The sequence below is a fragment of the Odocoileus virginianus genome, chromosome 9 (genome assembly GCF_023699985.2).
Source record: "Odocoileus virginianus isolate 20LAN1187 ecotype Illinois chromosome 9, Ovbor_1.2, whole genome shotgun sequence".
Lineage (NCBI taxonomy): Eukaryota > Metazoa > Chordata > Mammalia > Artiodactyla > Cervidae > Odocoileus > Odocoileus virginianus.
Genome location: NC_069682.1, coordinates 26,807,513 through 27,095,870, shown reverse-complemented (window position 1 = coordinate 27,095,870; position 288,358 = coordinate 26,807,513). Strand labels below are relative to the sequence as shown.

The window sequence follows — 288,358 nt, the reverse complement described above, 5'->3', positions numbered from 1 at the left end:
TCTACCTAAGATCCAAAAATGCTTATTTTTATGCAAAATTCATCTCTAAGCCCACATCCTCCAGGAAACTCATACCAGCAATGATATGAAGTCATATCTTTCCAACTAAAGAAGACCATTTGAACATTTGCTCTTTAATAAGGCAGAAAAACCAATGGACAGTGATAAATCATTAATTTTCTCCACTGGAACTGTAAGGGCTGCCATGCTCTGTGGGAGGCCTAGCCTCGCAGCAATTCTATACATAGACGTAGTGCCTGAACATCTCTGAAGTACTTTCTCTGGCACCACTTCCTACTGATTCATTTAGTGTAATGCCCTCCAAATCCATTTGTTTGGCGGCAAACGGCAAATTTTAGTTCTTTCTATGGCTGAGTAAGACTCCGTTGTGTATATATGTCACACCTTCTTCATCCATTCATCTGCTGATGGACACTTCATTTGCTTCCATATCTTGGCACCTGTAACTAATGCTACTATGAACACTGGGGTGCATATATCTTTTCAAATTAGTGTTTTCTGTTTTTACTGACGTCTGGTTGACTTGCAATATTAGTTTCAGATGTACAATATAGGAATCCAATGTTTTTTTAAATTATACTCCATTTAAAGTTATTACAAAATAATGGCCAATTTCCCTGTGCTGTATAGTATGTCCTTTTAGCTTGCTTATTTTAAACACAGTAGTTTGAGTGTCTTAATCCTCTACCCCATCTCACGCTTTCCCCCTTCCTCCTACCCACTGGTAACCACTAGTTTGCCCTTGGTATCTGCGAGTCTGTTTCTGCTCTTCTTGTATACGTTAGGCTATGAGGACCAAATAGCTCTAACATCAAGCATTGACTTCTCTCAAGGATCAAATCGGTTTTCTCTGTTGACAGTCACACTATGTACCACCAATAGGCAAGACTCCGGCATTAAAGGGGCAAGTTGAGGTCAATGAGGATGAAGGAACATATTAATAGTTGGGGACTCCCCTGGTGGTCCAGCAGCTAAGACTCTGAGCTCCCAGTGCAAAGGGGCTGGGTTCCAGCCCTGGTTGGGGAACTAGATCCCACATACTGCAGCTAAGAGTTCACCTGCTGCTAGGTTCCATGTGTCACATCTAAGACTTGGTGCTGCCAAATAAATTAAGAAAAACGATTGGTACCAGCTCATTTCAATGCTGAGTAAACAGCTGAAGTGCCCCTCCTGAGTGGATGACGATAACCTAAGAAATCTCTGTGGGTGAATGGTTGTATTTAATGAAAAAGGATGACTTTAATCACTTTGTACAAATTTCTATAAAAGCATTCCCCAATTCAGAATTTTTACAAATTCAACCAGGCTATAACCCTCAACAAATTTTAACACTGAGGTTTTACTCTATCCAAATCTTTCAAATGAGCATCTTCCCTGGCTATAAACACAAAGAGGAAGGTACAGGGATTTGAATCTAACTATAGTTTCTTCTTCAAAGGATGGTACCTTTTTTGCTAGAAGACACTATTTACAAGTAAATAAAATGATACATAGGTGGAGGATTTGGCTCTTTATTTTTATAAAATCAAATAGGTATGCTTTTTCTTTAATCACTGCTTTCAAATCTCCCTTTCCCACCCTTAGTGATATCTTGGGCAGACTCCAGGGCTTTCAGTGACTTCAGGTATTAAAAACTCACTCCAGTCACATTCAGTTTGAATCTTTAATCTTCAGTCCAGTGCCAAGTCCGCCCCCACCTTTTGATTCTGGTGTTTCCCAGTGGCTCAAAGGATCTCCCCACATGCCCGTCTTCTGGCTCCTCTAGAGCCCATGTAGTAGGGAAGAGGGATTAGAGAAAGACAGTGTAACGTATTTGACTTAACTGGCGCAGATATAATCTCCTCTTGGTGATCAACGCCCACTGACATGCCGTGACATCTCTGGCAGGTTCCTCGGCACCCCCTCAGGTCCTACCTTGTCCCACAGGGAGCAAGCCAGACTCACCCACAGTGCAGTTCCGTATGAGCTGGTCTGCAGTTCTCACGGTGACACCACCCTGCTGGTTTGAACAAGTGGGAAAGCCTTTCAGCAGAATCATAAGCAGCAGGAGGTGAAAACCACGCTCACACTGATCCCAAGAAGTGCTTCTCAAATGCACAATTGCAAAAGGTAAGGTGCAGTCATAGCTTCCTTCACAATTAGAAATGGAGTCACTTTTTTAAATATATGCAATTTTATTTATTTACTTACTTAGGGCTGTGCTGGGTCTTTGTTGCTGTGCAGGTTTTCTCTAGTTGCAGAGTAGGGGCTACTCTTTATGTGGTGCGTGGGATTCTCCTTGTGATAGCTTCTCTTATCGCAGAGCACAGGCTCTAGGGCACTCAGGCTTCAGTTGTTGTGGTGCACGGACTTAGTTGCTCCTCAGCATGTGGGATCTTCCCAGACCAGGGGTCAAACCCATGTCTTCTGCATTGGCAGGTGGATTCTTTAGCACTGAGCCACAGGGAAGTCCAGAAATGGAGTCACTTTTTAAAAAAATAAGATCAAGTCAACCTGAGTGTAAAGCAGACCAGCTATTAGGAAGAGTTAACACAATGCCAAAGTAACAGGCACTGTTTTTGTGAGCACAGAGTGGAACGTGCAGATTATCAACTTTGCAGGAGTCTTTTTCAGACAGACCTGATATATAGACAGTTATCACAGTTGATGATAAAGAATGTGTCCATCTTTAAGATTTTCTTTGGGTCTTTGCTTTCCTGTAACTTATCAATTAGTTATCGATGCAGGAAAAAAAAGAAACACTCCACAACTTAGTGGCTTTAAACAATAACCATGGATTGTTTCTCACACATCTATGGGTCAGCTAGGCAGTTATGTTGATCTCAGTGGGGCTTGCATACGTGTCCGTGGTCAGCTAGTGGACTGACCGAGAACGCGACAGCCCAGGCGGGAAAGCGTTCCACTGGGCGGAGCAGGTTATGCAAACCCTCTCAAAGCTAAATCCCTTTAACATTCCCTTTGGCCAAAATTTATTAGTTCTCTTATTAATAAGGATGATGTATGCTAGATACATGGGGCTTCCCAGGTGGTACTAGTGGTAAAGAACACACCTGCCAATGCAGGAGACGTAAGAGACGCTGGTTCAGTCCCTGGGTCAGGAAGATCCCTTGGAGGAGGGCATGGCAACCCACTCCAGTGTTCTTGCTGGGAAATCCCAGAGACAGAGGAGCCTGGCAGACTACAGTCCATGGGGTCGCAAAGTGGGACACAATTGAAGTGACTTAGCATGCGTGCATTCTAGATACACACCCTGTATCATCAGAATTTTTTTTTTTTTTGCTGGAATTAAAGAGATAGAGGAAGCAGAAGGGTATATTCTATGTGCCAAAATTGCCACACCATCACTTCTGCTGAATTTTGTTAGTCATCCTAAAATCAAACGGTGGGGACATTCATTCCATCTCTTGATGGGAGGAGATGCAATGACAAGGATGGAGATTTGAATTCATACCTTTGCAGTGAATTTATCAATCTGCCTTCTGGCCAGTTAGTCACATCTTTCTTCTTTTAAAAAAATATTTGTTTATTTATTTTACTTGGCTTCTTCGGGTCTTAGTCGTGGCACTCAGGATATTTCACTGTGGTGCAAGGACTCTCTAGTTTGTGGCACATGGGCTCAGTAGTTGTGGCAAAAAGAGCTTAGTTACTCCACAGCATGTGAGGTCTTAGTTCCCTGACCAGGGATCAATCCCCCCACATAACTCCCCAACATCTCATCCAAATCATAGCATCAACCTCAAAGTTCAGGATCCTATGATTTTCAATATAGTGCAATATTATTCATACAGTAGAATATTATTCAGCCTTAGAAAGGAAGAAAATTCTGATACATGGTACAACCCAGATGAACCTTGAGGGCATTTTCCTAAGGGAAATAAGCTAGTCACAAGAAGACTGCATAATTCCATTTATACAAGGAACCTAGACTGGTCAGATTCACAGGGCTAGAAAGCAGTCACATTCATAGGTGGTTGCCAGGGGCTGAGGTGAGGGGTGAAGAGGGAGTTGTTTAACAGTTATAGTTGCAGTTTTGCAAGATGTAAAAATTCTGGAGATGGGCTTGCACAACAAGGTCAATGTACTTAATGCTACTGAATTGTATACTTAGAAACAGTTAAGATGGTAAATTTTATGTTGCATATATTATAGCACAGTTTTTTAAAGCAAAAAGTTACAGCAGTTTAAATAAAACAAGACTAATTATACAACTATGATCTTACATCTATAATAAGAGATGAGTCAAGCAGGATAGGAAATTTCCAAGAGTCTCTTTTAACACACTAGTAACCACTGTGCAGTAGTCTCTTCCCCCAAAGAAATCTTGGATCTGAGGTTCTAAGGATGCCATCTGGTTCCAGTCCCCCAAACTCTGGGATTAAAATAGGGAAAAGAAGCCATCATTTTTAGAAATATAGTGAGTTTCTATGCATTGTTTTTGTTCAGTCACTCCGTCGTGTCCAACTTCTTTGAGACCCCATGGACAGCAGTATGCCAGGCATACTGTTAAATCCTATTGTTTCTATGCATAACAATAACATTTAAGAACGCCAGGGTCATCTGCAAACTCTATCCTGCTTCAAATGATTAATGATGACACACATTCGTATTATGTAATACCTCCATCCACTGCTGAAAAGTCATCTTTGCCAACTTCTTTGCATTCTGGGGAACACATATTCCCTATTTATCATTGCTTCCCAGTGTTCAACTGGTTTTTGATACTCTCATGTTATTTCTCCAGAATTATTTGTTTTCTTACTCTTTTTTGAGAGGTTCTTAGGCAACTTGTCTTAAGAACTCAGATAAATATGTGTCTGCTGAGTTTCCTTTGGTCTTTTTTTAATTGGAGCATAATTGTTTCACAACGTTGCGTTAGTTTCCATTGTACAACAAAGTGAATCAGCTATACATATACATATATCCCTCCTTCTTGGACCTCCTCCCACCTCTCCTATCCTTCTAGGTCATCACAGAGCACCTAGCCGATTTCCCTATGCTACAGAGCAGGTTCCCACTATTTTACACATGGTGTATATACATCAATCCTAAACTCCCACTTCAACCCACCCTCCCCATCCCCATTCACATGTCCATTCTCTACACCTGTGTCTCTTTTCATGCCCTGCAAGTAGGTTCATCTGTGCCATTTTTCTAGATTCCACATATATTCATCAATATTCAATATTTTTGCCTTTCTAGCTTACTTCACTTAGGTCCATCCACATCTCCACAAATGACCCAATTTTGTTCCTTTTTATGGCTGAGTAATATTCCATTATGTATATGCATGACATCTTTATCCATTCATCTGTTGATGGACATTTAGGTTGCTTCCATGTCCTGTCTATTGTAAATAGGGCTGCAATGAATATTGGGGTAAATGTGTTTCTTTCCATATGGTTTTCTCAGGATAAATGTCCAGTTGTGGGATTGCTGGGTCATGTGGTAGTTCTATTTTTAGCTATTTAAAGAACCTCCATACTTTTGTCTATATGGCGGCATCAATTTACATTCCCATCAACAGTGCAAGAGAGTTCTCTTTTCTCCATACCCTGTCCAGCATTTATTGTTTGTAGACATTGTCTTTCTGACTGGTGCGAGGTAGTTTTGATTTGCATTTCTCTTTTTTAGATAACCCTTCCAAAAAAAAAAAAGAGAGAGAGAGAGAACCCTTCCAGTAGTTTATAGCAACTGATCTGATTTGCTCTTGGTCAGGATTCTGCTGGTTACCCAACCAGGTTACCATTATCCAACCTTCATATCCACAGGGAGGAACCGAAGGAAATTCACTGATCTGTATTTGCCTAAACTTTGAAGCCAGAGCTCACATGTGACTTTTGGTCTCAGAAATTGTTGCAATTGTGAAAGAAAGCCTGTATTTCCTTCGTGATCTGGCCCCATTTTCCACTCCTTTCAGAACCTTTGCAGGCTCAACCTCAGGCAGTCATAAAAGTCTGGTGAAGTTTGAAATCGCTCTATTTTTGTTTTTAGGTACTTCTATCATTTTAAGGGCATGGTCTTGCTTGTGGGGAAAACAAAGAAGCCACAAAATGCTCTCAATACCTTTTGTAAAAAAAAAAAGGGACCCACACCAAAAATTACAGGTAGCTTTTTAAAGTCTCTTTTCCCTCACTGGGCATTTCTGTTAACTATCTTTCCATTGCCTTTGTAAAACCATGCAGGCTTCCCAGAACCTAGTGGGACCCTGAACTCTGTCCATGAAAGGAGAACAAAGGGAAGGACCGGGGGTGTACAGAGTGCAAGAGCAAACAAGAGTTTGGACTTCATGTACCTTTTATTTGGCAATCCATGGAGTGCCTCCTTACCCTCCTGCCTTCACCGGGAGAGACACAGAACCATTTCAGTCTAGAAGGCCACCCACTTGTGCTTGGAGGTTTAGGTCATAACCTTCACTTGAGGATGCCAGAATGGCGCCCCTGACACTCTTCAAGCCCCATTTCCCCCAAAATGGCTGTTGTGGGCTAAGCGGTCCAGCAAAAAAAGGGGCAGCTCTACACTGTCCTCTGTCAAGAGTTTTAGGGCCGCGAGTCCAGCTGGAATGGACAGGTGGGAATACTGGAAGCACTCTGTTTAGACTTTGACTTTATAGTACACTGGACAGAGAGACGTATGAAAAATCTTTACAAAGTGTACCTGGTTGGGGTTGGGGGATGGATTTGGGTTCTGGAAATCAGTGGCCTCAGCACGGCCTACCCCTGAGTATGAATTTCCTGCAGAGTTGAAAGCTCTTCTTAATATGAACAGATGTAAAATCGCATTGTCTATCCTCCAAAAACCAAGACTCAAAATTTGGGGTCAGCGGGTTGAGGCGTGTTCCAGGGCTACGCCCCTGCACACAGCACGTGTCGCTGTCCCGAGCGCCCCCCACCCCGGACGGCGGGGGCGCGCGCACCGCCCCTAAAGCGGGCAAAGAGGGGCTGGGCGGAGCGAGGCTGGGTGGGGCGGAGCGAGGCTGGGTGGGGCGGGGCGAGGCTGGGCTGAGCGGGGCGAGGCTGGGCTGAGCGGGGCGAAGCTGGGCTGGGCTGCGGCGGGGCGGGGCGCGGTGCGGCGGGGCGGGGCGCGGTGCGGCGGGGCGGGGCGCGGTGCGGCGGGGCGGGGCGAGGCGGGACGGAACGAGGTGAGGCGGGGCGCAAAGAAGGTGAGGCGGGGCAGAGTGGGCGGGCGCGCCGGGAGGAGACGGCGAGCTGCGCTAGAGGGAGCTTCTCCAGCTGCCGCCTTCGCCGCGCCCGCCCCCCGCGCTCACGGCCTTGAGCGCCGCCTCCCAGCCCGCGCCGGAGAGATGGCGGAGGACAGCGAGTCCGCGGCCAGCCAGCAGAGCCTAGAGCTGGACGACCAGGACACGTGCGGGATCGACGGGGACAATGAGGAAGAGACGGAGCACGCCAAAGGGTAGGCGCGCCCGGGCTCCGCTCGGACGCCGGCTCCGGGGCGGGCGGGCCCCCGCGTGGCTTTCGCGCGCCTCCTGGGCGGCTGGAGGTCCGGGGGTGCGGCTCGCGAGGGGAGCTGGGCGGCGGGGGCGAGGCCGCGGGTGGGCGAAGGGGCGCCAGGACCAGCCACGCCGCTGTCACCCTCTGGCCTCGCGTGTCCGCATCCCAGCCGGCGTGTGACTCGGTGGCATCGAGGGGAACGCGACGCCCTTCCCTTTGTGGCGGCCCGGCCGGTGGGAAGCGGTTCTCCTCTCTCCTCTCCTTGTCACCCTCCTCCCAAGTCCTCCCAGACCCTCCCACCCCTCCCCCAGCCGCCACCACCCCCGGGAGAACGAGCCTCCGATGGCGGGGAGCAGTTTGAGATTTGCCCCTACTGGTTTCCGCGGCGCTGGCGGGGGAGCTGCGGAAAGTTGCGCTGCCCTGGCTGCCCTGCCCCTCGCGGACTGGGGCAGAGGGCGCCGGGGGCCCCGGCCGGGTTCCTGGGGTAGCGCAGGTCCGCCGCCGCCGAGCGAGTCCGCATCTCTGGAGCGGTCCCAACCCAAATTTCAGCTCAGTCTTGGGGCGTCGCTCCCGCCGACACGACCAGATCGTTTGCTGTTTGATGTCCAAAGACACGCGTTTTAACACCTGATCAGGTTTCTTCTTCCTTTCACTGGCTCCCATTCTCCCTCGCTGCACACTTAATTCGCTCTCCCTTGGGTGGGAAGATTCCTCCCGGTGAAGGGGGATATTGAAGTTCTGTTTTTATAGGTAGGGGGGATCATTTTAAATCCCAACTTGTGTTTACATTAATTACCCTATTACCCTGTTGGATTCGAACTGTGCTCTGGCGCCCAGCACTCATCCCTTTAGAAGTGAGATTTTGCAAACCGTGGTGACTGGCGAAGAAGTGGGTCAGCTTAAAAACATGATAGGGAGGCCTTAGTCACAGATGGCTTATTTATTCAGTTCATGGAGAGGATTCTTTAAATGATTGATGATTTAAAGTGTGGAGTATTTACATTCTATTTAACGTCTGCTTGGAGATTTATTTAAGACAGGAACTTTTAAGTTTTAAAGTGTTATGAAATATTAAAAGAGATCAAGAAAGAGAAAAGCTGACTAAATGTATCTTTCATTGGCATGAATATTTTTCAGTGGCAGCTGCAAGTACAGAATGTTAGAATTCTAGTCTGAATATATTTTTTTTAAAGAGAGGAAAGGAAATTCTGCAGACATCTGAGCTCCAGTTCTGTTTATGCAGCGATAGAAATTGGTCTATGATAGATAGCTAAATATAGATATGTTATTGAAACAATGGCACTAGTGCCAGAAATGGGCCCAGATGCAAATGTGCTGAGTTACCCCCCAAACTTTAGCACCTGCCTTTCTAGCAAGATCCTTAACAGTCTGTCTTCTCCCCTGTAATGTCTGTTTGTTGTTCTTCATCATTTTGAAGGTTTGATTATGTACTTCTTTGCTTATATAGTCAAGAATGTCCCATGGTACAGAAAATTACTCACCTGTGTAGCCGGTGATGGGGAAGCTGCCTGCAGGAACCTTGTAGGAGGCTGTGCACAGTTCTCATGTTCACACCCAGAAGCATCTCCATGCCTTCTTCTGAGGTTTTCAGTTTAGTGCATCAGCACATTAATTATATGTTAGCACAGTTACTCAAAATTAGAGCTGCTCAATGGACTGAAATATTTTACCCAAGAACAGATAACATGATTTAAGCTTCTAGAAGGAAGAAATTGTTGTAATGGGTTTATTGTAGTCTATTAAAATACAAGGAAATTAGTAAAAATCCAAGTGGCTGTGCTAGTTGGACCACTTTTTTGGATTTGAATTCAGATGGCGTGTGCCAAATTTGAGGGAGTAATTGTGTTTTATTTGGCTTGGGTACTGATGATATGGCTCAGTGGAAACCTAGATTTTTTTTTTCTTAAGTAGCTCAAGTTTACAAATGTTAAAATTTGAAAGACACCTCTTTTCTACACCTGGCCTCTTCGTTCTCCACCAGTTGAAATCAGGTGACAAATAATGAGGCTTTGAAGGAATGGATATTTTAAAGGTGAATGATCACTTTGAGCCACTAGGTATGGGTCAGTACACAGAGCAGTCATTCACTAAATAGTACACTTGTGGCCTGAAAGAATTAATTTACATCTACCATTGAGTATAATGTGTTTACTTATTGTCTTACACATATTAAAACTAGAGCCCCAGGAGAAAAGTGTGCAGGTGTGTTCAGTCTTGTTCAACTTTGTGCAACTTAATGGACTGTAGCCCACCAGGCTTCTCTGTCCATGGGATTTTCCAGGCAAGAATACTGGAGTGGGTTGCCGTTTCTTCCTCCAGGGGATGTTCCCAAACCAGGGATCGAACCCATGACTCCTGCGTTGCAGGTGGATTCTTTTAAATTAGCATTTAAGTTGGCAGGAGAACCAAATCTCTCCTTACTTTACCAACACTAACTTTCAAAGTGCATATTTCCTGAACAAATTGATGTGTCTCATCCCCTTTTCACTCAGAGAGAACTTTCCCCTCATTATTCACTGTGGTGAATAGTTATCAAGAATATTTACATAGGGAATAAAGTAAGCATATATGAAGATGTCTTTGTTGGCAGATAAATGACTTTACTATCCCCTAGGGTAGATCTGAAATAGTTTTGGTATTTGAGGGTTATTCCCAGACATTTAAAATATATTGTTTTTCTTAAAAAAAAGTTAAAGATCTGGCATTTGGGAAAGTTTAAAACTTGGAAATTCTTTTAACAGAGACCCTAAGCTCTCTTCTCTTACCTCCAATTTAAGGGGGGGTGGGGGTGGATATTGGAAGCTACTCTGTGCACTGTGTCATTAGTTCTGACTTTGTTGATCTTCTCTTCAGTCAACTGTAGGGTCTGTGGGAAGATGCAGAAAATTACCAGAATGCTCAAGATATTTTTCTTGTCATGGAAAACTTAAGGGATAATTCAAAACTGTTCTTTCTGAAATGTGATCTGTTATCCATGGTGCTAGTGGTAAAGAACCCGCCTGCCAATGCAGGAGACACCAGAGACAGCTTTGATCCCTGGGTCGGGAAGATCCCCTGGCAGAGGGCATGGCAAGCCACTCTAGTATTCTTGCCTGGAAAATTCCATGGACAGAGGAACCTGGTGGGCTGCAGTCCGTGGAGTAGCAAAGAGTTGGACACAATCGAAGAGAATCAACACACACATACATCTAATCTAAATCTAAATGGAAAGGTGAGCTGACAAGTTTTACTCAAGCAACCTCCTGGTTTGGGAAGTAACATTTAAAATGATCAAAGGTTTCCATCTGAAAGGGTGCTATCACTCTAGGGCTCAGAACAAACTTCTTGCAGGGCTTGGTCAAACTCTAGCAAGTCTCTAAGTATATTGGACACATGCTGTGCCATCTTGAAATTATTTATTAACCCAAGTGTACATGGTAGATATATACGAGTTAAAGTCAGTTACTGGGTTAACCCAGGGTTTGGAACCAAGTTCAAGAAAGAGATTGGTTGGTTGGTCTATGGTTACTCCCACTGAAAATATGTTAATGACTTTTACTTATTGTAATAGTAATACGATTAATGAAAATACAAATAGTAAGATATATGGAGAAAGAAAGCCCCTTAGTCATCTTACTTAAGAGATACCACTATTAACAGTGTAATTTATACTTATCTATATGTATATACATATATATGCGCACATATATTTACATAAGATCATACATTACAGAGATGTTTTTGTTATTTTTTTTCACTGACTCAGTCAGTGTTTGTATGTTTACGTGCGTGTGTGCTCAGTCATGTCTGACTCTTTGTGACCCTATGTATTGTAACCCACCAGGCGCCTCTGTCTATGGGATTCTCCAGGCAAGAATACTGGAGTGGGTTACCACGCCCTCCTCCAGGGGATCTCCCTGACCCAGGGGTTGAATCCGAGTACCCTGTGTCTCCTGCATTGGCAGGTGGATTCTTTACCACTGAGCCACCTGGGTACCCCTTTCATATATTTATATGTGTATGTAAATGTATATTTCACATAAATAGGATCATACTTTATATAGACTCATATTACCTTGTATTTTGCGCTGGCTGTGAGTGTTGTCTGCTAGACTGTTCTGCTATGATGAAAATGTCTGATACAGAGATCACTGGCCACTTGAAATGTGACTAGTGTGACTGAGGCACTGAATTTTAAATTTTATTCAATTTTAATTCAAAACTATTAGAATTTAATAGCTGCATGTTGTTCGTGGCTGATATGTTAGACAGCTCAGATCATATCCTGCCTTTGAATTTTGTAAGCCTTCTTGGTATTCAGAATACTTCCTCATTCTTTTCTTGTGTTTTACAGAATATGTCACGTTTCCATACATCCTTTATTTTTTCCTCCTCTAATGGTTTAGGAGCTCTATATCCTATTTTTCTTCTTCTGGGAATTACCGTTAAATTTCTAACAAGGATGCTTTTTTCCTGTATTTCTCTGTCAATGTAAAAAATTAACCAATGTCCAAAATATTCTACTACCAAACAAGACAAACTGTATAGAATATTTGGATTTCTCCTTCCTTTTCATATCCTAGGTTTTGTTGAAATAATCTGGGATTTTAATTCCATCTGGCTTCTTTTCTTTTTGCCCTTGTATTATATTAAAGCTTTTTTCTTAACTATTGTGTTATATTCACATCCATAGTGTAAAAAATGTCTTAAACCGTCTTGACAGCTTTACTGTTTTCATTGCTAACCACTATTTCTTATGAATTGCACCCTCCCCTTTCTTCTTTGAGTATTTTCTCATTTAATTTTTTTATTAGAGTGTGTGGATGATATATTTTCTAACCTCCTATATGTCTGAAGATGCTTTTTTTGCATGAACCAGAGCCTGGATGCAAGCATAATTCTGTGATAATCGTTTTCCTTCAAGCTCCGTAAACATTATTTTATTATCTTTTTATTACCTTTTAGCATTTAGTGGAACAGATGTTTCTCTGCCTGTCTGCTTCTCTTTTATAGGCAACCATATTCTTTTTCTTTGTTTTGCCATGTTTTCAGTCTAGAAGCTGCTGGGGTTTTTCTCCTCATTTTTCTAAAACCCAAGGGTTTCTGTATCATTTTACCTTCCAGAATCACTCTTTTCTTTAATATCCAACAAAATGGCTCAAGCTCATACATATTCCTGGGGGTCTTGTGGCTACTGAGATTTTCATGGTCCTCCAGCACATCCTTGTTGCCCCTGTCTCCCCCATCACTAGCTCTGATTTCTTTGGGTCCTGTAGCATTTCTCCCTAGACTTTTTTTTTTCTTTCACATAGTGAGAACCAAAGATGGTATTTAATTGGAATGAGAAGAGAAAACAGATTATAAATTTAAAAATCTGAGAAATACTACAAGTATAATTATATCCAGAGAAACATCATATTTTAAATTATAACTGTCTGACACATCTTTATAATACAATTTTATTTACATTTTGGCTGATTAGTTTCTGATTGCTTTTTCATGTGAGATGATTTTGTAATATTTTCTTTGGAGGGGTTATGCAGATAATCCAATGTTTCTTTTAACATGGTTGATTAAAATTTGTTTGACAGTTTGATAGTTGGAATTCTTAAGTATTGTTGTTATTTAGTCACTAAGTCGTGTCTGACTCTTGGCGACCCCATGGGCTGTAGCCCTCCAGTCTCCTCTGTCCATGGGATTCTCAGGCAAGGATACTAGAGTGGGTTGCCATTTCCTTCTCCACTCCCTAGACCTTTGACCCTGAGTGGAATACAGTAGTTCTCTTTCCTCCCACCTCCCCCACCAAGAACCGCTAAATACAGTTTTGTGACTCTAGAGGGCAGGGTCTTACTATTTGTTGTTCTGTCGCTTAGTTGTGTCAGACTCTTTGTGACTCCATGGACTGCATCATACCAAGTTTCCCTGTCCTTCACCATCTCCTGGAGCTTGCTCAAACTTATATCCATTGAATCGGTGACGCCATCTAACCATCTCGTCCTCTGTCGTCCCCTTCTTCTGCCTTCAATCTTTCCCAGCATCAGGGTCTTTCCAGTGAATCAGGTTTGACTATAGCCTAAGGCAGAAAACAAGTTCAAATTCAATGTCAGACATCTTTGTTCCTCTTAGGGATTTAGTGGCATCCATTCCACCCCACTTCCAATAGGCCTCGGCCTCCTGCAGTGCCCCTCTGAGCGTGGTCTCTTAGTCCCACCTCCGCCTCTTCTCCGAGTTCAAAGTCCAGCTCCATCACCCTTTCTGTCATGATGCCTTCCCCGTCATTGTGACTGAGGGTGACAGCCCCTGGCAGAGGCCCTGTGGCCCTCACCCTGTGCGTCCTTCACCCAGCGCCTCTGCACCCGTCACACGCCCCAGCCACCTTCTCAGGCAGACCCTTGTTTCATGGGAAGGAAGCTCTGGCTCACAGGTGAGTGTGGCAGGGCCACATGGTGCAGAGAGCGGAGCTTCCCCATCGAGGGAAGCTACAGCTTCCCCGGGAGAGACGTGGGCGTCTGTGTCCTGTGCTGCTGCTGTTTTGGGACTTGACCCGCACAGCTCGACCTGTACTGTAACGAATAGGACTTCTGTGTGTCACCCTTGATTTCGCAGGCACCTCCGTCTTTTATAATTAGTAGTACGAGCATATGGTAGGCTTCGCTGGTGCCTCAGAGGTTAAAGGATCTGCCTGCAATGCGGGAGACCCAGGTTCAGTCCCTGGGTCGGGAAGATCCCCTGGAGAAGGAAATGGCAACCCACTCCAGTACTCTTGCCTGGAGAATCCCATGGACGGAGGAGCCTGGTAGGCTACAGTCCATGGGGTCACAAAGAGTTGGACAGGACTGAGTGACTTCACTTTCACGAGCATATGGTACAAAGTTCAAAAGGCACAAGAAGGGTATCCTGTGAGGAGGACTTCTCCTCACAGCCTCGAGTTTCCCTCGCCGTGAGCATCTCCTGATGCCAGTTCTTGACATGCCCCCCTGGTGGCATCCTGCACACGTACAAGGCTGTGGGGTGTGTGCATGTGTGCACGAGCATTCACCGCCAATGGCAGCATGCCCCTTCATTCCTGCAACTTGAATTGTCACTTACCAGTGTATCTTGGAGATCCATATACATATTTTTATGAAAGTGAAAGTGAAAGCTGCTCAGTTGTGTCCGACCCTTTGCGACCTCATGGACTATACAGTCCTTGGAATTCTCCAGGTCAGAATACTGCAGTGGGTAGCCTTTCCCTTCTCCTGGGGATCTTCCCAATCCAGGGGTCAAACCCAGGTCTCCCGCATTGCAGGCAGATTCTTTACCAGCTGAGCCACCAGGAAAGTCCAAGAATACTGGAGTGGGTAACCTGTCCCTTCTCCAGTGGATCTTCCCGACCCAGGAATCAAGCTGGGGTCTCCTGTGTTGCAGGCAGATGGATTCTTTACTATCAGGGAAGGCTATTATATATCAAAACCCATAGACCAATCTCATTTTTTGTTTATTTGACTGCACTGATCTTAGCTTCCCAACAGAGGATTAAACCTGGGCCTTTGACAGTGAAATCATCGAATCCTAACCAACCACTGAACTGCGAGGGAATTCCCTCAATCTCATTTTTCAAAAAAATTTTTATTTTTTATTTAGTTATTTTTATTTTTGGCTGTACTAGGTCTTTATTGCTGCGCTGGGTTTTCTCTAGTTGTGGGCGAGCGGGGGCTACTCTCTAGTTGGGATGCATTGGCTTCTCATTGCAGTGGCTTCTCTTTTTGTAGGGCACAGGCTCTAGGGTGAATGGGTTCAGTAGCTGCACCTTTTGGGCTCTAGAGCACAGGCTCAGTAGTTGTGGCACACGGACTTTATTGCTGCAAGGCATGAGGGATCTTCCAGGATCAGGGATCGAACCTGTGTCTCCTTCTTTGGCAGGCGGATTCTTCACCACTGAGCCACCAGAGAAACCCTGAACCTAATTTTTTGAAAGACTGTGTACCATCATTGCATGGATGTCCCATTACTCATTCAATCTGTCTCCTGTTCTTAGATCATGAGGCTGTTTTCAATTATTTGTGCTAATGAAACAACGCTGAAACAAGTATCCTTGGATGTGTAGCACTTCTTCAAGATATTTCTTCATGAATAATTTAAAAGCCATTAACAAGTTTTAGGCAGGCGGTGTGGTATGTGGAAGTAAGTATTAAGCCAGGAATCAAAAAAACTCCCCTTCAGTCAGATGTCGAAATAGAGGTCAATGAATCTCTCTGGGTATGAGTGTCTTCATTGGGAAATTGAAGGATTTGGCTCTCAAATTTGTAGGATTTAACAAGTACGCACTTTGTCCTGAGCCCTGTCCCATCCATCCCTCAGGTTTAAGGACCGGAGACCTTGTGCCTCAGGTACTGTGAGGCTCCCAGAGCTCCTTGGATTAACCTGTTTTTCACAGCCCAAAGGTTGGGACAATATAAACAGTGCAAAAAACAGATGCCTGTCCTGCCTGACTCCTGACTTGTCCCCACCTTTAGGCTGTCATCCTAGGCATTGCTAGCTGTTTCTTCTCTTTCAGACACTTTTTCTGAGCTCTGGGGTGTTTCTGTGCTTTTTTACATTTTTATTTTTTAATTTTGTTTTTAAAACATTTATTGAAGTATAGTTGATTTACAATGTTGTGTTCATTCCTGCTCTATGACAAAATTATACATATGTATATTTTTCACATTCTTTTCCATTCTGGTTTTTCATAGGGCATTGAATATAGTTCCCTGTGCTATACGGTAGGATGTTGTTTTTTTATCCATCCTCTGTGTACTAGTTTGCATCTGCTTTTGCTTTTTTAAAAAATGTCCTTCCCTCTTTGCTCTACCATCCCAAAGTGGACCATGACCTCTGGCTCCCTTTTGGATATGGGAGGTCCTGTCCTTTATGTTTGAGAACTCCAAGTTCACTTTCGTGATTCCCGGAGAAGAAGGTCACCTGCACAGCCTCCACTTGGCCTTTGAACCTTGACTGCCCGCTGAAATCGTGTTTTCTCTGCATCTCGTTTCTGGCCTTTGTACTTGGTCTCATATCACAGACTCATCACTCAGCTCTTCTACTTGAGGTCAAGCAAGTGATTTCTCTGTTCCAGTGTTTCTACCTACCCCTTCGGAGGCATCAGTCCCTGGAATCCCTGCAGCCTAGATGAGATCTGGCTATTACCTTCCTGCTGTTGGAGCCTTCTTGCCCCTCCCCACATATTTAACTGCCTGAGATGATGATTTTCCTTCCCCGCTGGGCACATTTTGTCCCTCGCTTCTGCATCAGATTTTTCTGGGAGTGCGGCGGGGCAGGGGGAGCCTAATGTTTTGTCACACGCTGTAACCATAAGGATTTCATCAAAACATAGAACATTCCTTTAATGAGAGAATTGGTTAGGTCCATGAGTATCATTGGAATTATTCAAAAGAGGAAGTATTATTAAAAATGAAAATTGGATCTAGCAAGAGAATTCAGAAATAGGAATATCATTTGAAAAGCACATGAAATTGTGAACTTTGCTGGCACATTAATCTTATTAAATATAACAGTGGTAATGCAATATTGAAATGAAGCACAGCCAGAAAAAAAAATTTTTTTGACTTGTTAATCATCTTCATTCACTCTGAAAGATCCGGAAATGAGAAAAGTCACAGAAGTGGGGGCTACTGTGTAACTGTGTATGGGCTGATCTTCTGTCATAAAAACATTTGTGAGCATGAGTGAGAAAGGCTGTAGGGAATAGGGTCGTTTTTCACTGATCTGGACTATCTTGAAGGCTGTGCTCTACCAACACCCTCGACCCTTTTTGAAAAACTTGATTTTTCTACTTGTCTTCTTCACCATTTCATCTTGGAACAGTGTTAAGTGCAATGCAAGCAAATATGCTTTTAAGAAATTTGTTTGTGGAATAACTGAGCAGTTTATATTTAGTTTTCAGTTATGTGTAATGACCTTAAAGATATACAAACAGTTTTTAGGAGCATTTAAAATATTTCTTCCTTCATTCCGATCTTGGATAATCTGCAAAGACAAGTCTTACTTCACAAACTAAACTTCACGCTGGACTACTTCTGGCCAGTGCGTATTGATAAAATTTTATGATGAGTTAGCAGGAGACTCAAGTTCAATCCCTGGGTAGGGAAGTTCCCCTGGAGGAGGAAGTGGCAACCCATGCCAGTGTTCTTGCCTGTGAAATCCCATGGACAGAAGAGTCTGCAAGCTACATTCCATGGAGTCGCAAAGAGTCGGACACGACTGAGCATGTTTCCACAGCCTTATTAGAATTGGATTTCTGTTGGTTTGTTTGTTTAATAATTTATTTTTTTATTGAATAATTGCTTTATAGAATTTTTTTGTTTTCTGTCAAACCTCAACATGAAAGAATGGATTTTTATGGGAAGCAAGCCTCAAACATGTTGGATAATAATGAAATAATCGTGAAAAAAGAAGGCTAATGAGATAGGACCAGTTTTCCCACATTTAGGTTATGGTAAAAGCTGAAAGAAATAGAAACTTGGGAACAACCCAATATCTAAAAGGGGGAATTGGTTAACAAACTGTAGACCAGAAACTAGCAAGGGAATCGTCCAGGGTCCTATTCTGTCTGGGCCAGGGTTGCCCAGGGTTTATTGGTGAGCCACTGCCGGAGACAGCTACCCTCTACTGCTGACATGGAAACATTGGGATTGTTGGCTGGTCCCACTGTGGCCGCTGCCCCATGCTCCAGCCTCAGTAGCTACCGCTGCCTGTCTCCTTGGCAGACCTTTATAATGGTCATTGTCAGTTTCTGCTCCTCACTGGTCACGAACTTCTAGGGTAGCTTTGAGCTTGGAGCTCTCCAGGGTCTTCTCTGTGACTTTCTACTTTGACCAGAGATGATACGGTTCTAAAGTACCTCGGGGAAAGAAGTTGCTGAGCTAGGGGTGAAGCTCCCTAATTGATGAGGTGGCTGAAATCCTGTTGAAGGTCATGCTGTGATGAAGCCAGGTGGCTGAGAGCGGCAAGGTTGGCTTCTTGCTCTGGACTGTGCATCACACTTGGGGAGGAAGCAGATGAAGAAGTCGTGACTGGAATCGCACATTGGCTGCTGAGAAAACAGACTCACTCAGGACTTCCTTGTTAGTCCAGTGATTAAGACTCTGTGCTCTCAATACAGGGTTATGGGTTTGATTTCTGATTCGGGAATATCCCACAGAATGAATGGTGTGGGCAAAAACAAACAAAAAACCAGACTCACTCATGGCACCTCTATTAAGAGAACCTGAACTGTAGATAAAATCAGTTCTTGAAGGGGGCAGCCACATGGTCGGCCTATATCAGATGGGTGCCCTGATGGAGTATGGGAACAGCCTGTGGCCAGTACTCTGGAGAGTTTGAGTTGACCTCAGCCCAACTCCCCTGCGATGGGGCTATGAGTTTTCTTCCGTCAACTGGGCACTGTGATGCTCCTTGGGTTACCCCTACAATTTTCTTAAACTGTGCCAAAATCACCTCATATATATATTCTCCTGCGTAGTGCTTTTCCCTCTCAGTAAAGTGACTTGAGATCCCAAACAGAATACACATACACACCTATACACAAACACATACAGATCTGTTACTATTCAATAAAAGACCACCCGGTTAATTTTTTTAAAATGTTCATGAAAGAAGAGGTCATTCCCCAAAGACCTCGAGATTGCCAATAAATATCTAAACAGATACTCAGCCAGCGGCAGTGCATAAATAGCAGATGATATAGCATGGTAATTAACTGGATCCTGGAGCCTGAGTGACATTGGAGTCCTTGGCTCTGCTGTTATTTACCTGTGATGTTCAGCAAGGTACTTAATTTCTACATATTGTGGTTTCCTCTTCTGTAAATTGGGAGTAACTATCGTCAGAGGACTTAACCTCACTCAGTTGTTGTGATAGTTTACACGGTAGATATATGTAAGGTGCTTGCCCCATGACTGCACTGAAGTGTTAACTGTTATGCCAACAACCATGACAGTGATGAGAATGGTGGTATGTTGGTGGTGATTATGATGTTGATTGTAGTGATGGTAGTTATGGTGATGTTGCTGGTGGTGATGATGATGGTGGTTATGATGATGGTGGTGATGTTAATTGTGGTTATGGTGATGGCAGTGGTGGTGATGATGGTGGTTATGGTGATATTGGTAGTGATGATAGTAGTGGATATGGTGATGGTGGTAATGATAATGTTGATTGTGGTGGTGGTGGTGATGGTGAGGGTGATGGTGATGATAGTGGTTATGGTGATGATGTTGATAATGGTGGTGGTGATGTTGATTGTGGTGATGGTGTTGATGGTAGCGGTGGTGGTGATCATGATGGAGGTGTGGTGAGGATGATCATGATGCTGATGCTGATGATAGTTAAGGTGGGGGTGCCAGTTTATTACCAAAGTGCTTGTACCAGCATTATATAAGTGTTCCCTTTCCTCACATTTTTCCGGTATTATTAGACTTGAAAATGTTTGGCAAATCAAGGAGAAAAAGTAGAATCTGAGGTGGTTTCATTTTCAGTTTCCTTACTGCTGATGAGGTTGAGCATCTTTTCAGAAATTTATTGACTATTAGGATTTCCTCTTTTGCAAATCATTTATTCATATCCTTAGCCCATTCTTCTCTTGGTCTTTTATCTTCCTAATGATTTTTACATTGATTTCTCATTCATCCAGCAAATATTTATTTTACACCTCAGACACTGTTAAGGTGCTAAGAATAAAATGGAAGAGGCTGTCTTATGGATTTTTTGTTCTAGTCAGAGGAAGACAAATAAATACTATATTCTTAGCTCTCAAAAAGTTATATGAAGAAAAATAAAGTGGGATAATCATAATAATAGCTATCATGGACTGAGTGATTTCTGTGTGTCAGCTACTAACATATTAACTTGTTTTATCCTCACAATTTTGGGAACACCATCTTTTGAAAACTTCATCTTTTGCAGGCAAGGAAGCCGAAGGACAGAGAGGTTAAGTAATATATTCCAAGTCACACAGCTGGGAAGTAGTGGAGGCAGGTTTCAAAATCAGGTGGTCCGACTCTAGCTAAGGCCTGCAGTCCTAACCAGGATAGTATGTTGCCTGTCTATACTATGCTAGAGATAGAATGTAAACAGGAAAAGAGCTTTCTATTACTACTTTATCATGTGTTTTATAAATACCTCACCTCCTTCCTCACCTCCTTCTGTAGGTTTAAAATTTTGTTCATAATCAAAATATTTAACTTAGATGTAGTCCAGTTTTATAGTGTGTACTTTTGGGTCTTTATTTAAGAAATTATTTATTTCACTGACATGAAGTTATTGTCATTCTTTTTAATTGGATTTAAAAAAAATTGTTTATTTGGAAGTGTTCTGGTCATGTCAAGTGACTTGTGGGATCTTAGTTCTCCCACCAGGGATTTAACCTGCACCCCCTGCATTGGAAGTGCGGAGCCTTAACCACTGGACCACCAGGAAAGTCCCTATTGTCATTCTTTTGCTTAATTCATTCAACAGATACTTACTTGAGCATCTGTCATATGCCAGATGCATATCTATGTATGGATAGATGTTAACAAAGCCAACACAACTCATTTCACTACTGATTTATGATATAATCGTCATATATCAAATTCTTGTATGTAATGAGTGTTACTGGCCTGCGTACTCCGCTTCTTTGATCTATTTATTCTTGAGCTTTATTGTATCTTAATAATGTTTTAGTTGTCAAGGCATTGTGGTTATTATAGACAGTTTAGAAAATGCATAAAAATACAGAAATGATTAAAATCACTTATAATCTTACCATTTTCTATGCAGGAAATTGGAAATCAAAGGGGAAATTTTTGTAAAATAATTATAATATCAAACTATTAATGGTCATTGTGGGGAGGGGGTAAGTGATCTCTCTGGTGGAATCCTCTGAAATCTAAAATTGTTTCTTGGGACTTTCCTGGTGGTCCAGCGTTAAGACTCCACCTTCTAATGCAGGGGGCTCAAGTTCCAGGCGGCACGGCCAAGAAAATTTTTAAAATTTAAGAATTGTTTATCTTTGGCATTCCATACCATGCATCAAACTCTTACAGTTGACCTGTTAGTTATGACAGGCTAAGCTGCTATAACGACTAGACCCTACAGTGTAACTGTTCAACATGATAAGGTTTTTTCCTTATTGATGGGACAGCTCTGGACAGGTATACAGATGGATGGTGAGGGGACTTCCCTTCATCTTGTCCATCAGGGGTTGGCCCCCTTCCATCACATGACCCTGCCATCCTCTACTGTCTCATCCGACACCTGCCTCCAACCAGCCTAGGGGAAGGAGAGCATCCCAGAGCACCACCAGGCTCTTCTCTGGGCCAGCAGAAAGTGGGGGTTCACGTCCACTCTCATGCCAGCGACTGGAACTCAGTTGCGTGACTGTACCTGACCTGCCAGCAATAGGGAAGCATAGTCCAGCTGTGAGCTCCTGGACCAAGGGGGGATGGGTCTTTGTGGGCAGCTGGCAGTCTCTCTCTCTCTCACTAGTTTCTCCTGGAGCAACTGTAAAACATTTACAGTTTCCTATTAAATGTGTTCCTTTGCTTATTCCATTAAGTCCTAGTCTGCAGAACCTCTGAATACATCAAAGAGATCTGCAGGATGTGCTTATTAAATGTTTGACATTTCCATGGCTGAGAAATAGTTTGTTGGTTTACCTTGGGGTTTAAAATGTGCCACAGATTCTCTTTAGGCAGAGATGCAAGTATCTGGCATTCCTGCAGTAGCAAAATGGGGAGGCTTTGCCTTATGGATTTTTCGTATGAATTGTGGGGGAGGTGGAAAATGGAACTTCTCTTCTTAAAAATCCAAGAGATCTTTGTAAAAGGGCGGCATGATTTCTGTGGCTAAAGGTATGGGATTCAGTAATCAACTTCAGGTAGTGAGAGTCTGAACCCTTTTCTCTATCAGATATCCCAGAAGAATCTTCTCAGGCAGGGATTTTCCTCTTATCCTGAGGGCTTCTCAGTATCTTTCCATCCCTATGGAAGAAATTTCATCTGCCACTTTTTCAGCAACTTTGTTGAGATACAGTCCATGTACCTGTGATTCACTCATTTCAAGTGTACAGTCCCATGGCTTTCATTATATTCACAGAGTTGTACAAAATCAAATTTTAGAACCAAGTCAATTTGTGACCAAAATCAATTTTAGAACATTTTCATCACACCAAACTGAAACCATGCATCCCTTAGCTGTCACCCCCTGACACCCCCCTGTCCTCTGAGTCACTCACAACTGCTGATCCATTTTCTTTCTCTTTAGACTTGCCTTTTCTGGCCATTTCGTATAAATGGAATTATACAGTGTGTGGCCCTTTGTGACTCTTTCATTTGGCGTAGTGTTTTCACAGTTTATCCACGTTGTTGCATGAATTAATACTTCATTTTTTAAATTGCTGAATAATATTCCATTGTATGGATATACCACATTTTCTTTATTCACCAGGTGATGGGTATTTGGGTGGTTTCTTGTACTCTTTGGCTATTTTGAAGAATGCTGCTATGGATATTTGTATACAAGTGTCTGTGGGCACAGATATTTTCATTTAGTCATCTACCTAGGAGTCGAGTTGCTGAGTGATGTGGTAAATCTTTCTTTAGCATTTTGAGGAACTGCCAGACTGTTTCCCAGAGCACCTGTACCATTTTACAATCCCACCAGCAGTGTATGAAGGTTCCAGTTTTTCCACTTCCTCGCCAACACTTGTCATTGTCCTTTTTGGTTCCAGTTATCCTAGGGAAGGTAAACTTTTCAGCTCTGATTCCCAAATTCTAGTGTCCTTCAGGCCAGACCCCTGCCACCCTTCCCCTGCATGCAATGCAGTGGTGAGCACGTAGTAGACAGCTCAGTAAATACAGGATAATAGGCTGCACTCGACATCACCATGCAGGTAGGGAGAAATATAGCTTTCAGAGATCTTCTTCCTGGCAATGTGTGCTTGGAACTACCCCAAGAACCAGAATTATTCACCCATCCATTCAAGAAGTACTTGTTATAAAAATCTACTAGTATTGGGCAGTAAAGCATTGGCGACCTCGGGGGTACCAATAGGATCCGCTGTCTTCTACGCCCTTCACATACTGACACAAATGCACATAAATCACATAACCAGAGTGCCGGAAGTTTCCTACTTAACAAGGCACCAACCACGGGAAGCCTGAGGAAGCAAAGCCCGAGATAGAAGGACTCCCGAGTCAGAGAATGTGCAAAACCATACTACCCGTGGCATATTTCTAGCTCTGGTATCTGGCTGTGATGTTTGTTTAAACCCAATCGCTAGTCAGATATTTCTGGAAGTCCTTAACTACTAGATGATTTTTTTTTTCCCCTACTAGATGATTTTAAACATAAACATCACAACGGTGCAGATTTGATTCTACCGATGAAAACAAACTGCTCGTTTTGGGGATGGGAATGCTTTACTATTTTTAGACCAACAGGGTGTCATTTGGCGGGGTCTTCATGTATCACAGAAAACAAGCACTACTTTCTATTCCAGGATTAGGGAGAACAGGGAAACACACATCTATAGCTCATCCACTCACCCTTTTCTAAAATAATAATAATTGCTAGTGTCTTTTATTTTATATATTTTATTTTTTGACAGAACCATGTGGCATGTGGGATCTTAGTTCCCTGACCAGGGATCGAACCTAAGCCCCTTACAGTGGAAGCACAGAGTCTTAACCACTGGACCACTGGGGAAGTCCCTCATGTGCTTGTCTTTTAAACACTTTTTCTCACTGTTGAACATGCCTTTCATGCTTTGACTCTGCAGAGAAGTGAACTAGTCACTATATCTCAAGAAGTTTGTGATTTTAATACATAAATAACCACCAGAAAGAAGAGTTCCTCTGTGACCTAGATATGGGGTGACGAGACTGCCACCTGGAGTCCTCTTAGTGGTGAAGACCAAGCCCACAACTCTGTTGGGTTAAATCAGCACAATTCTTTCTCCCTAGCACTACAGGCGGCGGGTGGGGGCCTCTGTCCTCAGGGGACCTCTAGCCTCTGCTGTCGGAGGCCCACCGCCTTCCAGTGCAGCATCTTGACAAGGCTGCCAGGCTGGCTGGGAGGGGAAGCCAGCAAAGAGCAGGCGCAGCACCCTCACAGGCTCCCGGGAGCTCCACCTGCTCCATCTCCTCGTCTTCCACTGGCTCAGCAGACAGCCTGCTGGGGCCCCCCTTTCTCGCTCCAGGTGAGGGAGTGCATGGGCCCCCTGGAGCGTCCACAGGAGGGGGTCAGAAGTACTGGTGAGGACGGGTAGTGTTTATCTGAGTAGGAAAAACCCAGTTCTCCTCCTGTGTTCTCCTGACTGACCACTGTCCCCCTCAGCTCTTCTGACACCAGGCACGTCTGCAGTGCCAGCAGGGATCCTCCAATTTATGTCGACTGGGACAGCGTCCACCTGGAGACGGCGTTAGATCCCACAGGTGGAGGGATCCCACAGACTGCACCCTCCCTGCTGGGGACACCAGTCCTAAGTCCAGGCTGTCCCCTGTGCCTCTGACCAACCAGCTACAAACTTGAGGTTCTTCCCAAGAACCCCTCCTTGTTGTGGTTAATTTGAAGTCACAGTCGTCAAGAAAACACTTTTTAGGGAATTTCTTGGTGGTCCAGTGGTTAGGACTCCATGCTTTCAATGCTGAGGGCCTGGGTTCAATCCCTGGTTGGGGAAGTAAGATTCCACATATCACACAGCATGGCCCCAAAAAAGGAAAAGAAAACACTTTTTCCTGCTTACCAGTTGATTGTAAAAGGATGTGATAAAGGGTGCATATGAAAACCCAGATGGAAGAGGTGTGTGGGGCAAGGGGTGAGGGCTGAGACATGGAACTCCCACACCCTCCAGAGTCCATGCTCCCAGCCCCTCCCCAGGCTCACCAGCCGGGAAGATCTCTGCTCCTGAAGGCTTATGGCTGATAACTAATTCATTCCTGCCCCCTCACATCCCTGGAGAACTGCGGATGGGGGTCTCAAGCTTCTGATCATGGCTTGGTCTTTATGACCATCCAGGAGCCCACCCACAGGCACCTCATGAGAACAAAAGACACTGCTATCACCACCCCGGAAATTCCAACAGACTAGGAGCTCTGTGCCAGGGACTGGGGCCTTATATTGTCTCTGTTATTTCACATGCATTTTTTTAAAGAGACATGAGAGACTTTCTTCTTAGAGAGCCTACACTCTAGTGGGAAAAGCAGGTAAGAGCACCAGGTTTTGTGTGTGCTAGATGGGAGGGTATTTTGTGAGTGGCTCAAAAGGTAAAGAATTCGCCCGCTATACAAGAGACCCAGGTTCAGTCCCTGGGTCAGGAAGATGCCCTGGAGAAGGGACTAGCAACCCACTCCAGTACTCTGGCCTGGAGAGTCCCATGGACAGAGGAGCCTGGCAGGCTCCAGTCCTTGGGGTCGCAAAGTTGGACCCGGCTGAGCAACTCACACTTCCACTTCAGAGGGCAGGAGGAGCATTGAGTTAGGAGCACCTACTTCAGATTAGAAAGGAACAAGGATTCTCAAAAGAGGTAATTCTTGGCTTAACTCTTTCTTTTTTTAAATTTATTGAAGTATAGTTGATTGTTGTGTTAAGTAGTTCAGTTACACATATATACATTTTTATGTATTCTTTTCCATTATGGTTTGTTATAGGATATTGAATATAGTTTGTTTACCTATTCTATATATAAAAGCTTACATCTGTTAATCCCAACTTCCTATTCCTCCCCTCCTTCAACCCCCGCACCTTTAGCAACCATCAGTCTGATCTCTATGTTCATGAGTCCATTTCTGTTTTGTAGATAGGTTCATTTGTGTCATATTTTACATTCTCAATATAAGTGGTATCATACGGTATTTATCTTTCTGACTTCAGTTAGTGTGATTATCTTTAAATCCATCCACGTTGCTGGAAATGGCATTATTTTATTTTTTTTCATGGCTGAATAGTATTCCATTGTATATATTCTTTATTCATCTGTTAGGGGCTTGCCAGGTGGCTCAGTGGTTAAAAGAATCCACCTACCAATCCAGGAGTTGCAGGAGAAATGGGTTCAATCCCTGGGTCAGGAGGATCCCCTGGAGGAGGAAATGGAAACCCACTTTAGTATTCTTGCCTGGAGAATCCCATAGAGAGAGGAGTCTGGTGACTAATTCCTCAACCAGGGATTGAACCCACGATCCCTGCATTTGAAGTGTGAGTCTTAACCACTGGACCACCGGGTAAGTCCCCTGAGGCCATGTCTTAATATGTGAAGCTTTCATCTTCTGGACTAAAGAGATTTTTGATGCAAGTAAAAGTGGAGAATGCAACTTGAATCTGCCAGGGGTATACATGTATTCGCCATCCTGAACCCCCCCTCCTACCTCCCTCCCCATCCCATCCCTCTGGGTCATCCCAGTGCACCAGCCCCGAGCACCCTGTATCATGCATCCAACCTGGACTGGTGATTTGTTTTACATATGATAATTTACATGTTTCAGTGGCACTCTCCTATATCATCCTGCCCTCGCCCTCTCCCACAGAGCCCAAAAGACTGTTCTATACACCTGTGTCTCTTGCTGTCTCGCATACAGGGTTATCATTACTATCTTTCTAAATTCCATATATATGCATTAGTATACTGTATTGGTGTTTTTCTTTCTGGCTTACTTCACTCTGTATAATAGGCTTCAGTTTCATCCACCTCATTAGAACTGATTCAAATATATTCTTTTTAATGGCTGAGTAATATTCCATTGTGTATATGTACCACAGCTTCCTTATCCATTCATCTACTGATGGACATATAGCTTGCTACCATCTCCTGGCTATTATAAATAGTGCTGCGATGTATGGCAAAACCAATACAATATTGTAAAGTAAAATTTAAATAAATAAATAAATAAATAAAAGTTGGCTTAAAACTCAACATTCAAAAAACTAAGATCATGGCATCTGGTCCCATCACTTCATGGCAAATAGATAAACAGTGGAAACAGTGGCAGACTTTATTTTTGGGGGCTCCAAAATCACTGCAGATGGTAACTGCAGCTATGAAATTAAAAGACGCTTGCTCCTTGGAAGAAATGCTATGACCAACCTAGACAACATATTAAAAGGCAGAGACATTACTTTGCCAACAAAGGTCCGTCTAGTCAAAGCTGTGGTTTTTCCAGTAGTCATGTATGGATGTGAGAGTTGAACCATAAAGAACGCTGAGTGCTGAAGAATGCTTTAGAATTGTGGTGTTGGAGAAGACTCTTGAGAGTCCCTTGGACTGCAAGGAGATCCACCAAGTCAGTTCTAAAGGAAATCAGTCCTGAATGAGATGGTTGGATGGCATCACTGACTCAATGTACATGAGTTTGAGTAAGCTTCGGGAGTTGGTGATGAAGAGTTGGACACGACTGAGCAACTGAACTGAACTTCACCTTCTGGAGATGCTGGGGATGGGGAACAGTTTAATTCAGAGTCTAGCAAGTACTGCTGCAATGCTCAGTCGTGTCCAACTCTTTGTGACCCCACGAACTGTAGCCTGCCAAACTACATACATGGCAGGCTATGTAGCCATGGGATTCTCCAGATAAGAATACGGGGTGGGTTGCCATTTCTTCCTCCAGGGAATCTTCCCAATCCCGGGACAGAACCCGCGTTTCCTGTGCCTCCTGCACTAGCAGGCAGATTCTTTACCTCTGAGCCACCCTGGGAAGCCCGAATTCTGCCTGGGTTTTTGTATTCTCTAAGGTGTAAGTCGCTCAGTCGTGTCCGACTCTTTGCGACCCCATGGACTATACAGTCCATGGAATTCTCTAACTCCATTCAAGTGCTGAGAATCTCATTCTTGAGTTAATCTCTCTCTGTTCTCATTTTCTTGTAGACAGCTGGGAAAAGCCAGCATGCTTTCAGCCTTCTGCCCAGAAATCTTTTTGCTTAGTTTCATGCTCATTAGGTCCATTTTCTATTTTCCAACTTCACTCCTGGTTAAATAAAAGAACATTTAAGTCTACAATGAGACCTTTTTTCTACCTATCAGGTTGTCAGAGATGAAAAATCATGGTTATATTTCAGCACTAGCAGAGATGTAGGCAAACTGATGTTCTTATTTGCTGTTCTGTCCTTTGTTCCTCTATGTGTGCATGTGTGCTAAGTCGCTTCAGTTGTGTCCAGCTCTTTGCAACCCTATGGACTGTAACCTGTCAGGCTCCTCTGTCCATGGGATTCTCCAGGCAAGAATACTGGAGTGGGTTGCCATGCCCTTCTCTAGGGGATCTTCCCAATCCAGGGATCGAACCCAGGTCTACCACATTGCAGGCAGATTCTTTACCTTCTGAGCCACCCAGGGAAGCCCAAGAATACTGGAGTGGGTAGCCTATCCTTCTCCAGCAGATCTTCCCAACCCAGGAATTGAACCGGGGTCTCCTACATTGCAGGTGGGTTCTTTACCAGCAGAGCTACCAGGGAAGCCTCCTGTAGGTAAGGTAATTTTTCCTCTCCGGCTCTGTTCATCTTTGATTTTCTGTAGTTTGAAAATGATTTGCCAAGATGCTGTTTGGGTGGCATTTATCCTGCTTGGTGTTCTCCGAGCTTCTTGGATCTGCGGGTTAGCTCCTGCTGTTGATTTGGGGAAATGCTCAGTCACTATTGTTTCAAGTATTTCTTCTGTTTCTCTCTCCTCCTCCTGGTTCTCCCATTACAGGTATGTTACACTCTGGTTTCCTCCTAGTCCTCGGATACTCTATTCTTTTTTCCATCTTCTCTGTGCTTTTCAGGTTTGGGGAGGGGGGTGGTTCTGAGGTTTCCACTGCTATGTCCTCAGGCTCTGAGATTCTTTCCTCAGCCACATCCGGTCTGCCAATAAGTACATCAAAAGACATTTTTCATTTCTGTCACAGGCTTTTGATTCTTCTCGGTTCTGTCAGGATTTCCACCTCTCTGCTCACATTGCCCTCTGTTCTTGTGTGCTTTCTGTTTTGTCCACTTGCGCCTTTAGCATATGATCATAGTTGTTTCCAATCCCAGGTCTGATCATCCCACCATCCCTACCATGTCTAGTTCTGATGCTTGCTGTATCTTTTCCAACTGTGTATTTGGCTTTTTGGAATGCCTCATCATTTTTTTTTTTACTTAATAGCCAGCCATGAAGTACTGGGTAAAAGGACCTGCTGTAAATAGGCCTATGGTCATGCCATAGTAAGGTGTGGGGGGACAGGAAGCGTTCTAAGATCCTATGACTAGGCCTCTGTTTTCTGGTGAGCCTGTGCCTCTGGACTGTGACCTCACAGATGTGGGATAGGTGGCTTAAGGGGGCTGGAGTTGGGTATTTCCCTTCCTCAGATCAGTTAGGCTCTGATCATAGCCCAGTTGGTTAGGTTCTGGTTGACTAGTTTCTGCTGAGGACAGACCCTGTTAAGCACAGAATGTCTGGCGTATTTCTAAAATGATTCCCCTTCCAGAAGTATGAGGGGATTCTTCTCCAGTATCTTACTATGGAAACCTGATTGGGCTCCAGGGGTAAAACTCACGGAAGTATGGGAGACCCCTGTGACTGAGCTGATAACTCTCAGGCTTGTCCACACACAGCCTCCAGGACTTTGTGAATTACGGTCCCGGGGTTACTCCCTGAGCACTGGCTCCCATGGAGGTTGCCACTTGTGAGTCTCTGCTCCCAGAAACTGTTGCTCCAATCTTGGGGGCAGCAGGTTGTCCTGTGTCCCTGCCTCCCTTAGGGATCTCAGAGGAATTGTTGGTTTTTCAGTCTACTAGGGTGGAGTGGTGACTTCTAAGCTCCTTATGTGCAGAACCAGAAACTGACTTAATGTTGGTGGGGTGGAAACTGGTAACTGCTTTACTAAATACCATATTTTGTAAAAATAAAAATGTGTGCCCTTTGACCTAGCATCTCCACCTATGGACAAACTAGCATCAATGCACAAAGACGTAAGTACCAGAAGATTTTTTTGCAGCAGCATGTTTAATATAGGAATGTTGCATAAAATATGCTATACTTACACAAGGGAATGCTACCCAGTTGCTAAAAAGAAATGAAGTAGCTCAATATATCCTGACATGGAAAGAAATAAATCCAAGACACATTTGTTCAGTGGAAGGAGAGAAAAAGCCAGATTTCAAAATAGTGTGTTTAAGATTCAATTTTTGTTTAAAATTTACTCATAGTAAAAACAGAGGCATGCTTAGAGAAGAAAGACTATTTTTAAAGAATTTATGCCAGAAAAACTACTGGTTTCCTTTGAGGGACCCTTTTATAAGGCTGTTGATGTATATATAAGGCTGTTACTTAATGACATTTGTCTTATAATGAACGTGTACTTGGTAATTAGGTAAAAATTCAAGTAGGAAAATAGGAACAGATAGAGCTAGTTAAGAACGATAGAAGAGGAAACCTCCCTGGTGGTGCAGTAGTTCAGACTCCGCACTCCCGATGCAGAGGGCCTGGGTTCAATTCTTGGTAAGGTAACTAGAGCCCACATGCCACAGCTAAGACCCAGCGCAGCCAAATTTAAATGAATACATAAATTTAAAAGAAAGAGTGATAGAACAGAACTGGTATTTCAGTCACTTTCCCCTGCATCAGGTGATAATGCAATAACAGTCTCTGACTCTAAATTTGAATTTATCTCTGCAGATACTGTGGGAGAGTAGGCTCAAAGAAGTGGGAGTTTGAAATCTCCTTGTGTCTCTTTCGCTCTTTCAGAAGGTGACGGCTCTAAGATGACAAGGGTTCCAAACAGAAATGTCTTACCAGTGATTGTTTTTTGTTTTTTCATGTAGAGTTTTTAATTGTTAATTCTTCTAATAAAAATCTTTATCAGGAGACATTTCCCCCTCTGCAGGGAAGCACTTTCTCTGGTTCTGTTATGTCAAGATTCGTGGTTTGTGTACCCAAGAGACGTTTATAATGACCTATTTTACAACATGTGTCTCTCCCTGACTAAAGAGTACATTAGCAGAGTGGATACCCGTGAAAGCTATTTGCCTTCCATGATAAAATAATGTTTATGTCTATGATTTTCCTGCTTAAATGACATCTAAGCACCCTGCAGGGTCACTGATGTAGACTAATAATCTTCTGAGTTCCTGCACCCAGTTCCAATGGGGAGGTGGGGTGGAGGAACTTCCCACATAACACGAGGTGCTTCTCAGACCCCAGTTGGGTGTCCCGCAGTTCAACTCAGTTCTGACACTGTCTTCTCAAAGACAGCAACAGACTCCACAGGTTACAGGCTCAGAACCCCCTCCTTTTGGGTTTTTATGGAGCCTCCCTTATATTCAGTTCAGTTCAGTCGCTCTGTCATGTCTGACTCTTTGTGACCCCATAGACTGCAGCACGCCAGGCTTCCCTGTCCATCACCAACTCCCGAAGCTTACTCAAACTCATGTCCATCGAGTCAGTGATGCCATCCAACCATCTCATCCTCTGTCATCCTTCTCCTGCTTTCAATCTTTCCCAGAATCAGAGTCTTTTCCAATGAGTCAGTGCTTTACATCAGGTGGCCAAAGTATTGAAATTTCAGCTTCAGTATCAGCCTTTCCAATGAATATTCAGGACTGATTTCCTTTAGGATGGACTGGTTTGATCTCCTTGCAGTTCAAGGGACTCTCAAGAGTCTTCAACACCACAGTTCAAAAGCATCAATTCTTCAGGCTCAGCTTTCTTAATAGTCCAACCCTCACATCCATCCATGACTACTGGAAAAACCATAGCTTTGACTAGATGGACCTTTGTTGGCAAAGTAATGTCTCTGCTTTTTATTATGCTGTCTAGGTTGGTCATAGCTTTTCTTCCAAGGAACAAGTGTCTTTTAATTTGATGGCTGCAGTCACCATCTGCAGTGATTGTGGCGCCCAAAAAAATAAAGTCTGTCACTGTTTCCACTGTTTCTCCATCTATTTGCCATGAAGTGATGGGACCAGATGCCATGATCTTAGTTTTTTGAATGTTGAGTTTTAAGCCAGCTTTTTCACTCTCCTCTTTCCCTTTCATCAAGAGGCTCTTTAATTCTTCTTTGCTTTCTGCCATAAGGGTGGTGTCATCTGTGTATCTGAGGTTATTGACATTTCTCCCAGCAATCTTGATTCCAGCTTGTGCTTCGTCTAGCCCAGCATTTCACATGATGTACCCTGCATGTAAGTTAAATAAGCAGAGTGACAATATATAGCCTTGACGTACTCCTTTCCCTATTTGGAACCAGTCTGTTGTTCCGTGTCTAGTTCTAACTGTAGCTTCTTTACCTGCATACAGATTTTTCAAGAGGCAGGTCAGGTGGTCTGGTATTCCTCTCTCTTGAAGAATTTTCCAGAGTTTGTTGTGATCCACACAAAGACTGGCATATTCAATAAAGCAGAAGTAGATATTTTTCTGGAACTCTCACTTTTTTGATAATCCAACTGATGTTGGCAAATTGATCTCTGGTTCCTCTGCCTTTTCTAAATCCAGCTTGAACATCTGGAAGTTCACAGTTGATGTACTGTTGAAGTCTGACTTGGAGAATTTTGAGCATCACTTTGCTAGCATGTGAGATGAGTGCAATTGTGCAGTAGTTTGAACATTCTTTGGCATTGTCTTTCTTTGGGATTGAAATGAAAACTGACCTTTTCCAGTCCTGTGGCCACTGCTGAGTTTTCCAAATTTGCTGGCATATTGAATGCAGTACTTTAACATAGATGCGGTTGACTACATCATCAGCCGTTGGTGTTTGATTAGACTCCAGCCCTGCTTGCCTCCCTGAGGTCAGGGAGTGGGATTGAAAGTTCCAACCTTCTAATCACAGAGTTGCTCCCCTGGTAACCAGCCCCATCCTTAAAGTCTCCTCCTTACCGTGACCTAAGGGTCACCTTTAAGTTCTCATCTGTTAGGAAGTTCTAAGCATTTAGGGAACTGTGATCCAGGAACCATGGATCAAAAGCAAATACATATTTGATTATCTGAATATATATGTATTTCACATCAATCATAATACTGCACATCCTAATGTAGTATAACATATGTTTTTCCTAAGTGATTAATTTCATGCAATTCAGATTTTACATAGTGACCTACCTGTTATTGTTTTTGCAAACCCTGTGAATTTTCTAACAGAAGTCCTGGAGGGGATTTGGGTGCCAAAAAGAAAAAGAAGAAACAGAAGAGAAAAAAGGAGAAACCAAATTCTGGAGGCACCAAGTCAGACTCGGCATCCGATTCCCAGGAGATTAAGATTCAGCCGCCTTCAAAAGTGAGAACTGTGTTTTATTTTAATCTCCGTGGTGTTGTATGCCTGTGAAAGCGGGTCCGGGCAGCTTAGGTGAGCACCTTGTTGGGGCAGAGGTGTAGTTAGGGTGTTGCCGTCACCGTGTACTGCATGGCAGGGGTCTCTGTGGGGTATTTACAGAACTCACATTGGCACCCAGATAACTAAGCGGTCCGTGCTGGGCTTCTGTGTGTTGTGTGTGTGTGTGTGTGTGGTCTGCCTACATCTTGCCCCTTTGTAAGCAAATTAGTATATAACTTGTAATCATAGAATGAAGTCTCAGTGTGACCTTGTTAGGTTTTTAAGTTACACTTAATGTTTGATTCCTTTTTGTTCAGAAGATATTCACATTTTTTATTTTCCTGGGTCTCGGTCTAATTACTCGAATACAGCACCATCAGGCCAGATTTCAGCAGGAGCCTCCACGGGTAAGTCTCATGTTGACTTTGCCTTGGACCAATCTGTAGCGGCCAATCCTAATTCCATTGCCAGAGGGTGGAAATAACCCAGTTTAGACCAAACCAGAAGAGGTCTGGCTGGGCCCCGTGTCCTGTATGCCTCTGGAGGTGCTGATGCCAGACGCCCCTTCCCTGGGGTCACCCCGGTCACCCTGGCTGCGAACAGAGACCTCGTGTGCTAGGCCCAGGAAAGACAGAACCCTTGATGCCAGACACAGCAAAAAGTGGGTAGAGTTAGGCATGTAACAAAACAGATTATATGATTGTTGTAGCTCCAGGTGAGCTGGGGAGCGCATGGTATCCTGGCAGAAGGTAGGTCCTGGCCCTGTGGCTATGGAGCCAGGTGCCTCTGCCAGGCTCTGCCCCTCCCACAGCCACCCAACTCACAGGCTCTCGTGAAGTCATAATCAGACCATCTTTAGCACGTGTTTTTTATGCTATAAAGCACTGTAGACATGGTGGCAGTTGTTATGGTTACGCAAGTTTTGTGGGGTCTAAATGTCTTTCTTGCACCGTTTACATCATATGACAGTGGGTGAGTCTGGCAGGTGGTTTTGTTGTTGTTATTATCAGTTTTACACACAAGGACCAGGAATCACCGAGAAGGAAAATTACTTGCCCCAATTTTTCCCTGACTGCTTTTGTGGGGTGAGAAGAGAGTACAGTCTCCATCGATAGATTTTCAATCTGGTTCTTAGATAATAAATAGTCTATCCACAGTTATAAGTTCCAAGATAACTCGTATAAGCTGGCAAGATATCTTTTTTATTTCTCAAGGTTGCTTCATCAGATAAATGTAATGTTACATGCATTCATGACTATCTCCTTATTCCTTCTGTCTTCACCACCAGCTGCTGCCAGTCCCCGTACCCCTGGTGATTTTGGGTCCTTTCCTTACCTCCGGTCACTTAGAAGAAGCTACATAATGGGAATTTGGGATTAGCAGATGCAAATTCTTACATATAGGATGGATAAACAACAAGGGGTTTTCCTGAGCGCTCAGTTGGTGAAGAATCCGCCTGCAACGCAGGAAACCCTGGTTCGATTCCTGGGTCGGGAAGATCTGCTGGAGAAGGGATAGGCTACCCACTCCAGTATTCTGGCCTGGAGAATAGGCTACCCAATCCAGTATTCCTGGGCTTCCTTTGTGGCTCAGCTGGTAAAGAATCTGCCTGCAATGTCGGAGACCTGGGTTTGATACCTGGGCTAGAAAGATCCCCTGGAGAAGGGAAAGGCTACCCACTCCATTGTTCTGGCCTGGAGAATTCCATGGACGGTATAATAGTCCATGGGGTCACAAAGAGCCGGACATGACTGATCGACTTTCACTTTCTTTCACAAACAACAAAGCCCTACTGTATAGCACAGGAAAGTATATTCAACATTCTGTGACAAACCATAATGGAAAAGAATATGAAAAAGAATACATCTGTGTATAACTGAGTCACTTTAGGGCACAGCAGATTTTAACACAGCATTGTAAATCAACTCTACTTCAAAAAAAATTTTTTAATTAAAAATAAAATGAGTGGATGAGTAGAATTTTAAGGAAAAGGAACCAGGCAAGGTAGGAGGAACTGCTAGCATGATGTCGTAGAGAGATTATTTCTTTTTTAGTAAAGTCAAAATTGTTTTAATGTGGGCTTTTCACTGCATCTTAAAAACTGGGGCTCCTTTCCCCTAAACTGATGCCAGCTCAACATAAAACCATCAATTACAGTGACTTTTAGAGATTCTTTAGTTTCAAGAATATTGTGGTTTACACTCAAGAACCAAAATAAAATGGTATTTGGGTTCTTATACACTTCATAGTGATTAAAGACTTGGACATTTTTTCCACGGTATTAAATTGGAAACTAGTGGGCAAGGAGTACAGTTGGTGTTTAGTTATTTCCCAAGGAGCAGGTAAGGAGAAAGAGAGGCATGTCTGACTCTTACATCAGAAATACAATAGTGGGAGATTAATGTAGGATCCTTACCCAGTCTCACCTTTCTAAGCACTCCATTTGGTGCCATTCCAGAAGGTGATTGGATAGGTTTAAGAATTTACCATAGCCGAGTTTACTGCTCTGTCCCCGTGGATTTGAAAGTTGCACTTACTTGAATCTACTTTAAGAGCATCATCTATAAAAACATTGAATCACTGTGTTGTACACCTGAAGCTAATATAATATTGTAAATCAACTAGACTCATTTAAAAGAGAGCATTGAATAGTGAGCATTGGGATATAGCTACTTCATGAATGGTGATTTTATATAAAGATTGCTGGTCAGCCTGCTTAGGCAGAAACCACTCTGAGGGTTTCTTCGTGGAGACGGAGTACCATCACTGGCTTCTTTGAAACGAATATGCTGATGCATGTTTGTTATGAAAGAGTTGGAGTTTGGTATATTCGTGTTAGAGGATTTAACTCAAATAGCAGAAAAGAATTACTATGGCAAATTCAGTGCAGACACTGTAGATATATTTTTGTAAGACTAGGTTCTACTTGGCCTATTGTAACATAAATGGATGCATGTTCAAGCATTATTAGCTTAAATATACTGTCCTCTTACTTTCTTTGTAAGTTATAAGTCTCTTCATTGTGTTGTTGGGGGCTCAGATGGATATAAAATCATTTGGCTAGAAATCTGTTACTTTTGTGTTGGAGGCTCAAAGGAGACCCAAAAAGAGACATCTAAAACTACAATAAGTCAGAACAACAATATAATTTTGTTAAATTAGTATGTGTAATTGATGTATGAACCTGATGATTTAGACCTCAATCAAAATATAAGATAAAACAGCTTACAAAATTTGTGGTAGTCCTGGATGATGATCTTCCAAGTGGAGATATCAAGGCTTTAACCTACTTCTAGTTAGACTCCAGCACTTTGTTTCTTGGAATCATTTTAGGAGCAAGAATCTTAAGGGAACCTAGTGAGTCAAACTACCACAGGATGGTCTGTATTAAATATTTTTTACCGGGGCTTCCCTGGTGGCTCAGATGGTAAAGAATATGGCTGGAATGCAGGAGACTCGGGTTTGATCCCTGGGTCGGGAAGATCCACTGAAGAAGAGAATGGCTACCCACTCCAGTATTCTTGCTTGGAGAATTCTATGGATAGAGGAGGCTGGTGGGCTACAATCCATGGGATCACAAAGAGTTGGACACAGCTGAGTGACTAAGACTCACACTGAGTCAAACAAGTCAGCTTCCCAGATAAAAAGATTTGCTCCAGGTCACAGACTTCAGATTCAGAATTGAACTAAGTCCAGACCTGCTGTTAATAAACCACTGAGGGTTGATGGTACCTTTCCTTGGTGCCTGTGATGTTGACAAAAACTGAAAGCTCTGAGACTCCTTATAACCACTTCTGAATGCACAGCGAAGAGCGTTCTTTGTATGGCATCAAAATTCTAAAACCCATCAGTCATTTTGCATGTTGAGAAAACCTCATCAATTTCCATATTCAGTCTTACGTCCCACTCTCATTTCAAGTATAGTCTTTTTTTTTTTTTTCAAGTATAGTCTTATTTTCTAAGTATTACATCATTTGAGGGATTTTCCAGGAAAAAAAAAGAACTAAGGAATCTTCAGAAATGACAGAAATATTGGTTTTAAGGAAGGAACTTGAGTTTTTAAAGGCATTGTCAATTTTATAGACTGAGGATATGCTTTACTAAAAAGGAAGGTTATTTACCACACTTCGGTTGGGGTGAACAGGCTATGGTTGCAAAAGGTTCTGAATTCGTGGAGGAAATTGCACATCTTTGTTGAAGGATTTGTCTCTGGAGGAGCGTCAGAATTAGGAGAGGGTGGGGTGTGGTCCAGGATAAGGTATCCTTTGAGAGTCCTCTCTTGATGAATTTCCTCCTCCACCCAGCACTAAGTTCAGGATTCTTTCTTTTTATGAACTAAAATTTGCCTTGTCCACCTCGTTTCCATTCTAGACGTTATTTCTTTTGTCCCCGCATTGCTCCTGTCAAGCATTAACTCCAGCAGTGAAGCCAAAACCAGGGGCTGACTGGCTGCTGTGTGATGCTCACGTTTGCATTGCATGGCAGCCCTTTCTGCTGCTCCACGCATATGAGTAATTAACCTTGAGGACCATTTGCAGATGGTTGGGAAACTGAAGTAAACATTGGTTTGATTCACTAGAGATTTTCCAGACTGTCAGAGCCCCACTAAAACTATAAGACTGTTGTTGCCTTTATCCTGTGCCTTTGCTTATATTTTAATACGTTAGCATACTTGAGCCCAGGGTCCACGCTTAGAGGAGGATCGTGCGTTTTTCCAGCGAATGCTGTAGTCTCCGAGGCAGGCGTGCATGTGCCTGCCCCAGGTTTGGGAGCGGCAGCAGCTTCCTCATGCTCTGTGCCTGTGTCTTTGCTGTTGTAGAATTCCATCCCCATGCAGAAGTTGCAGGACATCCAGAGAGCCATGGAGCTGTTGTCTGCGTGCCAGGGCCCCGCCAGGAGTGCTGATGAGGCTGCCAAACGCAGGTTCCAGTTTTGGGACACACAGCCGGTGCCCAAACTCAGTAAGCGTTTCTGCCTTTTCCCCCGAAAACAAAGCTGGGTTAACAACAAGCAAAAAAACACGAAAGAGAGACTTGATTTCACTTACGCGATTTGTTTCAGACCACAGGTTCTGAGTCATATTTTTCCTATTAAAATAAATATTGAGTGATGACATTGGCTTTTAGTAACAACAATTTTAATATAACTCCTGTGCCAACAAAAAATCTAGTGTCCCCACACTTCAAATATTAGTGTATTAAGTATATATATATATATATATATATATATACACACACACACATAAAAGAGGAGTCTCTCTCCACCACCAGTGTTTTGATTCCAATCTTCATGGAGTGGTTTTTCCTTCTACATAAATTTTTAGCAATCTCACACCTCAGTTATCCCAGAAGACACAGGAAATTTGCCTATTAAATCTTACTGAAATAGAACATTTTGCTCTGTTTAACAGTAGGATTCTGAACAATCACCCATGGTGTTAATGATTACCAATGTGATAACACTCCAGTATAAGTGAATCGGGACACCTTGTGAAGGCCTTCATAAGTGCTCTGGGTCATGTCAGAACTTCATTACTAGTCCTCTTCCCACAGTGCCAGGCCTGCTCCATCATATTTCACTTAAACTTCTACCACTTAAGTTTCTGTAAGCATAATTCCATTGTTACCCTTTCACATTATGCAAAAAAAAAAAAAAATTGGCCAAAAAGTTCATTCAGCATTTTCCATACCATCTTGTGGAAAGACCGGAATGAACTTTTTGGCCAACCCAATAGATGTTCTAAATGCCATAAAAATGTTTATCAGTGTATTACAGGCTTGTATAATTTCTATATATTTCTTCAATGATAGTTCCAGATTCAAAATTCAATATATAATATTTAATGTATAATATATAATATTTAAGGGGTTCATTGCCATCCCAAAGTCTTATAAGCCAAGTTATGTACAGATGGCCAGTTTCATGAGTTATAAAGCAGGGAACAATTGTCCTCCATGCCATCAAATCATGGATTTCAAACTTTTTAAAAGGGACTGTTCCTTTCCCACCCACGCCTGCCCCACGCAGCTTCAAAAGCAAGAGCTTCAGAGCATGAACAGAAGAAGAAAGCAGTGATGTTCGCTTGATTTTAAGTCTCTAGAAATTATTTGGTGAGGAAGGAAGACCCTCTAGAATGAATTTACTGGATTTTAAATAACACTGAATTGAGTGACCATTGGCTAAAGGGAATGAAGGTTTATTGATCTGAATGTATTGGGTTTGGCTAAATGCTACTGGTGGCTTTTGGGTCATGGCTCAGGGGAGAAGAACGTCTCTTTAGCTGGCACACACCCCACTGCACCACCGCTCTGCTCACCTCATTTTAGCCCCTCCCCTAAATCCTTGCCTGGTTCTCGGGTTCCTAGAACATTCTCTATGCGCCTCAATTAAGGCAGAGCGAGGTTAATGGCTGAAGAGGTAACCTGAGGTTCGGGAGGACGTTTGAAAGTCAGGGAGACTGTCTCATCATCTCTCTCCAGAGCCCTATTCCAGTTCAGTCAAACACACCCCGCTGTTTGGAGCTGCTTGAATGGGGTGAGCCCCTGGTGTTGTGTACATCAGTCAAGCCCTAAGAGCAGCTCCCCAGGGACCCCAGGGAGCAGCTGGGCACCTGGCCACCGGGGCTGACCTGAGGGAGCCTGAGGTACTCATGTGGGGGTGAGCTACTGACTGGAGATGAGATGAATCTGCAAAGTCAGGGATTAGGAGGAGAGAAAAGAAACCCTTTAGGGTGGGTGCAAACTCTGTGACTTCCCCCTGTAAAAAGGTCTCTGATGGTAAGAACTGTACCTGAAGGTCATTTATTCAGCAGCTGTTTGTTGAGTGTCTGTAGTGAATGCCAGGCACTGGGACACAGACACGGGAGACAGTAGAGAGAAAGCGGGGCAAACGGGGAGCAGGTAGGGGAGGACAGACTCCATGTAGGAAGAGCTTTCGTTGAGGATGCTATTGAGGAAGTGATGTGTAACATATCTGAAGAAGCAGCAGTGGCCGGCCATGTGAAAGGCAGGGGACAGCCTTCTGAGCAGAGGCCCAGCCCGAGGGAGGTCGGTGGGGCAGATGTGCTGAGGCTGGCCAGACAGGCAGCAGGCCACGGCCAAGGGTCTGGATTTTATCCCAGCCACACTGGGAGGTTCCAGAGGAAGGACTGGAAAAGGGCACCTTTGTGGAAATCGCTGGAGACACTGATGGCTTGAGCTGTGCTGCCAGCAGCCCAGACGGAAGTAAACAGTCCTGAACTGAATTTTGGATTGTGCTGGGAGGGGTCAGAGGTCACTGCAGCCCTTGCCCCCTGTTTGTTGAAAAACAGAGTTAAAAAGAAAACATCTCTAAGACTGTCATAGCAAACCTACCGTTGTCGGCAGTTTTGCTGTATGATTGGTCTCTAGTCTCAGGCTTCAGATTGAGGAATCACTATTGTTTTCTTGTGTCCAGTTTGCCATCGGATGATGAGTAATTTCTCCTGTAATTGTTCAGATAGCAGTTACTCTCCACCTCCATGTAACTACCCTACTTCCCTCTAGAGATAGCTGAAACAGTATGGTATTTTTAAGGATTATGTGAAACTCAGTAGCCCTAAAGCATGCTTTTGTTTCCCGTAACTAACCATCTGGGGTCGTCAGAATACTTTGCTATTGAATCGTCCCTCTTTTTGTTTTTTTTTCTCCTTCTCTCTGTGTCTAGATGAAGTAATAACATCTCATGGCGCAATTGAAGCTGATAAAGAAAACGTGCGTCAGGAACCATACTCCCTGCCGCAGGGTTTTATGTGGGACACTTTAGACTTGGGTAACGCCGAAGTGGTGAGTAAAACCTTAGACCTCGGTCCCCGCGTCGGCGTGGGTTGCTGCTGCGTCGGTCCCTAGCGTCACAGGGGGGACGCATGTTTGGTCTCATAGCTCCGGGAGCTGTACACTTTGCTGAATGAGAATTACGTCGAGGATGATGACAACATGTTCCGGTTTGACTATTCACCCGAGTTCCTGCTATGGTGAGTCTCGGGGCTGCCGGTGCCTGGTGGGGATGCGACTGCCGTGGGGTTGGGCCGTCTCTCTCTGTCCCTGTTTTCTTGGACACTCAGCGCGCTCGTTTTCCTCGCTTGTGTTGACTTCAGGGCTCTGCGTCCCCCAGGCTGGCTCCTTCAGTGGCACTGCGGCGTCAGGGTGTCTTCGAACAAAAAACTGGTGGGATTCATCAGTGCCATCCCCGCAAACATTCGGATCTATGACAGGTACGTGGTGAAGCTTGTCCCTTGTTGGTTTTGACGTATTGCTTCTCCAAGAATTGTGGTTAGAATAGGCTTTTGTTTTTCCCAGTGTCTAGCCTGTTTATTTATTTTATTGGAATATAATTGCTTTACAGTGTTCTGTTAGTTTCTGCTGTACAACAGCAGGAATGAGCCATGTGTATACATAACCCCCATCCCACCTCTGTAGGTCGTCACAGAGCTCCGAGCTGAACTCCTTGCGCTATACATTCAGCAGGATCCCACTAGCTATCTGTTTTACACATGGTGGTATATATATGTCAGTCCTAAACTCCCAATTCATCCCACCCCCTCCTTCTCCCAGTGTCCACACATCCATTCTCTGCATCTGTGCCTCTGTTCCTGCAAATACGTTCATCTGTACCATTTTTCTAGATTCCACATAGAGCGTTAATATACAGTATTTGTTTTTCTCTTTCTGACTTACTTCACTCTGTATGACAGGCTCTAGTTTCATCCACATCTCTACAAATGGCTTTTTAAAATGACTGAGTACATGTTGTTGATCGTAGGGGAGGTTGTGCATGTGGGGAGGGCAGAGGTACATGGGAACTCTGTACTTGCTGCTCAGTTTTGCTGTGAACCTAAAACTGCTCTAAAAAATAAAGGTTGTGAATTCATTTTAAAAGGTTGTGAATAATAACCAAAAAAAGACAGCTGTATTTTTCTCCATCTTTCTCTGCTTCTCAGTCTCATACATGCACACACAGGTTATGTATATATGTACATAGTAGAAAAAACAAAGATATAAATAGGTACTTCAGATTTGTTTCTGGGGAGGAAATTACTTGGAGGATTTTTTTTAAGTCTTTTTATCCATAGGATATGTATGTTCCATTTTTGCCCTGGGTCTCTAGCCTAAAGAGTCAAAGATAGAGCTATGAAATGCGAAGCTTTAGTGCATAGGTCTCTTCACATTTCAGTATACTGGGTGAGTTTATTTACTGCTGAAACGCATCTGATCTCAAGGAATATTTTGTTCCAAATGAAATGCCTGTGTATCTGGAACCAGAGCAGCGAATGGACTTTGAAGCTCTAGAAAATTTATTGTTGCTCAGGAAAGTACCAGCTCTGGCCTTATCGAGGTGCTTCCCAGGGATCCCAGAGATTGCATTATACTCCAAAGCAGTGTCTTATTAGACTCTGCATCTGGGTGACCCAGTTTCTGCTATAGTTGTATACATTACAGGAAAAACGGATATAGAAGCTTTGAGGCACAGCTGATCCAGTTTCTAAACTGAAAACTTTAGAACAGACCCAAGTTCTCAGATTTATTTAGAACAAGAGGGCCTGCATCTCCACAACCTAGAGTTTATGATCATTTTGGTGGGGGCAGGTGGGGAATAGTGTGTCAGTCTGAATTTGTGAAATATCTAAATGGTAGAATATTTTACTTAAATCTAGTGTTAAGGGAGACCTTTCAGTTTCTCATTCTTTGAAATGTTATAGGTGTTACCTTGTTTTTTAAAAATGTTCTCCTCTTACATTGGCTGTACTTTTCAACACCTTTCTTTCTTAGTGTGAAGAAGATGGTCGAAATCAACTTTCTTTGTGTTCATAAGAAATTGAGATCGAAACGAGTAGCCCCCGTGCTGATTCGAGAAATAACCAGAAGAGTGAACCTGGAAGGGGTTTTCCAGGCCGTTTACACTGCCGGAGTGGTTCTTCCAAAGCCAGTGGCCACGTGCAGGTATTAGCATCACACCTGTATCTTGCACATCGCCTTTGCCTAATGCTTCAAGCCTCCTTGCCATGTAGCTACAAGTATTATTCTCCACCTTTGTAACCTGGAAGGATTTTGGCTGACCCATGATGATGATGTTGGTTGGTAGCAGAGATGGAGATACAACCAAGAACCACTAGCCCAGTATTCTTGCAGTAAACCCCACAGCCACATGTATATGAATGATGCTGCGTGTCCGTTTCTGTGTCTCGTCATTTGAAAGGCTGGTTGCTGCCTTGGGAAACCCAGGGCATCAGTTATCAGGAGATGTCCCTGTAGTACCATTTGCTTTCCTTCTCGAACACTCAGTGTTGTACCAGTGCTGCCAGGAACCACTCCAAAAGCTGATAAGCATCTAGCCAGAAAGCCTGAACATACTTGTCTGCTATGAGTGAAAAGAAGGCTAAAGCTCTGTTCTTACTACTTTATTATTTCATCTGCTCTTTTCAAGCTTTCAAAAGTTAATCCAGTAAGAAAAGCATATATCAGATTTTCACTTGACTAACCTGTTTTTAGAGTATCAGAAAGAGTCTGTGTCCCTCTACTACTTTTTTTAAGTTTTTTGTATCTTTTGGCTGCACTGCACAGCGTCTGGGATCTTAGTTCCCCAACCAGGGATTGAAACCTGACCCCCTACATGTTCAGTGCAGAGTCTTAACCATTGGATTGACAGGAAAGTCCTTCCCTCTGTTTTTGCATGTGGGTATGCATGCCTGCTCAGTCATGTCCAACCCATTGCTACTTTATGGATCGCAGCCCGCCAGGCTCCTCAGTCCACAGGATTATCCAGACTGGAGTGAGTTGCCATTTCCTCCTCCAGGGGATCTTCCCAACTCAGGGACTGAACCTAAGTCTCCTGCATCTCCTGCATTAGCCAGCAGATTCTTTACCACTGAGCCACCTGGGAAGCCACTCCTATTTTTATTGGCTCAAATAAGATGAACTTCAGGAAAAAAAACTTCAAGAGTGTAAAAGATAAACCTGTAAAATGCCTCTCTCCTATTAAATTATTCATAAATAAACAGAATAAATAAGACTTCACAGGTCTGCAATCATTCATTCCAGTACCTAAGCCAGAATCATTTGAGAAATTCAAACTCATTTCTCAAAAAGTTGTTTTCTTCCATGTGCATTATATAAATGTGAAGGCTACTAACTTAAGGGAGTATTTTCATGTTTTTAAAGTTTTTGGTTTGCCTTCTTAGAATCTGTGATGGTCATTCAATACTTACAAACTGAACATTGTCAGTATTTTTCCTGCAGTTTTAAGATTTCTCTATATTAAAAGAGATGGAACGTTACCAATGTCAAAGGAGCATAACTGGAACATCATTTCGAGGTAAAAAAATGACAGATAAAATAATGACATAGGCAGAGGGCCAGGACCTAGCGCTGCACCAGGCCCTACATGATGTTTGTTCAATACTCCTGTAACAGCTGAGCTGAGACAAAGTGAAAACTTGGAGAGTTAGGAATCAATCAGACCTTAAAGCCTGTATTGTATTTCAGATACTGGCATCGATCACTAAACCCCAGAAAACTGGTAGAAGTGAAATTTTCTCACCTGAGTAGAAATATGACTTTGCAGAGAACCATGAAGCTGTACAGACTTCCAGATGTAAGTAAGAATGACTTGCTGTTTTTTGAAGCTGTTAACAACGGAAATTTTTAACGTAGAAAAGAATTATTTGCAGGAAGCTAAAAACTGGTTCATGTGTCTGAGGATGTGAATATGTAGCTAAAAAGACTTCAGAGAACTTCAGGGCCAGGAAAAAGGAGGAGAGTTCATTTGGAAATACCAGGTGGTTTCTTTTTTTTTTTTTTTAAGGCTTTTAAAAGGTCTTCAGTTTGGGGTTGGATGGGGTTGAACTCCAGACTTGTAGGTTTCTAAATTTTGAGCACTTATATTCTATTTAGGAAGAGGGAAGAAAAGTTCCAGCTTCTGATGGTTTCTTAGCACGTGGAATTAAGGAATAAGGTTTAAAAGAGACACCCGGGGAGAGGAAACAATGTCTTATTAAATTAGCATTGTTTTAAACTAGAAACTTCCCAGTGTGAAAAGTTGTCCCTTAATAAGGGAAAATTTAAATGTGCTTACCAGTTTGGGCTTTTATTTGGGACTTAGATGGTAAATGAGTTCTCTGTCACTCCATAACAAACTACCACAAAAGTAGAAGCTAAAATCAACAAATGTGCTATCTCTTGGGTTCTGTGGGTCAGGAATCAAGGCACAGCTTAGCTGAGGTCTTTGCTTCAGGGTTTCTTGTGAAGCTGTCATCAAGGCATCAGCCAGGGTCAGGGTCTCGTCTGAAAACTTGACTAGGGATGGATCCGCTTTCAAGCTCATGTGGCTGTTGGAAGCCTTGAGTTCCTGGTGGGCAGCTGGACTGGGGTCCTCTGTTCCTTGCTGGCTGTCGGCCTGAGGCTGCTTCAGTTCCTTGTCGGTGGGGGTTCTCTGAAGGGCAGATCACAATACACGGCAGCTTATTTCATCAAAGCCGATGAGGAGAGTCTACAGAGAGCATCTGCTAGCAAGATGGAAGTTAGAACCCTGTGTAGTCAATTCACAAATGAAATCACTGCTGCCATATGTCAGTGGTCCCACCCACACTCAAGATAAGTGGATGGTGTGGGCGTGAACTCCAGTGAAGGTGGGCGGGCATCACTGGGGCCATCTTGGAATCTGTCCGCCACAGATGGGATCTGTAGTGTGAAGTTTTGATTTCATCTGAGCTGTTCTTTGTTTTAGGTTGTAGCAGGTACTTCAGCTCAACTGAGGGATTCACATAGAGTGTAGCCATGTTCCTCTAAACAAGGCGAGGAGGGACTTCCTCTGTGGAGGGTGTGGCCAACTCCAGCTCTTTTTGCCTTGGACCAGTTGTATGTTTACCAGATGCACGTGATCAGTGGCTGCACAGATTGAAGTCTTTCTTTCATTGACAGAATCAATGAATTTCTGACTTAGGCAAAATTTCATAAGGAGACATGGAGATGAAGGAAACCAGGTGTTCCGGGGCTTCACATGTGGCAGAGGGACCAGAAGGCACGGTCTTCCTTCTGTCTAAGCTGCAGTTGCAGACAGTGGGGCTTAAACTCGTGAACTCACTGCCTGTCTGTGAGGCCAAGGACAGAGGGAGGAACATAGAGGGAAATAAAAAGTGCAGGTGACATAAAGAGGGAGGGTTCACGTGTCCTGGGAAAGGAGGACCAGGGCCCCTCAAGCTGGGGTGACAGACATGAAGCTAAGTATATGGAGACTCTGGAAAATAGCCTGAGGGGTCACACCATCGTTATGACCATCAGGATTTACTGATCAACTAGAAGTAATTTCTGCTAATGGCCAAATCCCAGAGACACTGAGAAGGGTGGGGTCCCATAGGGGCACAAATGGCTGTGAGAAAAAAGGGCACTGGAGGGGCATAGCGCACAGCTGAGACAAGACACAGCTGATGCTCAGCGTCCTCCTGGCCCAGTGTCAGATGCTTTGCTATCTACGAGTTAAAATAAGAACTTGAAGCAAGCCTCCTTTTCCCACTGGGGCAAATGCTATTCTACCTTGGTCTCCCCTGATTTCAGTTTCTCGAACCTAACTCTGTTTAGCTTGTGTGTAAGAAAAGCACCTCCTTGTCTGTATAGTCACCTGAAGTGGAGTGACGCATAAGGAAATTTAGTAGCTGTCATTGGTTTATCTGGGATGATTAGAGTTCGAGGTGCTGAAAGTTATTTTTGACTTGACCTTGTCCATTGGCCTCTGTATTCTTGCACAAGCATCCATCAACTCACAGGTAACCAAGTTTTGAAAGGTTGGTGATAAATTGCTGGTCGGACAATGGTGGTGAAAGCAGACTCTGGCAGTTTGGTTGCAGTTAACTTGGTTACAGAAGAGCATGCCTCTTCCAGCCATGGTGCTGTGGTGACTGCCTTTTTTCTTCCACGATAAGTCCAAGCTGAGAAAGTGCTGTCACATATATTAGCATATTCTCCCAACCACCTTCTGAATTTGGTATTCTTACCCTATTGTACAGATGCAAAGACCGAGGCTTGTGAACGTTCTCCAAACAGCTCTTATTGGCTTGTTCTAGCCTCCTTTACTCTTTTTAAGTCATGAGGAAGGAAAGAAAACTAAAGAGTAAATTAATTTAAAAAAGAGAGAGAGAGAAGGTAGAAGAGATGCAAGTAGAGACATTGAAAAATTGGAAGGTGCCACCAGCAGCAACCTTGGTGTTGGGCTCCTGGCTTAGAAGCTGGATGAGGCAGCAACAGCCAGACCACCTCCTTCTCTCCCTGGGCCAGACAGTCACATCGTTGAGAACATTTTTGTATTATGAAGTGTAGAGATGAGCCTTACTGAACACAACTTTTTTGTTCAGCCTCATTTTCTCATTTGTTGTAACCATTTCAGCTCACCGTGCCAGCTTTATGTGTTGATCATAGACTTATACACGTTAACATTGATTATGGCTGACGTTATGCCAAACAGTTAATATCTGTAACCTCATCACACGATCAGAGGGGGCAGGTTATTGTCCCCAGTCACAGAAGAGAATGTTGAGACACAGATTGATTTGCTCAGAGTCTTTCAGTCAGGACAGAACCATCCCTGCCAGCTCATGTCATTAGCTACCATTACCAACGAGACTGAGATTTTCCCAAGAGGAACAGTTTCCTCCCCTTGCAATGTTGGTTGTTTTTTTTTTTTTTAATTGGAGTATAGTTGCTTTACAGTGAATGTCAGTTTGTTTTTAATTTGGTGTTGAGAATTTACAAACAATGTTGGACTTTTTTTTTTTTTTTTTTTGGTCAGTGCTTTTCAAGGTGAAGGAATTTTTTTTTTAATGTGGGCCATTTTTTTGGTTTTTATTAAGTTTGTTACAATATTGGGGTTTTTTTTTTTTTTACTGTTTTATTTTTTGACCACAAGGCATGTGGGATTTTAGCTCCCAGATCAGTGATGAAACCTGCACCCCCTAGGGGCATTGGAAGCTCAGAGTATTAACCACCAGGGAAGTCCCAAGGTAAAGAAATTTGAAGTAGATAAAAAGCAGGAGTCAGGTTACTCTCCCAGCATCTTTACATTGTGTTGCAAGACGTATACGCGTATGAAGCCATGCTAAAACACAGATATTCTTGGTTTAGTAATTGTAGGTTTTTTGTTTTTTTAGTGTGTAATGTCCTACTGCTCCTTAAATAAAAAAAAAAATCCATAATCAAGGCTTGCATCTCTACTCTGGAATCTTGGCTCCAAATCAGTTACACCACATAGCTTGATGGAGAACAGCACTGCTTCTGTTTTTTAATAGGACTCTGAGCTTGATTTCCTTATATACTTAAAAGCAAATTTTATACAGATTTCAGTGTATGGAGAGTCTGATGGGTAATGCATATTAGTTCGATCATGGTAAAGTAGCTCTGATTCAGAAATAGAGTTTGCTTATGAAATTTAAGGTTTTCTCAGTTAAGTTACTGGAAATTTTTTTTTTTTTTGCTTTTTATTGAAATCTCAGAAAACATTGCCATCTGACTCTTTCAGATTATGCCAAAGCTTAAACTTTTACCTAGGCATGACATTTCCTTCCTCCTCTTCCTGAAAACAACAGTTATTATATAAAATAGAATTATTTTTTTGGCCACACTCTGCAGATTGCAGTATCTCAGTTCTCCGATCAGGGATTAAACACAGGCCACAGTAGTGAAAGCCCAGAATCCTAACCACTAGGCCACCAGGGAACCCCGTAGAATATAATTTTATGTATTAAAATTTGTGTCATGCTTCAGTAGATTTCCTGGAGAGGATGTGACTTTATGATGTTAGAAAGAAACAAGCTTAGGTTTTGAGATACATAAGCCATTGTTGATCAGCAAAAGCATATATTCTTCCCCTGTTTCTAGGACCTTTTATGTTTCATAATTGGATGTAGTCTGATGTTGCCTTCTGTTTTAACTTAGCTCCTGTAAAAACTTGTTTGAAGTGCTTGAAAACTGCCAAGTTTATATACTTTATCACTGCGCATTTGCCAAAATAACTGTTTTACTGAGTCCTCCTTATCTAAATTCTATTACCCATTTTCCTGACCTTCAGAGACTGAGGTAGCAGTTCTCAAAGTGTGGTCCAGAGACCCCAGGAACTTTGCAGAACACTTTGGGGGTGCCTGTGAAGTCAGTTTTTTAGAATAATACAAAAATAATTTGTATCTTTCATCATCTTACAAGTGTACTGTGCAGTCTTCCAGAGGTTAAATGGAATGTGAGCTTATAATATTTTTTGGCTTTAAAATTTTGAATTTAATTTCTAATACAATAAATACAGATAAATATAACCCATGCATCAGATATGCAGATGACACCACCCTTATGGCAGAAAGTGAAGAAGAACTAAAGAACCTCTTGATTAAAGTGAAAGAGGAGAGTGAAAAAGTTGGCTTAAAGCTCAACATTCAGAAAACTAAGATCATGGCATCTGGTCCCATCAGTTAATGGCAAATAGATGGGGAAACAGTGGACACAGGGGCTGACTTTATTTTTTGGGGGCTCCAAAATCACTGCAGATGGTGACTGCAGCCATGAAATTAAAAGATGCTTGCTCCTTGGAAGGAAAGTTATGACCAACCTAGATAGCGTATTAAAAAGCAGAGACATTACTTTGCCAACAAAGGTCCATCTAGTCAAGGCTATGGTTTTTCCAGTGGTCATGTATGGATGTGAGAGTTGGACTGTGAAGAAAGCTGAGTGCCAAAGAATTGATGGTTTTGAACTGTGGTGTTGGAGAAGTCCCTTGACTTCTTGAGAGTCCCTTGGACTGCAAGGAGATCCAACCAGTCCATCCTAAAGGAGATCAGTCCTGGGTTGGAAGGACTGATGCTGAAGCTGAAACTCCAATACTTTGGCCACCTGATGTGAAGAGCTGACTCATTTGAAAAAACCCTGATGCTGGGAAAGATTGGGGGCAGGAGGAGAAGGGGACGACAGAGGATGAGGTGGTTGGATGGCATCACTGACTCGATGGACATGGGTTTGGGTGGCCTCTGGGAGTTGGTGATGGACAGGGAGGCCTGGCGTGCTGCGGTTCATGGGGTCGCAGAGAGTCAGACACGACTGAGTGACTGAACTGTACTGAACTGATAACCCATGTAAACAAAGCTCTTTGGGAGTATTAAATAATTTTTAAGACCATAACAAAATTCCAGACCAAAATCTTTGAGAACTGCAGCTTTAAGGATATCTACCAGACAAAAAAAAAGATTTTGATTTAGTGATTTCATGATATGAATGTTCAATGAATAAGAATTGTGCTACAAAAGCATATTTTGCTCCAAAAAGGAGTTGGCAAGCTTTATTCCTCATTTCTGAATGCTCTTTATGAACAGAGAGGGTGTATCCTGTTACTATCATGAGATAATCTTATTCTTTGAAGCTCATTTTATTTCATTTCATTTATTTTGAGCTGTGGCATGCAGGATCTTAGTTCCCCAACCGAGGGTCAAACCTGTGCCCCATGCAGTGGAAGCACAGAGTCTTAACCACTGGACCACAAGGGAAGTCTTGATATCACTGATTGTTATTGAATCAGTAACAAATGCAAAAACAGTCTAATGTTGAGAAAGGCTATTTAAAATTTATCAAGGTCATCCTCATAGCAGAAAATAACCTTTTCAAATGACTGCGGTATACATGCAGTATGGTTTGGTCTTCCTACCAGCATTTCAAAATGTATATTTATCTCATTTAACACCATTTAGCAATCACATAGGTTTCCCTCTTCCCACAAATTGCAGTGTAGAAATGCTCTAAATAACTAAAATTGGCTTACAGAAACAAAAAGGAAAATACTGGTTTCATGCTTGGCTTGCACCTGAATGCCAGGCCATAGAAATGCCATCTCTTCAGAGCTGACAGTGACTTTTTTCCATGTCTGCAGCCTTCACCTCACCCTATTGGGTAAATGATTGTGCTAAAAACCTAAGAATTCATTCATTCATTCAACACCTATTCAAGCCATTATAAACTGTGGAAAATTCTGAAAGAGATGGGAATACCAGACCACCTGGCCTGCCTCTTGAGAAACCTATATGCAGGTCAGGAAGCAACAGTTAGAACTGGACATGGAACAACAGACTGGTTCCAAATAGGAAAGGGAGTATGTCAAGGCTATATATTGTCACCCTGGTTATTTAACTTATATGCAGAGTACATCGTGAGAAACGCTGGGCTGGAAGAAGCACAAGCTGGAATCAAGATTGCCAGGAGAAATATCAATAACCTCAGATATGCAGATGACACCACCCTTATGGCAGAAAGCAAAGAAGAACTAAAGAGCCTCTTGATGAAAGTGAAACAGGAGAGTGAAAAAGTTGGCTTAAAGCTCAACATTCAGAAAACTAAGATCATGGCATCTGGTCCTATCACTTCATGGCAAATAGATGGGGAAACAGTGGAAACAGTGTCAGACTTTATTTTAGGGGGCTCCAAAATCACTGCAGATGGTGACTGCAGCCATGAAATTAAAAGACGCTTGCTCCTTGGAAGGAAAGTTATGACCAACCTAGATAGCGTATTAAAAAACTTGAGACATTACTTTGCCAACAAAGGTTCATCTAGTCAAGGCTATGGTTTTTCCAGTGGTCATGTATGGATGTGAGAGTTGGACTGTGAAGAAAGCTGAGTGCCAGAGAATTGATGGTTTTGAACTGTGGTGTTGGAGAAGACTCTTGAGAGTCCCTTGGACTGCAAGGAGATCCAACCAGTCCATCCTAAAGGAGATCAGTCCTGGGTGTTCATTGGAAGGACTGATGTTGAAGCTGAAACTCCAATACTTTGGCCACCTGATGCGAAGAGTTGACTCATTGGAAAAGACCCTGATGCTGGGAAAGATTGGGGGCAGGAGGAAAATGGGACAACAGAGGATGAGATGGCTGGATGGCATCACCGACTTGATGGACATGAGTTTGGGTAAACTCCAGGAGTTGGTGATGGACAGGGAGGCCTGGCATGGTGCAATTCATGGGGTCACAAAGAGTCAGACACGACTGAGTGACTGAACTGAACTGAAGCCTTAGATGGAAGCTGGGACCTGGAGATTTCAGGTCCTTTGGCTTTGTTGTTGTTTAGTTGTTAAGTCGTGTCCAAATCTTTTGTGACTCCATGGACTATACCCCACCAGGCTCCTCTGTCCATGGATTTCCCAGTCAAGAATACTGGAATGGGTTGCCATTTCCTTCTCCAGGGGATCTTCCCAACCCAGGGATCAAATCCATGTCTCCTGCATTGACAGGTGGATTCTTTACCACTAGCTACCTGGGAAGCCCCTCTTTGTCTTTGAGATCCACAGAAATGCTGGAAGTCTGAGTGTTCCATTAAATGTTAAGGACTTAAATTCTCTTAGAGTATTAAACTATTTTAGGTTCATTATGGTGTCTTTACAGATTCTGTAAATCATAACTGAGTAACACATAGTAAATACTCAGCTAAGGACTGTTGGGTCTGTAAATACAGAGAACACCTCTCCCATCTCTTCCCAACATGAATCAGTAATTGACCAGCATTCCTTGTCACAGAACTGTAGTAACCTCAACAGGACTACTGACATCCATCAGAGCCGGCATTCAAGATGAAAACCCATTTTCCACCTTGGTCTTCTGTAACCACCACTCTGGGGGCATGCAGGAATTGTGATGATCTAACCTTAGAGGCAGTTTCTAATTTAAAAGTGCTCAGAAATAATTTAGGACAGATTAGGTAGAATAGGAGTATTTATATACAAGTTATTTGCTACTTAAAAATTTACCCAGTATTTCTTCAAGGAAAAAAAAGTATCAAGTTAACTAGAAGAACTGAAGTTGTTTTTGTAGTCAGTCACTCAGTTGTGTCCAACTCTTTGCAACCCCATGGACTGCAGCATGCCAGGCTTACCTGTCCATTACCAACTCCCGGAGCTTGCTCAAACTCATTTGTAAGTATTAGAGTTTTGTCTTTGTACAGACAAGGAATGTAGTGAGTTTTCTCACTTCTGGTACAAGTGTCCTGGTATCTGGACACTTCTTATAGTTGACGTCTTAAGCTCTTTTAAGGATAAGTACTTGAACAAATAAATCCAGATGGGGGCGTGTCCCGACCTTTGAGGGGACACGGTCATTCCTGTTTGTTGTTTTTGTTCAGTCACTCAGCTGTGTCTGACTCTTTGCAACCCCGTGGACTGCAGCACGTCGCCAGGCTTCCCTGTTCCTTCACGATCTCCCGGAGTTTGTTCAGACTCATGTCCATTGAGTCGATGATGCCATCCAACCCTATGGCCTTATGTAAAAACTGTAACTTATGAGATGAAGGATTCAGATGCATATTATGATCACCTTTTAATCAAAAGATGGCATGAGAGACTAGGGCCAGTACTTGGCAACTAGCCATTCGTTCTTGGTAACTAAAATGCCTGCCTTCCCATATTGACTGGTATGATTGACTTTTCTTTCATTTTTGTTGCTCATGAGAACAAAATAGCTACATCTTATTCATGGGCTATTGGACAAAATGATTTTCTCAGCCATTCTCAACTGTGTTTTCCAAATGTCAAACATGGCAGTCTTACAGCATGCTACCCCAGAACACATGCTGGGATTGTTTTGCCCTGTGACGTACGCCAGCAGGCCCCGGCTTTTTGTTCCTAGGGACTAGTTTCATGGAAGGTAATTTTTCCACAGATAGGGGTAGGGGGCGGGTGGTTTCAGGATGATTCGAGTACATATTTTATTGTGCAGTTTATTTCTATTATTATTACATCAGCTCCACCTCAGATCATCAGGCATTAGATCTCAGAGCTGTTTAATTTCTTGGCATGGGTATATAGGTGAATTTGTAGTGTTCCTGTTGGTTTTGTTTGGGTCATAGGCAATACTAACCAAAGACCTGGTACACAAAGATAGGACAGAACACATTGTGTAGCTTATGTGCTAAACTAGTACATCTCAAGCTTTGTGTGTATACAAATCACCAGAGGATTTTGTGAAATTGTTCATTCTGACCTGATAGATCTGGGGCAGGCCCAAGATTCTGCATTTCTAATAAGCTGCCCTGGGATGCTGATAATGTTGGTCTGGGGACCACACTGGCTCCAAGTTTGTTTAGTCCTCCTATTTAAACCTCCCCATTGGTTTTGTGTTCACTCCAACAGGTTACAAAAACTTCAGGCTTGAGGCCAATGGAACCAAGAGATATCAAAGCTGTTCAAGAACTAACCAACACATACCTGAAGCAGTTTCATTTAGCCCCGGTGATGGATGAAGAGGAAGTAGCCCACTGGTTCCTCCCTCAAGAGCACATCATTGACACTTTTGTAGTGGAGGTAAAGATAAGGTGATAAGATAGTACAGAAAAGTATACAAATACTATGCGATTGAGTCCATTTTCCAGAAAGATCCTAGAGTACCCATCTCCTTCCTCTCTGTCCATGACTCACTGCTTCTATACCAGGTTTCTGTTCACTCTCTTAGAACAAGCTGTTCTTACAGTTTGCATTCCTGGCACAAGGGCACACTTTTAGTACTTAATAATGGGAAATCAGGATACTGCTCTGGTGTTGCTTGTGTGATTAATTGTTTCTCTCAGTTTTGAAAAGGCCAGTTTGGATGACCTCGTTAGAGATGAATGTGTCTCAAAGTTTAATACTGTTTTGCTTTGCAAAACTGGTTGGAATTGAACTGCCTTTGTTCAAGATGGCATAATTCAATCACTTCATTCAACCTTGTCTTCTTGATTTGTTAAAGTTTTTCTATAGGCTGAATACTAATACGTTGTACTGTGGTCCGTTTCTGCATTCTCTGTTCTATTCCCTTGATCTCTGTCTGTTCCCCTACCAGTATCACACTGTCTTAATTAATCTGTAGCTCTATAGTAAGCCTTGGTATCAGGTAGAGTGATTCCTCCCATTTCATTTTTGTCAAGATTGTTTTAGCTAATGTAGTTCCTTTGCTTTTGCATATAAATTTTAGAATAAGTTTGTCTTAATTTATGAAAAACCTTGCCAGGATTGTTAAAATAATTACATGATATTTAGCAGGATTACATTAATTTAGGGAGAATTAACATGTCTTCCAATCCATAAACATGGTATGTCTCCGTTTATTTAGGTCTTTTAAATTTTATTTTATCAGCAGTCTTTAATTTTCAGCATCCAGATCCTATACTTTAAAGTTCCGTTTTCCACATATTCCTTGTTAGTATGTAGAAATGTAATTAGTTTTTCTGTGATGCTCCTGTATCCTGCAACCTTGCTGAAATCATATATTAGTTCCAGGAGTTTATTTGGAGATTTCTTGGGATTTTTACATGGATAATTGTGTCATCTACAAATAGAATCAGTTTTACTTCTTCCCTTCCCATCTGTATGCCTTTTCTTTCTTTCTCTTGCCTTATTGCAGGGGCTAGATCTTTTGGGACTTCATTGCATAAGAGTGGTGAAGGTTGACATCTTTGGCTTGTTCCTGATATTAGGGGAGGAGCATGCATCTTACCCCATGATACTAGCAGTCAGTTTTTCATGGATGCTCCTTATCAATGTGAGAAAATTTCCAGCTTGCTGAGAGTTCTCATCATAAATGGATGTTGGATTTTGCCCAGTGCCTTTTCTGCTTCAGTTGATATAATCATATGGTTTTTCTTCTTTAGTCTGTTGATATGGTATATTCATTTACTTACTTTCAAATGTTTGACCACCTGACATACCTAGGAAAATTACCCTCTTGGTTATTGTGTTTAATTCTTTTTGTACATTATTGGATTTGGAGTGCTAATATTTCATTGAGTATTTCCTGAGTTCATGAAAGATACTGATCTGCAGTTTCTTTTTTTTACTGTGTTTGGTTTCTATATCAGGAAACCACTGACTTCATAAGAGGAGTTGGGAAGTGTGACCTCCTCTTATATTTTCTAGAAGAAATTGTATAGAATTGGAGTTAATTCCTTAAATGTTTGCTAGAATTCTCCAGTTGAACCCATCTAACCTTAGAAAATTCTTGCGCATTGTCTGTTAATACAGGCAGACCTCATCTTATCACCCTTTGTTTTATTATACTAGTCAGATAGTGCATTTTTAACAAATTAACAGTTTATGGTAACCCTGTTGGTGCCATTTTTTCCAACAGCATTTGCTTACTTTGTCTCTCAGTAATTTTGGTAATTCTTGCAATATTTCAAACTTTTTCATTATGATCATATGTGTTATGGTGATCTTTGATGTTACTGCTTCGAAGTTCAAATGATGATTAGCATTTTATAGCAATAAAGTCTTATTTTAGCATTTTATAGCAATAAAGTATTTTTTTAAAGTATTTTAAAATTAAGGTATGTATATTGTTTTCTAGACTTAATGCTGTTGCACACTAATAGACTACAGTATAGTGCAAACAGAACTTGCATATAAACTGGGAAAAGAAAAAAATTCACGGGACTTACTTTATTGCATATTTGCTTTATTGAGGGGGTCTGGAGCCAAACATGCAATATTTCCAAGGTGTGCCTGTATAGCCACTCCTACTTTTTTCAAATTCATGTTTGCATGATCTATCTGTTTCAGTCCTTTTACTTTCAACCATCTATGTCATTGAATTTGAAGTGATATTTGGGCCACGTTTCCTTATGTATTCTGCAGAATTTCTTCTGATTGGTGTATTTTGACTACATGTGATGATAATTGATATATTAGAGCTTAAGTCTTCCGTATTATAAAATATTTTGTTTGTTTCTTCTGGCTCTTGTCCCTCTCCTTTTCCTTGCCTGCCTATCCACCATTTTTGGATCTGTCTTGATTTATTTATAGTGCATTTGAGTATATTTGTATAGGTCTTATCTGAGTATGGAGCTTCCCAGGTGATGCAGTGGTAAAAAAAAAAATTCACCTGCCAATGCAGGAGATATAAGAGATGCGGGTTAGATCCCTGTATTGGGGAGAAATCGCCTGGAGAAGGAAATGGCAACCCACTCCAGTACTCTTGCCTGGAAAATTCCATGGACAGAGGAGCCTGGTAGGCTACGGTCCATGGGGTCCCAAAGAGTTGGACACGACTGACTTCACTCTAGTATTCCTGCCTGGAAAACTCCACAGAGGAGCCTGGTGGGCCACATTCATGGGGTCACAAAGAGTGGTTGTGCTTGAACACAAGCAAGCAAGCAAGCATTTGAGTATTATAATATATAGATGTAAATTATCAGTCCTCGGGTATCCACGTTGTACCACTTCAAGTGATTTTACTTCCATTTAGGTCTCTTTACTATCTCAAAGTTTAAATATCACCATCTTGAGTATCTTGAGATTTCCTTTTTATTTGAAGGATGTTCTTCGGCCACTGTTAAAGTCTGCTGGCAACGAATTCTTCTAGTTTTCATTTGTCTGAGAATGTCTTTATTTGCCCTTCTTTCCTGAAGGAAGCTTTACCAGATACAGAATTCACAATTGATCGTTCTTTTCATTCAGCTCTTGAGCCACTTGCTTCTGGCCTCTGTGGTTTCAGGTGAGCAGCCTGTTGTCATTTGAATTAGTATTTCCTTGTAGGTAATGAGTTGTTTTTCTGTGGCTACTTTTAAGATCTCTGTCTTTAACTTTGGGAAATTTTATTATGATGTGGATTTCTTTTGGCTCATCCTCTTAGAGTTCACTTGGCTTCTTGAATCTTCTTAAATCTCTGCCAACTCTGGGAAGTTTTCAGTCATTGTCTCTTTCAGCCCCGCATTTTCTTCTTTCCGTCTGGGTCTCCAGTGATATGAATGGTGACTCTTTTATTGCTGCCTCACAGATCCCTGAGGCTTAGTTTTTTTTCAGTCTGTTTTCTCTCTCTTGTTTCAGATTGGGTAAATTCTGCTGGATTCTTCAAGTTCAGTGATTCTATCATGTCATCTCCACTCGGCTACTTAGCCCATTCAGTGATTTTTTTTTCCTCTAATTTCTGCTATGGTATTTTAAAATCCTTAACAAAGCAGAAAATCTAAGCCTTTAAGTCATCTCTAATACTTGAGCTGCTAATACAGCACAGTAAAGAATCAGTTTAGCTTAACATCTTTAATTTTTAATGTCTGAAAAAAAGTATTAATGAATCAGAAGCACTCAAAAAGTGAATAAATCCACCCCTCTGGAAATTTCTGCTAAAACAAAAGCTAGCAATGACATATGTGGTCTAGCCTCTGCAGCTCTGTCATTCAAATATAGCTTGAATTCTGTGCAGACTTTCCTAGTTACCACAGCTAACTGAAACAACCCAAACAATATTGACTAATTTCTTGTACTGGAGGGTATACCAGTGATGGTGAACAAACACCATCTTTTTTGCATCCCTTTTGATATCTGATAGCTTCAGATTTTCTCAGTCATTCATATACGTATACTTTGGTGCAGAACCAATGCCTTTTACAAGCTTCTAAAAAAAAAAAATAACTCCCAAACTCTATCCCACTTCACTTTAAGCTGATAAAATCCCTACTTTGTGCAAAGAAAATGTTAGATGTTACACAGTATCCTTGAGTTGGAAAAGGTAGCATCCTGATCCTTAATGCTCTTATTCCTGCAAAAACAATGAATTGACTTTTATCACTGTCCCTGCAAGTCTGTAGTCGATCAGAGAGAAGCATTCCTTCTTAAGAACTTGCTGCCAGGCACCAGTGAGCACTTAGGCTGAAGCACAGCTCCACGCCCTTCCCTGGCCGCTGCCTGGCACGCAGTGAGGGCCCCATGTCAGACCCGGAGGATGGAGCAGGAGCAGCTGCTCTCCACTCTGATGGAAAGCCATGGTGCAAGCCAGAGATGATGAAGTGAGCTTAAGTGCCTGGGTGACACTTGTTCGAGGAGATGTTTATCTGACGTTACCTTTGTTCTTTAGAACTCCAGTGGTAAACTAACTGACTTCCTGAGCTTCTACACACTCCCCTCCACAGTCATGCACCACCCGGCTCACAAGAGCCTCAAAGCTGCCTACTCCTTCTACAACATCCACACGGAGACACCCCTGCTGGACCTCATGAGCGACGCGCTCGTCATCGCCAAGCTGGTAGGTGCCTCACTCCTGGCTGTCCTGTGTGCGTCTCCAGATGTGTATGTAAATATCTTGTATTTTCTTCCACACAGGGGAATTCATTTGAGATATTTTACTGTTGCCCATCAGTCCAAAGAATTATTTTGATAAGAGGTTTTTTTAAAAAACTTTAGTGACTGTTTTCATCATCAGCTTATTGTAACTTAACCAAAAAGACATTTTGTACAAATCAGAAACTTTTAACCCTTATATAAAAGTACATGGGACTCTCCTGGTGGTCCTATGATTAAGACTTCGTTTTCTAGAGCAGAGGATGCAGGTTTGATCCCTGGTCAGGGAGCTAAGATCCCCCATGCCTTGCGGCCAAAAAAACCAAAACATAAAACTGAAGCAATATTTTAACAAATTCAATAAAGATTTTTAAAAGTCTTTATTAAAAAATCTTAAAAAAAATAAAAAACATAAAATTTATAATATAAGGAATATAAGAAAGTTACATGATCCCTTTATACAGGCATATACCTTGGAGATATTGTGGGTTCAGTTCCAGATGATTCTGGATCACTTCAATTAAGCAAGAATTGTGATAAAGTGAGCCACATGAATTTTTGGTGTCCTAGTGCATATAAAAAAAAAAATTCAAAAGTTATCTTCACACAATAGTGTGGTCTGTTAAGTGTGTGGTAGTAACTAAATAACTTAGAGATCTTAATTTTAAGTATTTTGTTCCTGAAAAAAAATGCTATCCATCATCTTAGCCTTCAGTGAGTTATATTCTTAACATCAGAGATCACAGATCACTGTAACAACTATAATAATCATGAAAGAGTTTGAAGTATTACAATAATTACCAGAATGGAACAGAGACATGAAGTGAGCAGATTCAATTGGAAAAATGGCCCTGACAGACTTGCTCAGTGCAGGGTGGCCACAGACCATCAATTTGTAAAAAACACAGAATCTGTGAAACACAATAAAATGAGATCTGTCTGTATGGGGAAAATGTGTTGTGTTACAGTGAATAACTGGCAGTAGCAAGTTTTTTTATTCAACTAAATAGTCTGTGAATTTTAAAATTAAGAAATTTAATAAAATTATTAAGAGTATTTAAAATGAAAAGAATTAAATTCAAAATGTGCCTTAATGGATTTGCATTATTTTTTACTTCCTCAGTATAGTAGTTAGGATGATTGTTAAATTCTTGCTACAAATAAAACATTTTCTTTTCAGAGGTAACAGAAATCAGCAGATGTAAATATTTGGATATAAGTACTGAATGAGAAAATATTGCCTGTGAGAAATCGGGAGCTACACATCAAAAGTGTTTTCCTTGTATTCTTCTAGTATTTGATCATTGGAAACATTTTTTTTTTAATCTATTAGCAGTGGACCCCAAAATCAGCATTTGCCTTTGATTCTTTGATCTTTTAGCTCATTTTCAACTACCTCCCCCCAAAAAGGCCAGTAATAAGTTATTTAAAGTAAAACCCCTGAGAAATAGAAATGTAGGTACTTCATCTGTGTCACATTTTGCATAGTATCAACTAGTATTTTTTTATTCTGTTTTTACTATTAAAATGTAACTAAATTTATTTCCCAGTATTAGCCCAAGACAAATACACAATTTCAAGTCTTTACAGGTTTGGTTTCTTGGCTGTAGGTTCAGATAAGTCAGAACTTAGAAAGGCCAGTAACTAACAGTTCTGGTGATGGGGCCATCTAGACAACTGTTTCCTTCAAAAACTGGGGCAAAACATTTCTTGAAACCTTAATATTTTTGTCACTATGAGCCATCAGACTATATTTTTTGATTCAGCATTTCTGGAAAATCTTGTTGATTCCATCATATTCACTGCTTGCTAGTTTAATAAGATAGTTGTGACCTGAATTATTAACGCATTGTATATATTGCAGACATTAAACTTCATTATAAATGCATATTCAATTCAAGCTACTAGTGGGAGAATGAAATGTTACACTGAAATACATCATATACAAAATACTCTAAACTTTTAATGCTTTAACATTTTAAAAAATTTTTTACATTGACAGAAAGGATTTGATGTATTCAATGCACTAGATTTGATGGAAAATAAGACATTCTTGGAAAAACTCAAGTTTGGCATAGGCGATGGCAATTTACAGTATTACTTGTACAACTGGAGGTGTCCAGGGACAGAGTCTGAAAAGGTGAGTGAAGTTGATGAGTCTTTGTAAACTTGATAAACTTAACCTGCAAAACCTCATACTTGCTTCTCATCAGAGTGTTGAGAGGTTTTTAGTTTTTTTGTTTTTAGTAGCTTTTTAAAAATATACATCTATGGGACTTCCCTCGCAGTCCAGTGGTTAAGGCTCCACACTTCCACGGCAGAAGGCAGAGGTTCAATCCTTGGTCGGGGAACTAAGATCCCACGTGCCAAAAAAAAAATTTAATAATAAAAAATAAAAGAATAAAATAAAAATATACATCTATTATACTAATTATCATTTTTCTTTCTCACTTGTGTTTACTATTCCATCTTTTCCCTCCCTTTAGGTTGGACTCGTATTACAGTAGATGGATATTTCTATTGATATTTCTAGAACTCTGACATCATCATTTGTTAATACCCTAGTTAAAGATTCCTGGAACTGCCATTCCAAAGAAGAATAAAAGCACAACTTAAGTGATGTCGAAGTGTCAGTAACAGAAGAGATGGAAAAGCATCCATTTGTGACCACACATGTAGAACACATTTCTAGCTGACATTAACATCCATCCTTTTTTCCCACTGTTGACCCATTTGTAGGGGGGATGCAAAGAGGGTAAAGAGCACATTCCTCTGGTTTTCAGCCTTCTGGCTGTCTCTTGATGAAGACGAAGGTGTTTCTTCCTCTCTCTAGAAAAGGGACCCCTTTTCTATGAACTGAACAGAAGTCACAGAATTGTGTCAGAAAATCTTTGCCACTGTGTGGAAATAAACTGCTGCTTTTCTGTTTATGAAGTGATGGTCTGTGGATCCACGTAGCAGAATGAGGGAGCCACTCGGAAACTGTTTACTTACATCACCGTACACGATCTCATTGGAAGCAGCACTTCTGTAACTCGGTGACACGCAGTGGGTGTTAAAGCGAAGAGCAAGATAACAATGTCCTGGGACTCTCTTATTCCTCAAGAAGTCAAGTTGCCAAATCAGTAAACACACAAATTGTACTTTGATCTCCAGCAGGACGATGGATTGGTTCCAAAGCAAGGTTTGGGGCAGACATGAAGTGTGCTCTCTGAAGAGTGTACACCCCTGCCAAACCAGACTTCTGCTCCTGCGCAGATTCTAGTTCCTCTAGTGAGGAAAAGGAAATCAAAGCCCGCAAGTCAGAATACATGCCCAGAGGAGTTCATTAGTGCCATCAGGACACTGAGAGTTTGAATGTTTTTTATTACTTATGCAGAATTGCACATATTCCTATACACTGACTCTAACTTACCATGAAAGCTGTCCTGCCCTAGGAAGATGTCTTATTTGTAAATAAGTCTCATAGTTTTATTACTGATGGTGTTTTTACCTAGGATTTGAAAAACTTCTCAGTGTGCATAAATACTTATATATATCGCCAACAGTCCAAGGGGAAAAGATGCTGGATGAGGCCACCTCGACTGGCCTTGACTCAAATACCACAAAGTAGATACTTCCTGCCTTTATGTACCAGTGCCTCGGCCATTTGGTCCATAAACATCTAGTTCCCTTAGACAACAGGATGGCCTTCCTTCATGTTATACGTGGTCAAAGGAAACAATCATACCTTATACCAGGCAGGAGCTGGCAACCTGTGGCCCGTGAACTAAACTCAGCCCATCGCCTTCTTCTGTACAGCCCAGGAGCTAAGAGTGGTGTTTATATTTTTTTGAATGGTTGGGGAGAAAAAAAAAAAGACAAAAGAATAACATTTTGTGACACAAAATTTACAGGAAATTCAGATGTCAGCATCCATAAATAAAAGTGTTGTGGGAACATGGCCATGGTCATTCATTTGTACTGCCTGTGTGTGGCTGCCTTACTCTACAAAATACAGAGTTAAGAACTGTTCTGACAGAGACTATGAACCCAAAGCCTAACGCATTTACAAATTCTGTTGCCCCTGATTTCCCTTAAGGAGCTGAAAGCTAATTTCTAAAGCTTCTGGTCATCGGTAGGCCAGCTCACAGCTGTGATGCCCTGGGACCTCCACTAGGGAGTGCACGTGGGCCCCCTAGAAAGTGAAAAAAGTGAAGTCACTCAGTCCTATCTGAGTCTTTGCAACCCTTGGACTGTAGCCCACCAGGCTCCTCCCTCCATGGGATTCTCCAGGCAAGAATATGCCCTGGGACCTCCACTAGGGGGTGCACGTGGGCCCCCTAAGTCCTCTCTCATTGAGGACAAGTGCTGTTTTCCTCCTTGAAGGCCCAAGGTTAGATCTCATATATGATTCAAAGCCAGTTGCACTACCATTTTTTTCCTAACAGGAGCAGGATGGCTTCAAAAGCAAAAGTGAACCAATTCACTGAAACACCAGAATTAAGTAAATGAGATTTTTAACTTAATCTGCAGAAGAGGTTCCAGTTGAGAATCATGTCCCACTCATTTTTATGGCAGCCTTATATGAAGTAGGTTTTCAAAAAATCACTTGATTGCCACTCAGAAATTTTGTACAGGCTCACCTCATGATGGAACTGTGGCAGTTACTCTATTCACTTAGATAGTTGTTGTTATAGGGTTCATATCTTTTTACTCATTTTAAATTCAGTAGTTAATAAATGACTAGCACATCCATCTCTTTATAATGTAAACTTGTTACCAATGAGCATTTTAAAATAGAAAATCAGTAAAACAGCTCATGTTTATAAAATAGCTGTTATTATAGAACCAAGTTTCAATGTAATATATAGAGTCATAGATTCAAAAAACCACACTATCCCGTGTCCTTTGTCAGCAGTGGAAATGCTCCAGTCCATGACATATCCTTGCCTCCCCCCACCACCTTTTTGGTCAGGATGACATTCAGTCAATTTAAGAAACAGGTGGCATAATCCACAGATCAACCAAAATTTAGGCTGAAAATAAACCTTAACCCAATTCTTTCCCTGTAAATTACAGAAAATACCTTTCACAAACAACAACACTATAAATAGCAATGCTTTCACTCAGAGCATCAATTATGCTCCACATACTAACACAAATGACCCTGTCACGACAGACCCACATCGGAGCATACAGGCTCCTCCGTTTACTTTTTTATTCTCTCCCTGCCTCATTTCACCTATTTCCATCATACTTTCTATACATGTTAAAGTTCCAAGGGGAGAAAATAATAAAATTCCAAGGAAGTAAGTTAACCATATAAAGTGGTGAATTCTAGTCAAAATAGCTTACTTGGCATTTTCTATGTTTAACCTTTCCCCCAAGCCCATACCTACAAGAAAGGCAAACTGACAGTAAAAATAACGTATTCCTTCTGAGAAGTATGTTGCTCAGCATTTAGTATCTCCCCTACATGGATGGTACTGCAGTCTAGCCTCATCACCGCCCCCCCCGCCCCTCAACTGGAACTGTGTTTGTGTGGCACGTTTTCTAAGTTTGGATGGAAAGATGTTCAGTGTTGCAGGATACAGATGTTCTTGCTCATAAGCACTGTACCAGCCCTTTAAAAGGTGAATTTATACCAGCCTGGACCTTCGTTTCAATAAAGCTTTGTTTTGATATTCATGCTTCTGAACAGTCTCTGCACTTGGTATTTCTAAGCTTCAGCATATCTGTATTCCACAGTCACAAAAAATTTTACACATGTGAAAGGAATGACACTAAACAGTCCCAAAAATATATGTAAAAGTCATTTTATTCATGTCAAGGCTTCTTAATGAGGTGTCATTTACAACTTATCAATGAATCTATGACTCTATATATCAAGTGACAGGTTTATACAAGATTACTTTGAAGCTGTTCTTTTACTTTTGGGTGGTTTTCTTATCTTATTGGGGTTTGGAATCAGTTTCTTTATTTTCAGGGGTTGTAACACTACAGCCTGCTGACCCTCAGCATGCTTTCTCTTGGGTTTAGAGAGGTCTTCAAAGGAAGTGTCCAGAATCTCTTCATCTTGGCTTTCCAAAGATTCTGTCTGCAGGTTCTCCCTGGGGTCTTCGAGTGCATCCTGGAGCCATGCCACATTCAGACGGGGGACTCTGGGGAGGATGGCCCTCAGTTCCTCCCCAAAGGCAGTAGTGTTCCTCTTGAACCCCAAGGCCAGGACGCATTTTAAGCCCAGGACAGGTGCGAGCCTCTCGCTGAGCCGGGGCACCTGGCAGGCAGGGACACCTCTGCTGACACTCAGCTGCACCAGGTGTGAGGTCATGATGGCTGGCTTGGCAGACTTACACACCAAGGCCAAGAGCAGCTCGTTCCTCTCTAGCGCTCTGGTGACCTCGTTGATGCCGATAGCAAGCTGCTTCCTGACATCAGCCGGGGTCCACCCTGACACCGGGGCATCACCTCTGGGCTTTTCTTCCTTCAGATCCTCACCAGTGTCCACGTCTATGCTGCTCATGTCTCCGCTTTGTTTTTTCAAAGGGGGCTGCTTTTTCTTTCTCTTCCTATCCTCAATCTTCTGAAGCCCAAGAGACTGAATTCTGTCCTCCAGGGTCTGCAGTATGAAGTGCATGTCCTCCCTGTCCAGGGCGCCCCAGCAGATGCTGTACGGGTTGTTCAGTGACGTTTTCACAGGCAGAGGTCTCGTCTTCCGCACGGAGCCCCGCCCTGGTGCTTGTGGGGCTGCAGCCATACTGAAAAATCCTTCACAGGGGAGCAAACAGCAAAGGGAAATTCGTGTTAACTAGACATGCGCGTCTTAAGGATATCTTGGTTGTGCTCTTTCTGATTTTTGAAAGGCTAGAGCAAGCCTACTTACATAAGACATGTATATACTTATATGTATATATGTACATAAATAATTATATATATTTATGTAAATAATTTTATATATATATATATATATATATATATATGTGACCATACACCTAATCTCTCTTTTAAGTCATTTATTTTCCCCATTTTTTTCTGACTTAGTCTTCATTCATATACAGGCAATTTATGAATGTTTTGCCTTAACTGTAATCACAGTGAAATTCTATGTTTCCTTTATTGAAAATGTTCCAATGTTGCTGCTTATTGTAATTATTTATCTTCTTCAGGACCTCTGGTATTAGTCTGATACATCTCTGACCATTTTCTAAATTGCTTTCCACTTAGGCTTCTATTTATCCGTTCAGCAGATACTCACTGAGCACCTCTACTCGGAGTCATGGCACTGGGGTTCAGCCTTGAACAAGTTCCCATGACCACCTCTGTGAGTCCCCAAACCCCTCTGCCCTCAGCACAGAATCTCTGAGGGCCCTGGGAGCCTCTGCCATTAAACAGGTGTGATTTTTGAAGACCTGGGGCCATAATATGTGCACATGGCTGAAAATCTGAATGATTCATTCTGTGCCCTTTTGTAAGTCCTCCTCCCCTCCCTGGACCCTAAGTTCCTTGTCTGTCCTTCCTAAAACACAGATACACAGATTCCCCCTTCCTCTGGTAAGTGCAAGCAGGCTGTTCCTCTGGCTGACAGTGTGATGAAAATAATGGGAATTTTGTAATGAAATTTAAAGATACTAATCTGTTAAGGCAAAACAGAGGGATGATTGCTGGCAAAATGTTACAGATCACTGTTCTCGGGAGCATGTCCTGATAATCCCATCCAGAGGCAACTGCATGTTCCTCTCTTCTGTATTCTTCCTCACTTCCTGGGCTCACCTGGGAACCATAGGGACCCATGTTGCAAAACTGAAAGAAGGTAAATGAGCTAGCTCTGGAGAAGTCTGGAGTTTGGGACTGTCCCTATTTTCAGGTAACCAAATTTTCTAATTCCAGATTTCTCCTCATGCCAGGTCATTCATCCCACAGATGCCCCTCCACCCCCAAGTGGCCCAGGCAAGATTAAGGATGAATATCCCCTCCAATAAACACCTTAAGAGCCTGGCTGCCAATGCTGAGAAGGATGTCAGAACAAGTAAGGCACTTTCTCCAAGAAATATTTGATTCTCACAAAATTCCATGAGTGGGAGAGGAAACAGACTCAGGTTAAATACCCTGCCAGAGTCACAGCTGGTTTCCTAAATCCAAATTCTGTGCTCTTTCAATCCTGGCTGCATCTCAAAAATAAGCTGTGACTTTTTAAAGTATATAGATTGTTGGTCCTTACCCTAGGTCTGCTGCTGCTAAGTCGCTTCAGTCGTGTCCGACTCTGTGCGACCCCATAGATGGCAGCCCACCAGGCTCCCCTGTCCATTGGATTTTCCAGGCAAGAGTACTGTGGTGGGTTGCCACTGCCTTCTCCCTAGGCCTGCTGAATCGAAGTCCCTGAGAATACGGCAGGGCTCCTTTACTTGTCAGAAGGCTGCCCAGGTGACTGATACAGAGCTGGGATCGGGAACCACTGCTGCAGGAGGGCACCTTTCCACACCTACATCCCTCAGACACGGTCTCCTGACCTCTGCCGGCCTCTGAAGCTCCTCCCATGTCACCTCACAGAAAACCAAAACTCAGCTCCCTGGAGTGAAAGCTCCTACCTTGTTCCTGTCAGCACGTGAACCATGAACTTCCAAGATGTTCAAGCTAGGTTTAGAAAAGGCAGAGGAACCAGAGATCAAATTGCCAACATCCACTGGATCATCGAAAAAGCAAGAGAGTTCCAGAATAATATCTACTTCTGCTTTATTGACTATGCCAAAGCCTTTGCCTGTGTGGATCACAACAAACTCTGGAAAATTCTTCAAGAGATGGGAATACCAGACCACCTGACCTGCCTCTTGAGAAACCTATATGCAGGTCAGGAAGCAACAGTTAGAACTGGACATGGAACAACAGATTGGTTCCAAATAGGCAAAGGGGTATGTCAAGGCTGTATATTGTTACCCTGCCTATTTAACTTATATGCAGAGTATATCATGAGAAATGCCAGGCTGGATGAAGCACAAGCTAGACTCAAGATTGTTGGGAAAAATATCAATAACCTCAGATACACAGATGACACCACCCTTATGGCAGAAAGCAAAGAAGAACTAAAGAGCCTCTTGATGAAAGAGGAGAGTGATAAAGTTGGCTTAAAACTCAACATTCAGAAAACTAAGCGAATGGCATCCGGTTCCATCACTTCATGGCAAATAGATAGGGAAACAGTGGAAACAGTGACAGACTATTTTTTTGGTCTCCAAAATCACTGCAGATGGTGACTGCAGCCATGAAATTAAAAGACACTTGCTCCTTGGAAGAAATACTATGACCAACCTAGACAGCATATTAAAAAGCAAAGACATTACTTTGCCAACAAAGGTCTGTATAGTCAAAGCTATGGTTTTTCCAATAGTCATGGATGATGTGAGAGTTGGACTATAAAGAAAGCTGAGCACTGAAGAATTGATGTTTTTGAACTGTGGTGTTGGAGAAGACTTGAGAGTCCCTTGAACTGCAAGGAGATCCAACCAGTCCATCCTAAAGGAAATCAGTCCTCAATATTCATTGGAAGAACTGATGTTGAAGCTGAAACTCCATACTTTGGCCACCTGATGCAAAGCACTGACTCACTGGAAAAGACCCTGATGCTGGGAAAGATTGAAGGCAGGAGGAGAAGGGGATGACAGAGGATGAGATGGTTGGATGGCATCACTGACTCAATGGACACAAGTTTGAGTAAACTGGTAGTTGGCAATGGACAGGGAGGCCTGGTGTGCTGCAGTCCATGGGATCACAAAGAGTCAGACATGACTGAGCGACTGAACTGAACTGTTCCTGTCAGTGGTGCTCACTGCTGAGACTCAGTGTCTGTCTCCTAAACTTCCTTCCAGGGCAGCCCTGCGCATGCCAGTCATTGGAGTCGGCTCTTCCCCTCCAGCTCTGCAAGCTGGAGGCTGCTCATCCAAATCCAGTGACGTGACTGGAAGAGGCTGGCACCAGGTTGAAGGTGGTCAGGAAGAGGGAATTCAGTGACCATGTAGCAAATACGGTGATCTAACGGAGCTTTCGCTGCACACAAGCTACAGTTCACGTGCCTCCGAATTCAAACAACAGGAAGGGACATCCCCAGCAGTCCAGTGATTAAGACTTTGTGCTTTCACTGCAGGGGGCAAAGGTGTGATACCTGGCTGGGGAACTAAGATCCCACAAGCTGCATGACCAAAATCCCCCCCAAACAACAGGAAGTTGGTACTTACAGTTAGAAGCTCTGGGCATTAGCTCCTCCTGTCTTCAGAATCTAGAGGGGGAGACCAGAGCCAGATAAGTAGAATCTCATGGGATATAATCCAGAACCAAAATGGGAACAAGTAACAGCATTGGAGAAGGAAAAAATTAGGAAGGGCCTGCTGAGGTGCCTCTGGAGGCTTCTACTGCCCCAAAGATCAAGTGGAAACTTATTAAGGTGACATACAAGGGTTCCCATCTCCCCATCAGCCTTTATCCTTATGTCCCACCACTGAACCACTTACTATTTACCGAGGCCACCAGTCCAGCCGTCCATGGCCTTATACCCGATTCCCTCTGCCTGGAAAATGAGCCTCCCCCCAGCACCCCCACCACCTGTCTTACTTGAACAAGTATTTGTGGATTATACACACTGCACCAAGACAGAGAGATTATGAATTAAAAACAGCTACTGAACTCACTGGGCCTAATGTCTATGAGAGAGACTCATCAGCAAAGCATGTGATGCACTTCAAGGTTAGGGCCCCGAGGCCTGACAAAGTTAAGGGGGTCAGGAAGGGCCTCGAGCAGGTGACAAATTTATTCATCTGACTGCACTGGGTCTTAGTTGCAGCATATAGGATCTAGTTCTTTGAGCAGGATTCCAACAGGGGTCTCATGCGTTGGGAGAACAGGAGTGTCAGCCACTGAACCACCTTGGAAGTGACCTTTTAACCCACATCTAAAGAATCCCCACCAAAAGGAGTACCTATTCGGGAAGAGCATCCCAGGGAACTGCATGAATGGAGATAATGTCAATGTCGCTAGGGCATGGTGTGAGAGTAGAGAAATACTGAGAAAGGGAAGGACCAGATGGTGAAGACGCCTGCAACCCTTACAGTGGGAGCGGCTGTCACGTTCAAAGCAGAGGAACGGCACAGCTACAAAGACGTCATACAAAGACCTTGGTGGACTCGAGCCAGGAGGAATCTTTACCAAGACTGAAAGCAGCAAAGAGGAGAGTCGGAATAGTCCTGGGCAGACATGACAGTGACCTTCACCAGAGTTGCCGATGGACGGAAACACATGCTAGTTGAAACAGGAGGTACAATCCGCCCGACTTAGTGATCAGCTGGGAGTAAAGCAGGGAGGACTCAGTTTCCGGATCTGGTAATCGATCCCCGAGGACATCTCTCTCTGGTCTGCCGTCTATCTAGTGCCGACCTACTATTCGGCACACACGACTCGAGTTACTTTCTTGTCGGCCTCCACTTCTAGGCTGCGGAGAACAGAAGGGCCGGGTGGGGCTTTGTCTGATTGCTTCTCGAATCCAAAAGACGCTCAACTCCAAACAGGGCAGAGCCTGAGCCCGGGTCGGGACGCAAGAAAACACGCCGGGGCGGGGAAGCCCTAGGGACGGGGGGCCTAGACAACTTTGCGCGCGCCTGCCCTAGTCGCCCGTTCGATCCCAACCAGAGCTACCCCTCCGGATCCCACATCCCAGCGCAGAGCCCTCCACTCACGTCTGCCCCGGCGCCGGCTCCACGTGGCGGCGCTGCGCGTGCGCAGAGCTCACTCCTTGCCCGGCCTTTGCCTTCCAATGCGGTGGGGCGGGGGATGGAACCGCTCAGAAAACATTTTTCATTCTTCTGCATCCGACCACTCCCAAACCGGAGAGTCGGCCCAGGGCGTCGCAACAGAGTTCAGAGAGTTTAGGAGCTGGGCGGAGGCGCTGGGAAAGGCCCTCCAGCGGCAGTGCGCAGGCGCAAGGTGTGTCTCGCGAGATCGCCAGTTGCCTGGTAACGGGCGGCCAGCTCTCCGCTGTCTGTCCTGGGGACCAGTGTACCCGTTAGACTCCAAAGGCTAGTTCTCTCTCCAGTCGCCGTTCGTTTCTAACCCAATTTCTGCCTTTCAGCGCCTGGTAGTCTGAGCCCCTCTCGCTTTTCTGTTTTCGGCTTGCCAAAGAGACGCTAAACCAGTGCCCCCTTCACTGAGTCTCTGCCGAATCCCTGGAAATGTGGAAATAAATAAATAAAGGGGAGACGGGGGGGTGGTGAGGAAACCATGCACTTCCAAGCAACGATGTAGACGATCTTAAGCCTCCGTAAAGAGGCGAATAAAGGCTATCTTGAATTCTGTGACAGCAGTTCAGAGAATTCCAAACACTGTGACTACTCCAGCCAATGGAGGCTTGAATGGTTACGAATGGAGTCGCTGGGAAGTCAGACAATTTTAAGACAGCTGAAGAACATTTTCAAGATCAGGGATCTCAATCTGTTGACTTACTCTTGTCAAGACCGAGACCATAGTTTGCTTCTGACCTAATAAGCCTCCTCCCTCCTCACACCCTTTCTTTTCCTTTTCCAGTCTAACTTAGCACTTTTATTCCTCTTCTAAATATCTTCCTCTTTTGCTCAATCGCTTCACCGCTCATTTTGTTTCGCATCTTTGGTCTGTATAGCTTCATTTTCATCACCTACATAGTACCCGACTGGCCGTAAAGTAAACAAAACAAGGAGCTGTGCGTGTGGTCAGAGTTTTGCAGGTTACGCGGGGTAAAGTATAGTGTGATTTGTTGTTGTTGTTAATTAGAAAAATTTAAAAAAACCAAGTTAGGAATTTGAGTGTAACAGGCTTTTGTTTCGTAAAATGAATAGTAACAGATCATCACGATGAATTATAAACATGCCGTTGTAAAGCAATCTCAGATCACAATTTTTAGCAGCAACCTCTCATTGCCCAACAGAATCCCTCTGTTCTTGAAATGTCACTGAATGTCCTGATTCAGCTCTAACCTGTTTCTATCATGTCTGTCGCCTTATTCACTAGAAACAACATGGGTGTTTTGGGTACTGGAAGGCAAGAAGTTCATGTCTCATGATTTTTTAATATAATACTTAAAATCTTCGGTGGCAGCTAGACTTTCTACTACCAATGGTAAAAGCTGTGACACTAGACCCTAAGGCAGGTCATGTGAAACAAGACCTGTTTGTAGACTCAATACTGTGTTAGGTTATAAGCTTCATAAACCATTCAACCCTTGAAAAACATTAATAAACTTCTTTATTCCTCTTTGGCTGAGCCACACAGCACAGCGTGAGAGATCTTGGTTCCCTTGCCAGGGACTGAACCTGCATGCCTTGCGTTAGAAGCTGGAGTCTTAACCACTGGACCACTAGGGAAGTCCCCCAAATTGCTAGCTTTGAATGTAACTTAACCCTGGCTTTTGATTTGGTAAATTGCTGATTATGACTGTCTTTGTTAAATTTAAATTGAATTAGCTTAACTTGTGACGCAGTGATTTTTTCCTGGCTTCTTATGTGGTCAATGAAATCAGTTATATTTAATGGTGGCAAGCTGAGATTAAAATGTTAAATGTAAGAGCCAATCACAAGGTTATTATTTTTTTTTCAAAGTAATGAAAACAGTACTTTATCTACTGTAAAATTGCAGGTTAATGACTTAGTCCTACAGAGTGGCTCTCAAACCTTCAATGAACTCACTGATTTAAAAATTATAAAGTATCATTTCAAAGATTAAATAATGATGAGGATAAATCACATGTTAAGTAGTGCCGCCAAATAGAAGTTTTAAAATTCTCAGTAGAAATTTTTGGATAAAAAGATGAGAAATTATTCAATCAAAGTGGAAGGTAAATATAATTTTAAAAGAATGAAGTATTATGAGTCTTTTAAAAAAGTATTCCAATAAATATTTTAAGCCTAAACAATAATAAAGTCTCAGATCTAGTTTTTAAACTGTATGACAGAAACACATCAGATTGAAATGCTAAAGTAATGGGAAGGAAATATGTGTAAGTTTTTGTCCCCCTAAATTTTCAGATTTATAGCTTGAGTATCATTTCAGTTTATATTTACTCTATGAAGAGTTCCAGCCACTATATACATGTCTCTGGATCAAAACCAGCTAAGGTCAAGATCTTAACCTCATCATCACATGACTCTAAAGCAAACTAATTAACCCTGTCTATGAAGTGATAAAAATAGTACCTGTTGTGAGGATTAAAAGAAATAATCTACTTAAAATGCTTAGCATAGTGCCTGATACATGCAGAGTGCTTCATAAATAGAACTGATGGATCCAGTAGCAACCTGAATTCAGAGATAATAGGTTAAGAAAAATTAAGCCTCTATGATTTTAGTGCCTTGTTCTGTCCGAAGACTAAGCAATAAAATTTCCACAAGAATGTTGCTAAAATGAATGACTACATTTTGAAGGTAATTTCTCTCCCATTTGTGTCATACAAACACTGTAACAAAAGAGTTTTTAAAAAAATTTTCCCATGACCCAATAACCTCAAAACTCATTTCCTTTCAGTGTTTCCTTCTAATTTGTTTCACATTTAAGTGTGCACTTACATTATTAAAATAATATAAATTTTATGTTCTGATTTTCTTTTCATATAACATTTCCCCTATATTTCCCAAACATAGTTTTCAAGTTATCACTTTAACATATATTTAGTATCTTATACCAATCAGTTTACTTTTTAATAATAGCTGTTCCTCTGTTGTTTTACCCTGTGAACTCAATTTGGTCTTTGAATAACAAAGTGTTCTTTTTATATTCATTCTAGAATTGGGCTACAGTTAGGTTTATATGCTTGCCATGATATAAGAGTCATTTAAGAGACCTGACAATAAGTTTTGTCATTAACCACAATTTTTTGTTGAAAGAAAGTTACAGCTGAAAAGTTTGTCAATAGAAGAATGTAGGAGAGTTGAGCAGCAGACTCTTCTTTCCCTCTGTGGCATCCTCATCTTTGCCCTGTGTGTGTGTGCTTGTAGTTCTCCAGAGAAGTAGAACCAGTGGAGATACAGATGTGAGTTATGGAGCCTGAGAAGTCCCACAGTCTGCTGTCTGCAAGCTGGAAACCTGGAAAGCTAGTGATGTCGATTCAGTCTAAACCCAACGGCCTGATAATCATGGGAGCTGACAGTTTAAAAATCTCATTCCAAGGACAGGAGAAGGTAAGATGGGATGTCCCAACTCAATCAGGGTAGCAAGAAACCAGAGGGGCAATTCCTGCTTCCTCTGACTTTTGTTTCATTCAGGCCCTTCATGAATAGTGAAGATTGGCAGGCTGCAGTCCATGGGCTCACAAAGAGCCAGACATGACTGAGCATGCAAACCCTGTTCGTGGATTGGATGGTGCTCACCTCCACTGGGGAGGGGGGATCTTTTGGGTGGGCCAAAAAGTTCATTCAAGTTTTTTCCCATAAGTTGTTATGGAAAAACCCAAAGAAACTTTTTGGCCAACCCAATATTTTACTGAGTCCACTGATTCAACTGCTAATCTTTTCCAGAAGCACCTCCACAGTTCTTGTTGTTCAGTTGCTAAGTTGTGTCCAACTCTTTGTGACTCTATGGACTGCAGGTTTCCCTGTCCTTCACTATCTCCTGGAGTTTGCTCAAATTCATGTCCATTAAATCAGTGATGCTATCTAACCACCTTATCCTCTGCCCTCTTCTTCTCCTCTTGTCTTCAATCTTTCCCAGGATCTTTTCCAATGAGTCAACTTTAATATTTTGGATACCTGATTCAAAGAACCCCCACAGATACACCCAGAAATAATGAAATAATGTTTAATTAGGCCAGTCAAGTTGACACATAAAATTAACCATCACAGTATGATGGTTACTGTATCATACATAACAATTGTTATATAAACGGTAATGTTATCTTAAAATCAGTGACTAGAATAACTTTCGTGATGAGCTACAAAATCAATGACCTTTTCAGTATGCAGTTAACAAAGCCTCCTACTGAAAGTGGTTAGTCAGTGGTTGTAAGTCTGGATCTTTTCCAAGACTGGCTCATTGGCTTACACAACATCTCCTCAAAATCCCAAGGACTTTCTGTGTCCTTCCCCTTTGCCATCCTTTGACTCTTGGCATTGGCCCTCAAGCTTGTCCTCTCAAGCTCACAGTTTAGTGGTGACAGCTCTGATCATCACAATCCACACAACCATGTGGCAGGAAGCAGAAGTTTCCCTCGTGCATTTCTTTCTATCAGAAAGAAAAATCTTCTTAAGAAGCCCTAACAGACTTCATTCTGTGGCTCATTGGACAGTATCAGTCACACGCCCCCACCGAAACCAGTCCCTGGCGGGGGTGAGTGAGTCAAACGAGACTCGCTGAGACCAGTTATGAGTCTTCTCTTGGAGATGGTGCATAATATGGCTCCATAACCAAATGAAAGTAGGATCATTGACAAAAATGAAGGGGGAAATGGCTGCTAGGTGGGGAAGCAACACATTAATATCTCCAGTAGGGAGACATTTTGTTTAGTGGAGTTCAGTTGCAGAATACGTTAATTGGACACTAATACATAAAACACATGCAATTCAACAACCAAATGATCAGGGTGGAAACAAAATGATGAGCCATTATAATTTAATTCAGCCCTGTCTATGTATTATCATTGAAACCAAGCCTAAAAATGACACAAGTTTAAAGAGGAATATTAAACTCATGAGAGGTTGTTGGCAGTGGTACCTTGAGAAGATAAAGCCCTGAGCTAGCCATTACATCTTGTTAAACTGGGTAAAAGCTGGAAGGTATTTATGAACCTTTACTTTGAAAACTCTTTTAAAGTAACAGTCATGTCCAACCCTTTGGGACCCCATGGACTGTATAGCCTGCCAGGCTCTTCTGTCCACGGAATTTTCCAGGCAAGAATACTGGAGTGGGTAGCCATTCCCTTCTCCAGGAGATCTTCCCAACCAAGGGATCGAACCCATGTCTCCTGCATTGCAGGCAGATTCTTTACCATCTGAGCTACCAGGGAAGCCCAAAATAATAATAAATGTTAAACCAAAAAAAGTAAAAATGCCTCCTGTCAGACACAGTCTTTTTCTGAAGCTAGTTACAGTGAAATCATTCTGGTTAATTTTTTGCAAGGAGTTTTCAAACATATTAATTTTAAAATAATGTGAAATGTGATCTTCCTGGCTATGCTTACTTAGTTGTTTGCTTTGGGAAATGGTATTAGTTGTCTGTGGTTTCAGGGAAGTTATATTTATTAAGATGTTTGTTGTAGAAAATTATTTATCTAAAGTTGTGACATAGTCACCTGTACCTAACCTGTGACATAGTCACCTGACATAATCACCAGTTCAGTGTTAGGACATCACTGACTTTATAACTTTACTAGTTTAGAAGTAACTTGACCTCATTGATTAGTCAGAAGGTACTAAAAGTCCTGTTTTTATTTTCTTCCCATGGACCAGTTTATAATGAATTTGGTAGCACTAATAGACTTATTTCAAATAAATAACACAAGTATGAGTCTTTTCACTTCCTTCCTTGTGAATATTCATAATCAACAGCTGTTTAGGCCAATCAGACCTTGAGCAAATTCAGCCAATCACACAAAACCAGATATCAGAAATGGAGAACCATATCGTAATTGTTAATGTAATATTTAAAACCACTTAGATTTATGGAAAAAGCTTATATTTCTGATTAGTGACTAGTAAAATAATAAGGTGAATCTCACCATAGAAAATGTAACAAAGTAGGAAAAAAATGAAATGGGTAGCAAATTTTAGTCTATGTGTAAAAGAAAATCTTTGGAAAATGCAGTTTGCTTCATATATAACTTTTTTTGTGTGTGTAGCCAATATGAGCTCTTCTAAGCCAAACATTATCACAACTTTTTAAGCTAGAGATGAAAAAGCCACTGAAAATGAAAAGCCTACAGGATTTAGTTTCTACTAAGGTAAATGTTTATAACTATAACCCATTAATCAAAAAACCCTCAGGGGATCCTAAATAATTTATTCAAAAGAATAAAGTGATCTAGAGTCCCCAAAATGAGAAAATGGGCCCATTTCTTGGTACAGTCTCACAAGAGACCATCATTATAAAATTTCAATTCTCTAACTCCCTGGCTGGGCCACTTTTCGGTTCTTCTAGCTCAAGAAACTGGTTTTCAGTGACCAGAACTCTCACCAATGTTTCTTGTAGACACAGGGTTTTTGGCTGTTACTAATTGTTACTTTCACGTCCCCATTTTTCTTCGTTCTTTTTTCCTTCAGTTTTTAAAAACTCTTTTCTTCATTTTCATCTTTACTTTTTTCTTTTTCTCATTTTTTTTCCTTTTTAAAACTTTGTTTTCTCTTATTTAGATTTTTCAGTATTTGGTTTTATTTATTGGCACATCTGGCATTATGTTTTGGTTCCATTATAAAGATCAGTTCATCAGAGGACGTCAGGAAGTGATTTTCTTTTGAGGTGATTTGGGTCAAGTTCCTGACCAACTTTCCTCAATTTTAAGTTGACCTTGAGACACCATGACTCCCAGGTCAGCAGTAAGTCCAACACGCTCCTGGCCTCTCAGACGTCTCTGTTGAGGATGACCTCCATATTGACAATCACTGACAGTCAAGACCATTGCCACGGGCAACAAGACAAGGCTAAAGCTGGCTCAGTACATCCTGACTTAGGAAAGAGGCAGTCATGAAGATCATTGACAAGACTTAGCCAAACTCCTCCAGACTCCAGAGACGGTCCCTTGAGTAAGAACTATGAAAGACTTGAGTCCTCCCCAAACAGTTATTTGTAGCAATCCATTCTGACTTCCTTGAGGAATTACTCAATGGAAGAGACATATTTGAGGACCTGGTGGCTCATGGAAATCCATAAGAAAAAGAGGTTCTGGCAAATTCCATCGGTGATACACTGTCACCAGAAGTGCATTGCTCATAGAGTTAAAGGCAGAGCGCCTGCTTTTGGATGCTGATATGAAAAAAACTTTGAAGACTATGGCTTTGGCGTTACATTCACCTTTGGCAACAAACTAGATATCTTCATTGGCTGTCCCCCTTTAGGCTACCCTGGAAGTCTTCCAAGTCCAAATAAGATAGACCCACAGTAGACGTGTGTAATCTGAGGATCATCCTATATACACTGGTCTGCAAACCCCTTACCTTTTGATGGACTCCTGCCTTCAAGGAGCTGCAGGAATCAGTACTTAATGGAATAGACCATATGCCCTTTCACATGTCCAGGAAATGTGAAAAACTGCTCAAGAAATTTCTCATTCTCAATCCCAGCAAGAAAGGCACTTTAGAGCTCATCAGGAAAGATCCATGGATAAACAGAGGTCGTGAAGATGAACCAAACCTTACGTAGAGCTACTCTCTTGACTCCCAGGAACCCTGATGGTGGCGTCCAGTGTGACAAAAGGCAAGAAGTCCAAGGCTCACTGACGGCTGGAAGTACAACCAAGTGATGGCCATCTATCTGCTTCTGAGGTACAAGAGAGCTGAGCAGGAGGGCCACATCATCTCCCCGAAACCCCAGACTTTGGTGAATCTAATCAACAGCAGCCCACCAAGGATCCACCCAAAGTTTCTGCTAACACACAGCAGTGAGGTGTCAGCAAGCTGGCAGCCCCTTCCACTAATTCCCATTCTAACAATACTCAGAGGGACAACACAGAACATAAGCCACCTGAGGAGGACCAAGTGTAGGGCGGAAGGGCAGTGGCAAAGCCAAGGAGGGGAAGAGACCACCTAGCCTCCAGCACAAATCAACGCAGGAATTGTCTGCTCCGGGAGGGAGCAAGCCCCGGCCAGGCCTCTATGCAAAAGGGCAAAGACAGCCTGACCCTGCCAAGGTCAAGGGCTCTAAGGGTTCTGCACCCTTCCAACACCCCAGTCTCCCTGACAAAGCCATGCCTGCATAGAGATCCACGCATTATGGCTCACCAGGGCCTCAGGGCCATGCCCCATTGGGAAGCTGGGGTGTGTCCCCAGCCCAGACTCCCAAGGGTGTCCTTTTCTTCCACCCACACATCAGAAGTAGTGGCAGAGCCACAGAAGGAACCAGCGTCCTCCAGGATGTGTCCAAAGGAAGCTCCATCCATTGAGGCATCCTCTGAAGGATAAGCCACCCCAGCCTTCCTTCCGAAGGACAAGCAAGGGCTTCTTCATCAGGTTCAAGTTCAAGTTCATACTGAAATTTCTGTGTTTCTGCTTTGTCAGAAGACATCTTGAAAGTGTGAGGCGGATGGGAGACAGTTCCCCCTCATGGAGTAGGAGCACAGGCGGTGAGAAAGAAAAACCGCAGGAAGGCCAGGTCGTGCTCACGACGCTTGAAGACCGCGAACCTCATGGAGCCCAGCGAGAAGGTGCAGGGCTTCAGCCAGCTGCTGGAAGCAAAGGGCGTCAGTGCGAACCGACCAGGAGGCCTGCGCTGCTGTGAATGCCCGGCGCCGAGGCCAAGGGGACGGTGGTCCAAACGGTCACGGCCGCCTCTCAACGTAGCTCCTTTTCCGTGGCGAGCTGCGCTTCTGCGGATGTGGAAAGCATTGTCTCCACTCCCCCCCGCTAAAAAAAAAAACCATTGCATCTTCTACCTTCAAAAAGTGGCCAGGAGCCTCCAGGGAGACAAGAGGTGGGGCAATCCTTGTCCCCGCACCTGACTGTTTGCATCCCGGCCTCCTGGCCGCGCATCTCTGCGGCGTCGGCTCTGCTTTCGTGCTTGTGGGGGAGGGGAGCCAGGGTTGGTAAAGTATCAAGAACCCCTAACGGGTGCTTCCGGGGAAAATCTCTTGGGCGAGTTTTATTGAGCAGGCCTGACTAGTATTAAGCGACCACTGTGAAAAGAATTTGGGGTTGATCATAAGAGAGCTGGGATGAAATGTGCTTGCAGCAGGCGCTCAGATGCTGTTTGGGCTATAGGACGTTCATTCTGGCTACAGGTTAGAGACTCGATGGATAAGCGGCCAAGTTCTCTTTGTGTTTTGAAAGTGGCCTCTTACTGCAAGGACAGTGAGGGAGACAGCAAGAACAAGGTCAGCTCAACTCACTGATGGCTGGGCAACCTCTCGTTTGTAATTTTCCCCCCCATTCTACTTGATTTCTTCTGGGATACAAAAACGAGAGGATGCTTCCCCAGCTTGTTATATGTGCTAGAATTCCCATGCAATGACAAGAGAAATTCAAGAATCTTCTGTGGAACTCGACTCATGGATGTTAAAATTTATATAGAAGAGCAAGGTGCCAAGGACAGACCTTCCTGAAGAAGAACAAAATTGGGAGGCTTTAATAATTAAGACAATGTGATGTAGGTGGGGGGGGGGGGGATAAACAAATGCAGAGCCCAAGAAACTATCAATATGTTAGTCTCATGATTTCTCTTAAACCCACCCTAATCAGGCTTGCCCCCCAACCGCACCCCCACGACTGCATTAAAACTTCCCATCAGGTCATCAGTGATCTGGACAATGACCTAAATCCAATTGCTAATTCTCAGTCTTCATCTAACCCAACATACTTTGGACATGAACTTGGGCAAACTCCAGGAGATGGTGAGGGACTGGGAAGCCTGGCATGCTGCAGTCCATGCTGTTGCAAAGAGTTGGACTTGACTTGGTGACTGAACAACAACAACAAAACATACTTTCTCACTCATGATGCTTCCTCCACTCTGCATTCTCTTGGTTTTTCTCTCACCTCAGTGATCACTTCTCTGTCTCCTTTGTGCTCTTCCCCCCAAACATTTAGTGTTGAAATTTCCCATGGCTCACTCTTCAGCTATGTTTCCATCTCTCCTCATACACACTGAGTTTCTAGGGCCATCCAAGTTTCAGAAATTGAACCCCTGAGTCTCAGATCTATACACCCAGCCCAGTCGAGACTTGAATATCTAACTGCCCATTTCACATTTCCACTTGGATGTCTGATATCTCAAATGCAGCATGTCCACAGTGGAACTTCTGATGTTTGTTGCTTATTTTCAGCTTCTAAGTCATGTCTGACTGTTTGCAACCCCATGGACTGCAGCATGCCAAGCCTCCCTGTCCCTCACCATCTCCCAGAGTTTGCCCAAGTTCATGTCTGCTGAACCCAGTGATGCTATCCAACCATCTCATCCTCTGCCACCCTCTTTTCCTATTGCCTTCAATCTTTCCCAGCATCAGGGTCTTTTCCAATGAGTCAGCTCTTTGCATCAGGTGGGGAAAGTATTGGAGCTTCAGCTTTAGTAACAGTCCTTTCAATGAATATTCAGGGTTGATTTCCTTTAGGATTTCACTGGTTTGATCTTGCTGTACAAGGGACTCTCTGATCTTTGCCACCCCATCAGGCCAACTCCACCTATAGTCCTTCCAGTTACTCAAGGCAAATATCTCACAACTGTCCTGACTCCTCTCTTTCTTTCAAACCGATACAGAATCTATCAGGGACTCCTGTTGACTTTACCTTCAAAATAAATGAAGAATCTGAACATCTCACTGCCTCCACTGCTGCCACCTGAGTTGGAGACACCCATAAGTTCTCCCCTGGATTATTATTACAGTAAGACTCTTGCTTCCAATGTTGTTCTTTGTAGTCATAGTAACAGAAGAGATTCTTTTTTTTTTTATTTATTTTTATTAGTTGGCAGCTAATTACTTCACAACATTGCAGTGGGTTTTGTCATACATTGACATGAATCAGCCATGGATTTACATGTATTCCCCATCCCGATCCCCCCTCCCACCTCCCTCTCCACCTGATTCCTCTGGGTCTTCCCAGTGCACCAGGCCCGAGCACTTGTCTCATGCATCCCACCTGGGCTAGTGATCTGTTTCACTGTAGATAATATACATGCTGTTCTCTTGAAACATCCCACCCTCGCCTTCTCCCACAGAGTCCAAAAGTCTGTTCTGTACATCTGTGTCTCTTTTTCAGTTTTGCATATAGGGTTATCATTACCATCTTTCTAAATTCCATATATATGTGTTAGTATGATGTAATGTTCTTTATCTTTCTGGCTTACTTCACTCTGTATAATGGGCTCCAGTTTCATCCATCTCATTAGAACTGATTCAAATGAATTCTTTTTAATGGCTGAGTAATATTCCATGGTGTATATGTACCACAGCTTCCTTATCCATTTGTCTGCTGGTGGGCATCTAGGTTGCTTCCATGTCCTGGCTATTATAAACAGTACTGCGATGAACATTGGGGTGCACATGTCTCTTTCAGATCTGGTTTCCTCAGTGTGTATGCCCAGAAGTGGGATTGCTGGGTCATATGGCAGTTCTAATTCCGGTTTTTTAAGAAATCTCCACACTGTTCTCCATAGCGGCTGTACTAGTTTGCATTCCCACCAACATTGTAAGAGGGTTCCCTTTTCTCCACACCCTCTCCAGCATTTATTGCTTGTAAACTTTTGGATAGCAGCCATCCTGACTGGTGTGTAATGGTACTTCATTGTGGTTTTGATTTTGCATTTCTCTGATAATGAGTGATGTTGAGCATCTTTTTTTTTGTTTTCCTGTTGAAAAATTTTTTTTTTCTGTTGAGTAACAGAAGAGATTCTTAAAAAAAGGAAAAAAAAAGTAAGTCAGATCATGTCAGCCCTCACTCAGAACTCCTTTGGTGGTTCTGTTTGACTCCCACTTGAAGCCAAATGCTTTCAGGCAAGGTGTTATGTGATTGGGTCTCCATCTCCTATCCTCTGACCTCTTCTTTTGCTCCTCTGTGCCAGCCCCATTGGAACATCACACCTGCCAGGAAGCTCATTTCTGAGTGCCTTTGTACTGGATGCTGTTTTTGCAAGGGAATTTCTTCCCCAGGGATCTTCCAGGCCAGCTCCCTCACCTCCTTCAACTTTTACTCAAATGTTATCTTCCCAAGAGGCCCATCCTGATGACATGTTTATAACTGCAAGTCACCTCCTCACTCCGTATGCACAAGATTCTCCATCTCTTTGCTCTGCTCTTTTTGAAAACTGCACCTATCAGGGCCTTCCCTGGCAGTCCAGTGTTTGGGACTTCACATCCCAATGCAGGTGGCGCAATTTCGACCCTTGGTCAGGGAACTAAGATACCACATGCCTCATGGCCAAGAACCCAGAAAAACATAAGACAGAAGCAATATTGTAACAAATTGAATAAAGATTTTATTTTGTAATATTTATTCTTATTTGGGGCTGCGCTGGGTCTTCACTGCTGCATGAGAGCTTTAGTTGTGGTGAGCAGGGGCTAGTCTTGGTTGCAGTGCACAGGCTGCTCATTGCGGTGGCTTCTCTTGTTTCAGCGCACCGGCCCGAGGCACAGGTTTCAGGAGTCGCAGCTCGTGGGTTCTAAAGTGCAGGCTCGGTAGTGGTGGTGCATGGGCTTAATTACTCTGCAGCACGTGGGATCTAGTTCCTGGACTAGGGCATACCTGTGTCCCGTGCATTGGCAGGCGGGTTCTTAACCACTGGACCACTAAGGAAGCCCAATAAAGACTTTAAAAATGGTCCAAATCAAAAAAATCTTTGCAAAAGAAAATAGCACCTATCACCTAACGTCTTTCAATAGATTGTATAATTTGCTTTTTGTGTATGTTTATTATCTGTCATCCCCTGCCAAAATGTAACACAAGGATAGGGCTTCTTGTTTGTTTTGCTGACTGATGTTTCTCAAAAGCCTAGAAGGGTGCCTGGCTCATGTTGGCACTCAATAACTGTTTGATTAGATGAATGAAAGTGTGAGTGAATAAGGAGGATAGGATGGAATGGAACCAGGAGAGTCACAGAGGCAAAGGGGAATGTTCTATTTCTTAAATTAGTGGTATGCTCATAAATGCACCCTTTATTTTTAAAAATACATATGTATGTATGCATACTGGTTTATAATCAATATTTAATAATAGTAAAAGTAAAAATCTTTATTATCCAGCTTGACTGACTCCCTAAAGGTTCCACAAAACTGAGTTTTCATTGTACCTAGTATATGATGATCACTGAACAGAGGACATTGATGTTTCTGTTGTTTCTTTTTGCTCCTTGAGACAGGCCAGTCATGGCTCTGGCAACCAGTAGGAGGATGGCAACTCAAGAGAAGAACATGCTTTGGAAAGAGTGCTTAAAATAACATTCTAAACTTAGAGAATAAAATGGAGCACAGTGTATCTTCCCTCTCTTTTCCTCCTAATTTTTTATAATGACTATAATATCAAAATGTCTCAACTGCAGATACACACCCATATTGGAGCTCACTGCTCCCAGCTGACACACACTGATGAACAGGGCTTTCCCCAGCAGACAGAGCACTTGCTCTTCTCCAGCTGCTATTTCCATTGTGCCTTTTAGTGTCTTCTCATCGCTGAGAAATTTTGAAAAAAATTCTGCCCAGTACAGAAAAAGGAATTTCTTTTTTTTTTTTTTTTACATTACTACATGGCTTGTGGAATCTTAGTTCCCCCACCAAGGGTCCAACCTGGCCTTCAGCAGTGAAAGCACAGAGCCCTAACCACCAGACCACCAGGGAATTCCCCTTTCAGTATATTGTTCTAAAATTTGCTTTTTGTCCTTTATTTGGAAACTCATTGACTTCACCATGAAAATAGTTTTGAGGAGAAAATAAAAAAACAAGGGATTTACATGAAGATGTAGCAAATAATTTTTAAGTGTAATCTTATGCAAAAACAAGGTAAAATGTTTCTTATGCAAAAACAGGATCAACCATTTTAGGGCCTTGAACTCCTGTATGTTGTTACATTGTTAGACATTTCAAATCAATAGCTTTCTTAAAACAGAGTTTGCCCTTTCTTCCAATCACTTTGCTCCATGAAGACTTCTATGTAATGAACTCCTCAGATGGCCAGAAAATGCAGTTCCAGTTCTTTGAAAATGTAATCAGATGTGAATTACAACCCAGTTCTGTGTCTGCAGACTTGGAGTGACACTGGGTTTGTTCCCCTGGAGAATGGGGTCATGTTGAAGAGTCCTGTGCTTATTTTTTTTTTTTTTTTTTTTTACCCTAATTGAAATCCAGTTGGGATGATTGCAGAGCGTGTTCAGAATGTAAGTGGCTCTCCTTTTATAACGAGGAGAAGAGACAAACTACCTCTTCATTTCTGATGGGCTGTGCCTCAAGACGAGTCGGGAGACAGAGATATCAGATAAACGCTGTCTGCCATCCAGGCTCTTAGAATCATGCAGAGGACAGAGGTATATATGAAAAGGAATCCCAAGTGAGGTCAGTGCCCTGGAGAGACCTCTCAGGATTTCCTGCAAACAACCTCTAGACAATGAATAGAGCGAGTCAGGGGCAGAGAGGAGCTCATTTAAATTCTCTTCCCTGCGCCTTGCCAGTTGCAACCTCTGGCAGCGCACAACTCTCTGTGGGGCTTGGGCTGGGAGAAGAGCGCGGCCCAGCGGGCCCGGACGGTGTCACTCACAGCCCAGCCTCGCTCTCGCGGGTCAGCGACCAATGGGCATAGGCCGGGCCCGGGAGCGCGACCAGTGGGAGCCGGCGGGCGGAGGCGCGCTGCTCTTTAAGGAGTCCCTGGACGCGGGGTCCCGGGAACCCGGCGCTTAGAGACGGGCATCGTCCAGGTTTAGCCGCCATGTCCCTGCAGGTGAGCTGGGTGTGCGCGCGCTGCTGCGGGCGGGGAGGAGCGTACGTCCAGGAGAAAAGCGCTCGAGTGGGGCGTGGGGCCGGCGTGACGCCCCCCGGGGTCGCGGCGCATCTCTGACCCGGCGCTTCGGGCAGCTGCTGCCAGTCGCCTTTGTCCCCGGTAGCTGTCCGCGGGGATCCCCCCGAGACACGCCCACCCCATCGCCAGCGCCCCCTTATTGCGCGTAGTCCGCACCGGTGCATTCTGTTGACGGCGTGCCGGGCTCCCTATGGCAACTCTTGTGAAGCCCGGGGACTGGTTAGACGCAAACCAGGCACCGGCCGGGGGAGGACGGGCCCTGGGCTGCTCCCAGCGGGCCCGGCGGGCCCTGCCCAGCCATCTCTTCCCATCCTGGAGAGGGAGGTGTGGGCGGCTGCGGCCTCTCCTTGCTCCTTGGCACACGTAGGGGCTCTCCCAAGCTAGTGCAGAGATCTGGAAAACCACGGTCTTAAAATACTGTTCTTATGGTCTTTGGAGGAAAAAAAAAGTTTATGTTCAGGGTGGAAAGTTGGGGGAAAGAGAACAAATGTAAAGTAAAAAAGAAAAAAGGGAAAGTGTTAGTTTCTCAGACCTGTCCGACTCTTTGTGACCCCGTGGACTGTAACCCGCCGGGCTCTTCTGTCCATGGAATTCTCCAGGCAAGAATATTGAAGTGGGTAGCCATTCTTTTCTCAAGGGGACCTTCCCAACCCAGGTATGAAACCAGGTGGATTCTTCACCAGGGAAGCCCATAATATAAAGTAGAACATCAGACATTCCTTCACCCAAGTGATAACCACATTAGCATTAGGTTACTTTCTCAAGTGTTCGAGAAACATCTATGTGATATGTGAATGTATATGTTTATACACACACTTTGCTTTTATATAATTTTGCTCTCTCGCTCTCTTTTTATTTGTACTATGAGCTTTCTGTCACCACTAAATATTCTTTAAAATTTTAAATGTCTGCATTGGGTACATGGCAGGATGCACCCCATGTGACCGTGGTGTGCCAGGGTCGGGGGGCCTTGTGAAAACGTGAACGGGAGAGGGTGTGAGGAGAGGTTTTAAGGCAGTTGTTTTGAAGACCCTTTAGGCACAGGCGCGGGGGAAATCCAGCGGGTCAGCTTTCAGCGAGGGTACTGAGGACCGGCTCCAGCACAGTGAGCTCAGCGGAGGTTGAAATTCCTCACCCAAAGCTGCGAGCCCAGCTCTGCAGCAGCACGGGAACATTATCCAACTTTCCCTTTGGCCCAGAGTGCTTGGAATTAAGTGTAAATGACTGTACCTTTAAATCCCTGTTTCTGGGATTTCCCTGGTAGTCCAGTGGTTAAGACTCTGTGCTTCCACTGCAAGGGGGTATAGATTCCATCCTTGGTCAGGGAACTAAGATCCTGCATGTGGTGAGGTGTGGCCAAATATTAAAAGAAAAAAAAAAATCTGTTTCTCACCTATGATAATTTCAGACCCTCCTAATATCTACTCACTTTTCTTTCATGTATTTAACAAGGAGGTACAGGGCTCAGATGGGCTTCTCCCACCTGCCATTACTCTGTAAGGCAAGGCTCTTGCTACTGAGATGAACGTTTGTGCCTATCCTCTGTTCTGGATACTTGGGGGAAACAAATACCTTCCCACCAGCCTTGTGCTGAGCCCTAATAAATACTGTTGGGTCTGCCTGGAACCCACTTCCCTGTCCCTGTCCATCCCCTAGGCACTGACCCCACCCCAGGCTCAGCTAAGCATCATCTTCTCTGAGAAGGTGCCTTGCACCCTCACAACTGTTCCCTTCTCTGTGGTCCCAGGACACCCACTGCTCCTCTCCTTGAGCAAGTATCACATAATCACTGTGACCCACTCATCTCCCACAGGATGCTGAGCTTTGTGAAAGCTGGCTGCCCTGTTCATCCCTGTCTGCTCTCCCAAGGCCTGGCCCCTCAGAGGTGTTCAATACATATTGAATCAATAGTGTGATACAAGTGGTGAGCTCTGGGCTGGCAGAGTCAACAGGATGAAGTCAAGAATATTTACGGTCTTTTTCTTGTTTCATCCTCACACTTCCCGGCTAAGGTTGATGCCTTTTTTTTTTTTTTTTTTTTCAGCTGAAGCCAAATCTCATGGGAGCTCCATTGCTTACACAGAGTCCCAGGGCAGTGTGTCTCCAAGCTAGAATTAAAACCCAGGATCCTGACATGAGCCCAATGTTTTTCCCACCACGGCTCATCGTGGCTGGGCTGGGAGAAGGCACATTGAAACTGCCACGTAAAACACGAGTGCATGACGTTGGAATGCCAGGGAAGGGCATGCTGGAGAGAAAGACTGACCCTGGGCCCTGCTCTGGAATGGGTTTTTCTCCTCTGCCTGGGGAGAGAGGAGAGAGGGGACCTTTGAAATTGCCTGGGAAATGGTCAAGGGCTCCACTTTTGGATAGAGAGGGTCCAAGACTTTCATGAGCTTGTTAGATGGTTCCATACCCCTTAAAACATGAAGCACAGTCTTCCAAAAACTCCTTCCTGGAAGGCAGAGACTTAGCAGGTTTCTGAGAAGCCTTAGAATTCGTATCAAGGCTTAGCTTGCCAAAAGGACTTGAGTTGCTGTCATTGGAAGATGGCACGAGACTTCGCAGCAAATAGAACACCTGAGATGCCTGCCAACCCTGAAGGGAAGGATCCCTATACCTCCTGGACAGTCTTGCCCTGTCCTGCCCTTAGGAAGCTGAGGGAAGTAATGTAGCATTTTAACTTTGTCCTTATTATAGACACAATATGTGCATGCACATTATGGGAAATTTGGAGATTATGGGAAATTTGGAGAGTATAGATGGTATTTAAAAAAAAAAAAAAACAGGAAACTTACCAATAGAGGCCTTTAGTATTGACACATTTGTATATTTGGATGTCTCTTCAAGATACTGATTTCATTTCCTTTGGATAAATACTCCAAAGTGGGGTTGCGAGATCATATGGTAGTTCTTTTTTGAATTTTTGAGGAAGCTTCATACTGTTTTCCACAGTGGCTGCACCAATTTACATTCCCACCAACACTGTATGGGGTGCCCTTTTCGCCAAATCCCCATCAACACTGGTTATTTCTCGCCTTTTTGATCAGAGCCAGTCTTACAGATATGAGGCAATATGTCATTGTTGTTTTGATTTGCATTTTCCTGATGCTTAATGATGTGTTCTGTGGAAAAATCTCCTGACTCTTTTAAAATCAGATTGTTTTGTTTTGCTTTTTTTTTTTTTTTTTGCTGTTCAGTCATATGAGTTCTGTATATATTTTGGAAATTAGCCCCTTATCAGATAAACAGCTTGCAAATGTTTTGTCCCATTCAGTAGGTTGCCTTTTCATTTTGTTGATGGTTTCCTTTGCTATGCAGAAGTTTTCTGTTTGCTATAGTGTCCTGTGTTTATTTTTGTTTTACCTAGTTTTACTTTTGGTGTCACATCCAAAAATCATTGCTAAGAATGATGTCAAGGGACTTACTTTCGATCTCTTTTTCTAGTTGTTTACAGTTTTAAATCTTATGTTCAAATCTTTCATTCATTTTGAGCTGATTTTTGTATGTGGTATAAGATGGGGTCCAGTCTCATTTTTTTGCTTGTGTATTCAGTTTTCCCAGAATTGTTGGCTGAAGACACTGTCCTTTCTGCAGTGTATATTCTTGGCTCCTTTGTCATAAATTGTGAGGCTGTCACGGCTAACACCATGACAGGCAGCCTAGATTAGGAGTAGGCCTGGTTTCCCGGGGTAACATAATTATCAGGCCTCCTGGAGCTAGCCAATCAACATATGCCTAGCAAGAAAAAGGGAACCTATCAGGGGAAAGCTGAAGGCCCCACGTTGGGCCAACAAAAATTGCCTTGCAACTGTGTAACCAATCCGCTTGCGCCAACTACCCGCTGTGTAACCAATCCACTTGCGCCAACTACCTGCTGCTTTTTTTGACCTAATAAATACCCGAGAGAACTGGGGCCCGGGGCCTTTTCGTCCTCACACCCTTGGTGAGGGCGGGAGGCCCTGGCTCGAGTCAGTAATAAATTCCCCTATTGCAAGTTGCATTGTTTCAAGGAGTCTTCTTTCCCAACCGGGGACTCGGACTACGGGCAGAACAAAATGAATTGACCATATATGCATGGGTTTATTTCTCGGCTCTTCACTCTGTTCCATGGATCTTTGTGTCCGTTTTTATGTCAGTACCATACTGTTTTGCTTACCACAGCTTGTAATATCATTTGAAATAAGGAATTGTGATGCCTCCAGCTTCGTTCTTCTTTCTCAAGATTGCTTTAGCTTTTATGGTTCTATACACATTTTGGGATTGCTTTTTCTCTCTCTGTGAAAATGCCATTGGAATTTTGATAATGAAGTGCATTGAATTTGTTGATGACTTTGGGTAAGATGAACATTTTACTATTAATTGTTTCTATTCAAGAACAGGGAGTATCTTTCCATTTATTTATGTAGTCTTCAGTTTTTAAACATTTAGATAAACATTTTAAATATTAAGAATTTTATTTTGTTCTCTGTATCAAATATGTAGGTGCATTGTCCGTGTAACAGGTAAGGACCAAAGGAAGTATCCACAAATTAAAATAAGGATAATCCTGGTAGAACCAGAGCAGTAATAGTTCATTTCTGATTGAAAGCTTCCTGTCCTCCTCAAGTTCTCCTGAAGCAGATAAACCTGCCTAAAGTTAGCAAATGCACTGTGTCTTTTTGTTTTAGGCTGATTTTGACAAGGCGGCCAAAGACGTGAGGAAGCTGAAAACCAGGCCAGATGATGAGGAACTAAAAGAGATCTATGGACTCTACAAACAGTCTGTAACTGGAGACATAGATATTGGTATTGTGCTGTCATATTAAAAAATAACAGTACACTTCCTTGAACAGTATAGAAGCATAGAATAACAAGTAACTCTGTGAATGTATCTGTCCTTCTTTTGGCAGAGTGTCCAGCACTGTTAGATCTAAAAGGAAAGGCTAAGTGGGAAGCCTGGAACCTTCAAAAAGGTAGTTTTTAAGTGTTACATGAACCTTCTTAATTTCCACATACATCAGTCGGTGAGTCAACCTGTTTTGTATCTTTCTAGGATTATCAAAGGAAGATGCCATGAGTGCCTATATTTCTAAAGCAAAAGAACTAATAGAAAAATACGGAATCTAGAATTCAGCCCGTGAGAGAATTTTCCTTTTGAAGCCTTCATAATGGTATCATGACCTAATACTTAGGAGAGATGCACTGTAGCTCTTGATGGATCATCAATATTTTTGCTAGTAACATGACTTGTCATTCTGAATTAGAGGTATGCTGAAACTACATGTTTAATAAAATTTTACTTGCTAAAACCAGGCAATTTTAAAGAATTATTTTTTAAAGTGTTGCTCTTGTAGTGTGTACACAAAAACATTAGTTTTTAGTGTAGTGTATGTGTGTACACAAAAAGCTTGTTCTTTTGGCTTCTCTGAAAAACAAATCTAGCTTGCTTTCTAATCTGGAAAACTTGGGAAAGTTAAAGGTGATTCTCCTCTCTACTAAGTGTTGCCTAAAGACAGAAGTCTTCCACGATGAAGGTGACACCCTCTTCCAATGGAGGGCTCAGAAACTCTTTGAGCTGTTCCTGCGTGGACCTCACCTCCACCCCAAAAGCCTGGCATCGGCCGCATCATGAGATTCCTATTTGTGGACTGTAGTAACTACAGGTTGTTCAAATGAATAATCACAAATCTAGATTCTTTTAGCACCAATCCTTCTAGAATGGAGCCCTGTATCCTACCAAAGAGTAAAGCACAGTTCAGTGCACACTAAATGGTGAACATAGTTTCTTGAGGTTACCTTTAACTCAAATGTATTGCATGAATTTTAACTCAAAACCCTCCCCCCTGACAATGAATTTTATATTATTTTCACTTTGTTAAAAAGAAACAATGGGGACTTCCCTGGTGGTCCAGTAGCTAAAGCTCGGAGGTCCCAGTGCAGGGGCCCAGGTTTGTTCCCTGTTCAGGGAACTAGATCCCACATGCTGCAACTTAGAGTTCACATGCTGCAACTAAGACCCACTGCAGCCAAGTAAATAAATATTGAAAAGAATGATATATTCTAAAAAGTCCCTCTTGGGTGTATTTCCCTTAATCTTACTCACTAAGACTCTCTATATACTATTTTTAAACCAACAAAAACACGACCTATTATTATGTGATCCCAAACACATCCGTGCTTTAGAAGGTGACATTTTAGCATGTCAAGCTGTGTCAAGCTTTGGAAGCCATAAGGAAGAGACACTGGTTGTGTGCAGTAGGGGCTTTATTGTGAAGAACCAAGGGAGATAACAAATCAAGGCGCCAATTAAACAGCCAGGATTCCAAGAGACAAACACTGTTTGGGCCTCGGCAGAGATGGCAGGACTCACGTAGCCCTGGGGATATGGTGCCTCTCCATCCCGGGCAGTAGGCGTCTGTGAATCCTACCAGTGGTGGTCTGCTGTTGCTCTGACTCAGATCATTCTCCTACTTAATTTTTTCCCTTTTCTTTCCTGTATGTTTCCAACTGGTGTGCTTTCTTTCTCTGTCTGGTTCAGATGATAACACATGAAGCTGAGGCAGCCTGCTGGGTCTGGCATTTGTGCCTGACCCTCTGTACGCCGAGGACTAGACTCCAAACAGTCACCCGAGTCCCAGTTGGTCATTGCCTGAACAGCAGCAGGAACACACAGAGACAGCAGGCAGTCCAGGTTGGAGGAACCCCTTAGAGGAGAACCTACGAAGGCTACGGGCATTCCGGGGACTTGCCAGGACAGGCAGCAATGATTATTTAGGGCTGTCTTATTTTAACATTTCCTCATTGAATGGGGTGACCCTATATTTCAAAAGATGAGATCAGGCTTTGGGCCACAGTGTGTTAATGAAACAGTCATTTCATTTCAAGCACTTCCCCTGTCTGTGATTTTCACTGTCAGAATAACCGAAAGGAAGAGACGAATCATTGACCAAGCAGGAACTTCATTGACAAACCTTCCACAGATGAGACCCAAATGTGATTCTAATACAAAGAAGAAAGACCCTCCCGAAAGTATTCTTGACCCATTCATCTTGCATCCCCCAGATATGTAAATGCTCTGTGGGGAAATACATTTGTAGATAACACATCACCCTGACAGCAATAAATTGATCATTTTCCAATCTCTGAAACAAACTCCTAAGCTACTCTGAAAAACTGAAGAAGAGTATCACATGATCAGTGGGACTGTTTTAAGACCAAGAAGGGGCGATATCTGTTAAGAGGTAAGCACTGATATTTCTAGAGACTTGGTTATGTATTTCTTGATGAAGCTTGTGTTGGAAGTTTCCAGAAGATAGAAGTGGTGTCCTGGAAGCACAAAACTGTCAAAATTTCCACTGGTTACATCTTTCCAGGCTGAAAAAAACAGAATTGTATTTAATAACAAGTGACTCCACCACCCGCAGATTTACTTCCAGGTGTTACTTTTCTAAGAGCTGACATTGGTGGTAGGGTTACTTCCATGGTTTCATGTTCTGTGCATCCTGAATTTTTAATTTCTCAGAGACCTCTCAGTATACAGTGGTATTACCTGCCTTCTCTCATTTTACACAGAACTGACATCTCTCCATTTACACTAGATAAAACTGGGACCAGTTTTCTACTCCATGCAACTGCCAGTTGAGAGGTTTTTTGTTGTTTTTAACACTAATACTTTTGTTTGGCGTTTGTGCCCTGTACTGACCAGGCCATTTTTATACAAGTGAATTTTCTTAAAAAGACACTTACTTGAAGTATGGCAATAGTTTAAGGATAAAAAAAGAAGCATGGATATTACACATCCCCTTGTAGTGTATGAAAAAAGGTGCACGGCTGGATTTATGTACTAGTACAGGACATTTAAAAAAAATCAGATCTGTGCTGCAAGGCCTGTCAGCACCTCTGGCATGGAAATCATCAGATATCTCAATAAAACACTTCAAGCCATCAAAATCATTTCACCTTCCATATCCACTGGTATATCTTCAGATCCAGAAAAGCATGTTATGTCACAAGAAAGACGAGTCTTAGAGTGTGTGTCATAGCTGCAAATATAAAGGTGCCGGTTGGTAATATTTCATAATAGACACCCCATAGAATCTTTTCCTATTAATAATTTCATTTAAATCAAAGTCCTCATTTCCTTCCCTTTTGCTGTTTACAGCAATACCAACATTTTATTTTTTTTTTTATCCATGGCACTTTTATGTGTCAGCACCTGACAGTCACTGTGGTCCAGGTTATTTTCCAAGATCTTCTGGCTTCTAGAACAGCCAGGTGCAGGCAGGTGGCACCTGGACACCCAGTCCAACTCAAAATGGGGCTGGTTATATAGTATCTTCAACTGTCATTCCCCTGAAATGGCCACTTCTCTATCCCCCAGCCCTCCATTGTTTGGCATAGGGTTGCTGTGTGCAAAACAGATGCAGATTTATGGACAGAGGGCCCCTGAGTTGATTCTGCCGATTCTCAGTTTCATCAAAACAGCAGGAAACCATTTGCTGAGCTGGTGCTGGGGGCTGTGTTAGTCCCTAGGGACACTTGGGTAAGCACAGCCCCTTTCCTCCTGCCGCTTAGAGACTGGCTGGGGAGACAAACGTTAATGAAGTCGCCGGACGACTGAACAGATGGGTCACCAAGTTCAGGGTGATCTGTGAACACTTGACAAGTGGGGGTGGAGTGACATCCAGCAGGGACTCCCTGGAACATGGGGTTAGACTTGAGATCTGAATAGATAGGAAAAACTCAGCAATGGGCAGAGATGCCAGAGAAAGGGGGGCCAGAGCACAAACCAGGTGGCTTTTGTTCCATGAGTGAATGGAGGATTGGGACAAATTGAGGTAGAAGAAGGAAGCAAGAGGACTTTCCTGTGGTCCAGTGGTTAGGACTCTAAGCTTCCAATGCAAGGGGTGCAGGTTCAACCCTGGGTCAGGGAACTAGGATCCCACATGCAACGTGGTGTGACCAAAAAACAGAATAATAAGCAAGCGAGGGCCACGTGTAGGTCTCCTGAAGGGATCTGGTCATCCTAAGAGAGTCAGAAAGCCACCAAGAGGATTTAGGGCAAGGCACATCATGACCGGACTTGACAGTCATCCCTCTTGGTACAATGTGTAGAACAGACTGAAGGGGACAAAGGGTTGTCTCTTTCAATAGTCCGGGCAAGAATTCCCACTTCTGCCTGGAATGTAGAAAACCAGGAGTACCCCTTGCAGCCTAACAAGGAAAAATGCCTGACAAACTGCAAAACCATAAATTCTTGAACTCATCAGGAAGCTGAGTTTGCAAGGCAAACCAGATAGCGAACTCCAGGGAAGGCTGGGCCCCGCTAAGGAGAGGTGGGTCACACGGACTGGCTCATGTGGGCAGAGCACAGGATGAAGGGGTGTCTGCTGTCCATATGAGTGAGAAAGAACAAGCTACAAATGCTCAAGTGCTGGGGACCAAGCGTGGGGTGATGTGTCAGAGGCAGCTCACACTGACTCACAGGCTCCTGTCCATGGCCCCCCACGAGGGGTTCACAAGAAAGACTAGGAACAGGCAGGAGGTCAGAAATAGCCCTCTCTGCTGGGCAGGTGGACAGCAGGAAATTGGATGCGACCATGAGATGGACACTAACCCTGCCCCCAGTCAAGTCCTCCCCTCCTACTAAGCAGAAATCTCAGTTGCTGGAGGAGGGGCATCAAACACCCCCTGCATGCCCCCCGCCCAGGGCACATGGGAAGACCCATGGATGTAGGGGGTGGAAGCATTAACCCTCTACCCTGGGGGAAGGAATGGGAAGGGTCTTGGGCACCCTGTGCTGTGCTTAGTCACTCAGTCCTGTCCAACTCTTTGCAACCCCATGGACTGTAGCCCGCCAGGCTCCTCTGTCCATGGGGATTCTCCAGGCAAGAATACTGGAGTATGTTGCCGTGTCCTCCTCCAGGGGATCTTCCCAACCCAGGGGTCAAACCCAGTTCTCCCACAGGAAGGCAGATTCTTTACCATCTGAACCACCAGGGAAGCTCAAGAATACTGGAGAGGGTGGTCTATCCCTTCTTCAAGGGACCTTCGTGACCCAAGAATCAAACCAGGGTCTCCTGCACTGCAGGTGGATCCTTTACCAGCTGAGCTACCAGGACCCCAATTCTATACAAAAGCCAAGGGAAAGTCTTCTACTTCTGGGGAGGAACTGGAAACTTCCACCTAATACCCACCAGACCCACCCACAAGCCCTAGACACAGAGGACCTGACTAAGACTGAAGCTGAAGATTGGCTCGGATATCCAAGAGCTCCCCGTGTTACCCCAGAGGCTAGCATCACACATAGGGGACCAAACAACAGCTGTCAGTTGGGGAGAGCCTGGAGAGACAGAAAAATTGAGAAAAATCCTCCAGTCTAGTCTCCACGGTAAGCACACAGTAACTTGGGAGAACCATTGCCCTGAAATGTAACCATAGTAGCAACAAAACCGAAACTCAGCTCCTCGCCAGTCTGGACTGACCCAACTCCCCACACTCAGGGCCTGCCGGAGGAGACGTGCTCAAATCATAAAGTATATTTATGTCAGTTTCATGCATGATATCCTTCAATAGAATATCTGTTTTATGCATGATACCTAGCTTTCAATTAAAAAAAAATTATCAGACACAAAAAGCAATATATAACCTCCATTGTTAAGAGGCAAAGTAATTAAAAGAATAAGACTTCCCAGGTGGCTCAGTGGTAAGTTACCCGCCTGCCAAAGCAGGAGACATAAAAGACTCCAGTTCAATCCGTGGATGGTGAAGATCCCTTGGAGGAGGGCATGGCAACCCACTCCAGTATTCTTGCCATGGGCAGAGGAGCCTGGCGGACTACAGTCCATAGGTTTGCAAAGAGTCGGACACGACTGAAGTGACTTAGCACACACGCACAAGACTCAAATAAGACCCAGATGTTGGAATTGTCAGAGAAGGGCTTGACAGTCGCTATGATGGAGATGCCAAAGGATTTCATGGAAAAAATGGACATATGTGAACAAATGGGGAAGTTCATTAAAGAGGTGAAGACTGCAAGAAAGAGTCCAAAAGAAATTCTAGAAATAAGCAGCAGCAGCGACAGGGCATTCCTTTGACAAGCTATTCAGTAGATTTGATAACGGCTGAGCAAAGAATCAGTCAACATGAAGATGGTTAATGGAAATTATCGAAACTGAAACGAAAAGAAAAAAAAGGAGAACATCTGAGAGCCCTGGGACGATGACAGCCAGCCTGACCTGTGTGTCGTCAGGGTCCCAGAGAGAGAAGAGGACTGTGCATTTGTCCGAGTAGGACAGGAGGACAGCTTGAGTGAAGTGGAGCTGCAAAGCCTTCCCTCCTGCCTCGGATTTTCCTTTTGACATCCAGGCTTTGAGCCTTGGGGGTGGGTGATGGGCAAGGAGTGGGTGGAGAGACATTTCAGGTCTGATTTCATGTATATTGGGAAAAGCTGAGTGCTGCGGAGAGCTGGAGAGAGGAGAGCAGACCGAGGAAGGGGAAGGAGCGGAAGCAGAAAGGGGAGAATCCAGAACAAGCTTAGGACATTTGAGATTTGGAGAGAGGAAGTGAATCCTTATAAGTAGCTCTTGAGGTTTGATTTGCTGGGGAGAGGGTGAGACTGTTAAAAAACTTTTTTTTTTTTTTTAATTCTGCAAGTGGAATATCCTCGTGAGTGACTTTTATTTTCAGTCTAGGGGAGGTTTCTTTTGAGAGCTCTTGAGAGTTTAGCTAAACTGCTTTATAATATCGGTGCCTCAGCATCCATGCTGTGTGGCCAGGCAGCTTGTGAGAGTCTGGACCTGACCCTCGGCCTTCCTGGGGCACGTGCAGAGTCACAAACACAGGTGAGTTCCTGTTGTGACCCTCCCCCAGCGGCCTAGGTGACAGTTGCTCCGGGCTCCCTAGAGCCTTCCCTTGTATACCTTTTAGATAAACCTCCCATGAAGTTGACCAAAACCCACTCTTTGGGGTTCAAGTTGACCAATCCGGACTTAGCCCGGGAGCCCCAAAGCCCTCCACGCACGCCTAAGGGCATGTCCATCAGGTCCAGCCACCTCTCTGCCTGCAGTCCGCCTTGACCTCCCCGTGTGGCCCCACGAGGTGCGCCGTGGACCTCCTCCACAACCCGTGAGTCATGAACTTCTCTATTTCAATTTCTCTCAGAGTCTGTGGTTGAACCTCGGCTCCCTTTCCAACACTCAGGGTTCTTCTTAACAAATGTTAATTCCCCAAAGTCACCAGAGCCTCTGGTAGTGAATTGTTGGGTTGGATTTTTAAAAATTGAGGGTGGTTTGTCATGTGCCATATCCACGCCATCTCCTAAACACGCCCTCCTTGCATCCTCATCTACCACGCCTTGAGGGATTTACTCTCAGCATCCCTTCCTCTGAAGGCGGGACCCTGGATCCAGATCTCACAGCCACTAGGCCAGGGGTCTGGATCCTGGTGAACAGCCTCTACAGAAGGATGTTTGTGCGAGGCTAATTAAAAAGCAGCTTTTGCCTATGCTATTTCACTGAATGTCCATAGTGCTTTGGATCACGTTTCCTTTGGTGGGAGTAGGGGATGTCGGACTTGGACTGGTGTTTCTTGGATTCTGACTTCATGCTAAGCCAGGAACACAGACAGCACAGCCCTGCGGGGACCACATTTGCTCAGACAGTTGGGGTAGAAATGGAGAGAGATGACAGACCAGGGCAGCTAGTGCCCCTAGTGGTGGAGTAGAGGTGGGCATCAGCGTGAACGCAGAGACGTGATAAAAAAGGAACAGGATTGTCTCTGTTTCCAAGGTGCTTCAAGTCTGCTCCACTTTTTCTTTTTTTTTAAAGCTATTTGTATAAACTTCTACTCACAGGCACTGCCTGTGGAGGCTCTAGGTTCAGCTCCAGGCTTTGTGGCAGAAAGAAAAGGAACACAGACCCGTGTGTCCGGCTCCTCCCCAAAGGAGACAAGAGCCAGATGAAATTGCAGAAATGCATGATGGTATATAATAGTGACTGAGGGCCAAATGCTGGCCCCACAGGACCTGCTGTGGGGAGGTTAGAAAAGGAAGAACCTTGTGGTTTCAGTTTATTAGGGCCAGTATCTGGAACATTAGGACTTCAGTCCTATTAGAAGAATCAAATGTCAATGAGACCTCTCAGGAGACAGGAATAGTCAGGTGTCATGGAACCAAATGAGTTCTGGAACAAAATTCCCCCAAGAAGCAAACCACTCCCTTGTCTTGGATCACCTCCACATATTTAATAAGTAGGGATCCCCTTCTGCTGTTCCCCTAAGAAGATGAGCATCCTTTGACATTAGTAATTTATTCAACAAATGTTTTTTATGTGATAAAGCATACTGGATTGGCCAAAAAGTTCATTTGGGGATTTTGTAAGATCTTATGGAAAAACTCGAACAAACTTTTGGCCAACCCAACACACATTGAACCACATTTTTTTTAAAAAAAGCTAAAGATGCCCTGTTCATCCTTGATTAATGTAATTTCCATGCCCAGGCTCCATTTTAAGGCAGCAAAGATATCACAGGTGGGCCTCAAAAGAAAACAAGTCAAACTCTGCCTTCCTGGATAAGCATCCTCAGAGAACAGCCAACCTGCATCTTCCATAGATAAATTTTAAAAAAAGAAAGAAAGAAAACATGCCTCAATGACTTACATGACATCTTTCAAAATGTGAAGATCTGCTAACACTTTGGTAACAGATTCTTGAATCAGTTCCTCATCATCAACAAAATCCTCAGGAGTGCCTCCCATTTTCTTTAGTAAAAATTCAATTTGTCCAGCACACATATCATCTTTGAGGAAGCAAAGTTGGGCCTTTGACATGAAACAGTAAAAACATTACTCTGACATTTCATTTAAAGCACCTGTTCAGACCCTGAATGCTCTCTACTCTCCCTTTTGGTGATTTTGAGAGTTCTCTGATGAGGGCTTTCCTGGTGGTCCAGGGGTTAAGAATCTGCCTTGTGGGGAGTACAAGATGGCAGAGACATAGATGGACATGGAGTACATCTCTCTCCACGGATACATCAGGAATGCACCTTCAGACAACAAGTGCTCACAGAACATCACCTGAAGGCAGACAGGAGTACCTGACCACCGGAAAAGAATCTGCCTTGGCAGTGCAGGGCACACTGGTTCAATCCCTGGTCCAGGAAGATCCCACATGCCGCGGATCAACTCAGCCTGTGTGACACAACTCCCGAGCCCGTGTGTGACACCTACTGAAGCCTGCGTGCCCTGGAGCTCCGTTCCACAACAAAAAAAGCCACCGCAGTGAGAAGCCTGCACCATAACTAGAGAAGAGCCCTGGCTCTCTGCAACTTAGAGGAAGTCGTGCACAGCAATGAGGACCCCGCACAGCCAAAAATAAACATTTTTTATTAAAAAAAAAAAAAAAAGAATGATCCAGTTAGCTTGCTGAAAGTTAAGTTCTCTGCTGACTCAGAATAGAGGAAAATACACTTAGAATCAATAGTTTGCATCGGAGATGCCTGGGCCAGTGCAGGCACTGACCAGGAAACAGTTAAAGTGCATTTCAGAGCAAAGATGAGAAGATGACAGTGAAAGAGATTTGTGAGTGTTTCGTTAACCAATAGTATCTTTTATTCATCACCATGTCTACCGTTGATCAAAACTCATCAGAAAGAAAAACAATGAGTTGATTTCCCCACTGCACTTCCCTCCTTCCCACCACCCTCCCTAAGGAAAATGAAATTACTTACGCAAGGAGGGCTTATACTTGACACAAATAAATGTACTGGTTCTAGATTATATTTTTCTTTCAGATGTAGTGCAGTAAAAAAGGCAATATAAGATCCCATACTACATTTGGGGAAGAAAAACATGACAATAACTATTCAATGAAATTCATGGTAATATATCAGAAGTCTACAAGAACTCATAAACACAGCAATGATCATGAAACAGACCGAAGGAGAGCTTACATTAGTTGAATAATAGCTAACTTATTTGTAAATGGTAGGTTTTCAATGATTTGCAGCAACATCAGCAGTGTTTCAAGACATCCTAGATAATTCAAACTAAGATGGAATACTGATTTCCACCATGTATTGAAATTAATTTAAATCTCCTTTCCTCCCTGAAAGATAGATGTCACTATGTGTTTAATATTTATCAGCAGTTTTCAAGGTATAGTCTGGGGACTTCCAGGAGTTCCTGTCACCTTTTCAGGTGGTCTGTGAGGTTAAAGCCATTTTTAGAATATTGCTAAAATGTTTCCCTTTTAAACTCTTTTTTTTTTTTTTTTTTACGAGAGCATAGTTGAGTTGTTCCATACACCACGTATGTCATGGGTTATCAGCACAGTTGGAATGCAAAGAGAGAATCTTAGCTGCCTTCTAATAAGCCAGACATGTGTGCCAGAGTGTACCAAATGTGTGCCAAAGTGTAAAATAGTGCCACTCTTCTCACAGTGCTTTTTTGGGAAAATATAGTCTTGCATAAAATATGTATTCTTTATATCAGCATATAAGGGGATTATTAATGTTAAGTATCTTGAAAGTTTCATAGTTTTATTTTCTAATATGGTAAATATTGATGGTTAAACCACACATAAAATCTCGTTGATCCCCTCAATGCTTCCAGAAGTATTGGGTTGGCCAAAAGGCTTGTCTGGGTTTTTCCATACCATGTTACAGAAACACCTGAATGAACCTTTTGGTCAACCCAATATTAAAGCAATGCCAGGAATAAAAAGTTTGTGAACTGCTGTAGACATTATGTAGTTATATTCTGTAGACAGTATTGATTAAGCAATGAACAAAGGAAACTAAGTTCCATGGTCATTGCCGCTGGAGTGTAAACTGAAAGTGATCTGGAAATTTCTATCAAGTGCTCTATCAATGTGTGTATCATTAACCTAAATTCTGGACATGTGGTCCTTAAGAAATTTATAAGAAATGTATACTAAATTTTCTACAAAAATGTCATCAAAGTGCTTTTATAATAGAAATAATTCTTCTCTTAAAAGGAATTGACAAAATCATCTTGCAGCAATTACAGATCTCCATAGCAATAGTTTAAGTGGGGGGAAAAAATAGGGAGAAATATAAAATAGCATCCCAACATGCAAAAATACTGTGGAGCCGTATCAAAATTCTGAAAGATTATCTGGGATAATGGATGCTTCAATTTTTCTTTTTTTCTTTTTTGCTCAATTGTATCTGTAAATATATGTAATACAGGAGCCAAAATGTACCAAGTCCTTACCATAATTAATACCAAGCAATTCATGGTTATTATTCATTTAATCCTCAGAAATGGAGCCATCATCATTCCGGCTTCCCAGAGGAAGAAACTTAATTCAGAAACCCAACGAAGTTGCCGAAGATCAAACTGAGTAACAGGCAGACAGAATTCTGATATTTATGACTTAACCTTAAAATTCTACAGACTAGCTTAAGAAATACATACTATTTATATCCTTTTATATTTTAAAAATAAATGGGATATATGTTGCTGCTGGAGTCTTGATTTTACAAACCTTAATGCTTTCTACCTAAAAGGGGAAAAAAGTCAGATGATTGTACAGACTGGCCAATTGTAAGAGCCGTGGCTGGTCAGAGTTACCCAACATGCTGGGACTATTTTCAAAAGAGAAGATACCAAGAGAAGCCTAGGATTTACACAAACCTGAAGGAGAGGTTTCAGTTCATTTCAGCACTAGGCCTTTCCATCTTTTCGGTCCCTACTAGGACTTCTTTCAGTCTGACTTTCTCATTTGAGAAGATCTCTAACTATACTGAATGAATCATTCTTTCAAGCAGTGGTAAAACATCAAAACCAAACTAAAACAAAGGCACACATCCCATAAGACACAGAGGACAACATTAACCATTGATCTGTGGTGGAGAAAAGTCCCCCAAATGTTTTTCAAAACAGAGGTTTAAAAACAACAACAACAACAGTAAAAAAAATTAAAAACAGAGGTTAAATACCTGTGGCCAAAAAATGCAAAATGTTCACCCTGGATGATCGGCAGTAGGGCACAGGCAATTTCATCAACCACCTGATTCATGTCACTTGCAAAAGGTTCGTCAAGCCGGCTTTCTCTCCCAGCAAGCCGTATGGCATGCACTGAAAGTAAAGGAAGACAGTTAATGTGTGCAGATGGTGGGAGGGTTTCTGTGATACTGTGAAAGGGCTTAAGTTAATATGGTGGGAAGAGTTTCAAAGATGTGAATAATAGTAGTCAAATGTAAGGAGAGAAAAATTTTAGAATTTGCTGATTAAATGAACACAAGCTACAGCAGACTACATATCTGAAAAATACTCTCCAACATTTAGAATTTAAAAAAAAAACGTTTAGAAACACTGGATGAATCACATGCATGCAGAGTTTGGCTCACACTAAGGTAAATGGTATAACTAGAAGAGAGAAAAAATAAGAGGGAGTAAAAATTCCAGGCATGAGCCTATGCTAACAGAATGACTGTCTATGGCTTCTTGTTGTTCAGTCGCTTGGTTGTGTCTGACTCTTTGCGACCCTATGGACTGCAGCACACCAGGCTTCCCTGTCCTTCATCTCCCAGAGCTTGCTCAAACTCATGTCCATAGAGTTGGTGATGCCATCCAACCATCTCATCCTCTGTCATCCCCTTCTCCTGCCCTCAATCTTTCCCAGCATCAGGGTCTTTTCCAATGAATCAGTTCTTTGCATCAGGTGGCCAAAGTACTGGAGTTTCAGCTTCAACATCAGTCTTTCCAATGAATATTCAGGACTGATTTCCTTTAGGATTGATTGGTTGGATCTCCTTGCAGAACAAGGGAATCTTGTCTCAAGAATCTTCTCCAACACCACAGTTCAAAAGCATCAATTCTTCAGCGCTCAGCTTTCTTTATGGTCCAACTCTCATATCCATACATGACTACTGGAAAAACCATAGCTTTGAAGAGACCGACCTTTGTCAGCAAAGTAATGTCTCTGCTTTTTAACATGCTGTCTAGGTTGGTCATAGCTTTTCTTCCAAGGAGCAAGTGTCTTTTAATTTCATGGCTGCAGTCACCATCTGCAGTGATTTTGGAGACCAGGAAAATAAAGTCTGTCACTGTTTCCATTGTTTTCCCATCTATTTGCTATGATGTGATGGGACTGGATGCCATGATCTTTGTTTTTTGAATGTTGAGTTTTAAGCCAGCTCTTTCACTCTCCTCTTTCACCTTCATCAAGAGGGTCTTGATGAGGTTCCTCTTCACTTTCTGCCATAACGGTGGTGTCATCTGCATATGTAAGGTTACTGATATTTCTCGCAGCAATCTTGATTCCAGATTGTACTTTGTCCAGCCCGGCATTTCACATGATGTACTCTGCATATAAGTTAAATAAGCAGGGTGGCAATATACAGCTTTGATGTACTCCTTTCCCAATTTGGAACCAGTCCATTGTTCCATGTCTGTTTCTAACTGTTGTGTCTTGACCTGCATAAAGGTTTCTCAGGAGGCAGGTAAGGTGGTCTGGTATTCCCATGTCTTTAAGAGTTTTCCACAGTTTGTTGTTATCCACACAGTCAAAGGCTTTAGCATATTCAATGAAGCAAATGTTTTCATGGAATTCTCTTGCTTTTTCTTTGATCCAATGGATGTTGGCAATTTGGTCTCTGCCTTTTCTAAATCCAGCTTGAAAAAAAAATAAATAAATAAATCCAGCTTGAACATCTGGAAGTTCTCAGTTCATGTGCTGTTGAAGCCTAGTTTGGAGAATTTCAAGCATTACTTTGCTAGCGTGTGAAATGAGTACAATTGTGCATAGTTTGAACATTCTTTGGCATTCCCTTTCTTTGGGTTTGGAATGAAAACTGACCTTTTCCAGTCCTGAAGCCACTGCTGAGTATTTTCCAAATTTGCTGGCATGCTGAGTGCAGCACTTTAACATCATCATCTTTTAGGATTTGAAACAGCTCAGTAGGAACTCCGTCACCTACACTAGCTTTGTTCATAGAGATGCTTCCTAAGGCCCACTTGACTTTGCACTCCAGGATGTCCAGGACTCTAGGTGAGTGATCACACCATCGTGGCTTGTATCAGGAATATAAGACACCAAGTTTCAAGGGTGGCTGAGAAGGACAAGGCATTGAAGTGCCTTAAATTTATGAGAAAGGCAAATAGACCAATGGCACAGAATAGAGAGCTTAGAGATAGACGACATACGTGTGGGAACTTACTTTTTGACTGTGTTGACATTTAAAAATCAGTGGGAAGGAAAGTGTAGGTCTCTGAATAACCAAGTCAGCTGATTATTCATGTGAAATCAATAAATACCTAGCTCTTACATGATATAGAAAAGTCAATTCTAGCTTGAATATGACAAAATGCTTAAAAATTGATAGAAGAAAATATTGGCAAATAACTTTGTGACTGACAGGGTATACTCTTTAAAGTAAGCTGTAAGAAGTGCAAACTTTGAGAGATAAACTTGACTATATTAAAATTTAAGACTTCCATGGATCAAAAGACAACATGTGAAGAAAGAGATGGCATAGACTGGGAAAGACATTTTAACCTACACTACCTAAAAAATTAGGGTCATAAATATGTAAAGAATTTCTAGACATCAATAAAAAGAAGAGAATCAATTGGAAAAGTAAGCATAAGAATCTGATGAGAAACTCACAGGAAAGGAAGCATAAATAGAAATATGAGTTTGAGCAAACTTCAGGAGATTGTGAAGAACAGGGAGGTGTGGTATGCTGCAGGAGTCCATGGGGTCGCAAGGAGTCAGACACAACTGAGACCAAACAACAGCAACAATATATATATAAGAAAAACGCCCAGTTGCACCTATAGCAAGGATTGCTCTGTTTAAAATCAGAGGAATTAATCTTGTAATTGGAAGTTGTACCTTTTGACCACCTTCACCCATTTCTTCCAAGCACTTCTGTTCTCTGAATTTGTTCTTTTATATTCCACATATAAGTGATACCATATAGCTTTTGTCTTTCTCTGTCTGACTTTTTTCACTTAGTATAATGCCCTTAAGATCCATCCATGATGTTGCAAATGGCAGGATTTCCTTTTTTTTTTTTTTGGCTCAGTATTATTATTTCATTATGTCTATCTAGATATCACCTCTTCTATATCATTCATCCATCAATGGACACTTAGGTTGCTTCCATGTCTTGGCTATTTTAAGTAATGCTCTAATGAACATGGGACGTGTAGCTCTCTCTTTGAGATAACCAGTTTTGTTTCTTTCAATATATACCCAGAAGTGGAATTGCTGGCTCATATGGTAGTTCTCAGATATGAAGATGACACCACCCTTATGGCAGAAAGTAAAGAGCAACTAAAAAGCCTCTTGATGAAAGTAAAAGAGGAGAGTGAAAAAGTTGGCTTAAAGCTCAACATTCACAAAACTAAGATCATGGCATCTGGTCCCATCACTTCATGGCAAATAGATAGGGAAACAGTGAAAGCAGTGTCAGACTTTATTTTTTTGGGCTCCAAAATCACTGCAAATGGTGATTTCAGCCATGAAATTAAAAGATGCTTACTCCTTGGAAGGAAAGTTATGACCAACCTAGATAGCATATTAAAAAGCAGAGATGTTACTTTGCCAACAAAGATCCGTTTAGTCAAGGCTATGGTTTTTCCAGTGGTCATGTATGGATGTGAGAGTTGGACTGTGAAGAAAGCTGAGTGCCAAAGAATTGATGCTTTTGAACTGTGGTGTTGGAGAAGACTCCTGAGAGTCCCTTGTACTGCAAGGAGATCCAACCAGTCCATCCTAAAGGAGATCAGTCCTGGGTGTTCATTGGAAGGACTGATGCTGGAGCTGAAACTCCAATACTTTGGCTACCTCCTGCCAAGAGTTGACTCATTGGAAAAAACCCTGATGCTCGGAGGGATTGGGGGCAGGAGGAGAAGGGGAACGACAGAGGATGAGATGGCTGGATGGCATCACCGACTGGATGGACATGAGTTTGAGTAAACTCTGGGAGTTGGTGATGGACAGGGTGATTCAGGTGATTCAGGTGATTCATGGGGTTGCAAAGAGTCGGGCACGTCTGAGCGACTGAACTGAACTGATGGTAGTTCTATTTTTAATTTTTTGAGGAACTTCCATACTGTTTGCCAGAGTAACTTCACTAATTCATATTCCTACCAACAGTGCACAAGGGTTCCCTTTTCCCCACATCCTCATCAACACTTGTTATTTTTTGTCATTTTGGGAACTGTCATTTTAACAGGTGTGAGGTGATACCTTGTGGTTTTGATTTGCATTTCCCTGATGATGAGTGATGTTGAGCATCTTTTTGTGTACCTGTTGGCCATTTGTAAGTTGTCTTTCAGAAAATATACCTTCAGTTCCTCTGTTTATTCAATTTTAAAATCATTGTTTTTTGGTATTGAGTTGTATGAGTTCCTTATATTTTTTAGCTATTAACTCCTTAGAGGTTTTATTTGCAAATATTTTCTCCCATTTGGTTGTTTGCTTTTTTATTTTGCTGATTCTTTTGTGGTGCAGAAGCTTTTTAGTTTGGAGTCATCTCATTTATTTATCTTACTTTTGTGTTTGGGCTGTAGGTGTCATCTCTGAAAAATCATAACCAAGATTAATGTCAAGGAGCTTTTTCTTTGTTTCCTTCTAGGAGTTTTATGATTTCAGGTCTTATGTTGAGTCTTTAATTCTTTTTGAGTTAATTTTTTGAATGAGTGGTGAGAGTGGTCTAGTTTCATTCTTCTGTGAATATCCAGCTTTCCCTGCACCATTTATTGAAGAGACTGTCTTTTCTGTGGGCTCCCCTGGTGGCTCAGCTGGTAAAGAATCCACCTGCAATGCAGGAGACCTGGGTTCAATCCCTGTGTTGGGAAGATCCCCTGGAGGAGGGTATGGCAGCCCACTCCAGTATTCTGGCTGGGAGAATTCCATGGACTGTATAGTCCATGGGGTTGCAAAGCATCCAACAAAACTGAACAACTTTCATATCGCTCTTATCAAATGTTTGTTGACTATGTATTTGGAAGGTTATCTCTGGACTTTCAATTCTATTGCATTTGCCTGTGTGTCTGTTTTTATGCCAGAGGATACTACTTTGATTATTATGAATACATTCTAGGGATATAATGTACAACATGGTGACTAGTTAACAATATTATATTGCATATTTGAAAATTGCTAAGAGAATAGATCCAAAAAATTATCACAGGAAAGATAACTGAAACTATTTAAGAGGACAGATTTTAACTAAACTTACATGACGATCATTTCACAATACATACATGTGAAGTTATGTGGCTCAGCTTAAATTTATTTACCGTGTGCATGCGTGTGTGTGTGTGTGTGTGTGTGTGTGTGTGTGCATGCACTCAGTCACTCAGTCGTGATGACTCTTTGCAACCCCATGGACTGTAGCCCGCCAGGCTCCACTGTCCATGGAATTTTTTAGGCAAGAGTATTGGAGTGAGTTGCCATTTCCTCCTCTAAGGGATCTTCCCAATCCAGGGATTGAACCTGCGTCTCTTGCGTTTCCTGCCTTAGCAGATGGATTCTTTACCACTGCGCCACCTGGGAAGCCCCAAGCTTATTCAGTCATTTACATCTAAATAACACGGGAAATAATAGAACAAAATCAGAATAATTTCATGCACAGATTGGCAAAAAAATTAAAGCCTTGGCAATAACAGTGTTGTCAAGGATATAAAGGGATATGAATTTTCATGTGCTGCTTTGGCAGTATAAATCTTTGCAGTTCTTTTGGAGGACGGTTTGAAGTAGAGACGTTCCTATTCCAATACCCAGAAATTCCACCTTTAAGTATAGACTTTTACCCATGCATGCATGAACACATACAGTTGCCCCTTGAACAAGAGTTTGAACTAGGAAAGTCCATTTATATGCAGATTTTTTTTCAATAGTAAGTACTACAGTACTACAAGAAATGCAGCTGGTTAATTCTACAGATGCTGAACCCTGAAAACAGAAGGCCAACTACTCATCATACGTGGATTTTCAACTGTGCAGAGGTTCAGCATCCCTAACCCCTGCACTATTTAAAGGTCAATTGTATATGAGACTGCTCACAGAAGTTATTACACATAGCAGAAAAAGACCTTAATACCTATAAAGAGAAGACTAGACACATATAGTCACACAGTGGAATAATACATACTAGTTAAAAGTCAGTGAAGTAGAGAGTCACATATCCAAGGGATGAATCTCAAAAAAACAGAAGAAAAAAGCAAGCTTCAGAGGAACATTTACAGTATGTTACATTTATATAAAGTCAGAAAAATATGTGAAATATCTATCTTAGACTGTCAACTGTTGATTGAAAACCTCATATGAAATTACCTTCAATAATTTGTAAAATGTATTTATATATTAGTAACAGGGCTGTCTTCTTCTAGTGCGTGGGTTTTGGGGAGACCTCCATGGCAGAGTGTTGGTGCCTGGAAATGGAGAGAAAGGGGCTTGGAAAGCATGAGGGGAGCAGAGTTGTAGTGGCTGAGAAAGGCACCTTGGAAAGGGAGGGACGTCCCTTGGAGGCCTGATGGCAAAAATTAAGAAGGAAGTGACTGAAGAATCAGAAGAATGAACCCCCCAACTCCACAGTGTCATTTATTTATAAACTGCACTTCACTTATAGTGACAGAAGAGGGCACCCTTGAACTAATAAACAGAGTAAGCAACTAATTGCCTCGGGCTACCCTCTGCTGACGGAGAAGGCAATGACACTCCACTCCAGTGTTCTTGCCTGGAGAATCCCAGGGACGGCGGAGCCTGGTGGGCTGCCGTCTATGGGGCTGCACAGACGGAAACGACTTAGCAGCACCCCCTGCTGGATGACCTGGGTGGGTTTTCGTTTTTTCATACAGGATTTTTTTTTTTTTTTTTTTAATTTCCGGGGCAGTTAAACTCATACATGGTTCAGTATTCAAGAGGTGCAAAAAGGCTTGCAATGCAAGAATCTCTCCAAATCTTGCTCTTAGCCGCCTAGTTATCCAGCTGCTGCTGCTAAGGGCAATCAAAGGTATCAATTATTAATATAAGCCTTGAAAGGTATTTTATGCATATGTTAAATGTAAGTTCATTTCCTTCCTCATCCCCTCCTTACAAAAATGTAGTGTATGAGTCCCACTGTTTAAGAACTTGATTTTATTCCTCAAAACATCTCAAAGTTCCAGAATGACCTGGTTTTGTGGCTCAGGAAAATCCAACATACTTCATCATGAGTAGAAGCATAACACACAAAACAAAGAAAGTAAGAGTCAAACTTTTTCAGCTAATGATTGAACGTGCTTTTTAAAAAGCTCACAAAGCAAAGCAAACAATACAAAACTCTAATATAAATTCAAATGAGAAATTGCAGATGTGAAAAAACACTGTAGCTCAAAAATTGAAAATTCTGAACAGAAATAGTCAGACAGTTGCACAAAGGGCTGACAGAATACTGGAAAGAAATTGATTAAAGGGTCAAAAATTATTTTTAAAATGACTGAATGTTATCTGTGAGGTAATAGATGCAATGTATTTAAATGGATATGGAGGACAGGAATAAAAGAGCTGGGAATAAGAAGACAAAGAAAAAAGGAAAAGAGCCCAAAAGAAGATGATAATCATAAAAGGCAGAAAGTGTTCCAACACAGGAATAAATGGTGACTCTCAAGAAAGGTAAACAAAGAACTAATATTTGAAATTATAATCCATGTAAATGTCCCTGAAATATAATAACACGAAACTGTGTGTCAAGATAATTGAGGAAACTGGGTGAGGATAGTTGAGAACATCTTTGCAACTTTTCCATAAATCTAAACCATTTTAAAAAATAGTTGTATTTTTAAAAGATTAATAGAGATCTTAATCAAAAGTAAAAATAAAATCTGAAGCAAATATTTCAAAATAGTAGTATTGAAAGGGCAGTAGTAATTGATACTTGATGGTTTCTTAGATTACGCTATTGAACCAACTTTCCAGGACCTAGGACCTTCAGATTGTCATCTCTAGTGAAGATAACCCTTACTTACTTGAGACACTTACTTCACTCAGAGATTGTTGTCTTCCCTAGCAGGGGAGACGACAATCTCTGAGTGAAGCCAGACACAGAAAGACAAATATATGGTATTGCTTATGTGTAAAATCTATAAAACTATAAATGAACTTATTTACAGAACAGATGTGGAGTCACAGATGGAAAAAATAAACTTATGGTTACCAAGGGATAAGAGGGCTATAAATTGGGAGACTGGGGTTGACATGTACACACTACTAAATATAAAATAAATAACTAATAAGAACCTGCTGTATAGCACAGGGACATCTACTCAATACTCAATACTCTGTAATAGCCTATGTGGGAAAAGAGTATATAAAAAAAGAAGAAAAGAAAAGAGTCCATCTAGGTATAACTGAGCCCCCTTGCTACACACCTGAAACTAACACAGCTTTGTAAATCAACTATAATCCAATAAAAAAAAAATTTTTAATGTCTTAACAGCAGAAAAATCCTCTCATTGAACAGGTAGGGAAGCTGAATAACACACACGAACAGTACCTGTTTGAAGGCATCATTGAACTGCTGGGGCAAGCTGGACCTCTCTGAAGAGAGAAAAACTCTGGAGAAGTGAAGTGCGATTTCTCCAGCCTCTTTCCTGCTGTAGAGATGTGTCAATTACCTGGTACAGGTTGCAAGTTCTAGACTGCAGGTGGAGGCCTACTTTTTCTTTTTAAGTTTCTGTTAGAGTATAATTGCTTTACTTTTAAGAGGCCAAGAAGTCAGCAGCACTGTATGTATTCCCACAGGGCTAGAGAGGGAAAAGTTGGAAAAGTGCAAGTCGCTCAGTCATGTCTGACTCTTTGCAACTCCATGGACTATATGATCCATGGAATTCTCCAGGCCAGAATACTGGAGTGGGTAGCCTTTCCCTTCTCAGGGGATCTTACCAACCCAGCGATTGAACTCAGGTCTCCTGCATTGCAGGTGGATTCTTTACCAGCTGAGCCAAAAGCTGGAAAAGAGTGCTGCAATGTCAGCCAAGAATTAGATGCTATGACCTCAGATATAAGGGACTTCTGTGGTGGGTCAGACTATAAACAATCTACCTGCAAGGTAGGAGATCTGGGTCCGATCCCTGGGTGAGGAAGATCCCCTGGAGAAGAAAATGGCAACCCACTCCAGTATTCTTGCCTAAAGAATCCCATAAACAGAGGAACCTGGCAGACTACAGTCCATGGGGGTCCCAAAGAGTTGGACACAACTGAGCGACTTACAGTTTCAGAGAGGTAAAAGGTAGAGTGTTTTGTCCCTCAAGTCTTTTGACTTATCTTAAGCTACCCATGTCCAGGAATAAGAAAATATAATCAGAAAATGACTTAAAAGAAGAGGGGTGTTTAATTCATTTTCATGCTGCTGTGAGAAAAAAATTCAAGTTCACAGTCCACCAATTAGAAAGTACCTAGGACAGGGGCTTTCCAGGTGGCTCTGTGGTAAAGAATCCACATGCCAATGCATGAGACGTGGGTTCGATCTCTGGGTCAGGAAGATCTTTTGGAGAAGGAAATAGCAATCTACTCCAGTGTTCTTGCCTGGGTAATCCCATGGACAGAGGCTGATGGGCTGCAGTCCATGGAATCGCAAAAGAGTCAGACATGACTTAGAGACTAAACAACAACAACAATAAAAAAAAGAAAGAAAGAAAATTCCTAAGACAGACAGGGTAATGGACAGAGAGACAAGGGGCATAAAAAAGTTGAACAGAGTCTGAACAGAATCTCAGTGACCTATTGGCCTTAACAAATGGTATAACATGCTTAATTCGGTAACAGAAGATAGCAGGATTTCTTACTCTGGAAGTAGAAAAATCACAAAATTGCTCTTATTGAAGAGCAATCTTGAGTGTCTATTAATATTAACTATCCCCCAGTAAGGAAATCTGTATTGTTTGTATGTGCATGTTATCTGACCGTGCAAATTACTTACTGTAAAAGTTCACCTACCTTCCACAGAATTAGGAATATCTTGGCCCCATTTGGCAAAGAAAGTGGAGCCACCTCCTCCCCAAGGAAAGCAAACCAGCCTAAAAAGTGCATTACGATTCTGGTATAAGCAGTTCACAACTTTTTCATTCCTAGGGAGAAAATTCAAATATTTAACATGATGTAAAGTAAGTTCACCTGTCCTAACTGATTTATGTGTGTTTTAACAGAAATTTTTATTCATTATAAGGAGACTGTATTCATATATAAAGGGATTGCCTTTTTTTTTTTCCAACAAGAACAGCCAAAAAAATTTTCCGTGTACTCATTTTTAATAGTTAGTATATATAAACTTTGATAGATGTAACTGAAATAGTCAAGTATCGATATGTAATATTTAGGAAGTACATTTCATATGCACATTTAAAAGGGATAGACATGCTAATTTAGAAATCACCTTTTTCCCAATTCAGGGAATAGTTGTATCTATACAGTTTTATCTCAAAGTCTTCATGATTTCAGGTCATCTGTAAGTTTTCCAAAACATGTAATTTTCACTCCCTTCTGAGTGTTAATTAAATACACCTTTTTGTATCTGCATATAATCGTTGGAAACTTCACCACAGTGTCCAACTATCCTTCCACCTAGTATTCCAGATAATTGCTTTTTAAAAAATTCAATATATATATATATTCAACATAAATATATATACAAAACATTCAATATATATACGTTTGCATCATCCATAATTTAAACACTTCCTGTAAAGTCTTCACATTGATCGTTAAATTATTTACAAAGTTATATAGTCTTGCCAAATGTGAGATAATCAACCCTACTATTATGATTAAACCTGTCTTGCCTCTCTTTCTTAAGTTCCCATTTAGTCAGTTGATCTCTGGGCTTTGTTGTGCTTAGTCACTCAGTCATGTCCGACTCTTTGTGACCCCATGGACTGTAACCCTTCAAGCTGCTCTGTCCATGGGGATTCTCCAGGCAAAAATACTGGAGTGGGTTACCATGCCCTCCTCCAGGAGATCTTCCCAACCCAGGGATCGAACCCAGGTCTCCTGCATTGCTGGTGGATTCTTTACCATCTGAGCCACCAGGGAAGTCCAAGAATATTGGAGTGGGCAGCCTATCCCTTCTCCAGGGGATCTTCCCAACCGAGGAATTGAACCGGGGTCTCCTGCATTGCAGGTGGATTCTTTACCAGCTGAACTACTGGGGACACACCCCCAGTTGATCTCTACAAGCATCCAAAACTAACAATGATTGAGATTTTGTCAGGTTTACATGTATTCTTTAAAGAGGATTTTGGTTTTCACGATAAAATAATAGAACACTACTAATTATGAGAAATTTTACACGAACTTAAGCATAAGTTAAAACCTTTCTTGGGGGGAAGAATAACATTTGGAGAAGAACTCCTTGGCTTGTATTAGGGCATTTATGTTAATAATTGCTAATTTAAAGAGAAACAACAAAACGGCAATTTTTTGAAAGATTTTTTAATGTGGGCCATTTTTAAAGTCTTGATTGAAGTTGTTACATTATGTTTTTTATGTTTTGGTTTTTTGGTGGCCATGGGGCATGTGGGATCTTAGCTCTCCGACCAGGGATCAGGCCCACTGTACTGGAATGCAACGTCTTAACTACTGGATGGTCAGGAAAGTCCCCTCAAAGGGGTAATTTTAATGTTTTCTTTTGAAGAGGTACATTTTGTACTTGAGGCTACATTCCTTCTAACTAAAGGAGATCAATCCTGGGTGTTCATTGGAAGGACTGATGTTGAAGCTGAAACTCCAATACTTTGGCCACCTGATGCAAAGAGCTGACTCATTTGAAAAGACCCTGATGCTGGGAAAGTTTGAGGGCAGGAGGAGAAGGGGATGACAGAGGATGAGATGGTTGGATGGCATCATTGACTTGATGGACATGGTTTTGGGTGGACTCCGGGAGTTGGTGATGGACAGGGAGGCCTGGCGTGCTGCAGTTCATGGGATCGCAAAGGGTCGGACTTAACTGAGCGACTGAACTGAACTGAAATGATTATCAGCAAACTCACTGACCATGGATCAGCCCTAAATAAGAGCTTCATAGCTATCACCCATTTACTGGATAAACACTAGAGTCATTTTTTAAAGGAGTACAAAAACCTTCCATAGTGCCTTCCACAGTTTGGTAAAAACTGCATAGCTAATGGGTGAGTTTTCTGAATCTTATTTCTGGAAGCTATTGAAGAGTCTAGAAAAATGACTTGAATTCAACATTACTTTAAAACAAGTCCATATTTTTTAAAGCTAAGGAGTCCTACTTCAGTCTATTTCAATGACTTGCATTCTCATGAACAAAAATATCGGAATAAGAATAGCCTTGCCATAGTTCTACAAGGAAAACAATACAAAGCCATAAACACAAAATTAGGTTTAGACACTTTGATCATTGCTGTTGTTTTTTAGTTGCTAAGTCATTTCCAATTCTGTGCAATCCCGTGGACTATAGCCCTCCAGGCTCCTCTGTCCATGGGATTTCTCAGGCAAGAACACTGGGTTACCATTTCCTTCTCCTGGAGATCTTCCCCACCCAGGGATCAAACCTGTGTCAGCAGTCAGATTCTTTACCACTGAGCTACCAGCGAGACCATTTGATCATTAGTTTCAAGATAAAACCACCTTTCTTTGCCTTGGGAGTGGGGGTAGGAGCTGTTCTTCACTTATTTAGAGCCGGGCCAGTGTCACAGTGGGTCCTCAGAACCCACATTGATGGGGTGCCTGCCCTCCACAGCAAACCCATGGCGAAGATCTCACAAGAAGCTAGAGCCTGGGAGGGTATTGCTCATTGCTGTGAAGCCTGGACAGTTAGCAGAACATTCTCATTTTTGGGCTCTTGCCTGTCCTCTGCCTCCATCCAATCTCCTGTGTCTCCTGAGAAAAAACAGACGCAGACCAAGAAAAGCTAACCTTCCCAAGCCAATCCTCTGGGTGGAAGCCTTCTGCCTGCACTTGCGTTCTCTTTGTCTTCCCCTTCTTCATTTTTGGTTTTGGTTAAATCATAAAATTCTAAGACTTTAGAGTTGAGAGGTATTAGAGCAATCATTTAACCCACTATCAACAGCCTGATAGCTCAGTTGGTAAAGAGTCCACCTGCAATGCAGGAGACCCAGGTTCGATTCCTGAGTGGGGAAGATCCCCTGGAGAAGGGATAGGCTACCCACTCCAGTATTCTTGGGCTTCCCTTGTGGCTCAGCTGGTAAAGAATCCTCCCACAATGTGAGAGACCTGTGTTCGATCTCTGGGTTGGGAAGATCCCCTAGAGATGGGGAAGGCTACCCACTCCAGTATTCTGGCCTAGAGAATTCCATGGACTGTATGGTCCATGGGGTCATAAAGAGTCAGACACGACTGAGTGACTTTCACTTTCAACAGCCTAGTGACTAAGGCTGTGGAAACAAAGAGATCTGAATTCAAATTCATTGATATGACATTAGGAAAATGACCTGAGTGACTGAAAGTCTCAATGTCCTCATCTGTAAAATGAGGACAATCATAGTGTCTTCCTTACATTTTGATTAAATGTCTCAAAAATACTCAGCATGGTTTTAGGAACCCACAAAACAAAAATGAATGTTTTCTATTAATCCTGGTTTTGACAGTTGGAGAAACTGAGGTCAAGAGATGTTAGGTTACTCGCCCAGGGTCACCCGGCCAGTGACAAGTCAGGAATTAGAACACAAGTCCTGTTTATCCTAAGAGCTACTTCCCCACTTTATCCCTCTTCTTGTTTTCTCAGCATCAACAAGCAACAAGTGGACCCATGAGTGGCAGGGAGTGGATAGCATACCTGGGAGGCTTCAGATGACAGAGCCAGGGACACAGACCTCTACTCTACTTCTGGGTGTAAATGGAATCTTGCTTTCACATTTGTAGCCAAGTCATGGGTTTACAGTTTCACATTAAGCTTACCACCAAGTCAGTACCATTTTATACAGTGAGTAGTTGGTACCATTTACAATACCTTACAGGACTTCCCTAGCGGTCCAGTGGTTAAGACTCTGCACTTCCAATGCAGGGTTCGGTCCCTTGTTGGGGAAACTAGGATCCCACATGGTGTGGCAAAAACACAAATACCTTGCACTAGGGAGAATGGCCATCAAATGAGGTTTCTCGGAGAAGCGACTTTCCATGTAAAAGGGCAGAGTATCAGAGCACCTGGGATGGAAAGACCCAGACTGCACACTGACATACCTGATTGTCTCAGCTTTGTCTCTGCTCTCCATTTTTTGAGGAAATGGTACAAAATTGCTGCTCTCAGGAACTTTCTGGCCAGTGCCAAATTCAATACCTCTTTGGATATAAAACCTCTGATCAGCCTCGAGCACACTTTTAAATCTGTTGGTTATCGCTCCAAGCCCTATTTAAAAAAAAAAAAAAAAGGAGGAGAAAAAATGGATTAGAAGCAACATGACAGATGTTATGTTGGAGTCGCCTGCCTCAGCTCACATTCAGTAATCAGTAAGCGGTTCCATTATGTCAGGGAGTGTTTGACGGAGGATTCCTAAGTGCTGTCTCTGATGAGTCCTTTGTCCCTCTTCAAGCGGAACAGCACGCTGCTCCCAGGGACTGAGGTCATTGTGTGAGGCAGGCTTGGGTCTCCTTTAGTGAACATTCTCTTTAAGACAAAACTGCTTAGTCCCCTTCCCCTTTCTTGAGGTATGGATTGTCTCCTGACCTTGTGACTAACATTACTCCTTGTTCCCTTGGTAACGGTTGCTGTACATGTGGTTTTCTGATCTCTATCATTCCCGAAAGAAGGTTCTTGTACTGCAGCCTGTATATACTCATAGAAAAATCATTAAAGCACCTTTGTTCCATTAGAGCTTAGGTCCCCAGGTCTTTTTTTGTCTCTCTCTCTCTTTTTCTCTCTTACTTTCTTATCGTCGACTCCATACCACCAGCTTCTGGTCCATTAAAGGATCCCAACAAATGGTGCCCAAACAGGGACACTGGTATACGTGGCATGTCGGGCGGAGTGACTCATGGACCTATTGAGGTCTGTAAATACTAAGGCATGGGTTAAAAGGCTGGCCAGCCCCATTATTTTTCTACTTTGCTCACCACTTCTTTACATTTCAGGGACTTCTGGTTTCACGCCAGTGAATAGAGGCTTGCCTTCAAACAGTAGTAGAACATAATCCTTAGTTTCCTGATAAATGCAGTTTTGACTTATAAATTTGGCTCCGGGTCAAAGAAAATGTTAAATGAGCAGCCAAACAAGGAAAAACTATTCCAATTGATCTCTAGCCCCTATGCGCTCTTATTAAGGCTGTAATTCTGCCATTTAAAGGTATATTCTAGCCCTTCCAATATTCAGCAACAGACAAAACACTTATTATAAACATATAAATTAAATGATTAAACTTTACAAAAGGCTCAATTAAAACAATACAAAATATCTCAAAATTTTCTTGCTAGCCCTGCCCTGGCTGCTCCAAATGCTTCTCCTCTGCCAACAGTCACAACTCCAAAAGTCTCTTTGTTGGAACCTAATGAAAAGTTACACTAATTTTTAAGCTAGACTAGAAGCTGCTATTTCCCATACTGTAATCAGAGAAGAAACCAAAAAAAAACAGCTAGAGAAATTACTTGCTTATGAGAATGCATATCAGAAATGTCAAAGAGCTATAGCTGCAATTTGTCAGACTAGGATTATTATTGATTATATAAAGGCTTGTCACAATCTAGGATCAAAAACTTTAAAGGTGCAAATACTAGCTGAAACAATGCTACAACCTTTTAAAAAGAGAAATGAAGGATGCTTTACATGTGGAGATAAAAACCGTTTAAAAAGGGACTGCCCTAAGAAGGCTAATAAAAAGCCTCCAAAAATTTGCCCTTGCTGCCACAGAGGAATGCACTGGGCCAAAGACAGTAAATTTAAATTTGATATTGAAGGAAAACCTATTCCAAGAAACTCCAAAGTGGGGACCTCCCAGGTCCCCTACCACAAAAAAGAGGGGCAAATTCTATCCTTTCCCTCAAACCCTCAATGTCCAACAGTGCTGCCATTAATATACCAGCCCTAAATGATTTTTTCCTTTGCCCTTAAGCAGTCCCTTCTAGAATACCTACTGGAGTTTTTGGACCCCTGCCCCCACAAACCTTCAGGCTTTTACAGGGCTGATCTAATTTGGCTTCTAAAGGAATTACTGTTCAGCGTGGAATAATTGATTCAAATTATAAAGGAGAAATTCAAATTATGATGTCAGCTCAGATTCTATGGCAATTCAAAAGGGGGGGAAAAATTGCTCAATTACTTCTTTTGCCTTACACTTCTATTAACTCCTCTACTAATGTACGGAGAGGCAGATTTGGTAATACAGATCAAAAACAATCCTTATGGACATCATTGTTATTTAAATATGTCTGACCAAATATAAATATCAAAATTAATGGTAAAAGATTTTCTGGACCCTCAGCACTGGGTCTAATATTATCATTTCCAAACTATATTTTGGCCCAAATCCTGACCTATACCCAAATCCTGACCTATACAAAAGGTCTCTTGCAAATTGCAGGAATTTCTCAAGCCAAAGTACAATAAATTTATCAAAATATTCAAATCTACACATATGATAGACCAAAAGGCCAACCTACAACATTAAGACCTTATGTGATAGATGCACCCCTTAATCTAATAGGAAGGGACTTACTTATGCAATGGCAAGCTCAGGTATGCATTCCACATTTTTCCTAGGGGCCACTGCTCTTTTTACAAACAAAACAGTTATTAAAATAACTGAGAAAATTTATGAGCCTATTTAGACAAAGCAACGGCCCCTTACAAAGAAAAATTACAAGCTACTAAAGAACTTATAAACACACAATTAAAATGGAAACATATTGAAGAATCTTGCTCTTTTTGGAACTCTCCTATTTTTGTTATACAAAGGAAATATAACAAATGGTGTCTCTTAACAGAGTTTAAAAAAGTTAATTCTTTTTTGAAACCTATGGGTGCATTGTAACCAGAGATCCCATCACCTTTACTATTCCTCAAAATTGGCACATTATTATTACTGATTCACCAGATTGCTTTTTTAATATACCTTTACACCCTTTAGACGGGAGAGACTAACTTTCTCTCTCCCTTTTCCTAATCATATCGGGCCTCATAAAAGATTTCAGTAGACTATGTTACCTCAAGGTATGCTTAAAAGTCCTGCTACTGCTGCTGCTAAGTCACTTCAGTCGTGTCCTACTCTATGTGACCCCATAGATGTCAGCCCACCAGGCTCCCCTATCCCTGAGATTCTCCAGACAAGAGTACTGAAATAGGGTTCCATTGCCGTCTCCATAATAGTCCTAGCATTTGTCAAAATTTTGTAGCCAAGGCTTTACGTCCTATGTGACAAAAATTCCCTCATGCATATATCATTAATAATATACTATAGCTACAAAAAGGAGAAAGGATATTTTTGACACTGAATGGCTATGATATTCTTTAGACTCCAGTGAAAACTGATGAAAATTAAAATCTTTATTGAAATTGCAAAACTGGTTCTTGATGCATGTGTAGTAAAGGAAAGGTTAACTTGTTAAAATATTTTTTTGGAACTCCAGTTCTGCCTGGGAAACAAAAGTAGGCCTAAGAAAAAACCTTAAGTTAACTCTTATCATGTCCTTGGCATATGCAGCCCACTCTATCTAGGACTCCAGCAATGAGCAAATTGGTGGAGCTCAAAATAAATAAATAAAACAAAAAGATATTTTAAATTTCATAAGGGGAACTATGTATGTATCTAAAATTATCTATGTCTCAATGTATGTCTTTGTTTTTGGATAATATAAAGTTAATAAGCTCTATTTAAATTCAACTTCACATGAACTGAAAAGTATTCAATATTAAATATAATGTTTATTTAAATATAAATATAATTTAAATATAATTATTTCTTAATCTAATTAAGACATGTCTTAAGTCATCAACATTATATAATACATTTGTTATGCCTTGGTTTAAGGTAAACAGTTTGTCAGCAAAAAGGTAACTTTTTATATATATATATACAAATATATAAATGAGATGAAAACTTTTAGATAAGCTCTATTAGAAATAATTATATTTTTAATAGAATAATCTATTATCTATAATCTAAAACAATCTCTTAGGATTGGAGTGACTTAGGTTGCTGGAGTTGTGCTGAACTAAGTAGTAGAAATTTGTTGGATGGCTGGGTCATTTCCAAATGAATTAGGATTTTAAAGCATTAATTGCTGAACATTGGCTTACTCTTACAAGGGGATTTTCTTGCAGAAGAGCTAAAGAGATTTTGAGCTCTTAATGAATATAAGTATATATTTGGACTGGAATGGACGTATGTACAATATAATATGATTTGATAAATATGTTCAATGATCTATAAAATGCTAACATACAAGATATTTCATTGTTGCTATAGAAAAGTAAAATATATGCTTTTAGTAGAAAGACATAAGAAATGACAAGTAAAATGATGAATACAAAAATATTTTTTTAATTGTTGAAACATTTATTATAAAAGTAGTATTTACATAAGCTTTACTAAACTAGTTTTTCATTGTTGTTCTAGCTACAGCAGATGTTCTTTCTCCAAATTAAACCAAATTAGAAACAAAAGAAAAATTCTGGGAAAACAACATTTAACAGAATTAACTTTAGTCAGCAGATACATTCAGACTGCAAAAATATTGGAAAATGCAGTTAAAATACTTAGGTAGATCACAATGAAAACCACAAAGTATGATGTGTTTATTTGAAATAAACATTGCATTTGTTTATTGTGCTATCATATTTTGTTTTGGCCTTTTAACTTTTAAAGATATTTAGTGCTGGAATTTTAAAAAGGCTTATGACAAATGAAAGAAAATTTTATGGCAAATAAATGTAACTCATTGTCCTGAACTATCTTCTTCTTCCTTCTTATATGTCTCAATCAATACAAATTCTTCTTTTCTAGGGTAACACCTCTCTAAGGTAAAACTACACAACATGTTATAACCCACCTATCAACTTACTTCACGATAATGAGAACACCTAATTCTATAAAAACAGACAATGACTCTGCCTATATTTCTAAGCAGTTCAAACAATTTTTACATTCATTCTCTATTAAACAGATTACAGACATTCCTTATAATCCACAAACACAATACATAATTAAAAGACACATTACACACTATAACGGCTAATAAAAATTTAAATAAGAGGAAATACACAGGAACACTTTTATCTTCCTTATCCAGAACAAACTTGACTAGATTCTAATGTAATATAGTCTTTAAGCCTATCACTATTATTAATATGACTTTATTTCTGTTTCCAATCTGTAAGATTCTTAAAACAAAATGAAAACATAAAAAAGACACCATTTCCCGAATAAATTATTTGTTCCTAAGAATATCAAAAATGTAAAATATTCACCTTCTTTTCAGGTCTGTCTTGAAAGTATAATCATCTTCTTTAACACACTGAACAGTGAGATTCAACAGTTGCTAAGCTGCATTTCTTTTTCAAGGACAAGGTCAAATATATTTGGATGTGAGCAACATTTCATTTGTCAAGTTGTTCTGCATCACCTTTTCAATAATTTCACTTAGGAAAAAATATTTGAACGGTTACTCCTAATCCTTTGCCCCAAATAACACAAACCACAGCCAAATACCAGTCCCAAACGTATTTCTGAATGATTTTTTTCTTTTGGACTGAAATATTTCCTAAGAATGTTTTCATCAATATCGCCTTCCTTTCTTTTTATAACTATTGTTAATATAGCCTTATTTGTTTTAAACTTTTTAAACTTACCACAAAGAGATGTTTTGACAAAAGCAAAAAACAAAAAACAAACAAACAAAAAAAGAAGTTTTGAAACATTAAAGGACACCTCCTTTCCTTTGCCCATTTGATATCAAGACGGGTTAACTAATCAATGGAAATCTAAGAAACTAATCTTAAGGGAAAGAGTATGCTTCTATTTCTCCAGATGGATCCAACGAGCTCACATGACTTCCTCTTCGGAAGATTCAACCTAAGGGGGCCCCCAGCATTCAGACTAGAGATGAAACAGCAAAAAACCCAGGAAGAAAGAATTCCAATACAAGCCATGGCGACATTAAAAATTTCCAAAAAACACCGCACTCGACATCATCGACCTTATGATCTCCCTACTTGGGGACAGATAAAAACCCTTACTAATCAAACTGAAAATCTGATTTCTCAACAGGGAATGCCTCGGAATCCTGAAAATATTTTTCTTCACTATGCTTGCTTTGCTTGCTTTTGCTTCCCCCGCTCAGGCTGACTTGATTGATCACATTTACTGGGCTTATATACCTAACCCCCCTTTTTTATTGTAGGTTATAAAATGGACAGATATAGGACCAATCATATCCACTGATGAGTCAACACATATGCCCCCTCCTTGGAACTTGGAGGGGCTGTCTCATCCTGAAGAAAAAGAAAAACTAATTAATATCTTTCTAGGTTATGAAATCCTTCCTTTGTGTATGGGCACAACAGAATTATGCATAAATGTTAGCCGACAAACTTAGGCCTTCCCCTGCCTCCAAAAGAGGACTTCCTGATGCTTCTTGGATTACTTACTGCCCTTTCTTTGTCCGTGAATCATGTTTATACTAAAACTTTAGGAAAAGAACTAAAGAAAAAACAAAGGACACTATGCAAAGGGTTTACTAATAAGAACTTTAAATATATTCCTATTCATTAAGATAAATGTCAGGCCAAATCAGGAAAATTAATGTTTATAGCTAATCATACAATTGTCAATTGGGGACCCCATAGTATGTGGTTATTGAACTGCTCAGATGATATTAACAATACTATGTATGATTATATTACTCAAGTAACATGGAAGGGTACTAATACTACAATGGAACATTACCATGACAAGAGGACTTCTTGGCTAGCTTGACGATGGAACGGCCCCCACCTCGTCCTCGAATCATCCTTGATTAAACAGATCGGGCCCATCTAAGCCCATGCCCCACAACTACTGAGCCCGTGTGCCTAGGTCCTGTGCTCCCCAACAAGAGAGGCCACTGCAACAAGAAGCCCATGCCCCGCAACAAAGAGTAGCCCCCACTCACTGCAACTAAAAAATCACGCACACAGCAATGAAGACCAGTGCAACCAAAACTAAGCAAATAAATAAAAAATGAAATATCAAACTTCCAACTCTGCAAGCTGAAAATATTCAGAAAAGAAAGGAAGAATAATTACCCCTCCAAGTGGACTTTGTCCTTTTACTTCCTAGAACCTCCTTGAATCATGTCAAGGCCCTGGATCACTCAGCTGTGAGCCCCAGGAGTGTTCCCCGGAGACCAGGCTGATCTCTCAGTGTGCTGACTTCTTATAGTGCAGTGCAGAGCACCTGGAGGAACTGAAACCTGCTTAACTAGAGGAAGAAAGTTCGCGGAGGCGGGGATCACCTTGTCATTCAGGCTGTTTTCTTAGTGAGAATGGCCTGGAGAAATTACAAATTCTCAAAAAAAAAAAACCACCTGTATGATTCATTAGGATTTCACTGACTCCTTAAGTAAAGACATAAAATGCCAGAAGAGACAGCTTTGTCTAACAAGAAAAATTGGCAATCAGAGGTTGGATGCATATTTTTTGTGTTTATGACTGAAGGCTGTTACTGAGGACTACAGAACTTCAGTAAAATGAGGCTAAATTCCACCAGCTGTTTCTAATAGAAATAAGTAAAACCTATTCTTCTTTCATCTTATTAATATCATCTTATTTTTGACTTGGCACATCTTGTGATCAATTATAGGAAGGAGGAGTGTTTACTTTTACTTCATAGGTCTTCCCTGGTGGTCCAGTGATTGAGAATCTACCTACAAATACAGGGGACATGGGTTCAATCTCTGGTCCAGGAAGATCCCACATGCCACAGAGCAGCTAAGCCTGTGTGCCCCCGGTGTTGAAGCCTGCACACACTAGAGTCTGCTCCACAACAACCGAAACCACCACAATAAGAAGCCCATGCACCACAACTAGAGAGTAGCCTGCGCACAGCAACAAAGACCCACCGTAATCAAAAATAAATAAAAATTAAAAATTTACTCAATAGACATGTTTTTGACATGTCAATTGAGTAAATGTCAATTTACTCAGTTGACATTTTACTTCAATAGATATCACTGAAGTCCTGGGTCATTTCTCAACATTTGGAGTTATCCTCAGATAAAAGTGATAGTGACTCTGTCCTCAAGAAAAAACAATATAAGTGTCTATTTGATTGAAATCAAATAGAGAGGAGAGAAGAGAGGGATGAGGTAGGGACAATATTCAGGAGACAGTGGCTTAGATTTTCCCAGAACTGATACATAATACCCGTCCAAAGAGTAAAGATGCCCAGCACATTCTGAGCAGAATAGACTAAAAAGAAAGAAATCTATGTAATGATGAAACTGGAAAACAAAGACAAAGGGCAAATATTAAAAGCCCAGAGGATGAGGGGGTGGACTATAATCTGGAAGGAACAGCAGAGTGGAAAGCTAGCACTAATCTCTTCAAGTGCTAAAAGAAAAATTGCTAAATTGGGATTTTCAGAACAACTCTCAAGGCAGGGAAAATCAGAAGAATCATACTTGAAAAAGATCAAAACGTGGAGCAGAAGGATGTAAAACTCACCTCCCCCCAAGTCTACACAATGTTGGAAAGACGGTCTCTGCAATAAGTGGTGCTGGGAAAACTGGACAGCTACATGTAAAAAAAATGAAACTAGATCATTCTTTAACTCCATACACAAAAATATGCTCAAAATGGATTCAAGGCCTAAATGTGAGACTGAACACTATAATTATATATGGACTCTGAAAAATAATACAAATGAGAGTATATTCAAAACAGAAACAGACACATACGTATAGAAAAAACTTGGGGTTACCAAAGGGGAGAGGAAAGGGGGAGGAACAAATTAATGATCTAGTGGTAAGTGATACAGACAACTAAGTATAAAGTAGAAAGCAACAAGGATATATTGTAAAGCACAGGGGATTATAGCCAGGGTCTTGTACTAAAAATGGAGTATACTCTGCAAAAATGCTGAATCACTCAACTGTACACCTGAAAATAATATAATATTGTAAATCAACTATACTTCAGGAAGCAGAAGCAGGGCAAAATAAAGACATTTTCAAGTGTCTTTTCTAAGTTTGCCACCCAGAAGACATCCCTAAATTAAATTTTAAAGGAAATACATACTTTGGGCAGAAAGTAAGTGACTGCAGATGGGAGATTTTGAGATGCAAAAAGAAATTTAAAAAGACAATGGTAAATAAGTGAGCCAATGTAAAGAAACATTAATTGCATAAAGCAGTAACTGTAATTTCTAGTTGGCCTTAAAATATACATGGAATTAAAATATTGAACAAAATAATGTATATGTCAAGAGCAAGTAAAGGAATTTCTTTTTTTTCTTTGAGGTTTTATTAAATTTAGACTGACAAGTATGCATGTTTTAATTTCTAAGGCAAGTTTCTTGAAAGAACAGAAACATATCATATGCCACCCAAACTGGAAGAGAGGACTGTTTAGTGAATCAAAAAGAGAAAAGTAAGGAAAAACATAGAAAACACAATAAACACAGGTAAACATAGAAAACACAGGTAAAACAAACAGAAAACACAATACAAGATAGCAGATTTAAACCCCAAATATCACTGACTGTGCTTTTAAAAATATTTTAATTTGTTTGACTATGCCAGCTTTTAGTTGTGGCACACAGGATCTTTAGTTGTGGCATGTGAACTCTTAGTTGAGGTACGTGGGATCTGGTTCCATGATCAAACCCGGGTACCCTGCACTGGGGGAGAGAAGTCTTAGCCATTAAACCACCAGGGAAATCCCAGTTTTATATTACATATTAATGGGCTAAATTCTCCAAGTATGATGCAAAATTGCCAGGTTGAATTAAAAAGTAATCCAGCTATAAGGCTGGGTATATAAGATGTATCTAGGAAGATATCATTCTTAAGATTTTAAAATAATTTCAAATGTAAAATAGTCAATGCCAGGCTCTGGCACAGAGGAAGCACGTTTTGAAATGTTTTAGCTACCAGTTAGGCAATGGAAAGAAGGCCTGCGGAATGGTGTGCGAGAGAACAAGGCGGAAAGAGCAACAGGCGCCTGAGCCCCGGAGTTGAGCTGGTGCATGGTAACTGAGAAATCAAAAGGATTTGTGCGGGGACGGGAGGCAGAGCATGGATGTAAGTAGGAGGCAGATTGTGGACAACCTTGTGAGCAAGCGATCTGAAGAATTTGGGACTTGGTCTTAAGACAAAGAGAATGCATGAGAAGCTACAGTGACCTGTGTCATCTTTCAGGATGATGACTTTGAAAACAAGGTCATGGTGAAGAGAATGTTAGGAGGCTGTTGTAATAATCCAGGAGAGGAAGGATGATGCCTTGGGCTAACATTCTGACATTAAGAAACACTTACAGAACAGTTGTGAAGGGACAGGCATCACTCATACTTTAAATGCATTGTCTCTTATTGTAGCTGTTAATTTATTAATGTGACTGTGCTGGTCTTATTTACAGCACATGGGATTTTTTTTTTTTTTTTGTAATTTTATTGATTTAGCTTAGGCTGTGTTGGATCTTCTTTGCTGCAAGGGCTTTCTCTAGTTGTGGTGAGCAGGGGTACTCTCTAGTTGTGGTGCACAGGCTTCTCATTGTGCTGGCCTCCCTAGTTGCAGAGCACAGGCACGGACTCTAGGTGTGTGCGCTCAGCAGTCACAGCTCCCTGGCTCTAGAGCACAGGCTCAGTAGCTGTGGCACATGGGATTAGTTGCTCTGTGGCAAGTGGGACCTTCCTGGATCAGGTATCGAACCTGTGTCTCCTGCATTGGCATGCCTGCCATGTCTTTACCACTGAGCCACCAGGTAAGCCCAGCACACAGGATCTTAACTGCAGTCTGCAGGATCTAGATCCCTGACTGGGGATTGAACCTGGGCCCCCTGCATCGGAAGCTCAAAGTCTTAGCTACCAGACCACCAGGGACATCCTGTGTTGTCTTTTAATTTTTACAGTTATGTGAACATTCTTCCCCCCACATGATGAAGGTATTATTATTATATTATTTTTTATTATAAAATCATATTTGTGTATGTTTTTATATATGTCTCTACACACACACACACACACATGCATATTGTGGCTGCACTGAGTGGCTTGTGGAATCTTAGTTCCCCAACCAAGGATTTTACCCACACCCTCGCAGTAGAAGCACAGAGTCCAAACCCACTGGACCACCAGGGATTTCTGAAAGTATTATTATTACCTACATTTTAATTTAAAGAAACTAAGGCACAGAGAGGTGCAGTGACTAAAAGACATATTGGCAAGGAGTAGACCCAGCTAGTCTGGCTTAAGAAGCTCTTAAACCCCAGTGCCCACCTCTACTGTGCATTATGTGCCACGACAGCCTCCTTCCCTGGCATCTGTGGGATCTGGTGCTTTATTAGACATGGTGAGTGTGGAAGAGCTACAAACAGTGTGACTCCCAGCTTTCTGACTTAGCCAATGGATGGGGTATGTGGCAGTGCCGTCAGGTCTTGAGATGGAAAACAGGAGAAATGGTCTGTGGGGAAAGGCAAGGTGTTTAGTATCAGATTATTAAGGTTAAGTGTTAGTTGCTCAGTCGTGTCTGACTCTTTGTGACCCTATGGAGTGTGGCTCACCAGGCTCCTCTGTCCATGGGATTCTCCAGGCAAGAATAATGGAGTGGATTGCCCTGCCCTCCTCCAGGGGATCTTCCTTACCTAGAGATCAAACCCAGGTCCTACATTACCATTCCCAAGGTGGACTCCAGTATTCTTGCCTGGGCAATCCCAGGGCCAGAGGAGCCTGGCAGGCTACAGTCCATGGGGTATCAAAGACTCCAAATGGACTCAGCAGCAACATCTGTGAGGCACCCATGGAGGGATTTCCAGAGAGTGTTCGGCCACAGGGACTTGAATCTCAGGAGTATGTCTGGGTGTACCTTAAATTCATACTATACTACTAAGTATTTTAAATGACCCAAGTTTGTTCCTTCTTTATGCCTGAGTAATATTCCAATAAGCAGCTTCTTGACAGGCATCACCGAGTACAATTTAATGGCAGAAACCAAACAGTCTCTGGTTCCCAAGAGAGAAAGTTTGCCCCACAGTGCTCATTCCTACTGGGGATGCTGAATCACAGCTGCACGGTCTGGCCCTCTTGCAGCTTCAGCCTGAAACTGGCAGCTGTGTGTTAGAACAGCTATTCCCCATGGTCCATCATGGAACAGGATTGGGCTTCTCTTGGCAGGGAGGCAGTTTCCACCATGGACCAAGGCCTGTGAGCTGAGTCCCACTACAGAACAGATACCATACTATGAGTGATTGCGAACACTGCTCTCTAGTACCATGGTGACCAGCACTTATGAAGAGTGGCCAAGAAGAAAGTGGCTTTTGCATTTGTTAAGGAAGATTGGCACCATCTGAGCTTACCATAAAGCTTATGGGGAAAGTGTTGATCATGTGGACTCTGTGAACCAAAACTGCATGTCATAGTCCCAAGGGCCATGATTGTGAAAGTGAGTCTTGCTGCAGAGGTACTGTGGCAGTTAGAACATTCAAGCTAATTACTAAGAGCATTCCAGACAAAAACTGCTTGAGCAACTTCTTTGGATTGAATTTTTTTTTAAAGTTTGGCCTCACTCCAAACTTTTTGAAGTCATGTGGGATCTTAGTTCTCCAACCAGGGATCGAACCCACGACCCCTGCATTGAAAGGCAGAGCCTTAAAACCCGGACCACCAGGGAAGTCCCCCCTTGGATTGAACCTTAACCTGAAACAAAATGTCAGAAATGGCATGCCATGGATGGCTCAAGACTGTGTTCATTACTGGCTTTATCTATGCTGTGTCAATGTCTGTTTCCTGACGCTGCTGTAATAAATCACCATAAACTGGTGTTCAGAACAACATGAGCTTATTCTCTTACCGTACTAGAAACCAGAAGTCTAAAAGGGGTCTTATTTGGCAAAACCAATTGGTTTGCAGAGCTGTGTTTCTTTTGGAGACTCTAGGAAGGGAGAATCAATTTTTGGCCTTTTCTAGCTTCTAGGGACTTTATGTGGTTTTTGGGGGGCTTTTGGCTTCTGCCTTACCTCTCTCAGACCTCTGCTTCCTTCATCACATCTCCTCTGACTCTGACTTGCCTGCTGCCCTCTTTAAGGACCTGGGTGATTTCATGGGATCTGCTGAGGTTTTCCAGGTTAATGTCTATATATCAAGTTCTTTATTTAATCACATCTGAAGTGTTTCTTTAGCCAGGTAAGGTGCCATACCCACAGGTTCCAGGGTTAAGGATGTGGCTGTCTTTGGGTTCAATTATTCTACCATGGTAAATTTTTCAAAAAGCATGATCGGGTTCAGAAGGCCTCCTATGCTCAGCACCTAGTGGTCTGTCAAATCTGGAAAATGATAGACCAGATTTGTGATCCTGACCACAGAGGTACAGAAAAATGACTTGAAACACGTGGTAAATAAGATGACACCAGGCAGCATGTGAAAGGCTTACAAGAGGCTTGCTAGTCTATTTATCCTTTCCATCATGTGTTTGTTCTGAAAAGGCACAACTTTGAGGAAAACTAATGGAACTTCATAAAGACACATAGTTCTGGAAGAGGATCCCTGGAGTTGAATGAATTGATAAATATGAGCTTGAGAGAGTCAGTTCCTGGGCAGGTTGATAAGAAGTCTGGGGTCCCCAAGGAGCAGATAGGAGCCTGGAGTTCTGAAGGAGGAGAAAAGGACACTTTTTTTTTTTTTTTCTACATTGCTTTCTCATAGTTAATACAACATTGTATCCTGCTTGAGGACATGTTTCCCCTTCTTGAGAACCTTCTGACTAATCCTGTCATCTTAAAATGTATATTATGGGAGTGGGTCTGTTAAGACCTTTACAGCCTGAGACATTCTTTTGATTTATTGTTAATAACCAGTTGAAAAGTATATAGCTCCGTTGTGAAGACTAGCAAGGGGGGCACTCTCCGTCTCCCTTCTGATGTCTATGTCAGAAGCTTTCTTTGTCCCTTTTTATACTTTAAGAAAACTCTGAAAAAAATGAAATAGCTGATAAAAAAAAAAAAAGAAAACTCTGCTACATATAAGCTCTTGAGTGATCAAGCCTGGTCCCTGGTCCCAAGCTAAATCTTCTTCAGAGATCCAACGTATCCAACATTGTTCATCTGTAAGCTATCAAGCTCATGACGTGAAATCTATTCAATGGTCAGAACTTATCATTGGAGACAGATAAAACGTCTTGTGCATGCATGCATGCTAAGTTGCTTTATTTGTGTCTGACTCTTTCCCAACCCCATGAACTGTAGCCCACCAGGCTCCTCTGTCCAGGGGATCCCAGGCAAGAATACCGGAGTGGATTGCCATGCCCCGCTTCAGGGTATCCTCCCGACCCAGGAATTGAACCCAGGTGTCCTGCATTTCAGGTGGATTCTTTACCATCTGAGCCACTAGGGAAGCCCAGTGACAAAAATTTACAATAAAGGCTATCTTTCATCTATTTAATTTCAAAGTCCTCAGGACTCACTGATCCGGGGGCACTTAAGTCTCCCAGGCTAATAGCCTTCCTTGTATGTGGGCTATTTCTTCAGTGATTAAAGGAAGCACTGGAACATATTTTCTGTGGCAGTGATTCAAGGGCGACCCAGAAGCTGACCCAGGACAAGGTTTCAAGTCCAAGGAGGTGACTCAGAGGGAGAGGACCAGCAGGGCAGTGGGAGAAGGGGTGAGGAAGAGAGATAACCAGTTGCCTATATCATCCAGTGAGATACTGTGGCATGTGACTGGAGATTAACCTCAGGAGATTAACTTCAGGAGATTAACGTTCCTCTAGAGGAAGCAGGTGGCTGACACCTCTCTGCCCCAGGCACCATCATTTCTTGGCAATTCAGTGAAAAGCAAAGGAATCTAGAGGCAAGAGAAAGCTCCCCAGCCACAAAATGCAGATCTGGCAGTTCAAAGTGATGGTCTAGTGAAGTGGTAACGGCTGGGGGGCTGGGGGTGGACCTAACCTCTACACAGCCACTTGAATGGTTTCCTGGGGAGGCTTTCTCTTCCCCTAACGTTACCACAGTTAAAACTGGAAGAACCAGACTGAGGCGGGCATCAGCGGCATGCTACTGCAGTTATATTTTAGAACAAAAGGAGATGATTACCAGAGACCAACTTTTGGTGTCTCAAAACATTCCATCAGAGTCTGCACTTGGGAGTATTTTGTAAAATGACACTTACATGATGTCAAATGAAACAACGGATTTTTTAAAAAGATCTTGACAAGTAATACTGAGAAGAAAGGCTAGTAAGCATAAATTTTCACATTGTGGACTTCCTTGTCGTCGCACTCCCTCTGTTTGTTGTAGTAATAGAAAGTATTGTCCCTTCTCTGAAGCTTCTTCACATATCCTGTCTCTGGCCAACGATCTACCTGTACATCCAAAACCAAAACACAAATATTGTAATGGTCCTTTTATATAATTGTTCACTATCAAACATTTAAAAATGCAAGTCACATCAAACAATGAAAGCACAAAATTAAAAAATACTTGAGCTCTTAGTGATGTCTTACACTTGTAGACACATAGACACACACACATAAAAAACACACATACAACACACTTGTCTCACATTGTAACCTTATAGTGAAGGACAATTAGTTCAATGCTTCTCCCTAGATCCCAATTTCTAGGTTTAAATTTCTACTCTGCAACCAAGATAAAACATTCATAATAATCTAAGCTTTATTCATCTTATATTTACAAACTATTTTAAGCATTATTACTTACTAACTTCTGAAAATAATACCTAAGGAGGGAATTAGGGCTAGGCCGAGGCAACAGGAAGAAGCTAGCCTGGATGTCTATAAAGGTGAATGTGTATTTCATGTCCATATTTCAAGTGCACACCTTGAAACTCAATTTTTCATAGAAATTTGAGGTAATGAACAAAGTCTTCAGCGATCTCTTCTTAGCTTCTCCTCCTTAGTTTTTCTCATTTGCCATATTGGTTTGCTTACTTGATTGTTTGGCTTAATCCAGTTTGGACCTTTTTTTTCCCCTTCCTCTGTGAATTCACATTATACCTTCTTGCTCAGGTCAGTGCATTTCTGCTCTGGTTAGATATGTTGCTTCTGGATGATGTGACATCTACTCCATCACTGTCAAAACCCAATTATTTGGATTTTGTGTTCATGGCAGTCAAAACCAAGTCCTGTTCTTCAACATCATCTCTACTGGCAGCTACTCATTCTCCAGACTTATAAATCACAACTTCCAAGCTGGAGTACAAAGGCTCCACAAATATAAATGAATGTACATCTTTTATTTTCTAACAACGTATTTTTGCTTTCTCCTGTTGTCTCATTTATTTAGGAGTTAGCAAGAATGGGTAGCAGCCTATCTGATGAACCCTGGCAGGCTCTCTGACAGGTACCTCACACAGAAAAGCGATGTTTTCCATCACTTAGGTCTAGCCTGTTTGACTTCGTGGTTTCCGTTACCCTCAGCAGAGAAAGGAAGAAGTTCTTGAGACACCATTACTGCTGTCTTCCTCTTGGGGCCAACAGCAGGCTCTCTCATTTACTAGGGTGCCCCAGCCACCTCATTCAGTGAAGAAGCAGTAGACCGCTGCTGCTTTAGAATTACCCACAGCTCATCATGTGGAGTGACAGGAGGAGACAGGTGGGCCCAGGCTGGGCAGCTGCGGCCACCTCTCCTGCTGACACTTTGAGGTAAGAGACCAGCAGGACGAGAGCCCGGACTGGAGTGGAAGACAAAGCGACCACATTTTTCTCATTCTTGTGGTCAAGGGGATTTCCCAGCTGGACACATGCACAGAGGAGGTCATCAGTCTCAGGAGACAAAAGAGAGGGAGCCACCAGCTCACAGTATGTCCTGCCAATCTCCCAGACGCCTTTGCGCTGGAATCCATCTTGGGTGAGAGATACACACGCATCCACCACGAAGGACCTTAAGTAAGACCAAATGTGGGCACAAACAAGATGGGTAGTCAGGGATAACCCAGGCGACTGCTCCCTACGTCAGCGACCTAAGCCACCGCTATTGGGTACAGCTCACTCTGAGCCTGCCCAGGTGTTCCTGTATAGGTTCTTTGCTTCCAATAAACACTTTATGTGTTTCACAGTCTCTCTGCTGAATTTTTCTTCAAGGAAGACAAGGACCAAGGTCCTGCTTCCAGCTGCCTTGTCCCTGGAAATCAGGAGGGGCCTCCAAGTAGCTACATTGGTTTTGTCTCATCAACCTCTAGGCTTTTTTCCTTCTATAACCCTTTGCTGTTTCATAATTTTTCCTTCTTGGCTTTCTACCCATCACTCCCATTCAACCTAGGAAAACTTCATTCCTTAGAGAATGGTGGTGGAGATGGGGTTGGGGGGTTGATATAGTCCTCAAGTCAGTTCTCCTTGGGCAGGAAATCAGTCAGTACTGATGGTGTCTATAAGGACATGTACTTCAGATAAGAGCAAAGACCATCGCTCAAGCCCTTCAGACTACTGCCAATCAAAGCAAGTCTTTGGTTATCATCCTGTCCATCCTCTATAGCCCACTGCAAATGCCTCTTGGGGCACAAAGCCCTTTTGGAAGATTGTCCCTAAAGGAAGAAATTTTTATCTTCCTTTAATTTGGGGGGGGGTGGGCATATATTTTCACTCATGTAAGTTTTCATTGTTCGTCACTCTTAATCCTCCACTCCAAGATATAAGAATAATAAGAGCTATCATTCACCAAACACCATTCACTCAATGAATTGCTGCTGAGCACCACAAAATCAGGTATTTCCAATGCTTGATTTCATTTAATTTCTGAGACATTTTTCCAAAGCAGTCTCTAGCATTGCCCTTTTACTCTTGAGCTTGGCAAGGTAAGCATGAACCTGGTTCAGGGTTACCCAGCCAAGGAAGAGAGCCAGGATGCAAAACCTGGGCAGGCTGGTTTCACATCTGTACTCTTTCCACTGACTCACTAAATTTCCTGAGGTCAGGCACTTGATTTTATATTTATCTTTTTAAAGCTCCTGGCACAGAAACTGGTACAGAGCAGGTACCCAAAAATTATACACAGAAGTGAAATACAAAACGTCTCTGTAATTGTTCAGTCATTCAACGGATAGTGGTGTTCTTCCCTTCATTATACACACATACACACACAAATCCCTCAGGTGCTTTTCAGGGACTTCCTCTTTAAAGATGTTCTTTGTGCTCCCTTAAATCTAATCTCATGTCTGAACTCAGTCCCAACAGTTTCTGGAATGGTGGTATAGGTGCGGGAGTGCCTGTATGTCCCTGGGTCTTATATACTTTTCAGGGGCATCCTAGTGTGAAGGCAAGGTATATGGAGCTTATTTCTGACCTGCAGTAAAATGTTAATGCTTGTGTTTTGCCTATTTAAAAGCCACAGATAATAAAGTAATGAAAACTCCCTTTTGGTAATGTGGACCAAAGTGTAAAATGCTACTAGAATTGGAAAAATGGATATAGGAAGGTCACAGTCATCAGTCAAATCCTCATTTGATCAGTATTTTTAATTTTATACCTCATCACTGCTTCTCTATTAAGCTAACGTCCATTAAACAAAAGAGTCTATTATACTTAAGCTCTGTGTTGCCTTCATCCTTTTTTTCTGTCTAGTTTTTAGGAAATGTTGAGTAGAGATCAACAAGTAGAATGAAGAAAGAAAAAGAATAAGGGGATCTGGAAAACTTGCCCATGAATGAGTCTCTGAAAAATAGTGAGTTAATAATAGTAAAATAATTTAAAAATAAACAAATAATAAACACTTTGTGGTAATATCAAGTCTAAAACCTAATATACATTTATGAATACTATATCATATTCTATAATATTCCTCAAAACTCAGTCTCCCCATATTCAGTAGAATAAATGAATTTTTAAAAACACATTATAAACTGGGGCCATATCTAGATCTTGTCTAGTCTTTGAAAAGCAGAACCATGTCTCCATTCTCCCAAGAAAGCCTGGAGTAAGCAGCCAAAGTCAGGAGATTTTGTTGTGTAAGGCAGAATTTGGTAAGTCAACTGATAAGGGCTTTGTGCCCCAAGAGGCATTTGCAGTGGGCTATAGAGGATGGACAGGATGATAACCAAAGTCTTCTGCAATGCAGGAGAACCACTTTGATTCCTGGGTTGGGAAGATCCACTGGAGGAGGGCACGGCAACCTACTCCGGTATTCTTGCCTGGAGAATCACCATGGACAGAGAAGCCTGGCAGGCTACAGTCCACAGGGTTGCAGAGTCAGACACGACTGAGCAACTAAGCACAAAATTTGCAGTTGAAATAAAGAAAAATACAGGAAGGAAACAAACTGAACATCTGATAAGAGAACTTATCAGAACTCTCACCCTTGTGAGAGAAAGAGATGGGGGCTTTTATGGCCTGCCATAAAGGATTTGACTGGCACAGCACAGTTGCTCAGTAAAAGCTGGAAAATTTTTAATGTTTCTGTGCTGAGACCTCTTGCTGCAGTCTACCTGAAAATCATTCTTCTGAACCTTAGTCTCTTTATCAATAAAATCAGGGGGTTGGGGTAGAATTCCCTTTCAGTATTCTCTAGTGCTTTGTTGGTGGTGGGTTTTCTGTTTGTTTTTATTTTTTAGTGCTTTTCACCCTCTAACAAATTCATTTTGAGTTCAGATTTGTAAAGACATAAATCTTACCATAGAAACTTGCTTCACTTGTTTATATTCAATTTCATCTCGATATCCTGCTTGTTGAAATCTGTACAGATTTTCTATCTCTTCTGACCATTTTTTGGCACGACTTATTGATTTTGGTTTCACGTCAGAACCAGCCATGGCTACACAGGTCTTCTTACCAATTATTTCTGAAGGATGTTTAAAAAAAGTTCATTAGATAACACAGTAGTGACAGTTTTGGAAACCCCTTTAAGAATGAACCAAACTATATCTTTTAAAAATTAGAGTTAAGAATCCCATTTAATAGTTAGCTTTTTAAACATTCAATTCCCAAAGTAAGAAGGATTCATGTTCTATTTTGGAAATAAAGTCAGTCCTGGAGTGATGTCTTAAATGGTGCAGACTGATTCTGGCATTTCAAATAATAGTTTACACATTTCTGAAATCCCTTTCTTATTTTGTTTTTAATTTTATTTATTTATGTTTTTGGCTGTGCTAGGCCTTCTTTGCTGCGCAGGCTTTTCTCTAGTTGCAGTGCAGGCTTCTCATTGCGGTGGTGTCTTTTATTGTAGAGCATGGTCTCTAGGCTGCACAGGCTTCAGTAGTTGAAGCATGTAGGTTTAGTAATTGTGGCCCCCCGGCGACTCAACAGATGTGGTGCACCAGCTTAGCTGCTCCGAGGCACATGGAATCTTCCCACATTAGGGATTGAATCTGTGTCTCCTGCACTGACAAGTGGATTCTTACCACTGAGCCACCAGGGAACCCATCCCTCACTCTCTTATTCTTAACAGCTCAGGAGATTGTCAAAGTATCCTACCATCACTTCATTTAATCATATTCAAAATTTTATCTCCCTCTTTTTCCCTTAAAAGGGAATGTAAGATCAGTCTTCCTTTTCTTCTTATGGGGAAGCAATGGTTTCCTCCTTTTTCTTTTCTTAACTGTTCAGAAACATGCCACTCACTGCAGTTCAGTAACTCAGGTCACTGTGCTCCGATGTGAGAAAATGGACTATCTATGCTGTCGGTGAAAGCTGTCTCTCTGTCATGGTACTGAGATCACTGATTTTAAAACAACTTAGGAGCAAGACAGCTAAGATGGCGGAGGAATAGGACGGGGAGACCACTTTCTCTCCCCACAAATTCATTGAAAGAACATTTGAACGCTGAGCAAATTCTACAAAACAACTTCTGAGTGCTGGCAGAGGACATCAGGCACCCAGAAAGGCAGTCCGGGGAAGGGAGTCTTAAAAGAGAGGTTTCCAAACACCAGGATATACTCTCACTGGGGAGTCTGTGGCGAGCCTTGGAACCCCAGAGGGCAACAGACCGGGGAGGAAAAACAAATAAATAAGTAAAACCCACAGATTATGTGCCTAGCAGCAACTCCCAGAGGAAAAGCAGCGCAGACGCTCGCATCTGCCACTAGGCAAGCAGGGACTGGACTGGGAGGCGGGGGCTGCATTGCTTAGGGTAAGGACTGGGGCCGAATGCCCCAAGGGCAATCAGAGAGAACTAACTAGAGATAGCAACCCAGACTGTGGGATAGCTATACCGCAAAAAATCCTAAGCTAAGACACCGCCAGGCCCGCTCACAGAACAAAGGACTGAGCAGAGCTAACTGGCTGCAGACTGGCCCATCCCCCACCGGAGACAGGCAGGCGTGGGCAGCCAGAGCCGGAAGGGGGCATTCGGCCCCAGAGAGGCATCCTCTACCAAACTGCAAGCGGGCTTCGTTGCTAGCCAAGACTTCTTGGGATTCTGGACGGTCGACATCCGCCAGGAGGGTCGCAGCCAGAGATCAGCTCCCCAGAAGAGACACACGGGGCACCTGAGAAGGTGCGCCCATTGTACACCCGAAAACCGAGCAGCTGGGACCGGGGAGGCGATAAGTCGCAGCCTTCAACTGGGGGCGCTTGCGCTCGCAAAGTACCTGGTCACCTGAACTGCTCGGACCTGGGAAGGGCACAAAACGCAGGCCCAACCAAGTCTGCGCCTCTGTGGAGTATCCGAGAACCTGAACCTGAGCGGCTTAGGCCTGGGAAGTGCATGCAACCCAGGGCCCACCTCAGACAGTTCCCGGCAGAGCAACCTAGAGCCTGAGCAGTGTAGACTGGGAAAGTACACACACCATGAGCGGGGGCAAACCCAGTGTGGCCGAGAGACTGTGAGCACATGCCAGCGATATATATTTGCAATGTTCCTCCCTCCCCACAGCACGACTGAACAAGTGAGCCTAAAAAAGTGACCACCACCGCCCCCTTGTGTCAGGGCAGAAATTAGACACTGAAGAGACCAGCAAACAGAAGAAGCTAAAATAGAGAGAACCGCTTTGGAAGTGACAGGTGCAATAGATTAAAACCCTGCAGTTAGTACCAATTACATAGGAAGGGGCCTATAGATCTTGAGAAGTATAAGCCAGATCAAGAAACTATCTGAAAATGAACTGACCCCACACTGTCCACAACAACACCAGAGAAAGTCCTAGATATATTTTTGTTATTATCATTTTTTAATTAAAAAATTAAAAAAATTTAAGTCCTCTATTACTCCTTTAATTTTCATTTTTATAACCTACTATTACTTTGCAAAAAAAAAAGAGACCCTATTTTTAAAGCAAACCTCATATATATATATATTTTATAATTTTTGTGACTTTGTTTTTTTTCTTTAATGTTGTATTTTTGAGAATCTAACCTCTACTCTAGATTTTTTTTTTTTTTTCTACTCTAGATTTTTAATCTTTGCTTTTTGGTATTTGTTATCAGTTTTGTACCTTTAAGAACCCAATCTTCAGTACCCATTTTTACTTGGGAGCGAAATTACTGGCTGGAGTGTTCTCTCCCCCTTTGGACTCTCCTTTTTCTCCACCAGTTGCCTTTATCTCCTCCCTCCCCGTTCTCTTCTCTACCTAACTCTGTGAATCTCTTTGTGTGTTCCAGGCTGTGGAGAACACTTAGGGAACTGATTACTGGCAGGATCTGTCCCTCTCTTTTTGATTCCCCCTTTTATCCTCCTGGCCACCTCTGTCTCCTTCCTCCCTCTTCTCTTCTCTGTGAAACTCTGTGAACATCTCTGAGAGATCCAGACTGTGGAGAGCACATAGGGAAGTGATTACTGGCTAGCTTGCTCTCTCCCCTTTTGATTCCCCCTCTTCTCCTCCTAGTCACCTCTATCTCCCTTCTCCCTCTTCTCTTCCCCATGTAACTCTGTGTACCTCTCCGGGTGTCCCTCACTGTGGAAAAACTTTTCATCATTAACCTAGATGTTTTATCATCAGTGCTGTATAGATGGAGAAGTCTTGAGGCTACTGTAAGAATAAGACTGAAAACCAGAGGCAGGAGGCTTAAGTCCAAATCCTGAGAACACCAGAGAACTCCTGACTCCAGGAAACATTAATTGATAGGAGCTCATCAAACGCCTCTATACCTACACTGAAACCAAGCACCACCCAAGGGCCAACAAGTTCCAGAGAAAGACATAACATGCAAATTCTCCAACAACACAGGAACATAGCCCTGAACTTCAATATACAGGCTGCCCAAAGGAACACCAAACCCACTGACATCTCAAAACTCATTACTGGACACTTCATTGCACTCCAGAGGGAAGAAATCCAGCTCCACCCACCAGAACACCGACAAGCTTCCCTAACCAGGAAACCTTGATAAGCCACCCATCCAACCCCACCCACAGCGAGGAACCTCCACAATAAAGAGGAACCACAGACTACCAGAATACAGAAAGGCCACCCCAAACACAGCAATATAAATAAGGTGAAAAGGCAGAGAAATACCCAGCAGGTAAAGGAACAGGATAAATACCCACCAAACCAAACAAAAGAGGAAGAGGTAGGGAATCTACCTGATAAAGAATTCCAAATAATGATAGTGAAAATGATCCAAAATCTTGAAAATAAAATGGAGTTACAGATAAATAGCCTGGAGACAAGGATTGAGAAGATGCAAGAAATGTTTAATAAGGACCTAGAAGAAATAAAAAAAGAGTCAATATATAATGGATAATGCAATAAATGAGATCAAAATCACTCTGGAGGGAACCAACAGTAGAATAACGGAGGCAGAAGATGGGATAAGTGAGGTAGAAGATAGAATGGTAGAAATAAATGAAAGCAGAGAGGAAAAAAGAAAAAAGACTTAAAAGAAATGAGAACAACCTCAGAGACCACTGGGACAATGTTAAACTCCCCAACATTCGAGTCATAAGAGTCCCAGAAGAAGAAGACAAAAAGAAAGACCGTGAGAAAATACTCGAGGAGATAATAGTTGAAAACTTCCCTAAAATGGGGAAGGAAATAATCGCCCAAGTCCAAGAAACCCAGAGAGTCCCAAACAGGGTAAACCCAAGGCGAAACACCCCAAGACTCATATTAATCAAATTAACAAAGATCAAACACAAAGAACAAATATTAAAAGCAACAAGGGAAAAACAACACACAAGGGGATTCCCATAAAGATAACAGCTGATCTTTCAATATAAACTCTCCAGGCCAGAAGGGCATGGCAGGACATACTTCAAGTGAGGAAAGAAAAAAACCTATAGCCCAGATTACTGTACCCATCAAGGATCTCATTCAAATATGAAGGAGAAATCAAAAGCTTTACAGACAAGCTAAAGCTGAGAGAATTCAGCACCACCAAACCAGCTCTCCAACAAATGCTAAAGGATCTTCTCTAGACAGGAAACACAGAAAGGGTGTATAAACTCTAATCCAAAACAATAAGTAAATGGCAACGGGATCATACTTATCAATAGTTACCTTAAATGTAAATGGGTTGAATGCCCCAACCAAAAGACAAAGGCTGGCTGAATGGATACAAAAACAAGACCCCTATATATGTTGTCTACAAGAGACCCACCTCAAAACAAGGGACACATATAGACTGAAAGTGAAGGACTGGAAAAAGATATTCCATGCAAATAGAGACCAAAAGAAAGCAGGAGTAGCAATACTCATATCAGATAAAATAAAATTTAAAACAAAGGCTGTGAAGAGACAAAGAAGGACACTACATAATGATCAAAGGATCAATCCAAGAAGACATAACAATTATAAATATATATGCACCCAACATAGGAGCACTGCAATATGTAAGACAAATGCTAACAAGTATGAAAAGGGAAATTAACAATAACACAATAATAGTGCGAGACTTTAATACCCCACTCACAACTATGGATAGATCAACTAAACAGAAAATTAACAAGGAAATACAAACTTTAAATGATACAGCAGACCAGTTAGACCTAATTGATATCTATAGGACATTTCACCCCAAAGTAATGAATTTCACCTTTTTCTCAAGTGCACACAGAACCTTCTCCAGGATGGATCACATCCTGGGCCATAAATCTAGCCTTGGTAAATTTTTAAAAATTGAAATTATTCCAAGCATCTTTTCTGACCACGATGCAGTAACATTATATGTCAATTACAGGAGAAAAACTATTAAAAATTCCAACATATGGACGCTGAACAACACATTGCTGAATAACCAATAAATCACAGAAGAAATTTAAAAAGAAATCAAATATGCATAGAAACGAATGAAAATGAAAACACAACAACCCAAAACCTATGGGACACTGTAAAAGCAGTGCTAAGGGGAAGGTTCATAGCAATGCAGGCTTACCTCAAGAAACAAGAAAAAAGTCAAATAAATAACCTAACTCTACACCTAAAGCAACTAGAAAACAAAGAAATGAAGAACCCCAGGGTTAGTAGAAGGAAAGAAATCTTAAAAATTAGGGCAGAAATAAATGCAAAAGAAACAAAAGAGACTATAGCAAATATCAACAAAGCCAAAAGCTGGTTCTTTGAGAAGATAAATAAAATTGACAAACCATTAGCCAGACTCATCAAGAAACAAAGGGAGAAAAATCAAATCAACAAAATTAGAAATGAAAATGGAGAGATCACAACAGACAACACAGATATACAAAGGATCATAAGAGACCGCTATCAGCAACTATATGCCAATAAAATGGAAAAGTTGGAAGAAATGGATAAATTATTAGAAAAGTACAACTTTCCAAAACTGAACCAGGAAGAAATAGAAAATTTTAACACACCCATCACAAGCACGAAAATTGAAACTGTAATCAGAAATCTTCCAGCAAACAAAAGCCCAGGACCAGATGGCTTCACAGCTGAATTCTACCAAATATTTAGAGAAGAGCTAACATGTATTCTACTCAAACTCTTCCAGAAAATTGCAGAGGAAGGTAAACTTCTAAACTCATTCTATGAGGCCACCATCACCCTAATACCAAAACCTGACAAAGATGCCACAAAAAAAAAAAAAGAAAACCACAGGCCAATATCACTGATGAACCTAGATGCAAAAATCCTTAACAAAATTCTAGCAAACAGAATCCAACAACATATTAAAAGATCATACATCATGACCAAGTGGGTTTTATCCCAGGAATGCAAGAATTCTTCAATATCCGCAAATCAATCAATATAATATACCACATTAACAAACTGAAAAACAAAAATCATATGATTATCTCAATAGATGCAGAGAAAGCCTTTGACAAAATTCAACATCCATGTATGATAAAAACCCTCCAGAAAGCAGGAATAGAAGGACCATACCTCAACATAATAAAAGCTATATATAACAAACCCACAGCAAACATTATCCTCAATGGTGAAAAATTGAAAGCATTTCCCCTAAAGTCAGGAACAAGACAAGGGTGCCCACTCTCACCACTACTAGTTCAACATAGTTTTGGAAGTTTCGACTACAGCAGTCAGAGCAGAAAAATAAATAAAAGGAATCCAGATTGGAAAAGAAGAAGTAAAGCTCTCACTGCAGATGATATGATCCTCTACATAGAAAACCCTAAAGACTCCATCAGAAAATTACTAGAGCTAATCAATGAATATAGTAAAGTTGCAGGATATAAAATCAACACAGAGAAATCTCTTGCATTCCTATACACTAACAATGAGAAAACAGAAAGAGAAGTTAAGGAAACAATTCCATTCACCGTTGCAATGAAAAGATTAAAATACTTAGGAATATATCTACCTAAAAAAACAAAAGACCTATATAGAGAAAACTATAAAACACTGGTGAAAAAAATCAAAGAGGACACAAATAGATGGGAAAATATACCGTGTTCATGGATCAGAAGAATCAATACAGTGAAAATGAGTATACTATCCAAAGCAATCTATAGATTCAATGCAATCCTTCTCAAGCTACCAATGGTATTTTTCACAGAACTAGAACAAATAATTTCACAATTTGTATGCAAATACAAAAAACCTATAATAGCCAAAGCAATCTTGAGAAAGAAGAATGGAACTGGAGGAATCAACCTGCCTGACTTCAGGTTCTACTACAAAGCCACAGTCATCAAGACAGTATGGTACTGGCACAAAGACAGGAATATAGATCAATGGAACAGAATAGAAAGCCCAGAGATAAATCCACATACCTATGGACACCTTATCATTGACAAAGGAGGCAAGAATACACAGTGGAAAAAAGACAAACAGATGGCTAACAAACACATGAAAAGATGCTCAACATCACTCACTATCAGAGAAATGCAAATCAAAACCACAATGAGGTACCATTACATGCCAGTCAGGATGGCTGCTATCCAAAAGTCTACAAGCAATAAATGCTGGAGAGGGTGTGGAGAAAAGGGAACCCTCTTACACTGTTGGTGGGACTGCAAACTAGTACAGCCACTATGGAGAACAGTGTGGAGATTCCTTGAAAAACTGGAAATAGAACTGCCATATGACCCAGCAATCCCACTGCTGAGCACACACACTGAGGAAACAAGCATTGAAAGAGACACATGTACCCCCAGTGTTCATCACAGCACTGTTTATAATAGCCAGGACATGGATGCAACCTAGATGTCCATCAGTAGACGAATGGATAAGAAACCTGTGGTACATATACACAATGGAATATTACTCAGCCATTAAAAAGAATACATTTGAATCAGTTCTAATGAGGTGGATGAAACTGGAGCCTATTATACAGAGTGAAGTAAGCCAGAAAGAAAAACACCAATACAGTATACTAGCGCATATATACGGAATTTAGAAAGATGGTAACAATAAACCTGTATGCGAGACAGCAAGAGAGACACAGATGTATTAAACAGTCTTTTGGATTCTGTGGGAGAGGGCAAGGGTGGGATGATATGGGAGAATGGCACTGAAACATGTATATCATCATATGTCAAATGAATCACCAGTTCAGGTTCTATGCATGATACAGGGTGCTCGGAGATGGTGCACTGCGATGACCCAGAGGGACGAGATGGGGAGGGAGTGGGAGGGGGGCTCAGGATGGGGAACACATGTACACTCTTGGTGGATTCATGTCAATGTATGGCAAAACCAATACCATATTGTAAAGTAATTAGCCTCTGATTAAAATAAATATGTATATTAAACAATTTTTTAAATAAAACAACTTAGTTTCTGAAATTAAATTTTCAACTCTAGTTTAAGTAATTTTCTAGTCACCAAACTTGTATAGCCAATTTTTCAAAGACATAATCTTGCACTTGTTTTCTCAGCTACTTCTTATTACCCCAAAATATAATTCATTTAATATCTTTTATATGGAAGATGAGAGTGAAAAAGCTGGGTTAAAATTCAACATTCAAAAAACCAAGATCATGGCATCCAGTCCCATCACTTCATGGCAAATAGATGGTGAAAAATGGAAACAGTGTCATATTTTATTTTAGTGGGCTCCAAAATCACTGCAGCCTGAAATTAAAAGTTGCTTGCTTCTTGGAAGAAGAGCTATGACAAACCTAGACAGTGTATTAAAAAGCAGAGGCATCACAAAGGTCCATGTAGTCAAAACTATGTATGGTTTTCCCAGTAGTCATGTGCACATGTTAGAGTTGGACCATAAATAAGTTTGAATGCCCAAGAATTAATGCTTTTGAACTGTGGTGCTGGAGAAGACTCTTGAGAGCCCCTTGGACAGCAAGGAGATCAAACCAGTCCATCAATTCTAAAGGAAATCAACCCTGAATACTCATTGGAAGGACTGAAGCTGAAGTTCCAATACTTTGACTGCCTGATGAAGAGCCAACTCATTGGAAAAGACCCTGATGCTGGGAAAGATGGAAGGCAGGTGGAGAAGGGGGCAACAGAGGATGAAATGGTTGGATGTCATCACTGATTCAATGGACATGAGTTTGAGCAAACTCCTGGAGAAAGAGAAGGACAGAGAAGCCTGGTGTGCTGCAGTCCACGGGGCATAAAGACTCAGACATGACTTAGTGACTGAACAATGAACAATAATATTTTATAGTACATATTATATATTTATATTACATTTTAATATTGATACTATGTATCAGTATATATTATAATCATTTATGAAAATAGTGAATTTTCACCATGATTCCTTGAATTCATTTTTCTATTTCAGTATGGTTCTATTAGCTGAAATACATTAAAATCAGACCTAATAAAGTAGATCCTGTAAGTGAATTTGTATTTCAGTTATAACAATGAATGCTTATGACATTAAAACCAAGAGGAGTCTTTACCACTGTGCCACCTGGGAAACCTTCTTACAACTTTCTATTTACTAAAAGCAGAATGAAACTAAAAATAGGAAAAGATCAACTTAAAATTCCTTAAAGATTTCAGTGATTCTCAGAAATTCAGTGACTGCACTAATTCTGATGGTAACCTTTAGCACTTTGTAAGTTTTAATGATAGCTGTAGCAAAAAATAACTGATATGAAATACTTTACCTAATACTAAGTTGTATCTGGAGACATAGGAAATGGTAATGCCTCCCTACTATGCAAAGATCAGATTTTACTAAACAGGATTAGGACTTACATGGGTATTGAAAAATCCAACTGATATTAATTCCCTGACAATCTGAGGCTCAGATCTTACAGAAGAAGCATTTGATGTACTGTCAAACTCCTTTCTGTGCAAACATCTGTCACCTCCTCACGTTGAAAAGCGTTTTTACTTTTCAAACTCCAAGAGCCATCAGTAAGGCTAATCTCCCATTTCTTTGCCCATTTTATTTTTTCCTGTTCCTAGACAAGGCAGGATATGGCAGAAGGGCCCTTTAACTAGCAAGTCACTTGATAACCTCTAAATTTCTCACAGTTCCCAAAGTAGTTGGTGTTCAGTTGAACAACAAAACTGGCTCCCAGAGTCCAAGCCTCGGTGGTCCATCGTCCAGGTGTGCTGTGTACCTCTGTCGCATAAAGCCCCTCCTTTCGGGGACCCTGCAAGGTGACTAATGACTTCTCTGGTCCCTCAAACTTTTTTTTTTTTCCCCTGCCAGAAATCAGCAACCACATCTGTAAGGTAAAATCTGCCTAGAGAAGGCTGAGATGGAGAATGTATCCTCAACACTGGGGATCAAATGGTCGCCCTGCAGGAGGAACTCAGAAAGGAGCCCCAGAATCGCGACCCCTCAAGGACAAAGGGGGGCACAGAGCCTCCTGGAAACCACCACCGAGAGTTGAAATTAAAGACCCTTCCATACAAAGAGGAAACGAGAAAATAGAGGAGGTAGGCGGACAAATCTCAGGTACCCTGAAGAAGAAGGGGTGGACCCTGGATGGCTTCAGGGCAGGGCCTGGAGGGCTTCGGAGAGGGCGCAGCCATCCCTCCGCAATGGAGCCTCTCACCCTTGGGTCCTGCTCGCAGGGGTAACCCTCGCTCTGCCATCCTTGAGAGGCCTGGGCGCCCCGCCCAGGAGCTTGCAAGCGAGCCCAGCGGTGCTCGTGCTTTCCACTCGGGATCCGTGGCCTGGGCTGGGCCAGCCAGAGGCCAACTGTCACGGCCTTGGCAACGCCTCCTTTACCTGGCAACGCCCAGCGCAGCTTACTTAGGCCCCTTTGTATTCACTCAGGCCCCGCCCCCTGCGAATGGGCCTTTGTGCGCAAGCGCGTGGGCGGGACCCAGTTTGGAGCTTGAAAGCGGGTCTCCTGATGGAGCCTTGGAATTGTCTCAACCCCTTAGAGGTGGAGAGAGGACTGTGTCACTTGCCACTGCATCAGTCACAGACAGCATTCCCTAAAAAAACCCATCAGGGAATAGAGACCATCGGGCTTCTGGTCCCTGATACTAAATACTAAATATCTCCTATCTGTCTTAAATTAACTCTTAATCAATCCATAGGTCTGAGAATAGTGCCTGACAATTTAGTAAACTTATGATAAATGACATCTATAGCCTTAATTATTTTTTCCAACATTACCTTCATTACTATATTTAAATATACTGCCTCTTTACTTACAGCTCTCAAATTTGTTTCCTTAACCCAGATCTCTAAACTCTAGACTTATGTAACCAAGGTGTATTCAGCATCCATATGTGTGAAAGTTGCTCCGTCTTGTCCAACTCTTTGCGACCCCATGGCCTATACAGTTCATGGACTTATCTAGGCTAAAATACTGGAGTGGGTAGCCTTTCCCTTCTCGAGGAGATCTTCCCAACCCAGGGATCAAACCCAGGTCTCCCGCACTGCAGGCGGATTCTTTACCAGCTGAGCCACAAGGAAAGCACTATTCAACATCCGTATGGTTGTCCAAAACAACTACCCTCCAAACACTCATGCTTAATCCTTCCCCTTCCATGGTCCCCCACTTTCAGTAAGTGGTCACTAGAGTCCATTTTCTCTTGCTATTTGTCAGCAACATATCCATCCATCTGCAAAATCTGTTGGCTTTACTGCATCCATCCAGCCCAAGCCACCATCACTTTTCCCTTTCTGGTTATTGCAGTAGTTCCCAACAGGCTTCTCTTGTCCCCTGCAGTCTATTCTCAGCAAAACAATAGACTTGATCTTATTAAATCCTAAATAAAATGATGTCATTTCTCTTCTCCTAATCCTGCAATGATTTCCCATTTTACAGAGTAAAAACCAGTAAAGCCTGACAAGATTTGCATTCAATCACTCCTCCCTTGTGCTGTAGCCCTGGATCACACTGCTCAGCAACAGTGACCTGGCTGTTCATCTCCTAGCTCCCACAGTAAGGAGCTAGTTGTAGCCACCTCCTTCCATTTATCCCCTTGACTCACTTCCTTGTCTTCAATTCTTTGTTAATATCTCAACTCACCCATCTTCATCCACCTAGCTCGCTCCTCCCATCGTGTTCTCTAGTCCTCTTACTATTTTCTAGTGTTTCTTTTTTCCACAAGTCTGATCACCTCCTAACATACTATTTTCATATTGCTTTTTTCCTTTTCTTAGTATAATTTTTTTATATTGGTTGTTCCTTTTTAAAAAAAATTTATTGAAATATAGTTGCTATACAATATTGTGTTAGTTTTTACTGCACAGCAAAGTGAATCAGCTATGAAAGTGAAAGTGTTAGTCTCTCAGTCATGTCTGACCCTTTGTGACCCCATGGAATGTAACCCACCAGGCTCCCCTGTCCGTGGAATTCTCCAGGCAAGACTACTGAAATGGGTTGATATTCCCTTCTCCAGAGGATCTTCCCAACCCAGAGTTGAACCCAGGTTTCCTGCCTTGCAGGTAGATTCTTGACCGTATGATCCACCAGAAAACATATACATATATCCCATCTTTTTCGGATTTCCTTCCCATTTAGGTCACCATGGAGCATAGTAGAATTCCCTGAGCTATACAGTAGGTTCTTGTTAGTTATCTGTTTTTCACATTGTATCAGTAGTGTATATATGTCAATCTCAGTCTCCCAATTCATTCCACCCCCATTGCCTGTTTATATTTTAGTATTTATCTTTCACTAGAATGTAGTTTCCATCAAGAGAGATATTGTTAATTAAACTCCAAGAACAGTGTCTAGCACTAAGTAGGTACTAAAACAGCATATTCTGAATAAATATATTTCACCACCACTGCTACTGTGATGCTGTGGAAGCAGTATAGCATGGTGGCTAGGAGATACATTCATCTGTTGATTCCATGTCTTGGCAATTGTAAATAATGGTGCTGGATGCTTATTCCTTTGAAGAAAAGCTATGACCAACCTAGACAGCATATTAAAAAGGAGAGACATTACTTTGCCAACAAAGGTGCATCTAGTCAAAGCTATTGTTTTTCCAGTGGTCACACATGGATGTGAGAGTTGGGCCATAAAGAAGACTGAGCACTGAAGAATTGATGCTTTTGAACTGTGATGTTGGAGAAGACTCTTGAGAGTTCCTTGGACTGCAAGGAGATCAAACCAGTCAATCCTAAAGAAAATCAACCCTGAATATTCACTGAAAGGACTGATGCTGAAGCTCCAATACTTTGGCCAATGTGAAGAGCTGACTCATTGAAAAAGACCCTGATGTTGGGAAAGATTGAAGGCAGGAGAAGGGGACGACAGAGGATGAGTTGGTTGGATGGATCACCAACTCGATGGACTTGAGTTTGAGTAAGGTTTGGGAGATGGTGAAGGACAGTGTGCTGCAGTCCATGGGGTCACAGAGAGTTGGACACAACTGAGTGGCTGAACAACAACAATGAACACTGGTTAATTCTTTTTGAATTAATGGGTTTCTTTTTTGATATATACCTATGAGTGGAACTGATGGGTCATATGATATTTTGGATATATATCCTATCTTTAGTTTTTTGAGAAACTTCTATATTGTTTTCCACAGTGGCTGCACCAACTTGTATTTCCATCAATAGTGTACAAGGGGTCTCTTTTCTCTACATCTTCACCAGTATTTATTATTTGTGTTCTTTTTGATGATAGTCATCCTGACAGGTGTAAGGTACTATCTCATTGTAGTATTAATTTGCATTTCTCTGTTGATTAGTGATCCTGAGTATCTTTTCAAGTCCCTGTTGGTCATCTGTATGTCTTCTTTGGAAGAATGTCTATTCAGGTCTTCTACCCATTTTTAAATTGGGTTGTTTAGGGGAGGTTGCTGTTAATTGTATGAACTGTTTATGTATTTTGGATATTAACCCAAATTTATGTTGTTGTTTAGTCTCTAAGTCATGTTTGACTCTTTTGAGATACCATGGGCTGTATAAGTCATATTACTTGCAAATATTTTCTTCCATTTTGTAGGTTATATTTTGGTCTTGTCACTGGCTATCTTTGCTGTGCAATAGTTTTAAAGTTTAATTAGGTCCATATGTTTATTTTGCTTTTATTTCCTTTGCTTTAGGAGCAGGCCTCCAAAAAAAAAAAAAATATTGCTACAATTTATGTCACAGTATTACACCTGTGTTTTCTTCTAAGAGTTTTATGGTTTCTTTTCTTACATTCAGGCCTTTAATCTATATTGAGTTATCTTTGCATATGATGTTGTAAAAGAATGAAATTAGAATCTTTTCTATGTAGCTGTCTGATTTTCCCAACACCACTGTTGAAGAGACTGTCTTTTCTCCATTAGATATACTTGCCTCCCTTGTTGTAGATTAATTGACCATGAGTGCATGGGTTTATTTCTGGGATTTCTATCCTGTTCCACTGATCTATGAGTCTGTTCTTGTGCCAGTACCATATTGTTTTGATGATTGTAGCTTTGTAGTCAAGTCTGAAGTCAGGGAGTGTTATTCCTCCAACTCTGTTCTTCTTTCTCAATATTGTTGGCTATCAGAGTGTTTTGTGTTTCCACATAAATTTTAAAATTACTTGTTATAGTTCTGTGAAAAATGCTTTTGGTATTTTGATAGGGATTGTGTTGAATCTTACATTGGAAATGTGGAATCTTAACCACTGGACCCCCAGGGAAACCTCATAGCTAGGTAGTGTCTTCTTAATCAGTCGGCTCCTATAGAGAAGGAATATCCCTACCAATCTTGTTTACTTTGTTCACATTCTCCTATCTGAGTGAGTGAAAGCCACTCAGTTGTGTCCGACTCTTTGTGATCCCATGGACATGGAATTCTCCAGGCCAGGATACTGGAGTGAGTAGCTGTTCCCTTCTCCAGGGGATCTTCCCAACACAGGGATCAAACTCAGGTCTCCCACATTGCAGGTGGATTCTTTACCAGCTGAGCCACCAAGGAAGCCCTATGTACTCTCTAATTTTTTTTTTCAAATCTATTGAAGTATAATTGAAATGCAATAAAAGCACATATTTAGCAGCATGTAATTCAATAAGTTTTGGCATATGTATATACCTGTGAAATCATGACCACATCAAGTTAATGAACTTGTTTCCTTATGTACAAAGTTGACTGTTGATTGCTTTCTGTCACTTTTGATCAGTTTACATTTTTCTTTAATTTTATATAAATGGCATAATATAGTATGTACTCTTCTTTTGTCTGGCTTCTTTTGCTCAGCATAATTATTTCGAGACTCATCTCTGTTGTTTTGTTGTATTAATCACTCATCCCTTTTTCCTCCCAATTGTATTGTGATATTATTTTTATATAACATTGCATAAGTTTAAGGTGAACAGCATAATATCTTGAAACATGTATATGCTGCACCAACATGATCACTACAATAAATCTAGCTAACATCCATCACTTCATATAGTTAGGCTTTTTTTCCTGTGATGAAAACTTTTAATATCTACTTCTTCAGTAACTCTCAAGTATACACTGGGCTTCCCTGGTGCCTCAGATGGTAAATAATCTGTTTGCAATGCGGTAGACCTGGGTTTGATCCCTGGGTTGTGAAGATCCCCTGGAAGTGGGCATGGCAACCCACTCCAGTATTCTTTCCTGGAGAATCCCCATGGACAGAGGAGCCTGGCTGGCAGGCTACAGTCCATGGGGTCACAAAGAGTTGGACACGACTGAGCGACTAAGTGCAAGAATACACTACAGTATTGTCAATTGTAGTTGCTATGCTGTACATCCCATTCCATAACTTTTCCATTTATAACTGGAAGTTTGTACCTTTTGACCACCTTCACTCATCTCTCCCACACCCCTCATCCTTCTCTGGCAACCACCAATCTGTTCTTTGTTTCCAAGAGTTGGATTTCTTTAGATTCCACATACCAGTGAGATCATATAGTAGTATGTGCCCACTAAATAATAATGGCTAATATTTACTGGAGGCTTCCCTGGTGGCTCAGATGGTAAAGAATCTGCCTACAATGCAGGAGACCCAGGTTGGATCTCTGAGTTGGGAAGATCCCCTGGAGAAGGGAATGGCAACTCACTCCAGTATTCTTGCCTGGAGAATCCCATGGACAGAAGAGCTTGGTGGGCTACACTTCATGGGGTTGCACAGAGTTGGACACGACTGAGTGTCTAATATTTATTGAGCTCTTAGCATTTTCCAGGGCATTGTGTGGGCTTTATTGTTATCTCCATTTTAAGATGAGAAAACTGAGTTTCAGAGAGGTTACCTTAACCAGGATCACATAAATAGTAGTGGCTCAGATGAATTGCTAATCAGGGCCTGTATTTTCTTTTCTAAAAAAATAGCATAGAACATAGTATGTGTATAATGCAAGTTATTCATATTGTCAACTGAAAAAAAAGCACAACCTAAATATATGGCTCACTCATCCTAAAAGTACACATTACATGCCTCTGGGCTATGCTTATCCATCTTCACTATTTTCTATCCTATCCTATCATTTTATTCTAACTCTCTATTTGTCTTTATTTTCTTGTATTGTATCCATTGTGGAAAGAGGAGAGGATAAACACAGGAACAAATAAAAAAAATAAGAATATGAACCTTATCAAGACTTGTGGCCAGGAGCTTCATTGTCAGAAGTAGACACATTGGATTCTACAGATATCAGGATCAGTGCAAGATCTGGTTTTAGGTATAGACAGCCTAGCCACAGCGACACCCTCTTTTATCCTATGACAAACCATCTTATACCAGATCAAAGGTGTTGGCAATACTAGCAGAGTATTTTACTCAGAGTAGTGACAATGGTGTGTACTCCTCCCCCCCTCCCCTTTCTTTTCTTACTCGTCCTCTCCTCCTCCTCCTCCTCCTCCTTCTCCTCAGCACTTCATCAGAATCTGTAGTTGAATAGAACTGACTGACAGGGCTGCAGGAACATGTTAATATTCCCTGAGGGTGACATTCCAATTCTTGATTTCACTGGTTAGAATGAATTGTTACTGGAATTATTCCTACATTATCTTGTGTCTCTGTGGAAGCATTTATTTACCATGTCCTGCAAAGGTCTATCTTCAAATTGATTTAAAATGGCTTATAAGCACATCTTAGTCATCTCTGTCATCATGGCAGGGTTTGTACAGTGCTAGCATAAAGTAGTAGCTTGCACAATGCTAAGCACAAATCATGGGTGTTGGAGTTGTGATTAAAATAATACTGTGGTGTCTAAAGAGACTTGCTGCAAAGGGGATGCAGGTAAGGCTATTGCCACTATTTGGGGAACGTTAATACTTTCACAAGACTTCTCCAATGGCTCAGTGATAAAGAACCCATCTGCAGTGCAGGAGACAAAAGAGTCATGGGTTCCATCCCTGGTTCGGGAAGATCCCCTGGAAGAGGAAATGGCAACCTACTCCACTATTCTTGCCTGGGAAATCCTACGGACAGAGGAGCCTGGTGGGCTACAGTCCATAGAGTTACAAAGAGACACGACTGAGAATGTAGGCCCACACAATACTTTAGCAAACCTTTCCATAAAGTTGCTTTGATGTTTAAAAACTCCAGACCTTTCATCTATCACCCTACCATTTTTTTTTCTTTTATACATCTTTCTAACTTCCAGAAAACAACAAAAAACAACAAAACACCTCAGAAGAGTTGGAGGTTGGGGAGGCTAGCAGCTAAACTCTCCCTGGGATCTTTACTTATCTACCCTAAGATCATGCATCTGAGCTTGATTGTCAGAGATTGTGTAGTTTACTCAGTTTGTAGATTATGAATGGAAACGTGGACTACTAGTTTTAGAATATACTACAAGACTGATACAATTTTCTCACACAATCTTCACGATTATCCCATAAAGAAGACACTGGGAAAGGACGAGAAAGAAGAGAAGCCAAAGCAAGCTTTCAGAAACACAGTAGACAAGAAGGAAGCGGAACGCAGTCCGATTTCAAAGCCAAGCACCGCATCCCGCTTCGCATCCTTTGATGTAGTCGCCTGCTCTGGACGTTGTCTCCCTTCGCATTCTTGTTCCTGCACAGACCCAGGCAACTCTTCACCAAAGCCATGATGTGTTGTGCCAAGGTATCTGGGAGGAGCCCCACTGCTCGCGCTACAGCCTAGATTCCACCCAGCCTCTCAGCTATGAACGCGGAGCAGCCCAGGTGGCTGTTTTAACCGGCAGGTGACGGGAGGCCGGAACTGACAGGAAGCTCGCTGGCACCGCCCACCCCGGACGCGGAGCTGCTCTGATTGGACTTTGCTGCTCCCGGCCGGCCAATGGTGAGGCGGTAGCAAGTTCCCGGAAGTGGCGGCGCGGCGGGCGGAGGCTGGGTCGGGCGGAGGCTGAGGCTGCCGCGGCTCACTTGCGAGGAAACTAGTCCGCAAAGGTTGATCGACGCTATGAGTTCCTTCGAGGGTCAGATGGCAGAGTATCCAACCATCTCCATAGACCGCTTCGACAGGGAGAACCTGAGGGCCCGTGCCTACTTCCTGTCCCACTGCCACAAAGGTGAGTGAGCGCAGCGCGTCGCCTCCTCCCGGGCTGCGCAGGATCGGGCCCCTAGAGGAGGTCACCCATATCTGGAGAGAGGGAAGGCGAGGGTCTTACAGGAGGAAGTGCAGGCTTTGGGAGGCGGTGCGAGAAACGAGCTTGTACTTTGTCCCAGCCGGGCTCTTCAGTCTATCTGAGGTTTTATCTTCTCATCCCTCATACTGCGGGATAGAACAGCAACTACCAGTTGCCACTGACCCACGCCACTTTGATCTGCCACAACTGTTCGGTTCTTTTGAAAGCTCTCCCAGTGCCCAATAGTCACAGGTTGACGGGTATTACTTAGTTCTTCCCCCACATCCTCGGGATTATGTTCTAGAGACAAGTTTAGATTAAATTCTTCCATACAGTTCAGTTTAGTCGTTCAGTCGTGCCCGACTCTTTGCGACCCCATGGACTGCAGCACGCCAGGCTTCCCTGTCTATCACCAACTCCCGGAGCTTGCTCAAACTCATGTCCGTCCAGTCAGTGATGCCATCCAACCATCTCATCCTCTGTCGTCCCCTTCTGTTGCCTTCAATCTTGCCCAGCATCAGGGTCTTTTCCAGTGAGTCAATTCTTCGCATCAGGTGGCCAAAGTGTTGGTGCTTCAACTTCAGCAACAGTCCTTCCAATGAATATTCAGGACTGATTTCTTTTAGTACTGACTGGTTTGATCTCCTTGCAGTCCAAGGGACTCTCAAGAGTCTTCTGCAGCACCACAGTTCAGAAGCATCAATTCTTCGGTGTTCAGCTCTCTTTATAGTCCAACTCTCACATCCATATATGACTTCTGGAAAAACCATAGCTTTGACTGGACAGACCTATCTTGGCAAAGTAATGTCTCTGCTTTTTAACATGCTGTCTAGGTTTGTCATAGCTTTTTTTCAGAGGAGAAGCGTCTTGTGCCATACTCCTACACACAGATTAGCAAGCATGCAGGCACTGAAAAGTCCTGTCTGTAAGCTCAACGAAGTGCAAGCTCCCCTCCCTTATAGATCTTCTGTCTAGAAGTGGGATGCAGGTTTCTTTTATAGAGAGCCAGGTCAGGTAACTAGAATACTAATGTTTCACAGCTGGAAGTTGTTAGGAATTAAGCATGGCATCACCCCCTAATGATAGGGTCCCAAGGCTAACTGCTCCAGGCAAGGCTGGAGCATCTCTAAAATGTTTTAGCCAGTCTCCAGGGCTGGGGTGCCTGCTGATTTCACAACCACTTTCCATTTTAACATCTGACATACTGACTGATAGGTCACTAACTTTACCTATGAAAACAGGTTCCATATTCATTGTGCTAATTAGCACAGCCTTGGGCATTGACCAGAGATGAAGCTTCACTGAAGCAGTCTGGAAGCTGCCTCTTGAGTGTGGACTTCCAGAGTAGCTTAAGTAGGATCCCCAACCCCTATTTTGAGGAGTGACTCAGATACTTATTCATGTACAAATCACACCGTGTGATATTAAAGTCAACTGCAGATACCACAACTTGCTCCTCGTCGCGCGGTTGATGTGAAGACCAGCTATTGTCTTGTGTGTGGAATCAGTCACTTTAAGGTAGTGTAAATTGATGAAATTTCTGCTGTGGGGAAATGCCTCTGCTTTCCAGCTCTCAACTCCTTTTTTGTTTCTCTTTTTAGTGAGAAAAATCTGGACCTCCTTTCCTGATTCACTAAAGAGCATAGGAACCTCTGTACAGTCTTTCTGTGTCTTGATAACGTTTTTGTTTTTGCCTTGTTTTTCACTGGGAATTCACTGCTGGGTGAGAATATTTTTACCTTTTCTGTTGAGTCTCCCTGGGAGGTGTCTGAACTCACATGTGGTGGCCACAATGAAAGAATGGGTTCAGGGCTTGGCCTTCGTATTTTGCAGTAGCGAGTTTGGAGAAAGAGTTCATATTCATCTAAAGGAATTTGTATGTTTGTTTGTTTTTGTATTTATATTTTTACTTATTTTTTTTAAATTGAGGAATAGTTGTGAAATCATCATTAGTTTGTACATTAAGGAAGACTTTCCTGTCCATCTCTTTATAATAACTTTTCCTGTTCTCTGATCCCATGTGAATCTGTTTTCCCAATAAGGATGTAGACTAATCAAGGACAAGAACTCTCTTTCTGCTTTCTGAGGTTTGCCACATTGCCCACTGGTGGTTTATAACCATTTTGGGAAACAGACTTCTTGTGTACCGCACCCCCCCAAGCCCAAATTCAGATACTGAGTCCCTAACTCCCAGTGTGGCTGCATTTGAAGAAGGGACTTTTAGGAGGTGATTAAGGTTAACTCCAGTGTTCTGGAAAATTCCATGGAACGAGGAGCCTGGTGGGCTACAGTGCATGGGGTCGCAAAGAGTCGGACACAAATGAGTTACCAGCACTTGAAGGTTAAATGAGATTGTAAAGGTGAGGTTCCAATTTGATAGGATTGGTGGCCTTAGAAGAAAAGGAGGAGTGCTCTCTCCCTCCATATGCACAGTGAGGAAAGGTGTCAGCACATAGCAAGAATATGGCTGTTTGTAAGGCAGGAGGAGAGGCATCCCCAGAAACCAGTCTAGTCACCTTAATCTTGAACTTTAGCTTCCAGAAGTGTTAGAAATGCATTTATGTTTAAGCCTCGCAGACTCTGATATTTTGTTATTGCAGTCTGAGCTGACTGATACAGTATGTCTGACAAGATCTATGACCTGTTGTTAACACATGCACAAAGACTGTTAGTATCGCATCTTGATGAAAGTTGAGGTGGGCCATGGACCTGCTTGATGCTTGTTCATGGCCCATCTGGAATCCAGCGCTGTGCTCAGGGAAGACCTGACTAAGCACCAGTGAGTCCTGGAGGACAAGAGGGGACCCATAGCCTTAAGACAGTGGCCCAGAGGTGGGGAGGACCCCTTCTGGAGACAATTTAAGATGATTTATTCTGGTCAAGGAAAACAAAAAAGGCCCTGGAAGAGAGACTCTGGGTGCAGTCCTTGTTGTTGGTGAGTCGCTCAGTCGTATCCAGCTGTTGTGACCCCACAGACTGTAGCCTGCCAGGCTCCTCTGTCCATGGGATTTCCCAGGCAAGACCACTGGAGTGGGTTGCCACTTCCTCCTCCACGGAATCTTCCTGACTCAGGGATCAAACCTGGGTCTCCTGCACTGCAGGCAGATTTTTTTTTTTTTTTTACCACTGAGCCACTACCATCACAAAATAAACTCATCCAGGTTCCCTTGACTCCCCATGAGGAAGGAGTCTAGGGTGTTGGGCTGGGCTGTCTTGATGGAACAGTGCTGCCCACTGAACTGGTTTGGGAATATGGAGCAGAATCCTGAGTCAACCTTCTATTTGTCATGACACAAACAGTTTAGAAACTACATAACAGAGAGTCCTGCTCTGGGATGCATTCATTGTCCTGAAAAGCCTGGACCAGGAGTGACGTGAGGAGGTGCACCCTCTGAGTGGGCAGGTGGACTGTCCTGTAGAGGCATGTGTTTGGTCAGTGTCAGCCACGTGAGTTGTGGTGATGCCTTGTTTTCATTAGTTCAAGGATCATTGCATACACATTTGAGGGTGTGTGTGTTGGTAGTTCAGTTGCTCTGTTGTGTCTGACTCCTTGTGACCCCATGGACTGCAGCATGCCAGGCTTCCCTGTCCATCACCAGCTCCCAGAGCTTGCTCAAACTCATGTCCATCGAGTTGGTGATGCCATCCAACCATCTCATCTTCTGTTGTCCCCTTCTCCTGCTGCCTTCAATCTTTTCCAGCATCAGAGTCTTTTCCAATGAGTCAGTTCTTCACATCAGGTGGCTAAAGTAGTAGAGTTTCAGCTTCAGCATCAGTCCTTCCAATGAACACCCAGGACTGATCTCCTTTAGGATGGACTGGTTGGATCTTCTTGCTGTCCAAGGGACCCTCAAGAGTCTTCTCCAACACCAAAGCATCAGTTCTTCAGCGCTCAGCTTTCTTTATAGTCCAACTCTCACATCCATACATGACTACTGGAAAAACCATAGCTACTAGACAGACCTTGTGAACAAAGTAATGTCACTGCTTTTTAGTATGCTCTCTAGGTTGGTCTTAACTTTTCCTCCAAGGAGCAAGTGTCCTTTAATTTCATGGCTGCAATCACTATCTGCAGTGATTTTGGAGTCCAAAAAAAAAAAAAAAGTCTGTCACTGTTTCATTTCCCTATCTATTTGCCATGAAATGATGGGACTGGGTGCCATGATCTTAGTTTTCTGAATGTTGAGTTTTAAGCCAGCTTTTTCACTCTCCTCTTGCACTTTCATCAAGAGGCTGTTTAGTTCTTCCTCACTTTCTGCCATAAGAAATCAGCCTGCAATGCAGGAGACCCTGTGGGTTATTGCCATGCTACTTAACGTTGTCTCCCCAACAACCAAGCTTGACTGTCTTTGCTTTCATCAGGGGTGGTAATGGGCAGTGTTTACATAAATGCAAATGAAAGTCAGTTTTGGTAAATGATTTGAGGAGGAAATGACTTTCAAAATAACCAACTTAGTTATAGTTTTAAGTAAAATTAATTTCCAGCAGCATTTATGTTATTAAGAGCTGGAGAAAAGTTATATAGAGAGAATACTTTTGTTTTAATTAGCTTTAAACCTACTAAACTTATCAGTTTTTAGAAAACTTACAATGAAGATTGTTAATTTGTGGTTAGACAGCAATTTTATGGCTGAATACTATCCTTCATGCATGTAAACCACAGTTTTCTTTATCCTTTCATCCATGGGTGGACACTTACGTTGTTTCCATGTCTTGGCTGTTGTAACAGTGCAATGAGCCTGGGGTGCAGACATCTTTCTTCAGATAAATACACAGATTTGGAATTTCCAGATCATATGATAGTCCTGTATTTTAATTTTTTGAGGAAATTCCATATTGTTTTCTATAAAATCGGCTGCACTAATTTGCATTACCACCAACAGTGCACAAGGGTTCCCATCTCTCTACATCCTTTTCAACATTTGTTATTTTTCTTTTTGATAATAACCATTCTAATGATATGAGGTAATATCTTATACTCAGTTTGATTTACATTTCACTGGTGATTAATGATGTGGAGCATCTTTTGATGTGCCTGTTGGCCATCTATATGTCTTGGGGAAAATGTCTATTTAGATCTGCCCATTAAAAAAAATCACACTGTATTGATCATTTGTTTATTTTTGCTTTTGGTGTCAGATTAAAAAAAATCATCATCAAGACCAATATCAAGTAGCTTACTGCCTATGTTTTTGTCTGGAAATTTTATGGTTTCAGATCTTACATTCAAGTCTTTAATATGTTTTGAGTTAATTCTTATGTATAGTATAAGACAGTGGTTAGGTTTCATTCCGAGCATAGCAACAAAGACCCAGCATAGCCAAAAATAAAAAAGTAAAGATTTTATATACATATAAACAGCTATGGATTTGGGAGTAATTTGTCTTAAATTTTCAGGTGGGCATGGTAACCCACTCCAGTATTCTTGTCTGGAGAACTCCATGGACAGGGAAGCATGGCTGGCTACAGTCCATGGGGTCACAGAGAGTCGGACACAACTGAGTGCCTAACACTTTCACTTTTTATCATAGATTAATTGACACTATATATGTGGGTTTATTTCTGGGCTTACTATTCTGTTTTGTTGATCTATCTATGTGTTTTTATGCCAGTACCATACTGTTTTAATTACTATAGCTTTGAAATACATTTTGTAATCCGAAAACATATCTCCAGTTTTGTTGTTTTTCAGGACTACTTTGGCTATTTGGGGGTCTTTTGTGGTTCTATACAAATTTTATGATTATTTGAACTTTTTCTATGGATAATGTCAATGGAATTTTGACATTGGTTACATTGAGCCTGTTGATTGTGTGGTATGGGCAATTTAACAATATTGATTCCTTCAGTCTATGAACGTGGAATGGCTTTCCATTTATTTGTGTCATCTTCAATTTCCTTTATTAATGTCCTATAGTTTTAAATATACAAGCCTTCATTTCCTTGGTTAAATTTATTCCTAGGCATTTTATTCTTTTTTATGTAGTTGTGAATGGGACTGTTTTCTTAATTTCTCTTTCTGATGGCTTGTTATTAGTGTGTAGAAATGCAACAGAATTTTGTATGTTGATATCCTGCAACTTTAATGAATTCCTTTATTCTACAGTTTTTTGATTGAGTCTTTAGGGTTTTCTATATATGTATAATGCTGTCTGTAAGTAGCATCAGCTTTACTTCTTCCTTTCCTCTTTGGATGTATTTTTTCTTGTCTATTTGATCTGCCTGGGACTTGCAATACTATGTTGAATAAAAGGAAAAGAGTGAGCATTCTTGTCTTGTTCCTGATCTTAGAAAAATAGCTCTCCGCTTTTCACCACTGATTATGATGTTTGCTGAGAGCTTGTCACATATGGCCTCTATTATAGAAGGTATGTTCCATCTGTACCTGGTTTATTGAGATTTTTTTATCATAAAAGTATATTGTGTTTTGTCCAGTGCTTTTGTGCATCTGTTGAGATGATTATATGATTTTTATCCTTCCTTTTGTTAATGAGATTATCACATTGATTGATTTGTGGATGTTGAACCAAGTTTGCATCCCTGGAATAAATCCCACTTAACCATGGTGTATGATCCTTTTAATATATTGTTGAATTCTATTTGCTAATATTTTGTTGAGGATTTTTTATTCTATGTACATCAGGGATATTAGGCTGTAATTTTCTTTTTTTGTGTGTGGTGTCCTTGTCTGGTTTTGGTATCAGGGTAATACTAGCTTCATAAAATGAGTTCTTTGAATATTTGTAGAATTCAGCAGCAAAGCCATCAGGTCTGGGACTTTTGTTTGTTGGATTTTTTAAATTACTGCTATTAGAAAGGATATTTAATGTTCTTACTGGTAATCAGTCTGCTCAGATTTTCTGTTTCACCATGATTCAGTCATTCTAGGTTGTATGTTTTTAAGAATTTATCAATCTCTTCTAGGCCGTCCACTTTGTTGGTGTATAATTGTTCATAGTAGTTCCTTACTGTTTCTTTTCTGTGGCAACAGTTGTAATAACTCTTCTTTTATTTCTGATTTTATTCATTTGAGTCCTATGTGTGTCTCTCTTTTTTGTTGCCAAGTTTATCTTTTTAAAGAACCAACTGTTAGTTTCACTGATTATTCTCTGTTGTCTTTTTAGTCTCTATTTCATTTCTTTTTGTTCTAATTTTTGTTATTTCCTTCCTTCTAATAGTTTTGGGCTTTGTTATTTTTCTAGTTCCTTGAAGTGTAAAATTAGGTTGATTTTTCTTATTTCTTAAGGTAGAGATTTATCACTTGCACTTTCCCCTTAGAATTGTTTTTGTGCATCACACATATTTTGGTATGTTTTATTTCCATTTCATTTGTTTCAAGGTATTTTGAAATTTCTCTTTTGATTTCTTCTTTGGCCTACTGGTTGCTCAATAGTGTGTTGTTTAATCTCCATATATTTGTGAATTTTCTAGTGTTCTTGTAATTCTAGTTTTATACCATTGTAATTGGAAAAGACGCTTGATATGATTTTAATCTTCTTAAATATATTGAGACTTGTTTTGTGGCCTAGTATGTGTATGTCTTGGAAAATGTTCCCTGTGCATTTGAGAAGAATGTGTTCTGTTGCTTTTGCATGGAACGTTCTGTATATATTTGTGAAGTTTGTCTACTCTAATGTTTGTTTTAGTCTGGTGTCTCTTTAATGATTTTCAACCCAACAGTCACAGTTGGCTGAGAAGTTAATGAAACTCTTCTTATTCTGGCCTAAGCCTGAATGGTTTCCTCAAGGATTCCCTGGAAGCAAACTTGAATTTCCAGATGGACTAACTTAGTGACTGGAGTTGAAGGGGTCAGAGAGAGCATGGTCCGAAGATGGTTGGATTGAAATAAGAAAGAGTAGAGGAAAATGATGGGAGCAGTTCCAAGTGAGACCCTGGTCATGCATTCTTCTGTAGCTTTAGATTCTGCCCTAAGATACAGAGGCTCATTCTCCTTTTGAATGGCTTCTGTTGGCTCAGAGATGGCCAACTTTGGTGCTTCTTGTCCTATCTTCAGTGGATTCTTCACTTGCAGAAGTAAGAGCTCATACAAATCAATGCTCCTATAAAAGTGAAACTCTCATTTATTTTCTCTTAAAGGAAGTCTATAAAGAACAGACAACTTGGTTTCCTTGGGTCAAGGAATCCTCTGAAAAAATAATGTATTTATGATATCTGACTCTTTTCATGTTTTCAGATCATATGAAAGGATTAAGAGCCCCTAGCTTGAAAAGAAGGTTGGAATGCAGGTAATTTTTTCTTGCTATTTATTTGTGTGTGCTTTTTTAAGTAAAAATTTTAATTGAGCTGTAACATCTACATAGAAAAGTACTTACATCATAAGGAAACAGTCTGATGAACTTTCTCTAGTAAACACATGTGTAGCTTCTGCCCAGCCTGAGAAATAGAACAGCAATAACCTGGTACAGAACTCTGTCCCTCCCCACTCAGTCTTTCCCACTCACAGATAACCTTTCTTCTGACTTCTGTCATCATTGTTTAGCTTTTGGTTGTAAAATCAATTCTATTTTATAGATGGGGAAACTGAGGAACCAGAGGGGTTAAATTAGTTGCCCAAGGTCACACAGCTAGTAAAGTGGCAGGACTAGGATTCCCACCAGGTCTGTATGATTTTAGAGCCTATATATTCGTTATCTATTGCTGTGTAACAAACTACCTACAAGCTCAGTGGCTTAAAATAACCCTAATCATGTATTCGCCCTCTCTTTTGTTTCTGTGCGTCAGGATCTCTGACAGGGCATAGTGGGGTTGGCTGGTCTCTGCCTGACTGGGTATTATATGGGGCTGATGTTACGTCATGGAGGCTTATTCATTCAATGTCTGACACCTGGGTTAGGCAGACTCAAACAGTTGGGGCCCTTTGGGTATCTCCACCTCTAAAAATATCTCTTCAGTGTAGTGGTTTCAGGATAGCTGGAGTTTTTAAAGGAAAAAAAAGTATACGTTCCAAATGAGAGCTGTGTTAGTTGCTCAATTGTGTCCAACTCTATTTTGTGACCCCATGGACATAGCCCACCACGTTCCTCTATCCTTGGGACTCTCCAGTCAAGAATACTTCAGTGGGTTGCCAAGTCCTTCTCCAAGGTGTCAATCCACCCAGGGATTGAACCCAGGTCTCCTGCATTCAGGCAAATTCTTGACCTTCTGGCCACCAGAGACCTATAAAAGAGAGCTAGCAGCAGCCATATTGTCCAGAGATCTAGACTTGGAAGCCCTACAGTATTACTTCCATCACATTCTGTTGGCTAAGGCAGTGACAAAGGTCTGTTCAAGTTCAAGGGGAGGTCAGCACATAACCCTCCTGTCAGTGGAAATTCCATGGCCATTTTGTTAAAGAAGACTATGTATGGTTGGGGGGATATATATTAACATGGCCATCTTTGGAAAGTATAATCTGTCATAGACTATATTCCTAACCTCTAAACTGGAGTGTCTGAACTCTTTGTGATCCCATGGACTAATATAGTCCATGGAATTCTCCAGGTCAAAATACTAGAGTGGGTAGCCTTTCCCTTCTCCAGCGGATCTTCCCAACCCAGGAATTGAACAGGGTCTCCTGCATTGCAGGCTGATTTCTTATGGCAGAAAGTGAGGAAGAACTAAACAGCCTCTTGATGAAAGTGCAAGAGGAGAGTGAAAAAGTTGGCTTAAAACTCAACATTCAGAAAACTAAGATCATGGCATCTGGTCCCATCACTTCATGGGAAGTAGATGGGGAAACAATGGAAACAGTGACAGACTTTTTTTTTTTTTTTGACTCCAAAATCACTGCAGATAGTGACTGCAGCCATGAAATTAAAAGACGTTTGCTCCTTGTCAGAGAAGTTACGACCAACCTAGAGAGCATATTAAAAAGCAGAGACATTACTTTGCCAACAAAGGTCCGTCTAGTCAAAGCTGTGGTTTTTCCGGTAGTCATGTATGGTTGTAAGAGTTGGACTATAAAGAAAGCTGAGTGCTGAAGAATTGATGCTTTTGAACTGTGGTGTTGGAGATGACTCTTGAGGGTCCCTTGGACAGCAAGGAGAGCCAACCAGTTCATCCTAAAGGAAATCAGTCCTGAATATTCATTGGAAGGACTGATGTTGAAGCTGAAACTCCAATACTTTGGCCACCTGATGCAAAGAAAGACCCTGATACTGGGAAAGGTTGAAGGCGGGAGGAGAAGAGGATGACAAAGAATGAGATGGTTGGATGGTATGACCGATTCAATGGACATGGGTTTGAGTAAACACCAGGAGTTGGTGATGAACAGGGAGGCTTGGTGTGCTGCAGTCCATGGGGTCGCAAAGAGTCGGACACGACTGAGTGACTGAACTGAACTGAACTGAAACTGGAGTGTTGAAGTTCTAAAGTTTGTCATGAAGTTGATTTCTGCCCACTAAAAACATAAACGGAATAGATTTATATGAAGTACAAGGCAGATGTCTTCTGTCCCCTTGCCCCTTCTGCAGAGGTAGTTTACCCAGGTATCTCTCCAGACACAGCTGATCCTGTAAAATGTATGTTTTTAGGATGAGAATGGCGAGGACCAGCCTTTGAGGAGGTCAGCAGGCCCTGTCCAGTCTGTCCTCTGCTTCTTCCCTGTCCCTTTCCACCATCATGGGACTGAAGTGGTCACTGGACTGTTGGCCTGCTAAGAGCTATTCTAATATGTTTGTGCCAGCATAGTTTCTGACTTATTCGAGACAAGTGACAACACATTGATACATAGCTCCTAGTCATTCAGATGGCGGCTCGTTTTGAATTGCACTCAAATGACTTTTTTCTTTTGTCTCTTCTCCCCAGCTTGAAGGTTTGCTTATACTGTTCACCTGTTACTAAAGAGTTGTTGTTAACGAGCCCGAAGTACAGGTTTTGGGAGAAACGAATTGTAAGTTTTATTTTTTGAATGACACTAATCCTTTTTTTCAAGTGGGAAATGTTTTCAAGATGTGTTGAACCAAATATTGTTGTTATTCAAAGCCCACTTCCTCACACAATGTATTTATCCACAGTAAAAAACACCGTGTTGATATTTAGCCTTTGCAGTTCATTAGTTTAGAAGAAGTTGACATTTTATTGTTGTTGATTTTTCTTTCTTGTCCCCCAACATGTTGACCTAGATGCTTAGTTTTGTCTAATCTCACAGGCTGTCTTGCTGAGTTGCATTTTAATGCTTTAAAGTTTAAACTGTTTATTGACAGAATTAATAAACCTTTTGTTTAGATCATGGAATAGATTAGAAAAAATAACATAGCTTATGGTTTATAAGAAAAGTAAACATAGCATGATTTATAATAAAGAACCAAAATAAAAGTAGAAGGGATCATTTTGAATCTGGCCATATAAAATGGATCTCTCCAATAGAAAGTTATAGTAAAGGGGAGGAAAACAAAGCATGGTACGAAAATGTGAAGATGGCAGGCAAGGTTATGTCATAACAGTCACTGCTCTAAATATAAATGGATTTATTTCAACTTTTGATCAGAAGACAAATTCTTGATTTAGGTTTAAAAAACAATAGATCCCCAAGTTTTGGTCTACAAGACACAGATAACACTAAAGGAAAAATGCAGGTTGAAGTGGGGGGAAAATAAAGGGAAAAGATACACTGAAAAATTAGAAACTAAAAATGCCAGAGTAGCAACTATTATATCATGCAGAGAGTTGAAGGCAAAAAATATCATTAATTTCAAAGAGTGTGTTTTTTACTATTCAAAGGGACAAACTCTTAAAAGTATCATGAAGATGCCACTTTGTGGTTGGGGAACTAAGATCCTGCAAGCTGCAAAGTGCAGCCAAAAACAGAGAAAAGATATAAACATATATGCAACTAACAGACCAGATATAGTAGTCCCTGATCACTCAGTGACTGATCAGAGGAACAACCGCAATGAGTAGATAGAATTAGGTGTCCTTATATGGATTAAACCATCAATAATTGGGGGAGCTATCAGAGAGTCCTGAACAAGAGTCTGTTTGATGTCCTGACTGCTGGCAACTTACAGCTCCCATGACCGCCTTTCTCTTCTGCTCTACATGTGGGCAAACTGATTTTTAAAAAAGTCTACACCTTCCTTGGCACCTAGACGACATTCCAATATGCAAGCCCAGGCCCACCACCACAGTAAAAACCAGAACCACTCACTCCCATCTTCTCAGGCCACACAAGCCACTTTGTCCCCGCCTGGGTTCCACCCTACCTACCATAGAAAATAAACTACCACGGAAAATAAAAAGGAAGATGAATAAAAGTGAAAGCTGGTCTGTAGAGAAACAAAGATAAACTTCTGCCAAGACTGAAAAAACAAAGATGCATATAAAAATAACAGATGATATAAAGGAAAATAACTTAATGAACAGCAGTGCCTTGTTTTGAAAATTAATATAGTATATTTGATAATTTAGATAGAGTGGGTAGATACCTGGAAAAGTAGGAAAATCCCAAATTGAGGCAAGAAAAGTAGACAACTTGAGTGAAGAAGGAGCCATCAGAGACATGAAAACAGTTTTCAAAGATCTCTTCTTCAAAAACATCCCCAGGCCCAGATGGTTTTATCTTGCCTTTTGCCAAATAGTCAAAGAACAAATAATCCCTATTGTAGGAGAGAATAAAAAGATAAGCTGCTCAACTTCACTGTCAAATGGATAATGATAATACATGGGGGAAAAAGGCCATTTCTATATGAGCACATGTGAACATCCTAATACGGAATCTAACAGTATTAAAAAATAGTACATCATGAGTTATTTTCACACCTGAACCTCACTGTAGGTATTATAACATCAGTGGACTAAGAAGATGAAAAATTATCCTCATTGATCAACTGCTTACTGAATGCCACTCTGTGCTGGCTGCCATTCTATAAAGTGTGCGGATAGCTTCTTGAATCTGTGAATTAGGCCAACACGTCACAGACTGATGGCAGACTGTGCTCTGCAGCAGAAAATCTGAATAGAAAGAATATGTGACTACATGTTGTACAAAGACTCAGTTGAATGGGAATGGGAGGGCTGGGGAGGTGAAGGGGGGAAATTGAATCCATAGTAGAAATGCTGTGTGTGAGCATGTACATGTTTATAAGGCATCCAATATATGCATATTGACACATCAACCTCAAGAAAGGTGTAATTATAACTTTATCATGTTTTCAAGCTGTAAAACTGTTTTTATAGTGAAATCAGAAATTGTTCCACTGAGAGTCTGTAATATCTCTTAGTTCCCTTTCTGTGTTTAGATGGCAAAGGCATATAAAGTCATGAAAGACTGTGTACAATATGATATATACCTGATGTCTTATTTTAATAGGTATCAATTGAAATTGAAACTCCTACCCAGATATCTTTAGTCGATGAAGCATCAGGCGAGGTAACTAAATATTAAATATTGTATTTCTAAAAGTTGTTATTTAGCATTAAATGATTATCTTTCTCCTTGACTTTGAATGCTCATTTAGCCAGAAATAAAATTTATGGTAGACGAATGAGTTTGTAAGGAAAAAAAAGTTTGTGATGTATTTATTTTCTACATCTAAGGGACTGAACATTGCTTCTACTCAATTCTAAGGACAGAATTGCTTCTATTAGTGTCACATGCTAGTTATAGGAGTGCCATAGTAATGGTATGATTACTATGTAGTATGACTGTCACATGTATTAAGTTTATTTATTATAATGTTAGGTATATAAAACAGTGTTTAATGTTTTTGCAGCAGATTTATGTATATGGTGACTTTTTTTCTGAATCATTTTCTTATTCAAGAAAAAGACATTGTTCAAGTGGATCTAGTTTATTTTTTTGTCCTTAAATTCAGATGCAGGTACTTTTGTGTTGTGCAATTTTTTTCTTTAATAGTAACTAGGATTGTGGGCCCACCATTTATGTATGTATTTATTTTTATCTCAAATTATACATCAGGCTGGGAGGTGTTTTCCTGTCTTACAGAAAATCCAGTTAACATTTGTTACGTAGCCCAATTAGAACCTGCTTTGTTGCCATGTTTAAATCTGAAGAGTGTCCTTGGTGGTGTGGCTGTCATGGGACAGGGATGGACTTTTCACATGTCCTCCCCAGAGGAGATCAGACATTGAAGTACTTTTACAGTAACTGTTCCAAGGGAGGGGGAAGGGATAGCATGAAACCTTCCTAAATGACATCCTGAGCTCCATTAGCTGGTACTTCGGAGAGATGCTCTTAGTCCCTGGCGGCCTGTGTCAGTGAATGGCTTTCTCAGAATTGGGCAGCAGGCAGCAGGTGGCCCTCAGTGATCAGAGTCCTGCCGTCCCACTCTGGTCCTTTCTGTTTCTTCTCACTCACTGAGGCTTGTGTGTTTGCCTCCAGCTCCAGCCAGTGGGAGAGCCTGTTTTAAAGGGGCCTGAGGAGTGAACGATGTCAAACATAACTGGAGGAGTTACCATGATGGAGCATAGCCGATTAACAATGTTGTGATGGTTTCAGGTGAACCGCGAAGGGACTCAGCCATACATACACGTGTATCTATTCTCCCCCAAACTCCCCTCCCATCCAGGCTGCCACATAACATTGATCAGAGTTCCCTGTGCTACACCATAGGACCTTGTTGGTTATCCATTTTAAATACAGCGTTGTGTCCGTGTCCATCCCAAACTCCCTAACTATTGCTTCCCTTCCCCCCATTCTTCCCCACTGGTAACCATAAGTTCATTCTTTAAGTCTCTGAGTCTGCTTCTGTTTTGTAAATAAGTTCATTTTTATCATTTCTTTTTAGATCATGCATGTAGGGGATGTTATATTTCTTCTTCTCTGCCTGACTTCCCTCACTCAGTATGATGATCTCTAGGCCCATCACTTCATTTCTTTCTTCCCAAGAGTGGAATTACTGTGTTGTATTGGAACTCTACTTTTAACCATTTGTTTTATGAATGAGGACTCCACTTGTTTCCAGAATTTGGAGAGTGGGGAAAGGAGAAAGATATAGCATGTTCTTGAGAAGTACTTGTGTACATTCTACTCAGGAGGGCTTTGTTTAGCTGGGTCCTAATGATAACTTCTATTATTGTTATTTTTTCTTTCTTTTTAGAAGGAAGAGATTGTTGTGACTCTTTTACCTGCTGGTCATTGCCCAGGATCAGTTATGTAAGGGGTTCATCTATTTTGCCCATTTATTTTGTGTTGATATGTATTACATTTGTAGAAATAAACTTGTTGGGTCTAGAAAATAACATGTACCAGGAGATTTGCTTCTTGTGCTGGCAGTTCCTTTAACCTTCATTTCCAGTGTTAAACTAGGAGGGACTGGGGCACAGGTCAAGTTCGAAACATGGCTTTCTTACAGTGGAAGACTTCAGTAGCAATCTTTCCATGGGCTTTGCATTTTCTCATCATGTGGATCTTTCTCTCCTTGAGCAGGGATGATCTCTGTATACAGTCGAAGATGGTAATGCATTTTAGTGGACATCTCTTGCAAACTCAGGGATATCTCCACCATGTATTTTTTCCCTCTTTGGGAAGACGTGGCAGCTGAGGGTTCAGTGTGGTTTAACACTTTGGGAGTTACATCAGCACTGTACCACAGTGGCTGTGGTTGGCAGGCAACATGGGCTATGGATTTAGTATATATTTGTATTTAGTATATACATAAGTAAGCCCATAAGTATAGTGGGCTTCCCTGGTAGCTTAGCTGGTAAAGAATTCACCTGCAATGCAGGAGACCCTGGTTTGATTCCTGGGTCGGGAAGATCCCCTGGAGAAGGGACAGGCTACCCACTCCAGTATTCTTGGGCTTCCCTGGTGGCTCAGATGGTAAAGAATCTGCCTGCAGTGTGAGAGACCTGGGTTCGATCCCTGGGTTGGGAAGATCCCCTGGAGGAGGGCATGGCAGCCCACTCCAGTATTCTTGCCTGGAGAATCCCCATGGGCAGAGGAGCCTGGAGGGCTACAGTCTATGGGGTCGCAAAGAGTCAGACATAACTGAGTGACTAAGCACAGCACATACATTTAGTATATGGATTTAGAATAAATTTATTAGAATTTTGTATGAGACTTAGAAGCCACTGAGATCTATTTTCTTTCCAGGTTTTTATTTCAGGGAAACAATGGAACTGTCTTGTACACAGGAGACTTCAGATTGGCTAAAGGAGAAGCTGCCAGAATGGAGCTTCTGCACTCTGGGGGCAGGTACTGGGCTTTGTGGAGTTCTGGAACCTTAAGACTGCATTGTTTTAAAGGTTTTATTGTGCGTTTCTCCCCACTAAGTATCAGCCTTTGTTTCTCTTAGAAATCTAACTGGACTATAATAATATTTGTAACAGGAAGGCACATTTTTCCTCCTGAAATGAGGGGATGGTAACATTCCATGTGTTGATCAGGGTGGTAATTACATGAACTGGTCAAAATTCACTGAACCATATATGCACGAGCTGTATTATTTCATCATATGGAAATCATTTCCCAACCAATGTTGATATAAGAAAAAATCCAAATGACAGAACAAACTGTAAAATAACTGAAAGTGTAGGCTTTGTATTTTATTTCCCATGAAATGAGTCACATACCTTGTTTCAATTTTGTTTTCAGAGTGAAAGACATCCAGAGCGTGTACTTAGACACAACTTTCTGCGACCCAAAATACTATCAAATTCCTAGTCGGGTACGTCTCTTGGAACACGGCTGCATTTCTTAAGAGGGCGGTTTGGGGAGGAACAGATGGGATGTTAATTGTCCTGTTGCCGTGGGTATCTGGGAAGCCTGGCGTGGAGCAGTGTTAACTGCCTTTGAACCTTCGTGCCCAGGAGGAGTGTCTGCGTGGAATCCTGGAGCTGGTCCGAAGCTGGATCTCACAGAGCCCCTACCATGTGGTGTGGCTGAACTGCAAGGCTGCCTATGGTTACGAGTATCTCTTCACCAACCTCAGTGAGGAGTTTGGACTCCAGGTACCTGATGACTCTTTCTTTTCTGTTGCTCTGAGCTTCCATCCTCCCATCTCCTCCTCTGCTCCCCTTCTTCATGCCCGCTCCCAGCATCCCCCAGACTGAAAACCGTAACAGATGGACGTAGTCTTTACTTACTTACTTTATTTTTGGTTGTGCTGGGTCTTCGTTGCTGTGTGGGGTCTTCTCTAGTTGTGGCAAGCTGGGGCTACTCTTCATTGCAGTGCATGGGCTTCTCGTTGCAGTGGTTCCTCTTGTTGTGGAGCGCAGGCTCTGGGGCACGCAGCCTTCAGTAGTTGTGGCACATGCGCTCAATAGTTGTGGTGCAGGTTTATTTGCTCCGTGGCATGTGGAATCTTCTGGGATCAAGGATCAAACATGTGTCTCCTGCATTGGCATGTGGATTCTTCACCACTGAGCCACCAGGGGAGCCTTGAACATGACCTTTATCATCTTTATTTGCTTCCTTTTTGGAGAATTGACAGTGGGAAGAGCCCTTTGGTGAGAAGTCCCCTAAAGAATGTATTTTTTTTTTCAAAATCACGGGTCATGAAATTTAGTGTTTGTGACCAGCAATGAGAATACATTTGGACTAGGAAATATCTGGGGGGGGTTGCTTACAGTTAAAAGTAATCACTGTCATGTGAAAATTTACATCAGGAATCAGACACGTGCCTATTTAGACCTTCCTTGAGTTAACCACAGGGCTTTGTCCTACTAAGTCCATTGCTTATCATTAAGTCAAAAATTCCTTTAATAGCCGAGACCCACTGAACATCATAGCTTAGCCTCATCTATCTGAAATGTGCTCCAAACACAGATTAGCCTACAGTTGAACAAAACCATCTAACACAAAGGCTATCTTACAATGAAGTGCTGGGAGTCTCAGGTAACTTATTGAATGCTGTAAGTGAAAACCAGAATGGTTGTGTGTTCTGGACAACCATTCTGGTTTTCACTTACAGCATTCAATAAGTGTGTGAGCTGTTCACCCTCGTGATCGCGTGCCTGACCAGGGGCTGCCCACTATCCCAAGAAAGGAATGTGCATTGCCAGCTTGGGAAAAGATCACAATTCAAAAACGTATTTCTTACTGGAGATCATGGTCAAAAGTGTATGGAGAATACTGTCCTGGGGCACTAAGCCCCTTCCCCTTGAAGGAAACACGTCAGGTCAGGCTGGGAGTCATTGTTCACCTGTCCCTTCCATGGGAGCTGAGTGCTGGGCTCTTGGGAACCCTGGCAGCAAAGTGAGCAGAGTGACTGCTTCTGGTAGTGCCTATGACCCCTGAGAGAAGATGGATTTTTGGTGGTGGCTCTGAACAAAACAAATGCTGGAACGAGTTGAACATTTAAATATTACTTCATTTGGCATCTTTTATTATCGATTCTCTGGTTAACAGACTTCTGCCATGAACTTAACACTTATATACAACATAATTTAGCAAAACTAAAAAGATTTAGTGCTTTTACATTTGAAATTTAAACAATTTCTGCCCCCCTACCCCCACCCCCCCGGCTCTCCATAAGCCTTACTTCCTAAGTCCTTTCCTTAATTTCTTCCTTAAGTTTTCCTGTCCAAATGTTTTTGGCATAAAGCTCCCAATTCTCCATTTTGGGACAGATCTGCTTTCATCCTGAGATTGTGGTTCCTATGTGGTTTTGATGTTAAAATGGCCTTTTAAATAAAAATCACAGTAATTATATATTGTGTATGTGTGTGCCCACTTACATACATTTTACAGTCTGCTTTTTTTCCCCCTCATGTCCTTCCTTGGCAAAATATAAAGCTAGCCACCACCTGTCAATCCTGAATTTGTTTTGTGAATTTCAGTGGTATGTGAAATCTACAAGACTGGAAGCTCTGGCTCAGAGGCCTGGCAAGGAGAAACCCTGGGCCTGGGAGGTGCCCAGGGATGGTGGAGAGGAGGCAGGTCCTAGGGAGGTGACCCTGGAGTGAGCCCTCTTGCAAGTTTCTTAATCCCTCTGTAGGGAACAGAAACAACTTTAGAGAAGGAATTTAACAAGGGAGTATAGGGGCTTCTCTGGTGATCCAGTGGTTAAGACTCTGCACTCCCAGTGCAGGGGGCACAGGTTCCATCCCTGGTCGAGGAACTAAGATCGTACATGCCTGGTGGGAAAAGAGTACACAGAAATGGGGAGAAGAGTGAGGTTTTTTGACAGAAGGATCTGAGATGAGATCTGAGGGATGATTTATAGTAACCTTTTCAAGCACCTTCACTTTCGAGAGGATGAAAGTTTCCCTATGTCTCTCTGTACATCTCAGAATTTACCTCTTTTTTTATCTCCTTAGGCCAGAAAAATCCATTCGTTTTTTCTTCTTGTTAGTCATTAGGAAAACAGGCAGTGAGAGGAATAAGGCTAAGTCACAGTCAGGCTTGCATTCTTTCTACACCTGTCTGGGTATTTAATTTCCACACTGATTTAACATTAGTCTAATCTGTTTTGTTATTCAGACTTCAAAGTTAGAATGCTTTGGGGAAGGTGCCATTTCATTATCCTTCTATCAATTTAGGTACTTGTTTACTCTAAAATACCCAGAAGAGACGATTTAAGTAAAACTGACATGTTGGTTTTAACAATTTAAAATGTATTAGCTTTAAAATTCTGAAGGTGGCTGAGCTTTGTTCTGTTTTGCTTTGTTGCATCTGCCAGAGTCCTCCTTTCACCCAATAAAGAAGAGTGTGGAAAGGGAGGATCTGGGTCTCTGCTTCCTCTTCCTGCTGGCCTCCCCTCCTGCCAGCTGCCAGTATACAGCATGTTGTGTGTGTTTTCGTGAGCAAGTGAGTCCTTTTATAAACATTTTATTTATTTGTTTATTCACTTATTGGTCATGCCTCACTGCTTGCAGACTCTTATTTCCCTGACCAGTAATCGAACCTGGGCCCTGGCAGTGAAAGCACCAAGTCCTACCCACTAAACCTGCTAGGGAATTCCACGAGCAAGTGACTCTTTTAAAATTATTATCAAATTATTTACTTAGTTAATTTTTGGTTTAACTGGTTCTTCATTGTTGCACTCAGGATTTCTCTTTTGCAGTAAGTAGGGTTACCCTTCTTTGCAGTGTGCGGGCTTCTTATTGCGGTGCCTTCTCTTGTTGCAGAGCACAGGCTTTAGGCGGGCTTCAGTAGCTGTGGCACACAGACTGAGCTGGTCTGCTGGATGTGAGATCTTCGTGGATCAGGGATCAAACCCCTTTCCCCTGCAGAAAGGGGAAAGATTGGCAGACAGATTCTTATCCACTGTACCACCAGGGAAGTCCAGCAAGTGATCTTCATTGTTTTTGTCTGCTATGTACACTGCAATAAACCCAATATTTAGAATAAAGCATGATGTAGAACAGATACACAAGAAATATGAATTGAATGACTTGATGGACAGATCCAATGAAATCCACCAGCCAAGTCACCACACTTTTCACTGCCTCCCACAATGGGCAGTAACGCTGATTGCAGGGCATGGGATCTCGATGTCCTGGCAGGTACTAACAGGCGTTGAAAGTTGAAAACTAGGCTTTGAGGAAGAAGAAAGAGTTATTTTCTAACTGGATGATTTACCCCTGCCCAATTTACCCTTGAATACTTTATTTACAGGAAATACAATTCCAATAACATGCTTATTTGTGTTGTTTTCCTCAGGTTCACGTGGATAAACTAGACATGTTTCGAAACATGCCTGACATTCTCCATCATCTGACAACAGACCGTGACACCCAGATCCATGCGTGTCGACATCCAAAGGTACGCAGCAAACTCTTTTTCTTACTGTTTGTGTGATTCACAGAAACCAGAATTTTAGGTTTAGAAGGAACCTCAGAAATCCCATTTTCTAGGCTCTTCAATTTCCCAATGTGAAAAGTGAGGCTGAGATCCCGGTGTTAGATCAGGGTCATGCAGCAGTACATCACTATATTCTATTATCATAAACCTAATTAGTAAATAGACAGATACTTGTAATTTCTAATGAAATATATTTATACAATTGATATATGTTTATTTGTAATGAATTATGTAACGAACGGTTTATTTGTAAGGAAAGTAGTAACATTAGAGCTTATAATTTAAAATTTAACAACATAATCACCATCCATTGTGGTTTACTTGTGAAACTCATGACACATGCACATTTATAAACTTTATTTTTTTCTCATTTGAGGTAAATATCTAAATATAACTTTGCTTTGAATTTAAAAAAAAAATTTTTTGGCCACACCACACAGTATGTAGGATCTTAGTTCCCCAACCTGGGATCAAACCCATGCCCCCTGCATTGGAAGTGTGGTGTCTTAATCACTGGAGCATCAGGGAATTCCCTTAAATTTTGAAGTGGTTGCATGTATTGGTGATCCAGTTTCAAATGAATATTTTTAGTTTCTTTGAAACTCACTGGTAGTTGGTTTTCTGATGGCACCATAGAACTTCCTTCTCTTATTAACTGCCAGGGATTCAATTTTGAATTGGGCTTTAACATTTCCGTTTTAATTTATATTGTCATTCGGTGTAACTTAACTACTAATTAGTGACTGTCAAATGCAGGGGTTCATGTGATCATAATTTTTCTCTAAATTTTTAATCTTGGCATTCAAATGCTGAGTAATTTTTAGTAAATAGTACATTTATGCATTTGGATAATCACTGTAGTAGTAATACTATGTAACTCCATCAGCCAAAATCCTAAAGTTTCTTTGCCCTAAAGTAAAGCAAAATTTAAAAAACGGATTCTTATTCATACCATGGAGTATTCTATTTCAAACTACCACAGGAGAAATACAAGCTAAGAAACTCTTTTGATGATTGTTCAGCTGCATATTATAACTTCCATCGTGAATTTACTTCATCATTTTGTTTGTGTATGTATACACACAGACACACACCACTGCAGTTATTTAATGGATGGATAAAAATAATGTCCATACAAAGTAGAAACTGTTTTGCCCTTTTTCTGTGGAACTTGTAGTCTTTCCCCCAACAACACCCCATAAATGTCTTAATTGGCAGATTTCTTTTTGCTTGGTGTAGAAAATGGCAACCCACTCCAGTATTCTTGTCTGGAAAATGTCACGGTTGGAGGAGCCTGGCGAGCTACAGACCATGGGACTGTAAAGAGTCAGACATGACTGAGCAACTGAGTGCTACACTTTGTATAGTTGATGTACAATATTATATGTTACAGGTGTACAGTATTGTGATTCACAGGTTTTAAAGGTTGTACTCCATTTATAGTTATTATAAAATATTGGCTCTATTTCCCCATGCTGTACAATACGTCCTTGTAGCTCATTTTGTATCTAGTAGTTTATACCTCTTAACCCTCTACTCCTATCCACCCCTCCCCCTTCCCTCTCCCTACTGTTAACACTAGTTTGTTCTCTGTATCTGTGAGCTGCTTCTTTTTTGTTATATTCATTAGTTTGCTGTATTTTTTAGATTCTACAAATAAGTGATATCATATAGTATTTGTCTTTCTGTCTGACTTATTTCACTTAACATAATACCCTAAAAGTCCATGCACATTGTTGCAAATGACAAAATTTCATTCTTTTCTTATGGCACATTATTAGCTTTAGTTGAGCTGATAATGCTCTTGTTTTGTATTATTTTTTTCTTTTCTAACTTTTTATTTTGTATTGGGGTATAACCAATTAACAGTGTTGTGATAGTTTCAGGTGAACTGTGAAGGGACTCAGCCATATACATGTATCCATTCTTCCCCAAACTTCCCTCTCATAACTCATAGCGTATATATGTACCACATCTTGTTGCTTCCACATGTTGGCAATTATAAGTAATGCTGCTGTGAACATTGGGGTGCATATATCTTTTCAAATTAGTGTTCTTGGTTTTTTTTTTTTCCGAATGTATACCCTGGAGTGGAATCACTGGGTCATATGAACACCTCGTCCTCTTCACCTGGATTCCACTGTGTGTTACCACCACCATGTCTTTTTTCTGGCAGCCTCATCTCTCTTATGTGTGTGTGTAACCAGCACGCCACCCCCCCCAACCCATCTGAGTCATGACATTTCACCCTAAACAAGGATATTCTCTTATATGACCACAGTACAATTCTCACACTCAGGAAATTCAGCATCTATAGAACACTGTTGGATGTGATGTCCTCCATATTCAAATATCCAGTTGTCCTAATCGTGTCCTTTATGGCTTGTGGAGGGAGAAGCAAGGCTGTCCAGGATTTAAAAATATGTATATTTATTTATTTGGGTGCGCCAGATCTTAGCATAGTGTATGACCTCTTAATTACGGCATGTAGGAGACAGTTCCCTGACCATGTATGGAACCTGGGCCCCCTGCATCGGGAGTGTAGAGTCTTGGCCACTAGACCATCAGAGAAGTCCCCAGGATTATATTTAGAATCATGTGTTGCATTCACTCAGATCTCCTTAGTTTCCTTTGATGTAGATCAAGTAAGTCTCCAGTCTTTTGTTTTTCTTTCATTACATCAACATTTTTGAAGAGTCCAGGGCCGGTTATTTTGTGGAATGTTCCTCACTTTGGACTTACCTGTTTCCTCATGTCTGTCTGTCTATTATCTATGTCTGAAAATTCATCTATGTTTGTTTTTGAGACCCTGCCTACAAACACATTTGTTGAAAATGTTAAACTGTTTTTCTGTATTTTTAAAATGTTTTTAGGCAGAGGAATATTTTCAGTGGAATAAGTTACCATGTGGCATTACTTCCAAAAATAGAATTCCACTCCACACAATCAGCATTAAGCCATCTACCATGTGGTTTGGAGAAAGGACCAGAAAAACCAACATCATTGTGAGGTAAGCAAGCAGTGTCTTTGGAGAGAAATGTTGTTCAATCACTAAGTCATTTCTGACTCTTTGCAACTGCATGGCCTGCAGCACACCAGACTTCCCTGTCCTTCACTGTCTCCCAGAACTTGCTCAAACTCGTCCATTGAGTCGGTGATGCCATCCAACCTTCTCATCCTCTGTTGCTCCCTTCTCCCCCTGCCTTCAGTCTTTCCCAGCCTCAATGTCTCTTCCAGTGAGTTGCCTCTTCGTATCAGGTGACCAAAGGATTGGAGCTTCAGCTTCAGCATGAGTTCTTCCAATGAATATTCAGGACTGATCTCCTTTAGGATTGACTGGTTTGAACTCCTTGCAGTCCAGGTGACTCTCAAGAGTCTTCTGCAGCACCACAATTTGAAGGCATCAATTAAATCAATGGTTTAGTAAATGCAGTCTAGTCTAAGCCCAAGAAGAGGATACATTACAATTGTGGAAAATAACCTCTGAAGTTTACACTCTATTTGAACTACAGAAATGCTGCTTCCAAACCTACCTATTGGCCAGTATCTCCCAGAGTCTACCTGCGTTAGACAGACAAGAGGGTTAGAGTTGGGGTGTCTTGCTTGGCAGGGAGTCATGAATGGATGTTGTAGGAAGCAGAAGCCCTTGGTGGAGTAGGGGAGCCCCACACTGATCATTATGTTTTAGCAAATTTCCTTAATGTTTGATATTCAGAATGTCTACAAAAATTTACATTTCTGGAAAGGGTCCCCCCTCTCCAGAAGAAAGGAGAAATTACTAATGGTAGGATGATTTCACACTGCAGTAGCCTACATGAAAGGACTTGAAGTTTAGAACTTAGTTTTGATTAAGTGACCTTTAATTTTGTGTCTGCATCTCCCACTAGGACTGGAGAGAGTTCCTACAGAGCCTGCTTTTCTTTTCATTCCTCCTACAGCGAGGTAAGAGGATCCCATAGGCTCAGAACCTTGGCAGCCTTCGTGGCTTCTGGGGGCATCTCTTTTTCTACTGCTCAAGGTGGGTTGTGGCTTTTCCTAAAGAAATGTGGGGAAGACATCTCAGTGGATGAGGTATGTCACTAAGTCTAAAGGAAATTGCTGATCATCACATTTTCAACCTAAACATTGAAGAAAACATACGATTAAGGTTTTCTCTCCGCCTTGCTTTCTAAATTTATTTGAAATTCCCCACTTCAGTTCTGTTTACTTGTCATAGAAGAATGGTAAATCTTACACAGCACATGGAACTATATTCACTGTCTTGTGATGACCTATAATGGAAAAGAATCTGAAGCTGGACACTTGAAGTGAACACAATACTGTAAATCAGCTATAGTTTAATAATTAAAATTTAAAGGCTAACAGACAAAAAAAGTGTCCCTAATGAAATCATAGTTAAGGTAAAATACTCCATTATACATCACAAGGAATACAGTCAGTACTATATAAATGGAGTATAACCTTTTAAAATTATGAATCACTACATTGTATACCTGTGACATATAATACTGTACATAAACTATACTTCAATAAAATAATTGAAAAAATCTTAAATCTTCTTTGAAGGAGTACTTCAATAAAAAGAAAGAGTGAAAAAAGATCTGAAATCTTATTTGAAGGAGCACTGCAGATAAAACCTCATGATAGACTACCTTGTACTGGCCAGATTCTTGGCCCCTTCCGGATTTTGATTGTACTGAAAAGCCATTTAAAAAATAGTCCTCAATATTCACAAGTGTGGAAGAACAAAGCTGATTGGGGTATACACTCTGTCCTTAGTAAGGATCAGTATAGTAGAATTACTCAGTTGAAGAGGACTTAATATGGTTATGTGAGGATACTTTTTATATAGGATATTGACCTACTAGGATGGGAGCCCGACATACGTAATTTATTTGCAAAATTCTCAAGCATTTCCAAAGTAAATGCTAGCATCTTACAAGTGCAGGGGTTCAGTAATTTCATATATTGGAGAAAAAGCTGGCTTTTTATGACACTTTGTCATATATGATTTTAGTTTTGCCATTTCTGCACTTAATGCATTTCCCTGATAATGGTTATTTTTTGTATTGGAGGTACACAGATACGGCTCTGCAGCAGTGAGCTGTGGGCATGGTAATGATTTGAACAGTTCCAGGTAATGACATTCTTCTAAAAAAAAATATTGAAAAAAAAAAATTTAAAAAAAAAAAAATTGAAGTATAGTTAGTTTACCATGTTGTATTAGTTTCTAATAGTTTCTAATTAGTTTCTAATGTATAGCAAAGTGATTCAGTTATTTGTATGTGTGTATATATAATACACACACACACACACACACACACACATTCATTTCAGATTCTTCTCCCCTATAGGTTATTACAAAATACTGGATATAGTTCTCTGTGCTATACAGCAAGTCCTTGTTTACCTATTTGATACATTATAGTGTGTATCTGTTGATCCCAAATTCCTCATTTATACCTCTGCCACCCCCTTTCCCCTTTGGTAATCACAGGTTTATTTTCTATGTCCTTCCCCCGCCCCCCCCAAGTATTATTGATTCTCATCATTCGTGGATTCCTCATCACAAACCCGCCCGCTCACTGACACTTGTCTGAACCCTTACATCAGTGCGCATGGTGCTCTGTGGTCCTTTGCACACACGTACACCCGGGAAGCAAAGGGTTGGACTTGCCTGATACGCACATTCTTGACTCAGGTCGCACATGGTGGCCTCCTGCCTTCATGTTTCAGCTCACAGACTGTAAACAAGTGTCCTTTTCACTATTTACTGCTGCATTTTCCACATTTTTGTGCTTTTGGGGTGATTTTGTTGTTTGAAAGAGCCCCTAGGTGTAATGCTGAAGTGCTGTCAAGTGTTCCTAAGCGCACGGAGGCTGCAGTGTGCCTTATGGAGGAGGTACCTGTTTGATTTTTGTTCATTTGTGAGTTACAGAGCCACTGGCCTTGAGTTCACTGTCCATGGACCAACAATATATATTATGTAAGATGTCTTTAAAGAGAAGCTCACATAAAGCAAGATTGTGTGTTTGATTGGTTGACAAGGTGCTGTGACTAGAGGCTCACAAGAACCCTGTAGTTACTCGACCAGGAACAGTGGTCCACTGTTTGCAGTGACTTTATGGACAAGCAGGAGAGTGCATTGGGTGTCTGTCTCCCTGGACCGTTTCTGGTGTGTAGGTCTGACCTTCCTTGCTTCATTCTTAATCCCTCCAAAAGCCTCAGATTTCTACCAGCCTCAATTTTGGATTGATTATACAAATCATATAGGTTGTGGACAGGTAACAATGGTTTTTCATTGCATGCCTGCTCTGAAAGTGCAAATGAAATTGTTTATGAAAAGTAGCCGAAGAATGGATGTCTTTCCCCTAGGCTTAATTAAGCTTCCTGTTTTTAATCCAGAGTTATTAATAACTGCTGTTCCTTACCTCTTGTGGTGCTTTACTTGAAAGAGTTGGGTGCTAATACTTACTTTGTGCCTCAGTCTCCCCATGTGCAGAAAGAAAGAAAGATCCTTGTGTTGTCATGACCAACCCCTAATAGTTTTATTGAATATTTAACCATGTGCTAGGTACCAGGCTTGGAGACGGAAATGGCAACCCACTCCAGTATTCTTGCCTGGAGAATCCTGTGGACAGAGGGGCCTGGTGGGCTGCTGTCCATGGGGTCGCACAGAGTCAGACATGACTGAAGCGACTTAGCATGCATGCATGCATTGGAGAAGGAAATGGCAACCCACTCCAGTGTTCTTGCCTGGAGAATCCTGTGGACAGAGGAGCCTGGTGGGCTGCCGTCTATGGGGTCGCACAGAGTCGGACAAGACTGAAGCGACTTAGCAGCAGCAGCAGCAGGTACCAGGCTAAGCACTTCACACGTATTATGTCATTTATACGCTTAGATGAAGAATTGAAGAGACATGAGGTAACTTGACAGAGATCACAAGCTCACCAAGATCTAGTAAGTGACAAAGCAGAAGGCTGTCTGGGTTGCTAAGATGTTTTGAGGAATCGTGAAAGTTCTTGTTTAGCATTCTGAGCTTTGCAGAGGGTATTCATGAATGACATGTTTGCATGTCATTGTCCTTGTTTAGAATAAATCCTGAGAACAAATCAGGCAGTCTCAAAGATGTAGTTCCTCTTGGTGTATTGCTAACAATTACACGTCAGAGGAAAGGAATGCAGTTTGAAGACCTTGTTTCCTTTTGCATATTAAATACTCAGCTAAATTCCAACTTCCTGCAAGGAGAGATATTTACTATGGGTGAGTGACCTAATGGTCACTATGGGTATGGAAACTAATGTCGTATGAAGGACAGAATCTCTGAATCCCAGTCATCAGTGAGGCTCACACCTTACTGGCAACCGGAATCACTGCTTCCCAGGCCCCACTGCAGCTCAGTGTTAGGGGATCTTTGGGGATAGGGCCTGCACCTTGTGCATCTCTTCTTGAGAGGTCCTGGACGCTCCTCAGGTGCAGCCAATGTTGGGAGCCACAGTCTTGAGAGATTTCAGCTTCTCCTGGCTTTGCTCTTCTTTAACAACCCAGGGTTTTCATGGGAGAGATAACTGATGCATTTTGTTTTCCTTCTTCCAGATTAAAGATTTCTTGAGCTACATCTGTCCTGTGAATGTCTATCCAAATGTCATCCCATTAGGCACAACTATGGATAAAGTTAAAGAAATGTGAGTGGACTACCTGTGGCATTTATGTTGTTGAATGGGATGGACCCAGAGAGTAGTTTTGGGCTGAAAGTGGGAGCAAGGATGTGAAACAGGCTGGTTAGGAGCACATAGGCTTTCTTCAAGCAAGTGTGTCCTCCATAATCCTAAAGGCTTCTGGGAATCTGGCAGAAGGAAGCTGATGTGACACTGAAATTCCCTGAATGCCAGAAGGTGTTCCTCTATTAAGTTTACTAGTTATTAGGCTAGGGACCTGCTTTTCTGCAGTGCAAAAACAAAGAGAAAAGTTTTGCTCTCCTCAGTCCTACAATTAGATGGAGGTCTACTAGGTTGTTTAAATGCTTGTATTTACCACTTTGTTACAGGAAAGTAATTTCTGATTATCAAACATTGCTTTTCTGCTTTTAATAGTAGTGGTATGGCTTCCCCCCCATAGTCAGGTTTTCATAACCTCTATAACACTTATATTCCAGCAGCTTTTCCAACAGGAAAAATAAAATACTCTTCTTATTTCAGCTTAAAGCCTTTATGCCGATCTTCCCAAAGTACTGAACCCAAGTATAAACCACTTGGAAAACTGAAGAGAGCTAGAACAATCCACCTAGACTCAGGTAGGAAGAATGACCCTGGCATCCTGGATATGGGTTTCCCTGCAAGGCTGCTTTTCAGGGTGCTATGGTCTGGGGAAAGCTGTCTTTGTGGTGTCTTCTGAAGTATAAAAATTTCAATGTTGATGAAGCCCAATTTATCAAATTCCATTTATAGCTTTTGCTTTTGGTGTCGTATCTAAGAAAAACTATTGCTTAATCCAAGATCATGAGGATTTACTATCATATTTTATCATTTCTGGGTCAATTTTGACTTTTCCTTATTATAGGTTTTATTTTCTCACCTTTCTACACATCTATTGGATGCCATGGTATATTTGATCTTTGTCACTGTACACTTAGGTTACTTTGAACTTTTCAGTTTTATAAATATTGTGATGAACATTATCTGTTAAGTCTATTTCACAGCTCTCATTATTATTATAGGATTAAATTGAATTGTAGAAATTACAGTATTTGATACATATCGCCAAATTGATTATACCTGTTTACACAGACATCAATAGTACATGATGGTTGGAAAGTAGCTGTGAATTATGACTTTCATCCTTTTTTATTGGCTTTAGGTGTCTTATCAGTTTGGGTAAATGTTTTAAGCATTTCAACACTTAAAAATTTCTTATGTTTTGTTATATGCCTTCCCATTTTCAGAGAGAGAAATTTCAAATTTTTATAGTCATAGCATAGAATAATGTAAAAATAAACTTCTAATAGCATAGAAATTTTACTTTTTTTCAGACACATACAGGTGAGTTAATAATGTGAAAATGTTCTGACAGATTATTTTTACAGTTGAAACATACCATGATACTGATATAGTCACTGATTCAGAACATGAAGCTGTCCAGCTTTATAGGTGATACAAACACATTCCACAGAAAGGTAACTTTGGCACATTGTGAAGGAGCTGTAACAAATGTATTAATCCCTGGCTTAAAATGAAGCCATAACTTGGACATTAGGATGACTACAGATACAGCAGCTAGACATCTTAAGTCACCGTAAGTCCTTTAGAAGATGAGTAGAAGATAAACAGTTGCTTGTTTGAACAATTATCAGTTGTAACAGAACCCTGGACTTTAAGAGCTGGCTTTCCTCCCTCAACCCGCTCTGGTGTCTTGACCCTTGCGTTGTCACACACCTTCTCCAGGCCTGCCTCCTCAGTGCTAAGATAGGAAGCTCAAGGTCTGGGTCTTGGTGGGGGCCCACTTCCTGGTTTGTACCACCTTCTCACTGTGCACACACGTGGCCTTTCCTTTGTGCATGGGTCTGGAGAAAGTGAGAAATGTGCTTCCTCTCCTCACGGAGACACTAATCCCATCACATGTGTTCCTCCCCCTCCCCACCATGAGCTAATTATCTTCTAAAGTCCCACCTCCAAATACCACCATAGTTAGAAATTAAGAATTTTGAAAGGATACAGACATTTAGCCTGTAACATGCATGAAGTATTAACAGATATCAAAAAAATGCTCATAGGAGGAAAACTTTAGAAAAAAATTGTCTATTAAATCAGCCAATGCATTGAACATCTACTGGCTGAGCACAAAGAGTCTGCAAATGTCTCTCCTAGTATAGATGGTTTTAAAGCCAAACTGATGTAGAGAATCAGCTGTAGAACTTAAAAAATAGATTATTCGGTCCTACTTTCAGGGACTCAGTAGGTCTGAAATGAAATGTAGAAAGCTATTTTATTTAAAAAGCTCTCCAGATAAGAACCACTGATTAAGACTCTCTAATCAGAGGGGAGCGCAGATCTCTAGTCTCAACTCACTGCCTGGCTTTATGACAAGCTGAAGGCTGGTAGGTCAGATTGTTCAGAATATCCCAAGAATAAGCGACCTTTTAACTTCTCCTGGAAGAAGAGTGAATTCCCATTATTTGCAATTCTATGAATTGAAAAATGCAGCTAAGTGCTGCAAACTGGATTTTTAATTAAAAGCATGAATTGGTTTCCTTCTGCATTGTCACCTACACACCTTGTTCTGTTTGTCTCACAGAGGAGGAAGATGACGATGGTCTCTTTGATGATCTTCTGCCGGCACCTTTAAGGCACAAGGTTCCAAGCCAGCAGACTCTTCACCCTGAGGTATTTCCCACACCTGCTATATCTCAAAACCAGCCTGAAAAATGGAGAGAAAGCACAGGATGCTTCAAAGCAGAGAGTATGCCAACGTTCCTTTGGGCAAACTTTATAGATTGTGAGGAATCCAACAGTGAAAGTGAAGAATCAGAAATTCCAGGATCAGCTCAAAGAGACACAGATCCCGTCCTCCAGCCCCAGCAGAGGGCCGATGGGGAAGTACCGCAGTGGGAAGTGTTCTTTAAAAGAGATGCTGAAGGCACAGACGACTGTTTGGAAAACCTCCCATCTTCCACAGAGGCAGGGGGTTCCCAGTCCCCGAAGCTTTTCAGTGATTCTGATGGGGAGTCAACGCACATTTCTTCCCAGGCCTCCTCTCAGTCAACACACATATCGGAACAAGGAAGTCAAGGTTGGGACAGCCAATCGGACACTGTTCTGTTATCTTCCCAGGACAGAAACAGTGGGGATGTTACCTCCTTGAACAAAGGGGTCTATAGGCCAGGAATCAAAGAGAATATTCCTGCCCCTCAGCCAGAACAAAATGTACTTTGCCTAAAGGACACTTACTCGGATTTCAAAAGCAGAGATCAAGATGTAAACATAGTTCCTAGTGCTGGAGAAACCACCACTCTAAGCAGTGGGAAACAGATGCTTCAGGAGATGAGGCCATTGACTCTTAGCAGCAGTGCAGATTCACAAAGCTCCTCTGATTTTGAAATTCCTTGCACTCCAGAAGCTGAGCTTCCTAAACAAGAACACTTACAGTATTTATATGAGAAGTTGGCAACAGGGGAGAGTATAGTAGTTGAAAAAAGAAAAGGCTTATTTCATTCTAGAGCAACCACTAAAAAATCTATACTAACAGATACCAGTCAAAATTATAATAGATAAAAATGGAATACTTAGAAATGATCCTATTACCTAAAAGGTGGCAGTAAAGAGGAAATGGATGACTGAAAAATAGAACAGAAAACATGACATAGGAGAACTAAATCCAAACATCAATTGTTTTCCAGTCACTAAGTTGTGTGTGACTCTCTGTGACCCAGTGGCCTGCAGCACCCTATGCTTCCCTGTCCTTCACTACCTCCCAGAGTTTGCTCAGACTCATGTCCAAAACATATCAATAATTACAAGGGAATAGGGGGAAAAAGGTAAACCAACTATATACTGCCTATATGAAACTGACTCCAAAAGACTTGGGTAGGTGTACCAGTGAAAGAATGGAAGACTTTACCCTGTAAACATTACTTCAAGATGCAGTGTCTATACTCTAATGTTAAAAGGTCCAGGTCACTGAGACAGAATTGAATCCTAAATGAGTAAGTGCCTAACAACGTTTAAATACACAAAGCGAAAACAAAGAAGACAAACTAATGCACGATTACAACTATAACAGAATAAGTTTAGAAAAATAAGCAAGGATATGGAAGAACTGAATGGCACCCTCAACCAGCTGGATTTAACTGGTAAAAGGACACTTCACAGCAGAATACAAGCTTTTCAAGTTCACACAGGACGACGTTCACCGATGGATCATATCCCAGGTCATAAACACACTTCAAACTTATAAGCTTGAATCTATTACTGTAAACTGATGGCTACAGAAGAAAGTCAGCCCCTTACCTACCTCAGGTGTTCCATCATCTTTAAGAATGTTGGGGGAAGACAGTGTTAAAATTAAAACCTAAAGAAAATACTTAAAAGGCATTCAACCTCTTTAAAATTCACCAGTAGGTTATGTTTTTGCATAGTTATGTATGTGTATTTAATATACTTATTCACAAGTGTTTATGGTATTCATAAACATTTTGGTTTGCTGATATTTCGTATTAAGAAAGCAAAAGCAGAGCTTTCACTTAAGTGGAGTCTCTAAAAACGAATTTGCAGATCAATGAAACTAAAATGCATTATCACCATGCTGCATTGTAGAAAAACCAAAAATAAGTACTGAATCCACAAGACTAATTAAGGTTATACAACAGAATCCACAGAAGAGGAGAATAAACTGGGTGTTTAGGGGAGCCAATACCAAGTGGACCTAGGAAGCTAGCCCTCTCACTTGTCCAGAAGGGAATTTTCCATTCCCAAGTGCTGGGAGGATAAATTAGCCCATGTCTATTTACATGGGAGGAAAACTGGACAGTGACTTTTAAGTTTCAGCTAAGAAACTGGCACCAGAGAGGGGTAACCCAACGTGATAAGGCTCAGGGCTGATAGCTGGGGGGCTGGTGCTACTCCTTTCTGTTCTTTGAGGAATATGTTGAATCATAATTTACAGCACGTCTTTGTCCTAAATTACTCAACAATTAGTTTATTAATATGTACATCAACAGAGACTGGGCTGAGCATCATAATATAGCTGCCGGCGAAGGAGCTGAAGAATGCAGAGGTTTAAGGGGACACGGAACCTTTTTTCTAGCTCAGACGCTACCCTGAGCTTTTGATGAAATACACTCTACAGACTCAGTGTGACTGGGGAAGAATTATATATTATTCTATTTTGCGCAGCTCCCCTATGAGTACCATTACCTAAATTCAACCTGAATAAAGTTACTAGAGACAACCAGTAGCAACTACAAGATGTTCAACTCTCATAACTACAACCGGCCTATTACAGGAACCCAGAGACTTCATTTTTAATTTTTAGCTCTAGAAATTAATTATACTTCAATTATCATAAGTCACATAGTCAAATGTAACTACTGTATGCATTTGTACATATTCACTGACCCTTAAGACGTCCTCTTAACAGTAGAGCTTATGATCCAAGGTGGGTGTTCAAAACATGCCTGTAAACATTCTTCTGAATATATTTGCAGTATTATCACCATCAATTTAATATATTGTTTTATATGTGATTCTAGCATAATAAATGCTAGCTGAATGTATTTAATGGCTAAGAGTACTAGAACAGACTTTGATCAAAAACCCTGCAGTGATCACCATGTTTTACAGTACAGAATAATTACAGCTAATACTGATATATGGCACTTCCTCTGCAACAAGGCTTAATTCTTTCACACACTCTTTACTCCTCACAAGCACCCTTTGAGGTAAGCACACTTAACATCTGCATTCACAAAGGAGGAGGCTGAGGCAGAGCGGTTAGTTTATTAGTAAGATGTGAAGCCAGAACTCAAACAAGGCACTCAGGGCCCCCAGGCCATGCTCTTAACCACTGGGCACTGAAGCCTCTCAAGAAGAGCATAAAGTGGGTAGGATTCATTACACTGGCTATTTGAGTTTTACTTCAAGAACTGTGATGTATAAAATAAGTGAAAAAGTTTCAAAATGCCAAGGTATATTATCACAAAAGAAACCCATGGCTAGCCACATTTCCTTAGAGAGGAATCCAGGACTTCGCAGTTTGTTTAACAGTAGAAACTGATTAAAAAAAAAAAACAAAAACACGTCTGCCTGAAGTTGGTCAAGTATGTTAAAAGCAGTCAAGTGTAGTTTCCGATTGTGGGGATGTTAACGTTAACCGTGGCAGTCTGAGCCCATGTCTTCAGTATGTTTAGGGAAGGCAGCACCAGCGTCCTTGACTCATGAGAAGCACAGGACATGCACAGGGCCTGAGACTTACTCAAAGGTTATCAGCTCTAATTCTAAACGGCCTCTGCACTTCCAGGCAGTACTTAGCAAAACTGCGTAAGTGCCTGGTGACTAATAATGCTCAAAAAATTCATGCATCCATCTACCTTATGCTAAGTACTTTAGCATAAAGTACCATAAAATGGTACTTTAATATTCAAATGCATGAGCCATGACAATAATAAAACTTTCTTAAAAGTAATATTTAAAAGAATGGTATAAAACTTTGGTTAATCTCAGTAACAGGTAGTCAGGAGTACATCAATAATTTTCTGCCCCTTTAGCTTTACTGAAAATGACAGTAAAATATTCAGAAATAAAGCTAAGGTATAATAAAAGAAAACCAAATGCTAAACTAAATTTATTTTACTAAGAGAAACTGCTTACTATAAGTAAGTGCAATCTAGATTTTGTGCATATGTGGGGGAAAAAACCCTGAGCTTACCAACTGTGTGTCAGAATCTTTTTCTGTAGATACTGAAAACAGTGTTATCAATACAACTTGACAGTGGATTAATTTACAGCATTAACTTGATCTAAATACTGTAAACTTGATCTAAATATTACCCTTGCATATCTGTTTGATATTGAGAGAACAAATTCTGACAACTTAGGAAACAAGAAGCTAGATGTTGACTTAAAATAGTTAAAGCTCCTAACAGCTTCATTTATTTTCTATTATTTTACTACTTAAGTTCAGGTATTCTAACGACTCACGGTTAAAGTGGGTATTTAAAATGTCAAAAGCTCATTACATTTCTATAAGGACCAAATGCTAGTTTACCGAAAATAGTCATTCTTCCCTTTGTTCTCCAGCTTTACATTTCTTTAACACAGAGTAGACAAGATCAAATAACTAGATAGTAAAACACTGACCAATGTTACAATTACATCTTGAACCTGTGAGAATTATAATTCAAAGTAAGTCAGGCCCCTGGGAGCAGCTGTAAATTTGTGACTTTTTTTTAAAAACCACTGACACCTTGTGACTATTTTTTATCAAGAACAACAAGAAATGGCATTAAAAAATATTTTTCTCCTTGACGCCTCCAAATTTTGGTAAGCAGATATACTCTGAGGCTCCAAACATGTAAACAATTCACCCTGTACTATGAAAAAGCAAAGTCCTGTGACAGCAATATTAACAAAGTGCAGCTTCTCCCAAGAAGAGAAGCGAAGGATTAAGATGTGAAGTGCTGCATTCTTGAAGTCAGTTCAGTTTTACTCAAAGGTTCTGTGGGTCATTAAAGCCTCAGGCAGTGAGCCCTGGCAGGACCTAATTAGGAATACCAAAAGCCAGACTTAGCTGTTACATTCACTGTCATGTTGGACACCATGATTAGACGTTCCAGGATCTGAGGGAGATGAAAACAGTTTTTTTCCCAACTTAGGTTTCACTATGTAGGAAAAAACAAAACCAACTCCCCACCCCAAACAATGAATATAGTCACTTCAGTCTTCAGAGTTCAAGTAATAAATGGTCTCATAATTCAGGCACACACTTTGGCCAAGCCAAGTTTAGCTTTATCACATGAAAAAAATTCATGTATAAAATAAGTATCAGTTCAAAATATATATCACTTCTTAAGAAAGGCATGCAGGCCCTTTATTATAAAAATAATTTAGTGGCAAGGAAATGTTAAAACTACCTGAACTTCAGAAGATGCAATGTTAATTATTGTGTGGAACATTATTATTACATACGGCTGCTCTTAAGAGAGATCTTGTTTTTACTGTGGAGACCAGAGGTATTCATCAGAGATCGCCTGATTCATGTTATTAAGAGGGTCCTATAAAGTGCTCCATCTCCCCTGCCTGGCACTCCAAAAGACATGCATGGCCCCATGCCTCATCCTTTCTAAGAAGCGTATCAGCCAGCCATTCTAGAATTTTAGGAAAACTTCAGAAACCTTTCTTCTACAAGATTAAAAAATCTTTTACTGGTTCAGATATCCACCCCTCCTACTGGTCTAGACTGCTTCAAAATATTAAATCAAGCTGCAATTAAATTTTTTTACATTTAATTTTAGACCTTAAATTTCTATATCATTAAGATACCAATGTTTTAATGAAAGTAGAAAATAGAGTATAATTCAGTATCACCTATTTGTCTCAAATACAAGTACAAAGAGTTGTAAGTAGGTAAACAGGAATGACAATAACAAAAATAGAACTTGTGTATTTGTCCAATAAGAATTAACTCTATTTCTTTAAATTCAAGGTGTATGGCAAATTGAATGTTCAATCTTAGCAACTGTTACATCATCAGTTTAACAAACACTGAAGGAGGCATTTCTCTATATTCACAGACTTCCTCTTAAGTATATATCTGTTGATCTGCAAATAGTTTTCCTTTCATGTTTGGTATCTAACCACTGAATATGTATATTTAGAATTAGTGTATGTGATCCTATGTGCCTCTCTTCAAAAGTATCAGTAACGCATTTGGCCAATAGTCTGAAAGATGAATTGTAAATCATCGTAGTGTATAATCTTGATAATATGAAAAAAGTCTGAAATACTTTTAAAATGTTAACATTAGAAAAAACACTGTAATCGTCATAAGTTCTATTTCCTGAAAATTCAGTTGAGGTAACCTCTGCAAGTCACAGCTCCACATTTGCACACAGTTCTGGCTCTCTTTTTGGCTGGGCTGTGGTCAATAGAATCTGAAGATACATCTCCAGAACCTGGATACATAGAAAAAGAAGTACAGGACAAAGAGTTAAGACAATTCATAATGAGTTTCAAATTTTTTATCAGTTATAAGTGTGAATATTCAGAGACAAATCATTATGAAATGTCATGAAAGGATGGTGTGGGCAAGTCAGAGGCAAAGTGTCTGTTATTACCCCATGTTTATGAGGATGGGTTTGTGAAATGATGAAACTTACTAGTAAAATTCAATATACAAGCATTCATTTCATAAATTTCCTAAGAGCCGTAAAGCAAGGTCAAATAGTAACAATATGTAAAGGGCATCATACTTAGAAAAAACAGTATGAGTTTTCTTTCCTAAGCAAAGAATATAGTAAAGCACATAAAATTAAATGTTCACAGTAAAGCAAAGAGAATTCAATGTTCTTTTTAAAAGCCAGATTCAAGTAGGAATGGAGTAAGCTCATATATGATTTACATCATATTTTCAATCTTTTGAATACACATCTCAGTAAACATTCAGAAATGTAAGGCTGAAAATTTTTTAAATACAAGTAATATTGAAAAAAGATCTTATAATAAATAAGCTTCTATATGGAAGTTCTGAAAAAAGCAGGCAGCAACTTGATGTAAAGAAACAGCATTACTCAGCCCCCAAGGTCAGGCAGACCTGGATTCTAGCATTAGCTCTGTCAGATTAGCTTTGTGCCCTTGATTGAAAAGACAAACTCTTATAGCCTTTTTTTCCCTTTCTATTTAGTTAGTATTTAGTTTGGTTCAGATGTTCTAAGGTTTTCTATTCTAATTAGATTTTTCACACTGATGTTCCATCAAAGAAACTATTTGAAAATCATACCTTTCATTTGATAATCAAAAGTGAGTTCTTCTCCAGCATTGATAGTTCTCGTGGAAAATAATGCTATTCGGGGAAGACGGGTATCGAGGTTATCAATGAAAACATTGAACACCTGAAGGTTTGGGTCACACTAAAAAGGAATATGAGAACCCACTTAAGTAAAAATGACATGAATAAGCTCTTCTATATGCTATGTAAAATCATTAATTTCCCGGAGCATTAGTCTTAAATTCTATGAGAAATTAAGTGGCTTACTGTTTAGAGGGTTTTGAGGCATTCACACTGAAATCAAACAGCATTCCCTTACAGAAAATTTCAGACATAAACCAAGAGAAAATAAGTTCACATACATCCACTATGCAGCTTCAAGGATTATTAACATTTCTGTCATTCTTGTTTCATCTAATCCCAACTTCTTAATTGTTTCTGGAGAACTTTAATGCAAGTATTAGATAATATCTCACCTGTAAATATTTTAGTAAGGCATAAAAATATTTTTTGCTTGTGTCTAAAATTTTTAATTTAATATTTTTGGAGAATGTTTGACAGCAGTAACTAAAATCATGGGAAGTGAAACTGCAGATAAGCAGGGACTACTGTACCAAAAGTTTATTGAAAAGCCTAGAAAGTCAAAAAAGGCCCAAGCAGAACATCTAGAAATAGATTATTAAAATTAAAAGATGCTCTAGTAAGGCTTAAAGAACTGCAGTAACTGTTCTTAAAAAATCAAATCATGCAATTTCATACTGCATGGAATTTCATTTCTTAAAACTTTTGATTGGAATTATTCAGTATTTTGAGAACTCTACACTAAATTCTAGAATATGCAAGAAAGATCCAGTGAATCATACTAAGAAATAAAAATGACTGTTTAATTGTCCTTGAATAGAGTATCTATTTTGAAAGCCTTTTGATTTTATCATTAAGAAAAAATTAAATGTTTAAGTAAACCAGGAAACTAAGATGTCAGAAGGTCTCTGGTATTTCATTACTCATCATAAACTAGTTTCTTGGTATAAAAACCCATCAAAAGATTAGCATGGTCTACCTTCCTTCTGTGGTCAACTATAGGACTTACTCTCTGAGACACATTTTTCTTATATCTATAAAATGGAGATAATGCCAATCTCACAAGCCTAAAACTGTTATCCATCGAGCACTAAATAGGTGTCTAGTAACTCCTAACCTCCCTTATAGTTTTTATAGAGTGTAGTTTTTTAGAGTGTAAGTTTTTGGAGTTAAGGTTCTAACTGTATTCTAAGTTTGTTTTAAATAAGAATTAAGAATACTAATTCATAATTTGGAAAAGTAGCCCTAAATACTTCAGTACTCTAGAAATCCTAAAATTTTATAAAAATGTTAACATGTTTACATTTTAAGAGAATATAGCAATCTTTCTTTAGTCATACATCCTAAATTTAGCTGTGTTAACTTCTATAACCCATATAGCGGTGTTAATTTTTCAACTTATTACCTCTTAACTCCTCTGGTGATTAATTTCCTTCTCTGTATGAGGATAATACCTATCTTATAAAGTTGTTGGAAAGTTTAAATGAAGTAATACATGTAAAGATTCTTAAAATGGATGGTATTTGATAAGCACATTGATGAATTTTCCGAAAAGAGCAGTAATAACAGGAATTAACAGAAAAGGCCCTTGTATTAAAATACTTTGGAAAAAATGACAAAGTATATAATTATCCCTCAAGTACAGAAAATCGTTTAAAACAGTACTAATTAGTCCTGTCTATAGTAAGTAGTCCTAGTCCTGTCTATAATAAGTATCTCTTACACTGTGATTCACAAAATGAGACACATTTCCGTATCGAGCTGCATCCACTGTGAATTCATCAGATTCATAGTCCAGATCAAAGAGATATGTGATTCCTTTGTTGTCATATAACTGCCCACGTCTCTCGGCTTCCTCGCTGGTGATTACCTAAAAAGAAAAAACTATAGTATATTATATAGCTGTTGCTTAAGTGAAGAAACATTCATCCATAAATCTATTAATATATTAATGGCCTTTAAGTGCATAAAAAGAAATAAAAATGCCATCAAAATAAACATTTACATAAACTTACTCTAGAAAAACTAGATGAAAAGAGGTGGGGAAACGAAAGGAGAAAATGAGGATGCTAAGTATGACTATTTAAATGAGAATTAGGACAACCCAACAATTACCAAGCTGAAATAGTATACTACTTTGGTTCTAATTTATTTATATGTTCAATATATCAATACAGGAGCTACACAACTATAGCTCTCTGTAGAACACACCAGAATGTAAAGAACTAAGTTTACAAGTATCTGTGCTCTAAAGCATAATTTTCCTATAATTAATCTGTGTGTAGTTACAAATGGAAATTAGTTGCAAATACAGGAGAGAAGGTACGCTAAATCCACAGTTAACTGAATGGCAAGTTTAGTTTTGTAGAATAGGTGGTTTTCATGAAATTCTGCAGCTCACAACCATCATTTATACAGTTCTGCTCTGAAGAACACAGCTTCACCACATGCTCAGATTAAGAAACCAAAAATGTCTCAAGTGATTCATGGTGGCAACCAAATTCAGTTGTATTTATTAAACTCAAAAAGAGAATGATTTGATTATATGAGATCCAGTCTCCTGAATAGTGATTTATAATAATCTGCCATTGTCTAAAAATTTAAGGATAAAAATAGGGATGCAATCTGACCTGAGAATTCTGGGTGAATGCAGATACTTAAAGGTTATCCAATTCCAAACAACTTCTAAAATATCTGAGTTGACAACCCCAGAGAGGCAGTCACACTTGTATTTTTCTAGCCACAGCCTCTCCCACCATTCAGTCTGGGAAAGAATGGTGCAGGGGTCAAGATTCTAGAGGCTTGGTTTTGAATCTTGATTCTTTGTTACTACTAAGTGACCCTGGGTGAGTTGCTTAATTTTTCTCTGTGCCTCAGTTTCCTCCTGTATAATAATGAAGAGAATGCTACCACCTCATAGAGTTGTTGACAGAATTCATAAGTTAAAACACAAGGTGCTTTAGAATAGTATGCGGTAAATACTATCTTCTGTATATCTACATTGAATGTATAAAAATTTGCTTAGTATTTGGTAATTCAGAGAACAGTCTTTGTAGCTGAGTTACAAAGGATTTGGATGTTCCTTGCTGGCGGGTCCCTGGAGAAGGAAATGGCAACCCACTCCAGTACTCTTGCCTAGAAAATCCCATGGACGGAGGAGCCTGGTGCAGGTCCATGGGGTCGCAAAGAGTCGGACATAACTGAGCCACTTCACTCATTCACTCACTGCTGGCGGTTGCAATACATGTGTTTATGTGTATTTTACAGTACTTGCTCATAAAACATCCATTTACTCTACAGTCTTTCCTACTGATGTAAAATTGAGTTTTGCCGACTACACATAATCATATTTGGTCAAATGGATGAAGTGAATTACAATTTAACAGCTTCCGGAGCCCAGCCGGGTTACCCTGTGTTGACCGAGAGGGGTGGGATGGGGGTAGGGAGCCGCAAGAGGGAGGGGGTAGGGATACATATATTTATGACTGATTTGCGATGTTGTACAGCAGAAGTCAACAAAACATGGTAAAGCAATTTTCCTCCAATTAAAAAGTAACCCCCCCCTACCCCGGCAAGTTTCCAAGTCAGGATGTATTTAGATCTGATTTTCAAAATTGTCTTAGGACTCTTGTGTAAAAATAGTTTTCATATTTTCAAATTTACAAATGCCAGTTTCAGTGATTTATGACTGGGTGTTTGTTGAAAGATGACTACTACATTTGCCATTATATATAATTTTTTGATTCATATCAAGTTTATATTTTTAAATGATGCCAGTGAACCCATCTTTCAAACCTGAAGTTTGTACATATTTGCAATGATAATATCAAAACATACCAAATGTTTGTCACTGAGGTTAAAAAGGCAACTTTTCAAAAGCATAAACCTTCCTTGTACATTATCTGCTATGAGAGAAGGTGACCGTACCTCTCCAACATATTCCATGACAAAACTCATTCTTTTAATCTTCACAAGGGTTTTTACACCCCAGCCACAGCCATTGCTGGTTCGAAAGATGCAAAGCGAATACTGTGTGCCTTTCTGTACAATCCTGTTGGGACAATCGGGTCCACACTGACACCGTGAGTTGCACTCGTAAATGGGGGTACCAGGTGGGATTTTAATTTGTTGATTTTTATTATAAGCCAAAAGAACTCCAGCTTCAGCAGGACAACATTTTTCAAAGAAGCAATCTCTGCATGAACAACCAAAGGTAGCTTCATTTACTAAGCTGATTCCAGGAGCTGGTTTGTATTCATTAATGTAGTAGAAGTCTGAAGGGGGCCCCTCTAAGTCCACAGTATTTTCAACAAAAATCATTCCTTTGTGAGTCTTCCTTCTGTTGAGTTCATCCTGCCACCTCTGCAGGGCTATCCTTTGCTTAGCCTTCTTCACAATGTATTCAGCAACAGCAGGTTTCAAGGCTCTGTGATTTTCTTTGAGAGTTATTGCTTTGCCTTTCTTTACCTGAGATAAATAATTATGCTTGTCATTAGAGAACTGCTGAAGTAGTAATGGGCACTTGAGATTTTGCAAAGGTTCCCAAGTATTTGTAGAATCTGGCCATCCTTTCCATTTTACAAGATAATATTCCATATCCTTAAAATATAAAAGAAAATGCAAATCAGATTATGACATATCCATTTACTGAAAATAATTTAATATCTTGAAGAGTATTATTATTTTTCTTAATAAAGTTCATAATACACAGCTACAGGTTACTAGCAGATGAAATACAAATCATAAAGCTGTTTTTCTTTTCATTACATAAAATATGTACAGAAAACTTAGATATAGCATAATGTTTGACTACAGGCAAAAAAGTCACACCTGGGGAAAGATAAAAGTACTGAAATTCATGAATATGTTACCAGTGATCAAGTTAAACAAAACAGTATTTACCTTTATATGGAAATAAGTTGTACCAAAACGAATTTATGACATAGGTCAGCAGTTTGCTTGGCCAGCACAGCTGCAGGCACCTTCTAAGGTCTGTGATAACTGATTCAATGGACATGAACTTGGGCAAACTCCAGGAGATAGTGAGGGACAGGGAGGCCTGGAGTGCTGCAGTCCATGGGGTCACAAAGAGTTGGACACGACTTGGTGACTGAACAACAAGGTCTGTAATTTAATACTTTACACTGGCTATGAGGGAAGTTCTTTTTCATTAATGTCCAGGACACACCTCCCTACATTTTCTAGAGTGAACTGTACGGGGCATTCCTGGCTGCATGTCGCTACTGAATGTGGCTGGTCCAAACTGAGATGTGCTCTATGTGTAATACACACTGCACTTCAAAGACTCAGCACAAAAATAATATAAAGTATTTAATTTTTAAAAAAGCATTGATTACACATGAAAATAATACTTGGGGTTAAATTAAATGTATTATTGAAATAAGTTTCACCTGGCTCTTTCCATTTTGTTTAATGCAGTTACAAGAGAAAAATTTTTTTAATTACAGTTGTCCTTTGGTATTCACCAGAGGATTGGTTTCAGGATTCCTCTCGGATACTAAAATCCACTATGCTCAAGTCCCAAATGTAAAATGGCATAGTATTTGCATAGAGCCTACTTGTATACTTTAAATCATCTCTAGATCTAATATAATGTGAATGCTATATAAATAGTTGCCAGCGCAGGGCAAATTCAAGTTTTGCCTTGCAACTTTCTCTTTTTCAAATATTTTCTCTCTGAAGTTAGTTAAATCCTGGGGCACAGAACCTGGGGATACAGAGGGCCAACTGTATACACCTATAGTTTGTATCATATTTCTGTTGAACAGCACAATTCCAGAGAGACTCGCCTGTGGCTGGATTAGGTGACAGGCCCTCAAAGCACCAAAAATCAAATATTTGATTTATCTTTCAGACTGCTGTTGGTCATTATGATACCCGAAATCCTGCTTTCTCACCCCAGGAGTTGGCTGTGTCTTCCCAATGCTATACTAAGCTTCTCTTTAAAAAGGCAGTCCAGCGTATGTGCGTGTGTGCTAAGTCACTTCCACTGTGTCCGACTGTGCAACCCCATGGACTGTAGTCCGCCAGGCTCCTCTGTCCATGGGATTCTCCAAGCAAGAATACTGGAGTGGGTTGCCATTTCCTCCTCCAGGGGATCTTCCCAGCCCAGGGATCGAACCTGGGTCTCTTACATCTGCATTGGCAGGCAGAAGTCTAGTGTACATACTATACATAAATTATTCAAGTAAAGTCTCAATTTTCTTTGTTCTCTAGAATAGCAAACATAAGCCCATGAGTGCTAGGGTAAAATGTCTTCTGAAATATAGAGTAAGTAAACTGCATTCTATGGTTTTTAGTTAGCATTTTAATTCACAGATATTGATTAAAAAATTAACTGGCATAATTTGATTTCCCCTGAAATTTTAAATAGAGGTTTTATTATAAAGTAAGGGTGTTTTACTAGTTCTAGTTTATTATGACCTGGCAGGTCCAGAAAATGTACTGAGGCACGATGGGGTAAGAAGCATTAAGGCAGCCTTGCAGGAGGTCACTTGGCTAGTCAGGGAGCTTATCTCCATGTTTTATTATATTCTACTCAGTACACAATAATGCTTATTAATGAAAAGAGCTCTGCTTTTTTGTGAAAATGGTAAAAATGTTTAGTCAAAAAAAAAGTGACTAAATTATGGCATGAACATATGCACAAAAACTATACTTCTATGAAAATATATACTATGATTCCAGGGGAAAAAAGCCTAGACATATATTGACGTGTTGGTCAAACCGGCTCACTAAACCTAACATGGGCCGCTCCCTCCTGTCAGGTAACTGCAGTCTGCAGTTGCTGTTAGCAGATAGATGCTCAGTAACAATGAGGATGCTTTGGCACCATGTCACATTACCTATTCCCTTTAATTATAAATAAAAGTTACATTTTTCTGATTCCAAAATAAAACAGTGCAACCCTGGCCCTCTTTTTTTTCTTGCTACAGTCTTTCCTACCATGGTCCTGAGTTATACACCAAAAGTTGCCAGCAAACAATGAAAGAAACACTCAAAACACGAAGCCACCGAAGTCTGCTTTCAAAACAATATATTGTTTAATGATGAGTCAGGTGCATTTTTAGTGATTATTTTGTAATGTTAATTACATTGTACCTACTTAACTTATGGATGGTAAAGGTGCTTCTAAAGTATGAGTGCTATGTAAATATTAGTAACATTTTATTTCTACTTTGTAGATTTGTCTTTCATTTTATAAGCCTCATTTTACTTTTAAAATAAAAAATTTCCATTTTGAAAAATAAGATAAATTTTATACAGAAATCAGTTTGACTTAAATGCAATGATTTCAATACCCTGAACTCTCAAATAAAAGTCAAAAATTTTTTAAGTCTCACAGGATGTCTATATCTTATTCAGACATGCAGTCAACTCTTGATTACCTATAAAAATGGAGTGGAGTCATAAAAATGATCCATTAATCACTCCTGTATAATTTGGAATGCATCATATGAAATTTTTTCTTCAAGACATTTTCCCCCACTATGTTTGGCTTAGGTTAAATTCATTCAAATATTTTAGTGTCTATAATGAGCATGTCGAAGTTCAGTCACTAGGCGGTGGGATGAGATGTAAGATAGTATTAGCCTTTAGGTATAAAATCTCATTGGGAAAGGAAGGCAGTAGTATGTAAAATAAAGAGCAATGCAAGGTGGTACAACTTTAAAGGCCAAAAAAAGTAAGACAATAAATACCACTAAAACATAAAGAAGCAAATCAATATAGGTCAATGAGAAAAAGGCACAGAGGAAGTAGAACAAACTACGCTGTGAAAGACTGATAGCGTTTGTTGGGCAGGGCACGGGGCAGGCAGGATGAGAAACACAAGCAAAGCTTGGAGCTAAGATTTGCATGAAGTATCCAGAAAACAGTGAAGTGACAGATTTAGCTAGCTTTGAGGTTTAGAACACTGAAGCGAGAGATTAAACTGCAACAGCAAGGGAAGAGCAAATCTGGGACAGCCTTGAACACCTGACTGAGGCGTCTGAGCTTTACTGTAGGCCAATGGTTTTAACAACTCTTAAAAACCATGGTGTTTCTGTAGGAAGTCTCTTTCAAAATAAATATTTAATTTTATCTTGTCTATTAGAACATTTTACCAATCTTCTAACTGCCAAGCCAACTCAGTCCTCATCTGACCACTCCTTAGGCTTTGATATCATAGTTCTCTCTTCATTTTTGTTCCTTCTCTGACTTCTTTGCTGAGATCTCTGCTCATCACTTCAAACAATGTAGTCACTCAAGATGATTCTGTCCTGGTCCCTTTTCACACTAAACAAGTGTTTGTCTGTTTTGAGAATCTCCAGAAAGCTACAGACTTTCCCCTATCAAAAGTTACATGTTTGGTACAATGGGTAATTTCAGGATATTTGGATTCTAGTCTAAGAATTCTTCCTCTAAACGTTCTCCCTGGGCAACCTCACTACTCCAACGGTTTTAACTGTACGCTGACACTCCCAAAATTTTAGCTGCAACCCCATATAGTCAATGACCTACTGGATGTCCAATAGGTTCTTAATCTACCCACAGGGAACTCAACACTGTTGTTCCTAGACAGTTTCCCTCTGTATTTGCACCAAAGCAGCCTTAGCCCATCTACCTAGTCACACAAGTTGCAAATCAGGAGGTCAATCTCATGGCTTTCTTCCCTTCATTCCCCCATCAGCAAGCTTCCTTAGATCCTTTCATCCATCTCTATTAACAGAATGCTAATTACTTCAAGCCTTCAGTCTTGCTTGGATTATGGCACTGATCTACTGGTTTCCCTGCCTCCAGACTAACAACAATCCATCTGTCCTTCTCTACTAGAGTGTAGATTTTTAATAAAAACAAAAAGCACTCCCCCACAGTACCAGTCATTCTGTTATTTTCTTGCTTAAAAATTTTAATGGCTCCCCCAGTGCCTAAAGAATTAACTCAAACTTCCAATTATAACAAAGATTATTCTCGATTGGGTCTTTGATGCTCCCCTGACTCTGTTCCAATATGGCTCCATTCACATACCACCCTCCAGCCACACTGAATTGCTGTTTTCCTACCTTTATGTTGCTCTGTTCACACAGTTATTTCTAGTTAGAATGTCTGCTTCCATTTGTCTGTTGAACACCTATTTCAGTCTCATCTTTTCTGTGTAGAAAAACCCACCCATTTTAAAAACTCAGCTCAAATGTCATCTCTCCTGTGGAGTCTTCCTTGCCACGCTTGCCCAAGGAGGACTAATTATTGCCAACTTGTGTTCCCATTTCTAATAGAAACTATTGGGTTAGCCAAAAAGTTCGTTTGGGTTTTCTGTACGATCTGATGGAAGAACCCAAACATTTTGGCCAACTCAATATAAGCCATTTGCAGAAGGGAAGCAATCTTATTCCTGGTAACCCTAGCACCAAGCAAAATTCCCCACTATATCATAGGCACTTACTAAACGTTTCTGAATGTGTAACAAAAAATGTGACTACTAATATGTATGCAATATTAAAAAATCACAAGAGTAACCGTATGAATCCTTAAAAGAAATACAAGCTGCTCAACTTAACCTGAAGATAACAATTCATGGTTTTTTTTTTTAATGTTAGTATCTGTTACCTGTTGCCTGTAGCCAGTAAAAGGTAGCAAGCACAAACTCTTTAAAATGCATATATGGGGGAGCACAAAAAAGAAAAACAATTAAAAAAATCTACCTCTCATTAGCTAATTTTCCCCTGCAAGTTTTGAGATCGTAATATTCAATATTAATGGTAGAAGAGCATGAATCTGAATATGAAAATCACACTGTTACACGGGAACACAGTTTGAGAATTATTCTGGTCAATGGAAAGTCACTGGGTTTTCACACCACTATCTGAGACTGTACGTACTGTGAGGATTGCGTTACAGGCCCAAGACTAACACAAATGAACAACATGACCCTGGCAAAGTCCTTCTTGGAGCTCTGTTTTCCTGACCTCTAAAATTTAGGGTTTAGTCTAATGATTTCTATTATTCCATTTAACAAACCACCCTACGTGCAGTAGTCTTTAAGGAATATTTCACTATGGTGAAATGTGGATATTTTGTTAGTATGTGTCATTCAGTCAAGTGCTAGTCCTATAGACAGAGAATGACCTGGAGACTTTTAAGAAGTCAAGCCTTTAAGGTAATATTTCTTTAATATTTGATTGCTAAGGACTTCTTCATGGATGAGCTGAGTTTGTCAATAAAGAGCACCCACAGTTTCGTCACAAATTTTTGTGCACAAACGGGCAACATGGCAAACATGTGGCATTTAAAAAAAAAAAAAAATCACACAGCGCCGAGACTCCAATTCATATCCTTTGAGTTCCACTGGACCCCAGCAGGAGCCCATCATGGTAACCATCCCGTTGTTCCCCCAGTTGCTATTCCTTCCCTGTCCTGAGTGGGCTATTCCAGACCTCCATTTTCTTCTGGGTCCCTATCCCCTGCCTCCCCTATTATTTTCGGGAGCACATAGCCCTGACTTTCCATCCTTCCATGGACCTGGAACTAGAGACAAAGGGGACCTCGGACACAGCAGGAAAGATGCCCTTCCTCCATCAGTCCCTTCCCTATGCTATCTCTTCAGTTTCTTGCTCTCTCCTGATTTTTCACTAGCATCTGACTCTCCCTTATTTTTTAAAAGCAAAATTAAACTAAACCTCCTTTGAGATACAAATGCTTGAAAAGAAGGGACCTCTAAAAGATATGATAAATTACTAAAAGTTTAGAGATCAGAGACTAAGGTCACGGGGTGGAAGATTTTTTTTTCCCCAGTATAAAATGCTTTATAACATTCAATTTTTAAAATCACATTATCTAGTCAGATTTTTTAAAAAATTAAATTATCAACACTCTTAGACCCTACACATCCCTTCTTGAAAGCAAGAGTTCTTGAAGAGTTGCCCATGCTACTTGACCTTACTTTCTCATTTTCAACTTATTCTTTAATTCATTCTATTTTGGCTTCTTCTATCCAAACCACAGAAATGCTCTAAGGGCATCAGTGACCTGTCCACAGCTCAGTCAAGAGGGTAATGTTCTACTTCTGCTTTGACCCCACTGGTCATGATTCTGTTTTGCTGACAAGATCTGCTCCTCAGGCTTCCATGATTTACTCTTCTGATTCTCCTACCTTTCTTGCCAGTTTGTGCCTGTCCTTGGACAGCTCTTCCCTGTGAGTACCCCTTCCTGTTCCTCGATCTTCGCTCGTCTCCCATTTTTTGTGTGTGGATTACTGCGATGGCCTCTTATCCACTCATGGTGCAACAGCCCCCTCCCCCACGCCTCTCCCCCATGTCACTCCCCTGATCAAAACTTAAAGTCAAGAATTCCTCTCTTTGCCTACAAGAAGTGGCAGTTTCTGGGCCCTGCCGCATCCTTCCAGCCTCATTTCAATCCTTCTGGCTTATCATGTTCCATCCATACTTCAAAGTCTTTGCAGGAGTCAGGCTCTCTTTCAACTCAGGACCCTTCCCCATTATCTCTACACCCTTTAGTACTAAGTCTGAAATTAGCTCCTCATGGACAACTACCTACTCTCTCCAGGATGAGCTACAGCCTTCTGTTACACTAGCCTCATCTCAACTATCATTAAGTTCTTGGTACAATGATAGTTTAGGTTTTTCTACACTCACCAAAAGGCAAACTCCATGACATCACGGACCATACCTCTGTGTCACCACCGCTGAGACTGCTAGTGCCCAGGGTGTGACATGATAGGTGGTAGAAGACTGGAGAAATATCTGCAGGTTAATGAAGGGGTAAGTGTGCCCAGTCCTGGGGGTTCAGTCCCCATTCCTCCACCAATCACTTCAAGGGCAATGTCACCAGTCAGTTCTCATTCTTGATTTAAAGCCACATTTCCAACCACCTGTCTTCCTCAAGTTGGCTTAGAGGGTAAAGAGTCTGCCTGCAATGAGGGAGACCGGGGTCCAATCCCTAGGTCAGGAAGATCCCCTGGAGAAGGAAATAGCAACCCGCTCCAGCACTCTTGCCTGGAAAATCCCATGGATGGAAGAACCTGGTAGGCTACAGTCCATGGGGTCGCAAAGAGTTGGACACGACAGAGCGACTTCACTTCACTTCACTTCCAACCACCTACTGGTCAGCTCACACTTAAATGTTCTCAACCTTCTTCTCCAACCTCAGTCTGGCCCCCTATCCTACTCCTCCTATATTAAGGCTCATCTTCCTGTATTCCTGGATCTTGGTGAACAAGACTACCACCAACACCACTGCAAGCTTTCCACTGCTGGATCCCTAGCCAACCCCCTGACTGCTGAACCACAGACTGAAATTTTACATCCTTGATAATTAAGCAAATCATCTACTTCTGTTCATCTTGATTGTTACTACTTTAGTTCAAACACAATCACTTCTTGCCTACATTACAATAGCCTTTCAGAATATGTAAGTTGTACATGTGTCATTTCCCTTCCTGCTAACCCGCTCTCCCCCTCACTGAGGAGAGAAAACCCTCTGAATACAGTGTCACACTTTTTAGAACCAGATGATGCTCTCTGCAGCAGGACAGCTGGAATTCCTTCACTTGTCTCTCACCATCTCCAAATCCCAGATCCTTCCCCTCCATTCTCTGTATAAAGCCTTAAGGAAAGCCTCCATTCGTCTTAGGAGGCCCCAGCGGGATGTTATCTTTTCCGGGAAGCCTTCTCTGAGTCAGCCTAGGCCTTCCTCCCACCAATCGTGTCAGGATGTCTGTCCTAGCACTTACTAGTCTATATAGCACTGGATGGTTTACTTATCAGTCTTGTTCACTGGGCTGTGAGTTTCTTACGGTTAGGGACCATTTCTCATTAATCTTTATGTTCCTGTTGCCTAATGTAGCACCTGATACACAGAAAAATCTCAAATATTTACTGAGTGAGACTACAGAAAGATGAATCAGCAGACATTAGTCAGTAAATTGGTGCTGTCATTTAAGCATGAAGCTATGATGACCTGATCCAGTGGTCATTGTGAGGGCTGGAGAAACAACTGACATAAAAAACCAATTCATCAACCATGAACTAAATACCCACTGTATACTACAGTTTATAGTAAGACATACTCTTGGCCCTCAAATGGTTTATAGTTAAGCAGGGAAGGTATGAAACAAAGCCACAAAATGTGAAAAGTTCTAGAATAATGACAAGAACAGTGCTTATCCTGAAAATAAAGAAAGCAATTTTGCTGAGGTGAGGAAGGAAGGAGGCTCTGTGGTTGGTGTAACCTTTCAGCTGAACTTTGCAGGCATGCAGGATTTTGCAAAGGAGGGAAGAAAAAGTTTGAGAGAGAGAACTGGATGAGAAAAGTCAAAAGGCACGAAGGTGCATGATGTATTCAGGAATTAGAATATAAGCTCTGTCTGTTGTTAAGCTAAATTCTCAATGCTCAGAAGAGTGCTCAGCTCACACTACACATTCAGTAAGCCTTAGCTACATGGAAGAATTTTCTAGCATATCAGTGTGGTTGGGAAGTAGGACATGTTATAGGAGATGAAGCTGGGAAGGGGGTTGGTGGCCTGATGATAGAGAACATCAGTCCAAAGGGACTCAGCTTAGATTAGCAGACACCAGGGAGCCACTGAAAGGGCTAAAGGAAGGTTCTAGTGCAATCAGAGCTGTGTTTCAGAAACTGTAATGACTCTGAAGAATATGGTGCTGAGACAATCTCTTCTATGAGCTAAATGGAGGGGAATATGTAAGAAAAGGACAGGGTCATAGGTTCTCTCACCTGCCCTGACTGTAAGACAGAAAGACAGACAGACGGAAAAGGTAGACATATACTGAAGTAATACTGGCTTACAGAGTAAATAATCTGTGTCAGGCAGGAGAAGAAGTAAGGGATATAAGTGAGTTGTCGAGGATATAAGTGTGGGAGGCGTGCTTATTCCAAAGAAACCAAAAGGAGAAGGTTGAAGGAGAAACTAACAGCAAAAGTTACCCAAACCGAACTGTAAGACTCAGAATTCTGAATAAGAAAAAAAATTGGCAGCTCCTTCAATGTAAGTACAGATTCCTTGGTAATTAAGTCTCTGTTAAAGTGGAACAGGAATTAACAGCAAAAGACAGAGACATATGGTCTCTAAGAGGTAGAGACCACATAATCAGATGATCTATTAGATTTAGAGGGTAGGGAGGAAAGAAGAATTTATAAAGATAGGTCACTGTGAAGGTTATAATTCTATGAAGCTAGATAGGGGACACTAGATCAGGATGCAGGTTTGATGGGGGGAAATGGATACAGTTTTGAATATGTTCAATGTGCGTACCTACAGGGTGCCCAGTTTGAAATGAAGCTCAGAAAGAAGACAATGCCTCACAGAGATTTGAGGGTCACTAGTCAAATAAGTGTAAATAGAAACCACCGAGAAGAGGTCATCTACAGAGCAGCTTCCAGGGGAGAAGAGGGCCAAGGAGAGCACCTTCGCGATTACGTGTCGACATTTCAGAGGAAGGACAGGTAAGAGACAGTAAGGGAGCTTCAGAAAGAACAGTAAGAGGAAGGGGTGGTGAGAAGGAGTGGAGACGGAGGTGAGAAACGACGACGACAGCACAGGCCGTTACCACAGGACCACCACAGGTCAGTCTGCTAACAGAGACCCTGTGACATGCACCACCTAACATGAGGTGGTACTGTCCACTCACCTCAGCGAGGAAACTGAAGGAAAGAGAACCAGGTACCACACTGAAGGCCATGCAACTGTACACGGAGAGCCGGAATCAACCCAGGCAGTCTCTCCAGGACAAGAGGTTCAAGCAAGAAAGAGTAGCCAACAGGGTAGGATGCTGCAAAGGAGAGTAAGACCCGAGGTCCTCAAATGTGGCAATTAGGAGGTCACTGATAGGGGCATAAATCAGAACGGAGGGGTTAAAAAGTAAGACGGGAAACTACAAGCAAGCTACAGCTCAAATTGCAATCTGTGTATCTGATAAGGGACTATCTAGAATATACAAAGAACTAGTACAACTCAGTAAGAAAAAGACAACGTAATTCAAAAAAAATAGGTAGGGACGTCCCTGGTGATATGGTGGTCAAGAATCAGCCTGCCCATGGAGGGAACACAGATTCCATCCCTGGTCCGAGAAGACCCTACATGCACAGGGCAACTAAGCCCAGGCACGGTTAACCCTGAACCTGTGCCCTAGAGCCTGGCTCCGCAACGAGAGAAGCCACCACAGTGAGAAGGCTGCTCACCACAACTAGAGAAAGCCTGCACGGCAGTGAAGACTCAGTGCAGCCACAAATAATACATTTTAAAAAAACTTTAAAAAACAGGTAAAGGATCTGAATAGATAGTTCTCTAAAGAAGATATACAAATGGCTATAAGCACTGGAGATATTCAGCATCATTAGCCACCAGAGAAATGCAAACCAAAAGAACGAGATGTTCCACACCCACTAGGACAGCTATAATCAAAAAGTCAGATAACAGGTATTGGTGAAGATGTGGAGAAATCAAAACCTTCACACTGGTGGTGGGAATGTAAAATGGTGAGGTCACTTTGGAAAACAGTTTGGCAGTTCCTCAGATGGTTAAACCATAGAGGTACCAGCAGCTGATCTTCTTGGTATATATCCAAGAGAAATGAAAACATGCCCACCCCAAGACTTGTACGTGAATGTTCATAACATTATCTATAACAGCTCCCAGATAGAAACAACCCAAATGTCCATGAAGTAATGAATAGATGAATCAAATGTGCTATGTCCATATATGTCATGTGATGACATATCTGGCAATAAAAAAAAGTACTAATACATGCTATAGTATGAATGAACTTTGAAAATATTATGCTAAGTGCAAGAAGCCAATCATAAAGGACCACATACATATTGTATGATTCCAGGTACATGAAATGTCCACACAGGGACATCTATTGAGACAGAAAGTAGACTAGTGGTTGCCGAGGGTTAATGGAAAAAGATCTGGAGAGGTTTGGGGGGTGATGGCTAAGCAGTATGGGGTTTCTTTTTAGGTTAATGAAAATGTGCAACCACCGCTACAACCAATTTTAGAATAATTCTGCAAGTGTGCAAAAAGTTTTGAATTGTACAGCTTCAATTGGTGAATTGTAGGGTATGTGAATCATGAGTCAATAAAGCTGTATTTAAAAGTTGATGGGAAATAAGGAAGAAGGAAAAGATAGGAAATGCTTGAGTGGGGACGCAAGATCAAAGAAAGATTAGGGAAAATCTGATTTATCAATTAAGATAAACCAGTGAAAAAAACCGCACTTGATTAAAAAAAAAAAAGACATCAAAGATTAAGCAAAGTTCTAAAAGGGATGGGCAGGGGAAAAAAAGAAAAATAGGTGCAACCACTTAACAAAGATACAGATAACTGGTGTGAAGTAAGTTGAGAGTTCATACCTGGAGGATCCAAAGAGGTAGAAGTCTGTAGCTGAGTATGAGAGGGTGAGGGACACAGTAAGTCCAGAAAAGTTATAATTGGGAAAATGATGACAAGAATGGAAGAAGCAAGTGAAAGATAAAAAGCTTGTCAAGTGGAACTGAGCAGTGTGAGAACAGAAATAATATGTAATGGAGCCAAGAAGTGTGATTATATGACCCCTGCAGCTAGACTGGTCAGGCAAGAGTTTATAAACTGAAATGGCAGATGACTGGGCTGTTCGGGGGTTGAAGACTGCAGCCAGGGGTGCAGAGAGTGCCGACAGCGTAGGTAAAATTTTGTTGTTGTTTAGTTGCTAGGTAGGTGAAATGCTTCATCACAACATTCCACTGAGTGAGGAAGCCTGTGAGACCAAAAGAAGATGGATGTTTCAAAGAAGAATTGGATTTAATGGCAGAATCCATATGGAAGATGAAAGAGAAGGAAAACAAGGAAACAGGATTTCTGATTCATTCATCCAGAAGAACTGACAGATGAACAATCAGAGTTCTTACAGAATAGGTAGGCAATGGAGAGATGAGTTACTCAAAAGTATATGGTAAAGTTTAGACTGTAAAGAGCTTCTTGAAGAAAAACCCTGTCATTTTCAAGAGAAACAGAAATACAGGGAGCCCAGGGAAGTTAAATGACTTTTCTGGTTTCACAAGGTACTAGACAAAGGCTAGAAATGACTGAACTCCAGGCTGTTCTACTGCACAACAAAACCTCATTGCTATCTGGAGTTTGACAGGACAGCAGGAAATACAAATGGTGATGCTTCTTGAGATTTGGTAACATTAAAATTGGCTTAAATTTCTAGGTTCATCTCAGGTGATAGTGGGGAAATATGATTCAGGAACAAAACGAATGACAGGAGAAGCCAATCTGAGCTAAAACATTTGCTTTGGTAATCCACATGGAGATAATCAAGAGTTGGATGTAGAATGACATAAGCACCTTGAAATATTTGAATGTAAGAACATTTTGTATTTCAAAATCCTCTCAATGTTAGTTGGCAAAACAGATGACAGGACATATAAATTTATTATGGCTGAGAACTGTAACCATTAAGAAGAGCTTTGCTTACTTTTAAGGTTATCTTTATGTTACAGAAATATGAAATACTAAAAGGAGGTCTGATTAGGTCTCTTTTAAGGGTCTAGATATTTGCCTTACCTTTACTACCTTGTAGTCACACAAGTATTCCACCTCATAATTGTTTAGATTCCTTTTGGTGATTCCAATCGATTTACATGTGAGCTTTTCTTTTCTACATAATTCCTGAAGAGTATCAAGTGAAACTAGGCAAGGCACACACCAAGCTACAATAAGAAAATAGAATTCTTTACTAATGAAATAGCTACTCAATTAAAATAAAACAAAACAAAAAATCTTGACTTCTATATCCCCACCCTTCAACTGGCAATTTTGTAAGACTAAAAATTCAAGGAACCATTTACATGTAAATATTTCTTCCTGGATTTTCTCATGTGTCTCTGCTCTACTGTATCAATTTCCACTAGGCCACCTAAACAAAATGTTTCATGTCTATAAGCTTTCAGAGATTATACACACAGATAGGCTGAGATAGTATTTTTAACTTTTTCATTGTATTCTATATAGAATTGCTGTTTTAGTCAAATGTAGACCTCAAGCACAAAATTATTAGAGATATATCTTAAATATATTTTAAAATAATCTTACATTGTTAAAAAGTAATTTTCCCCTTCTCTTCGTCCAGCAATAAGAACTGAAATCTAATTTTATAGTTATGTACTTGTGACATCATATGATCCACTTTTCCCATTTGGGAAGGTTGTATGAAATTTTAACTTCAATTTTGCCCATGCAGCAATGTAGTTTAGCAAGGTAAATTAACCCAAGGGTTACAATAAAATAATGAAGAGTATACTGAGTTTTGTAGTACTCACTTCCTATATTGTTTTCAAAGCCAAAGATGACAATACAGAGTATTCAATTTACACCAAGTCTGAAGAAAATTAGATACACTCATCATCAACCTTATAAAAGCCAGTAACAGTGCTGTGGGAGTCTACCCTCAAATTCCTGTTAAGAGTATGCCACCACACTGCATTAAAAATAGGTTAACACAGGGTGGTGATCCAGTGGCCAAGACTCCAAGCTCCCAATACAGGGGCCCAAATTCAATCCTGGTCAGGAAACTAGATCCCATATGCTGCATCTAAGATAGAAGATCCCCCATACCTGCAACTAAGACCTGGCACAGCCAAATTAAGTAAATAAATATTTTTTAAAAATAGGTTAACACAAACTGACGTTTAGAAACACAGAATAAACTTGGCTTTCCGGCAAGTGCCACGAGAAACACCAGAGAGGATCAAGGGTCCTCTGTTCCAGCCCCCTCGAGGCCACCTGACTACATGACTTTAGGGAGGTTTCCATCTTACTGGGTTTCAGCTTCACTGAAAAAAATGTGAGGGCTGGAATAAACTGGGAGTAAACCAAACAAAATCCATCAGTAAACGCACGCTTTACTAGGCAGCTTTCCAAGGTAGCTGTGATAGCCTTTTGGGTTTGGAGGTAATTTGCAGGGAAGAGAGAAGAGCTGGTCCTTGTATACCGGTTCCTCGCCCTCCCAAACTCACCCAGGGGTCTCTTGGTCAGAAAACCTGAAATACGATTTCCAGCCCCACTCCTCCCCACCCCAAAGAACTCAGTTACAGATCAAGAAAGTGAAATGTATTTTTCCCCTAAAAAATTTGAGGGGTGGTTTGAGGGTAGGGGAGTAGTGGAATACAAACCACCCCTTATATCCATCTCTTCCATTTAAAAAGCCTCAGGATGTTTTGTGAAGAGCTAACCTCGTTATGCTGACCACCTGGACTTTCTATCCAAGGTGTATCTGTCTGCTGTTCCTACCAATTTCACTTAGTGCAAGCAACAGAAGAATTCAAGACGCAACCCTCCACGGAAATGCTAGTTTTGAGAGTAAGAAAACTTGGAACACACGACACCGCACCCCCTCGCCCCCAGCCCAGTAACCAATCTGTCTCTAATAACGTAGAAAGAGAATTCATTGGTTAAGAGTAAACATTTCATGACCACCACAAGAACTTGACACTAGTTCACACTAACCCCTAGCGGAGGAAAAGTTGGGCGATAATGAGTCCATAATCCAAGCGGAGAGGCGCAGTGCTGGAAAACACCTTTCCGTTTCAGAAGGCATTGAAAGTTCCAGTCTTGGAGCGCGCGCACAAACACACGTTCAGCACCTAATTCTTTGGCGACCACAGAAACAGCACGCAAGTTCTTTCCCGGCAGGGATGAAGATTCCCGTGAGCCAGGGGCTACCGCCTCCAGTACCCACTTAGTGGGATTTCCTCCAACAGGGAACCGGTCCTCCCCGAGTCCGAATCGGGGTACATCCTCACTCACCTCCTTTCTTAGCCTTCACACCTCTCATAGCCCCGACCTCTCTCTGCTCCTCCGACACTGAGGTCACACCCACACCACCGGGGTCCTCCCGCTCCCAGTCCAAAGCCAGCCCGACCGCAAACGTCCCGCTCAAACCATCACAAAGGAGTCGCGCCCCCCTCGTGCCCACGGACCTCGAGCCGCGCAAGGATCCGCCGTAGCCACCCGGTTGCCCCCAAACAGCGGTCGGGCGGGGTGGGGTGTCGGGGCCGGCCGGCGGCGGGGGCTGGGCCGCCGGGTCCGTGGGACAGCAGCGGAGGGCGGGGGCCGGGCCTCGAGAGGGCCGGGCGCGGGAAGAGACTGCGGGCAGCGGGCGGGCCGAGCCGCGAGGAGGGTCAGGGGCCGGGGGCAGGGAGGAGCCCGCGGCGCGCGTCTGGGGGCCGCAGTGTCAGCCGCGCGGAAGGCGATGTCTCGCCGCGTCGCGCTCTGGCCGGCCCGCGCGTTTCGGCCCCGCTTCTCGGGCCTCGGGAGTTTGCCCGGCGGACGGGGGACAGTGTGGGGCGCCGCTCTCCAGCTCTCACCTCCTGGCGCCTCGGCCCCGGCCGCCGCCATCTTGAGGAGCTTTCATTCAAACTGGCGCGGTCTGACGGGATAGCTCAGCTGGCCCAACGCCCCGCCCCCGCACAGCCCGCGCAAAACTCGGGAGCCCGGGCGGGGGCCTAGAATCCGCGAGGCGTCCTGACGTCAGCGGCGGCCGTCCCAGCCGCGACGGCGAGTGCGCCTGCGCCCCAAGTCTTTCGCGAGGACTTTGCGGGCGGGGGCGGGACAAGCGGTCGGAATCTGGGAGCGCTCGCCTAGGTGAGTGGCCACCTGACCTGGCCTGGCTGGCTGAGCGCCTAGTTCAGGGTACGGGCATCAGTCAGGCTTTCCTACAGTAATTATTTCTTCTGCCTGGGCGCTGCGTGTGCAATGTGCAGATTTCCAAACGCAGTGTACGTCCACCCCCCCCCAATAATTGTTCTTCAGCCACCTGAGCCTAACAGACCCTTTTTTCCTTCTAGGCTCTGCCTCTAGATCACACGTTCCCAAAATTGACTGTACATTGGACCCCTTGGAGGTTTTGTTTTTTGTTTCACTCTTGGAGATCCAATAGGAACGGGGTGTAACGGGGGACGTTGGAATTTTTAAAGCTCCCCTGGTGATTCGCAGTGTGCAGTTTGAAACCGCTGGTCTAGATCAGTGCTTCTCACACCTGAAAGGGCATAGGAGTCATCTGGACATCTTGTTAACATGCAGATTGGAATTGGGGGGCGGGGGGCGTGGGGGCTGGGCTGAGATCTGGAGTTGTGTGTTTCTGACTAGCTTCTGGGCTACGCCCCACGCCTGGGGGTGGGGAGCCGCATCCTTGTTGGCTGCGGGACGCCCAGGTCCTCATACTTGGACCACACAGGTCTCCACTCCCACCCCGTCCTCATCCATGCATCACACCGCATCCATGGTGACTGTTCTAAACAATCTGAAGCAGAAATCTTTCAAGAGTAAATCGCAGAAGTTCGGTAGAAAGCCGTTTGACGTCTACCGAAGATTTTTTAAAATTTCTGTAAAATACAAAAAGATTTTAAAGCATTCTATGTAAGTTTGCCATGTTGGGAATAAACACAGAACATTAAAGAAATTGATTTGTTTTGATTACATTATGAAATACTGTCAAGCCATCAAAGATATTTATGAAGCCTTTGGTGTCATAGAGAAGTGTTTAACAAAACTTATTGAAACATAAAACAACTAAAAGTTGTAAAATATAGTTTCAACTATGTAAGGAAATGTATAGGAAGAGAGATATAAAGTCTCAGGAAAGTGGTTTCCTTTTTGGCTTCTTGTTTTTACATATTTTCTATAGTGAGCATCTTGTAATGGTTTAGTCGCTAAGCTGTGTCCAACTCTTGCGACCCCATGGACTCTAGGCAGCCAGGCTCCTCTGTCCATAGGATTTCCGAGGCAAAAATACTGGAGTGGGTTGCTATTTCTTGGTTTTCCCCCACCTCACTGGCCACTCTTCACTCCTATGTTGGCTCCCTTTCCTCTATCCAACCTAAATGCTGGGGTTCAAGATTTGGCCTTGAGACATTTCTCTTACGCTCTTTTCCTAAGTGACTGCCTCAATTCCTATGGATTTAAATATCTTTCTAGTTAAGGTTCCCAACTTTCTGTCTCCAGTCCTGACCTCTGTTCTCAATTCCAGACTTGAATATCCACAGTGCCTAGCTGACATATCCACTTAGGTGTTTAAACCAACATATCAAATTGTATATATCCCCTTATTCGCCTGGAGTATGTTCCAAGACTCCCAGTGGATGCCTGAGACCACGGATAGTACTGAACCCTACATATACTATGGTTTTCCCTAAACATACACATCTAAGTCATGTCTGACTGTTTTCAACCCCATGAACCATAGCACACCAGGCTTACCTATCCTTCACCACCCTCCCTGAGTTTGCTCAAACTCATGTCCATTGAGTCAGTGATGCCATCCAACCATCTCATCCTCTATCACTGCCTTCTCCTCTTGCCCTCAATCTTTCCCAGAATCAGGGTCTTTTCCAATGAATTGACTCTTACCATCAGGTGGCCCAAGTATTTGAGCTTCAGCTTTACCATCAGTCTTTCCAATGAACATTCAGGGTTCATTTCCTTTAGGACAGACCGAAGCAGTCTTTTTGATCTCTTTGCTGTCCAAAAGACTCTTAAGAGAGTCTTCTCCAGCACCACAGTTTGAAAGCATCAATTCTTTGGTGCTCAGCCTTCTTTATGGCCCAACTCTCACATCTGTACATGACTACTGGAAAAACCATAGCTTTGACTATATGGACCTTTGTCAGCAAAGTAATACCTCTGCTTTTTAATATGCTGTCTAGATTTGTCATAGCTTTTCTTCCAGGGAGCAAGTGTCTTTTATTTTGGTGGCTGTAGTCACCGTCTGCAGTGATTTTGGAGCCCCAGAAAATAAAATCTGTCACGGTTTTCATTTTTCCTATTTGTTGTGAAGTGACGGAATTAGATACCATGATCTTCATTTTTTGAATGCTGAGTTTTAAGCCAGTTTTTACACTCTCCTCTTTCACCTTCATCAAGAGGCTCTTTAGTTCCTCTTCACTTTCTGCCATTAAAGTGGTATCATCTGCATATCTGTGGCTGTTGGTATTTCTCCTGGCAATCTTGATTCTAGCTTGTGCTTTGCCCAGTCTGGCATTTTGCATGATGTACTCTGCATATAAGTTAAATAAGCAGGGTGATAATATACAGCCTTGATGTACTTCTTTCCCAATTTTGAACCAGTCCCTTGTTCTATGTTGTGTTCTGTTGCTTCTTGTCCTGCATACGAGTTTCTCAGGAGGCAGGTAAAATGGTCTGGTATTCCCATCTCTTTAACAGTTTTCCAGTTCGTTGTGATCCAGATAGTCAAATGCTTTCACATAGCTGGGTCATAAAAAAAGCAAGGGAATTAAAAAAAAATCTCCTTTTGCTTCATTGACTACACTAAAGCCTTTGACTGTGGATCGCAAGATAAGGGTGACCTGAACACAAGCACTGTGATACCACGACAGTCAATCTGATGATGACTACTAAGTGGCTGAGGTGTGAGATAGATACATTGGACAAGGATGATTCAAGTCCCAGGGTAGCCAAGATGCCATCACACTATGCTAAACAGTTGTGCAATTTAAAGCTTATGGCTTATTTCTGGAATTTTCCATTTATGAAATGGGAACTGAAACTTTGGACTGGAAATTATGGACTGAAACTTTGGAAAGTGAAAGCTTGTGTAAGAGGGGGCTGACTGTACTCAGAAAAGTACCTTTGATTTTTGCCTCTCAGCCTGGTCTTCTCCACTGCAGCCCCACGAACTGTCTCACCTCCATATGCTGGGCCACCTGCTCAGGTGTTTAAGAAGTAATTCTGGCATCATCTTGATTCACCCTATCTTTATTCTCCAAATTAATTTCATCCTCAAGTCATGTTAGTTATAGGTCTAAAATACACCTTGCTTCTGCCTCTCCTCTCCATCACTGTTGCTATTAGTCCAGGCCATCATTTCACAACCAGAGTCTTGCGAAAAGCTTACCTGATGTCACTCCACTATTGCTCCCCTCCAGTCCATCTTCCATACAGCTGAAAATGTGGACTCAAACCCAAGTGGAACATAGCCTCCTTCTGCTTTAAAATACCTCCCAATGTACCTAGAATACAATCCCAACCTTCTAATAGCCCACACATCTTAGTGGGGTTGGAATCCTGTCTTCTGAATCTTTGTGTCTCTCTCCTTCTGCTCAGTATTCTTTAGGACTTGTTTTACTCATTCAGAAATCTGTCATTATAGAACTCCATTGGTGGTCCAGTGGTTAGGACTCTATGCTTCCAATGTAGAGGGAATGGGTTTGATTCCTGGTCAGGGAACTAAGAGGCTTTCCAGGTGGCTCAGTGGTAAAGAATCTGCCTGCCAAGCAGGAGATGTGGGTTCAATTACTGGATTGGGAAGATCCCCTGGAGAAGGAAATGGCAATCCACTCCAGTATTCTTGCCTGGGAAATCCCATGGACAGAGGAGGCTGGTGGGCTACAGTCCATGGGGTTACAGACAGTCAGACAAGACTTAGCAACTAAATAACAACAGGGAACTGAGATCCCACATGCTGTGTGGTGCGGCCAAAAAAAAAAAAAAAAAACCTCAATGTGTATATCCTACATGCCAGGTTCTGTATGAGGTGCTGGGAATATAACAATGGACAAGAAAGAGAAAGACCCTGTCCTCCTTGTGGGAGGAGCAGATAATAAACAAGGGAATAATGTAAGGTAGCCCAAATTACTTCCTAGTTCAGAGGACATGGTCCTCCCTCTCTTCACATGGCTGGGTCTCAGCTTAAATGTCACTTCTTCAGAGACCTCTCCTGGTCACCCTGTCTAAAATAGATTCTCCTTTGCACTCTAAAGTGTACTTATCAAACTGTTAAGTTATCTTCTCTGTTTTGGGGGTCTTGATCAGTTTCAGTAGTAATTTATAGAATGTATCAGACTCTTTCATAAATCAACTTATTTCTTTTGTTTCTTTAGTCTTGGATCCCATTAATTCCAGGGAACAGATTAGGCCTTTTGTCTTCAACACATATCACTGTGTCTGCTGTCTCGAGCAGCAATTCTCAAAGTAAAGTCCAAGGACCTCAGATCCTTCCAGGGGGTCATAAGTTCAAACTACTTCATGATAATACCAAGATGTTATCTGCCTTCTTCACTTTCCTCTCGAGTATAGGAGGAAGCTTTCCAGAGCTTACACAACTTGGACCCTGGAACAGACTGAATGAAGGAACAGATAATAAAATAGAGCTATCTTTTTAAGCCAGAAATTAAAAAGATTTGAAAAATATAAAACAATACCACTCTTGCCACTAAATTTGTCATTTTCAAAAATGGTACTTGTGCTAACGTTAACTTAATTTACAAATGAATGATTATTTTAAAAATATCTTGGCTTTAATTTCTATATGGTAAATAACACTATGGGGGAAGTTCGTGTGGCTCAGTGGTAAAGAATTTGCCTGCTAATGCAGGAGTTTAATCCCTGGGTTGGGAAGATATCCTAGAGAAGGAAATGGCAACCCACTCCAGTATTCTTGCCAGGATAATCCCATGGGCAGAGGAGGCTGGTGGGCTACAGTACAGGGGATCACAAAGAGTCGGACACGACTGATCGACTGAACAACAATAGCAACAAATAACTGTATATATAGCAAGCTCCTTAGGTTTTCAGTAATTTCAAAGAGTATAAAGGAATCATGAGAGTAAAAAGTTTGAGATGTTGGTAAATCCTGGCTGTAGATGAAGAGAGAAATAAAGTCACTGAACAACTTAGTGACTAAACAACAACAAACATACACCAGTGTCCTCAAGAAAAACAAATACAGAATTATGCCTCCACCTCCCAATTTTTTTTAAAAATAAAAACCACAGAAAACATACTTTTGAAGGTCCATGGAATGTCTCCTTTTCCATTTACATAAATTTTCTTCTTTGAGAGTTATAGGATAGTAGCAGAATGGACACCAGAAAATGTGACTTTAAATGAAAAAAAAAAAAAAATGCACATAATGTGCTAGGAATAATACGCAATCAAGAAAAATTAAGTATACCAAAAAAGCACTTGAATATTAGTTCAAAACCCATTTATTTGCTCTGAGACCTTGGGAAATTATTTAACTTATCTGAATCTATTTCCACATCTAGAACACAAAAATAATACATGCCATATTACTCTCTCTATATTGCAACTACTCATGTGCTGAGATCACAATTTAAAAAGGAACAGATTAAAGCAAATAAAGAGCAATACTATTGTAAATGTTACATGATCACTTTATTTTAGAAATTCTGGCATTCCCTCTAGTTTTGTGTTCTGACACTGTTTTCTCAATTTTTAAAAACTGTGATGAGATAGTTTGTGACCTAAGACTTTCACAGTATTATATATACTGTGAATATATATACAGTAATATATATACTGTGAGTGTATTATTAGGTATCATACTGTATACAGGCATTTCTTTTTGTATTTGGCTCTGTCCTTTAGACAATGTCAGGTGTGTCAGCAGGCAAAATTATAATCTGACATAATCTTCTGCTAATAAAAGTGCTCAAGTGTTCTAATGTACATGAGACACTGCAAAAATGGTTGGTAAGTGAATGAAAAGATTATCAAGATGTTCACTAAAATATCTTAACATTTGTTATTCCAGGTGCTAGAGGATGTTTTATGTTTGCTTCTTTAATTTTAATTTCATAATGAGTATGTCATTTTATAATCAGAAAAATGTTAAAGGATCTTCACCTTGAAAAATTAAAAGAAAAAACAAAACACTAGGAAGTTTAATTGGCAAATCTTCCACAAATTCAAAAAAGAAAAAAATCTTGTCAGTTGTGGATGTAAGAAAATTTGGGAGTACAGTTGACTCTTAAGAACATAGTTCAGGGACTATTCTGGGGGTTGGGATACAGTGGTATCTTAGACTGAGAGTCTGCTGCTCTCACAATGCTTAATAATCCAGTGGAGAAAGCAGTCAAATAAGTAAAGTATTACCTGGATATGGAAGGAAAGAAAACTCTTGGATAAATGCTTATATTTTTCTCTGTAAGTTTCACTAATCTATTTCAGGGGTTGACAAATGTTTTCTGTAAAGGGCTAGACAGTAAATATTTAAAGCTTTGTGGGTCACACAGTCCCTGCTCCCATTATAGTGAGAAACGGCCGCAGACAATACGTACACGGTTGAGTGTGGCTATGTTTTAATAAAATTGTATTGACAAAAACAGGTGTAGGGTAGGACAGACACACTGCCAATAGTTTGCCAACCCCTTGTCTAAACAGCTAATTATAGCTAAAAAATAAAATGCTACAGCACTTTTCCAAAGCATAACTGAAAGCAGATGTAGCAGTTCAACTAGTTCAGCTGGTATTTTCTTAAATTCTAGAAACACTTAATAGCTCTATATATATAATCATTTTATTTCAAAGTCTTTTAAAAAGTTTTGTTTATTTATTTATTTATTTATTTATTTATTTATTTATTTATTTATGGCTGTACTGAGTCTTCGCTGTGGCTCATGGACTCTAGATCGTGGGCTCAGTAGTTGTGATGTATGGGCTTAGTTGCTCTGCAGCATGTGGGATCTTCCCAGACCAAGGGTAGAACCTGTGTCCCCTGAATTGACAGGAGGATTCTTAATCACTGGCTGACCAGGGAAGTACTTTATTTCAAAGTTTTTAAAACTTTGGACAAGAAAATAAAAGATAACTAAGTACTTAGCCTTTAATCAAAGGACAGACCTTTGAGGCTGCCTCTTTGTGGACTTATTAGACTCATACCTGAATTTTCCTTGGTGCTTCTGTCCATAATTTGATGCAGAATAATAGATTTAAGTTTAGTTTCTCCATTTAAGAAATAGAAGATTACTGTCATCTGTCTCCATAAAAATCAATGGTAATAATAAATCACATTTCAAAGTCTTGAACAAGTGAAAAAACAGCAGAGTTTTAAAATTTTACTGGGTAAAGATATTTCCCCTTCTCAAGTCCACTGGGAACCAAGGAAAGAAACAAGTGGAAAATCCTCCCTTGGTAATGAAATCTAGAGCCTGATGCACATGGCTCACCTTCAAGCTATCTCTTCAATACAGGCAGATTAGTTGTCTTGTTTTACTAAGAGAAAAACCTTTTTCCTTATTATCTGCCTAACTATTCTCAATGCACTAGTCAGCATTTTTTGGTGAATAGAAAGTGGCTAGGCTTTTCTTCAAAATAAAAAAAAAACTTTCAATTTCAAATGAAAAACATGTTTGTTGGAGGAAAAAAAAAATCAACCTTAAGATAATTATAAAAAGTGCATCCCATGTATTTCCCTCCACTGTTAAGAGTTTGGTGTTCAGTTGTCCATCCTTTTTTCTACATGTGTCACGTGTGGATTTATAAACAATTGTTGTGTTTGTTTTTTTTTTAAGCAAAAATGGTATCTTACTTTGCACATGGCTCTGTGATTTCTTTCATTTAACATCGAAGACTTTTAAACTGTTCTTAGCTGATTAATAAGAATTTCTTAAAATTAGAAGTTATAAAGACAGAAAATATATTTAACTGCAACATTAAATTTCTGGTAAAATTTTCTTCAAGCCACTTGATTTTATTCTAAGTAGGTTCATGATAGAAAAAGTTCCTTGTATTTCCCACTAATAATGGAAATCTTAAGTGGAAAACAACAAAAAAAAGTTTGCAACACTTAACAATATACTATAGTTTAATAGAAACATAGATCATACAGGTCATTTGAAAAGTATTTTAATATAAACATTCTTAAACAAAATGAAATAATGTTGACATTTTAGATTTAAAAAATTCATGGTTCCTCTAAAATACTAAGATGCCACCTCTATAGTAATTGCCTCACATTTTCCAGTTTCTTGATCTGTGCACGTCACATGTAAAGATCCATCCCTATGCAAACAAAAAATAGTAACACTTCATAAGCTCAATTTATAAAAGCAGAAAGTTCGTAAGAAACTACTTGAGGACTTTAAATAAACAAGAGATCATTTTACCTTTTAAAAGAAGCATATTAAAAAAAATAAAAATAAAGCATATTAAGAGATAAATAACTGAAACACAACTTCATGTCTTTACATTTAGAATCATATGCCATACTTAGGTAGTTGTTCTTTAAAAATTTCCTTCTGTGTCACTATGATGAAGGTTGTATTCCTTGAGAACCCAAGATGATGAAGACCTTGAGTTGAAAACTTTATGCAAGTTCAAGATACATCAAGTTGTTTTCAATCCTGGGCCATGATAGATCTACCCTAATGAATTCTACATTCTGGCTAAATATGATTTATGGAATAAATTACCCTTAATGTTGATTTGGAAATGATTTACTTGTAAGACATAGTATTATGGATGGACTATTATATTTCCTATAGATTTCCTGTTGAAATACTGAAATAAACTTACCCTTTCATAGGACAAAAATCAATTATGTAAACCTTAGGAAATCATATTTAAAGTTGATAAAAATTATATCTTAAACTTGCATGGACCAGTTTTTTAGGTTGACTACCCCCATAATAATAAAAGAAGTAACAAAGAATTCAGAACGCTAATGACTTGAGATATACTTTTCTTTGTAAATACAGTTAATTTTACAGGGAAAAATTTAAGTTACTGATAAGATTTTTATAAGCTTTTAATAAATGATTTTCTCAGAATGACAACAGAAAGAATCAATTGAAAAAAAGGTAGAATCTCAAAGCAAATTTTCTTAACATCAGAAGTACATTAATTTTTTACCTTTTCATAGTAAGAACAGCTAATATATCACGTAATCCATTTTCTTTTTTATCTAAATCCTGGAGCACAACCTGTTTAGGCAAAAATAATACAAAGATGATTCAGTATTTTGGCATTAATAAATTGATGCATCAATTATTCCAATGAACTAAATCTTATTCATTACTGAAAAAAACTTTTAAAACAGGGCTGTTTTCAGTTCTTTTACCATTTATCATAATTCAGAGCATAGAATTAAGCTTTCTTAACTGACACGTCTCCTCTTTACCATTTATCATAATTCAGAGCATAGAATTAAGCTTTCTTAACTGACACGTCTCCTCTAAAAGGAGGGCATGGAAGATAACTAATATTATTTGTCCCTTTTAAATGTCATGTCCTAGATTAAAATGATACTGTTTGTCTCAGAAAATAAAGACTGTTTTTCTTTTTGGTGATTACACCATTACAGTAATGTGTACGTTACATTTTGGCAAGCCTTTTATATATACTTTAAAAAATTCAAATATTTTAAAAGCACTTGAAAAAACCATTTAAAAGAAATATGTGTCAAATTCTTTTGTACTAGTATGATTACGTTTGTTAAGTAAGAATTATTAATGGATTTACTATAAAATTCCTCGGTTTCCTAAAGAAAGGCATACCAACAGAGCAAGTTTGAAAGTGACTTTTCAGATTTTGCCAACATCAAATTTTATGACCTTAGGTAAACACCAAGTTTACTCATTTGTAAACTGAGGCAGTTAGACCAGATGGAATCTGTAGAAGATTCTCTTCCAAATTCAGTATTATGTGACTAGTTTTTTCCTTTCCAGCATCTGGTAGCTGCAGAGTCTCAGAGTAGTGTGTCCAGAGAAAATGTAAGAAATGCTCTGATTCAAGAGATGAATACTAGACTTCCATCTGAGTTTAGAGCCTGGCGTACAGCAAAGTACTTTTATAGTGATATACTGCAGAAGCATATGGAGGAGCTTTGAAACCTTTACTAGCTGAAGGAGCACAGGCAAGAATACTGGAATGGTTGGTCATTTCCTACTCCAGGGGATCTTCCCAAACCAGGGATTGAACCCAGGTCTCTTGTGTCTCTGGCACTGGCAGGCAGATTCTTAACCACTGTGCCACTTGGGAAGTCCATTATTTCTTGGGTATGTTTCTAAGCAAATTACATGGCTCCACCTGATACTTTTTAAATGATATAGAGGACCATATCATATGATCTAAGCATGTAGTATTTGAAAAAGCAAACTTATCCTATGTCAGAGGCAGCATGGTGCAATGGCAAGAGCATGGGCTCAGGAGTAAAACCAACCTGAGGATAAATCTCAGCTCAATCAAGCACAAGGTACTTACTATCATGAGCCTGTCTCTTAATCACCTATAAAATGCACACAACAATGTCTATCTCATAGCACTTGGGATTATGTTTGTAAATTGCCTAGTAGAGCACACTTGGCATTTAGCAAACAAATAAATGTCATTTCCCCTGCCACTGACCTTATTGTCAAGGAGGTTAGAGAGCACAAAGAGCAGTAGAAACACAACTGTACTTTGTTTTCCTTTTCCTCTTTCAAATTGAAATAGCTTGTTTCTTCTCTTTCCAAAATGAATAAGTACAATTAATCCATTCATAAAAATGTGTTAATCCCAGTGAAGAAACATTCATGTCTTATTTCCTGTCCTAGTCCCAGAGCCTGTAAAGGTGAACCCACTGGGGCTGGCTGGGGGAGAAGAGGAAAGCTCATTCCACAAGGAACTGTCTGAGGGATCCTAAGAATTTCTAAACAAGGCAAAGAGGGGAATAAATGGCTGGTTAAAAAGTAGACTCTATTTTTTTTTCAAGGTCTAAGAAAGAACAAAGCACACATGATGGAATCCAACATGAAGGAAATAAAAAATGAAAATTTTTTGTACAGATTACCTGTTCAAATTAGCATATAATCATTTCAGCCTGTCTAAATAAGTTTTGTTTAAAAAAAAAAGTGTTAAATGTCCTATATGCACAGTTTATGAATTAATGTTAAACTGAGCCTAAACCAGAAGGAAAAGCTAAACAGTTTCATGTGATTAATTCATAGTATAATCTGATACATTCACCTGTGCAAACTTGTTTTCCACTTTTGCAGAGTTTTTCCCCTCAGACTCATAGAGTTCAAGACACACTGAGGATATACTTCCAGGGGCCTGTAATGTGTGTTGTCTTCGAGCTGGCAAAGGAGTCCCTGATGGAAACAGTACTTTGAAGCTGTTGGCTCCTGATTCATCAACTCCCTAATAAGCAGGAAAATAATATGCACATCCTTTGATATCATTACAATGAGAAAAAAATCATTCCTATTAGAAATGACAATATATTCCTTGTTGATAATCTCAACACTATAAAGCAGCAAAGAGAAGAAAATAGAACCGATCCTTAATCCCAGCCCACTTTACAAATAAATTGAAACATACACTTTTCAACCTGTATTAAAAGCTTATGATTAAAATGATAGCAAATTAAGAAACTAACAGATTAATATCAACTGAAAGAATATCAGAAACTCATTACAAGTAAAATTATAAACCTAAATTTAAAATTCTTACCAGTATACAAGGTTTTATTTTAAAAACCATATGTATGTAAACCTGTGGCAATAACTTTATACTATGTATGGAAAAGTAAAGACAAGCTAAATATACCTTAACTAAAATATCCTTGGCCGAACACTCTATCTGAAGAGCATCTTCCACTGAAAGGCTTTCTTTCCCAATAAGGATTCCTGCTTCTATAGCTGCACCAATAGGGATGACCTCATCAGGAGGAATGGAATTGAGAAGCTCAACAGCTGGGAAAAGATCTCTAATCATTTGCTGTAGCCTTGGAATTCGAGAAGACCCTCCACAAAGGACAACCTAAAAAACAATTTTCAGTTTTTTACTTTTAGAACAATGATTGTTTCTCAAAATTAGATGTAACAGGCCATCTTCATCACATGAAATGGTAAAATATAAGCAGCCCTATTTTAGCATACTATTTTAAACTTATATAAAATATACACATATAAACATGCATTTAGTACACTGTTAATATTTAACATTTTCTTTACTTATAATGACAAAGTTTAAAATGATGTAAGAGTAAAGAAAGAGCCCTGGTTATGGAGGCCGAGGGTCTGAGTTCCAATCCTGACTCTATCACTTACATGCCAGCATGACTTCAGGGAAAGTCCTTACCCTCTCTGGAAACTTTTTATTGGGTTGGCCACAACGTTCATTCAGGTCTTTCCATAACAGCTTACGAAAAGGAACTTCTTGGCAAACCCTATAGTTTCCTCATCTGTAAATGGAGAGCTGATTTCCTGATCCTTTGCCAGGATTAAATGTTTCAGTGAATATAAAGCCCATAATTTTCTCCCTCTATCCCAGTAAGAGGATTATACATCCCCACCCACAGCCACTGCCCTGACACTGCAACCTGTCCCTTTTATTTCTCTGCTCCATATTCAGGACTGGCCATGGGCCTAGCTTTGGCCAGGTGAATGTGAATACACTGGAGTACAACATATCTAAGCAGATGTTTTAAAAGCCCTGCATATTCTGCCAGCTCCTTTCCTCTTTCCCTTCCACCATGAGAGCTGCTCCTTTAGCCTGGGTCGTGGAGTGAGAAGCACACAGGAAAATGCCAAAGCAGTAGACCCATGGCCACCTTCAGCTGCTCATGTGGAACATGAGCAAGAAAAAACTGTTCACTACAGAAAACCAGTGAGACTTGGGGTTTGTTCATTACTGTTATAAGGTCAACAAACTACAGAGACAACACTATATTTTTAAATTCTCAAAAGCTTGAATTTTGGAAGTATCTAGTGGGAAGCTGCTGCATAGCACAGGGAGCTCAGCTCAGTGCTCTGTGATGTCCTGAGGGGTGATCGCCTCCCCAAGAGGGAGGCGGTAAGTGTATACATACAGCTGATTCACTCTGTTATACAGCAGAAACTAACACAACTTTGTAAAGCAACTATACACCAATAAAAAAAAAAATCCTTAATTCTAAGAATGTTCTTGATCTCCAGTCAAGCAATTGAGGATTGTACCATTTGTGATATCTAATGTCAGGGTTGTATGACCAGTTAATGAAGGAAGAGAACTCACATTAACTGATCATCTATGGTACGTCACACCCTGTGCCATACATGGTTTTCATTTAATCCTCATAACCCTATAGAATAAGTTATACTTATAATACTTACCTAAAAGTTAAATATTATCACCCTCCTAAGAAGAAGAGACAGTAAGGCTCAGGAAATTAAGTGATTGGTCTATTCTGGAACTATTAGCACTGTGAGCTTTCCAATTCAGCTGCATCTGTCTCCAAGCTCATTCCCTTCCCACCACTGCCTTGTATCATTTATACCATGTGCCTTCATCTTTATAAGTCACCTCCCACTCACCTACCACAATGCATAGCATATGTATGCAAAAAACCAAAAACCCAACTGAACTAAAACCTCTACAAACAGACAAAAGAATGCAACTTTCATGTCACAACATACACAAAAATAGTGAAAATATAAAACTTTCAAACTACAGCAAATTAAAAGAAAACAGTAATAAATATTTGTCAAACACTTGAAAAAAGATGGAATTGGTAAATTCAGAAGCAACTGAAGAAATGGGTAACAGACCAACAGATTTAAACAGATCAATAAATGAACCTCAGTGTCAAATACCCATCCTCCCTAACAGAACCAAAATTCAACAGTAAACTACATGCCTCAAAAGAAGGGTGCAGTAAATAGCAGTTAATTTTCTGATTATACAGAGTATTTACACAAATAAATTTTTAAAAAACCCTAAGATTTAATTGACTAAACAAAGAATATGAAATATTTACACATAAGGAAATACAAAACTAAACATTTACTATTTAGCAACTTTGATAATATGTTCTCAAAGAATCCTATAATAGTCAATAAAATATAAAGTAAAAGCATATCTCTTTTCAACTACTTAATGGAAAATTTATCTTTAAATGATAAAACTCAGTGTCAGCAATGTTATACTAAAATGTCTGTTCTCATACACTGCTGATGAAAGTATGAGTTAATTCAGCTCTTCTGAAAAGTAACTGAAGGTAAAAATAGACTTCTGCTATTTATATTCTTTGACTCAATATTTTTATTATAGAAACCTATCCCAAAGAATAATCTTAAACATAGGAAGAGATGGGCATCACTTTTCTGGGGAGGAGTTCAAAAGAACAATGAAATAATCTATGGTGCTCTTCCTTTTCTAGAGTATTACGAGCCTATTTAAAATTATTTCTTAAATGCGTCTCTGCTGCTGCATGCACTCTCCTCTAGCTGCGGAGAGCGGGGCTGCTCGCTAGCTGCGGTGCACAGGTGAGGCCTCTGCTGTGGAGCACAGGCGCCAGGGTGCGCTGGCTACACAGCTGTGATCCCAGGGCTCCAGAGCACAGGCTCAGCAGTCGTGGTGCACAGGTTTACTTGTTCAGTGGCAGGTGGGATCCTCCAGGACCAGGGATTGAACCCATGTCTCCTGATTTGGCAGGCAAATTCTTTACCACTGAGCCACTGGGGAAGTCCAAGAGTCTACTTAAAATTGTGTTGATGAAGGCTATATAGTAATATGAACAAAGAAATTGGTTATAATATTATATATGGAACATAAAATTCAAAATTGTGCAACAAATTTGACAAGTTTATTATAAAGTAAGACACTGGTCTCTGAATTTTCTTATATGAAAATTCCTTTATCAACAACAATGAAAAAATGTATATACATTGTAAAAGAGTAGAAATAACCTTGGGGAAAAAAACTACAAACCAGCTGGAATATTTTTGAAAATCTCTAAATCTTTTCTTATGCAAGCAAATATGCAGTATTTCTCAGCAAGCAGAGAGAAGGAGACTGTTGTACTGCTTAAAAGCAGAATTGGGAACCATACTGAGCTAAATCCTGGTTCTACCACTGGCCACATGATCTCCATGAAGCTACTTATATCTCTGTACCTCTGTGCCTCCGATTATAAAATGGAGGTAAATAATATCACCTACTTCATAGAGTTCCTGGTTAAGATACAGCAAGTTATTCCATGTAAAACACTCAGAAACAGTGCCTGACACCTAAGAAACATTCTAATATTTGTCAGTTTTTGCTTATATACCAAAAATACACTGAAAAGGAACTTTAATCTTTTTTGCTAATAAACAAACAGAACTGTGAGTTCATTAGAGCCATTAATCAAAATTTTATCAATTTCCTTATTTCCTAATGTAAGGTAAGAAAATATTTACAGATATAAAAATACTCTTTCAATAGCAAGGGGCCATTTCTTAAATTTCCAGTCGAAAACTATTCCTAACATAAATAGGAAAAATACAAAAGTTATTACCTTGTTGATATCATCTGCTGTAAATCCACTTTGTTCTAAGACTTCTCTGATTGCTTCTATACATTTATTAAAAAGTGGAGAACACAGAAGTTCAAATCTTGCTCTGTAAAAACACATAAACACAGAAGAGACAGCAGAAATAAGTTAAACACGACATCTTTTTCTTGTAAAGGGTAATGTCAAAACTTACTGTGATAGATCTCTTAAGAATAGGTTTATGATCAGAACAGGATATTAAACACTCAGCAGAGCAATATCATGGGAGGAAAAAGTCTAGGTTATTCATCTACAAATGTATATAATATTAAATTCACATAGAAAAATTATCATACCCATAGCCTGCTTATAAGCTGTCAAAAAACCTAAATATAAATTCTCAGTGTATGGCATTTCTACCAATAAATCTATTGATTCAAATCAAACCATAATTTGGAAATTTTTTGCTATTTTTATGTTTTAAAGTTTTAAAAAGTGTTTCTCACTACTTTTCTTTATGGTCTGAGCCTCTGCTACATTTAAGTTTGGTTATTTTGCACCCCCTGAGACGCCTGAATGTTAGCAAATAAAATGACAAATTCTATTTCCTTCTTAATAACTGATACAAATAAGCAAACATTTACTGAGTACTTGGACAAACTTAGCACTAAGTTAAATATTCTGGAAAGAGAAAAAATATAAAGACTCTCTTGCCCACCAGAGATTAAAATGCAATGGAACAACTTTCTTTTAGGTTGTAGCTTGAAATCTCTTAACATATCTAGAGAACTTCCTGGAGCCACTGGCCACTTGAGACTACTGAGCACTTAACTCTGGCTAATGCTACAGAAGAACCAAATTTTTAATGTTGTTTACCTATTTAACTAACTAAAAATTTTAAATAGCCACTGGTGGCAGTGCTGACCTGGAATGGAGGAAAACCCAAGGAGACAGAGGGAGCAAGCTACAAGGGCCAGAAAAGAGAATTTAACCAAACAGAGTGAGTAGAAAGCCTAAAAATAATGTATTACTGTATTCTGGATATTCACTATGCTTCCAAGTCACCTGTTAGCTTGTTGGGAGGTTTAAATAGTGCTAACTCATGGTAGCTACTAGTATTGTGAGTAATACACAACACACAGCGAGAGGACAATGGTCTCCCCCACCCATTCCTGGGTAGAGGTGCAATCATTTGTAACCAATGTTTTGGATTATGGAAAAGATATGAGCATTAAAAACAATTTTATGCACATTAAATTTGTGTTTACTAAATGTCACAAAAGCTATTAAAATTTAAAATGTTGCCAACGGATGACAAAGCAAATAAAATCAAGACAGAGATTAATCCTCAGAGTAAGGTGACAGGTGATGAGCACGAACTTGGGAATCAAACTAGCTGGGTTTGCATCCCAGGTCTGTCCCTTACTAGCTGAATAACCTTGGACAAGAAATGAAACCTCCTGTGAAAAGTAAGGAAAACAACAGCACTTACCTCATTGGGTTGTTATGAGAATTTGAGAGTTAATACATAAGAAAGAATTTAGAATACAGCCTGCCACACATGAGTAACGATGAAATAGTAAACAACCACTGATGCATGTGGAAGCTCCACAAAGAACTAGGGACTATACAGGTGGGACTGCTAGTCAAGAAAGGAAATATACAAATCTCAAGCTTTCAAGTCTCCTTTCATCATTCTTTCAAAGTCCTGGGATGCTCCTGTCACACACTGCTCCTGGTAGGTATAACATAACAGGGCAGTCACCACTGACATGATTGTTTTGGAAACAGTCATTTAGTCTGACAAGAGCTGAAAACCCTGGAAGTAAAGACAGAAAAACTCTCCTTTTATAGTGAGCTAAACATCTCAAATGAGAAAATGAAAACCCTGAAGTGAGAAAATTACACCTAAATGTGAATACATTTGTAACTTCTTGAAGTTTTTCGAACTGCAGTTTTACCTGGACACGTTGCAATCAAAATCCTGACCTTCATACAATGAGTCAAGGAAGCAATTGGCGCTTCCCAAGGTTGACAAAGAATGTTTTGCAGTGTCAGCACCGTTCATCAGCTTCATCATGGCGCGGGCATTTCCTCTCACATCATGTCTGAAGGATCTAAATAAGAAATACAGTCTTTGAAGTTTAAAAATTACTAGGTCATTTAGAATTTATTGTAATTAAAACCTGGATAATCCCCATTAGGATAACTGTAAACTCATGAATCAGGGACTTCCTTGGCGTCCAGTGGTTAAGACTCTGTGCTTCCACTGCAGTGGATGCAGGTTCCATCCCTGGTTGGGAAGATCCTGGATGCTGTGCCACAAGGCCAGTAAAAAAATAAATTAAGCTCAAGAATCAATATTAATACCAGATTTTATTTTTTCAGAATATCTGGGGAAAGAGAATTTGAAGAGGGGTCTCAGGAAAAATAAATAACCAATATCCTTAAGACTCTGAATTGCTGGATTGTTTAACCACAGTTATGGACTGCAGTGAAGAAGTACAAGAGCTGTCATCTTTTTGCAGATGAGACAAAAGGACACGGAAGGAGATGCATGCAACTGGGTCAAGTCTCATACTTCACCCTTTACAACCATTAACATGATTCTTGTTGAATGGCATAGAATTATCTGTCCAGCATTAAAAAAAAAAAAAACTAAAAGTGCTTCTTCAAAGAAATTTGAAACATATAAAATATGTAAAATTATAGTTCTTCTACCTCCAAGGTGAGTTAACTGTTAAAATTGCTTGCTAAGTGGTGACTGATGGATCTGTTTTTAAACATGTTTAAAACCCATAATAAAATTAATAAGTGTTCTTTCTTGAGTTGGAGGGGCTTCCTTTGTGGCTCAGCTGGTAAAGAATCCACCTGCAATGAGGGAGACCTGGGTTTGATCCCTGGGTTGGTAAGATCCCCTGGAGAACGGAAAGGCTACCCACTCCAGTATTTTGGCTTGGATAATTCCATGGACTGTATAATCCATGGGGTCACAAAGACTCAGACATGACTAAGTGACTTTCACTTTCCTTGAGTTGGAACACCTTTATGACAAAAAGCAACATAAGTCTTTATTGAACAAATGAGAAATTACCACTTTTTCAGGACTTTTTTTTAACCCAGTGTAGTCAAACTGATGAAAACCCTACTTTTTAGAGTAGTGATGTCCCAAATATAACCTTTATATATTTGACTCAGGATTAGAATTCTGAATGGAATAATTACATCCAGCAACAAAACTAAAATAGTCCTCGTGGTAATAGATACCCCATAAGACTGGCTCACTGGAATCTAACTACAACATTATCTTTTATACCTATAAAAACTGTTCAGAAGGTAGTGAGGCCTTACTGCCTTTACTCTCCTTCACCCAAACATAAAAGCAACCACTGACGAGTTAGGAAGTTGAACTTGAGATCCAAGTTCACGCAGTTCAGTGTCTGGTGGCTCCTTACACTGAGTGAAAACTCTAAGTATACTACACTAGGCAGCTGGGCCTCTGCTTTCCCCTGTTTACCAGGACAGATTTTATAATTTCAGACATGAAAATATCCAGTGCCCTGGAAAAACCATGCCTTCCTTTGAAAGGACAATTTCAAATAAATTGGGGGGAAAAATTAAACCTGAAGCTAAATTTCAGGTTTATCATCAAACATATCAAGTCCATTAATACTCACCTCTGAAACTCAGAGGCTAGGTACTGTGCTAAGGTTTCTGTGAAGTGGGTACCTCCAATGTTATTATCAGTGTTTGTTGAGAGAACACGGTATATTCCACTGTTAACTTCCATGACACTGATAGATAAGGATGTTCCTCCAAGTTTGAATACCAAAATATTGCTTAAAAAAAAAAAAAAAACACAAGTAAGTTATGAGAGAATCATAGTATTGTAAAGCCAATTTTGATTTCTTAAACTGAGAAGTCATTTAGTTTAACTCCTGTAAATCACAAATGAGGAAACTGAAGCTCTTATGGGAAAAACTGAATTGTCCATGGTTATTGCTTAGGAATGAATCAAGCCTAGAAACCAGATCTTCTGATTTTAAGTCAAAGCTCATTTTTATTTAATCCTGCTGGTAAAATTGTATTCTTTCTCACTAACTGGAGTGTAAGATACTAACTTTTCAAAGTAAATAAAAAAAGAGATTTGCAATTAAAGTAACTCTAAGAGCATTAAATATAGAAACTTTGTTAATACTGTCTTAGTTATTACTGCAATATCCATGTTCCACAAAAGTTAAAACATATGCAAAACTAGGCATTAATTTCCTAGGAATCAAAACCCAAAATTTCTGATATTCTGCATTTTAGATTACTTAAATTCCTAGTGATTTATATTAGTTTCTTTAATTGTGAGATATGAATGAAAAGATACAATTAGGGAAAATTAACACATCTGAATTGACATCCCTAAAGTTGCATAATGTGTCAGATCTATTAGGACCAGTCTTATAATTAAATTGGCTTCCCTGGTGGCTCAGAGGTTAAAGCATCTGCCTACAATGCGGGAGACCTGGGTTCGATCCCTGGGTTGGGAAGATCCTCTGGAGAAGGAAATGGCAACCCACTCCAGTATTCTTGCCTGGAGAATCCCATGGACAGAGGAGTCTGGTGGGTTACAGTCCACGGGGTCACAAAGAGTTGGACATGACTGAGTGACTTCATTTCACTTTATAATTAAATTAGGAGTACATCTTACTATTTCATTATCAAATGAAATCTTAAATTCCCATGCTGGCTTTTCTGTTATCTCCTGCCAAGACAGATGTACATGAAAGTCCTCACTGTTTTTCTAAGCATGTTTAATATTCGAATTGGTAGTAAACTTAACAGTGTCCTAGAGCTTCAGTTGTAACTTGGCTGGCTTATAAACTGCAAATCTTCCTTCACTAAAGGGACAAAGTGTTAGATGATAAGAGAAGGGCAGAAGGGCGCAACCTTCCCTCCTGTTGTATTTGTTCTCTGCTTTCTAGGACACCTTTCTCATCTATTTGAAAAACTCTAGGTGAGAATTTTGATGTCTTTCCATCTATAAAAGCTTGGAATGACTGCACTATATAACAATCTCTATTGAAATAAATGCTATCATCTAAAATGTTTTCTGCACTGAAAAACTTAAAGCTGAAAATATGGTTTTTACCTTTTTCCAGTGGGGGAGTCTTGTCCAATTCCGTAAGCCAAAAGAGCGGCAGATGGTTCGTGGATTAACCGCAAAACATTAAACCCAGCAGCTCGGGCTGCTTCCCTGTGGACAATGTGCTTTTAATAAATTTGGTATCACATGTTCAAGTCTACATTTTTAGAAATGCTCTGCTAAAGATTTTATGCAATAGCAAATAAGATTTCACAAGCAGAACATGAAGGGTAATGATCTTTTAGAAGCAAGATAACAGAACACAAGAAACAGACCTAAGTCTTTAAGTGTAGAGATCAATTTCTCTTTAAAATAATAATGTTCAGAGTCTATCTTCTTGACAAAGAAGATAACATGTGCCTATATTAAGGAAAAGAAAGCTCTCCAAACTCTTGAGCTTACAAATTTCACAAAGAGACTAGGACTTATTTATAATTCATTTTAGAGTTAATACAATACATATTTATAATACATTTATAATACATTTCCAATTTCTTTAATTTAGGTTCACAGCTTTAACATTCCACAGGTACAAGTAAACAAAGCAACTCTGTGCCCCAGAAGCAACTCAGATGTTCAGCAAAGCCCTACAGGGAACTCTAGCCACAGAGTAAAAGACTGGGTGCTTGCCAATTACATTTGCCTAACAACCTATGAAAACTAGATACAATTTGTCTAGATGTTTATCTAGGTTAAAAAAAAACTCAAATATTTTCTAAAATTGCTTATTTTTATACAATTCCCACATAAGCCTTAATTACAATACACTAAGGCAAAGTGATTCACAATCATCAAGTTAATCTGGTCATCAAATGTTTCCAATCAAAATAGCAAGGAAGATATTAATACATGCAGTTTCAGGTTCTTTTGACACTTCATAAAATATAGGAAATATTAATGATTATTACCACACTTTTACCACAGGATTTACATATATAAATATATACATGATTTACAAACACAACATTTTGTGTAAGGTATTTTCACATACAATTTTACCTTTTACTATATAGCAATGTTGTGAAATTTGTATTTCCTTTAAACAAGAAAAACTTCATATTATACTTACCCAAGAGCACTTTTTTGCTTTTCTCCAAAATCAAATGGAACAGTAATGACTACATCATTGGCATCTGAGCCCAAGACAGAATGTGCCGTTTCTGTATATGAAAAAAAATTTTTAAAGTTCATGAAACTTAATGTGGTAATCATGTCATGACATACATAAGTCAAATCATTACACTATACCCCTTAGTTATATAGTGCTGTATGTCAATTATATCTCAATAAAACTGGAAGAAAAGCATAAATTCTGACAATACACAAAAATGTCAAGTGATACTGAGGTTTATTCATTTATGCCAAAGATGTTTTTATTTTAAAGATTTTCCAATTTGTGAGGCTGTCCCACCCCACTGAACTTCTTCTCTTGCTCTCTTAAACTGTGCACTATTTTCTATGGTTTTGGTACAGTTTGTGGACATGTGACTAGGTACTTTCTAATGCACGTGGTTCTGAGGCTTCCAAGTTTCAACCGCCTCCCAAATGAGATGGGCTCCACTGAGAATGGGTTTGTGATGCACAAAGGTGCAGACCAACTACCATGAAAGGCTGCCCTCCATCCATTACTTTCATCACAGATTCCAGAGCTGAAGTAAGCCCCATCAACAATCTATTCCAGAAGTCCTCAAGTTGTCCCACAGGAGGGTGCTCAGCTCCAAGCCTTTGCCTGAAGTGCTAAAGCCAGACCTATCTAATCTGCCTAAACACCGTGGAGATTGTACTATCTTGAGGGAGATATAATAATTCACTTTTCACCAGCTTACTGGGCCACTTCATCTTCAGAAGTTTTGAAAACACTGATCTGGCCCCATCCACTTACATTTCTTCTGGGGAAACCACAGTCAAGGAAAAGAAGTCATCTAATAAAGGTCACATGGCCAGTTAGCAGGCCAGTCAGGTCTAGCATAATTTAGGCCTCCTCACTGCACAGTTTGTTCAATCATCCTGATTTGCTCCAGATCAAAAAACACCTCGAGCTTTTTTAAAAGGTCAACTTTTGAAAAGATCTTTTCCTGTGCTCAATACCTTTCATTTTACTAAATATCAGTCTGGCAACATCTTCTGGGCTGACAAATTTCTTTTCTTCTCCAGTATCTATTTCATATCGTAACTTCCCATTTTTTTCAATGACCTGTGAAAGAAGTGTGTTAAAATAAGAAATGATTTTAACAAAATACAAAGTTTCAAATCAATATAATTGGTCATGACCTTGGCAATGACTTTGTGTAACAGGGAAGTAATAATAGAAGCATACTCACTAAACATTTACTTTCCGTGATATATTTCCGAGCCTGAGGATCATCAGAGCTGTCCATAGAGACAAATATAAATATTTATATCATCATCATTGACATGTAAGTTTTAAAGATTATATTCTTCAAACCAACAAGTATAAAAATATAATTACAGTAATTCCATGAAAGCGTTCATCTTCACATTTGAAAGTAAGTAGCTCTTACTTGTTCCGATCTTACTACCAACAGATGTTATACATTTGAGAATATTTTCATAGTATCAATTGCTTTAAGTCCTATAGTTTCATATCTTTGATCCTATCTCAGAGCCAAAGCACTGAGGTCAGAAAGGACACAAGGAGGTGAAACCTCAAACCAGAACACCTAATACATCTTTGCTGGTTTCTGAACGTGAATCAATGTCTGAAACCTGAAAGCACCGAGCAAAGTATGAATATTATTATATGTGAAAGTACAGAGTAATACAAGGAGATAGACACTGTCCTATACAAAGTACTCAACAAATGTGTATGGCAAGGAAAAAAACTAAGACAATGGGTGTTACGTTGCTGAAAACAGTAATACGAATTAATGCAGACTAGTGCAGACTACAAAATGTTTCCACTGAATGTTCCCAGCATTTAAGAGGGGGTTAGTGTGGAAAGTAGTATTCAGGAGTAATATAGACAGTCTTACAAGCTGACAAGGGGAAGAGTCAGTACTTGATCCCGGGTCTTCTCTACCAGGCTAGATAGACTGCCTTGCAGTGAAGACAGTGAACAATTAAGGTACTTTTGCCGTAAGCAGGGATAAAAGTCTGATTCTTGGCCTAATTTCATCTAGAAACGAAGATGAGGTCAATCCTTCCACATAACCCTTCTTGTGTGAACAAGGGGGAAATGAAAGGGGCTTAAAATGGGATTAATTAATTAATTAATTAATTCCACATAACCCTAATCTGTGTGAACAAGGGGGAAATGAAAGGGGCTTAAAATGGGATTAATTTGGTTTAGAACTTTCTTGGCAATACTTGTAAATTCCTCCTATCACCTCCACTATCACAGGTAAACAGTCTGTCTGATGTTACATGGCTAATACCACAACTGGTTGGAATCCAGATCTTTCATATAAAGTTTAGTATTCTTTCCACTAACTTCTCCCCTCTTTTCTAAACCCAGTATTTATACCGTATCCTGGACAAATATTTTAAGGATAAGAAAAAAAAAAGACTAAGTGTGCCTATAGTAACTTTTTTCCCCATCAATGCTGTAATGTTGGCCTGACATGTAATGGTTCTGTTGCCTTTAGAACAGAATTTAAGTCAACCAGGATGATTTCTCTTAGTATGTTATCCATCATTCAGATAATCTGCCAGAAAAGGATATGTTAATGGCTCTAAATGGAATTTAATGAACTCTTAGAAATGGCTGTTTTGGACCTGATAGGATTAATGGGATTTAAAGAACTTTTAGAAATGGAAAATTCCCAACTGAGGACCTCGTTCACTTGAGGACAGAAAGCACATGTAGCTCTGAAGGTCTCAGAGAGGTAAGGTCCTGCAGGTTAGCCAGTGGAGAAGCAGAAAGCAGAGAATGGAGATAATGGACAAATGTTCACAGTAGCGCCAGAAAGTAGTGGACTGACCCACAGCTGTGTACAGATAGCAACTTTATTTGTCCACACCAGGATCAAGTCACTTCACAGAGAGACAGAAGGTGGTGGGAGGCTGGTATACACAGCACCATTTACTTTGCAGGCTTCAGGAGGCAGAGCATCACTCCTACCAGGGTACCCTGGCCTTCATCCTCCCCTTTCTTGAAGGGCCCCTTGCAAGAGGCAGATCCTCGCCCCACACTGACATGCTACTGGGCTTGTTCCCCCTCCCCGCCCAGCACAGAGCCTGTTACAGCCATCTGTCCACTGGGTCCTCATGCAGCTCCTGTGAGGTAGCTGGGATGGCCTCCCACTGCAGAGGAGAGGGGCCTGAGGTACAGAATGGTGAAGTGACCTGTTTGTGGACGGATGGGGAGTTCCAGCTGGGCCTAGCACTCAGGCAGGATTTCTGGGCCTGTTTTCCTGTTAACTTCTTTAAGATCTTTCCCTTTAGTTGTATTCCCACCTTCAAGTCACTTCACCCGCCAGGTCTGCACACTACCGCCTCCAAAGTTCAACCTGGCCGCCATGCTTTAGCACTCTTCTTATCTCCAGTAAATCCCTACCTGATACTTTGCTACCATTAAGTGATTAATAGAGTACGGGCCTAACTCTTTCAAGTACTTCCTTAATTTTTCAGAAAATCTAACTATCTACAGTAGTGTTATCCAGTTGTAACTGAAATGGATCCCTCTATATAAGGGCCTAAAACAACACAGAAAAAAAAAAATCTCCATTTCCAGGCCTTTTAAAAGCAAGGAATCTGTCTGGGTGTGGAGTTAACAGAAGTCCATAAGAAGTCATAAATATCAATAGTGTAGAATCTTTCCTTAAAATACAACTGATAGCAGCATTTCAAACATATATTAATATGCTGCTGTGACTGAAAACACAACAATCAAAACTTCACTTTGTCTTCTGTTATGCTATTTGTCTAATTTTCTGGAAGGTACGAGAAAAGCCGTCTGGTACAAACCTCTCTTTAGAGATAAAGAAACTGAGGCACAAAAAAAGACAAGTGATTTGCTCAATGTAACAAAGCGTGACAGCATCAGAACCCAGGAGTTATAACTTGATTCCAGTGTAGTCTACCTCACACCTCCTCCATAATCACTCGTTCACCAGAGCAGCTTGCCTGCCTGCCATCTGTTCCTGGTTACAGGGATGCTCCCACTGTGGTTTGGACCATTTCTCCACCTAATGGTATTTCCAGCATTTAGGTAAGCAATCGAGCTGCAAAATATAAAACAAAACCTCTCCCAACAGGCCTGCACTTTTTATTTCAGTCTCTAGATTACAGGAGGGCTTCCCTGGTGGTTCCAGCGATAAAGAATCTGCCTGCAATGCAGGAGACACAGATTTGATTCCTGGATCAGGAAGATCATTGGAGAAGGAATGGCAACCTACTCCAGTATTCTTGCCTGGATAATCCCATGGAAAGAGGACCCTGGCGGGCTACAGTCCATGGGATCACGAGTCAGACACAAGTCAAGAGACTAAACCACCACCATCACCACTAGATTATAGGAAAGCTTTTTAAATTCCAAGTCTGCTTTTTATATTTCCTGAAATAACTCACGTCTCCTGCATCAGCAGGCAGGTTCTTTACTACTGAGCCACCTGGGAAGCCCAAATAACTGCTAAGAACTTTAAGTCAGGTTAATGATGGTCAGTTATGGCTTCCCTTCTAAAGTAATTTGGAAGCCTGGCTCGATACCATCTTATCTCCTCTAGGAAATTTGTGTGTTTCAGAGAGAAAAGGGCATGTATCTGTGAAGGGCTGGTGCTTTAAAAAGAGCTATCTGTTGCAAGCTGTCCTTATTCATACCACATTCAATTGTTTCCAAAGCTATTCTCTTCTAATATACGCCATTAACAAGGTGAACTTTTGTCAACACCTTGTGAGAAAAAGTAACTTTAGAGAGTTTACTAGAAGAAACATTTTCTCAGGCTTGCTTTCTGCAACATACTAGACAGAAAACAAAGACACAGAGAAGAACAAAATTAGCTACAAGTATTTGGGAAGCTTATATAATCCAAATTGTTTCCATGATGTCCAAATGACAAACCAAACCTAAAGATATATAATTATGAATATTAAAAAACCTAAACATGGAATGCAAAGAATTTACTTATAGGGAGTATTTTATAAGACAGCCAATTTCTCATTGTATCAAAGATTATCAACATGAACCAAAATGCACAATTGTGGCTTCCTATCAGTTCTGAATCATATCCATAGAGATAAGAGACTAAGGACAAGTAAAATGGAGGGAAAGATGGTTTGACTATTAAGCACTTGCTAGTAGTTATGTCACAGACACAGCAAATATAAAAAGGGACCAATACATGTTGTGTCTACATTAGCCTAATGAACTAGAGAGGTTTTAAGAAATGAAGACTGTAAACTCCAGGAAGCAGTCAGGTTACACTAGCAGATTTAAGCAACGAGGTCACGGTGTACAACCCTAATTCTGTATCTTGTCAACTACTGTGCCTCACCCCAGCCTTCTCTCAGCCAAGGTCATATGCTTTAATAACTTACATGTGTATAGTGCTTTTAAACCCTTTCACATCTATTTCAGCCATCTGATCCTCACAACAACCCTGTGAGGTAGGCAGGTTTAGCAGCTGAGGAAGCTGGTATAGAGAGGTAAACTAAAGCGTCTCCCATCAGTGATGAAGCCAGGGCTAGCTAGCTCTGTGGACTTGGCTGCATCATTTTTCTACTGGGCCACCCCTTGCATTTCTAAAGGGTCTTTCAACTAGTGGAGACACCTGGGAGCAGTCACTAGCACATATGTTCCTACCATTCCACACATTAACTGTCCATCCACTCTTTTTTGCCTGAGGACACAGAAAGGAGCCAGGGTATCAGGAGGCATTGGTTGGACCCAGGCTCTGCCAGTGTAGGAAATACACCCTTGCATGATCAGCTCCTAACTTTTGGTGTTTGAAATTAACCTCTGAAGCAACTTTTCAAGTCCTAGTTGGAAAGCCCCGGTTGCCTCTTCCACTGCCGTGGCCAACCGTCTGACTGCGACCACCGCATCCCTGCGGAGCTCGTTGGCAGTGTCTTGCTGAGCGCTGGCCTCCTCACCAATGGCAATCAGCCGATCCAGTTTTTCTTGCTCCCGCTTTGAAAGTTCTCGTGCCAACCTCCTGTTTTCTGCCAGTTCAGCTGCAATAGTCCTGGCCACTGACCGCCTTCTTCGCCGGGCCCACCTGGGAGGGGGCTCAGTGGTCAAAGGTCTATCCCCACCAGAGACAAAAGGAGCCCTGGAGGAGGAGGCTGGAGGCCGCCGTGTGGAGGCCACCCCGTGAGTGTTTCGGCTGGAGCTGGAGCAGGGGCTGGGCTCACCGGACACAGTCAGTCTGGTCATGGGGATGCTCTGACAGGGGGCAGCTGCACCTCTGAAAAGGTGATGGGAGCTGCTGTAGCTGGGGGTCCCTTGAGAGCACCCTGAAAAACAAAGCAACAATGTTGCAGAGAGGACATTCCTGCTATGGGAATGCTTGGAGCCAGCCACAGAGTTGAGAGACAAGGACAAAACCAACGCATCTCTCTGCAGTGGGTGGGGAAGAATTCATTTTCTCATGTGGATATTTTGGTCTGCTACAATAGTATGTCCAAAACTTCCCCCTCTGCCTTCCATTGAGCTATCCAACCCTTTCTACAGCCACAAGTTCCTAAGTCCCCATTATAAATAATGCCCAAACTAGTTTGGTTCTAAAGAATACTTTGAGGTTTAAAAGAGTTCTAATATCATACATACCTAGGGTTATAGCTTTTAAAAATCTGGAGCCCCTTCTCTCACCACTAGGTTTAAAAGAGAGGGCAGGGGCTGAAATAGCGACTACGCTGAAGAGGTCGCCATCCAAACACACACTGATGAGAACCAAGTGACTCTGGGACCCCGACCCTTCACACGCTTGGGGGTTACCTGCACCCGAGGATTCATCCCAGGAGTCCTCGAGGTCACTGGTTTCTGGCATCTGGTCACTGACCCTCAGCTGACAATCATCTGATTCCTTCACTGTTTTCAAAATAGACTGATGCTCTGCTGCCTGAGTCCTTTTTGCTCCCAGAATGCTGGTCCCCTCCTCCCCTGGGGTGTCAGGGGCTGCTAAATTCAGGTCACTGTGCTTGGCCCAAGCAGCGTCCTCCATTAAGTTGTCTGCATCAGTCACTATCTGATTTCGGAGAAGTTGATCCAACGTATCATAAAAGGGACAGTGTGGTGGGTCGCCCATACTTGTGGCGTGGGCCACATAGGCCTTTAAATATAACGCCTTCAGGACTTTGAACTTGGAGCGGCACTGACGCTCGGTGCGGCGGAAGCCTTCCTGCTGCATCCGCTTGGACACAGCCTGATAGACATCTGCGTTGTGATGCACGGTCTGCAGGCGCTGAATGTACTCTGCCTCGCCTAGTATGGAGAGAAGCGTCCGTGTCTCCTGTCTGGACCACCGGATGCCCGCACTGCTATTGGAAGTGGCCATGGCGGACGGGGAAGAAAGGCTAGCTGGAGGAGGCTCCTAGGCAGGAGGGTGCCGACCTGAAGGTGTGAGGAGTTTCTGTGTGCTCCAGTCTATCTCCAGGAGCCAGCCGCTTCTTCCCTCTCTGGGCTAATTCCTGAGAAGCCAGGTCCGAGGACCGCATTTCTGGCTGGAAGGCCACAGGGGAATGAAAGTTACAGGAACGGTGTAAGGATAATTGTGGCAGTAAGTTAAGCGGTGCTACCTGTAAGTAGGTTGCAAAGAGAAAGGATGCCAGGGCTGAGAAAAGCCCAACTCTGGGAGTTCGCTCAGGATGGGGACTGGACCAAGGGCTACAAAGGGCCTTACTGACTTGGCAACAAGGGGACTGGCTTCTCCACAAAAGGCAGGATGCTTCCAAGGCTGAGACCTGGAACCACCGTGTATCTGTAAAAATCACCATTGTTTTGTAAGTAGATAGATCAACGGGGGCGGGGATGCCTGGACCCCGAGGCACATCACGCTGGAGAAGGGCTAGCAGGACCGTGGTGCAGCAATAGTGTCTGCTGGGGCTCATTCCTCCCTAACCTCGCCCTGGGTGGCACGCTATGCTATGTACTACCCATCTGACTGTCACCACTGCACTCCTTTATTAAAAGGTAACTTTCAGGCCAGAAAAGCAAGCTAAAGTTGTTCTCACTAATACAAAGCTTTTTGCCTAATATGGCAGAAGACATCCACATCTTAATTTCCACCACCTGCTCCCAAATATCAACAAAACTCAAAAAGGGCTCCCAAAGAGAGGCACCTATGGAACTATTCTGGATTTTGACCGTGTCAATGTCAGTACCCTGGTTGTGATAGCATAGTATAGTTTTTCAAGATGTTACCAGTGGGAGAAAATGATAAATCCAGAAATAGACTGGATCTCTCTGTGTTATTTCTTGCAACAATATGTAAATCTACCATTATCTCCAAAAAAAGTTCAATTAAAAAATATATTATTGGCTGCTTACTTTCTGCCTTTTTTTTTTCAGTTTATAATTTGAAAAATTTTGACAGCAACTCAATTTATTTTCAATATGCTCAGTACTAAGTTTAGTCAACAGATAAATGGATATGGGAATATATATATCTTCACAACAATTTGAATTCTCTCCAAAACACTATAGTTTTTGACTTAATCACAGATATTCTAAAGAAAAAAAATGAGCATCAAGTTCAACTTACCTAAATATAGGTAAGAGATAGAATCTGTATGTATAAAATATATATTTATATATATATCAAATTTAATACATGACTCCCCAAACCTAAAACAACACAAGGAAATTTCTACTTAAATTCTCACCTGAATAAGGTAGAAAGGAAAGAACCTGAGATTAAGAGTTAGGCATCCTGGACCACAGTCCTGTAGAGCTCACCCCCCTAAACTAATTTAGGGATACCTTAACTTCTGCGTGCTTTGATTTTCTTATCCAGAAATGAGGAGGTATAAAATCTGCCCTACCAATCTTACAGGGATTTCAGTGGATTAAACAATAGATGTGAAAGCACTTTGAAAATTTAAAAACACTATATCAAGTATTATAAGTCCAATGAAAATCCCTAATTATCAGGGTAATCTATAATTTGAGGAGACAGAAGTCTGGGGAAGCAGGCCTCTTTAATCTTTTAATTAAAGTTATAGCAGATGATTAACCTGATTCTTAAGACATTAATTAAGCTGTTTTCCCTAATGATTAAATGTGTAAGCCAACTGGAAAAGCTAGTTCCCAGAAAGTGTCACAAAGAGATCTGAAGAAGAAAATCAATAGCTTCTACATAAATATTCACCAATTACAACAGACTTCACAAAATTCAACTATGATGCAAAGAAATCTTTTAATTCTCACACAATCTCCCAGTTTAAAAAGAGTACTGTAAAAACGTGCTAAGTTCAAACTGCCACCTCTGAATGACAAATTATCAAAACTAAATGCACACTGGCATCTACCAATACTAACAGGCCTGTAAGTGAGAAGCAAATGTCTCCGTGAATCCCATCTTTCAGAAAATTCAGCACTAATATAAAAAGATAGCCTACTGGGAAATTCTGTGAAATGATTCAGTCATAAAAACAATGAAAAACACACTGGTGTTTCTAGTTTCATTTCAAATGATGCTTACATTCAAATTATAAACATGTTTTTTGTTACCATAGGTGAAAGTATTATTTTACTCCATACCTTCTGCCAAGGATCTGCTTGACTTTCATTACTGTGTTTGAAATATTCCTTATTCTACTTTGTTTTGCTGCCAATCCAACGATCTGAAAAAGAGCAATCTATTACAATGCATGTCATTTTATACTTATTTCAATGTATAAAAATGAGGAGAACGGTACCTCTTCGTTTTTTGAGTAAGCAACAATAGCTGGCGTAACTCTGTCGCCTGCATCATTTGCGACCACATCAGCCCGGCCATCCTGGAGGTAAATACACAACTGTATTAGTTCTTTTGAAATGAAATATATAGTCTCCTTAGATACATTCAGACATATGTGGGGCCCTGTAACTGACATATATGTGGAAACAAAAACTGCTTTACTGTATTTCCTACATCTTAATAAGACCAGAATTCTACAACCAGCTGCCTCATTTTTCAGTCTGTTCTTAACAGTTGATAACAGAAGAGACATAATAATAACCTCTCTATATAAAATAACGTCTTAATACATTAACCTTTCTATTTCTCTTCCTTTTCCCTGTAAACGCTCATCTTTCTTCCCTCTTTTTACATATGATGAATTATCAACAATTCTTCGGCTTTCCCGTACAAATCATTTGACGTTTAACCGTGAGACGAGTATCAGGGCTGTCCCTTATTATTGTTTCTTCTGCCTCCCCACAGACGAGAAGCCCTAAACTCCTAGTCACACACTCATTTCCAGAAAGGACAAGTGAATAGAGCACACACCATTAACTGGCTTCGCAAGCTTCTCGGGATTAACAGGCCCAGGTCCAGATCGCGGCCACCCTGCTCCTTCTTGGCAAACGTCCAGAAACCTCCGGGTACCAGACGCTCGGGTCCCCCTCCCGGCCTCCTGCGTCCATGAGGTCCCCAGGTCCGCCTTCCTCCTCTAGGCCTCCAGCGCCCAGGACGTGGCCAGGTCTGTCCCCACCCCCGGGGGGGACTCCAGTTCCCAGCGTGTCCCTGGGTCTGCCCCCCAACCCCCCGGGGCCTCCAGCGCGCTGAACGTTCCCGGGTCCGCCTCAGCCCCTGGGGCCTCCGGCGCCCAGAATGTCCCTGGGTCCGCCCCTGGGCTCGGGTCCTCCTGAGCCCAGGATGTGCTGGGTCCGCAGCTGCCTTTTCTGAGGGGCCGCGGGGGAAAAGGCCGAGTCCGCCCAGCCCTTAGCCCAGAGACTTCCTCGCAGAATTGCCTCTCAGTGCGACGTCCCTAGGCCGGCGACACGCCGTTCACAACCCCACAGACCAAAGGACTTGGCCTCGGACCCAGAGGACGCTGCACCGCCACCCAGCTCCCCGAGTCCCTCACCTTATAGACGGCCACACAAGCTGATGTGCAGCCCAGGTGAACCCCGATGGCCGCCATGAGGCGGCAGAGAAGCCGGCAGCACTAACGGGTGGCTTCCCAGCAGCAACAGCGCCGGGCCGCGGCACAGCCCCATCAGGCACCGCGGACACTTCACGTTCCCGCCCACCCACTGTGCCCCGGCCCTCGCCGAGGCCGCCCGCCTCGCCGCCAATCAGCGTGAAGGTCCCGCCTTTTCTGTCGCCTGTCAGCGATTAGCTATAGTGAGTGTCTCCCCGCCCCGCTGGGGCAGCACGGCGTGAGCTATAATGCGCACGCGCAGGTCGGGGAGGGTGGGGGTGGGGCGGGGACGAAAAGGCTCCTTCGTCCCACCCTTCCATACCCTTTCCTTGAGAGCCAATGGAAACTCACGGTTGAGTTGCGTCATTTGTCCTAGCAACTTCGGGTAGATTCATTGCATCCCAGGCTCCTCGCCGCTTCGTCCTTCGGGCGATACCAGCGCGGCTGTTCTTTTCGCAGGTGGCGAGGAGTTTGAAACTGCTGGCTCAGCATGTGGTGCGGCGGCGCAGCCGCAATGGTGGCCTTTTGCGCCGGACTTTGGGTCTCTAACCCGGGGCGGGTGCAGGGCCAGGAGGCCTGGGGGATCCCGGGCGCCGACTGTGAAGGTGAGCGGTGTGGGACCTGCTTGCATGGCGGTGGCACCAGGTCACAGCGCAGCTGTTGTTAGCTTTGGCGTCTCCTAGCCTTGGCTATAAATAACAATTCACTCAGGAATGCGGGCCCCGGCCCTGGCCCTGGTTTCTGATCGCCTTCGTCCAAGCCTAGGCAAAAGTTCGAGCTGGGCCCAGTGACACCTTCAGACTGCGTTCTTGGTCTTGCTCTATTAAACGGCCGCAGTCAAAGCTGGTGCGTTTGGATTTGGACTCGATTTTGTGCACACACGTCTAGCTGTAGAGGCACGTGCTGCCCTGACCGGCAACACTTGTGTTTACACAGAAGTCTTTCAAGTTCAAATTAGTTTGTAACTCCCAAAAAGACAAAACGTGACAAACTGTAATTGAGGTGAAATGGCTTAAATCAGAGGAGAGAATTAACATTTGTTAGGACTTCACACGGAAAAGGCAATGGCACCCCACTCCAGTACTCTTGCCTGAAAAATTCCATGGACGGAGAGGCCTGGTAGGCTGCAGTCCATGGGGTCGCCAAGAGTCAGACACGACTGAGCGACTTCACTTTCACTTTTCACTTTCATGCTTTGGAGAAGGAAATGGCAACCCACTCCCGTATTCTGGCCAGAATTCCATGGACTGTATAGTCTATGGTGTCGCAAAGAGTCGGACACGACTGAGCGACTTTCACTTAAAATTTCTTCTCTTCATGGCTATGATACTGCTTTCCCCTGCTTTTGCTTCCTGTCTCTGTGCGCATTTATTTGACAGCATCTTTGTAAGTTTCTAATTCTCTAGCCATGGCTTCAATGTTAGAATTTTCCAGAATTCCACCCTCTGCCCTCCTGTCTTCTCAGTCTACACATTCTTCTGTGCACTTGGAATTGACCTTGCCATAGTCTGATTGATCCCAGATGTTTATACCTACCCCATCTCCTTTCTGGAGTCCCAGACCTTGCATCCAACTGACAACTGAACACCTCTACTTAGATATCTTCTAGTTCAAACTCAACAGAGTCACAAACCAAAGTTATTTTCTGCTCTCCTTCTCAGTCCCCCAAGCCTGTTATGCTATGACACCAGTGTTTAGTCCACTAGACTAGACTTCTCTCCCTGATCCCCTAAACCCATCAAACACTGGGGCTACTGATTCTACCTTCTGATTGACTCTGCCACAATTGCATCCTTCCCCTAGATGGTGATCATGTAATTCCCATATGTAGTGTATTTTACTGATCTTCCAACTTCCTCCAGGGAGGTGCCTCCCTTTTGTATCTAGTACATGTCTCACAGTGTTGAGAAATCATTCTGGCTTCCTCCATGTGTGCCTTCCTTGACAGTCAAGACTGTTTCTCTTCCCACACCATCTCCAGCAGTTACCATGGTGCATAGTTCAATTCTGTTGAACATGCGTTATATTTTGCTTCAATAACAGGTTATATAGCTTTTAGTGAGTCAAAAGTATATCATTCAAAGTGCAAGTTAGAATTCCCAACTTGCATCATCTAGGCAATACATTGACAGCAACAGTTGAAGTGTGGATATCATCTGAAGGTGTATTTGAGAATAGAGAAGGAGCTTTGAGGCATCAGAACACAGGGTTTCTTTTGCAGGAAAAGGAGAATCAGAGGTCACCAGAAAGCTTTAAAGATGGTTTCTGCATTGATCACTACAGCAGGTATCTCCTTTGCGTACTCGGTCTATTTGCTAATTAAACTGAGCAAAATGCATGTTTTCCACATTCTATCAGTAACACTCAGCACAACTGGTCAGTCCCTCCCTTTTAACACTTTCTTCACTGTCTCCTGGGACACACTCATTCTTTTTTCTCATCCTACCGTATTGGCTTCTTATTTCAGTCTTTTCCAGTTCTTTACAACTTTTCAACTCCTACACAATGGAGTTACATCACACTGAGACCTGGGACCTCTCCCTATCCTGTGGTCTCATCCTTTAGCACCATTTTACTGTTCAGTTCAGGCACTCAGTCATGTCCAACTCTTTGCAACCCCATGGACTGCAGCACGCCGGACCTCCCTGTCCATCACCAACTCCCGGAGTTTACTCAAATTCACGTCCATTGAGCCATCCAACCATCTCATCCTCTGTTGTCCCCTTCTCCTGCCGCCTTCAATCTTTCCCAGCATCAGGGTCTTTTCCAATGACTCACTTCTTTGCATCAGGTAGCCAAAATATTGGAGTTTCAGTTTCAGCTTCAGCATCAGTCCTTCCAATGAATATTCAGAACTGATCTTTAGGATTGACCGGTTGGATCTGCTTGCTATCCAAGGGACTCTCAAGAGTCTTCTCCAACACCACAGTTCAAAAGCATCAATTCTTCGGTGCTCAGCTTTCTTAATAGTCCAAATCTCACATCCATTGACTACTGGAAAAACCATAGCTTTGACTAGACAGACCTTTGTTGGCAAAGTAATGTCTCTACTTTTTAATATGCTATCTAGGTTGGTCATAACTTTTCTTCCAAGGAGCAAGCATCTTTTAATTTCATAGCTGCAGTCACCATCTGCAGTGATTTTGGAGCCCAAAAAAATAAAGTCTGGCACTGTTTCCACTGTTTGCCCATCTATTTGCCATGAAATAATGGGACCAGATGCCATGATCTTAGTTTTCTGAATGTGGGACTTTAAGTCAACTTTTTCACTCTCCTCTTTCCCTTTCATCAAGAGGCTCTTTAGTTCTTCACTCTCTGCCGTAAGGGTGGTGTCATCTGCATATCTGAAGTTATTGATATTTCTCCCAGCAATCTTGCTTCCAGCTTGTGCTTCATCCAGTCAAGCGTTTCTCGTGAAGTACTCAGCATATAATTTAAATAAACAGGGTGACAACATACAGCCTTAACATATTCCTTTCCCAATTTGGAACCAGTCTGTTGTTCCATGTCCAGTTCTAACTGTTGCTTCTTGACCTGCCTACAGATTTCTCAGGAGGCAGGTCAAGTGGTCTGGTATTCCCATCTCTTTAAGAATTTTCCACAGTTTGTTGTGATCCACACAGTCAAAGGCTTTAGGCATAGTCAATAAAGCTGAAGTAGATGTTTTTCTGGAACTCTCTTGCTTTTTCAATGATCCTTTTCTGTCCTTTATTGTGCCCATCTTTGCATGAAATGTTCCCTTGGTATCTCTAATTTTCTTCAAGAGATATCTAGTCTTTCCCATTCTATTGTTCTCTTCTGTTTCTTTGCATTGATCACTGAGGAAGGCTTTCTTATCTCTCCTTGCTATTCTTTGGAACTCTGCATTCAAACGGTATGTCTTTCCTTTTCTCCTTTGCCTTTCGCTTCTCTTCTTTTCATAGCTATTTGTAAGGCCTTTTTGCCTTTTCAGAAAACCATTTTGCCTTTTTGCATTTCTTTTTCTTTGGGATGGTCTTCATCACTCCCTCCTGTACAATGTCATGAACCTCCATCCATAGTTCTTCAGGCACTCTATCAGATCTAATCCCTTGACTCTATTTGTCACTTCCACTGTACAGTAGTAAGGGATTTGATTTAGGTCATACCTGAATGGTCTAGTGGTTTTCCCTACTTTATTCAATTTAAGTCTGAATTTGGCAATAAGGGGTTCATGATCTGAGCCACAGTCAGCTCCCAGTCTTGTTTTTGCTGACTGTATAGAACTTCTTCATCTTTGGCTGCGAAGAATATAATCATATAACTCCAGATGTACATACCTAGCTGCTCCTTACTGTTTGCAGTGTCAAATAGTGTATTAGTGTTCTCTAGAGAAACAGACAAAGAAGATACATACATATATATGTACGGATAGATTTATTATAAGGAACGGCTCTCCTGATTATGGAGACTGAAATATCTAAAGTCTGTATTGTGGGCCAACAGGCTGGGGGCCCAGGAGAATTGATGGTGCATTAAGCAGTCTGCTGGAGAAATCCCTCATGTTTGGGAAGGGCAATCATTTTTGTTCTATTCAGGCCTTCAGCTCATTGGAAGAGGCTTATCCATATCATGGAGGGCAATCCGTTTACTTAGAGTTCATGGATCCAAATGTTAATCTCATTCAAAAACACTCTCCAAGTGGATGCATATAAAATTAGTTGTCACAGTTGTCTAGAAGTATCTCAGACCTCACTGAAGTATGCCTAGACTTAATTCCTGGGACTTCCCTGGTGGGTCCAGTGGCTAAGACTCTGCGTTCCCAGTGCAGGAGGCCTAGGTTTGATCCCGGGTCAGGGAACTAGATCCCACATGCTGCAACTAAGACCTGATGCAGTCAAATAAATAAAAATACATTAAAAAAAAAGACTGAATTCCTGCTGAGCTTCCCAGTTTAGCAAATGGCAAACTCCACTCTTACAGTATCTCAGGCCAAAATCCTTGAAATCAATCTTGACTTTTGTCTCTGCCCACACCTCTGTGACTCTCGCATGCCACATCTAATCCATTAGTAAATTCTTTTGGCTTTGCCTTCAAAATACATCCAGCATCTCATCACCTCCAAGGCTCCCACCTTGGTCCAAGATAGGCAGCTATTTTAAGAACCTCCAAACTGTTCTAGCTCCTTTCCTTCTTGTCCCTCTGCCAGCTATTCTCTGAAGAACCTCCAGAGGCATAATTTAAAAGTCATGTCAGACCACTGCACTCTTGTCAAAACCTTTAATGGCATCCCTTCTCAGAGCAGGACCCAGATTCCCTACCATGGCCCCAAGGCCCTAGGTGACCTGGCATGCTGCTGTTTATTTGACCTCATTTTCTACTACCCTCCCTCTTCATAACTCTACTTCCCCAATATTGGTTCCCTGACTGTTCCTGGTACTGCCAAGGACATGCCTGCCCTATTCTTCCCTCTGCCTGGAGAGTTTCTCCCCAGCAGTACACTTAATCTGTTTTCCCATTTCCTTAGGTTTTCTGCTCAAACACAACTTTATCTGAGAGACCTTCCCTGACCACCCCATTTAGAATAATACTATTACCCTGTCACCCTCTATCCTCCTTACCAAGTTGACGTTCCTTCATAGCCACAAGAGACTTTTATTTATTCACTAGAATGTGATCCTTGAGAGTAGGAACTTTGTTTTTCCAACAGCCTATAGAATACTGTTAGGCACTTACTAATTGCTCAATAAATGTTTGTTAAAACCACGACATGGTTATTATATTTAGTGTTCTGTTCTTATTAAATAGCGTAACAATCATGTTCTAAAAATGGACATTTCTGGCCCGTCAGCTGAAAACAACTAAAAACACTGGATAAAATGAAAAATATGAAGTGTAAGTTAAGAAGGCCTTGTTGTTTGTTGTTTAGTTGCTAAGTCGTGTCTGACGGTTTTGCAACCCCATGGACTGTAGCCTGCTAGGCTCCTCTGACCATGGTATTTCCCAGGCAAGAATACTGGAGTGGATTACCATGTCCTTCTCCAGGAGATCTTCCCGACCCAGGGATGGAACCTATGTCTCCTGCATTGACAGGTGAGTTCTTTACCACTAAGCCACCAGGGAAGCCCAGGAAGGCATACTCAGAAGCCAAAACCAATGTGAAAATGGGAACTAAAAGAGGTAAAGGCACCCCTGAGGCTGGGAGTTTTCTTGAGAGTATTTGCCACCCAGGCGATTGGAACTTAGATTTTTCATGGCTATAAAATAAAAAGAATGAATACAATAAAAAGGAAGGATAAAGATATAGCCCAGAACCTTCTCAAGTTAGGCACATAATAACTGGATCCTCCTCCGATTAGTTTGAAACCCTAGAGAGCTAGACCTTCATTATAAAAAGTGACCTGGAAATAACCACAACTCTACCACCATCTCTAGAGACTAAAGGGAATTGTAGTGCTTGAGCTTTTTTACTGAATAAAAGGGAAAACAAAAAATACCTCCTAATCACTCATACTCACAAGCTACCACACATATGCATTGAAGTCCAAATGTACACAGTCAACCTGGGTGATCCAAAACATCTCAAACTGACAATTTAGTCTAAAGGGATTTCAAGTAGGTATGAGCAAATATTAATCTCACTGATAGGAATCTGCCTTCAACCCAGTCCCACAAAATTCTAATAATCCCAACAAAGTTCTCAGAAAGAAAGCTCACGATTAGAAAAATCACAAGCACATGGGAAGAAGAGCATCCTAAGTGGCAGCCGGTTGAGACGAGACAGAGGCAGCATACCTGGAAAGGCTTCGGGGATGAGCATTATCAGGCACAGAATATAAACTGTTTATTATATGTAAAGAAACAAAGGGATTGAAAATATAAATAAAGGGCTGGAGACTATTAAAAATATTTCCAACATATGTTTAAAAGAACCAAATAAGCATGCACAAACAGAAATTAGGAGGATTAGGACTCCCCTGGTGGTTCAGTGTTGGAGAGTCCACTTGCCAAAGCCGGGGACATGGGTTTGATCCCTGGTTTGGAAAGATCCACGTGCCTCAGAGCAGTTGAGCCCATGTGCCACAACTGCTAAGCCCACGAGCGCGGCTTCTGAGGCCTGTGTACCTAGAGCCCATGCTCTGCAATAAGAGAAACCACTGAAATGAGAAGCCCAGGCACTGAAACTAGAGAACACCCACACGCAGCAACGAAGACCCGGCACAGCCAAACAAATAAAAATAAATCAATAAATAAGAAATAAGTGGGACTAATAGTGGATTAGACAGAGCTGAGAAAAAGAATTAGAGAGTTGAAGACTGAAGAAACTGTCAAGAAGGAATCACTGAGTGATTCCGAGAATAAAAATACAAAACAGAGATAAAGGTACAATGTGGATCAAGAGAAAAATTCCCACATATGTTAAGAGGACTTCCAGAAGGAGAAGAGAGAGGTATGGGTGGAGCAAAAGAGATGATAACTCATTTTTCCAAGCTGATGAAAATCACCCATCCACAGATTTTGAAGTTCAGCATATTCCAAACAGTATAAATGAAAATAATTCCATATCTAACCTCATCAGAAGGAAAGTGAAAAACACAAAAGGAAAATCTTAAGCACAGAAAAAGAAGACTGGTAAAACTTCAAAGGAATGGCAGTTAGATTGTCAGATGATTCAACGTTGAAAGGCCTGAAGTCACAGCTAATTAATATTAAATAGTATAGCCAGGATTTGGGCCCAGAAAGTTTGACTTCAGAGCCCAAGCACTGAATCACTACTAAACTGCCTCTGAGTATGGAGTTGGGAACTAATTTATTCATGGCAGTAGTAAAAATAAAATTGGAATGATGAAGTTTAGCCTACATTTATTCAAGAACTTCTGGTTATTCTTAAAGTCTCAATGCATTATAACATGTATCTTATTCCTAGGTAGCAATTCCCCCTGGTCCTGGCACCAGCAAGACTAATCTGGTGTCTTTTTTTCCATCCAAAATAAAGTGGGACAGATAATGTAGGACCAACTTCAGTTCTAGAAGGTGTGGATGGAACTACTGAAAACAATGTTCCTAGTTTACTAATTAGTTAGTTTAATAATTTTAACTAATTAGTTACTAATTAGTTTAATAATTTCACTAACCTGACTTTAAACTTTATCATTATCTTAAAAAAATAGTTGTAGCTCTTTTCCTGCAGGTGGCATTGTTATATTTTTTAAGTACTAAGTTGTAAATACTCAAGTTAGAAGACAAAGATTGTTGCAGTTGTTCAGTTGCTAAGTCCTGTCTGACTCTTTGCGACCCCATGAACTGCAGCATGGCAGGCTTCCCTGTCCTTACAAAGATTGTAAGGCTACATTAAAATATCCAACCAAACGCTTTTTACAGGAGATGGGTTTGGGCAAAAGAAATCTTTCTCTTCTACAGAAAAACATATAATAAATATTTAAAACTAGAAATAGAAGAGACTTGGAAACAAGTATAAAATTTATTTTAGAGTGATTTTCTTAAAGAGGAGTGGAGAAATGGGATGGTGTTTTGTGTTGGGGAGGGGTGTTGAGGGACATTTTGTGGCTTTTAAGATGTGAGAATTAACAGCATGTTCATGGGAACAATACAGGAAAAGAGAGAGGCCAGAGGTGCAGGAGCAGGGAGCTGATAGATCCACTTAGCAGCTGGAAGAGTTGTCACACTTCATTCATAGAATCAAAGTAGACTCTGCTGGTACAAGTGCAGGAGAGGCGGTGACAGAGGCAAATGAGAGTTCTCTTGTGTTGCTTTTTTTTGCCCCTTGAAGAAATGGAAAGCGAGATCAACCATGACGATGGGGTGGAGGTGTCAGGCAAGGCTTGCTAGAGAGCTGCGGTGTAGTCGTCCTTTTGGGAGTGGGAGAGAGTGTGGGTGAGGTCCACGCAGTGGGGTTGTTGGCTGCACTGGCGGCTCACTGAAATCAGCAGTCAGGAATTAACAGCAAGACCAGTGAGCCTGCTGGTGCAGTTTCCTCCAGCCGTGTTAAGTGAGTGTGGGTGTCGAGAGGGTGAAAAGAGGTTTTGACCAGCGTTAAGATTTTGCTGGGTGAGTCCAACAAAGGAAAGAGATACAGGGAGTTGAATTTGTGTGAAAAGGAGTGATTATAATGTTGAACCACAGAATCTGAGCTGGGTGAGGAAGCATGGTGGAAAGGTAGCTGAATCAATGTGACCTGGCGGGGTCAGAAAATTGTTGGTGCTGGGATGTTAGAGGGTGTGAGCCGGGAAGATGGGAGGTGAAGATCAGACAATGGAATGTTTCCACTGAGGATACAGAGGAGTTATAGCAACTGGTAATGACTGGACCTAAGGGTATGGCCACAGCAAAAACGTGTTTGGAGTATTAATCCTTTGTCAGTTATATAAGTTGTAAATACCCTCCTCCTTTGTGGCTTGCCTTATCATTTGCTTATGATTTATTCTGCATTTACAAAAGTGGTTAATTTTGATGTGATTAAATGTACAGCCTCTGGTTTGGTATCTTCTTTAAGAAATTCTTCCTTATCCTGATGCCACGAAGAAGATGCTTTCCTCTAAAACTTGCTTTGTGGCTTTTCTCTTATGTCTTTATTCTCCTGAGATTCACATTTGTGTCATTTCCAATAGGGATCTAAGTTGATCTTTTCCCATGGTATATGGTCCAAGTATCATTTATTGACTTGTGCATTTTTTCCCCCACTGATTTTTAACATTGCTTCCATCCTATACCAAGTTCCTCTAGATTTCTGGATTTGTTTCTAGTCTCACTTTTGTTCCAGTGGCTTTTTTTTCTGCACCAGTCCCATCATATTTTAAATACTATAGCTTTAGAATTATCTTGATATCAGTAAGATCTACTCCCCAAGTTCCTTCTTCAGAAATTTCTTGGCTTTCATTTGATCTTGTTTTTTCATATGTATTTTTGGATCAGTTCGTCAAATCTGATTTGACAAAGCCTTTTGGAATTTTTAATGAGCCCTGGTGGCTCAGCAGTAGATCATCTGCCTGCAATGCAAGAGACGCAGGAGACATGAGTTTGATCGCTGGGTCAGGAAGATCCCTTAGAGAAGGAAATGGCAACCACTCCAGTATTCTTGCCTGGGAAATCCCATGGAAAGAGAAGCCTGGTGGACTACAGTTCATAGGGTTGCAAAGAGTTGGACATGACTAAGTGACTAGATAACAACCATAGAATTTGCTGCTCTTCCTTATGATATTCCCCTAAAATTCTCTTTCTAATATTAGGGCTGCTTTGTCCCAGCACGAGCTCTGGTCTCCATCTCCTTTTCAGCTTGCTTGGACCACACACCTGCCCCTTTGAGCTAGCAACATGGGAAAGCAGCTCCTCCTGTTGCAGAGTAACCTAGTGGATAAGGCTGTGGACCAGAGTGAGACCTCCTGGGATCAAACTGCCTCGACCATTTACTGGGCAAGTTCACTGGCGTCTCTCTGACTCAGCCTCTTCATCTGTAAAATAAGGGTAGAAATGTATCTACATCAGAGCTCTGATCTGAGACTGGAATGAGTTCATCCACATAAAGTACTCACAATGGTGCCAACAGCCAGTAACTAGGGTTGTTCTTTGGCCTGTGCCTCTTCTGATCGTCATCTCTTCACTAACTTTGGACCCTGGGACTGAATATGATTGTTTAGATAGGGGTTCAAACTGGAACAAAGACACAGATGCAGACTACCAAGGAGCTTCATTCAACACACATACTTTGGTTCTTCTCTGTGCTTTACCAAAGCTGTCCCTAGCATCATGTCCCAGAGGAGGCTGGCTATATGTTCCTATAGGGTTAGTGACATTCTCATATTAGGTGGGAAATTTTCATATTTGAGAGTGGAACTTGGTTTCACAGACTGGATTGATTCAATAAGCTTATGCTATTCAAGGCCCAATACTAAGCTAATAGGTACAGACCCCAAACCATTCTTACCTATAATATGAATTTGTTGTCACAATGCACTGAATCATACTTTTTTATTTGGTGGGAGGGACATGTACATAGGTGTGGTAGTGGTGATATTGTACATAAATACACAAATACATAATTTCTTTGTTCCTTTTAGTATGTCAAGAATTCTTGAGTCGATTCTACAACTCTTTGATAGCCAGAGGAGTCAACTTTTCTCTGGACACCATAGAAAAAGAATTGATCAACTTTTGCTTGGATGTCAAAGGAAAAGAAAACCGCCTGGTATGGTAAATTTTCACCTTTCATTTCCCCCCTGTGCTTGGAGAAAACTGCTAACTGTTTCATTTCTTATCTTGAGTTTAATGTTCTCCTGTTTGGATGCTTGCCCCAAGCATGTTCTCTGTAGAAGGCCAGCAAAAATTGATCTTTCAGGAAAATGGAGTCAATGTATTTTCACCTAGAATATATCTGGTTTCATTTGGCTTTTTGGAAAAAACATAGGCAACCAATTCCATGATTTCTTAAATGAAATTATTTACTATACAATTGAATTCCTAATGAGAATTTATTTACTGTCCTAAGTGTGGGTAGACTTTACGTTTCTTTTTTTTTTCTTTTTTTTTCCATTTATTTATTTTTTTTTCCATTTATTTTTATTAGTTGGAGGCTAATTACTTTACAACATTGCAGTGGTTTTTGTCATACATTGAAATGAATTAGCCATGGATTTACATGTGTTCCCCATCCCGATCCCCCCTCCCACCTCCCTCTCCACCCGATCCCTCTGGGTCTTCCCAGTGCACCAGGCCCGAGCACTTGTCTCATGCACCCAACCTGGGCTGGTGATCTGTTTCACCCTAGATAATATACATGTTTCGATGATGTTCTCTTGAAACATCCCACCCTCGCCTTCTCCCAGAGTCCACAAGTCTGTTCTGTACATCTGTGTCTCTTCCCCTGTTTTGCATATAGGGTTATCGTTACCATCTTTCTAAATTCCATATATATGTGTTAAACTTTACGTTTCTAATCAAGACAATTAGTGAAACCTATCAAAATATTTTTACATCATTATTTATGCATAATTAATGAAGTATTTTTATTATCTTGAAATGGTGTTTCCTGGGTAAACACAAATGACTTATTCCAATATACTGTCTTTATAGCACTAAAGACAATCTGGGGCCAATTTGCTTTGCCTAAGATTGTCATATTGAATTTGTCAGTTAAATTCGCCTTGTTAACTGCTCACCACTGGCACACTATAAAAATCTCGACATTGTCTGCACCATTAAGTTTTATATTTTTAAGTGTAAAATGCTTTTCAGGTAGCTTGAAAGGCAGTACAACATGATGGAACAGGGCATGGACCCCAGAGCCAGAAGGCTAGATTTTTAAATTCATTCAGTCTCTTCTACTTGCTGGTTGGGTGACCTCCAGTTGACTTGGGTGTGAAATAGGGAAAGTTCTAGTACTAATGTCACAGGCTTGTTATGAGAATTAAATACATCAATATCTTTAAAGCCCTGAGAGCAGCATCTGACATAGACAAAACATTTAGCAACTATTATCTCTTATCATTAGTCTTTAAGTTTAATGTCAATTTCAGGGCACTTCTAATAAGGCTGATCATGGGAATGGAGTCATTGTTTTCTTGTGTCTTAGTGAGTAGGGGTTCAATTTAAGATCTGGGCCATGAAAACTAGGTTAACCTCTTTCTCACTTCTTGAAATTATACTGCTTGCTTTTTCCAGTGTCTGGGACCCTAAATTCTCTTCGTTCCCCTTCAGTGCTACTATCTAGGAGCAACAAAAGATGCCGCTACGAAGATCCTAAGTGAGGTCACTCGCCCGATGAGTGTGCACATGCCTGCTGCAAAAATATGTGAGAAGCTAAAGAAGATGGACAGTCAGATCTGTGAGCTGAAATACGGTATAATGGAGTTTAATGTTTTCCCCCAAATGTCCAGTGTATTGCCAATCCCCTAAACATGGTCCAGGTTTCTAAACAATCAGTGTTAGAAGAAAAGGAATTCTACACTTGCTAATAGGATGCTGGGCTACTGGATGGTGTCCAGTGTTGTCTGAGCTTCTTTCACGAAAGAAAAATGAATTCTGGCACAATCAGCATTAGGTGAAACTGCCCACCCAAATGGCAAAATTTAAACTCTTAAATCACCAAGATATTTTCAACTACAGATGTCAAGGAAAAATTCAAAATATCAAAGGAGGGGCTTCCCTGGCAGTACAGTGGTTAAAACTCTGCCCTTTCAATGCAGGGGGCATGGGTTGCATCCCTGATCAGGAAACTAAGATCCCACATACCATGTGGTATGGCCAATTAAAAAAAAAAATCAAGGGAGCAGCTATTCATGGTGAATTAGCTCTTGGTAACCTATTAAGACCAAAGGTGCATCTACTCAAAGGTAATGTAAGGACCCTGAAGTTTTAAATGGGGCTCTAATATTCTTCCTAGGTCTATCACTTTGCCAGGTTTAATTTTTAGGAAATAGGTTAATCACATCAAATCAGATTTTGCCTGATGAAATAGACTTATCAAGGGTGCCAAAAATAAACAGCCAGAAAAGGAAGATGTCCTATTTAAAATGTTATCCTTGGCCTTATAAATTTTACATACATATATCTATTCTTATACAGATAATTTGTATCTGGGCCAGTCTTTGGGGTAGATGGATAGGACTTATTGAAGGCTGGGGAATTCCGCCTTTAGCCTATCCTTTAACCCCTGAAGTTCCACCAGAAAAAGTCCATTTCTTTTGTTTATGTCATTGTTTCACGTTATATACGTGGTGTAGTATTTTAAACTACCTAAGTAATTAGCACCCAACTCTGAATCATTAATACTTTAGTCTTATTTTTCAACATAGCTGTGTAATATGCCTGTGCTCCATAGCTACATATCTGGCTTTAAAAAGGTTTAATATCTGGAAGATATCAAAGACAACCTGTTTCTCAAATGGGCAAGGGCAAGCCCTAACCTACAGGGTGGTGATGATGGACTAGCATCTTTTTCTTGGCTTCCAAGTAATGAAGTAGAAGGAGGAATCACCGAGTCCATAGAAAAAACAGTCCCCAAAGGGATAAAACTGTACTGATTCTTTCATTTAGCACATTTCTTTTGAATAATTTCTGCTCTGAGCAAGGTATCTTACTGGGTTCCTTGAATAATAGACAAATTCATCAGATATTATTGAGAAGAAATGAATACTTAACTAATGTTTCAGCAATGCTGGCCACTAGAGGCCCCTGGGGAGCCATGGACTGGATTTACTTTTGGTATCAACCTTTCCCCTGTAGCTTTAGGGTGCCATAGAGAATTTTCTTTTTAAATTGATATCAAATGATAAGTTCTCTAGAATAACCTGAAGAAACTACCAGCACCTAAAAGAAAGTAATTTTCTCCTTCAACCATTTATCTTGAATAGGCCACTAGTTCTAAATTTTTCCCAGCTTCTTTTTGGTGAAAAAGTTGATATTGAACAAGGGCCTTTGAGCTGTGGAATACTAAAATTTGGGTTATAAAATCTTCTACTCTTAAAGGTATTCCATCATATCAGCCATGAAATTAACAAACAAGGTAAGTGTAGATTTGGAATATGTTTTCTATCAGGAAGGTGTTAGTTGGTTTCTAACCTGACAGGATGTGTCTGCTTTCTCTGTTTTTTAAAAGAATAGGAATCATTGTTAAAAATTGTAAAGATTCTCGAATTTATGGTTACCGGTGGGGGAAGGGTGGCAGAAAAAGATAGTTAGGGAGTTTGGTATTGAGATTTACACACTGCTATATTTAAAATGGATAACCAACAGGGACCCACTGTATAGCACAGGGAACTATGCTCAATGTAATGTGGCAGCCTGCATGGGAGGGAAATTTGGGGAAGAATGAATGCATGTATATGTATGGCTGAGTCCCTTTCCTGTGTACCTGACACTATCACAATATTGTTAATTGGCTACACTCCAATTGAAATAAAAAGTTTAAATTCAAAATACACACACACATATGTAAGAATTCTCTGGAGCACAGAGTGTAGTGACCCTCCAAATAAAAAGGGCTTTATATACAACTTTGATTTATTTCCAGCTTTACTGAGATATAATTGACATATAAAAGTGTAAAAGTTTAAGGTGTAAAATATGTTGATTTGATAAACTTATATATTGTAATATGATTACGTTAGCTAATATCTCCATCATAATCATAAGTACCAACTGTGATGGTTAGCGAACAAGCTCCATTATATCATCTAATTACCCTTCCTTTTTTGTGATAATATTTAAGCTCTACTCTCTTAGCAACTTTCAGATATACAATACAGCATTATTAACTGTCTTGACCATTTTGTTCTTTCTCAGGACTGCTTTGACTATTCGAGGTCCTTTATGATTCCATACAAATTTTAGGACTTTTTTTTTTTTTTCTATCTCTGCAAAAGTGCCACTGGCATTTTAGTAGGGATTACATTGGTTCTATAGATTGCTTTGGATAGTATAGACAATTAATTAAAAAAAACTTCATGTTATTTATTTTTGGCTGTGCTGTGGGTCTTGTTGCTTTATTCGGGCTTTTCTCTAGTTGTAGTGTGCAGGCTTCCTACTGCGGTGGCTTCTCTTGTTGCAGGGCTTCCCAGGCGGCGCAGTGGTAAAGAATCCGACTGCTAATGAAGGAGACGCAGGAGACGTGGGTTCGATCCCTGGGTGGGGAAGATCTCCTGGAGTAAGAAATGGCAACCCACTCCAGTATTCTTGCCTAGCAAATCCCATGGACAGAGGAGCCTGGTGGGCTAGTCTATGGGGTCACAAAGAGTCAGACACAATTAAGCACGCCATACTCAGATACCCAGCTCCTCCTGTTGCAGAACACAGGCTCTAGGCATGTGGACTTCAGTGACTGCAGTGCACAGGCTTGGCAGCTGCACTTGTGCCCGAGAGCATAGGCTGAATAGTTGTGGCCCTCGGGCTCAGCTGCTCCGTGGCATGTGGAATCTTTCTGGGTTGAAACTGTGTCCCCTGCATTGGCAGGTGGATTCTTATCCACTGTACCACCAGGGAAGTCTAGTATGGACATTTTGAATTCTTCCAAACCATAAATATGGGATCTATTTCCATAGATCTTCTTTAATTTCTTTCATCAAAGTCTTGTCATTTTCTGTATACAGATCTTTGACCTCCTTGATTAAGTTTATTCCTAAGTCTAAAATTCAACTTTTAAATTAGGATATACTTACTGGAAAATTTTGATAAATCACTTGACAGCTATGTTAGGTTATTAAAAGGCTTTTAAATGCCATGTTCTTTTATGTAGGGGTCAAAAAGAAATGCTTCAAAAGATATCAAACTGAAAAAGTCCTAGGATGCCACTAATTTTTAAAATATTTTAAAAATATTTTAGCCACGCCATGCAGCATGTGGGATCTTAGTTCCCCGACCCAAGATCAAATCTACGCCCCTTGCAGTGGAAGTGTGTAGTCTCAACCACTGGACAGCCAGGGAAGTCCCAGAACTAATAGTTGAATAAGTCAACTGAAGTGCTCTAGCTATGTGCAAGCATGCACCTAGTGGCTGGGGAGGTGGGGAGGACACTTTCCTTTGAAAGAGAAAAAATGCCCCTTTCTGATACAGAAATCATAGTCACGAGTAGATTATAGATGAGCTTAATTTTTTTTTCTATTTTTGGGCTTGGCAATAGAGAAGTAGCTGAGTTCTTCATATCCTCTGAAGATAATCTGTAAGTAGGGAAACAATAGTCTTGCTAGAGGAGTTAGATGCTGGTGACAGATCCTATTGGCAAGAACATTAGGGACCAGATTGGCTGGTACAGAAGCACCAGCATTAGAGAAGTTGGTATACCCCAAAGGACTGTAACTAAACTCTGTGTGGTTTGGTAATCTCAGTAGGGGAGTGGGGATCAGGTGAGTTTAAGCTGAGATCGGAAATAGCTAAGGATTGGTGAGAATGCTCCTAATTTCATTCATGTGTTTGGGTTTCTTTAAATTTGTATTTAAAAGCTATCTTAAATTCTTTATATTGTATTTATATTCTTTAAATTTATATTTTAAAATTGTATTTAAATTCTTTAAATTTGTATTAAAAACTAATTTGTATTAGTGCTTTGTAATATATATGCTCATCCATTTTACCTCAGACATATCTTTCTATAAAAACTGAACCATGGGATTTCCCTGCAGCCTACTGGTTAAGATTTCACTTTTCAATGCAGGGGGTACAAGTTCAATCCTTGGTTGGAGAGCTAAGATCCCACATGCCTCACAGCCAAAAAAAACAAAACATGAAACAAGCAGTATTTTAACAAATTCAATAATGACTTTAAAAATGGTTCACATTAAAAAAAATTAAAAGAAAAAGAAAAAGTGAACCATAACTTTCTAGTAAATTACAACTCATGGCTTTCAGTTGGCCACACACACAAGGCCATCCCAAGGCACCACCCTCTTGATTCCTTTCTTTTTTCCTTAAAAGTAGCAATTAGGATGCGGTGCTATTCATTTTACGAACGCTGCATAGGTCCCCGTTTTGCAGCAAGTATGATTCCATGCAGAGGAAATCTGATAGATCATGAGTTATCCTAATAGCTTTGTATATGATACATTTTTCTTAGGTATGTCTTGGTTTCCATAGAACTTGGAACCCTTCCCCACTTTGGATCACAGGGTAGACAGTACCAAGATAAGTAACACCATTTGCTTTTCTTTCTTTCTTTTTTTAATGTATACCTTTCCTTTTTGTCATGAAGAAAAGAAACTGGACTTGGCATCAGTGGACCTGTCCAAGATGAGAGTCGCAGAGCTGAAGCAGATACTGCACGGCTGGGGAGAAGAGTGCAGGGCCTGCGCAGAAAAAACCGACTACGTGCATCTCATCAAAGAACTGGCGCCCAAGTATGCATCGACGCGCCCGCAAACAGAACTCTGACTCCTGGAAGCCAGCACACCACTGGCTGTAATTAGTGACAAAATGCCTCTCTAGGATATGGATGCACTGGTTGAGAGGAACCAGGAATTTCAGTATGTGTGGTCTCAGACTTTTTGTTTGGATATGACACTTCAGAATTGGTTACCTGGGTTTATAAGTAGAACTGTTAGTATTAGTGGTTTCGTAAATCTGCAGTGTACCAAAACTTACAAGTGCCTTTCTCATAATTTTCTTGTATGTGAATTATCATTGCCTATCTCCTTAAACTGGGAAAAGTGAACCACTGAAAAATCAGGGGAGTAAATTGATTCTAAGTAGGAAGTGAGTGCTCAGAAGCTATCTGTATACTTATTTTTAATTAAATATGTTGGATTAGAGAAAGACAAATATCATATAGTGAAAAGTGAAAGTGAAAATTTCTCAGCTGTGTCCGACTCTTGGTTACCCCATGGACTATACAGTCCTGAAATTCTCAAGCCCCCCCTTTTTTTCGTATTCCACATATAAACAATATTATACGACACTTATATTTGCTTATATGTGGAATATAAAAAAAGGGGCACAAATGAACTTATCTACAAAACAGAGTCACAGATGTAGAAAACAGTCTTATGGTTACTGAGGGTGGGTGTGGGGGAAGGATAAATTGGGAGATTAGGATTTTTTTTTTTTGAGATTACGGTTGATACACACTCCTATGTATAAAATAGGTAATTAAGAAGAACGTGCTGTGTAGCACAGGGAACTCTACTCAATTACTCTATAATGGGCTTCATGGGAAAAGAATTTTTTAAAAAGTGGATGTATGTATGTGTATAACTAATTCGCTTTGCTGTAATACCTGAAACTAACACAACATTGCAAAGCAACTATACTCCAATAAAAAAAAAATGGATTAGGACAAAAGGAAAAAAAAAAAGATGTTTAGCTTACCTAATTCCTAACTTCAACTCAAATGATGACCTGGTGAAATCAGAAGTTTTTTAAAAAGTAAACTTTGTATTTAACGGTAAATTACTTTACCTTCTGGGGCTTCCCAGGTGACTCAGTGATTAAAAATCCACCGGCCAATACAGGAGACACAGAAGACACAGGTCTGATCCTTGGGTTGGGAAGATCCCCTGAAGTAGGAGATGGCAAACCACTCTAGTACTTTTGCCTGGAGAATCCCATGGACAGTATTCTTGCTTGGAGAACCCCATGGACAGAGGAGCTTGGAGGGCTACAGGCCCTCCAGTTGTAGTATGCAGGCTTAGTTGCCCAGAGGCATGTGGGATCTTAGTTCCCTGACCAGGGATTGACCCCTAGTCCCCTGCACTGGAACATGGATTCTTAACTGCTGGACCACCTGAAAAGGGAAAGTCTCTAGACAAGCTTTTGAGAGAGGATAGAAGCTTATTAAGACCAACTGCAGGCAGCATGGAGCTTTATGGGTCTTAGTGCTATTTCATCAGATTTAAATTGTAAAATCATCTTTGGTTCCATTTTCTGGTCACATAAGAATATGGTACCCATTGTAGATGTGGCTGGCTCTGTGTGGCAGGTGAAAGAGGGAAGTGACTGCAGCGCAGTTAGAGGGAATGTCCTGGTGTATGGAAATGTCCTATATCTTGATTGGGGTGATGGTTACATGGGTGAATATGACTGTCCAGTTCATCCAGCAGTATAATTAAGATCTGGGCATTTTATTGTATGTAAATTACACCTAAAATACTGCTGTAGAAAAATTATTCGAAAATTAGCCAAAGTCAAGTGATTCAAAACATCTTATTTGTTTAGGAATTGCATTTGCTTAAAGTTGCCAAATGATCCAGCAACCCCACTCCTGGGCATATATCCAGACAAAACACACGTACCGTGTATTCACAGCAGCACTACTTGCAAAAGCCAAGACGTGGAAACAACGTAAATGTCAACTGACAGATGAATGAACAAGGAAGACCTGGTCTGTATATACAGTGGAATGCTAGTCAGCCCTGAAAAAGAATGGCATTTTGTGCCATTTGTAACCACATGGGTATTATGCTCAGTGAAAATGTCAGAGAAAGACAAATACTGTATGCTGTCACTTATATGTGTAGTCTAAGAAATTAAGAAAACAACTAGTGAGTATAACAAAAAAGAAGCAGACTCACAGACACAAACTAGTTGTTATCATTATTAGCCATAAACAAGAAATAATGCCAGGTACAGCAACATGGATGGATCTAGAGGTTATGATACTCAGTAATGTAAGTCAGAAAGAGACAAATACCATATGATATTGCTTATATGTGGACTCTAAAATATGACACAATGAACTTATCCAAAAAACAGAAATAGACTCACAGACATAGTAGACTTGTGGTTGCCAAGGGGGAGGAGACTGGGGAAGGAAGGAATGAAGTTTGGGTTTAGCAGATGCAAACTATTATCTATAGAATGGATAAACAAGATCCTACTGTGTAGCACAAGAAACTATATTCAATATCTTGTGACAAACAGTAATGGAAAATAATATGAAAAAGAATATATATATATATACACATGTACAACTGAGTCACTTTGCTGTACAGAAGAAATTCACACAACACTGTAAATCAAGTAAACTTCAATAAAATAAAAATTAAAAAATGAATTGCATTTACTTACTAGGAGTTCTTTTGTGGAGTGGAGTGAAAATTTCCAGACTGTAAGAATATATTAGAATATAATTTACACTTTTAAATGCTGCACAGGTAAAAAGTGTTTTCAGCTGGGCAGTTAGGATACAACTGAACTTGTCAGGGATTAGCAGCTAGTAACAAAAATGATAATAAAAAAGCTTTCATGTGATAAATAGCCAAAATGGTTACTGTTTTTGGATTTTTGTCATTATGTGTAAAGCTCCCTACTTTACTATTAATTATAAGAGCCTAATTTTAGGCTTTTTACAACCTTCATGTTTGCTTTTCTTTAGTGCATTTTGAGCCTTTTGAGAAACTAATCATTTGAAGATAATCTGATATTAAAATTGGGTCATATATCTGTCTCATTTTTTTAGGGTATCAATCTAGGTAATAAGAGCACCATGCAGCAGGTCATTCAAACCCATGATGTTTAGTCTGGTATTTCGAAGGGCATTTACTTTCAGGCAGTGCCACTCAAACGTCTCCAGGTGTGTATGCAGGTCACCTGCAAAGTGAAAGTGAAAGTTGCTCAGTGGTGTCCGACTCTTTGTGACCCCATGGACAATACAGTCCATGGAATTCTCTAGGCCAGAATACTGGAGTGAGTAGCCTTTCCCTTCTCCAATGGATCTTCCCAACCCAGGGATAGAATTCAGGTCTCCCACATTGCAGGCAATTCTTTACCAGCTGAGACACAAGGGAAGCCCACAGGTCACCTGAGGATCTTGTTAAAGTGCGGATTCTGACTCAGTAGGACTGGGCAGGACCTGGGACTCTGCATTTCTAACAGGTCCCCAAGTGATGCCCAGGCTGCTCTACTAGGGACAACACTGAGTGGCAAGGGCCTAAGTCATGGGTCCTGAGTTTGACTGATCTGTTTCCTTCTGCTAAACCCACTAAGGTTTTTGATAGAGAGCTGAATATAATAATAAAAATAAAACAAACAACAACAAAGGCACAAGAGTTGATTCTCTCACATAAATGAGGTCCAGATGTAGCCAGTTCAGAGTGAATATGGCAGTTTCACGAAGTTATTAGGGACTCAGCTCTTAGCTTTCTGCTTCATTTCCTAGTGGTGGATCCTTTTCTTAACCCACAGTCCAAGCTGGCTGCTAGAACTCCTGGTTCCAGGAGTGAGAAGGTAGAAAAGATCTGTCTCTAAGCTGAGCCAATTCTTGTTTTGGGGTATACTTGCTTTACAACGTTGTTTATTTCTGCAGTTCAATGAAGTGAATCAGCTATATGTATATATATATGTCCTCCCTCTTGAGCCTCCCTCCCACCCCATGCCATATCCCACCCCTCTAGGTCAGCACAGAGCACTAAGCTGAGTTCCTTGTGCTGTAAGCTCCTTGTGCTTCCCACTAGCTGTCTATTTTACGCATGGTAGTGTATATACATCAGTCCTAATATTCCAGTTGAACTTACCCTCCCCTTTCCCCCTTGTCCACATATCTGTTCTCTACATCTGCCTCTCTATTCCTGCCCTGGAAACAGATCCAGCAGTACCATTTTTCTAGGTTTTAAACATATGTGTTAATATACGATATTTGTTTTTTTCCCTCTGACTTAACTTTATTCTGTATGACAGATTTTAGGTTCATCCACATCACTACAAATGGCCCAATTTCATTCCTTTTTATTTAGCCAGGTTCTTTAGGGCAGCCTTTCCCTTCCCTCTCCCTTCACTCCCGGTCCCCAAGTTCCACGTCCCACTCAATACTCTGCTTATGTGTCACTGACCAGAACTTAATCACACGCCAAGCCCTGCTGCAAGGGAGTTTGGGAAATAACAGCCTTTAATTGAGTTTATTGCTGCCCAAATAAAATCAGGATTTTTTTTTTTTAACTGAGAAGGAAGGGGGAGAAAGAGTTTGTGACCACAAGCCATCTCTGCCACACAGCACACATTTTACTTCCTGTGAAACTTAGTTATAATTCTTTGTTATTGTGTTGTTGTTTAGTTTCTAAGTTGTGTCTGACTCTTTTGCAATCCCATGGACTTTAGCTCGCCAGGCTCCTCTGTTCAAGGGATTTCCCAGGCAAGAATACCGGAATGGGTTGCCATTTCCTTCTCCAGGGGATCTTCCCAGTCCAAGGATCGAACCTGCATCTCCTGCATTGGCAGGTGGATTCTTTACCCCTGGAGCCACCAGTGAAGACCAAATATAATTGTTGTTGTGCTGCTGCTGCTGCTAAGTCGCTTCAGTCGTGTCCGACTCTGTGCGACCCCTAGATGGCAGCCCACCAGGCTCCCCCGTCCCTGGGATTCTCCAGGCAAGAATACTGGAGTGGGTTGCCACTGCCTTCTCCAACGCATGAAAGTGAAACGTGAAAGTAAAGTCGCTCAGTCGTGTCTGACTCTTCGCGACCCCATGGAGTGCAGCCTACCAGGTTCCTCTGTACATGAGATTTTCCAGGCAAGAGTCCTGGAGTGGGTTGCCATTGCCTTCTCCAAATTGTTGTTGTATTAGACCTTAAATTCTTCCCCCTCCTTTCTATTTGATTCCATCGTAAATGTACATAGCTCAGTCCTTGTTTTTTTGTTTGACAAGAAGTGGCTACTGTTTTTCTATTTTATTTTCATTTAAAATGGCTTTCTATCTCTTCCTCCCTCTTTTTCTTGTGTGTGTGTGTGTGCATGTGCACATGTGTGTGTGCGCATTTTTTGGGTATGTTTTTACCCCAAATCCATAGCACACATGTTAGAAGTCAGACAATCTGACTTCAAAGAGTAACAAAACTCTGGGCTAAAAACTCTCATCTAATCAGTGGCGGTCTAGGGCAGATATTACCCCTAATCTACTCTAGATTTCAGAAATTCCAAGCAAATAACCCTTTAATTTGGTTCCTAAATACACATGAGAAACTACATAAAGTACAGCTTAAAAGTTGTAGTTCTTCATTTGAGTGTAGATATGTATAATCTACATTTCACTAAAAAATGCTAAATATAGAATGAGTTACCTTGCCACATAGGACAAGAAAATATTTGATTATCAAATCCCTAAAAAGCAGTAGAGAGCATATTGTGACCCAGAAGCTCTACCTGTGGGTTTAAGCAGTGCTCAGGTTGGTAACAGTCTTTTTTAAGCAGATATCTCAGTTTTTACCCTCTGAGTCTCATCCAGAAGAAATGACCATCAGGTGCCCATTCTTACACACTGTGTAAGAAGCAGGAAAGGGAATGAGCAGTGCGTGTTACTAAGTTTGTGTCTGGTATGCTTTTCAGTGGCAAAAATTTTTGAGAATCTGGGATTGTGCAGGTGCATCTGGTGGTGAATTTCTAAGGTGCATTGGGATTAAAATTAAAATTTTAATGTGTGAGGCGGATAAATTAAAATTTTAAATGTGATTGTTGAGAGAAGGAAGGTCGTTAGATATCAGTGAAGTGGATCAGTTTTAAGGCAGTTTTGTCTTTTAACTAGGGTGTGGTTGCTTTACAATGTCTGTTAGTTTCTGCTGTACAAGAGTGTGACTCAGCCATCTGTATACACATACATCCCCTCCCTCACGGATCTCCCTCCCTCCCCTGTCCCACTTCTCTAGGTCACCAGAGAGCATAGAGCTAGATCCCACTGGCCATCTATTTTACACATGGTAGCACCCCCCTTCCCCCTCTTCCTCACCCCCACTCCCCATGTTCACAAGTCCAGTTCTCTGCATCTGTGTCTCTGTTCTTGCCCTGCACATAGGATCATCTGTACCATTTTTCCAGATTCCACATTATATGTGTTAATATATGATATTTGTTTTCCTCTTTCTGACTTATAGTACTTTTTAAAGCTTCTCGGGTGATTTCCCTGGGAGTCCGTCTTAGGTTCTCTGCACACCGTTCTGACAGCTGCCTCCCTGCGGTGGCAGCTCCTTGGTGTTGGAAGTGACCTGTACATTTGTCTCTTTCTAGTCTTCTGGTGGACTTTGCAAGCCAATATATATAATCTGACAAGCTGTGCATTTTCTATGAACACATACCTGCTGATGAAGACACCTGGTCGATTACTCTGTGTTAGAGATGAATTAACTCACACTGAGAATAAAACATGGGGAAGGAAATGGCAACCCACTCCAGTATTCTTCCCTGGAAAACCCCATGGACAGGAGACTGGCGGGGTACAGTCCATAGGGTTGCAAAGAGTTGGACATGACTGCAGCAACTTGGCACTGCACAGAATAAAACAAGAAAGCAAAAAGAAATCATAAAACTATATAATACAGGCCCACAATCCATCACCGAAACTACTTGGAGCTGGGTATTCTTAGAATTCATAATTTTTCAAAAAAAAAAGAAAAGATAGCATGATTCATATACCATATATTTCATAATTTCCTCTGGGCTGGTGGCCGCACCCTCCCATAAATCTAGGGCAGGTTTTGTCATCAGAAGAAATCCGGCCAGGTTTTGCCTGTCAGATGAGTTACAAAAAAGAACTTTGTGTTTTCAAAGCTTTTTGGATTTCTGGTCTTGGATGAGAGATTGTGGCTCTGTGGTGACTCCAATCGAGGGTTTATCAATCATTAATGAAGGCTTTGGGCCTTCTTTGATAAAGCCTCTACAGCTCATAGACTAGTGTCCCATAGACAGAACTTCTTTCTTCTATAAAGGAGCTGAAAACACCTCGGGGCCTCAGAAAATTAGGACTCCTGGGGCCTTGTTTCTTTCTTTTCGGGTCCCATGCTTCCAGGAGCACGGGGCATGGTAAGCATCGAACACTGGCTCAGGGAACCAGTGCTCACCAGCTGTCTTCCTCCCCAACAGGTAGGTCAGCAGTGGTTTCTCCTCTTCAGGTCATTGTAGGCAAGAAGCCGAAAGGAGTATCTGTTTCTCCTTTCTGCAGCCCCCTGCTCACTCCTCACTCTCCCCCAAGCCCCCTCTCTCATCAGACTGAAGGTTTGCTCAGACTCTGCAATCCACTGCCCTTTCTGACACTCTGTTGCAGAAGACATTGTTTGCAGGGCTTTTGCCTTTTTCCCTTTTGAAGTTTTTAAAACCTATTTTGGAAAGATCAGATAAAATGTTGGCGCCTTCTTGATGGAGCAGCTATAAATACATTCTGAGGGACTTTGGGCCATGCAATTTCTAGCAGGCAGCAAACTTGCTGGCCTGCTCAATATGACCTAAGAATTTATGTACCTGGTCCAGGAATTTATTTCTCCTCATTTCTGAGTCTTTCACTGACAGCCAGATATTTACTTCTCATATATCTTTATTCTTCCTGAATTCTAAATGAGTGAATTCCTTGTTTTTTTCAAAAAAGAAATCCAGAGTTTTCTCTCAAGTTATATTTGTATGTTTTTGCCTCCCTGGAAAGTTTAGGGTTATAGCACCTTGTCCCTCAGTGGTATGTGCTCAAAAGCTTGGTTCAGACCCAGACATTGCAGATGACCTTTAGTTTCCTTTGTTTTCTCGAATATAGTTTATTGGTGGTTCCCTCAAATGTCATTCCATTGGAAAATCTTATTAATAGCATCTTGACTGTAAGACAGAAATAATAAGATAGAAAGAGTACTGAATTGGATTTTGAATTCTAAGTTTGCCTATGGTTGGTTGTACCTCTGCTTTTCATCTTAGAATGTACTAATTCTACTTAATGACATTATTAGGAGGGTTAAATGGACAAATAGGTAAAATATGAAATAGAGTGTCTAGCTTATGGTGGACACCTCAGCAGATATTAGCTTAATCTGAATTGCGCTTTTCTTTTAAAGATTTCATTTATTGTCACACCGTTGTACATGAACACATTTCAAAAAATCTTCTGGGTGCAATGCCAAAAGACTACATCGCAGCACGTGGGCTCTTTATAACTCAGTTGGTAAAGAATCTGCCGGCAATGCAGGGACCCCAGTTCGATTCTTGGGTCAGGAAGATCCCCTGGAGCAGGGATAGGCTACCCACTCTAGTATTCTTGGGCTTCCCTTGTGGCTCAGCTGGTAAAGAATCTGCCTGCAATGCAGGAGACCTGGGTTCGATCCTTGGGTTGGGACGATCCCCTGGAAAAGGGAAAGGCTACACACTCCAGTATTCTGGCCTGGAGAATTCCACTGACTCTATAGTCCATGGGGTCACAGAGTCAGACACAACTGAGAGACTTTCACTTTCACATTTCATGCATGATCCTAGTTCCCTGACCAGCGATCAAACCCCAGCATTGGCAGCATGGAGTTTCAACCACTGGACCATCAGGGAACTCCCATGAAGACATTTTAGAGATGAGGAAGTGAGGCAAAAGAGACACTTAGCAAGTTGTTTCCTGAGGCCAGGAAATGGATTCAGTCACCTGACTTCTGGACTGGATGTAACTATCAGGCTGAGAAATTCAGAAATGAGAGAGTTCGATCATTTGGAAACCTGGGCTTTAATCATTGGGAAGCAGGAATACTCACACCACAATCCTCAAGGGTTCTTAAAGGATATGGCAAGGAAATAATGAACATAATGTATTTGAGAATGGCACCTGTGATAAGTAGTGGGTTGTCTCTTTTATTTGAGATGACTTGATGTTTCTGGAGCATCCTTTAAGGTTACACCCCTCCATGACTCTATAGCATCTTGTAGGATGCAGGAGAATAGAGGTGAACCATCTTGAGTCAGCCCTCTGCCCCAAATAAGTATGAGTATGTTCATGGATATTTCTATTTCAGCCACGTCTACCAGTTCTCTGCAAACACCTGGAAAATTTACTCATTAGCATGTCTCTAGAAAGCCCATAAAAACTATTGAAACTCAGCAATCTCAAATGAAGCACTTTGTGAGCTGCGCTTGATTTGAACAAATTTAACTATTAGTAACTTTCCCACCTGTCTTCTTTTTTCCACTAGGCAAAATAGATTATATTCTGTAATGTGATAACTTATTGTTTTAATTTGAAAAGCTGCTTTTCATTTGTTGAAATTGTTAGAAATGTAAGGGTTGATATTCTTTTCCTATTTTCTGAATAGTATCAACTATTTTCATCTAGCCTATACGTATTGGAACACATTCTAAAGTATAATATCTCTCTTCTAGAGGGAGGGGAAAGTGTGTAATATAGTCCTTGAGAAAATAAATGAATATGCTTTGGTTAAAAGTCTACTTATACCTTAATTTTAAACCAAGGACTTCTATGAGTAAGTAATATATGTTTAAAAGTTCATTTGAACACTTTCACTAATCATTGCATAACTGAGATAAAATTTTCCACCAGCTGTAAGAATGATGATGAATCGATAACTTAATATTTTGCGAGTGACTCAGTAGCATATGGAGAAGGCAATGGCAACCCACTACAGTACTCTTGCCTGGAGAATCCCAGGGACAGAGAAGCCTGGTAGACTATAGTCCATGGGGTCGCTAAGAGTCGGACACGACTGAGTGACTTCACTTTCACTTTTCACTTTGATGCACTGGAGAAGGAAATGGCAACCCCCTCCTGGGTTCTTGCCTGGAGAATCCCAGGGACGGGGGAGCCTGGTGGGCTGCTGTCTATGGGGTGGCACAGAGTCGGACACGATTGAAGCGACTTAGCAGCAGCAGAAGCATATAATTTTGGGGGTAGGTTTTGAAATAGGCTTTGAAATAATTTTTAGCAGAAAAAATTTCAGTTTCTAGAATAGCACACAGAAGTCCTGAATATTCTCCCCCAGATTCACCAATTGTTAACATTCCACCATATTTTCCATCTCTCTCTCTCTACAAATACATATATTATTTTTTCCCAACCCTTCGAAATTAAGTTCCAAAAGGTGTGATGCCTTGTTACCTCTAAATACGTCAATCTGTATTTCTTTAAAACAAGAAGATTCCTGACATAGTCACAGGACACCCATCCAAATCAGGAAATTTTCGGTGTTGTACAATCTTTGGTTCACAGGTCCCCACTCAAATTTCATTGATCATCCCATTGATGTCCTTATATGTCCAGAAACATCCATTGTAGGAAGCTGGCATGTCTCTTTAGTCGCCTTAAATCTGGAATCCGTTAATTAGTCTTCTCTTATTCCCTGGTGGCTCAGTTGGTAAAGAATCTGCCTGCAACGGTAGAGACCTGGTTCCATCCCTGGGTTCGGAAGATCCCCTGGGGGATGGCATGGCAACCCTCTCCAGTATTCTTGCCTGGAGAATCCCCATGGACAGAGGAGCTTGAGGGGCTACAGTCTCTGTGGGGTCGCAAAGATTCGGACACAACTAAGCGACTTTCACACTTTGCTATCTTCTGTTATCTTGACATTTCTGACATGTTCAAGCCAGTTACTTCGAAGAACGTCCCTCAGTTTGGGGTTGTCTGATGTTTTGTCAGTACATTGATTGAATGAGTTATCATCAGATTCAAGTAAACCACAGGAATATCACAGAAATGACTCTGTACTCTCAGTACATATTATCAGCAGGTACGCGATGCTGATTTTTTTTTTTCATTTATCTTTATTAGTTGGAGGCTAATTACTTTGCAATATTGTAGTGGGTTTTGTCATACAATGACATGAATCAGCCATGGAGTTACACGTGATGTTGATTTAAACTATTACTGGTGATGTTGATTTCTAAAAACTTTTTATTTTGTATTGGGGTGAAGCTGATTCACAATGTTGTGACAGTTTCAGGTGAACAGAGAAGGGGACTTAGACGTACATACACATGCATCATTCTCCCCCAAACTGCCCTCCCCTCCAGACTGCCAAATAACACTGAGCAGAGTTCCATGAGATATACAGTAGGTCCTTATTGCTTACCCATTTTAAATATACCAGTGTGCACACGTCGATTCCAAACTCCCAAACTATCCCTTTCCACCATTCTTCCCTGCAGCAATCTTAAGGTCCACCTCTAAGTCTGTGAATCTGCTTGTTTTGCAAGTGCATCTGTATCATTTCTATTTACATCCCACCTATAAGGGATGTCATACTACATTTCTCCTTCTCTGTGGCGATGTTGATTTTTGTCATTTGGTTAAGATGGTGTCTTTTGGGTGTCTTCTCAGTAAAGTGGTTTCTTTTTTAAATTTTTATTAGAGTATAGTTGATTTTAAATGTTGGGTTAGTTTCCACAGTAAAGCTAATAAGTACTTTGTGGTGGGATATTAATAAATATTGACAAGTATTCATTACAATGTTAATAAGTATTTTGCTGGGATATAGTTTCAGTTCAGTTCAGTTCAGTTCAGTCACTCAGTCGTGTCCGACTCTTTTAAGACCATATAAATATCGAATCCCTCATTAAACCTTTATCCATTAATTGTGGCATCTACAAGTGCTTCTTACCTGACCTAATTATTATTAAGGTGGCTGAAAATTAATTTTTATTAATTATATATGCTACCATTCCTTCTATACACATTCATTGGCATCCTATTATTAATATAAGGCAGAGCTTTCTCTTATTTATCTATGTCAGTATGGCTTCATGGATTCTTATTTTATCAAATGAGTTATCATCCTCTACTGGTATTATTTATTATTATGCTTAAGCTGGCCCAAATTTGGCCAGTGAGAGCTTTTTTTTTTTTCTTTTCTAAGTCAAAGTGCATGTGTTTTTTTTTTAATTTTTTTTTATTTTTTTCATTTATTTTTATTAGTTGGAGGCTAATTACTTTACAACATTGCAGTGGTTTTTGTCATACATTAAAATGAATTAGCCATGGATTTACATGTATTCCCCATCCTGGTCCCCCCTGCCACCTCCCTCTCCACCCGATCCCTCTGGGTCTTCCCAGTGCACCAGGCCCAAGCACTTGTCTCATGCATCCAACCTGGGCTGGTGATCTGTTTCACCCTAGATAATATACATGTTTCGATGCTGTTCTCTTGAAACATCCCACCCTCGCCTTCTCCCACTGAGTCCACAAGTCTGTTCTATTACATCTGAGTCTGTTTTTCTGTTTTGCATATAGGGTTATCGTTACCATCTTTCTAAATTCCATATATATGTGTTAGTATACTGTAATGTTCTTTATCTTTCTGGCTTACTTCGCTCTGTATAATGGGCTCCAGTTTCATCCATCTCATTAGAACTGATTCAAATGAATTCTTTTTAATGGCTGAGTAATATTCCATGGTGTATATGTACCACAGCTTCCTTATCCATTCGTCTGCTGATGGGCATCTGGGTTGCTTCCATGTCCTGGCTATGATAAACAGTGCTGCAATGAACATTGGGGTACACGTGTCTCTTTCAGATCTGGTTTCCTTGGTGTGTATGCCCAGAAGTGGGATTGCTGGGTCATATGGCAGTTCTATTTCCAGTTTTTTAAGAAATCTCCACACTGTTTTCCATAGTGGCTGTACTAGTTTGCATTCCCACCAACAGTGTAAGAGGGTTCCCTTTTCTCCACACCCTCTCCAGCATTTATTACTTGTAGACTTTAGGATAGCAGCCATCCTGACTGGTGTGTAATGGTACCTCATTGTGGTTTTGATTTGCATTTCTCTGATAATGAGTAATGTTGAGCATCTTTTCATGTGTTTTTTTGCCATCTGTATGTCTTCCTTGGAGAAATGTCTGTTTAGTTCTTTGGCCCATTTTTTGATTGGGTCATTTATTTTTCTGGAATTGAGCTGAAGGAGTTGCTTGTATATTTTTGAGATTAATCGTTTGTTGCTTCATTTGCTATTATTTTCTCCCAATCGGAGGGCTGTCTTTTCACCTTGCTTATAGTTTCCTTTGTTGTGCAAAAGATTTTAAGTTTCATTAGGTCCCATTTGTTTATTTTTGCTTTTGTTTCTAAAATTCTGGGAGGTGGGTCATAGAGGATCCTGCTGTGATTCATGTCGGAGAGTGTTTTGCCTATGTTCTCCTCTAGGAGTTTTATAGTTTCTGGTCTTACATTTAGATCTTTAATCCATTTTGAGTTTATTTTTGTGTATGGTGTTAGAAAGTGTTCTAGTTTAATTCTTTTACAAGTGGTTGACCAGTTTTCCCAGCACCACTTGTTAAAGAGGTTGTCTTTTTTCCATTGTATATCCTTGCCTCCTTTGTCGAAGATAAGGTGACCATAGGTTTGTGGATTTATCTCTGGGCTTTCTATTCAGTTCCATTGATCTATATTTCTGTCTTTGTGCCAGTACCATACTGTCTTGATGACTGTGGCTTTGTAGTAGAGTCTGAAGTCAGGCAGGTTGATTCCTCCAGTTCCATTCTTCTTTCTCAAGATTACTTTGGCTATTCGAGGTTTTTTGTATTTCCATACAAATTGTGAAATTATTTGTTCTAGTTCTGTGAAAAATACCGTTGGTAGCTTGAAAGGGGTTGCATTGAATCTATAGATTACCTTGGGTAGTATAGCCATTTTGACACTATTGATTCTTCCAGTCCATGAACACGGTATATTTCTCCATCTGTTTGTGTCCTCCTTGATTTCTTTCATCAGTGTTTTATAGTTTTCTATGTAAAGGTCTTTTGTTTCTTTAGGTAGATATACTCCTAAGTATTTTATTCTTTTGGTTGCAATGGTGATTGTTTCCTTAATTTCTCTTTCTGTTTTCTCATTGTTAGTGTATAGGAATGCAAGAGATTTCTGTGTGTTAATTTTATATCCTGCAACTTTACTATATTCGTTGATTAGCTCTAGTAATTTTCTGGTAGAGTCTTTAGGGTTTTCTATGTAGAGGATCATGTCATCTGCAAACAGAGAGAGTTTCACTTCTTCTTTTCCTATCTGGATTCCTTTTACTTCTTTTTCTGCCCTGATTGCTGTGGCCAACACTTCCAAAACTATGTTGAATAGTAGTGGTGAGAGTGGGCACTCTTGTCTTGTTCTTGATTTCAGGGGAAATGCTTTCAATTTTTCACCATTGAGGGTGATGCTTGCTGTGGGTTTGTCATATATAGCTTTTATTATGTTGAGGTATGTTCCTTCTATTCCTGCTTTCTGGAGAGTTTTAATCATAAATGGATGTTGAATTTTGTCAAAGGCTTTCTCTGCATCTATTGAGATAATCATATAGTTTTTATCTTTCAATTTGTTAATGTGGTGTATTACATTGATTGATTTGTGGATATTAAAGAATCCTTGCATTCCTGTGATAAAGCCCACTTGGTCATGGTGTATGATTTTTTTAATATGTTGTTGGATTCTGTTTGCTAGAATTTTGTTAAGGATTTTTGCATCTATGTTCATCAGTGATATTGGACTGCAGTTTTCTTTTTTTGTGGCATCTTTGTCTGGTTTTGGAATTAGGGTGATGGTGGCCTCATAGAATGAGTTTGGAAGTTTACCTTCTTCTGCAATTTTCTGGAAGAGTTTGATTAAGATAGGTGTTAGCTCTTCTCTAAATTTTTGGTAGAATTCAGCTGTGAAGCCATCTGGTCCTGGGCTTTTGTTTGCTGGAAGATTTCTGATTACAGTTTCGATTTCCTTGCTTGTGATGGGTTTGTTAAGATCTTCTATTTCTTCCTGGTTCAGTTTTGGAAAGTTATACTTCTCTAAGAACTTGTCCATTTCTTCCAAGTTGTCCATTTTATTGGCATAGAGCTGCTGGTAGTAGTCTCTTGTGATCCTTTGTATTTCAGTGTTGTCTGTTGTGATCTCTCCATTTTCGTTTCTAATTTTGTTAATTTGGTTCTTCTCCCTTTGTTTCTTAATGAGTCTTGCTAATGGTTTGTCAATTTTGTTTATTTTTTCAGAAAACCAGCTTTTAGCTTTGCTGTTTTTTGCTATGGTCTCTTTAGTTTCTTTTGCATTTATTTCTGCCCTAATTTTTAAGATTTCTTTCCTTCTACTAACCCTGGGGTTCTTCATTTCTTCCTTCTCTAATTGCTTTAGGTGTAGAGTTAGGTAATTTATTTGACTTTTTTCTTGTTTCTTGAGGTAAGCCTGTAATGCTATGAACCTTCCCCTTAGCACTGCTTTTACCGTGTCCCATAGGTTTTGGGTTGTTGTGTTTTCATTTTCATTCATTTCTATGCATATTTTGATTTCTTTTTTGATTTCTTCTATGATTTGTTGGTTATTCAGAAGCGTGTTATTTAGCCTTCATATGTTTGAATTTTTAACAATTTTTTTCCTGTAATTGAGATCTAATCTTACTGCACTATGGTCAGAAAAGATGACTGGAATGATTTCAATTTTTTTTGAATTTTCCAAGACTAGATTTATGGCCCAGGATGTGATCTATTCTGGAGAAGCTTCCGTGTGCACTTGAGAAAAAGGTGAAGTTGATTGTTTTGGGGTGAAATGTCCTATAGATATCAATTAGGTCTAGCTGGTCCATTATGTCATTTAAGGTTTGTGTTTCCTTGTTAATTTTCTGTTTAGTTGATCTATCCATAGTTGTGAGTGGGGTATTAAAGTCTCCCACTATTATTGTGTTACTATTAATTTCCTCTTTCATACTCATTAGTGTTTGCCTTACATATTGTGGTGCTCCTATGTTGGGTGCATATATATTTATAGTTGTTATATCTTCTTCTTGGATTGATCCTTTGATCATTAGGTAGTGTCCATCTTTGTCTCTTTTCACAGCCTTTATTTGAAAGTCTATTTTATCTGATATGAGTATTGCGACTCCTGCTTTCTTTTGGTCTCCATTTGCGTGGAATATTTTTTTCCAGCCTTTCACTTTTAGTCTGTATGTGTCCCTTGTTTTGAGGTGGGTCTCTTGTAGACAGCATATATAGGGGTCTTGCTTTTGTATCCATTCAGCCAGCCTTTGTCTTTTGGTTGGGGCATTCAACCCATTTACATTTAAGGTAATTATTGATAGGTGTGGTCCCGTTGCCATTTACTTTGTTGTTTGGGGTTCACGTTTATACCACCTTTCTGCATTTCCTGTCTAGAGAAGATCCTTTAGTATTTGTTGAAGAGCTGGTTTGGTGGTGCTGAATTCTCTCAGCTTTTGCTTGTCTGTAAAGCTTTTGAATTCTCCTTCATATCTGAATTAGATCCTTGCTGGGTACAGTAATCTAGGTTGTAGGTTATTCTCTTTCATTACTTTAAGTATGTCCTGCCATTCCCTTCTGGTCTGGAGGGTTTCTATTGATAGATCAGCTGTTATCCTTATGGGAATCCCTTTGTGTGTTATTTGTTGTTTCTCCCTTGCTGCTTTTAATATTTGTTCTTTGTGTTTGATCTTTGTTAATTTGATTAATATGTGTCTTGGGGTGTTTTGCCTTGGGTTTATCCTGTTTGGGACTCTCTGAGTTTCTTGGACTTGGGTGGATATTTCCTTCCCCATTTTAGGGAAGTTTTCAGCTATTATCTCCTCGAGTATTTTCTCATGGCCTTTCTTTTTGTCTTCTTCTTCTGGGACTCCTATGATTCGAATGTTGGGGCATTTCACATTGTCCCAGAGGTCCCTGAGGTTGTCCTCATTTCTTTTGATTCTTTTTTCTTTTTTCCTCTCTGCTTCATTTATTTCCACCATTTTATCTTCTACCTCACTTATCCTATCTTCTGTCTCCGTTATTCTACTCATGGTTTCCTCCAGAGTGTTTTTTATCTCATTTTTTGCATTATTCATTTTTAATTGACTCTTTTTTATTTCTTCTAGGTCTTTGTTAAACCTTTCTTGCATCTTCTCAATCTTTGTCTCCAGTCTATTTATCTGTAATTCCATTTTGTTTTCAAGATTTTGGATCATTTTTATTATCATTATTCTAAATTCTTTTTCAGGTAGATTCCCTATCTCCTCCTCTTTTGTTTGACTTGGGGGGCATTTTTCATGTTCCTTTACCTGTTGGGTATTTCTCTGCCTTTCATCTTGTTTAGATTGCTGTGTCTGGAGTGGGCTTTCTGTATTCTGGTGGTCTGTGGTTCCTTTTTATTGTGGAAGTTTTACCCCGTGGGTGGGGTTGGACGATTGGTTTGTCAAGGTTTCCTGGTTAGGGAAGCTTGTGTCAGTGTTCTGGTGCATGGAAATGGATTTCTTCTCTCTGGAGTGCAACGGAGTGTCCAGTAATGAGTTTTGCGATTGGTCTATGTGTTATATGTGACTTTGGACAGCCTATATGTTGGCACTCAGGTCTGTGTTCCTGGGTTGCTAAAGAATTTGCGTGGTATGTCTTGTTCTGGACCTTATTGGCTCTTGGGTGGTGGTTGGTTTTGGTGTAGGTATGGAGGCTCTTGGCTGGTCTCTTTTTCCTTAATGTTCCGTGTAGTCAGGAGTTTTCTGGTTTTCTCAGGTTTTGGGCTTAAGTCTCCTGCCTCTGGATTTCAGTTTTATTCTTCCAATAGTCTCAAGAATTCTCCAACTATACAGCACTGATAACTTCTAGGTTAATGGTGAAAAGATTCTCCACCGTGAGGGACAACCAGAGAGGTTCACAGAGTTACATGAAGAATAGGAGAGGGAAGAAGGTGATAGAGTTGAGCAGGAGGAGAAAAAGGGGGGACTCAAGAGGAGAGAGACAGATCTACACAGTTATCTGTTCCCAAAGTGTTCTCTGTAGCCCAGACACCCACAAAGATTCACAGAATTGGATTGGGAAGAGAAGGGGAAAGGAGGAAATAGAGGTCTTCTGAGGTAGAAAACAGAGAGTCAAAAGTGGGAGAGAGTAATCAACACACTCCTGAATAGAAATGGGAACTGAATATTGGATTCTTAAATGTCCAAAATTTATATCACATACTGAAAAACAAAGATTCAAAATCTGGCGTAGAGGTTAGACTCTTTGAAATACAATATTTAAAAACAAAAACACACAAAAAATTTAGAAATATATATGAAGTTCGGTTTAAAAAATAGGGCTTCTCTCTCTCTCTTTTTTTTTTGGCAAGGTTATAGTGAAATGAAAATGAAAATTAAGGAATAATAGGGGAGTATTAGAGGACTTTAAAAGGAAATAGGAGAGAAAAACAAGAAAAAGAAAAAGATAAAGAAAAAAAAAAAGAAAAAATATTTCCCCCTAATTAAAAAAATCGTAAAAATATATGAAAATGAAAGTTGAGGAGTAATGGGGGAGTAATAGGGAATTTTAAAAGAAAATAAAAGAAAAAATAAAAATAATAATAATTTAAAAATTTTTACAAAAAGGAAAGAAAAAAAAATTTTTTTAATTAAAAAAATATACATATATATCTAGGAATTTCTCTGGAGCTCTTGCAGTCAGTGTAGGTTCAGTTCAATTTCAGATAGTGCCTCTTTCCAGCTTACACTTCTCGATATCTATAGGCCACTTCCGGTGTAGTCGGTGTTACCTTCAGGGATTTTAATCTATTGCACCGGTCCTTTCTGAAGCGGTTCCCTTTGTTTATTTGGCTTCTGTTTGCCGTCTCTTCAGTGTCTAATTTCTGCCCTGACACAGGAGGGCGGAGGTGATCTCTTATTTAGGTTCGCTAGTTCAGTTCAGTCCTGCTACGGGGAGGGCGGGGCGCTGCAGACAGATACACCTCTGTGTGGATAGCACTCACCGTGTTCCAGCCACGCTGGGTTTGCCCCGCTCATGGGTGTCTGTGCTTTCCCCGTCTACACTGCTCAGGCTCCCGGCTGCTCTATATGGAGCGGGCCCTGTGTTGAGTGCGGTTCCAGTTTTCCGGGTACTCCACAAAAGCGCAGATTCAGTTGCGCCTGCGTTTTGTGCCTTCCCTGGCCTGAGCGGTTCAGGCAGCCAGGGGCTTGGGCGCACTCTCCCCAGGTGCAGCGTGCCTTTTCCCTCCACGGCTAGCGGCTCAGGCAGCCAGAGGCTTGGGCGCACTCTCCCCGGGTACGGCGCGCCTTTTCCCTCCGCGACCCCAGCGCGCGCTGCGGGTAGGGTCTCGGGAAGTCTTTCAATAGGAACCCGGGGCCTGTTTGCAGTGTGGGAGGGGGTGGCTTCTCAGGGGCTGAGTTTGCCCCTTTCCCCTCCCCCCTGCCTCCTACCTCCAGCGGGGATGGGCCGGCTCTTCTCTGGAGTTTCTCAGTCCCTTTGTTTTGCGAACCGCCGACAGTGTGTTCGGCCGGTTAATTTTCTCCCTTGCTATCCCACAGTTTAAAAGAGCTCCCTCCGATTGCTCTCAGGGTCTTTGGGCCGGTCCTTACCCTAAGCAATGCCTCTCCATTCCACACCCCCTTGTTGGTGGTGGGTGCGGGCGTCTGGGGTACTTTTCTGCTGGGAGTTGCTTTTAGGCACGTAATCTGTGGGCCTTATTTAATTTTTCCTCCCAGTTAGATTGCCCTTCGAGATTTGAAAACTTCCCCCAGACCCGCAAGTGCGAGGGTTCCCTGGTGATTGGAAACTTCCTCTATTAAGACTCCCTTCCCGGGACGGGTCTCCGTCCCTAGCTCTTTTGTCTCTCTTTTTATCTTTTATATTTTGTCCTACCTCCCTTCGAAGACAATGGGCTGCTTTTCTGGGCGCCTGATGTCCTCTGCTAGCGATCAGAAGTTGTTTTGTGAAATTTGCTCAGCGTTTAATTGTTCTTTCGATGAATTTGTAGGGGAGAAAGTGGTCTCCCCATCCTATTCCTCCGCCATCTTGGCTCCTCCCCCCCGAGTGAGAGCTTTTTCAAGGTCCTGTGACCTTTGTCAGTCGCCATTATTCTTGGAGAACTTCTTATTCCTCACAAAAGAAATTCAAGCATGTCTGATACTTTTGCTGCCTCAGCCTTGGAGTCATCCATTTCTGTAAGAAGCCCTAGTTAATTTTTAGCTGAGAATGGTACTTAGAAATCAAGATTTAGACATTGAACATGCTCATTGCTACCAGAGTGTCATCAATTCCATGTCTTCTCTGTGGGTAGAGCTATATACACACATATACATTATCTATGGGCCTCCCAGGTGGTGCTAGTGGTAAAGAACCTGCCTTCCCATGTCGGAGATGTAAGAGACACAGATTCGATCCCTGGGCTGGGGAGATCCCCTGGAGGAGGACATGGCAACCCACTATAGTATTCTTAATTGAAGAATCCCATGGACAGAGGAGCCTTGCGGGCTACAATCCATTGGATCATGAGGAGTCAGACATGACTGAAGCAACTTAGCATGCACATAAATTATCTTTATCTATGTATTCTGGAAATCCTGTGTTCATGTCAATGGCTTCAGTTATAATCCAGCATCACCTGAGTTATTCTAGTCTTCCCTTTTTCCAGGTTTCCCCTCTCTAACAGTGGGAAGCCTGGCTCCCATTGTCCTCAATGTATGTGATTAATTCTTTCAGACGTAACCCATCTCCTGTTCTTCCTGGCCATCTTCTCATCTCCAGTGCTTCTGATTCACATGGACCAGTGCAGGTCAAGAGCTAAGAGGTTCCCTGAGCCCTGGTGGTATGCTGGCCAAGAGTGCTCCCCCTGTATTGTTTTGAATGTATCTATGAGGGGCTCTCATCTAGTGGCTGCTTGGGAGATCTCTACAGTCAGAATGTTAGGTGTATATAACAGCTATGCCACTTGCTAGCTGTGTGATTCTGGGCAAACTAGTCAACCTCTTCTAGTCTCTAAGATTTCTCTCTTCAAAGAGAAGCCATAGCAGGAGACAGCAGGCCCCTCTGCTACTTCTTGCTGCCTTGGGGACAGATCTTGAGTCTCAAAATAAAGGCTTCTGTCTTCTCTGCTCTAGTAGCCACTGACTGAACAATGAACAGAAGCCTTCAGCAGGCTGCAAAAGGTGGAGTGACGGACATGGCTTCAGAGGTGTGGGTGGCCATACTAGCCAGGTGTGGGGGCAGCGGGGCACAGGGTATCATAAAGGGGGCCTGCCCATGGCATCCATCTACTTGGGATAACTATAACCCAGAGCAGAATGATGTAAAGTCAGGGCCTCAGTTTCTTTATCTTCACAAAAGAAGCTAAACATGGGCTTTTCCCATCTTAGAAACCTGTTGTGTGAGGATCAAATGAGCTAATGTTCCCCAGTGCAGGAAGTGGAAGATGTTTAAAGAACACTTCCCACCTCCTACCCCTAAAAGTAAAACATATTTACTGTAGAAAATTTAGGCAACCAATATAAGCAAAAGCAAGGTATTAGCTATCACAGGTAACCCCATCAGGCAAAGATAACCATTTATATTTGATTAGTGGTCGTTCCAGTCTTATATCTGCACATATTAGCATAAGGTACTAAGACTATGGAGTTCCTGCTCCCTTCTCCTTTTCCTGTACAGGGGAGGGACAGATTCCCCCTGAGGACCACTCCCCTACCCCCCCCTGAGCCTCTTGCTGGCTGGACCTAGCAGCACAACATCCCCACAAAGCAGGCAGCAGGCAGGCTGGGCAGGTTCTGCACGTGCGGCCAGAGGACCTCACACCCTGCTCTTCTCCTGGGGGGTGCATCTTCCTTCCCAGGGACGGGAGGCCAGGAAACAGGTTTCCTCCCTCTTTGATCAGAATGAATCGTCTGCTGTGGAAGCTGGCTGCGGCCCAGATTCAGGGGGAAGTAGCAGTGCAAGGCTTTTCTATTTGAGTGCTGCCCCGTGGTGCTTCTCTGGGCTGAGTGTTCGGGAAAGCGAACGTGGCTCTAGAAGAGACTCAGAGGATGTGGGGGACTGTGCTGAGGGATGTGCACATGCTGATTCCTGGGCTTCTCATCCCTCCTGTCCTTCCTCTGATGTCAGTGTCAGCTTGTCTGGCTGGTCTACTTGGATATACTTGGTCATTTTGTAAATATATTCCTGTGCTGTGCTAAGCTGCTTCAGTCATGTTCAACTCTTTGCTACCCCCATGGACTGTAGCCCACCAGGCTCCTCTGTCTATAAGATTCTCCAGGCAAGAATATTGGAGTAGCTTGTCCTTGCCTCCTCCAGGGGATCTTCCTAATCCAGGAATCGAACCCACATCTCTTATGTCTCCTGCATCAGCAAGTAGGTTCTTTACCACCAGCGCCAGCTGGGAAGCCCAAATATCTTCTTAAGGATTACCTAACACTGTATTGGTGCCTGGGGAGAAAAAAGGGGAGAAGAATGTATAAAAGCAAGAGTTTTATTTCCTCAGAATTTTCACCACGTAACCAATGAAGAGATTCCAGTCCAAGTTCAAGATGACTTTGCAGAACCTTCAAATAGCTGCTCTAAGGACCCACTGATCCACCCAGCTCTTAAGTCCATCAAAAGTCACCAGTCCAGGCCCTGCTCTGACACTGACATCTTATGTTTTGGTTCATTTACTAAACATACTCATTCATCCTCACTATTAGTGGTTTGGAATTTTACCCTTAGAGATTGAGACTTTTATGTTTGGAAGATTTTACTAACCAAAAAGCAAGTGTCTGATTAAATCAATAGCCCTTGAGCTTTTCAGTGAATGGGCTGCTGTGTGTCAGTTGACACGAGCTCTGTTTAGAGGCTAGATGGGGGGAAGTGGGGGAGGAACACATCAAGGGAGGTGGTGATGGGGACCCTGGAGGAACTAAGGCCAAGTATCTCGTGGTTTCATCATTTAGCCAGCATTTGGATGTAGCAGCATCACTTTATTTAAATCCATCACACCTCTGCCCTGGGTGTCTTTATTTCCCTTCTCCCTGAGCTTAGCAGTGTTATAATCCCTGCTTTTGCCCAGGGCTCTTGGGGCCAACCCTGATGAAATCTCTCTCTGTTGGGCTCTGCCCTTGCATCTGAGCAGCTAAATACTGGTGCAGAGAAGTTCCCAACCCAGAGGGCTGTTTCACACCAGCTCCACGACTGTCAGTCTTAGGGAGCTCTGGGCACAGCTGGCGGCCCCACCTCATTCCCTCAGTCAGTGAGCACTCCTCTTCTCGGAGAGGACTGCTTCATGGCTTCTGTCCTTTCCTGAAATTCTAGCGCCTCCTCACCAGTCCTCCCTCTCAGCTGCTGGCCTTGATTCCAGTTGATAAAACAGA

The 288,358-nt window shown here is 41.1% G+C and overlaps 9 protein-coding genes and 1 non-coding gene across 35 annotated transcripts; 5 read left to right on the top strand and 5 right to left on the bottom strand.

The window, feature by feature from the left end:
- Positions 1–2,098: 2,098 nt before the first annotated feature.
- On the top strand, positions 2,099–63,725 carry NMT2 (N-myristoyltransferase 2). Of its 6 annotated transcripts, none has more exons than XM_070472108.1 (13): positions 2,099–2,130; positions 33,568–33,703; positions 34,111–34,146; positions 38,559–38,700; positions 41,423–41,541; positions 41,638–41,729; positions 41,853–41,969; positions 43,525–43,695; positions 45,238–45,346; positions 54,887–55,057; positions 59,580–59,747; positions 61,785–61,922; positions 62,269–63,725. In XM_070472108.1, the coding sequence occupies exons 1-13, from the start codon at positions 2,114–2,116 to the stop codon at positions 62,287–62,289; spliced, it is 1,437 nt and encodes a 478-aa protein (XP_070328209.1). In that variant the 5' UTR covers positions 2,099–2,113; the 3' UTR covers positions 62,290–63,725. The 6 variants fall into 6 exon arrangements, with proteins under 6 accessions (XP_070328209.1, XP_020737023.1, XP_070328210.1 ...); XM_020881364.2 differs by lacking the exon at positions 2,099–2,130 and adding an exon at positions 7,178–7,431; XM_020881367.2 differs by lacking the exon at positions 2,099–2,130 and adding an exon at positions 10,679–10,701.
- A 1,839-nt stretch (positions 63,726–65,564) lies between these two features.
- RPP38 (ribonuclease P/MRP subunit p38) lies at positions 65,565–82,210 on the bottom strand. Of its 6 annotated transcripts, XM_070472111.1 has the most exons (4): positions 71,482–71,760; positions 70,955–71,237; positions 69,991–70,031; positions 65,565–66,532 (listed from the first exon to the last, which is right to left on the bottom strand). In XM_070472111.1, exon 4 carries the CDS (start codon positions 66,519–66,521, stop codon positions 65,673–65,675), a length of 849 nt encoding a protein of 282 aa, XP_070328212.1. In that variant the 5' UTR covers positions 66,522–66,532; positions 69,991–70,031; positions 70,955–71,237; positions 71,482–71,760; the 3' UTR covers positions 65,565–65,672. The 6 variants fall into 6 exon arrangements, with proteins under 6 accessions (XP_070328212.1, XP_020737030.2, XP_020737027.2 ...); XM_020881371.2 differs by lacking the exons at positions 70,955–71,237; positions 71,482–71,760 and adding an exon at positions 82,192–82,210; XM_020881368.2 differs by lacking the exon at positions 70,955–71,237.
- On the top strand, positions 71,757–91,697 carry ACBD7 (acyl-CoA binding domain containing 7). Of its 4 annotated transcripts, none has more exons than XM_020881380.2 (5): positions 71,757–71,820; positions 74,767–74,949; positions 91,074–91,191; positions 91,296–91,358; positions 91,439–91,697. In XM_020881380.2, exons 2-5 carry the CDS (start codon positions 74,809–74,811, stop codon positions 91,510–91,512), a joined length of 396 nt encoding a protein of 131 aa, XP_020737039.1. In that variant the 5' UTR covers positions 71,757–71,820; positions 74,767–74,808; the 3' UTR covers positions 91,513–91,697. The 4 variants fall into 4 exon arrangements, with proteins under 4 accessions (XP_020737039.1, XP_020737040.1, XP_020737044.1 ...); XM_020881381.2 differs by lacking the exon at positions 71,757–71,820 and adding an exon at positions 72,360–72,513; XM_020881385.2 differs by lacking the exons at positions 71,757–71,820; positions 74,767–74,949 and adding an exon at positions 85,828–85,915.
- Positions 91,698–92,631: 934 nt separating this feature from the next.
- On the bottom strand, positions 92,632–122,902 carry OLAH (oleoyl-ACP hydrolase). Of its 2 annotated transcripts, none has more exons than XM_020881376.2 (8): positions 122,785–122,902; positions 117,570–117,735; positions 113,343–113,473; positions 103,348–103,486; positions 101,113–101,212; positions 100,044–100,204; positions 94,345–94,427; positions 92,632–93,759 (listed from the first exon to the last, which is right to left on the bottom strand). In XM_020881376.2, the coding sequence occupies exons 2-8, from the start codon at positions 117,599–117,601 to the stop codon at positions 93,620–93,622; spliced, it is 786 nt and encodes a 261-aa protein (XP_020737035.1). In that variant the 5' UTR covers positions 117,602–117,735; positions 122,785–122,902; the 3' UTR covers positions 92,632–93,619. The 2 variants fall into 2 exon arrangements, with proteins under 2 accessions (XP_020737035.1, XP_020737037.1); XM_020881378.2 differs by lacking the exon at positions 122,785–122,902 and adding an exon at positions 118,252–118,357.
- Positions 122,903–132,544: 9,642 nt separating this feature from the next.
- MEIG1 (meiosis/spermiogenesis associated 1) lies at positions 132,545–148,054 on the bottom strand. Of its 3 annotated transcripts, none has more exons than XM_020881389.2 (3): positions 147,969–148,054; positions 137,126–137,292; positions 132,545–132,863 (listed from the first exon to the last, which is right to left on the bottom strand). In XM_020881389.2, the coding sequence occupies exons 2-3, from the start codon at positions 137,261–137,263 to the stop codon at positions 132,735–132,737; spliced, it is 267 nt and encodes an 88-aa protein (XP_020737048.1). In that variant the 5' UTR covers positions 137,264–137,292; positions 147,969–148,054; the 3' UTR covers positions 132,545–132,734. The 3 variants fall into 3 exon arrangements, with proteins under 3 accessions (XP_020737048.1, XP_020737047.1, XP_020737046.2); XM_020881388.2 differs by lacking the exon at positions 147,969–148,054 and adding an exon at positions 147,793–147,962; XM_020881387.2 differs by lacking the exon at positions 147,969–148,054 and adding an exon at positions 147,697–147,786.
- A 7,397-nt stretch (positions 148,055–155,451) lies between these two features.
- On the top strand, positions 155,452–189,378 carry DCLRE1C (DNA cross-link repair 1C). Of its 3 annotated transcripts, XM_020881261.2 has the most exons (14): positions 155,452–155,656; positions 163,908–163,959; positions 166,520–166,604; positions 169,023–169,082; positions 170,773–170,828; positions 171,768–171,869; positions 172,269–172,341; positions 172,484–172,624; positions 176,280–176,381; positions 179,294–179,430; positions 180,308–180,362; positions 184,017–184,105; positions 184,619–184,713; positions 186,711–189,378. In XM_020881261.2, exons 1-14 carry the CDS (start codon positions 155,548–155,550, stop codon positions 187,685–187,687), a joined length of 2,133 nt encoding a protein of 710 aa, XP_020736920.2. In that variant the 5' UTR covers positions 155,452–155,547; the 3' UTR covers positions 187,688–189,378. The 3 variants fall into 3 exon arrangements, with proteins under 3 accessions (XP_020736920.2, XP_070328207.1, XP_070328208.1); XM_070472106.1 differs by lacking the exon at positions 169,023–169,082; XM_070472107.1 differs by lacking the exons at positions 155,452–155,656; positions 163,908–163,959; positions 170,773–170,828.
- Positions 189,379–192,567: 3,189 nt separating this feature from the next.
- SUV39H2 (SUV39H2 histone lysine methyltransferase) lies at positions 192,568–214,481 on the bottom strand. Of its 6 annotated transcripts, none has more exons than XM_020881268.2 (6): positions 214,365–214,481; positions 211,564–211,709; positions 197,904–198,575; positions 195,700–195,846; positions 193,908–194,037; positions 192,568–193,083 (listed from the first exon to the last, which is right to left on the bottom strand). In XM_020881268.2, the coding sequence occupies exons 1-6, from the start codon at positions 214,393–214,395 to the stop codon at positions 192,977–192,979; spliced, it is 1,233 nt and encodes a 410-aa protein (XP_020736927.1). In that variant the 5' UTR covers positions 214,396–214,481; the 3' UTR covers positions 192,568–192,976. The 6 variants fall into 6 exon arrangements, with proteins under 6 accessions (XP_020736927.1, XP_020736931.1, XP_020736928.1 ...); XM_020881272.2 differs by lacking the exon at positions 214,365–214,481 and adding an exon at positions 213,978–214,047; XM_020881269.2 differs by lacking the exon at positions 214,365–214,481 and adding an exon at positions 213,805–213,926.
- Positions 214,482–222,647: 8,166 nt separating this feature from the next.
- LOC110129766 (heat shock 70 kDa protein 14) lies at positions 222,648–247,285 on the bottom strand. Of its 3 annotated transcripts, none has more exons than XM_020881316.2 (14): positions 247,134–247,285; positions 245,982–246,062; positions 245,824–245,906; positions 237,488–237,536; positions 237,255–237,360; positions 236,236–236,326; positions 235,173–235,277; positions 233,710–233,871; positions 231,994–232,149; positions 230,057–230,159; positions 226,345–226,557; positions 225,763–225,936; positions 223,669–223,739; positions 222,648–222,819 (listed from the first exon to the last, which is right to left on the bottom strand). In XM_020881316.2, exons 1-14 carry the CDS (start codon positions 247,188–247,190, stop codon positions 222,741–222,743), a joined length of 1,530 nt encoding a protein of 509 aa, XP_020736975.1. In that variant the 5' UTR covers positions 247,191–247,285; the 3' UTR covers positions 222,648–222,740. The 3 variants fall into 3 exon arrangements, with proteins under 3 accessions (XP_020736975.1, XP_070328205.1, XP_070328206.1); XM_070472104.1 differs by lacking the exons at positions 245,982–246,062; positions 247,134–247,285 and adding exons at positions 242,081–242,579; positions 243,061–243,785 and having other exon boundaries at positions 245,824–245,908; XM_070472105.1 differs by lacking the exons at positions 245,982–246,062; positions 247,134–247,285 and adding an exon at positions 242,081–242,579 and having other exon boundaries at positions 245,824–245,908.
- LOC139036840 (small nucleolar RNA SNORD22) lies at positions 225,311–225,434 on the top strand. The gene has a single exon (XR_011489703.1). It is a non-coding gene; the product is annotated as a small nucleolar RNA SNORD22 (small nucleolar RNA).
- Positions 247,286–247,578: 293 nt separating the features above from the next.
- CDNF (cerebral dopamine neurotrophic factor) lies at positions 247,579–265,227 on the top strand. Its single transcript, XM_020881354.2, has 4 exons — positions 247,579–247,795; positions 258,224–258,351; positions 259,860–260,001; positions 264,844–265,227. Exons 1-4 carry the CDS (start codon positions 247,681–247,683, stop codon positions 265,020–265,022), a joined length of 564 nt encoding a protein of 187 aa, XP_020737013.1. The 5' UTR covers positions 247,579–247,680; the 3' UTR covers positions 265,023–265,227.
- Positions 265,228–288,358: the final 23,131 nt, after the last annotated feature.

Coding starts and splice junctions, on each gene's coding strand:
- OLAH (XM_020881376.2), bottom strand. CDS start 117,601: ATGGAGAGCAGAGACAAAGCTGAGACAATCAG. Junction 101,213..103,347: donor TTTGCATTTTTTGGCCACAG/GTATTTAACCTC, acceptor CCCCAAATGTAG/TATGGGATCTTATATTGCCT. Junction 94,428..100,043: donor CACATTTTGAAAGATGTCAT/GTAAGTCATTGA, acceptor TTATATTTGCAG/CTATGACACACACTCTAAGA.
- CDNF (XM_020881354.2), top strand. CDS start 247,681: ATGTGGTGCGGCGGCGCAGCCGCAATGGTGGCCTTTTGCGCCGGACTT. Junction 247,796..258,223: donor CCCGGGCGCCGACTGTGAAG/GTGAGCGGTGTG, acceptor TGTTCCTTTTAG/TATGTCAAGAATTCTTGAGT. Junction 260,002..264,843: donor GATCTGTGAGCTGAAATACG/GTATAATGGAGT, acceptor TTTGTCATGAAG/AAAAGAAACTGGACTTGGCA.
- LOC110129766 (XM_070472104.1), bottom strand. CDS start 243,619: ATGGCCACTTCCAATAGCAGTGCGGGCATCCGGTGGTCCAGACAGGAG. Junction 235,278..236,235: donor AAGCAAAAAAGTGCTCTTGG/GTAAGTATAATA, acceptor CATTGTCCACAG/GGAAGCAGCCCGAGCTGCTG. Junction 230,160..231,993: donor TTTGATTGCAACGTGTCCAG/GTAAAACTGCAG, acceptor GTGTTTTTACAG/AGCAAGATTTGAACTTCTGT.
- DCLRE1C (XM_020881261.2), top strand. CDS start 155,548: ATGAGTTCCTTCGAGGGTCAGATGGCAGAGTATCCAACCATCTCCATA. Junction 155,657..163,907: donor CCTGTCCCACTGCCACAAAG/GTGAGTGAGCGC, acceptor TCATGTTTTCAG/ATCATATGAAAGGATTAAGA. Junction 172,625..176,279: donor GTGAGGAGTTTGGACTCCAG/GTACCTGATGAC, acceptor TGTTTTCCTCAG/GTTCACGTGGATAAACTAGA.
- RPP38 (XM_020881371.2), bottom strand. CDS start 66,521: ATGGCTGCAGCCCCACAAGCACCAGGGCGGGGCTCCGTGCGGAAGACG.
- SUV39H2 (XM_020881267.2), bottom strand. CDS start 213,595: ATGCCTTCTGAAACGGAAAGGTGTTTTCCAGCACTGCGCCTCTCCGCT. Junction 195,847..197,903: donor TCATGGAATATGTTGGAGAG/GTACGGTCACCT, acceptor TTTTCTTTTTAG/GTAATCACCAGCGAGGAAGC. Junction 194,038..195,699: donor CTCATTTTGTGAATCACAGT/GTAAGAGATACT, acceptor ATTCCTTTTTAG/TGTGACCCAAACCTTCAGGT.
- ACBD7 (XM_020881380.2), top strand. CDS start 74,809: ATGGAGCCTGAGAAGTCCCACAGTCTGCTGTCTGCAAGCTGGAAACCT. Junction 74,950..91,073: donor CATTCCAAGGACAGGAGAAG/GTAAGATGGGAT, acceptor TTTTTGTTTTAG/GCTGATTTTGACAAGGCGGC. Junction 91,359..91,438: donor AGCCTGGAACCTTCAAAAAG/GTAGTTTTTAAG, acceptor GTATCTTTCTAG/GATTATCAAAGGAAGATGCC.
- NMT2 (XM_020881364.2), top strand. CDS start 7,322: ATGGCGGAGGACAGCGAGTCCGCGGCCAGCCAGCAGAGCCTAGAGCTG. Junction 33,704..34,110: donor AGATTCAGCCGCCTTCAAAA/GTGAGAACTGTG, acceptor ACTCGAATACAG/CACCATCAGGCCAGATTTCA. Junction 59,748..61,784: donor CGCTCGTCATCGCCAAGCTG/GTAGGTGCCTCA, acceptor TTACATTGACAG/AAAGGATTTGATGTATTCAA.
- MEIG1 (XM_020881387.2), bottom strand. CDS start 147,769: ATGGCTGCGCCCTCTCCGAAGCCCTCCAGGCCCTGCCCTGAAGCCATC. Junction 137,293..147,696: donor TCCACCCCTTCTTCTTCAGG/GTACCTGAGATT, acceptor AACATCCTTCAG/AAATAATTGGTAAGAAGACC. Junction 132,864..137,125: donor AAGTGAAGCAAGTTTCTATG/GTAAGATTTATG, acceptor TTGGATGTACAG/GTAGATCGTTGGCCAGAGAC.